The sequence below is a fragment of the Perca flavescens genome, chromosome 2, assembly GCF_004354835.1.
Source record: "Perca flavescens isolate YP-PL-M2 chromosome 2, PFLA_1.0, whole genome shotgun sequence".
In the NCBI taxonomy this organism is placed as follows: domain Eukaryota; kingdom Metazoa; phylum Chordata; class Actinopteri; order Perciformes; family Percidae; genus Perca; species Perca flavescens.
The window spans coordinates 6933866-7204189 of NC_041332.1; the positions used below are offsets into that span (position 1 = coordinate 6933866).

Here is a 270324-nt window from a genome sequence, read left to right on the forward strand (position 1 = left end):
CTCAGGGTTCATTGAGGTACACAAGCTCCCTTACCATGACAAGGTAACAGTCACAAGGGAGTTTTTATTTTTTTTATTTTTAAACTAACGGTTATTAAACATGTCAAATTAATACTGAGAGGTGGGGAAACATAAATAAGATTAATAAATTAGCACAGTTGTGGTGCTGAACGGACAGTGCACCAAACAAAAAATTGAGCAATGACTAATACTGAATGTCAATAAGAACAGATCCAGAGGCAACAGCGACTCTGGCTGACACAGCCATGGAACCATGACAAACAGAAAGTATCTCAAACAATACTAAGGAACTAAACTGAAAATGTCACAGTGATAGTCTAGTGACAAAATAAAACATGATGCGCCGATGTGGCGAGGGGAAGCCGAGCCATAGGCCTACACTGGAAAACATAGAGGACTAACACTGGCAAAAGAAACATGCAAATAGCAGGGGCAACTACATAGGCATGTGCAACTGAGTCCATATCTGAAGCACTTACACCTTCCAGTACATGCCTTGTTGCACCCACATTTGGTCAACTCCCAACAACTCTCTGCAATAGGTGGAAGTGGAGTCCAGAAGACTTTCCACTCTTCGTCCTTTTTAACCCATCACCAGTTGGATGGGCTCGGCATTTGTGGATGTCGCTTCAATGCCTGTCCCCACACATATCCAGCCTCATAAGAAGCACGTTTGGTATTCTCTTTGAGTGCTGCTTGAGTTGGTGGGATCAAGTCATATTGTCTTTGCTTTCTGGCAAAGAGATCAAGCCTGGCCTTGTTCACAGTGCCATGTCTGCAGCAAATGTATAGGCAGAGGCCCAGGGTTTATCCTTTTACCACCTTTTACCAAGAACTTTGATGTATGGGATACAACTAAGTTCATGCCTTAACCCTACACTTAGTCCGATCTGTACACCATCCGGTTAACTAAAACCCCAGTAATCTTGGCTCGGCTCTCCCGCGCTGGCACAACCTGTCAATTCAGGTGCGGCTATGTAACTGTTTTGGGGTAGATTAAACAGCATTTTGGGATACTAACTTTACAATTAGCTGACTTGAACCCCACTCTGAGTTTAACAGCAGTGATATATCACCAGTGTGCCCTGGTAGTGCAGATATTCACTCTTGTCTAATCTTTCTATAATCAACAAATCAACACTGTATTTTGATGCTTTAAACGTTGTTCTTTAGAATAATCTAAAACATATAAAATAAAATGACACCAAATCGTCCTTAATGAAGAAAAAAACAATACATTTCTATCGGAAAATTGATCTTTTGAGGATCCAGGGGTCGGCCATCTTGAAAATAGAAATTTCAAGTGGCTGAGAGAGTTTTCTTCTCAAGCAATCCTTAGAGACTGCCCATACCAATTTGCATGCTTATGTCACTAACTAAACAATTATATCACTTAACTGCTCCATTTAGGTGGTGGTAATCTTGAAAAAAAAGGCTGCCATCTTGAAATTTAAAGTGGCTGTGGGCGGTTTTTTGTCAAATGACCCTTTGAGACAGCTCATGGCAATTTTCATGCTTGTATCACCAACTAAATGATTTCTTAAGCCTAATTGCTCCACTAAGGTGGTGGCCATCTTGAAAAATGGGCGCCATCTTGAAATTTCAAGTAGCTGTAGGTGGCTTATTGTCAAGTGACCCACAGAGACTGCTCATGCCAATTGTCATGCTTGTATCACCAAATAAACCACTATATCACTTAACTGCTCCACTAAGGTGTCGGCCATGTTGAAAAATGGCTGCCATCTTGAAATTCTTGAAGTGTTCAAGTGGCTCGGACAATTTTCTTGTCAAGTGACCCATGGGGACTGCTCATGCCAATTTTCACGCTTGTATCATAAACGGAACGATTCTGCCAAATATAAGCACTTAGCCGCTCCACTATAAGGGGGAAGCTACCTTTAGAGAAGAATGTTTACTGAATGTTAATTTTCCTTTTCTTGGGGGGACGGTCGCCAGTTCATCACAGAGGCAGACAACCGTTCATGATCACATTCACACCTACGGGCAACGGGTGAACAATGAACCTAATTTGCATTAATGGACAATGTGTGGAAGCCCGAGAACCCGAGAAAACCCGAGCTTACACAGGGAGAGTATGCAAACTCAACATAGAAGGCCAGTGGGTCCAAACCTGGAACATTGTTCACCAAGCCTGATTTTTTTTCTTGGTATATTAAAGACTACATTTCCCTTAAATGACTCCTTGATCTCATTTTTTGGGGACCTTTTTCTATGAAGGAATATATTTGCATTGCATATTGGTGTATTAACAATTATCAACAAAATGTCCTGCTAAAATTTGTTGAAATGTATTACTACAAGCAGTTATTGTTTTATTAATATTGTGTTGTGCCTCGGTTGCCTCTGTTGTATGTTATTGTTTATTCATAGACTGTGTTCAGCACTTTGGTCAACAGTGTTGTTTTTAAAGTGCTTTATAAATAAAGGTGGATTGGATTGGATGGATAAAAGAGACTTCAGATACAGTATTAGGGGACCACTAAGGTCTATATAAAAGAGACTTCTGATACAGTATTGGGGGACCACTAAGGCCTATATAAAAGAGACTTCTGATACAGTATTGGGGGACCACTAAGGCCTATATAAAAGAGACTTCAGATACAGTATTAGGGGACCACTAAGGCCTATATAAAAGAGACTTCAGATACAGTATTAGGGGACCACTAAGGCCTATATAAAAGAGACTTCAGATACAGTATTAGGGGACCACTAAGGCCTATATAAAAGAGACTTCAGATACAGTATTAGGGAACCACTAAGGCCTATATAAAAGAGACTTCAGATACAGTATTAGGGGACCACTAAGGTCTATATAAAAGAGACTTCAGATACAGTATTAGGGGACCACTAAGGCCTATATAAAAGCATCCAAAAAGCAGCATGTAATAGGACCTTTAACTGGCCTCCGTCGTCATCGGACAATATTTACTGTTTATTTGTTGATTCAGTGGTTTGTGTGGAGCAGTTTCAGGGTTCTATTTTCTTACATATTTCTTCTTTTCACTAAGCATGCACTGGGGAAAGAAATCAACCAGTTATAGGCTGCTATAAACCAGCTACGTTGGCTGATGGGGGATATTAGTTGCGCTCACATTTAGATATTTGGGAAATAAATTGTGAAAAGGAAGAAGTATAAAAATGCACATTCTCTGTTAGCTGCCATTAAACTTTAGGTTTAAAGACTAATATAGACGGTTATAGAACTCTCCACAAGATCCCAGACTGTGGAAATGATTTTAGTTGAGTAAGCATTTATCAAAGACCCTCAGTTTTCTGATTTATGTTGGAAAAATACCGGTGTAAATGATGTCAGCTGTCACTGCAGGACGGTTTAGTAGCCTGTTCTTTGTAATTTGCTCAGAGATGAAGCAATAAAAGTCTAAACTTGATTTGAATGATCTAATCTGTAATCTCAATCTGGCTCCTTTGTCAGGAGTTAATGATGAGTCACTTTGCAGTTTAGTTTTCATCATCGATGTTTAACTGTAAAACTTTAGGAAACATAAAGGCCTGTCAAAATAATATATTAAAGTGCTCATATTATGCTCATTTTAAGGTTCATAATTGTATTTAGAGGTTATATCAGAATAGGTTTACATGGTTTAATGTTAAAAAAACATTTTTTTGTTGTATTGCACATTGCTACAGCTCCTCTTTTCACCCTGTGTGTTGGGCTCTCTGTTTTAGCTACAGAGTGAGACATCTCACTTCTGTTCCATCTTTGTTGGGAGTCGCACATGCTCAGTAGCTAGGTAAGGACTACTAGCCAGTCAGAAGCAGAGTATGAGGGCGTGCCCTGACAGTACCTAGGTAAGGACTACTAGCCAATCAGAAGCAGAGTATGAGGGCCCTGACAGTACCTAGGTAAGGACTACTAGCCAGTCAGAAGCAGAGTGTGAGGGTGTACCATGCTAGCAGCTAGGTGAGCATTATAACGTGTGTTACAAAGTGACCACGTTGGTCTCTGAAGTAAAGGCTGGACTACAATAGAGCTGTTTGGAGCAGTTGGTGAACAGTGTTTTCTGTTGGAGATGGTAAGTCCCTGTGGGGTGGATTTGGGGCTTTTTTACTTTGGAAGCCTATAACGTGCACAAAAAAGATATATAACACAATAAAGGAGAGGGGAAACGCCAAAAAGCATAATATGAGCGCTTTAAAATAAATGTGATGGAAATGTGATGTCCTTAAATGGCCAAATCCCCCAAAATACTCATTTCACTGTATGTAAAATCAAGAAAAACAGCAAACTCTCATGTTTGAGAACCTGGAACCATCAAATATTTGGTATTTTTGCTTCAAGAATTACTCCCAACAATTAACAGATTTTCAAAATAGTTGCAGATTAATTCTCTTTCGAGCAACTAATGGATTAATCAACTAATCGTTGCAGCTTTAATGTAAACTTGAAATCAAATTTAGATTAAAATACTCACCTAAAGAACAAACTATCTTTTTTTTTCTGGATGTACCTCTGGTATTACTACATGCATTACTGTTATACTAAACCATTCAGAGCCACTGAATACACTGGACTAAACCTGTATGTTCAATATGTGTAACGTATGTCGATATGTTTAACATATGTTTAACATATCGACATACAAATCATTCGTGAAGGATTTCTTTTGTTGTTTGTTATGTCGACACCCTTGCTTTATAATTGGTAATAAACCAGTTTCTTTTATAATAACCGTCGTCGTCGCACCTGTTTTTTTTTATTTTCAGCAGGTTCGCCTGAGAACAGAGTTGTTCTTACGTCACAGTCATCGGGAGATCCAGCTGTACCTTTCCATGTACAATAACAACATAACTGTGTGAATGCCACTGAACTCCTTTTCTTTCCAGTCCAGATTCACACAGGCGAAAGTCTTTGTGATCAACGAGCGACTGTAATCGGAGTGACTCACACAGGGAACGCCTGCCGCTCCCTTGGCACAGGTCAGCATTTTTTTCTTGTTAACATGCTTATCAAGTTGTCAGAGGGGGAGTATTTGGTTTATGTTTGTCTGCTCTCTCCTGGTTTCGTGTGTGTGTGTGTGTGTGTGTGTGTGTGTGTGTGCAACGTAGCTAAGTACTTTTAGACAAGTCCAAGGTCGAGGCACTTTTACTTTAATTATAATAATACACTTTTAATACTCCATTTTGATGCTGCTTTATACTTCCTACTCCAGTTATTCTGAGGGAAAGGTTTTCTTTTTTACTTCACTGCATTTATGTGACCGCTTTAGTTACTCTGCAGATTCAGCTTATTAATGCAAAATATAACTCAAATAATCAGTATGATGTATTATTATACAAATAGATTAGGATACCCAGCAGTGTATCAAGTAATTATAATCAGCCCCATGTTTACTAGCTGCAACATTAAAGCAATGAACACTATAATGCATCAATAATAACATTAGTACATTTCATTGTTTTAGCAACATAATGTGTTTAACCTAATCTTACTTTACTTAAAATTTCTTGCACTTTGCTACTTTATACACTTATGACCGTGAGGAGCTGCAACTTAACAATTACCCTGAGGGGATCAGTATAAATTCTGATTCTGATTATAATCCAATATCAAACCTTTATTTAAACTCAAATTTCAAATTGGTTGGCCTCATTTACAGTAACATCACACAAGATAAAACAAAGCGAAAACTACATACAACACAAGATATAAACACGGAGAAAGAAAACTAAGAAAATTGAAAGAGATTTAATATAATACGTATGATTCTAAAATGGACAATTTTGCCTTTAAGGACAGTTTGAAGCTAATACTTTAGCACTTTTACTGTGTGTGTGTGTGTGTGTGTGTGTGTAGACTCTGGGAACAGATGTGTTGTGTGTGTGTGTATAAGAAAAAGCGGGCCAGACATTCGAGTTGTACTTTCGTCTGCTGTCGTGTGCGTTTGTGTGCATGTGCATGTGAGCCGCAGGTGTGTGGTCATCAGGGTGTGTTTGCACAAAGGCGTGTGGTGTGTATGTGTGTTTGTGTATGAATGTTAACAGCTAACAGAGGCAGGACATTTAAAGTGTAACCTGTTTGTCTGCTTCAGGTGAAGTAGTCGTTCACCTGCCTGCAGCTCCTCTCGTCAGTCCCAACCTGCAGAGCAAACAGTCGGACTCATGACTGTTTGCACACAGTTTGACACAACTTCAACAACTCGGAGGCCAAAACACCTGCCTGATGGACCCTGAGGTCAGTTTCACTCATTCATTTTCCTGTGTGGTGCTTGGTCCTTAAGGTGGCGAGTTTTGGGTGACATTGTTTCAGTTTCAGGTGATTTCATGCAGGTAGTTTTTGTCAAGTGTTCATCTTGACTCTTCCTTACACACAGTTCATTTTTAACTTACTGTTCTTCAACTCACCTTTAATCACAAGTCAAATCATGCTTCATATAAAAAGTCATGTCAGATGTGTCAGTTGGTCTGCACCTTAAAGGGTTTACCCCCTTATTATTACAAACTTACAAATCTTCTGCTGCCACCAAATTACACATGTGCTGATTGCTTACCATTTATTGTCGTCAAAATATATTTTTTTAATTGAGTGCAAGCTCTATTGTGCATTCAGCCTCTACTTTCTGAACATGTTTTTTTTTTCTTTCATAATTGCAGGCGGGTGCCCTTTGGCTTACCCGTAAAATGTGTAATATTTAACTTCTTAAGTAGTAAATCAGCTGACGCCTTTGCTCAGAATCTATTTAGAGCCATGTGTAATAATAACTAAATGCCAATAATGTGATTGATGTTAGTATTTGGTTTCACACATTAAATGTGGAGGTAGATTGTCTTAAAGATGTGCAGGACACCTGATGCAAAACTACAGACTGATAAAGTTTTCTAAACATTAAAACTACACTTCTTTTTTTTAAATATAGGACCATTTTACCACCTCATATTTAGGGTTTTGATTGATTGTTGTATTTTTTTTATAATTGTATCATAACAAATTTTGGGGTCTTGTGGTTCACAGTTATGTGAATGTTGAGTAAAATGTTATCAAAATCCTTCCCAGTTTGACATCTTATAGGTGCTCTAGCTGGTTGAGCCATCACTGCAGCAGCGTTAGCATGTAGGCTACATCCACAATGCGTATTCATGACTCAACCAGCTCCTTCTTGTCGGTTATTGGCTGGAACACTGTTATGTTTGGTGGGGCAGGTTGGTGCAGTTTGTTTTTGTTGGCGTTTGTGGAGCCTGGGCTGTCTACAGAGACCGCATTTCTTTACAGTGTGTTCAGGAGACAGGCAGCTAGTGGATAGTGAGGAGATGTTTGCTGTATGTGACAAAAAAAATCACATCACTTAGAGCACCTTTAAATGCCTGAAACACAAAAAACCTCTTAAATTTCTGATTTGTTTTACTTCAAATTGAACATCATTTTTACTTTATGCCATGTCATTTTGAATTCTGTAGTTACATTGATATTGAGATAATCCTGCGATAATTATTGTAGTATTTATGAAGTCATTATTGCCTAAACACATTGAATATTTGTTGCTATAATGGCACACTGAAGTGGGGTCAAAATTCAGCAGTTTTTAAAATCATACAGATTCAATTTTACATGACCGTTTCATTTACACATTTTTATTTTGATGTGTTATGTTAAAACTGCAGTTAGGTGTTTGTGTGGGAAAAAAATCCTAGTTCCATCCATCCAGCGTATCTTTGTACATCATTTCACACGATCTGGAAAGAACATAGTGTGTCTGGATTCAGTGGAGGTCTGCCAGCGCTCTTACTTCGATACTACAGCGCAGTGGGTGTGGTCACTTATGACTTTGTCTGCTTACAAAAAGGAAACACCCCAAAAAAAGAACACTTGTTCAAGAAACTCTTGAAAAACCTGTTAGTGGTGTTCCTCAAGGCCAAACCTCAAATACCTGAACGATGAGCGAGTTACCTGGCTGTCACTCGCCCACAGTCGCGTACAGTCAAAGTGTTCTGTGCTGCTTATTTTGCGTAGTTTCTGCCGCCGCCATGAGGAATTCAAAGTAATGACAACAAAACTGTCGGCGCGTCCACATGATACAAGCCTTCTTATCTTCACTCAAGTTTCTGCTCGCGAAAGTCGCCGGACGACACAATCTCCTGAACATAGCCACAGTGAGAAATCCAGAGAGTTGTGTGGAGCTGATAGTCTTGATTAGCTTTGTAGCAACTCATTTGGCAATGGCTTAAATGTAACGGACGTTTATTTATATCAAAAAGTTACGCACTAAAGCTTTAAAGACTTCAGTAAAATAAAAGTGTCTCCCAGGGGATGTGCTCATATGAGAATTTGAGTATTTATCATGGTCTGAATTAACTGTTGATATACTGAGATAACATGTAAAAAGTCAACAAAAACGGGATTAAAACATACTTTAATGACTGCAAATATATAACTAAAAAGAAACCTTTTGAATTGAAAAATGGGTATCGATATGAATTTTTTTTTAACAATGTGCATTTTTCAATAGTCTTTTTCTGCTGTTGAAACATTGCTTTGTAAAAGCATACCCTTGCGCTTTTTCATTTGTTCTCACAACAGTGTTTCCCATGCATAAAATATATTAATTGGCCAAGTGAATTTGCCCAACCCAAAGGTTTTTTTATGTTCTTGTATTTCTTGTTCCCTCCTTTCAAAGGTCTGCTTAGAAATGCAGTTAAAACTGTTTGCCAAAGTGGTGCATTTATGTGCTGTCAACATAGACTATATTAATGGACAGAGCATGTGTGACATCACCCATTGGTTTGTGGAGATCTGCTGTCCGTCGTCGAGTTTGCAGTTACGGCGCAGCCATCCTGGTTGCAGATGTGACGATTTTAGACGAGAGGGAGGAGTGAGGGAGGAGCTGCCTACCCTCTACGTTACGTTACACACTTTCACTGGCAATCACATCATGGCCACGCCCTAAAACCCCCCCTGCTTTATCGCCGATTTTAAAATCAACAAGACCATAATTCAAAAAAAGAACATCTTTCTGTGTTGCAGAAGACTGAAAACTAGCAATTGAGACCATAAACTCATTATGAAAATGTTTACTGAGTAATAAATCAAGTGAGAAGTGGGTCACTTTCTCATAGACTTCTACAGAAACCAACCTCTTTTTGCAACTGCATGTGTCGCCCCCTGCTGGAATTCAGATAGAATTCACGTTTAATGCACTTCCGCATTTGCAGCACTTCTCTGAACAAACTTCTTACGTAGTCTTCCCTACTGTTCAGAGTCGAGGAGTCTCTAACGCAGTGTCAATCACTGCTTGTGAACTGCGGCCAAACTGTAAAACCAGGCAGCGCTGATCAAATATGAATCCAGATTCTGTTACTGCATTGCTTATTGCTCATCTCAAATGTTTTCAGAAACATGTTTGAGTTACTGTTTAGCTGTAAAATGAGAAAAATAGCTCCAATCAGTAGGCCGGTGGCTGGTTGGTGGCTTTCGCTTGACTTGGTTACACTTTCTAATTGAAAAAGGTGAAACTATTGTACGATCAGAGCTGTTTTATTCTCCCAGTTCATCTGTACCATTCCTGCTGCTTTGTTTTATAAGCTTTAACACGTTAGAAACATACAGTATCTCAGAAGCTGCACTGTACAGTATGTCACACGTGTGTAAAGAACTGCTGTAAATCTATTTATTGAACATTTTATTTTCTTCTATAGGTTTAGTCAAAGGGGATTTTGCAATGCCACCGTGACAAAGACCAGGATCATGGTACGAAACATCCATATATTGTTTTAATTCTGTGTTTAAAACATTCTATAATAGTTAAATATCTGATGTACGTATGTTGCTTCTCAAAGCTTACGCTGTTGAGGTGTGCTTCTGTTTTAAACGTTTTATGAAATGTCTTTGTTTGCAGCCGACACACCGCAGGGGAAGGAGTCTCTCCGATTCCCTGATCCTGGAGCAATCAGATGATGGAGGACTGGTCGTTTCCAGCATTGACAACAAGTCCTCAGCCAATCAGGGACTGAGAGAAGGTATGACCCTTTTGCTAGCTGCTAAAGCTTTTTTCCCCTGTATTGCTTTTAAATGTTGTCCGTCTTGCCTTAAGGGTTTAAACAATTGTTCCCTACAAGAACACGCCTTCAAAATTCAAGGAAATGAATGTACATTTGACTCATAACAAAGGTTGTGTTAACCCTTAATGCTTTAGACTAAGTGAGCAGGAGATAATTAGATGTGCAGTTTTTGTTGAGTCCAGCACTTCAGTTATTTTCTTATTGAGCTGTATGGTGTTTTTTTGGGCTATAGTTTAGTTTATAGGTTTTTTTGATTAGTTGTTACTAGTTTTCTGCTCACTCAGTGTAAATGTATGTAAAATGAACTGTGGTCGAAAAACAGCATAGCAGTTCTTTTCAAAAGATTTTAAAGTTTAGAGTTTAAAGATTATTTGAGACAAAACCCAATCTCCATTGCCCTGATATTGAAAGTTAGCCTGACAAGCCAGACCCACATCCAGATGTAGGGACTGGGAACTCACCATTGACGGAGCTTGATCTAAAGCTAGTTGATAGATTAAACGTTTGCCGTATCCGGTCGGCAAAACTCCGAACACATCTTCCTTTTTTAAGAATGATTTCAGTGCCGTTCTTTGTTCTTTTATCAAAGAAAAGCTTAACTCCAAGTCCGCTGTTCCCAGCAGCAGCAGCAGCCATAAGCCCCGCCCACCGACTCTATACACAATGTGATTGGCCTGACCAAAATTTGGTTTTTGCAGCTTGAAAGTCAACGGAGAGTGCCTAGACCCCCCCTGGCTGCCAAATAAATTTGCTGCCACTAGGGGGAGTCTAGATTTCTAGGCTAATTGAAAGTGCCAGGTTTAGGGTTTTGAGTCTTAGTCTACCCTTTCATACATTATGATTTGCACCCATGAGTGATTGTTAAATGGATTATTCAGCCTTTAATCTGGAACAAGCTACTGTTTTATGCATACACTTTTTTCCTCTTTTTCAGGGGATGAACTTTTGGGTGCAACAATCGACTTTGATCAACTTTCAAAAGCTGAGGTTTTGAAAGTACTGAAGATGATGGAGCCGTTTGATGCCAAGGTCCATGTTCTCACCAGGAACAACATGAGCAAGAGTCTTGGAAATTTGGACCAGTGTACCAAGAGTCCTGAGACGGTAGGTGGAGTAAATATATTATCAAGGAATTACTGAATTAGTTAATTAATCATTTTCTTGTACCTTCATGCAGCAGTGGTCCACGTCACACCTCACATTTGTTGAAATGTTCTGATGTTCTACTCAAGGTTTTAATACAGGTTATACCAAAACAAAAGTTCTTTCTTTGTTTTGTGTAATTTAAAGGACATTAATTCTTAAATGTTTAACTAAGAGCTATTTTTTGTGCCACAATTTGCATTACATTGAATCATGGAAACAATGCTAAAATTGATCTCCACCCCACAAGACAATAGTTACCTTAATGGAAATATTAAAGTTACATTCAAATAACTAAGTTGTGGTTTATAATTCTAGATGCTGAACGATTCCTACAACAAACTCTACAATGCCAAAATCAAGAAGTTTATGAAAGATGACTTGCACGGTGCCAAGGAGGGCTTTGTTACTCCCAAGTCAACTGTACCAGACTCATCGAAGGTCAACCTAAAGCACAACATGGGGTTGCCTCGCTTTGGAGTTGACTTTGGAATTGAAAGTCAAAAAAAGAAGACTGTCGCCACAGACGTTGATGCCGGAGAATTATCATATGACAGCAATCTGAACCTTCCACCTATGGGTCTTGGGTTGAATAGGACTTCTCTAAGTGGAGCTCAGGTACCAAAACTGAAAGTGAATGCTAGGAGTCCACAATTTAATGCTCCAGACTTCCATCTGTCCAAAACATTACCAGAGGGTCCAAAAACTACAGCTGGTATACGACTGCCAAACACTGATAGTCCGTCAATTGACTTGACAATGCCATATCTTGAAAGAACTCAAATTGGGCTGGAAAGCAATGGAACTTTTAGAGCTCCAGAAATGGGTATGGAATTAAAAAGTTCAGGTGTTACTACCCCTGACATGGGGATAAACCTTAAGGGTAATATCACTGGTCCATCCTTTGACACTGGTGTCCAGACCCCAGATGTAGGAACCCCAGATGTTCCCTCAGGTAAACTCGGTCTCAAGTATTCCAAGAGACTGAAAAACCCACATCTAAATGTGGACAATCCTACCGGTTATCTAGAGTCACCCAAGCTCAGGCTGTCTGGAGGATCTCCTGACTTGGACCTAGAAATGCCAGGTGTTGATGTATCACAACTTGATATACATAGGCCGGACATTGACATGCCTTCAGGGAAAGTCAAAGTGCCATTTAAGAAACCAAAGATTGATCTTAAATCTCCGGATTTAAATATGGATGCCCCATCTGGTAAATTGACTATGCCCAAATTTGGGTTCTCAGGCAAAGGTGAAGCTGATGGTAAAACACCTGACCTAAGTCTTGAAACACCAAAGATAAAAGGTGGAATTCATGGACCTAATGCAAATCTACCCAAAGTTGACCTAAAAGGACCAAAGTTAGCTATTGGCTCTCCAACTGGAAAATACAAAGCTCCTTTGTTTGAAATGCCCAAATTCGATTTACCAGGCATTCAAGTTCCCAGTTTTGATGGAGATTTAGAGGCACCAGATGTGCGATTGGCAGCGCCAGATCTCAAAGCTAGAATTGCAGATCCAAATGTTGACATGAATGTCCCCTCAAGTGACTTTGACTTTCCAAGCCCATCTGAAAAGCTCAAAATGCCAGGTTTTGGTCTGTCTGGGCCTAAAGTTAAAGGCCTTGAATATGATTTAAAAAATCCAGGCATGGATGTATCCGCTCCCAAGTTTAAAGGGAGGGGCATCAATTTGCCTGGTGGTGATCTCAAAGCTCCAAAGGTAGACCTTAATAGTCCTGATGTGGATGTTAATATGCCTTCTGGTAAATTAGGCATTGATGCAGAAGCTCCCTCTGGCAAGGCTAAACGGCCAAAATTCAAACTCTTTGGCGCATTACCAAAGAAAAAAGATGTAGATATCAATGCAGGGATGAAAACACCCGAACTAGCTCTGAAATCCCCTAAGATAAAAGGCATAAATGCTCCTGAAGTGGATCTTAAAGCTCCAGATTTAGACCTCCACTCTCCAGATTTAAACATTGGTTCACCCAAAGGAAGATTCTCAATGCCAGGTTTTAAAATGCCAGATTTTGGACTGTCAGGACCAAAGCTGAAAGGGCTTGATGGTGATCTAAAGACTTCTGACTTTGATCTCTCCGCCCCTAAATTTAAAGGTGATATTGGTTCCCCAGATTTAAATTTGCCCAAGATGGACCTTAATAAACCAAATGGACATATGGACATAAACACAAATCTTGATTCACCAGATCTGAGTCTGAAAGCTCCAAAGATAAAGGGTGGATTTGATGCCCCTGACTTGGACTTACCAAACATGAACCTTAAAGCTCCCAAGTTTAATGTTAACACTCCAGATGTCAACATTGGTTCACCCAAAGCAAAATTTAAAATGCCTAAAATGAAAATGCCTAAATTTAATCAACCAAAACTGAAAGGACCTGAGATTGATGGAAACTTGGATGGCCCAGATCTTGATGTAACTGTACCAAATGTTAATCTCAAAGGTCCTAAAGTGGGAACGCCAGATTTTGATATTTCTGGTCCTTCAGGTAAATTGAAAAAGCCAAACTTCAACCTGCCTGATTTTGGACTTTCTGGTCCAAAGTTACATGGCCCCAACCTGGGCCTCAAAACACCTGATCTAGATGTATCTAGTCCCAATCTCCATGGTGGAATAAATGCACCAGACATAAACATGCCCACGTTTGATCTCAAAAGCCCCAAACTAGACCTTAATACCCCAAAGCTCAAGTTAGACATGCCATCAGGTAAACTGGAAATGCCAGAGCTTCATGCTCCAGACTGGGATGTCAATGCTCCCTCAGGCAAATTGAAAATGCCAAAATTAAACCTTTCAGGTACATTACCAAAGGGACCAAATATGGACATTGATTCACCAGATCTGAGTCTGAAAGCTCCAAAGATAAAGGGTGGATTTGATGCCCCTGACTTGGACTTACCAAACATGAACCTTAAAGCTCCCAAGTTAGATGTTAACACTCCAGATGTCAACATTGGTTCACCCAAAGCAAAATTTAAAATGCCTAAAATGAAAATGCCTAAATTTAATCAACCAAAACTGAAAGGACCTGAGATTGATGGAAACTTGGATGGCCCAGATCTTGATGTAACTGTACCAAATGTTAATCTTAAAGGTCCTAAAGTGGGAACGCCAGATTTTGATATTTCTGGTCCTTCAGGTAAATTGAAAAAGCCAAACTTCAACCTGCCTGATTTTGGACTTTCTGGTCCAAAGTTACATGGCCCCAACCTGGGCCTCAAAACACCTGATCTAGATGTATCTGGTCCCAATCTCCATGGTGGAATAAATGCACCAGACATAAACATGCCCACGTTTGATCTCAAAAGCCCCAAACTAGACCTTAATACCCCAAAGCTCAAGTTAGACATGCCATCAGGTAAACTGGAAATGCCAGAGCTTCATGCTCCAGACTGGGATGTCAATGCTCCCTCAGGCAAATTGAAAATGCCAAAATTAAACCTTTCAGGTACATTACCAAAGGGACCAAATATGGACATTGATTCACCAGATCTGAGTCTGAAAGCTCCAAAGATAAAGGGTGGATTTGATGCCCCTGACTTGGACTTACCAAACATGAACCTTAAAGCTCCCAAGTTAGATGTTAACACTCCAGATGTCAACATTGGTTCACCCAAAGCAAAATTTAAAATGCCTAAAATGAAAATGCCTAAATTTAATCAACCAAAACTGAAAGGACCTGAGATTGATGGAAACTTGGATGGCCCAGATCTTGATGTAACTGTACCAAATGTTAATCTTAAAGGTCCTAAAGTGGGAACGCCAGATTTTGATATTTCTGGTCCTTCAGGTAAATTGAAAAAGCCAAACTTCAACCTGCCTGATTTTGGACTTTCTGGTCCAAAGTTACATGGCCCCAACCTGGGCCTCAAAACACCTGATCTAGATGTATCTGGTCCCAATCTTAGTGGTGGAATAAATGCACCAGACATAAACATGCCCAAGGTTGATCTTAAAAGCCCCAAACTAGACCTTAATACCCCAAAGCTCAACTTAGACATGCCATCAGGTAAACTGGAAATGCCAGAGCTTCATGCTCCAGACTGGGATGTCAATGCTCCCTCAGGCAAATTGAAAATGCCAAAATTAAACCTTTCAGGTACATTACCAAAGGGACCAAATATGGACATTGATTCACCAGATCTGAGTCTGAAAGCTCCAAAGATAAAGGGTGGATTTGATGCCCCTGACTTGGACTTACCAAACATGAACCTTAAAGCTCCCAAGTTAGATGTTAACACTCCAGATGTCAACATTGGTTCACCCAAAGCAAAATTTAAAATGCCTAAAATGAAAATGCCTAAATTTAATCAACCAAAACTGAAAGGACCTGAGATTGATGGAAACTTGGATGGCCCAGATCTTGATGTAACTGTACCAAATGTTAATCTTAAAGGTCCTAAAGTGGGAACGCCAGATTTTGATATTTCTGGTCCTTCAGGTAAATTGAAAAAGCCAAACTTCAACCTGCCTGATTTTGGACTTTCTGGTCCAAAGTTACATGGCCCCAACCTGGGCCTCAAAACACCTGATCTAGATGTATCTGGTCCCAATCTTAGTGGTGGAATAAATGCACCAGACATAAACATGCCCAAGGTCGATCTTAAAAGCCCCAAACTAGACCTTAATACCCCAAAGCTCAACTTAGACATGCCATCAGGTAAACTGAAAATGCCAGAGCTTCATGCTCCAGACTGGGATGTTAATGCTCCCTCAGGCAAGTTGAATATGCCTAAATTAAGCCTTTCAGGTACATTTCCAAAGGGACCAAATATGGACATAGAATCACCAGATCTGAGTCTGAAAGCTCCAAAGATAAAGGGTGGATTTGATGCCCCTGATTTGAACTTACCCAACATGAACCTTAAAGCTCCCACGTTTGATGTTAACACTCCAGATGTCAACATTGGTTCACCCAAAGCAAAATTTAAAATGCCCAAAATGAAAATGCCTAAATTTAGCGTCCCAAGCCTCAAAGGACCTAAGATTGACGGAAACATGGATGTACCTGATGTTGATGTAAATGTACCCAATGTCAACCTCAAAGGTCCTAAAGCTGATGTCCGAATGCCAGATTTTGATGTTTCTGGTCCATCAGGAAAATTCAAAAAGCCAAATTTGAACATGCCTGACTTTGGGTTTTCTGGTCCAAAGTTAAATGGTCCTAACCTGGGCCTCAAAACCCCTGATCTAGATGTATCTGGTCCCAATCTTAGTGGTGGTTTAAATGCACCAGACATAAACATGCCCAAGGTCGATCTTAAAAGCCCCAAACTGGACCTTAATACCCCAAATCTCAATTTAGACATGCCATCAGGTAAACTGAAAATGCCAGATCTTCATGCTCCAGACTGGGATATTAATGCTCCCTCAGGCAAATTGAAAATGCCAAAATTAAACCTTTCAAGTACATTACCAAAGGGACCAAATATGGACATTGATTCACCAGATCTGAATCTGAAAGCTCCAAAGATAAAGGGTGAATTTGATGCCCCTGACTTGGACTTACCAAACATGAACCTTAAAGCTCCCAAGTTAGATGTGAACACTCCAGATGTCAACATTGGTTCACACAAAGGAAAATTCAAAATGCCCAAATTCACAATGCCTAAATTTAGCGTCCCAAGACTAAAAGGACCTAAGATTGATGGAAATTTGGATAGGCCTGATGTTAATGTAAATGTACCCAATGTCAACCTCAAAGGTCCTAAAGCTGATGTCAGAATGCCAGATTTTGATGTTTCTGGTCCATCAGGAAAATTCAAAAAGCCAAATTTGAACTTGCCTGATATGGGATTTTCTGGTTCAGAGTTAGGTGGTCCTAACCTGGGCCTCAAAACACCTGATCTAGATGTATCTGGTCCCAATCTTAGTGGTGGTTTAAATGCACCAGACATAAACATGCCCAAGGTCGATCTTAAAAGCCCCAAACTAGACCTTAATACCCCAAAGCTCAACTTAGACATGCCATCAGGTAAACTGAAAATGCCAGAGCTTCATGCTCCAGACTGGGATGTTAATGCTCCCTCAGGCAAATTGAAAATGCCAAAATTAAACCTTTCAGGTACATTACCAAAAGGACCAAATATGGACATTGATTCACCAGATCTAAGTATGAAAGCTCCAAAGATAAAGGGTGGATTTGATGCCCCTGACTTGGACTTACCAAACATGAACCTTAAAGCTCCCAAGTTAGATGTGAACACTCCAGATGTCAATATTGGTTCACCCAAAGCAAAATTTAAAATGCCCAAAATGAAAATGCCTAAATTTAATGTACCAAACCTCAAAGGACCTGAGATTGATGGGAACTTTGATGGCCCAGACATTGAGATGAATGCACCCAACATTAACCTCAAAGCGCCGAAAGGTGTTGATTTTGGCAGCCCATCGGGAAATATTAAAAAGCCACATTTGAAAATGCCCGATGTGGGGTTTTCCAGTCCAAAGTTAGATGGCCCAAACTATGACTTCAATTCTGACCTAAAAACTCCAGATTTTAATGTCAAAGCTCCAAAATTGAAAGGTGCAATTAATGCTCCCAAAATGGACCTTAAAATGCCAAGTTTAAATACACCAGACCTCAGTCTCTCTGGACCTAAGGCAAAAATACCAGACATGAATCTTTCAGGACCTAAACTGAAAGGCCCTAGTATGAGAATGCCAGAATTAGATTTGCCTGATGCCAGTTTCAAAGGTCCCAAGCTAGACCTCAATGCAAAAACTCCAGATCTAGGAATAAATGGTAACATAGGACGACCTGACATGAACTTTACTGCCCCTAATGTCAAAGGAGGAATAAGAAGCCCAGAGTTTGGCATAAATGTTCCCTCAGGAAACATCCATGGTCCTCAGACTGATTTTGATTTGGCAGACAGGAAATTCAATGTCCCTTCTTTCAAGCTGCCTCAGTTGGGAGGCCCAGACCTAAACAGGGCAGGGTATGATATTGACTTTGATACATCTCTGAGACCAACAAATCTAGATTTTTCTCCTCCAGATGCAAAACTGAATATAAAACAACCACAGTTGGAGGGTGATTTTACAGGTCCAAATGTTAGTGCTCCAAAAATGCCCAAAGTGCCACAGCTGCATCTTAAATCTCCAGATCTTAACATTGATGATCCTTCACAAAATGTCAGAGTACCTTCTTATTCAAATCACAGATCAGATATCCCAGGTGTGAACATGAGAATGCCTGTCATGGACGTAGATGGAGATGTTAGACTTCATCGCACTGATGGACAGTCATCTAGGACCAAAATAAGGTCCAGCTACCCTCAGGTGGATGCTGGTTTTGGCCAAAGCATTCATTACGACCATTCAGATCTCAACATTGATGATTTCACAGAAAAGGAGCATGTGCCTAAAGCCAGGGGTACAAAACTGGGCTTCCAGGCACCACATAACTATGGAAAGGTGATCTCCCCGTCAGGTGTTAATATCGACATGAGGGACCCCAGACACACCAAAACAATGCTTCCTGGTGATGTGGATATGTATTCAAGGCACCACGGAACAATGCAGCAGGAATCTAAAGCACGTTTGACACAAAATCCAAGAACAAGAGTCCCTGACAGTTCAGATGGATACTATGTCACTGTTTTTCCCAACCAAGAACAAAATCAAAGAATGCCAAACCGCAAATATAACACACTTGGGGGGGCTGGTTTTCGTTCAGGAAACATCGACCTTGAAGTTCCAGGAGAAAATGACCTAAAAGGGGGGTCAACTTTCTTTTTCTCAAACCTTATGTAGGTTTCAAACCACTATTGTGTCCATAAGCAATACAAAATGTCTCTTTTAGTGTGTTTTTTTATATTGGGTTTATGTATGACTTGTGACTTAAGCTGTTGTCTGTTTATTGTATAATTTATGCATTTTTGTAGTTAAGTTTTTTGTATATAAAGCCAATCTCATTGCTTTGTAATGCAGCATTCCTGCACTTGTTTTATATAAATTACATTTTTGTAATTTGTACTATGTACTATTTAATACTTGTTTGAAAAGTAGGTATTCTTTCTATCTACATTTAAGTTATGTTGATGTTGGATTTTTTTTGGGTATTATTACAAGGTCAAAGCATGAAAGTTTTTGTTTTATATTATCAACTAAATGTTAAAATACACAAAGTTTTGCATATGTTTATATTATACTGTATGTCTATGCTTTTGAAACACCCACTTTATTGTATATTCATTGGGGATGTATATAGTTGAGTTTACATCCTGCTATGTTTGTAATTAAGTGTTTGTCTTTCGATGTACTTTTTATCACTGATTTGCACGTGTGTTTTATTTTTTTATTTTTATTTTATTACCCTGTGGCTAATGCGCTATGTACAGCACTTTGGTCAGCGCGAGCTGTTTTTAAATGTGCTATAGAAATAAACTTTACTTACTTACTATATAATTTTTATAACAATTTTTGCTTCAACAGTTAAGTTGAGTTTCTGTTTCAACAATTTTGCACAATAATATAATACATTTTCATATAATTATTTAGGATGACTTTTTTATACTTAACTATAAAAAACTGACCAATTTTGATTGGTGACCATTAAGCTTTTAAAATATGTGTGGATGCACCATATATCATTTTGTTATTATATTGTACGGAAAAATAAAGACAAAACATATGTACAGTATTTGTTTCCTGGTTCATATTCTGCTGCTTTATTGAAAGGAAAAGAATATACAAGATTTTTTAGGTATACATTTAATTAAAGTATTTCCTTAGTAAGTAAGTAAGTTTTTATGTATGGCCGATTTTAGCTGGAACCATAAAAGTTTGACATTTTTGCTTAAAAATGACTTAAAAGATTATCAAAATGGTGGCCAATAAATTTTTGTCAATCAACTGATCAATTAATTGACTAATCGTTTCAGCTGTACTCGTACTGTATAAACTGTTGGGTAGATTAATTTATGACGAAACATATTCTATTAGCTCCTTATGTGTTTTGTTTTTAATGTGAAAAGTAACTAGTAACTAAATCTGTCAGATAAATGTAGTGAAGTAAAAAGAACAATATTTCGCTCTGAACTATAGTGGAGTCAAAATAGAAAATAGCAAGAAAAGTACCTCAAATGTGTACTTAAGTATACAGTACTTGAGTGCATTCAGTGGTGGAAGAAGTACTATTCAGATATTTTACTTAAGTAAAAGTAGCGGTATTACAGTGTAGACATACTCTGTTACAAGTCTAAGTCCTGCATTCAAATGGTTACTTAAGTAAAGTGCAAAAGTATAAGCATCAAAATATACTTAAAGTACAAAAAGTAAAAGTACTCATGATGCAGAATGGGCCATTTCAGAATCATATACATTATATTACTGGATAATAATTATTGATGCATTAATGTGTATTGCTTTAATATTCTATCAAGATGAGAGGGGCGGCCCAGAATATCATTGGCTGCCCTCTTCCATACCTGGATGATATTTACAGTACCCGCTGCCTCAAAAAAGCCCAGAACATACAGTACTAAGATCCATCTCAACCCAGATAATGTCTGTCTTTTATATATTTATATAGTGACACTATAAGGCTCTTTCATATTTATTTATTCACCTGTTTTACACTTTTGCTGATGTTTTGCACTTATAAGACTGCATCCCATTTCGTTTTACTTGTACAATGACAATGAAGACTATTATATTCTATGCATCTGGTAAAAGGGGAGTTAGAATGACTTACTTTAAACTGTTGGGTAGCGCAACCTATAATAATACGTCATGATTTATTAGTTGATTCAATATTTTGTATTATTAATATAAATCTGAAAATAACTAAAGGTATGAGATAAATGTAGTACAAAGTACAATATTTCTCATTGAGATGTAGTGGAGTAGAAGTCTAAGTGGCATAAAATGGAAATACTCAAGTAAAGTAACTCAAATTCGTACTTAAGTAAATGTACTTAGTTATTTCCACTACTAACAGTATCTATTTAAATGAAATGATGTAGGCATGTGAGTGTTTAAAATGTTTCTTGAAGGATACATACGCATATGTATCCTTCAAGAAACATTTTAAACATTTCTGTTAAAGGTCCCATGGCATGAAAATTTCACTTTATGAGGTTTTTTAACATTAATATGCGTTCCCCCCAGCCTGCCTATGGTCCCCCAGTGGCTAGAAATGGTGATAGGTGTAAACCGAGCCCTGGGTATCCTGCTCTGCCTTTGAGAAAATGAAAGCTCAGATGGGCCGATCTGGAATCTTCTCCTTATGAAGTCATAAGGAGCAAGGTTACCTCCCCTTTCTCTGCTTTGCCTGCCCAGAGAATTTGGCCCACCCATGAGAGAGAGAGACATCATGGCTTTCAAACGAGCAAAGTGGCAGTTGATCAAGGCCACACCCCCACCCTCCACCTTGCCCCCCCCTCTCTCCTCCTCAATAGCCACAGACACAGAAATGGCACATCCTAAGGAAAGCTCATTGTGGGACTGGCTCTAGTGGCTGTAATTCTGCACCGAGGCTGAATTTCGGGAAAGAGACTTCAGATACAGTATTAGGGGACCACTAAGGTCTATATAAAAGAGACTTCAGATACAGTATTAGGGGACCACTAAGGTCTATATAAAAGAGACTTCAGATACAGTATTAGAGGACCACTAAGGTCTATATAAAAGAGACTTCAGATACAGTATTAGGGGACCACTAAGGTCTATATAAAACAGACTTCAGATATAGTATTAGGGGACCACTAAGGTCTATATAAAAGAGACTTCAGATACAGTATTAGGGGACCACTAAGGTCTATATAAAAGAGACTTCAGATACAGTATTAGGGGACCACTAAGGCCTATATAAAAGAGACTTCAGATACAGTATTAGGGGACCACTAAGGCCTATATAAAAGAGACTTCAGATACAGTATTAGGGGACCACTAAGGTCTATATAAAAGAGACTTCAGATACAGTATTAGGGGACCACTAAGGTCTATATAAAAGAGACTTCAGATACAGTATTAGGGGACCACTAAGGCCTATATAAAAAGAGACTTCAGATACAGTATTAGGGGACCATTAAGGTCTATATAAAAGATACTTCAGATGCAGTATTAGGGGACCACTAAACCATCTTGTTGGAGGTTTTTCTAAAGCACTCCAACCGCTAGGTGTCACAACTAGTCCCGCTTTACGTCATCAACACGCGCCAACACACGACACGGGGAAAGCCACCACGACCTTTCATGCTGCGAAGAGTCGAGTCCTTTTATAATGTGTATTTTTAACGATTTAAGAGCAAATTAATTGTGCGCGTGTGACTGCGGAAGACAACAGAAGCGAGATGTTTCGGTGTACTCTGGTGGTTTGCTGCAGAGGAGTCGCTAAAAGGGTGAGTTTAACGTTTAACCTGCAGCCGTCTCAACATGGGAGCTGTTACTATGTAATTTAAATGAACTCCTGTTCATATCAGCTGCACATAATAGTGGTGGAGGAAGTATTCACAGACAGTACTTACCTAAAAGTAGTAATACCACGGTGTGAAAATACTCCATTACAGCTGCATTCAAAGCCTTTATGTGGGTACGATATATCAGCTAAATGTAACGTTACTTGAAACAAAAGTACCGGTATAATTGTGCAGCAAAAGGTTCCCTGTCAGTGTTTTCCTATTATTATATCGTATGTTTCTGGATTAATATTCCTGCTGCATTAATGTGTATGTTGCATTTTACTACTGTAGATGTTTAAGGTTAAGGCTCATTTTGACTCTTTTAATACAGTGCTCAGCATAAGTGAATACACTCATGCTAAAGTTGACTAAAAAGAGGAATAAAAAAATCATCTTTTGGAAATTGATCTTAATGCCTTAATTAAAAAAAATTGGAAAAATCCAACCTTTAAGGACACCAATTTTCTTTGTGAATGAATAATGTATCGTAAATAAATAAATAAATAAAGGTTCTTCCTTAAAATACAGGGGGCATAAGTGAGTACACTCCTATGTTAAATTCCCATAGAGGCAGGCAGATGTTTATTTTTAAAGGCCAGTTATTACATGGATCCAGGATACTATGCATCCTGATAAAGTTCCCTTGGCCTTTGGAATTAAAATAGACCCCCCCCTACACACATCATCACATACCCTTCACCATACCCCCACATCATCACATACCCTTCACCATGCCCCCCCCATCATCACATACCCTTCACCATACCCCCACATCATCACATACCCTTCACCATACCCCCACATCATCACATACCCTTCACCATACCCCCATATCATCACATTGAATGAGAAGGCGTGTCCAAACTTTTGGCCTGTACTGTAAATCGAACTGTGGTAAATGGGCATTTGGTATTGTCTCATATCCATCGCAGGCCCCTGAATTGAATCAAAATCGTATCGTGACAGACTTTAAGACATCAGCAAATATCGTATCATTGTCCAAAGAATCGATATAATATCGTATTGTGATAGAGCTTGTAAATTAACACCTATAATTCACAGCTGTCAGAAACGTAAAATGGTGAATTGAATCGTGAGTTGAGTGTAGTGTTACAGTTCTGATTATTTGACAATGTATTTTGTATCTTTACTACTTATTTAGAAATGCAGTGCTGACAGACATGGAGTCTAATCATACTTAATACTATAATTTATCCAGTAGAAATGTGAAATATTTGCAGTTCCTGTTTGAACGTTAATATCAGCCTTTGACTTGCTGCTTCACTAACTCTGAGTTTCCTCCTCCTCAGTTTGCCTCTTCCTTCCCCGGAGAGAGCGCTCTGCCTCCCAACCTCCTGCTGCCCACCAACCTTGTGGATCCTGCCAGATTAAGTCAGTCCAAACTTCTGTAACTGTAACTATGGATTCTATCTAAACTTGTCAGCTGATGTGGTGATTGAAATTGTTTTCGCTATTTTATACCAATATCCATTATCTTTAGGGATGCACCGATCTGATACTGATACCGGCCAATACTTACTTAAATAGTTGGATTGGTTATCTAGATAATGGGGCCTATCTATTCAATAAAAAATAAAAAAAGTCTTGACCAATTTGTTGCTAACAGGTTTACACTTGCATTGAAATTCCTGCTAATTGTTGAGATTTTTTTTACCAAGTTGCTGGTGCACGATTTATTACTTTTTTAAAGGTCCACTGTGTAGTGGTTTAAGTATTTTATTAGCTAAAATCAATGTCTTCATTCATAAATATGTCCTCATTGGTGTAAAATGACCTCTGCCAATGATCTGACTTATCCTCGTAAGCGAAGAATTTCTTATCTGTATTTACGAATCTCACTATGGCCACACCAAGATCCACTTGGCATCGCCATAGTGGTCGATTGGTTGGGGTTAGGCATTTGACCTCGAGTGGTTAAGGTTAGGATAGCCGATTGGTCAGGGGATAGGAACTGAACAAATCAGGTTACATTACCTTACCTAAGCATGGGCGCCTGGCCAATAGTAGCTATTGAAGAGTGGGTATTGGCGTGGCCATAATGGGGGGGGGGATATTGCGTGAGAGATATAAAGTGCTAGTCCACAACGCGTTTTCGTTTAGAGCCAGCGTCACGTGACTGAAACCAGCTGAAACGGAGAAGGAGATCAGTGAGAGGCGCTTGTCACCGCCCCGGCAAATGTGAAAGCCTGCACTGCCCTTTAGTTCATAACGGAGGATCAGACTTTTGCCGAGCCACAGGAGAAGGAATCCTCGTCGCCAAAAAAATTGGAAGACATGTTGTCATAGCTTCTTGGTACATAACGTCGTTGCAACGCGCATTTGAAAAAGCGAGGCGCTAGAAAGCACTATTGGTTTGAATGCAAAATACAATTTCACCGCTAGATGGGAGAAATTCCTACACAGTGGACCTTTTAATAATACATAAAAATTTGGTACATTAAAATCTATGCATTGTTAGTTTTGACAACGTTAGGAAAGCAATGTTAAAGACGAGCCTGATGTTGCCTTACACATGAATGACCCCAGTCACTTCCATAAGAGACATAAAGAAAGAACCAATCAGACCTGTCTTATTGCACGCTTCAAAATGTCTCCAGAATTTGCCATTTTCAGCGTGTTGCTTGCTAGCTCAAAGTAGTTTGTTGTTTCCCGTGGCGAAGGGATTTTGAGAACAGAAAAACACAGAAGGTGGAGGATGAGGGCCAAAGCCTGAACTCTGGCCCAAATGTACCTCTGTTGATCCAGACTACCATGGGACAAATAAAACTCTCCCGACAGCTACAGTTCCCACTGTCGCTGTTACAAACCACTGCTCACTAGAACCATTTCTCTAGTCGGGTGTCTCATTTTAATATCGATAGATATTATTATTGATTGTCTGAAGCCATCCATCACTGACTGGCGTTGTGTTTCCTCCTGCAGGGCGTCCTCCTCCTCCTGCAGACTGCTCCCTGCCTGTCCTGAGGAAGTGCGACGCTGTCGTTCCAGCTCATCTGAGCCCCGTCCAGACGTGGGTGGAGACTCTGGCGAGGCCGGACAGCGAGCCGCTGGGTCTGGCTCAGCTCCACCCGGATGTCTTCGCCGTGCATCCGAGGTAAAGATGAGTTGACATCCATAAAGCCTTCACCTTATCCCCAGGAAAGGGTTGTCAGTTCTGCGCCTAGTGAACTTCCATCCTGCGTAACACCAACACAAATCTTTAAATCCAGCCACAAAAGAAAAGTCTGTGTGAATCCTGAACGTGTCCTTTCCTCTCTCTCCTCTCAGGCTCGATATCCTCCACGAGGTTGAAACATGGCAGAGAAACTATAAAAGAATTGTAAGTTACAGATTCCCTACTTTTGAAACGTTTGTGCTGGCGGTTGTCAGTTGTTATTTATGTTTTGTGAGATGATGATTCCTGAGGGAAGCAGAGAATGTTGATACTTTTAAAAGCAAATTAAAGACCCCCCCACCAAGGCCTATATAAAAGCATCCAGAAAGCACCATGTCATAGGACCTTTTTAAGCTTTATTTATTGATCTGTGCATTTTAGCCTGTTTTACGTCTTGGTGTATGTTGGTATGTAACAAGTTTTTTATCCATTTCTAATCCTGCCACTGGTGTTTCCTCACTGTACAATGATGAGATTTATGATAGCGTTTTTTCAACATTTAGGATTACATTGGATATGTATGAAAAATGCTATACAAAAAAAGTCTGATTGGTTGATCAATTCTGGACACATTTAGGCTTCATCTCAACAATGATATAAAACATGAGGAATTATTATTAATTATTTAATAGAGATTGATACATATATTATGATCATTAGCATTAAAGCCTTTAATGCTAATTTAAACCAGTTACTGGTACTAGGGCTGTCCTCAACTAAAGAAATTCTTAGTCGACTAACACTTATACAATTTTGTCGACTAATCGATTAGTTGATTTAATTGACAGAGCTGTGCGCTTTGAGAGGTGGTTAAGACTAAAAAAGCACAATATAAATGTAGTTAATTAACCACCTGTAAAACTGAGTTTCTCCACAATTAATCCTGCAAAAGCACCACTTTAAATCTTGTGTTTACCATAAATGTGCTCAGAAGGTTCTTGGAAATAAGTAATTAAGCATGAATAAGCATAAAAAATGACTAATCGACTAAAGAAATCTTAGTCGACTAAGACCAAAACGACCGATTAGTCGACTAAACGACTAAGAGGTGGCAGCCCTAACTGGTACATATTTATACTGTTGGTATCACATTAAATATCACCTTTTAAAGTCCAATTCTATCAGTCAAATCTCATTTTTACTGCTTAGTCATGGAACAGGCATTTCTCTTAATTCAACTGCAGTATTATCAACGGATTAAAATTATAATCTTTTTTTAAAAGCCTAAAAACAATTGCAGCAGTTAAGTTTAGTGTCAAAATGTATTATGCAGAAAGTTCATATGAATATCTGACATTGGCTTCAAAACTTTTTGTCCTATGTTATCACTTATAGTTAAGTTTTCTTTTGCCGCGCAGTACTGTTAAAATTAAAACCAATATTAATGCGTGTCTGGTCTACTGCTCTTATGAAACTATTCATATGTTTGGATTAAGAGAGGATGATCCCTGAAATAACAGAACTCTAATATTCACTTCAGTAACGGTTGTTTTGATCTGTCAGAGTCACGCCAGCACAAAGATCAGGTCAGAGGTCAGAGGTGGAGGCAGGAAACCATGGAAACAGAAAGGAAGTGGAAGAGCTCGTCACGGAAGCATCCGATCACCGTTGTGGAAAGGAGGTGACTGTTTCTTTTGGACTGTGTGCTCTATTCATAATCTTCATTTATTATTTTAATGTTTCAAAAATCAGTGCTGTCCTGGAGAGCTCCCAAACAAATGCCTAGAGTCCAGTGCGCTTTTACTGCCGCAATATCATCATTGGAGACAAACAGTTTGTCTTCCTGCGGTTGTGTGATCTCGAGCAATTCTCAGGTTGGATGTCAGTCTGACAGCCGATGTGTTTCTCTCAGGCGGCGTGGCGAACGGACCCAGAGGGCCGACCAGTTACTTCTACATGTTGCCCATGAAAGTTCGAGTGCAAGGACTCAAAGTGGCTCTGAGCTCCAAGATGGCCCAGGTAACTGAAACCTTTGTGTCTGTTTAGTCTGCCAGTGTTTAAAATAGCATAAACATGTATTTACTGTGCTCTGGGGTTAATGGGGAACAGGACACTATTAAAAAGGCACAGAGTAGTAGTAGTAGTACTTTCTCCTCACAAGGGTCATTTAGAAATTACTATTTCACATACCATAGTATGACTTTGTTACTACATACTATAGTATACATTTTTAAGGAATACTATGACATACTCTACAATTTTATATTAATTTCCATTGGCTTGTTTTAAAAACTACCTCATATCAACTTGAACTAACAATTAAATTTTTACGGATTTAATCTGAAAATTGTTGAAAATAAAAAATTGTATTACTCGTTTTCTCAGTCATGGTTAAATATGACAAACAAAAGCATTTAAGAAGCTGGAACCAGTGAAAGACAAACTGATGATTATTTTTAACAATAGTTTCAGCTCAATTGTTTTTTCTTTTACTTTGAAATGCTGAGCCCATGTTGAACTAAATATTCTGTATTTTTCCAGCAATACCTTCACATTGTGGACTCTCTGAACATCCCCTCACCCGACCCGCAGTACCTGCTGGACCTCATCAGACACAAACACTGGGGAGAGTCGCTGTTAATAGTCGACGTGTGAGTAGGATCAGTGAGGCTTCAAACAGACTTCATCGGTTCGCTCAGTGCTGACGTTGTTCTTGTTGCTTTCAGAGGTGAAGAGTTTCCTGAAAACATCCTCCAGGCAACAGCGGGTTTGAAGACGGTGAACATCATTCCAGCCATCGGTAAGTTAGCGCTCAGTATTTTCTCTAAAGAGGTGACGTAATGCACCAACTTTTCTCGTAAAGCTCTGTTGCACTCGTCTCTGTGGGCTGAACATCTGATAACTGTTACTTCCCATTTAATTTGTGGAAATGAAACAGGCATTAGAACTATTTTTTTATTTATTTTAGCTTTCTGCGTACATTTTGACGTATAAATGGTTTGAGTATTAAGACAATGTCCTCTGCACTGTAACTTTGCCATCACCAACTGAGCAGCCCTAAAAAAATTAACTAACGTTAAACAGTGATAACACAAAAACTGTAAAATATATAAAAAAAGTTGAATCATTTTCTAATAGCTGAAGGTTTTGTGACTAGTTGAAAGTTTGAATGACGTGTGTAGGTGAAAGTATGTGGGAGGAGTAGCATTTAGAAGTGGAAGAAGCCTGAAGCGGATTTAAAGATTTCTTCATTGACTTTTAAAAACTAAATGGTGGAGAAAAGTTGAATACAAGCACAGATGTCCTTAAAGAGCTGAACGTTTTTTGTAGCTGAAAGTATGCAGAAGGCGAACAGAAATCGAATGGGGAAAAAAAAAAAAAATCTGATAATACTGCTGAATTAGCATTCACACAATTACTCAAACTGACAAAACTCATTGAAATAAGAGTTACATGAAGAAAACAGTCAAAATATAATTTGTAATGCCCATTTTATTTTTCTGTGAAAGATACTTTAGTGCCAACATCCTGGCTCTATATAACACTCTTTAAAGAATCGGCACTCTTGTTTTCACCCTCAGTTCTGATTTTCTTGATGCGGAAAACAACTGATTGTAACACCTTTTAAAAAAGTTTACTCTGTGACACTGCATTTGTCCGAATGATAATTTCGCTAACAAGCTAATACTAGCAGGCAAATAATTTGCATCATCAAATAGTGGAACTCCGAGCATCACTTTGACGACACACATAATGACGCCATTATTTAAAACTTCAGTAGGTTTGAGGTTGGCAGCTACATCAGCCTTTAAGGACAATCGAAAAGCATGAAGTAATGCACTCCTATCGTGTCGCAAATTAAGGGGGAGCGCTATGATTTTAAGCTTCTGTAGAAGTAAACGGATGTTTGTTTTTTTGTCTGTTCTCTGCCAGGTCTGAATGTCCACAGCATGCTGAAACATGAAGCTGTCGTCCTCACTCTGGAAACCATCAAGTTTCTGGAAGACAAGCTGCTTTGGCACGACCAGCGCTACACCCCCCTGTACCCGTTTAAACTGCCCTACTCAGACTTCCCGTAGAAGACACCAAATTACCTGTAATATATTCACTGACTGCAATGTTTTCTTTGAGTTTATTATGTTTCACAAAAAATAAAAATAAATAAATAATGTCAATGATTAAAAAAATAAAACACACAAAGTTGTATTAAAATGACCTAAAAAGGCACGTGGAGAGTAAAAGACCTAAAATCGATGACTGAATTTGTGTGGAGGGAGCCCGTTAGCCAAATCGTTCCTGATCTCCCAACGGAGGGCCGAGCGCTTCTTCTCTGTTGGCACGATGTAGGTGTTTGGCACATACACCCTCCGAGGTTTAGGCTGCAACACAGAACAAATCAAGACTTAATCTACTAAATACTAAAAGTTCTATTTTTGCTGTCTCAGTATTTATATTTCTCTCTTGTAAAGTTGTAGACACTGACTTTGTGTTTCAGTAGAGCTGAACACACTGCACAGCTGTTCTTATTCACATATACAGTGAGGAAAATAAGTATTTGAACAGCCTGCTATTTTGCAAGTTCTCCCACTTGGAAATCATGGAGGGGTCTGAAATTGTCATCGTAGGTGCATGTCCACCGTGAGAGACATAATCTAAAAAAAGAAAATCCAGAAATCACAATATATGATTTTTTTTACTATTTATTTGTATGATACAGCTGCAAATAAGTATTTGAACAACTGTCTATCAGCTAGAATTCTGACCCCCAAAGACCTGTTTGTCTGCATTTAAAATGTCCACCTCCACTCCATTTATTATCCTAAATTAGATGCACCTGTTTGAGGTCGTTAGCTGCATAAAGACACCTGTCCACCCCATACAATCGGTAAGAATCCAAACTACTAACATGGCCAAGACCAAAGAGCTGTCCAAAGACACTAGAGACAGAATTGTACACCTCCACAAGGCTGGAAAGGGCTACGGGGAAATTGCCAAGCAGCTTGGTGAAAAAAGGTCCACTGTTGGAGCAATCATTAGAAAATGGAAGAAGCTAAACATGACTGTCAATCTCCCTCGGACTGGGGCTCCATGCAAGATCTCACCTCGTGGGGTCTCAATGATCCTAAGAAAGGTGAGAAATCAGCCCAGAACTACACAGGAGGAGCTGGTCAATGACCTGAAAAGAGCTGGGACCACCGTTTCCAAGGTTACTGTTGGTAATACACTAAGACGTCATGGTTTGAAATTATGCATGGCACGGAAGGTTCCCCTGCTTAAACCAGCACATGTCCAGGCCCGTCTTAAGTTAGCCAATGACCATTTGGATGATCCAGAGGAGTCATGGGAGAAAGTCATGTGGTCAGATGAGACCAAAATAGAACTTTTTGGTCATAATTCCACTAACCGTGTTTGGAGGAAGAAGAATGATGAGTACCATCCCAAGAACACCATCCCTACTGTGAAGCATGGGGATGGTAGCATCATGCTTTGGGGGTGTTTTTCTGCACATGGGACAGGGTGACTGCACTGTATTAAGGAGAGGATGACCGGGGCCACGTATTGCGAGATTTTGGGGAACAACCTCCTTCCCTCAGTTAGAGCATTGAAGATGGGTCGAGGCTGGGTCTTCCAACATGACAATGACCCAAAGCACACAGCCAGGATAACCAAGGAGTGGACCCAATAGAGAATCTTTGGAGGGAGCTCAAACTCCGTGTTTCTCAGCAACAGCCCAGAAACCTGACTGATCTAGAGAAGATCTGTGTGGAGTGGGCCAAAATCCCTCCTGCAGTGTGTACAAACCTGGTGAAAAACTACAGGAAACGTGTGACCTCTGTACTTGCAAACAAATGCTACTGTACCAAATATTAACATTGATTTTCTCAGGTGTTCAAATACTTATTTGCAGCTGTATCATACAAATAGTTAAAAAAATCATATTGTGATTTCTGGATTTTTTTTTTTAGATTATGTCTCTCACAGTGGACATGCACCTACGATGACAATTTCAGACCCCTCCATGATTTCCAAGTGGGAGAACTTGCAAAATAGCAGGGTGTTCAAATACTTATTTTCCTCACTGTATTTCATTATCAGTAATTAAAAAGGACTGCAAATGTATAAACTAGTAATTCTGGGGTGCAGAAGTGACTCTTAATTAAATGTTTTCTATTGGTGCACTTGTTACAACAAAGATGTGTTAATAGTAATTGCTGTACCGTGTGATCAGCTCCTCTGCAACAACAAAAAGTATGTAAATAAGTAAATATAGCATCTTAATGTGGCCATAACGCAAGTACACAAACTGGCAGTTTAACATATGCACCTATTGTTCTGGTTTTAAAGCCACCTTAGAAAATGTAAGCCAAGCCACCATGCTTAGTGGAAAAGTGAATAACTGTTGAAGGTAAGTCATAATTACATTTAGGTAAGACCAGAGGCCTGTACTACGAATCAAGATCAACATGCTCTGGATTTATTTCAGTTACCCGGCTTCACCTAACCTAACAACCAACGCTGCAAATACGTGAATCACAACGCTTATTAATATCACTTCCTCAGCAGTTAGGCACAAGATCTGACCATAATTACACTTGTGCTTTCTATAAACGGACATTGCTTTAGCTTATTATTTAAGTTGCAACCCTGGCAATGGTACGATCGTGAGATAAAATAAAAAATATGAAAACGTAATTCTAACCAATGTGCGCATTGGAAACACACGGCTCAAGAAGCCAACAAAATACTTTAACTTCTCTCTCTCCCCACTCTCCTCACACAAATGTCTAACTTGTGATTTAAACAGCTACAAATATTTTTAACACAGAACATGTTGCCTAGCGCAGCTTTACAGAAAATATTTGGTAAGCTACTTACTGGTGGAGGCTGGTATGCAAGTCGTTCCTAAAAACAAAAGCAAAACTTGTGAGAGCCAAACATTAAAAAAAAAACATTGTTAAGAAACAACTGAATACCAACTTGTTCTTTTTTAACAGGTGGAAAAAGTATTATCAGCAATATGTACTTAAAGGTGCAGTAGGTAACTTTTATAAAATAAAAAAGGATTTGTCAAATTTGGTCAAACTATCACTATATCCTGGAAGTAATACATGAATCAGATAATTATTCTAAAGAAATCACGTTCCCCTGTCTCCCTAGAGCTCCTAAAAGGAATTTGCACGTTTCCTACAACCAATCAGAGCCGAGGAGTCTCCAACGCTGCGCCAATGACTGCTCGTGAACTACGGTCAAACTGTAAAACTAGGCAGCGCTGATCAATCACGAATCAAGATTCTGTTTTCAGAAACATGTTAGTTACTGTTTCGCTGAAAACTGAGAATGTTTGTGACCAAGTGGAGCCAAAACAAAGCACACTGCGTTAGACTCCTCGGCTCTGATTGGTTGTTTTCCTTCAGGCGTGGAGGAAACTTGCAAATACCATTAAGAAGAAGAAGAAGAAGAAGAAGAAGAAGAAGAAGAAGAAGAAGAAGATGATATGAGGATAGGTTTTCATACCCTTATCTCCCAGCGGAGATCTCTCCTGTCCTTTTCTCCTGGAAGTTTAAACATTTCCCAGAGCTGCTTATACTGGAAATACCTGCAGAGATGAGACAACCACACAGGTCAACCAACAGACCAACATGGATCTAATGGGAATAAACACATTTTTGTATCTTGTGGTTCCAAGTTCATTTTAGCAGAACTCTCTCCATATTTTATCCAGGTAGGAGTCCTGTGTACAGGTAGTTTTGAGTCATTTTCATGCTTTTAAACTTACTTGGCCACCGGGTCTGTCTTCTTTATGGTTTGCTGACTCATCACTGGTCGGATGACTGAAATATAAAAACATTCGATACATTATAAAATGGTTCAATGCCATAAAAACCATAACATGAATTGTAACATTGGTTGACTTACAGGATTTGGGTTTGGGCCTGAGGTCGCCATCACTTTGACTTTGAGTCTGCCCAAAATCAAAACAACAGTAAATTCATACCATTTTATCGGACACAAACAGTGGAAAGTGTATCTGCCACCACTCTCCTGGAGACTACATTACCCACCATGCCTCTTATGTAGGATTCAAAGGCGCTGAAAGAGAGTCCCTCTGTCTCCGAGGCCCGGGTCTCACTCTGACTGGGGACGTCGTCGTGCTCAGTCTCAAAGTCGCGCTGAGCAGACGAGGACAACCGAAGATCGGCGAGTCGCTCCTCCAGACAGCTCGCTGCATCTGCAAAGAAACAAGATTCAAATCAGATTATTAGGATTTTAACTGGCTTTGTTTTTAACTTCCTTTAGCGTCACAATTGCCAGAGAACAAAACGTATTCAGTCTGATCAGAGTTTTCCAGCTGGTCGGAGGATTCAGGCTAGTAAACTTTCAGATGTCAGGCTGCCTCCGTTTAGTCTGAAACTAAACAAACGCTCACATTTGGCCTCATGTGAAGGTCTACGATAGTCGTTCAGACTTGACTTTTGCTGTCTCCAATGACCAGGGCTGAAACAATTAATTGAGTAACCTGAGTAATTTGATTACTAAAAATCATCTAGGCGATTATTTTTCTTTTTGCTTTGAGACATATAATCCATTTAACTCTATCTATCCAAAACCCCACAGAGGTTAAATAGCTGGTTTCTCCATCGCTGAATCAGAACTGAAGAAGTCTCTCAGATAAGAGACAAAACGTCTCGAAGCACCTTGATTTGAACCCTTTCTTGGAGAACTATGACCTGGATGACTGAGAACCTTCACAGACAATGTTTAGTCTGCTACTGTATCTGTGATATCTGCTCAATCTTTTATTATGGCTAATTCTCACTGCAAGTTTGCTTAATTATTGTCTTGATTTTTTTTTAAATCTTAAAATATTCTTTATGAAACCTTTGCCTTCCGATTCTGTGCTGGTAACCTGTCTAGTTCACAAAATATTAATACAGACCTGAACTATTTTGGGTTTCTGAATCAAACAGACTTGAAACATTTGTTTGAGGTCCAAATTAAAAAAGAGAGACACATCTTTGTACATGCTTCAACAATAGAAAAATCACATTGACCTATGACATGCTGTTGGCCAAAAAGAACAGTTAGGCTATGTTTAAAGTTGGAGTAGTGAGGATGAAAGTAAACACCTTCGACTGCATAACATGTTTTAAATTACAAGATTTCAAACCAGTAAATCTCGCAGAAACAGAAACGAATCAAGGTCAAGTTGGTATGGATGTTTAAGGCAATGAGCTATATTTCAATCTGAGAGGTTATTTGGGATGAAGTAATTCCACAAACTTTAACAACCTAACGTTGACACCGTTTTAAAGTAAAGGGTCAGCAACACAGAGAAAGAAAACCATTTACCCTTCTTCTGTCTGAGGTTTCCTTCCCACTCACACATCTTGTCCAACGTCATTCGTCTGAAATCCACTTTGGAGTCGATAAACTTGATGTCCTCGTTGCGTGAAGACTCGTCTGGATGCTCTGACTCCACTTTGTCCTCACTGGCTTTCTCTTCTTTAGGGTCCTGCACCTCTTCCTCTAGCCTTTCATATTGTTCTCCCCCTTCGTCATCACACCCTGCTTCCAAATGATTCCCATCTGAATGGTCTTCAACTACATTGCTGTAAAATTGTCGTTCCTCTGATGTTGCGTTTGTTACTTCATTGTCGGACGCTGCACGTACATCTTCAGATTTCCCATCAGTCTGGTCGTTATCTTCTCCTGGTTTCACGTCTGCGATGTCCACCTCTTTGTACAAGTCATCGGTTGCACAACGCGCCACGTTAGCTTCAGGCTCGGCGTCCGCTAACACGCCCGGTGGACACGTCTCGATGTAGTCTGGCACCGTGGCTTCCACGTGAAACCCGGCAAAGCTGCACAGCGAATGGTCGTCGTCTTCGTCGTCTCTTACCTCAGACAGATCTCCCCGACTGTCTTGATCAAACTCGGTTATGGTGTGGTCGTCCCTGTAGTCTCCTCCCTCCTGCTCCTCTGGTCTGTACGTGCCGTAGCCAGACGTCATCAGACTCTGAGCTGGACTATCGGAACTGCTGCCACAGCTTTCTTCATCATCGCGGCGGCTTCCACCTTCCAAAGTATCCCTGCTGACGTTGACCTGGTTGCTCAGTTCAGGCTTTTCCTCCTCTGAAGCCTCCTTATGAGGGTCGTCTGCATCGCCAACAGGATTAGACTCTTCCACGCTGATCACTCGCCCAATCTCCTCCTCTTCCTCCTCTGAAGTTTCCTGGTAAGAGTCTTCTGCATCGCCAAGAGGTTTAGACTCTTTCTTGCCAATCACTCGCTTAATCTCCACCGCCTCTGAAGCCTCCTGGTAAAAGTTCTCTGAATAACCAGCAAGTTTGGACTCTTCCTCTTCTGAAGCATCAGAGTAAGAGTCTTCTGCATCGTCAACAAGTTTGGACTCTTCCTTGCTGATCACTCGCTCAATCTCCTCGTCTGAAGACTCCGAGTAGGAGTCTTCTGCATCCCCAACAGGATTAGACTCTTCCTCGCTGATCACTCGCTCGATTTCCTCCTCTAAATCCTCCGAGTAAGAGTCTTCTGAATCGCCAGCAAGTTTGGAATCTTCCTCGCTGATCACTCGCCCAATCTCCTCCTCTTCCTCCTCTGAAGTCTCCTGGTAAGAGTCTTCTGCATCGCCAAGAGGTTTAGACTCGTCTTTGCCAATCACTCGCTTAATCTCCACCTTCTCTGAAACCTCCTGGTAAGAGTCCTCCGAATAACCAGCAGGTTTGGACTCTTCTTCCTCTATAGCCTCTTGGTAAGAGTCTTCTGCATCACTGACAGGTTTGGACTTTTCTTCGCCAATTATCTTCTCTGAAGCCTCCTGGTAAGAGTCCTCGGTTTTACCGACAGGTGTGGACTCTTTCTTGCCAATCACTCGCTCAATCTCCTCCACCTCCCCCTCCTCCTCCTCCTCCTCTTGACGCTCTCCATCAGACCAAAAAGAGGAGTTAAGTGAAGTCTTGTCGTCGCCCTCATCATCCCACGGAGTGCCGTACGTTTTGTACATGTTGACGACTTGCACTCGTGCCGAGGTGTGTGTGATCTGTGGAGGCAGAGGGCTTAACCAAGGAGCTAAGAGGATTAAGGAGGATCCAGGAGCTCCGTCTCCTGCTGAGCCTCGTCTCAATGCTGAGACAGCTCAAACTGCTGGTGACACCTCCGCTTCTTTGTGTTTGTTCCTTTTATTCGATTCAATATTATTTTATCCATTTGAAAAGAGTGACAGGAACTTGGCACTGGGATGTAGTAATCACTCAACCACCAGGACCCCTCGGTATTCAGTTTGTCTATGTTTTAATTGGGTTTATTGTTTAATTTTATGTATTTATTTTGCTTGCTGCAAAAATGATTACTTCTTGTGGGACAATAAATATGTATATATTATATTACTGAAATTACTATTTTATGCTGGTCCAGTCTATTGTCACCTAAAAGTCTCCATTTGATTTAATTTGACATGATTTTAGAATGTGTTGATGTTGCTAAAGATAGATAGGGTAAGTTTAGATATAATAGATTACCTGAGTCTTCACTGTAGATGGATTCATCGCAGACAAGTGATTGGCCTTTATGTTTCCTGTAGGGAGAGAAAAATACAACAGTATTTGTTACATTTCCATCAAAGATGATCTTAAGGAAGTAAAAAGCTCCGGTTTGAGCAGTTACACAGGTTTTTCTTCGGGATCCACTCTCTTTTCTTTTATATAGACAGTTGTTGTTATCCTTATGTGACAAGTCACTTCATGATGAATTCAAATCTTAAGTTGTCAGTGAGCAATAAAGTAAATTTAAAGCTACTTTAAATGTGTCTCTTTATTCTATGTGTCACACAACCGATCCACAGAAAAGGAGCGACAACTTGGGTCAATTATTGTCATTCGTCAAATAAAAATACAAAAACAGATTTTCAATACTGCATTATTTTATCACTATAAAAAAAAAAAAAACACTATTTGCATTTCTTTGACTGCTGGTCAGACAACTAACTTTTAAGACACTAGTTTGGGCTCTCTTTTCAATGAAAATGTGTCATTATTGACACTATATAAATTATATACTGTATATAAATTAACTTAAAATATGACGGATTATCAATACTGAAAATGATAATTATTTGCAGCCAAATGTACATTAAATAGCATATTTATGGAAAGTTTACATTCATTATTTTGGCCTGTAGAAATTATCAGGGGGGTTAGCGTTTATATTAGGGCTGGGCGATATGGAGAAAATCAAATATCACAATATTTTGGACCAAATACCTTGATATCAAAACGATATTGTAGTGGTGACTATTGGTGCTTTCACAAAATATTTACACAATGAGATTTTTGATAAATAATCATCAGTAATGTGGATAATAATAATGACTAAGTGGGTAAAGGCAAATAATTGAACAGTTACGACAGTCTGGTACGTTCAAAAAAATCACTTTACTGTAATGCAGCCTTTAAAGGACGACTTATTGGGAATTTAGCTTATTCACCGTAACCCCCAGAGTTAGACAAGTCGATACATACCCTTCTCATCTCCGTGCGTGCTGTAAGGCTGTCTGACGGCTCCAGCGGCATCAGGCCAGCACAGAACATGCAGGTGAATGGTTCCAGCAATCCTACTGCTCCCAATAAGTGACAAAATAACACCAACATGTTCCTATTTACATGTTGTGATTTGTGGAGTTACATTGTGTACAAAAAACAACTTAACATGAGACACAGCCGTCTTCTAACCGTAAACAAACCTGGAACTATATTCTCAGGTGGAAGAATATAGTACTTGGGCGGAGTGATATGCTCACAGCAAGCCCGTCTGAGAATATAGTTCCCAGTTTGTTTACTGTTAGAAGATGGCTGTGTCTCATGTTACGTTGTTTTTTGTACACGCTGTGACTCTACAAATCACAACATGTAAATAGGAACATGTTGGCGTTATTTTGTCACAATTTGGAGCAGTAGTCTAGTTGGAACCAGTTACCTGCAGGATCTTTGCTAGGCTAAGCTAATGCTGGAACCGTCAGACAGCGTTACAGCACGCAAAGAGATGAGAAGGGTATGTATCGACTTGTCTTACTCTGGGAGTTACGGTGAGCTAAAGTCCCAGTAAGTCGGCGTGTTCCTTTAAAACCAGGAAAAGACACTTATGCCATATGACGATATCCAAAATCTAAGACGATATCTACTCTCATATCACAATATTGATATATTGCCCAGCTTTATATATAGTTTATATAATATTTCTTTTGTGTAAACTATCTTTAAAATTAAAAGGAAGTCACAGACCCATAACTCTGATGTAATTGTTTTAAATGCATCTATTTTCTGTGTCTCTTTCTACATGTCGATCCCGTGGTCTGTTTATTTTTCCAGTTTTCTGTAAAATCTTTAGCATACCTGCCTTTGACAGATGAGCCATGAAGTAAAATGTTTGGATATACCTGAGATATGACTTTGCCAAGTGCACTTTATTCGAACAAATTAAAATAATTTATTGCACTCATTCTTGAGTTCTCTCTGTACACCTAAGATGTTTTGTGATTTGTAATATGTTTTGTCGGTTTGACATCCCGGTTATGAAAGAAACGATATTTCATTCTGCTCCACTTTTCACACATGGAATGTTAACTTGAAACTTGATAAACAAATGGAAAACAGCTGAATGAACAAACACACGAGTCTTATTTACTAAAAATTACCTCAGGACTTTTCTCTTGATGAAGCGCCCCCTGTGGGATTCAGGAATGGATGCGGAGCTATCGCAGCTGTCGCTAAGCGGCGGTTGGAGGGTGTCGTCAGGATCCGGCTCCACCTGCAGCCGGCCGGGAGGCCCTGGGGGCAGCCGGCGCTTCAGAGCCACAGAGTGTTGAGCGTACGAGTCAAAGTTTCCCTGCTGCCGTCCATGGTCTTTGCTCGGACAGGCGGTGAGCACCTGAGTTAAATCATACATTGAGTTAATCAATCATATGTGCCTGATATACTGAAAGTATAGAATGGATTGCTTGTCCACCCTAAATGTTAATCTTGTCTTCATTTTTTATTTTGTTTGACAATAAAACAAACCTTCCCTTGATTGACAAAGCACCTAAATTCACAGAATAATCTGGTTTCATACCAGGTGATACAGATTAAACTAGGAGTTATTTTTTTCTGAAGGTGGATCTTTAACTACTAACTCCATTTTCAAACATATTTAAGATTTTTAAGATATAAACTTACTTTTAGGAATCACACAGACACAGATTCTCTATTTATTATATTATTAGTATACATAGGAAATAAAACACTATAGGAGTAAAATAAGGTCAATAAATGCCTCAGAGAGCACCACAGACATACCTAGAGAAATATTATAGGAATATACAAGTGTTTCTTCTTCAGAAAACTCTTTGTAACAATGTCTCTCTCGTTTCTGAGAGACAGATTCTAAAATTTGAGTGTTGTTATTGATGTTTAAGATTACTCTATATCAGATAAAAGAAAAAAATGAGAGCAATGTGTGGCTACCACTTACATGTCTGTCATGGTCCGCTTGTCCGGCATGTAAGAAAAACCCCTCACCAGAGGGTAAGTAGCACTGACTTACTGTGAAGAAGAAACAAAGAATTCACCAAGTTGTCATACAACTCATTTTAATGGAAAATCTTAAAACTGTTTCACTTGTTTGCTGGCATGCTTTGTTTAGAGAAAAGTGTTGTAAAAATACAGTTATTATCCCCCAGTGCCCTGACCTTTCTCTTTGGTGTAGGCAGGAGGACTCTGCTGAGATGTGGTCGTCTGAGATTTGGCGGGGTTTATCTGAGAGGATGAAGCCAGGCTTTTCCATTCTCCGTGACGAACCAGTTCGTCAAGATCTGACATTACACGAAGAGTGACAGGCTGAGTTAAAACATGGAAATCAAGGGTGCTGAAGATTCTATCCCCCAATGTAGTCAACCTTTTGAGATGTAATCATTTAAAGTGCTCATATTATGCTTTTTGACTTTTTCCCTTTCCTTCATTGTGTTATGTAGTTTTTGTGTGTGCACACAATATAGGTTTACAAAGTGAAAAAGCCCAAAGTCTGACTTCTGACTGGCTAGTAGTCCTTACCTAGGTACTGTCAGGGCACACCCTCATACTCTGCTTCTGACTGGCTAGTAGTCCTTACCTAGGTACTGTCAGGGCACGCTCTCATACTCTGCTTCTGACTGGCTAGTAGTCCTTACCTAGCTACTGAGCATGTGCGACTCCCAACAAAGATGGAACAGAAGTGAGATGTCTCACTCTGTAGCTAAAACAGAGAGCTCAACACACAGGGTGAAAAGAGGAGCTGCAGCAATGTGCAGTACAACAAATATATGGTGTTTTTTGAAAATTAAACCATGTAAATCTCTTCTGATACAACCTCTAAATACAAGTATGAACCGGAAAATGAGCAGAATATGAGCACTTTAAGAGTTAATTTTTTTTAACATCAATGTCCAACAAACATTCAGTTTCATTCATGTTTCAGATCCTAACCTTGCTTGAATTCACGCAGCCTGTGTTTTGGTATGTTTTTGTAGCCCAAGGCCACTAGTTGTTCATGAATTTCATCTTCTGAGAAATCCAGACTGTCCATAATGTTTTCAGCTTCAAGTCAAGGAGGTAGCATAAAGCCTGAAGGGAAACAAATATAAAAAAATAAATCAGATATCACGATATTCTTGACCAAATACCTCCCGATATTGCGGCGATATTCTAGGGTTAACAATAGGTGCTTTAACAAAATATCTTCACACTTAGATTTTAGATAAATAATCATCAATAATGTGGACATAATGTCTAAGTGGGGAAAAGGCAAATAATAGAACAGCTAGAATAGTCTGGTAGGTTCAGAAAAGTACATCACTTCACTGTAATGCAGCATTTAAAACCAGGAAAAGAATACACTTATGTCATATTACGATATAAATCTAAGACGATATCTAGTCTCCTATCAGGATATCGATATAATATCGACATATTGCCCAGCCCTACTAACTTGTAACATTACGGAGTCTTTTTTTTTTATCTTCTCAAGATCTCCATCGTTGTGAACACTTTATCAGCTGCTATTAAAACCAAATAAAATGAGTTGTGGCTTTTGTGCAAGCCCAATTTATCAGTAAGCTATTAAGATTGTACATAGCCCAAAAGCTTTGTTTAATATTTCTACTTTAATAGTTAATAAGCAAGCCAATCCTACAGTGACTGATTTCTGAAGGGGTGTCGGCACGTCGCTCTCAAATAAAAAAGTGAACGGAAGCTAGCAAGGCTAAGTTAACAGTTAGCAGCCAAACAGGCAGTAAATATAAACAATGTTAAATAGTAAAAAACTTGTAACGGGTTGCTTTCTCACCTGCACGAGGCTCAGTTTGCTGTTACACGGTATCCATCACGGTAACAACCCAGTTCTGTAATCAGTAGTGCTCGTGTTTTATTGTTTACTGGTTCCGAAACACACAACAGCACCAAGACAACAGCCGTTAACGAGCTTTGAAAAGGACGCCTGCTACAAACTTCCGGTCCTTTTCTTCTTCGTTCTACTCTTTAGCGGTGAGAGATCTAGTGATCTAGCGCCACCCATAGACATAATATATTATGTCTATGGCGCCACCCATAGTCGGCTGTAGGACATATTGTGTTTTATATTATCTATCCTATATTTATCTATATTGTAACGTATATTATTTCTTTTCTTGTTTGTCGAGCACGTCTTTTTATAGTCATACTTAATATTTAATAATAACCTATTGCACTGTTCAATCCCTGCACTGTTCTCTTTTGCACTACCACCATTGCAACTTTAACTCTTTAAATTTCTGTGAGTGATTGTTATGTATGTGAGATATATGTGTGTGTATGTGTGTTTGTTGTGTTATGGTTGTCTAAGCTACTGGATGCCTAAAATTTCCCTCAGGATAAATAAGGTATCTATCTATCTATCTATCTATCTATCTATCTATCTATCTATCTATCTATCTATCTATCTATCTATCTATCTATCTATCTATCTATCTATCTATCTATCTATCTATCTATCATGTTATACTACAGTTTACTACATTATACCCTATTTTAGTTTTATAATACCTCTTATTATTTCTTTATTTTACTTTCTCTTAGGTACTTTCCACCACTGCTAACAACCTAGGCTAAATTCTCTCTTCTTAGACCATTGTCTCTTAAATTAACTAAAATTATATTTATTTAACATCCACCTTTCTCATTTTAACAAAGGCATGATTATTTTCAAAGCTATAACATTTGAGTTCAGACGTGGACTTGAGCTCTTTCTAAATAAACATTTAAGTCTAAAGTTTTAACCTGGTAAAATTTAAAAAAGGAAGGGCAGTCTCTTTAACTTTTAGTCCTACGCAATAAAAGGACATGGTCACAGAAATGACTTTTAACACAGCTTCAAATAATGCATCATCTAATGGCCATCTAATGGCCAGTTTGCTTTGGGATTGACCGACTTGGACTTTCCCTCCAACTTGAGACTTGACTTAGAAACACCTCTATGATCTTGTCTGAACCATAGACTGTTAATAATATACAGTCTATGGTCTGAACTACAGCTCCCATGAGGCTTTGACACCATATATCTCCAGATGTGTTGATGTTGAATGTTTGTGATAAACTGAAGGATGAAATGTTCCTTTCTGTGTTGAGAAAACCCTCCACTTCTTAAGCTAAATAAAGTCTTTAAAAAGCCTCTTGGATCAGCTAGAATTCTAAAAAATAAACTTACAATGACTAAATATGTGACAAACGCTTAATTGTACTATTGAATATAAACTCCCCAGCCCTCCTTTTCTCTTTTAACTCCATCTTCTAAACATTTAAACAGCAAAAAATATGTTTTACAAAAAAACTAAGGTTTACATCCTGAAGGCAGGTAAAGAACAGTATCAAACAATGTTCTCTCATGGTCAATTTCCACTGTACTGACATGAATCATCAACATCAAACTTGATTTAATTTCAAAGTAAAGGTAAGTACACTCCACCCTGTTTGTGCAGAGGTACCCTCCTCCTCCTTCTCCTGCAGTGGAGCCTCGGCTTCTCATGAATAATCAGGACTTTCTAACGTCCTCCCCTTCCAGCAGGCGGTGGGGTTTCAGTCAGGGGGGAGACTGACAGGTGGACCGTCCGTGAGCCCCGTCTAATCTGGGAAAAAAGGACTTTTAGCGTCTTCCTTGGCCCTGGGAAGACCATGGCTCTCTCCAGGAATGGTCGATTGTCTCTGCTGGCGATTTTACTGCAAATCGTGCTGATTTGCTCGGCTCAGGTGAGATATAAGTGCTCTTTCTTTCACTAGTATATTCCATTAAACATTCCTATAGATGCAAGGTCCTATAGGCATTTATAGAGAAGTTAATGTACACTTAACAGTTATGTATTTTCTACGTATCCTTATAATATAATAAATACAGAATTAGAGGTGTCTGTGTGGTCCTTAAAAGTAAGTTTATATGTAAACTTTATGTGATATTAATTTTAATCTCTTAGGGTATCATATTGTATATTCTTATTGGCACTTTAAGTTTATTTGTGTCGCTCAGTAATGAGTAGACTTCACTATACTTTTAGCACTGTTTTTTTTTTTATCTCTATGAGAACTCAGTGTGTGTTGTTGTATTAGTACTTTTTCTAGGGACTCAAATATTCTTAACTATATACTAAACAATTTATAGTTTTAGTATTTCATTTTCTTAGTATCTGACTACACATTGTTATAGTTAGAGCTATTTATAAAGTCAGTATGGGGCAGGTGAATGTTGAAATTGGGTAAATTAAGGGTGCTGTTTTCAGCAAAATGTTTAAATATATGCATTGAAAAACAACATCATTTACAAACGACTTCAATTCTTTTATGAAGTTGATCTAAAACTGATCCAAACTGGGTTCCCGTGCACACACCTGGCACCAATAAGGTCCAGTCAGCAGCAGTCACCCGAACACATGCGGTTACTTAGGCGGTATAATGGGACGATAATAAGAAACCAGGTTTCATTACATGACCTTTCCCCTCACATCATCCTAACAATGAGACTCTGTGTGAGCTGCCCTTCACACCACCACCACCTCCAGCAGCCGCAGCACGGGATGATATGTAAAGATGAATTTCAGTGAGAAAAAAAAAATGATTTTTTTGTGTGTGTGTTTGTTTTACAGAGGGGCCCGGTCGGTCCCAGAGGGCCCCCGGGGCCGCCCGGACCAGCAGGCGTGCCCGGAGTGGACGGCATTGATGTGAGTTGCCGTTTCAGTTGTAAAATTCCGTTTTCAGATGGCGTTCGAAGCTGCTACGTCCGGGTTAATCAGCTCAGTAAAGCAGGTTTTTCATTGTTTGGCACGAGGAGTTTAACAATGAAGTCCTTTGGAAATAAAAAGGTTGTTACATGACTTCACCCTGGCAACGTACAGGGGTGTTACACTCCCAAAAAGTGTTAATGAGTGAGCAAAAAGCTGTAACAGAGCAGCTGTTATTTAAACTACAGTAAGGTCATTTTCATATTATAATAAAATTGGTTTCCTGCAGCACTGTGGGGATTAAAAACATTCTACAACTCCTTCAAGTTTACAAAATTCTTCCAAAACCCCACCCAACAAACTCAAATAAGTATCAAGATCACACAGAAAACAAGGGCTGTTTTTCTTGGTCCCTGACTATGTAACAGCCAGGATTACTGGTCAGATCACGAGTTCAAGTCCCCCCTCCCCCAATGAAGCAAAAACAAAAAATTAGTTGTTCAATTCTGTTTTCTGCATTTAATCTAGGGATACAATTTCAGTGGGGAATATCCTGAAACATTTGAAAAAATCGAAAAATGTTGAGTCTAAAAATATTGGAATCAGGTTATTTAAATTGTAGAATTTGTAGAACCCCCCCCAAATTTCCATAAAAATATACAAAGGGACTTGACCCAAGTGTCCTCAACGCCCTGTGCAACAACTAAATAATCATATGAAAATAAATAGATTTTCCGTTAATGGATTAAGAAAAATTCCACTTTCTAAACTGTCTAAATTGGAAATGAATATCCTCATCTGAACATGTTCTTCATGTATCTTCAGGGCGACAGAGGAGAAGACTCCACAGTGACCGGCGAACCAGTGAGTGGGCTTTTAATTTCACCTTTCACATGCAGAAATGTGTAATGGATGCTGACTTTGTACCCGAATCAACAGCGTTAAGTGAAGTGAACTTTTGTCTTCCAGGGTGCTGATGGTGATAACGGCAAAGACGGAGTTCCTGGGGCTGCAGGCCTTCCAGGCGCGGATGTAAGTGAAACAACATGTTAGGCACAGACTGGTAGGTTTCGGCATGTGGCTGGTCGAGTGTTCATCCACCAGACACATTTTAGAGGCTCGTCTCCTCTCAAGAAAGTGCTGAACAAAAGGTTCTGTTGAATTTTGAATCCACCAGCTGCTTCAATCCAATGGATGAGAGTCTTTTTCTTCCCTGCAGGTTAAACTCTCCAACAAGAGGATGTATTGAATCTCTGTAAGATCTGAGCTATTCAGATCCGCTGCTGTGTGAGCAAGTTTGTCTTAGCTTCCACTGAGTGAAAAAACAACAACATGTTCCTTGGTTAAATCAATCTGGCTCTTTAGGGGAGAGTCTCGAGTGGCTTCCTGACAGAAACAGGGGTCTTTTTGTGTGAGGTGGAGGGGTGTGCAAAGGGGGGATCGGCTGCCCAGGGACGGCTGACAGGAGAGAACCGTATGCAGGGAAAGGTGGTGCAGAATGGACTCAGTGTGTTTGCTGTCTGGCTGTGGTGACGGTGCTGAGAACAGACGGGCAGATTCAGAGCTTCATGTGGATTGAAACTGAGAATAAGCACCAGAATTCGTACCCAGCTTGCACAAGCACGCTTTGAGGGAAGAGATGGAGAGAGTTTGTACACTATACAGTAACATAACACAGACCAGAATGCAAAGCAGTGAGAAGATTGTTGTGTTTTGGGTGTGAAAGGAGAACTCCACATGGCATCTACCATACTATCTGAGGGGTATTCTTTTTTTAGGGTTTCCACTTTTTGTTATCATTGGCTGATTGTTTAGTTTTAGGTATGTTTGATTCCCTTTGCTTGCTGATTTCTTTGACCACGTGGTGCGTTTTTTGAGGGATATTTATGGAAGAGGCAGATGAGGGGAGGAGCTAATGAAATCTAGGTCACGCCTCCTACTGATATCACATTTTTTGTGATTAAATCTTTTCATCGAGGAAGCAGTCAGAAAACATACAGTGTTTAGAGTTTTTTTCATCCTGGGCCCCATCTCCCCATACATTTGTGTCTGATAGACTGATGTGACTAAAAAATCTTTGAGATTGGTCCAGTATTGAGCGAGAACGCAGTGACCCGGCCAGCGCGAACCAAGCTGCAATCCAACTTCATAGGGCCATTGTGCACCCTCGATTTTTGTCCATTAAAAGTGATTGTTTTTGCCACTGACAGGCTCAGATTGTTATTAAAAGTGTCTGACAGCATTATCGATCTCAGGAGGTGACTTCTTGAGAGGTGACAAACGACTTATGAGGGCGTTTTTTGGGGGAAGACAGTCATTTAAAGACATGTACACAACTATGGCCTTATCCCACCCTTCCTCCCCAGACTTCACATCATGGCGCTCCAAAGTTATCAATGTATTGGAGAAAGGGATGCCAAATCCTGTTAAACTGTTGCAGTTTGTTTATTTGCGAGAACTGTAGTCTCTCTAAGTGAGAAAGTTTTACGATGAGTGCAGTTGTTGTTGAGCAGCGAAAACTAATCAGAGACTCAAAGCACCACCAGAAATGGGTCAGGTTCCATTACTGTATGCAACATATTTGATAAAATTTGGAATACAATAGTCCAACATTGAGTTAATTTAGAACATAACTGTGGAGAAGAGAACAGTGGCTTCTTCAGTTTGGCATTTGCCACAGTAGGGATACATCTGGACAGATTTGATGTAACTTTGTTTTGGCGTAATGAAGTCTGTAAATGATCTTAAATTGAGACAGTGCCTAGAGTTGGTGGAGCATTTGTAAATTATGGGTTATCCCAAAGATAACGATCTATCTCCCTATCCAGCTTGTGTACCCAGATTTCACAATTGTCCCATAGACAACGCAGGCAAAGGAAAGTTTCATAAGTTTATTAGAAGCATCATTCCAATCGTTCATGTCTTGGTTTAAGAGGATTATTCTGTTTTCTTGTTTATGACTTATTTTCATAGTTTTTGGTCATCATTTAAATCAGTAATTATGACAATCTCACCGTTGTGACGAAAAGAGAGCTGAGCCAGAAGGCAAAGCTCTCGATCTACCGGTCAGTTTTCGTTCCTACCCTCACCTATGGTCATGAAGGCTGGGTCATGACCGAAAGAACGAGATCCAGGGTACAAGCGGCCGAAATGGGTTTCCTCAGGAGGGTGGCTGGCGTCTCCCTTAGAGATAGGGTGAGAAGTTCAGTCATCCGTGAGGAGCTCGGAGTAGAGCCGCTGCTCCTTTGCGTCGAAAGGAGCCAGTTGAGGTGGTTCGGGCATCTGGTAAGGATGCCCCCTGGGCGCCTCCCTAGGGAGGTGTTCCAGGCACGTCCAGCTGGGAGGAGGCCTCGGGGAAGACCCAGGACTAGGTGGAGGGATTATATCTCCAACCTGGCCTGGGAACGCCTCGGGATCCCCCAGTCGGAGCTGGTTAATGTTGCTCGGGAAAGGGAAGTTTGGGGTCCCCTGCTGGAGCTGCTCCCCCCGCGACCCGACACCGGATAAGCGGACGAAGATGGATGGATGGATGGATGGAATTATGACAATCTTCTTACCAAATTAAATACAGAGATCTGGAAATATGAGCAGTCAGACATGTTGTAATGAAACCTCCAGGTTAACCAAACATATTTGTAAGAGAAAACCAAGTCTGTGGTAAACATCCATCCCAGTTTACAGACTGACTGGTTTCCATTGTACACACTCCGTTTTGGCATAACTTGGAATTATTAATAATGTTCTTTGTGCATGACATTTTTAGGTTTATTAGCAAGCAGTACAGTACAAACTGAGACCCGAACCAGGCCCATAACCAGGTCTTTAAGACCGGACCCAACTAAATCTTACTGCTGTTGCTAAACCCAAAGCCAACCTGAGACAAGAGCTATATATTTCCTTTAATTACTTTCATTATTGATTGGTAGTTTCCTATTACAGTTACACTCACGCTCTTCGTACTTCACATTCTATAATTGCGACACATGGACACAGAGGATTGCCTCAGTGAGAGAGAGAAAGAGAGACATTTTCTCATAAAATTACATTTGAACATAAAAAAACAGAACCTGACCAAAGTCTGAAGCTTTACCGGAACACGACCCAAAACCCAATACTTTGTCAGGATCTGTCAGCTTCAAGTCGGGTAGAAGAACCCTAAAATAAGCGGTTTAGATAATCTGGCTAAACTGTTGGCTTGTTTACAACCTGTGTGATTGTTTGTGTTTCATGCCCCATGGCTTTGTTGTAGCCTGTTTATTGCAGTGTCCCCAGAAATGAATTTGATGAGTACAATAATCAAAACGACAAAAAGGCCGAAACTACGAACATAGCACCCAAGTTGTGATAAACAGAAGTTGTCCTATAATTCGCTGATGACATGCTAGTTCAGTTTAATGGTGACCTCATCATTCCCACTTGGTCCCTGATGTTTGGTTGGTTGGTTTTAACCCTTGTGATGACAAGCTATATCCCGAGGGAAATTGCTGTGCAGCAGTTGCGATACAAAGTGGGAAGAGTGTAAACAGTCCAATGTATTGTAGTGGGTATACGTTATATATATATATATATGACCCCCCGCGACCCAACACCGAATAAGCGGACGAAGATGGATGGATGGATGGATAATGTAAAGTATGTTGTTGCATGTCATTGGGCCTTTATAAGAGTGTATACCTGCGTATCACATAGACTACACCACTGAGTGCAAATATATAGAGTGACAATAACAATAATGTGCAATGAGTTATGTAATTTAACTGAAGTGATGCTCTGAAGGCAACGATCCTTCCAATATGCTATTAATTATTCTTTAATACAGTAGAAATTAGCATATGTTTTGTAAGACACATAACTTAATGTTATTAGTTAGTTAGTTATTGAATTTGTTTACCTCATAATGTGTTGGATGTTTTGTAAATGATGATGTGTCATCTTTGTAGGGACCTGTTGGACCTCCTGGAGATACAGGTCCAGTGGGCCCAAAAGGACCAAAAGTAAGTTTATTATCGCAACATTTTATTATATTAATCTTTCTGTTGAAATGTGAGTGCTAATTCTGACACTCTGTTGGCTGAGCTGCTGACTAAATCTTTTGACCAACCTATAAGCACATATATTGTTCTTTCCTGTTGTACTCCAATATTCTTTATGTCAGATTGAACATTTCTGCTCGTTTGTTTTCAGGGAGATCCTGGGCCACGTGGGCTTGCTGGAGAGCCCGTAAGTTATATATTAGCTTTATATGTATGTTTTAACAATACCCAGATTAAATTGATCAGTAGCGCAGATTCTGTACTGAACTTCATCCACAGAGTTGTGTTAACATTAGCTATATAGGATACATTGTTAAGGATCAAATGCACAATAATATAATTTATATTGATAATAAACTGCTCAGTAAAGAACTGATATGATCTGTAAAAAGCAGTCTTTGTTACATAAATCTGTATATAATGTTGTAATACTGCTGACTATATAAGTCTATTCTGTTCATCTTATGCAACCACTTACACTACTTATACACTTTGTTATTACAGCTGCAGTTTAAATAATAATAAATGTATATCTAGGTTTGATCAGTCTCAGTCCGACGCTGTCAATGAATGATTTCTCTCTAACAGGGTGAAGGACCTGATGGGCTGGATGTGAGTATGGACACAATATCACACGTTATACACTATGCTGGTAACTACATGCAAACATTAATCCTATAAAAATAAATCATTATTTATTTGTTGATTATACTTTGAGCGTAAATTTCTGTAATTTCAAATCCACGACTAAAGTTAAAGTCCCTGTGTGTAACGTGTTTAGTTGTTCATCATCAAAATCTGTGTTGCCCGTTCACCAACTTCTCCTTTTTCATGAATATTTACCTCCACCATCAATTCCAAGTATTCCTTTTGGCTTGAAATTTTACATTTGCATTTACATGAACTGGGGTAGACGCTCCATATTCATGCGCCATCTTGAAATACGTTAGCCTGTAAGGGACATTCAGGACGTACTGCTCCGCCTTTTGCGTTTTCGTTGTCAGATGATAAACTCACCTGTGCTGCTAATGCTGCTAATGGGTATCGTAGCTTCCCAGCCCTTTTTGAAGCGTGAAGGCTACCGTAGCTGTAATACATACTTTGAACTGCGTGGCTAGAGAGAGTTTATTGCGATATATGATCTCAACGCTAGATGGGAGAAATTCCCACACATTGGACCTTTAAATAGACATAACAATAGTAATACGTTTCCTCAGGGTTGTGTTTGTACGGAAGAGGATTAGGGCCACTGTTGAAAAATGTATTTGAGTTCTGACTTAATTCTGAACTCAAATACATTTTTCACCAGTGGCCCTAATCCTCTTTCGTATGTTTGGGCTGTGACATTAATAGTAAATATTTTGAATGCAGGACTTTTACTTGATTTCTATCATGCAGTATTGCACTTTTACTTAAGTAAAAGATCAAAGTACTTCTTCCACAATTGAATATGGCTGTATTTATTACAAATGTCACAGCACACAGCACCTGGACGAGTAGTACGTGCTTAATAAAATCCTGGTTACATCTCTGGCTATGAAGATTTTTTAAAAAAGGTCACAAAAGATATAGTGGTCTTCCTTATAGATGACAAACTGGACCTCTTACAACATGTTTCCTTCCTCTTTAACGTTTAAAAAAACAACATTTTTAACTATTGTTTGGTGAGTGTTTGTTGGATCTGACTGTATGGACTTGGAAACTACAAATGAATGGCCCATTGAGATTAAAAAGTGTCTGAATCTGAAAAAAAAAAAATTATAGGAACAAAGGATACATTTGCTACAGCGTCAGAGGCTTTATTGCAACAGATTTTTGTTGCAATTTTTGTCTGTTTGTTAACAGGGTCTTCCCGGTACAGACGGGCTACCAGGTGAACTGGGCAAAGTTGGAGCAACAGTGAGTACACTTATCATTTTAATTATGTGAAGTTTGTCATCTTTATTTATATATATCTTCAAGTAAACAAAAATAAGCAATAACTCTGTTTCTAGATGTCCTCAAAACTTTAGCAAAATAACAAAGATACAGAATTTTTTTCTGCTTAGGGTCGAGTTTTATTTACATTTTTTAAATTTGTTTAAAATCTGCAGAAAATTGGCTGAAAATCTGCAGAAAATTCTGCATAATTCTGTCCACAGATTCCTTGTGGCCTTGTTGATAATGGTAGCTGTTGATGCTGCATTACGATTTAAGATTATTGCCCATATTAATAAAGACTCTTTAATCTCTCACAGGGAGCGAGAGGAAAGCGAGGTCAAGTGGGTCTTCCTGGTGTTGCTGGGCCGCGGGTAAATATCACAGCTTCTGTAACATAAGTATTATTTTACTTTCTTGGTGGCAGGGGCAGCTCTCGAGGAGAACCATTAGATGCATTAATGTTAAGGTCGGAATGGAGAAGAAAAGTTTATTTAGGCTCAACACACATTGTGTTTTTTTCTCCTAGGGTCCTCCAGGCGTGTATCAAGGCGAGGACCTGGTAAGTTTGATCCGAAAGTAGATTCATTTACAGTGTTTCCACTAGGTTGACTGCTTTAGTCTGGCGGATGGGTCTGCGAGGGGGACTCTATCACCGCCACACCAAATTCCATTCTCAATTTAACACTTTCAAGTTTCAAATCCACATGAACCACTCTTTATGCACATCGTCATGAATTGGACTGACCGCACAGCACTTATTTAAAAAGGAAAGATGTCATTTTTAAAGCTGGTTTGCCTGTTACACCAGTTATTTCCTTATACAAGCAATGTAGCATTTAAAATGCTATCGTACTCACTCCACATAAAACGCTACAGTACATAACTTCCAGCAAACTTCACGGAGAACATTGAAGGCAAAACAGCATCACTGATCTAGCCTGGAAATCCAGACCCAAATCCGAAAGATTAGGGTATGGCACTGACTAATGAAAATGGCCCAACTCAAGGGGCGGCACCAAGCATGCATTTGAAAATAATAATAAATGCAATTGGATAATACTATGACCAATCACAACAATACACCAGGTGACGTATCCAGAGCCCCATACACTTAGCTACCATCGGAGCTAACTGGTAGATTAAACTGTTAGCTACCAGCGGAGCTAACTGGTAGATTAAACTCTTAGCTACCAGCGGAGCTAACTGGTAGATTAAACTGTTGTCATCTGTTTAGCTCGCCTCTGACCCGCCTATATCAGATACCCCGATGTGATTGGTGCAGCTCGGCTACCAGGGCATAATTAATGAGCATCATTACTGAATGCCAGAGTGACTTGCATAATTATCAGTGATCAATTTGTTGTAAAGAGGCAAAACAAATACATTTGCTCTAACTGCTAGCTCAGGGGTCACTGGACAGTGGAGCCCCCTGGTGGCAGGGCTCTTCCATGACCTCAAATAGGCTGTTGTGTTTTTCAGTGTCCCAACGCCTGCCCTGCTGGTCTCAATGGACATCCCGGTCTCCCCGGCATGAAAGTGAGTAAAATGTCACTGATGCTGCTATTGTTTTCTCTCGCTTCAGCTGCTCTGTGACACTTTTTGAATGGTCTGTTTTGCTAATTGCATTTTTATAGATAAATGTAAGTCTACATGTTCCTACCTGTCTGTCTGTAGGGCCACAAAGGAGTTAAAGGTGAATCTGGTGAGCCCGGAAGACAAGGACACAAGGTAACATCCTTTCCTCTCACACTGTGCAGCTGCTATATAAGCCTGTGTTTTCTCTGCAGCTTTTGAATAATATAATATAATAATATAACAGGATGACAAAACTTATGGTTTTCTTTCAGGGAGAGGAGGGCGAACAAGGGCCCTTGGGTGAAGTTGGATCTCAAGGACTACCAGTAAACTATTTCTCCATTCTCTCTCAACTCGCTGTCACAATAAAAGTTCTCTCGATATCCTTCAAGCGAGTCAAACATATTAACATGGGACATTTCTGTCTCTTCTCCTCTGTCCGCTGAGTAATTTTAGGGCCCAGGTGGACCAAGAGGCCTCCAAGGAATAATTGGCTCCAAAGGCGACAGGGTAAGAGGTCACATAGTCAAACACACTGCAGACAAGTCTCATCGAGTCGTAAAACAAAAATTAAAGAAATGTCCATTATGTTTAAATCCACAAGAGATTTTTACCGAGTAAATAAAAACACAGCTATATACATATATACAGATGCCACAAAAGGGCTGACTATCAATTATCCAATCAGGACAAGACACTTGATGGCCGACCTACCAAACTTCCAACAAAGACATTTCAAAATAAAAGCTCATTAAAAGAATGCAACCATGCAGTCACAAAATATAGTCAGAGTGCATTAAAACCTACGGAAATGCGAAAGAACTCATGAAACAGATACAAAACTCTGTATTAACAGGTTACTGTAAAACTAATGCTCAACACTTATGCATTCTCTTCTGATGCAGTCATCAACTGTCTAATCTAATGACTGCATCTGCACTGAAATAAAAAAAAAACAAGTACACATAATCTTTTGGATTGAGGTTGAATATGTGTCTTGATGTACATTGACTACATTTTTATATAATTTAATTTAAATATGTTCTTCACTCGCTCAACTCACATAGAAAGTTAGAAAACTTTGAAGACTGGGCGCTGGATCCTTAATGTGGATGATAATATATAAAAGGTACTTAGGACAGCAGTCCAATTGATACTTTTTTATTGCCAGACGGACGTTTCGGGCACTTCATCAGCGTGTAAAATTGAAAAAGTGTCAATACACACTCAAAAATGGAGGTACGAGACAAGAACATTTCTGTACTTACAGGTACACTTTTTTTTAGTAATGTACCTTTTGACTAATCTGAGGGTACAAAATAAAAGCATTTGTACCCTTTTAGATACACAAGGGTACTTCTATTTTTGAGTGTGTAGGAGTGCTGTCCTAAGTACCTTTTATAATTTAAATATGTAAAAAATTCTTGAATTGATTCAACTTTTACTGACTACAACGATTTCCTGTCTCCACAAACAGGGACCTCGTGGGAAACCTGGTGATGGAGGTCCTCAGGGAATCCAGGGACATCCAGTAAGTCTGCATCTTGTCTCACCTCTGTTGACCCCTTCTTGTTATTTAGACATAAATACTGATAATACAATTTTTTTTAGGGTGATATGGGTCAAAGAGGAGCCATAGGTGAGCCCGGGCCAGTGGGAGTGCAGGTAAGATCTTTCAGATACACAAACCAGACCAAAAATAACAACAGTGACACAATTTAGCAGCTGTAAACTTATGATTTGTGTACCAGTTTTTTCTGTCTTAAAATCCTGGAAATAAATCAACAGACTTAATGAAAATACTCGTTTTTAATATCACTGGTCCTTTTGTTTCTCCGTCCAGTGTTTTCTTTAGTATGTGTTATAAATTTAACTTGTTTCTGTTTTCTTCTTTGTTTTATTTAAAGGGCGATCGGGGTCCATCTGGAATCCGAGGAGTGCCAGGGCCAAAAGGAGAGCCTGTGAGCACCTCTTCATCTTATCAATCAATAAATAAATCCCTCTTCCAACCTAACTACTGTCCTGCTGCATAATATCTACAGTATCTATCTTTCATAATGCAACCATATGAATGTGGTGATCCAGCCAACACATCTTATTTTTGTTTGAAAGTCATATACTTTTCTACCTTTTACTTTGTTCGAAGTGGTTCCTTCTTTTAAAGAGAGACATATTTGTGTAATTATCTACGATAACCCTTTCATGTATCTGGTCAACAGGGCCTCCCTGGTCCAGATGGCCGTGAGGGAATACCCGGGCTGCCAGGATCAACGGTAACTATACTATCTACTTTTATTTTACATTTTTACAGAAGTGTGTGAAAGTGATTTTTAGCTGCCAAACAAGTTTTGATTGTGAAGTCTACTTTTAGATAGAAAGTCCTCAGTCTAAATCTAAAGACAAGTCCTTAAAAAGAACTTGCGCCCCCCCTGACAGTTTGTTTCTGTGTTTTTTTTAGGGTCTTTCAGGGAAAAATGGGGCTCCAGGTGATGCTGGCCTACAAGGCCTTCCTGTAAGTGTGACCTCTGACCCCAAAGCTTCTCTGATTCATCATTAACAGCGTGAGATTTCTTGATGTTTGATATAATTTTCTTCATGTAGGGTTTGCCAGGCGCTTATGGCCATAAAGGAGTCAGTGGTCCAGTGGTATGATTACAATTACTTAATTTTATTCAGTAACACTATAAATAACGGATATTTCTACTACTACTACTATTACTGATGGCCAGATTGTAAATTTCAAAATAAAATACATGGCACTGTTTTTCTCTTTTTGTCACCAGGGTAACCCAGGTGATCCAGGTGTTGTAGGAGTGATGGGGTCTCCAGGGAAACAAGTAAGTTTGAAGCAAGTTCAAACACATCTTTTGTGTTACAATGAAGTTCATTTAATTGTAAAACAAGAGCCTTGGAGTTAGTATGTAAAAGCACATTAAACTACCTGAGAAACACCAACCAGTTAACTGGTTTGAGGTATTTTAAGAACTGACTCTGAGAAATGTCCTCAACTCATAATAAAATCAAGCTTTTCTTGAAGTACAAGACAAAAGCTGATGCCACTGACTGAAATTATTTGATGTCTTATTTGTTTCCAGGGCGAGCGTGGCGAGCAGGGAGAGGTGGGACCGGTTGGACCCAGAGGAGGACCAGTGAGTCAGCTGCAGCTACATTTCACTTATAGCTGAGAGAGACAGTTTTTCTCCCTGAGACAGGAACAATTTTATGAATCCCACCCTTTTCTTTCACTTCCTGCCCCAGCACTTGTCACCCATCCCAAAAGCCTCCAAGGCAGATCTCTGTGTGTCCAGTAGCCCAAACATGGCACACTCACAGGACATGGCACAAGCCTCCCAAAAAAAATTAAATCACAGGCAGATTGTTAAAAAAAATGCACAGACAGACTGATACTCGTTGCAGTTAGTTGTCATTATTGAATGTCAAAAGGTTGCATATTGTAGCCTGTGTAAACCTGGTCAAAGTCTGATTGAAGGAGGTTTCTAAGACCATGCACGACATGTTTCTGAAGGGCCAAAGTGAAGGCTGAGTCAGATTCAATCACATCATTTATCTTTCATTTCTAAGATTGAATGTAAAACCGACTTAAGCAGGAGGATCAACCAGATCAGTGAAAGAAGTACTGCACCTTCGTCTTATCAATGTTTACCCCTCCTGAACATCAACCAGAACACGTACAGTCTGCTGCAGAGTTCAGTGTTTTACATGCATATTGCAGTTTTTTACATTTCTGCATCATCTAATACATAAAAATTTTACATTACTGATTTCTATTTAATATGGAATAAAACAATGTTTTACTTGTATGAAAATGAATAGTCAAACTGCATTAGCAGCTCAAAATCGCAAAATACTTCTTACATACATTTTGCGGCATTTTACATTGATGACACACAACAAAAGAAACATTCTCCTGTCCTTCATCCCTTTATCCCGTCATGCCGTAATCCCTCACCCTTTGTGCCTCAAACCTCATCCTTTCATCCAGACCCTTAATCCAATTCTCTTACATCATCTTTTGTCTATTGTTATTGCTGTGGTCTTTGTTAGTGAAAAGAGCATTAAACATTCATAACTTCACAAAATTCATCAACCATTTGTCTGGGCAGCATAGTAAAGCTAAACAAAATATTTCTTTCCATTGTGCTATTATGCATTTAGGCCTCTATTTGTGCTTTCTATCCAGATTTTACCTTTTCTTTTCTCTCTTTTTTAGGGTGCAAGAGGAGAGAGAGGGCCTGATGGGCCTCCAGGATCACCAGGACCCAGGGTAAGACCTCAGAGAGAGGCTGTGTAATATCAGGGATAATATGTCATCCAATACCTTAACGATACATCTCACCAAGTTTCTTCAGACTACATTTGTTTTTGCTGCATTAAAAGCGGGAGAAAGACGAACCTTCAACATCAGCTGGAAACACAGATAATAAAGTGTGGTTCCCAGGAGAACAAAGTGAGAAAGAGTCAAACAGTGTACAGTGTGATTATCCCAACAGTTTGTTGTGATGTGTACAGAATTAGGGAGAGGTCAGACCAGAATAGGAAGTTTGGGGTGTGTTTGTATGTCACAGGTCAAAGTTTAGTTTGAGCGAGGCAAGATCGATTCCCGACTACCTGTATGTCTTCAGTCCACATGTGGCAGTAACACATTATAATACACACAATAATTATGGTGGATGGTGAGCAAGACAAAGAAAGAGAGGCAACTTAAAGGAGAAGATAATTAGAAGAGGAGGTGCTCTGCATGAAAAGAAGCTTTCATTTCAGATGCATTTTAAAACCAAGTGTGAATATATAAAGCTGCTTCTATTTTTATCAAGTCGGAGTCGAGATAAAAACACTAACTATATTTAAAAACTGTTAGTTAGCCTTTTGTTCATTTTGAATAAACAGAACACTTCTGACTCAAAATAACATTCAAAAAAATGTTTTAAAAGCAATTACATTTATGGCTTTTAACAGAGAAATTAATTAGGGTTGCGTTTCCTTACATTTACTAGAAAATCTTCAGATAATATGCTGTATGTAATAGATAAAACCAAATGTTAATGCTCGGTATTAAATGAATAGTGCCATATATAGCCTATTAAATCATCAGTCACAGGTGCATACTGTTTGCTACATATCAGCATTTTAAGTACATCCTTCAATGTCTAGAACAAATAAAGAACAATTGGTTTAACTCTAATTTGGTGCAAAGAAAAATCTCAAAAACCTCTCAGAGCGTGGCCCCAGTAACCCTGTGGTACTCCAAAAATTAATTACATTACATGTCATTTAGCTGACACTTTTATCCAAAGCGACTTACAATTGATCTATATATGTCAGAGGTAACACGCCTCTGGAGCTACTAGGGGTTAAGTGCCTTGCTCAGGGACACATTGGTTGATGTATCGCAGTGGGAATTGAACCCAGATCTCCCACACCAAAGGTATGTGTCATATCCACTGGGCCATCACCACCCCAAACATTAAGTCAAACATCTCTGTTAAATTATGGTTTATGTTATGTTGAAAGAAAAAAGTAAGAAAAATCAACCAGTATGTAAGTATGTTCCTTTGCTAGATATAAAGATTTCTCAAACTTTCAGTTACACCTGCAGACATCAATCACAAACACACACAAACACCAGCTTTCTTTCCCTGTTGGTTTCACAAACATGAATGTAGTAAATGATAATTGTCACGTGGCAAAAAAAACTAGATCATGACTGTGAAGAAGTTATGATTGTTACTTAACGGATAACATGGAACAGTTTTGCGAGAAAAGGCAACATTAAGGTCAGTTAAAGTTATAAAGAACTATATACTACCATGCACATGTACACACATTACAACACACACACTTGAGTAGGGTTGGGTACCGAAACTCGGTGCCAATAGGGAACCGGTGCCGACGTAAACGGTAGTAACGAGACCGAATCAGAACGAAAGTTTCGGTGCCTAATTTCGGTGCTCGACTTTACACTACACCTGACAGCATGTAACGTTAGCCTACCTTTAGCTAGCAGCTGGATTAATCACGGTTAAAATGCTGACAGCTAACGTTAAACAGTGTAAAGTGTGACTGTATTTCACTGTGGAGGACTTCTACAGCGGGATGTAACAGTCTGCTCTGCAGCGAAGCAGCTGCCGTTGTCGCAATTCATAGATATACAGTATGTTAATGTGGTCGGAATTAAACAACACAGACGGTGCGTTCACTTGCAGCTGCCGTTGTCGGAATTAAACAACACAGACGGTGCGTTCACTTGCAGCTGCCATTGTCGGAATTAAACAACACAGATTCACTTAAAACAGGTAGCCTTGTGGTGCATTCACAGTAATTGTAAAATACCCTTTTCCCATCTGGGGTTCAACAGCAATTTACTGGTGAAATAAGTTATTGTTATTGTTATAGTTATTACATTATTATTAAATCTTTAATTTTGACCATGGCCTTAGCAATAAACAAGTCACTGACTGTTGTTTACTACACTTCTTTTTTTTCTTCTTCTTTTTTTTTAACTTTATTGAAAAGTACCGGTTCAGGCATCGTTTAGGCACCGGCAAGTATCGATTTAGCACCGGAATCGAAAAAAAACCAAACGATACTCAACCCTAGTCTTGAGTGAAACCATAGCTAACAATTCATTATTATGACCTCAACGTTGGGTGAAAATTTCACCGTTATTTTGTATTTAAAGCAGAAAAGGGGAATAACATCAGACAGCCCGTATTTGGTTTTGAGGTAATCCAAAAGTAACTGTAATCAAGTAATGCTACTTTAATATTGTGATACTTGGATTAGGTTACTGATTACATTTTTTAACAGGTAATTAGTAATTTTATCGGAATACATTTTTTAAAGTAATCCTCCCAACCCTTGTCAAATCTGTCCATAATGGTTTTTGAGTTTCTACTATCAAAGTTAAAAACCTTCCCTCTTGTTTGTGCTAATTACCTGAGAAGAAAACAACAGGATTATAGTAATATCTTATGGGAAAAAAAGAGAGCATGGATGGATCGAGAAACACTGAAACATACATTTTGATGATGCTAATTTCAAAAGATAGTGCCAAAGAAGTGCCAGCAGAACCTTTCTGCTTAGCTCTGTGCTACTGCATAACTCGTTTCTATCAAACTAAGAGATCAGGGCTCTGAAATACAACGCGAGCTATCAGTGTTCATAAATACTATCTCCTATCCTGAACGTATTATTCAACACGAGGATCATTCACCAACATAAACCATGTATCTGGGAACTGAAGCCTCGTGCTAGGCTTTTATTAAAGAGTGGCAGATCTTTATGAACTTCTGTCCCTGCAGTTAAGTCTCTAATTCGCCGGTGAGCGGGTATGAATGGCCTCTTGTTACAGAAATCCGAAGGCCCAATGGGTTTTTCTGCAGCCCAGGGGGGGATTCAGGGCAGGAAAAGAAGCTGAGAAGCCTTGAAAGAGCTCTCTGTTCCCCAGGAATGCCTGAAACCCATCGCCCACTGTACACTACAATCAGTACCACCACACACACCCAGAAACATGTGAGGGAGGGTGGATGGTTGGATGATTTGGGGGGTCCTTCCAGCCTCACCGCTCAGATGAAGTGAAGCTTGAACTGTTTTCATTTCTTCTGTGGATATGGTCAGGTTAAGGTGGGGGAGTGGAGTTTTTAAGCCTTGCATAGTCGGTCTTGTGTTATGATTCTGAGTGTACATTCTGTTCATTTAACTGTTTATGTGTTTTAACAGGGAGTCAAAGGAGACCCGGGATTTCCTGGACTTCCTGGCCCTGCTGGTTATCGTGGGGAGAAGGGCGACAGGGTGAGAGACACAAAATGACAGAAATACACAGATTAACTTTAACAGTGAAGCCAAAAAATCTGGAGTGAATAAGTGCTTAGTCTCGCATTGTGCCAGACCTATCTCTACAGCGCTGTGGAGTAAAGTCTGGCCACACCACACATATTTTGGGGTAGGAGAAAAAAGTGCTCTGGGTTGTTTGCCTTTCTTTAAACCAATCTTGGGTGGTGTTAAGCTTCGGATGGAGCGACGGTGGCTCTGCAAAATAGTCTCGGGAAGGAACTTTGGACCCCGCAAAAGAAAATGCCACATAAAATATTAAATGAAGTTAACTGTTCACACAATACAGTACCGTGAGCTATTTAAATTAGGTGGATACATGGTTAAACCTCATTTGCTCTTACCAGTGTATCACTGTGTGTACATCGTCCACAGCAATCCCACCAATCTGTCCCAGTTAGAGAGGAAATGCTGTAAACATATCCTTTGTAAATCTTTACAATCCTTCACCGAAAGAACCAAGCAGGCCTGCCTTGTTGCACGATCCAAATTTTCTTCAAAACTTTCCATTTTCAGTGTATAGCAAGCTATTGGTTGTTGCATTTTGTCAGTTCAAATGTCAAATGTACCTAGGCTCAGATCACAGAAATACAGTTGACCACAAGAGGGTGTCGGGGAGGGTTGGGTGAAGATCACTTTTGTTGTGTACTTGTTATTTATTAAATAGCAATAAAAAAGGTAGTTTTAGTCGTATGTAAAAGCAACTAACATGTTCAACATATCAACTCAAAAGGTGATGACATGTCAATGTTGTGTTCACTACTTGTTTCTGCTGCCCCCAAGTAGCCAAAAAAACAACAGTCATTGCAGGTTTAAATGATTAATTTTTCATTCCAAATATTGACACAAAACATCAGCTGTTTTCAAGTGTGAGGAGCCCAAAATGATCAAATCCAAGTCAGCAGTCTCATTTCTGAATGTATTAAATAAAACTTGAATCAGTGGGAACATGGCCAGATCAAATCTACACTAAAGTTATCACAATTTTCTTTGACTTAACTGAATATTTAGAACATGTGAAAATGCAGTAAAAGTTTTACTGTAAGAAACTACAGATTTATTTAATTGAAAAATATTAAGTAGTTTCAGATAATCATTATAATTATCAACTTTTTTCTCAGGGTGCAGTCGGTCTCAATGGTCCAAAGGGAGACCAGGTATGTTACATGAATTGTAATATTACATCTAGCTATTAAAACTCAGATTACAGTGTGTTGAACATTAAGTGCCAAAAATCTGTCATGCATTTTTATTTCAGGGAGGTGCAGGTGCCGAAGGAACACCAGGAGATGCCGGAGACCTGGTGAGTGATTGACAACTGAAACACCTGCTTTCGACTGAAAGAAATCAGCCTATTAGTGTGAAACCTAGATATGGAAAGTCTGAAAAAGTCTGGAGAAGTGAAGAAATGTGTTGTTGAGAGCAATCATGTTTTTTGTAACAACAACAATATCAATACAATATCAAATTATTAAGATATGAAAAAGAGGCTGGTACTAAGATAAGAAAGGATACAATATGATACGATAAGATACGATACAATATGATACGATAAGTTAAGATACAATACGATACAATACAATAAGATAAAATACGAAAAGATATGATAAAATATGAAACGATACGATTCAATACGATAAGATACGATATAATACAATCAGATACAAAAAGATAAGATACGATACGATACGATACAATACAATAGGATACAATAGGATACAATACGATACAATACGATAAGATATGATACGATCAGATACGATACGATACGATACAATACGATACAATAAGATAAGATACGATAAGATAAGATAAGATATGAAACGATACGATATGATACGATCAGATAAGATAAGATAAGATACGATACGATATGATACAATACAATAAGATATGATACAATACGATAAGATAAGATACGATAAGATATGAAACGATACGATCAGAGAAGATAAGATATACAATAAGATAAAATACGATAAGATACGATCAAATATGATACGATAAGATATGATACAATAAAATACAATACGATACAATACAATACAATACGATAAGATACAATATGATACAATACAATACGATACGATAAGATACGATAAGATAAGATAAGATAAAATACGATAAGATACGATACGATAACATAAACTTCATTGCTCCACAGAGTGGAGAATTCTGTTTGGGCTAACACCCATTTTACAGCCATTACCAGTTAAAACATCCATACAAACATCCATACAGAGATGTTTTTGAACATACAACACATTCCTAAAAACGCCACTAGGCAAAGACATGGAAAACATACACACTTAAAAAAACACTAATCCTTCAGTAAATAAAATAAGTAAATACATTTATAGTACTAAAACCAAAGAGATCCTCACAATTCCATCCTGACTGTGAGATGGAAAAAAAGGTGTAGGAACATATCAATTTCCATGTTCATGTACAATTATTGACCTATCTTTTCCCTCACAGGGTGAACAAGGAGAGCCAGGAGAGAAAGGATCGGTATGTTCACCTACACAAAGCATCATATGTCTCAGAAGGTCCTTATTGTTTTACTGATATAATTCCCATTATTGCAGCTGTTTATTAAGGAGCATAATCAGTTTCTTTTCTGCAGTTTGTACGTGAGCTTTAACTGTGAAGCGGCTGCAGGACATTTTGAGTCTGCCATAAAAAAGTATTGTCTGGATTTGGTCATTTTTTGGCAGCAAAACAAAACGGCAGTAACTCTTTGCTGAACTTTGTTGCTTTCTTACTGTCTCAGATCTCACGAATAAATTAGGTGTTTAGATTTGTTTCCCCACCTTTAACAGGTGTTCTTGAGTTACCAGTGTGTACCCTACGTGTTGTAATAATTCTAAATAGAGGAATGCCAACTACTTCATGTCCTATGGTCCTGCGATAAGGTCCAGGAATTTTGGACCGGGATGCATGATAACCTATGTCGGATTGCAGGGACCCAGGTTCCATTTAGCCCAAGATTATTTGTTCTGGAAGACAGATCAATCCTAAACGGAATAGATAAGCACATTAGAAGTTGGGCCCAAAATGGGGCGACGCCTGCGAGCTAGTTCAGGCAGCCAACTCGAGCTGCACTGCGTACACACACGTGACATGCCTCACTCCCTGTATCATTTACCTCAATTTGGCTGTCTATTTAAGCTGCACAAATTCTCCATCTCTGCCTTGTCAATGCTGCTGCTGCCCTGCACCTGTATCGATCGCCCGCTGTTAGCCCCCCCACCACCCCAGCATCCACCTGCAGGCTCCGGCCCAGGGGAAGCTACTTTATTATCACTCCCCAATATCTCATGTAAACCCATACTGCGGGGAGTGATGAGGTCGGAGTCTGGCCGCCAAACACAATGTTCTGCTGTTATAATAAACATTTTAAACGTGAGGTGTCTGACTGAACTAGTTTAATGATAGCCAGACAGATTTTTTTTTTTAAGAGGATAGAAGAATGAAGGGCTGCCGTCAATCCAGGAGTGAGCTTGTGAGATGGCTAGGGTGGTGGCGTTTGAAAATATGTCATATAAACGGTTTGCCAGATTGGATGTCTATATTACAAAATGGGGAAAGTACCGGAGCTTTTCTGGAGGGCTCCTAAGAAGCTTTGTGCTGGGGAGAGACATGTATGATGGGTGCATGGTGTTGTCATCTATACATATGTTTATTTGGTTTATGGTTTATTGTCTATTGTGTTACTATTTTGAATCTTGTAGTTACTGTGTCATCTTTTCTTAATATTTGTCTGGGTGGGTGGTGATGACGAGGGGGGGAGGGTTGTGCATGTTGCGAGTTGTATGTTATATATATATTATAGTTAATCATAAAAAAAAACAATCATCATAAATATTAGTATCTACCTGCTGCTGCTGATTACAGACAGGCCCACCAGGAGAGACAGGAAATAAAGGACCAGAGGGCAGCCGAGGACAGCAGGGGAAAGAGGGCAAGGCTGGCCAACCGGGACCACGCGGCATGCAGGGTGACATGGGCGTACCAGGCCTGCCAGGGACGCAGGGACCAGCGGTAAGATGGTTCAGCTACAAACTATTGGGCGACCGTTTTTTTTTGCTGCTTATTGTCCAGTATGTTCCCTCGACTGAAGGACACTTGTGGTTATTTTTGTACCATCAAGTTATGGTAAAAGTAAGAAAATAAAGTGTTCAAAATGATCCTTCCTGCTGTTATTCAACGAAATTAGAGTGTTTTAGGGGTGGTTTTCCATAAGCATTAGTTTTATGGAATTACATATATTTGGTGTGCTGAGGCAACACCTCAGGGACACGTTTCAATTCAACTCAAGAGTTATCTCAAGACACTTTACAGATAGAGTAGGTCTAGACCACACTCTATAAGGCTCTTGGTAGGCGGTGTCTGACAGTGCCGGTTGGGGGTGTGATAAACAGTGGCAATAATAGTCACAATAAAGATAATGGATCAGTGACTAGAAATAGTAGTTGTAGTAGTTCATGGCATAGCAGGGCATCACAGGACGTAGCAGGACGTCCTGTGACTTTTGCATGTGATGTTTGCTCATAAAATTGCTGCATGGACAAATGGCTCATCGCTATCAACATTCTTTGTTTTTTCAGGGGAAATCACCAACAGATACACACATTAAACAAGTCTGCATGAGGGTAATGCAAGGTAAGTGTTTGTCACCTTCTTACCAAACTCATTCTGTTTGTGTTCAATCCTTTATACATGTTTTAAATCTTTTGACTAATGCTCACCTACTTTATCACTTAATATAAGTAGTAAGCTAAGTAAAGCAGTAGCTCCTTTAAAAGGTGTGAACAGCAAGGACTGAATCTTTAAAGTTGCTCTGGACTGGAGTGTCAGCTTCTAAATATAAATGTCAAACATCTCCTCCTGTGTCTGTCACAGAGCAGCTGGCCCAGCTAGCAGCTAGCCTGAGCAGGCCTGACTCAGGCATCTCTGGGCTACAGGGTCCCCCCGGCCCACCTGGACCTCCAGGCCCCTCCGGAGAGAACGGTTTCCCCGGACACACTGGATCACGAGGCCTTCCCGGTCTGAAGGGTCCAGCTGGGCTTATGGGTCGCAAAGGACCCAAAGGTGAGACTCAGATCAGCAGATCTACGACCGTATGGTTATGTGACTATAAGTTTATTGGACTGAATCCCCCCCGCTGTCTGGGAACACCAAGAATAAATCAATCAACCAACCAACAAGAATGTACTGTTAAGGAGCAATATTTCTTTTCTTTTCTCCACCAAATCACACACACAGAACAAATTAAACGTATTACTGATTTCTTTGTTACTTTATAGTCTATATTGACGACGTTTAATTTCCGGCATTGCTCTGGGGCCTCTGGAAATTCCACCGGATGTCCCTCATTTTGGCCGGAGTCCGTTACCTTCTGCTTTCTTTGTGTTGGCATTCTAAACCCCTTTAAAATTTCTTTATTTGATCTGGGACAATGCACAAAAAACATTAGTCTATAAAAGAAGAGATGTCATGTGCCAGGTTATAGCAGAAAATGCTAATTTCCACCCGCAGTCCCTGGACAGGTTGATGTTATACTTACAAAAATTCATAAAATATATATACAATAATACGTGAAAGCATTACTTCACTCACATCATAGAAACACTCTCCACTTCAGGAATCTATCACTCACTCACTCACTCACAGTTTACATCATTCATATCACAGTCATTCAGTGCGTACAAATTTGCTTTGATAATAACCACTTTTTGGTCAGGCGTGTAAAAGTACTATAATTTGTGCATGAAATAATTTCGTTTGGAAGAGTGTTCCAAAGGCTCGTTGCTTTATAAGAAAACGATTGTTGACCATATGTGGTTCTACGTCTCGGAATGCTGCACTCTCCTCTGACTGTCGACCGTGTGGCTCTAGAGATTCTCTCCGAATTCAATGTGACACATTTTCTCAAAGGGGGAGCAGCGTTGTTATGAATAATTTTAAATAGAGCAGAAATGTGATTATATTTAATTAGGTTTTCAAAACTCAAAATGTTACATTTATTTTGAACTTTACAGTGATGATACTGTCGAGACTTTTTATCATGAATTTTTATGGCCCTTTTATATAATGATTCAAGTAATTTTAATGATGTTTTACACGCCTGAGACCAACTAGACATGCAATACAGAAGATGTGGAACAATCATAGTATTGAGGTATATATGTGAGGCTTCAGTAGTTAATGAATTTCTAATATGTTTATAATTCATCAAATTAAATTTCAATTTATTACCAATTTGTTTTATGTGACTTTTAAAACCAAGGTTCGAATCAAGTACTAGACCTAAATATTTTGTTTCATTTACATTTTTAATTTTTTGTCCATTTACTTGAATTTCTTGAGTTAGTTGTAATTTACGTTTATTTGAAAAAAACATTGAAACCGTTTTCTCAACGTTTAAGGTCAGACAGGACGTCTGCAACCATACTGCAACTTTTTGCATCTCTTTTGATAATTTGTCAGCAACCTCCAGCTCGTTATCCCCAAAAGTGAAGATCACCGTATCATCAGCGTACATGATTACATCAACGTCCGAACACACTCTAGGGAGGTCATTTATATAGATGCTAAAAAGCAAGGGTCCCAAAATAGACCCTTGCGGCACTCCCGTCGAGGTGGCTCTAAACGCAGATTGGATGTTATTCACTTGTACACACTGATGTCGGTCGCTCAAATAAGATCTTATCCAGTTTTGAGTGTGCTCAGAGAGACTATATTGATTTAATTTTCTGTAAAGTATCTGGTGATTGACAGTATCAAAAGCTTTACGCAGATCAAGGAATACTGCTCCCACCACCCTTCCCTGATCCACATATGCCCTGACAGTTTCCAGGAAGTAACAACAGGCAAAGTCTGTTGAGTATTTACGTCTAAAACCAAATTGCATTGGATTTAAGAGAGATTGTGAGTCAAAGTGGGCAGTAAGTTGCTCCGCCACAGTCTTCTCGAGCACTTTTGACACAGCTGGAAGGATGCTTATTGGACGATAATTATTCATGTCTTGTTTGTTTCCAGACTTAAATATAGGGGTGACAATCGCAGGTTTTAGGGCTGCTGGAAAAATACCCTCACTAATCGATTGATTGATCATTGTTGTCAACGGATCAGAGAAGATGTCCTTATGTTGTTCCAAAAAAGAAGTATCAAATCCATAAATATCTTTTGCTTTGCTGCGGTTTAACACAGTAATAATTTTTTCAACCTGAGGACGTTAATCTCTGCAGGGTAAATCCAGACTAGCTAGACCAATCTGAGTTTTCTGTTGCACGACTAAAACAACTTTTGAACGTACACGTGTTCCACCAAAACAAGTTCCTTCCCGAGGCTATTTTGCAGAGGCATCGGTTGTGATTGGTTTAAAGAAATGGCAATAAACCAGAGCACCTTTTTTTCCCATCACAGAATTCTGTGTGGACTAGCCAGACCCTACTCCGCACGGCTTTGGAGGAAGGTCTGGCAATGCGAGTTTGTGCCGTGTTTGAGAGTTTTATTAGTTACATTCATTCAGTCACGGTGGGCTGTAGACTTTTTATTAGTCTATATTCTTGACGTTCCACTTCCGGGATTGCTCCCTTGCTGCCGGAAAATCCACCGGATTTCACTCATTGAGGCCGCATATCCGTTGCCTTGGGCTTCCTTTGTGTTTGCATTTTAAACTCTGAGTTTTCTGTTGCATGACTAAAACAACTTTTAAATGACACGTTCCACCAAAACAAGTTCCTTCCGAGCCTATTTTGTAGCGGCACCACAGCTTTTCTCCGGTGCTTAGCACTACCCAAGACGATTGTGATTGGTTTAATGAAATGCCAATAAACCAGTTTTCCTCCCATCCCCGAATGCTATGTGGACTAGCCAGACCCTCCTCCAGCATGCTTTGAAGGAGGGTCTGGCAAAACGAGACAAACTTTTTATTTCCACAACAATCCCTGGACAAACCACAAATTTCTTTTGGCTCAAGGGGTTTTACAATCCATACAGCATACAACACCTATGTCCTTAGACCCAACTTCAACTTCAACTTTATTTATTTATAACAGAATTCAAGTTTGACTCCTCTCCAGACCCATATTCAAGAGCGAAACAGGAGGCTGTTGGTATGAAGGAGTACTTCTGTCTGTATCTAAATGCTTGCTCTATGGGGAATTGTTGGGTCTTAGTAAATTATAGAGTGTGGTCTATACCTACTCCATCTGTAAAGTGTCCTGAGAGAACTCTTGTTATGATTTGATACTATAAATAATATTGAATTGAATTGAAATTGAATTGTTACTCCTGACACGTGGACATCTGAGACGAGAGCCTGAGGGCAAGAACTGAAAATCAACCCTGATGTAAACGACATAAATCATCGCAACATGAGATATACAGATTTTAAAATTGGGGAAAGAAAGCACTCTGGTTAGATCTGTACTCAGATAATGTGATGTGAGATATTGGTCTGGGAGGGAAAAACCAGATATAATGTGCAGATCTGATTCTGTGAAAGTCAAAACTGTACATCTGTTAGGATTGCTTGATTATGGAAAATAATCATAATCACCATTATTAATGGTGACCATTATTTTGGTCAATATTGAAATCACGATTATTCAACACGATGACTCATTAACTTTTGGAAACATGTTGCATGTACTGAACTTAAAAAAAAACAACAGTGAAAAAGTTACCTTTCCTCATAAATTGTGATGATCTCTTCTGGCCAGGAGCTAAAGATGTCATGTTTTTTATTTTATGTGTTCTTATTTATATCCTCTTCTGACCCACTTCCCCCTCAGGGACCAGTCGGGTTCCTCTTAATGTTAATGAAGGAACAGATGAGGTGTGAAGTCTGAGCTTGAACTCCAGCTAAATATGGCAACTTCAATTATGTGTATCCTCTTGGTGATGATTATGTTTCCTCTCTGCAGGGGACCAGGGCGACAAAGGGGACAGAGGACCCACAGCGAGAGGACCCAAAGGAGCACCAGGTGCCCCCGGTCTACCAGGTGAATGACTCACTATGACTAAGAAATCTGGGTAACACTTTACAATAAGGGTACATTAATTAGCAGTACTTAATGCATTAATAAGCATTAATTAACCGTTAATTACAGTTAAATAAGGGGGGGGTTAGTGCGCGATCACGGAAGGCTTGTATCATGTGAACGCACCAACAGTCTTGTTGTCGTTACTTAGAATTCCTCATGGAGGCGACAGAAACTACGCACCATAGCTTTAGCATGAATCCAACATATTATTAGCAAATATAAATCAGCCTATTTGTGAAAAAAAAAAAGTCACTAAGGTAGCCATTCACAGATACAGTTCATAAGGATTCACTCTGCTAGATTTAAGTCTAACATTAAAACTTTTTTAGATTTATAAGATTTATAAGAACATGCAAACAACTATTTAATAGCTTAGTATTCTGTACACTAAAAAGGTATGTATAAAGGCCGCCAACACGTTAATGTAGGCCCAGTTTAATATGCAACTACATTTTATACAATATATGTAGTAAGGGGTCCCTGCTCCATCTTCAGACCCCTTAACTGAAAGCAGTTAAGGGGTCTGAACTGACCCCTGCACTAATGTGAAAGAAGACATTTTATGGAAGCAAAATAGCCCTAAATGTCCCCAAAAATGTTTTTTTTTTTCTTCCTGCAGTGTCTCGCATTAATTTCTATTCTTTTCCTTTGACTCTTCTCTCAGGTGAACCCGGTCGACCGGCTTACGGCCAAAACGGTCGTGATGGAGAAAGGGGACCCCGTGGTGTTCCCGGTCTAGTCGGCGTTCCCGGACCCCCCGGTCCCGCCGGCATGACTGGTTACTGTGAGTCGTCACAGTGCGTCCTGCCCATGGTGGCGTCGCCGCTTTCTGAAAAGGACTCCAGCATGAAGGGCCCCAGTGACATGTGAAGAGGGCCCGAGCAGAAAACTGAGAGACTGGAAGAGAAACCATCACTCCATGGAAGATCTGTCCATGTTTGTTTTTTTGTTTGTTTTTAATTTGGAAAGTAATTTTGGTCTCTTGAAGGCATCTTTGTGGTTATAAATTGACATGAAGGTGGACACTGAGCAGCAAACATCAGCTTTTGAAACTCCTTTACATAAAAAGTTTCATTTTACCTCACTTTTTGCCATCTCTGTACTATCAAATTAGAGGAATTAAGAACTCACTGTGTTTGTGCAAACCTACAGTACCAGCCACGTTTCTATCCAAGCAACAACAAGACGACTCTGAAAGTTATTCTGTATGTTTATGTAAATGTGTCAATATGCAAATTATACAGCTGGATGACGTACATTTTGTTTGTGAGTATCTTTGTTGTGTACCCACTTTAATCCACCCCACCATGCCTTTTCCTCCAAATGTAGGATATGTTTGATAATTTCATGTCATGACGACTGTTGTTTTTGTGATTGGAGGGTGGCGATGTGTGAAAACCTCTATGGCAGTTTTATATGACTTCTTATTTATTATATCAAGGTTCAAGGTGACATCTTCGAGTTGTACAAAGGAGGAAATAAACACATTTTGATAACCTCTTGCATGTTTTGTATGGACGAGCAAGGTCAAAAAAACAACCAGGACTGAGCTTAAAAAAGAAAATCGACAGCTTTAAGACACTAACTAATGCAGTCATTTTTTAAGGGCCAATGCCAAAATAGGGGCGGTGGGGGAAGGGGGGGGGCTGGAAGGCACTAGGATTAGGCAGTGGTTATGGTTATGGTTAGAGTTAAGGTTAGGGTTAGGTGCCTTGAAGTCAACAGTCGCAGCGCTGCCTGGAAGGAGAGGGTGGGGGCTTAAAACACCATCGAGCCATGGGGATGCAACGACAGTTTTGTTGTCATTACTTAGAATTCCTCACGGCAAGAGTAATATGTAATATGTAAATACGTAATACTGACAGCTAGCGTTTAAAATAGTTACTGCAGTCCCAATTCTAAATACTGGAGAGAGTCGTCTCCCCCGTCGCCTCCTCCCTAGACTCGAAGTTCACGGACGTTGCCAGGTTGAGAATGCAGCATCCAACAATGTTGCCAGACACTTGTCTCACATAGCCAGACGTTACTCCACAGCGCAGCGGAGTAGCTAACGTTAGATGCTGGATATGATGACAGTGATAAAAGCCCGTGCTCACGTGGAGCTCTGTACCCGACTGACAGCCACCCTATCACGGCTTAAAAATACGGCAAAATCCGCTAAAAAAACACCACAGCCTCGCCGCCCTTACTGCCCGACTGACAGACACCCTTTCCTCACCATGAAGTCATATACAAAATATAAATTTTAAGTGTAATAATTTAATACAACAGCAATTAAATTTAATATATTTCATTAGATTTGATTCTCTCAGATTCACATTCTGCCCACAATTTAATTTAATTGTAATCTTCCAAAATATATAAAAGAAAAAACTGATTCAGTCTGCAATAAATAATTAAATACATTTAAACATTAAACCAAGGCACTGCTTTAAAGCTTTAGTGCGTAACTTTTTGATATTAATGAACGTCCGTTACATTCAAGCCGTTGCCAAATGAGTTGCTCCAAAGCTAATTCAGACTATCAGCTTCACACAACTCTCTCTGGATCTCTCAGTATGACTATGGTCAGGAGATTGTGGCATCCGGTGACTTTCGCACGCAAAAGCTCGAGTGAAGATAATGACCTCTTCTGAAGAGTCCATCATGTTTTTTTAATCCTGTGTCCTCCTTGGCTACTAGCAACTGTGTGGAGGAGGGTTGTCTCTCAAATTTTTTGAGGGGGCCAAATCTACCTCTTCTAAATATTGCTGAGGGACATATCACCTGCGTCCCCTTCCGAAATCTACGTCAGGGGCGGACTGGGACAAAATTCGGCCCTGTCAATTCCATCCCTTACCAGCGCAATTTCAAACGGGGGACATTATTTGCTTTATAATTGCAAAAACCAGGCTCACGTGAGATTATGGCACCAGCAGCATGAGGCGCACTTACCGGCTTTCATAATTAAATAATACACACACTGAAGCAATTCATAAAAACTTCAAATAAACTACCATTCCCTTTGCTGCAAGTCATTCCCCTTCTCTCTCCCCTTTCAAGTCTAAGCTGTTCCATCCAAATAAAGGCCTAAAAATGCCCAAAAAATAAATAAAATAAAATAAACTACCATGGCATTAGATGAATATTATCTAATCTATTATCTATTAGAATAGAATGGAATATGCTTGGATATTTACATATTTCAACATCTAAAACACCAAACGACGAAGACATAGCGGACCAGACGCAAGCGTTTATTTATCCTTTGGGGATGAAAATGCTGGAGGCTGTATGTAAAATAAAAAATGACCACAGGGTGGCAGCCATACCTTCATTAATCTCAATTTAAATGTCATGACCAGATTTTCAGTCCGTTGTACAATGTTACTTCTCATTTTTGGTATCTTTTTACAAGAATCTTGACCGTTGAGCAGTTTCCCTCATTTGTTTTTAACACGATTTTATTTTCTGAATAAAACGTCTTGTTAATCCGATCTTGAGGCACATTTTAAAACCACAATGTGGATCAAACACCTGACACAAACAATGCCTGCTGTTGGAATCTGGTTTTACAGCATATTTTACAACAGGATGTCAGGAAGCTCATGTTTTTAACTTTTAAAACACAATATAAAGAAGATAGAGCACCGGGTTGATAACAATGCACCACAGTAATTTATAGTATCTAAATGTGTGACTTGACAGGAATTACTCTTTAGGGTTTAACAACTGTGTGACTTCTACTTGTATTTTGACTAAAGAAAACTAGAAAAACTCTTCATCTGTTGACATTAATCTCCCTTCCTTTTAGAAGACTAACATTTTTCTTCAGATATCTATTCATTTACAATGCTAAACCATTTACATGTTTTGCTTCCCATCGTTCCTATCGACATTTAAAAAATAGTTTGACAGATGAGCAAACTCGACTGAGTCGATGCAGTTGAAAGCTCTGGGAAAAGCTGGTACGTGGACTTTTGAATTATGTGAAATGAACTTCCATTCAGAAATAACAATGCATAAGCCTTGAAAATAACCACCCATTAACTCTTTTCTTTGTTGTTTTTCAGTGTATCATTTAATGTACTCTCACAAGTTGGTGAACAGGTACAACTTTGTCGCTCACGGTACTAAATCACACATCCACTGATAGTATAAATAGCCAACCTAATAATAATAGTACACATTTTCAAATACATAAAATCATCAAGTATCCAAGTCTTAAGTTACAGACATCAAATAAAAAGGCATACAAAATATCGCAGACGTTGGAAGTCCAGTTTGAAGCAAAAAATAAACTTAAAAATAAAAAATAAAAATCACATTTTGGACATGGCAGTTAATTAGTAAACAGAAGGTTTAATAGAGAAAATAAAGAAAGTACGAGTTTCTAGACTTTCAATTGACAAATATTGCAACAATTAAGCATTTTATATTAAAAAATTGTTACTGAAAGGGCTTATGTGAGTGTAAGACTTCCTGCACAAGACAAAGGCAACGATTTTTTTGTTGTTCCGAGTAGAAAAATGAAACACCTTTTCCAAATGCCAGCGGGGGTGTTGACCCCCGCCTCCATTGCCTTTGTTCCACTTCGATTGTAAGGCATTTATGGATGAACCATCTGATCTGAAGGAAGGCATACCTCTTTCTAGTCAGTCTTGAAACGGAACAGTAAAATTGAACGGGGTACATAATTTGCTCACGTGAAATTAAAAATGCTCGTTTGTTTTTAGAACATTCTCAGGCGATGGTAACGCTCTTGCCAATCCAAAAACCTTTTGGCTTTTTGCAGAAAAAACAATTAATCCAACATCTTACAATGATACACGACTCAGCGCTGCCCTTCCGAACGTTTTTTTTTTTTTTTTTTTCATCTCGGGCACATGAAGAGAAAACACGGTGATCCCGGTTCACACAACTCATTTTTCTTTTCTTTTTTTTTTTGTCACTTGATATTGAACCTGGAAAGGGAAGAGGGCAGTTGAATTACTGAGCATGGTTTTCCAAAGTAAAGAACTTCAACACAATGACTTAGAAAACAAGCCTGCCAGGTAATAAGCTAGCGAGGTTGGATTGAACAGGGGGGGAGGGGGGGCGCAGCTCAGGGCTTGGCTCTACTGGATGCAGCAGTTATTGCGATGGCCGTTGGAATCTTTGAAGCGCAGGCGCATCTTAGGACGATATTTCTCCAGGTAGAACAGCTGTTTGCTGTTGAACGCTCCTCGACGCTTCCTGGAAGAAACAACGGGACACTCATTGAGCTCAGGTCGACACATGACATCACAAGATCATTTAGTTTCTCTCTAGCACTGTGAGAAGATCCACCAAAAGTGAGGTTATCCACCCTTTTTAGCCATTTTCTACATCATGATTACTGGTGTAAATAATGACAATATACATTTGTCTACCATCAGAAATTATGTCATGCCATTTTTTTTATCTATTGAGATATTGCTACTTACATAATGACACAAAACAGATGTTGCAAATCACTAAGCAGGACAACTTTGGATGTTTATATAATTGCTGAAGTACTTTGGTTCGTCAGGTTTTTAATTGCCTGAATTGGTCAAAAACAGACATTTCCATGTGGTTATTTAACCCATATACAATACCTCAGTTGAGTTCCCAGAATATGTAGTATATCAAGATATACTTTGCAATATCAAATTAAATAAACTAGTGCAGTGTTCGTTGAAAACAGGCCGATGCTTGGAGTATTGCTGCTTGCAGCTTTCTCAAGAACCTCCCATCTAAACAACTTCACAGTCGACACTGCAATACACATGCCATGACATAGTTGCGTCCCCTAGCAATGTAGGAGAACACGCATCATTTTCTAACAGCTAGCTATTTGGGAACAGGCTATTTCCAAGATCAATAGTGCCCCCATCTCAATATACTTTTTTTTTTGATTACCAGAGGAGAAATTCAGGTGTAGAATACAGTGAAAGTGGTGGTAAACTGGTGGTGAAATACAGTGTGTACATAACGAGTCTGAGATGTTAGCCATATCCCTATCTTCTAATCCTAATATGTAGCCAGTTAACATTAACATGCCTAAACGTCTGCATTTTCAACCTATTCATGTAACTTTCTATGAACATCCAAATATTACTTCTAAAGCCAACATGTGGGATCTCAAACTATTTCGAGCTATGACGCATCACATACTTTAAAAAAGGCACTACGTCCACTCCTCCTCCTACTGATCACTCTCATTCACTCTCTGACATCTCAGCTATTTACAGTTAGGATGACTCATCCCTCCCTGCTTTATGTACCACGCAAAACCTTCAGTTTCTGTCAGAAACCTGTCTAACAGAAAAGCAGGAAGATGTTGAAGTTAATGGTCGGACAAAACACTGGTATTTTCACAGGTATACTGGTAGGTGTGCATTGATAACAATGCTGCGTGTCTGAGGGAGTGTAGGGTCTTTAATACGTATTATGTCCACTGGGGAGCACTGACACAAGTTCACCCCCCAAACTGTTAAATGTACAGCTCAGTACACGTCCTGGTCACAATAACCAAATTCAAATTGAATTTAAGAAATGTTTGTGTGTTTATGTTAAAAAACAAAAGAATGTCCACGGTTGGATTGCAGCTAAGGACTTGTGTCTATTTGTTTTCTGTCTACCTCCATACTGCCATATCTCAGAGGTGGAAGTTTCCCAAAAACAATCTTATAAATAATATAATATTTCCTGTCTTTTAAAACTGATCTTTTCTACGCTGTATAGGATTTTGTACAATCAAATTGTTTTTATTTGTTGTTTGAAAAATCTGATGTTTTTTATAGCGGTGTTCAGAAGTTTTTATTTTATTTTATTAATTGTATGTCTACTGCAATCACATGGGAAAAGGAACTACATTTACATACTGTGAATTGTTTTTTTGAATCGAGAATCGTTTTTGTATCGAAAATCGATATCTAATCGTGACATTTTATGAATCGTGCACCCCTGGTTTTTTATGACTGGCTTGTTTTGTGAAGCACTTTGTAACACGGAGTTTTAAAAGTGCTCTATAAATAAAGACGATATATTTTAAATAAATACAAAGAGTATCTGCAGGTATACCATCAGCCAGTATCAGCATTTTTAAATCATTCTGTTGAAAGCTTTTCACGGTCACGTGTCCCACTTACTGTCGAATGAACTGGACAGCATCTTCATATTTCATCCCACATTCAATCAAGGCGAGCGCGACCAGAACAGGAGCTCTGCAGGGAAGGAAAAAGGAAGTATGTCAGTTAGAAAATAACTTGCATTTTATTTACATTGCCTTGTTCATTTAAAAGTACTGTTTCAGTGCTACTGTCCGGTTTCATCTATTATCAGAAAGACAGTTCAATCGGAGACCAAAAACTTCAATTAGCAATGTTTTAACACCTTCTTATTTGTGATTAAAAGCCTGTATATAAAACCGAGCCGTACGTTTAAGATGAGTTCAGGGAGTGGATATTATTCAGCCATTTCTGAACCTAAAGATCAGTTGAAAGCTGACGGGATGAAAACCGAACCCGTTTGGCAGGTTGTCTAAACTAAGCAAACACACGGGACACGACGCAAAGGAGTTCACGTACGGCAACACACGGCTGCTTGGTTTCATATTTTTTTGGTTTGTTTTTCAAGCCACGATAGAGGACACGCTTTGTTTTTCATAATTTTGAAACTCCGACTCAACGAGATATCACTGAATGAAGCAATCTACCAACTTCTTATCTAATCTTCACCACCTAATTTTACATGTCCTTTACATGTCTTCAAAATGACATCTGTGTATAAGTAATGGCTTCTAATAACTGCATGAAACAGGCTTTTTTTTAATAAATTGTATAGTATTGTTAGTATATATATATATATATATATATATATATATATATATATATATATATATATACATATACATACACATACATATACACACACACACGTCTACTAAATCTCAGAAAGATATTCAGTTTACAATGATATAAAACATGTTCATACTGTATATATCTAGCATATTCATATATCCCTTTCAGATGAGATTTCAACACTATTTTAAAGGCTGTTCTTGTATTAATTTATGACAATTTTAAGACGAGGGAAGAACATTTCTTTGTTTAATGTCATTAAAAGTAAAGTTAGGTTTAGCTTGCTGCTTCCGACTCATTTAAAAAAAGAGAGAAAGAGCGCCACACTTAACTGCACGGTGCAGTCCCTGTGTGTCGGCGCAAAAAAGTGAGAGTGAAATAGAGAGAGTGAGATAGTAAGAGAGAGAGAGTGAGAGAGAGAGATAGAGTGAGATAGAGGGTGAGTGAGAGAGAGAGTGAGAGTGAAATAGAGTGTGAGAGAAAGTGAGATAGTAAGAGAGAGAGCGTGAGAGAGAGAGAGAGTGAGATAGAGGGTGAGTGAGAGTGAGAGTGAAATAGAGAGCGTGAGAGAGAGAGAGAGTGAGAGAGAGAGAGTGAGAGTGAAATAGAGAGTGTGAGAGAGAGAGAGATAGTAAGAGAGAGAGAGAGAAATAGAGGGTGAGAGAGAGAGAGAGAGAGAGAGAGAGAGAGAGAGAGAGAGAGAGAGAGAGAGAGAGAGAGAGAGAGAGAGAGAGAGAGAGAGAGAGGCAGTACCCTCTAACGTTCTAACGCTGGGTTTTACCGGCAGCTGTGTACAACTGCAACTCCACTAGCACTCGCTCTGCAAAAGCGAACTCAGAGTCAACTTTGGCGAACCTACGGGGGCTCTTCTGTGGTAATTTAGAGGTCCAAGCCAGACTCATCTTCAGAGCCAGATGTATTATAAGACCAACCAGGTCAGATTCTACTGTGCTGCTGCCCTGCACTGGTGACCAATAGTCTCGTCACATTTTAATCTCGAGATCTCGTCACACCTCTATTATTTATGTATATCACCACGGTGCATATGTACAATACTCAGTGCTTTACTGCTTTTTTGCATTTCTGGTTGGATGCCAAACTACATTTTGTTGTCTTACAACCTCCGTCGGTACTCTGTGCAATGACAAAGTTGAATCTAATCTAAAGAGCAGCAAATTCTCACATTTGAGAAGCTGGAAACAGAATCTTTGACATTTATTAATTGATAAATGACTAAAACAATTGATCATCAAAAGTGTAATTTATTCTCAGTCACCTACACATTACTGGTTTCAGCACCAACTGGTTCAGTATCAGAGAATGTACAGAGCGGAGGAAATGTCAAGAGTTTGAGCTGCCACATCCCAACCAACAGAAATCGCGTGTAAAATATGATCCGTATGATAAGAACATAATACTTTAATCCCTGAGACAGCGAGCGCTCACCTCCCCAGCCCTGCCACACAGTGGACAGCGATGCAGCAGCCGGGCTCCTCCCTGAACTTCAGCTTCAGCAGGTTCAGCCAATCGTCCACGATCTGGTTGGAGGGAGGAGCTCCATCGTCAAACGGCCAATCCTGGAAGAGAAGAGGGGGAAATGACGTCGCCTGGCCAGCTTCTTGGAAACCAAAACAAAGTAAGTGTGAGGGCCGAACCAGCTGCAGGGAAACGAAAATGTTGTTGTAGGGGGAGGAGTGGTCGGACTCGGAAGGGCTTTCTGTCTGAGTCAGTGTGTCATTTGACAGTTTATGGATTTCTTTTAGTAGCTACACATTAGGCTATTGATAGAATTAGTTTTTGTAAAATATTAAACAAAGCCTCTGGTTCTTATGCCATTAAATACATCTGTGTTGCTGACTCTTTAAAACAAAAAAAAAAAATAGGCAAAAAGCCTATGGTAGGGATTTAATTCAATTTGTGCTGCAACAATTTGTTAATCACTTAATCAAATCAACAGAAAATCATTTGACAACTGTTTTGATACTTGATTAGTCGTGTAGGGCATTAATGACGCAACACTGCAGAAACTAAAGATTTATGATTTTTATCATCGTAAATTGAATATATATTTATTTTTTAAATTGTTCAGCTGTACTGATTCCAGTGTTTCCAACGCATAGACTAATTTGTGGCGGTGCGCCACACAATCAACACCGGCTGCCACATTTTGCGTATCATTATTAATTTTTTTTTTTTTTTTTTTACACAAATTGCTTTTTAATCTGTGGGAAAGACTGGATTCATCACTGATGTTTTGAAGTACATTCACACTGCCCTCCCTTGGCTGCTCGTTGTTTTTAAAGCAAAGTTTTTGGCATTTTAAGTGTAAAAGAACCCATTAAATCGAAGGATAAAGTCACAATGTTGGCAACAGGGACAAGGTCTGTTATGCATCTTTATTAGTAGAACATTTTACATAACACTGTAAGAAAAGAGAAGGATAAAACTGAACAGGCGTGTTCGGGAAACACCAAGCTGAGAGAAAAAAAAATGGCAAAAAAAAAAACCCCACATTCAGTTTGGTTCGATGCACCGACAGTTAGGAAGGTTTTAGGGCTTGAACTCACCAGAACTTGGATTCCCTCTTTGACCACCAGGGTGGCATCATAGGTGGCCTCACAAACTCTCACGACGGTGGTAACTCCATATTTCTTCAGCTCCTGTAAAAATGCGTTGCACGATTTATTAGAAAGCTACTTCAAAACACAAGTACACAAGCAATAAAACTTGATTTAAAGTCTCAAATGTGACCTAAATTACAGTTTATCTTCTACGGAAACATTGCTTTCCAGAGGACCTCTTAGGTTTTATTAGCTTCCATTATTCAAAAATATTTCCCATCACATTATCTTTGTCCGATTGTGTCCCTAACGTGAACATGCAGTTCAATGTTAAACTTGTCAACTCAACTTTGTAAATGCCCCTTGGATCTGGCTGAGCAAATTTTAACTTTCAACCAATGACACGGAGGCTCACCTCGATGAACTTGTTCAGGGTGGCGTTGGTGGGATTGTGGGTAATGAGGAACCTCATGTTTTTGTAGGTGATCTCCACGGGGGCCGGTCTGTTCATACGAGCCATTGTGACAACGTAAAAAAAAAAATATATGTATATATATATATATAACAAAACCAAAAAGTCTTTCGAGGAGAAAAACACTAATGTAAACAGTTAAAACTCGGAGGGAATGTCAAACAAAAATGTCCAATGAGATTCTAGAAGCAGAAATCTTCTGTTCTTCTTCGAGGTTGGCAAAAAAAAAACAAAGGCTGCGACAGGCAAATGTGGAAATTTAGGGAGTTGGTGGCTTAAAAAAGGGCGGACAATCAGAAAACAACTCAAAACCCTTTCCTTTGGAATAAAAGAAAAGAAAAAGGAAGAAAAAAAAAACAAGGCTGGTTCCACCTTGATTCGGGCCAGGCGGAAGCCGACGAGGGCAGTGTGCAGCGAGTGGAGTTACCCCATCCAGGCCGAGTTGTCGCTGGTTCTGGGAGGTGTCCCGGTCCTGCCAACTTTCCGGGGTCCCTCCTGTGGCTCAAGTGCGTCGGATCGATGGCGAGTTTGGCTGTTCACTCGTCTGCATAGGCAGCGTGCTGAGCCTGGCAGTAGTCCCCACTGCCCTTCAGAAACTCCATAAATGTGTGACCCAGAACACCACAGAACTGCTGCAGGACACAGAGGGAGACAAGCAGGATGAAGAGGTTTTTAAAAACACTAATTTGAAAAAGGGACACAACACAGAGGGCTTCTGTTGAGGCTTGATGTGTTAACAACAAAGAACAGCTAATAGTAGGCCTTGTATTATTTTTTTTTACATGTTCTTTCTTGTTCCGATGAAAAACTATTAAGTTTGATGGCAGAAAATGTTTTGTCAATCTCTGACTTTTAACTTTTTTGATAATCTGTTAATTGATTTGGTTAATTGGTTAAAAAATTCTCTGATTCCAGCTTTATAAATGTGAATATTTTCTAGTTTTCTTCTCTCCTCTGAGACAGTAAACTGAATATATTTGAGTTGTGGGCAAAACAAGACATCTGAGGACGTCATCTTGGACTCTGATCGACCCTTTTCTCCATTTCCTGTCATTTTATAGTCCAAACAACTAGGCTAAATCGATTAATCAAGAAATAACAACAGATCAATCGATAATAAAAAGGATTGTTGGTTGCAGCCTGAGTCACAAGTTCCCAAAAGTCATGGTGACATTTACAAAATTTCTTATTTTGATCGACCCGACAGTCCCAAACCCAAAGATACTCAGTTTATCATCAAAATCAGAAAATATTCACATTTGAGAACCTGGAACAAAGGGATTTTTGATGTTTAAAAATGTTATCAATATTGTTGCTGATTTGTTCATCAATCAATTGATCAACTTATGACTCACGAGTCAGTTATCAACCGAAATACTAAAAATTGTCTTGTTACAGCTTTAGAAATATGAAGATTTTTCCCAAACTCATGTCATAATAGACTGAATACATTTCTGTATTGTCACACGGTTGCGACACACACCGCAGGCACTTTCCTGCATGCGTATGACTTACGTCACTGTAAATATTTGCCAGGATACTGAAACTGCATCCCCGGTCATATTTCAGACTCGAAGAATCTTTCCAGAGCTGCGACTTCATCAATGGTAAATATCTCACAACAATTAAAAGAGACCAAACATGCACCAGACTTCAATGCAGACATGAGACAAAGTCATTGTCAAGTGTTTCTTTAACTCTCTGCATTTATATTTGTGTGAATGCTGATTCAGCAGCATTCACAGTATTGTTATGCGATTTTTCCGTACGATTTCCGCCCGCCTACTACTTCTGCATACTTTCAGCTACAAAAACCATTCAAATATCAAAATGTGCAGCTCGTTAAGGACATTTGTGTCAACTTTTTCCTACCATTTATAGTTTTTAAAATATTAAGCTTTTTTTTTTCTTTTTACATTGAAAGTCAATGGAGCAATCTTCACATCCTCTTCAGGCTTCTTCCACTTCTAAATGCTACTCCTCCCACATACTTTCACCTTCAGACGTCTTTCAAACTTTAAACTAGTCACAAAACCTTCAGCTATTAGAAAACGATTCAATTCTTTGATATCTTTTACAGTTCAACCAGCAATTCAGTGTAGCTGCAGCTTAAAAAAAAAAAAACTTAATTCATTTATTCCACTTTTGTTTGATACATTATTGGTACTATTCACATTTTCAATGAAATTCATACAAAAACCATTCCCACCTTTCCAACTATTCTCACTACTTCACCTACGTAATTATGCCAGCAATCTAATTTAGCTTTAGCAATTCAGCTTTTCAGCATTCACAAGCATTTTCTGCAGGAAATGCATTTCCTAGTAACACAAATTACACTGAAAAGAAGATGTGTGCAAAATTGGCATGTAAGCAAGGGCTTGGTGATATGACAATGTGCATCGTCAAAACGATATAAAAATGTCCATTGCATTATATTTTTCTATATCGTATCAATCGCAATGTTGAAAAACTTGCGGCTGAACTGCATTATTGCAATATTTACTCAATTTGAACGCCACTTTACGTTCCGATTCTTGCATCTTATGCTCATTTCGCACTAAAGTTCTTTACAAACTATGAAAATACTTAATACTTTTATTTGTCAAGTATCTAATTTACACAGGAATACAAAACATATGCTTTATCATGTGGTTATTTCATATAGTTTATTTTTTTTAAACTACCAGAAAACATGCTATATTGTGCTATATATATATCGCGGTATGAAGTGACCTAAATAATATTGGGATAAAATAGTTTGGCCATATAGCCAATGCCTGGCACTATCCACTGCTAGGGTGTGAGGGGTTTGATTCCCATACTGAACAGGTGTAGACAGAAGGTGTTTTTGAAAAGAGCTTCCAACGAAATATGAGGGACTGGGATGAAAATGAAAAAATAAAAACGGCAAAAATGAGTATGTTATATAAAGTCAAACTGCAGCCCCGTGTAATATCTTACCTAATGGCTACTGCCTGTGTACAATAGGAAGGATGTGTAATTTCTGACATCTAGGTCATATCTGTGGAAGCTGAGCTCACCATGAGGCCCTCAGCGGGGCTTTAACATACACTCTGTTATTATCGCCATCATCATAATCATCATCATCATAAATCTGACTCACTGCTAATGTTTTTGCCCTTTACACCCTTAAGAAGGATGTGATTGAAAATGCCTACTTACTGGACATGTTTTTTTTTTCCAGCTTATGCTCCAAATACTAAAAACACTAAGCTGTTCAAGTATGCTTTGTTAATCCGGTGTTTTTTAGGCTGAAAAACAGCATTTGGTAGAAAATCATTACATAGTGAACAAAAGGATGCGACTAAATGACAAAGAGGGATATGATGTAAAAAGACAAAAGAGGTGAGAGGCATGAAAGTAGTCATTTAAATGGAAGACATGTTGCATTATAGTATAAAGGCTTTAAAGTGTCCTTTGTGTGAGGTGAGCTGGGCGCCATCATTCAACGTTAGAGGCCTATAGGCACTGTCAGAAGCTGGGAGATGGACAACATACACATCGCTTTAAGGTGACAAACACGACGCCTCGTTAACGCTGCAGACAGGTACTCCGCGTGGGAAATCACAAAGAAAATGTCATTTTTATTTTGGACTTATTTCACGTAAAAATGCGTCGATTTTATCCGAGAAAAACTTCCGAGTGACTAACGTTAGCCAAGACCAGCCCGTGCTGCGCATCCTGGACAGCCGCTTCCTAGCCATGACGAACATCATGCAAACCGTTAACTACGCTTAAGTAAACGGGACAAATACCCGTTCAGTCAGTTCATGTTACAGTTAAGTAAAATATTTAATATTAATCGTCTTCAGTCAAGGAAATATTAAACCGGGTTTTGTGCCGAGAAGGCCGTGATTTTCACCGAAGAAAAACGTGAAGGCCAATTGGTAACGTTAACGATATAGCGTTCTGATTTAGAACACAAACCGCTGGAATGAGAACAAAATGGCAGCCACAAAAACACGTTACTTACTGGGATATGCTTACTCATTGAAGATTGTAGCTTAATCATACAGCCGGTCCCCAGAAAAAGGTAAAAATATGAAACGGTTCTCCACCATACAGTGCGGTGCTGTTTCTCCGAGCGGAGCCGAAGTCTCCTGATCTGCTGCGACGACACCGTCAGGCTGGAGGGAAAGACGAAGCCGACTTCCTGTCAGAACTTTCAAAATAAAACACCGCCAGTGCAACAGTCTGCAAACTAAACTACTACTATCCACTACAAGTAGCCTACTACCAGTGCTGGAAAGTAACTAGTTTCGACCCCAGAGGGTTAAGTTAAAAATCGGAATACTTCTTCCACCACTGGCTGGGCTCCTATTAATTATGTTGACACAGCAGCCCTCTTCAAGATTCAAATTAACCCATAACCAATTAAGAGCCCTGCAGTCCTGGGGCGACTTGGATGGTTGCCCAATTTGCCCAGTGGGTAAAATGAAACAAACTGAGTCTAAAAATACTGGAATCAGTGATTTAAAATACTCTCTATGTCAGGGGTTCCCCACCGAACTTCAGTGAGAGCCACACTGGAAAATGAGAATTACATCAAAGGCCAGATGTAGAGTTTATTGACATGGTTTTATTTCAGAGAAAAGTCAAATATCTTTGACCGTATTATGGTATGTCTTATAAAGTTTTCTCACTTACAGTTTGGTTGACACAAAGTCCTAAAAAAGTTCCTTAGCCATCATAGGAAAAAAACATCGTAATAAAACATCGGAAAAAGTCACACAAACATTGAAAAAAGCAGCAAAATATTTTTCGGGAAAAGTGCCATAAACGTTGGGAAAAAAAACATTGAAAAAAGCACCAAAAAATGGGCCCACAAAAGTGACATCAGAAAAGTGACAAAAGCTGTGTGCGCCAACATTTATTGTGAACCTAAATTGATATGAGGGCCGGATCAAAATCTGCGAGGGGCCGAATTTGGCCCACGGGCCTTGAGTTTGACACTTGTGCTCCATGTAAAGGTTGGGCCACCTCAAATTTTATAGTGGGTTAAAACAGTAAATTTAGCTCAGATGATCTAAGAGCCCACTTTGACATAGGCCTATAAGGTTTGGAGGAGGTCAGTGATATACTGGGGAGTTAAATTATGCAGGGCTCTAAAAGTTAGCACCAGTACTTTAAAATGAACACAACATATAATAGGAAGCCAGTGAAGTAAGGACATTGGTTCCAAAATGTGGACATTGCAGTCCTCAAATGTGTGGGCCTTGCCCTTCAGATGCAGGTGTACAGCTGAGTCCTGACGGAGCTGGCTCTTCCATGTTGGGCCATGCACTTGTGGAGCAGTTGATTTGTTTCCACAATGTTTCAACCACAAACATCTGAAGGACTAGGGTCAGTAGCAGCAGATCAACAAATGGGTAGTATATATCCAGGATGTTCCACTTCCGTGATTGTTCCGGTAAATTCCACCGGATGCATGTCTTTTTCGGCCGTATGTCCGTTACCTTCCACTTTCTTTTGTGATGTCATTTTAAACTCCGGTGGATTTGTGAGGACTATGGTTAACTGCTCCTCAGATCTCTGCAGGGTAAATCCAGACAGCTAGCTAGACTATCTGTCCTATCTGAGTTATCTGTTGCGCGACTAAAACAACCTTTGAACGTAAGGACGGAATGCTGTGTGGACTAGACCAGACCTTCCTCCGCAGCGCTGTGGGGGAATGTTTGGCAATGCAACAAATGGGCAAGGGCAAGAGCAGCAAAGCACACACAGGGTGTAGAGAATAAGCTAAAAAAAAAAAAAAAAAAAATATATATATATATATATATATATATATATACAACAATAAAACTAACTTCAGAAATACATGAATCAAAGCATTACGCTTCCCCAGGATTACAATCTCTGGATGTTACGGGTTCCTGCCATCTGCAGCATTTAAGAGCCTAATAGCAGAAGGAATGAAGGAATACAAATATCTGTTGATTTTACATGCAGGGAAATATAGTATATATATATATATATATATATATATATATATATATATATATATATATAGATAGATAGATAGATAGATAGATAGATAGATAGATAGATAGATAGATAGATAGATAGATAGATGAAGAGGTCTGTTAACTGAACTCCAGTGATCTCAGAGCAAATATTTACATTGTGGTTGAGGGGCTTGTTTTCCACAGACAAGCCATAAAACCAGCAAATAAAATAAAAATTTAAAAGACTTTCAATTTAAAGAATGATAAAAGCTACATACAATTTTGAAATCAAGAATTAATTCTTTAGTTTTTGTCACATAGAGGTCCAGGCAATTGTCATAACAACATTGTACAAATGCTGGTAAGGCGCAGCCATGCCCCAGATTCTGCCCCCTGAAGAAAAGACAGTAGTAGGGCAATGTCAGCAGAAAGATTTACAAGGTAGCTGCCCTCTTGGGAAGTCCTGCAGCTGTCTGTGTACATAATAAAAAGCAAAGGGGAAAGTACACAGCCCGGAGGAGAGCCTGTATTTAAGGTGATAATGTTGGACATGTGACCATTTACAAAAACGTGCTAAACTCTGTCTGTTGAAAAGTTTAAAAACGACTATAAAATCTGATCAGGTAAGGTAAAATAAGAGGCAAGTCGCTCCATTAAAATATGAGGCTGCATCTTATTAAAAGCTGAAGAGAAAATCTGAAAATTAAAGTCTGGCATGGGGACAACACACCTTAAGCTCTATTTTGAAGAGAGCCGCACATAACTTCCGGTTCTCCCTGTACTGAATTGTCTCCAGCTTGACACAGCTCTTTAAAACCCCACCCTGAAAATGTGAGGGGTTCTGCCGAGACATCTCTCTGCCTCCATGCTGCACAGGGCCGATGGAGGGGACTGCTGAGGCCTGACTGCTCTTTAATATCCTGGAAACACACGTGGACTCCAGGAAACATCCGGAATTATAAAGACATAACTGAAAAACAATGGCTCAAATTGTTTGTCAGTAAAATTAAAGTGGGCTTTTGCATCCACTTTGGCCAATCAAAATTTTAAACTGATAGAGTTTGATGAAAAATAGGGTGAAAAGTACTGATAAGGCTTGTCGTGCTTTCACAGTTTAAAGTGTCAGTTCACCCAATAATAAAATAAATAAATAAATGAAATGATAACCTTGTTGTGTGCATCTGGTTAAGTTTTTATGATGTAATTTTTCACTGTTTTAGGAATCGTGATGTAGATCAAATCTTAAATTATGATAAATTAAATTTTCTATTGATTTTAGCCTACATAGCCTACAATACTATTATATATATTTTTATTTTTTCACAGTATACTTTTCTGGATGAATCAATTGAGACACTGTTTATGGAGTTTAAATGTCGGAAATAAAACACCTCGCAAATCATCAAATTTATGAAAAAAACTATCATAAAAATAACCCAAAAGTATGATAAAGCAGGCCTGCCATGGTGGCCTCATACACCCAGAGACGGTACAGAGAGATAAACGATATCACATTTAAATTGTCTCACACAAGTATGTCATCATATTGCCCATGCCAACAACTAAAAGCATATCCACCTCCACTGCATTGCAGAAGCTGCACAAGAAGAACCATCCAATTTATCTCAAAAACTTAAATAAAACTGAAACTGTGCACTGAGCCTTCTACATCTACGTATATCATTAACCAGCACATTAAAGTTGATTCTGAGAAGATTGCTGATTTCTGAGGTGATTTAGTCCTAATTAAGTTCACTTTATATTATTTCATGTTCTAATTTCCAAGTCATCAGTGTCTAATTTCTGAGTCATTAATGCTGAGTCACAGTTCACCACTCTGATGGACATGGCATTTATAGAAATCACTTCAGAGGCTGCAGTTAGTGATGCTGTTGAATCGTTTTGCATTTAGTCTCGCTGTGGAGGAGGGTCTGGCTAGTCCACACAGCATTCCTGGAGGGGAGAAAAAAACGTGCTCTGGTTTATTGGCATTTCTTTAAACCAATCGCAATCGTGTTGGGCGGCGCTAAGCATCGGACGGAGCCACGGTGCTGCTGCAAAATAGCCTCGGGAAGGAACTTGTTTTGGTGGAACGTATACGTTCAAAAGTTGTTTTAGTCGTGCAACAGACTGGACAGATAGTCTTAGCCTGGTCCTACCAGATTCTCGTGCATTTTATTTATAGGCTACAGAGTCTGGCCTCTCTCCATTGACAAGTTTTAACTTCCTTGTAGGCGGACTCTGCTGAAATTTAAAACTATTGGATCTGCCCAGAGCCACTTTGGATCTGCCAGAACCAATCGCTAATGTTTGGTCGTGACGTCGGCTTAGCATCGCTACCGTTCGCCTTAGCCAACTCCTTCACCACTAACGGAGCGATCTGGAAAATCTAACTTTTCCTGACCCCGTGGGGAGAAGGGCCACAACATCATGGCCACCAACACGACTCAGCAAAGATTGTTCTTGCTCGGGCTTTAACTTCTGGATATTCGGCAGCGTTACCACAACAGACCGAATGGCTTCGCTCGCATCTTTCTCCGCCGCCATTACGGAACTACAACTCAAACTATCTCCTCAACTTCATCGTTCTCAGCTACTCCCTCTGTTCACTGATTGGACCGCCAAATATTTGGCCGAAACAAACCTTAGACTATACCGCAGCCCAGACGGTGTAGTGAAGGAAAATTAAAATTGAGCGTTAGTACATAGGAGGGCGGAGCCAGGCTAAGATAGTCTAGCTAGCTGTCTGGATTTACCCTGCAGAGATCTGAGGAGCAGTTAACCATAAAATATACTATATTGCATTAAACGGACGTGTTTTTATAAAATTGATGTGAATTGTAGATATTCAAATTTGCATTTTTCCGAGCACTCATCCATATTGGCCTAAAGGTTGACTGAAAATCTCATGAAAAAGGCCGTGGGATATGATAGAAAGCTCCAGAAAAGCGAATAAATGGACCAAATTGAACATTTAATTACATATAACATATTATAAAGTGGTTTATTATATAAATAATATTTCTATGATGGTAAAAGATGATGTGAGAACTGAAAATATATTTGTTTTGCCTGTCAACATCCACATTCTTCCTTAAGGGAAAAACATAATTTTTTAATTTTGAGTTTTTGGGCAATTTTTATCTTTCATAACTTCTTTCAGACTATATTTAGGTGTTTATTTTACCACACGTTGTCTATTTGCGCCTGTAAATTTCTCCTGCACCAAAAGTTAGCATTAGATAATGGCTCATTTGCATATTTAAACATTAAAAATTCAGATAACTTTTAATACAAATAATTGTTTAATGTAAGTTATCAACCTGTAGTGTCTTAAAAATGTCTGAATTTTACAATCCATATCTTTAAAGGTTTTGTTCTCCGACTCTGAGCCAGAAATCTCCACTTCAACCTGGACCTCAGTTGAGTTCATTTGAGTTCAGTTCAGTCACTTTATAATCCCAAATAGGAAACTTGATATGCAGTCAGGAGTGCAAGATAAAAAGAAACACATTCAAACAACATACAAATCAACAAGACAACAATACAAAGACATGAGTACAAAATTGTTTCCTGTATGTAATACACACAACACAAGTTATCACCACTGGAGCAATCTCTAAAAAATTCTACATTACATGTGTAAATTAAGCCGAGTTATTGCACATCTGACAAAGGAGTTTTTACTCCTATTGCTCTTGGTACACTTGGTACTCTAAATCTGCAACCTGAGGGGAGTGACTGATGGGAACAACAATCTCTGACATTGGTCCAGTATTAAGCGAGATCGCTGCAGTCGGCAGAGGCGAAAAAACAAGCTACAATGTAAGTTAACAGGGCAGTTGTGCAGCTTGTATTTACCTTCACAAAAGTGCTCGTTTTGCTGCAGACAAGCTCAAATGAATATTCTAAGTGTCTGACAACATTATGGAAAAGGATTTCTAAGCAGGTCGACCTTTCTGTTAAAGAGTAAGATCCTTTTTTTAAACATAAAAACATCCGCGAAATTGCGTTAGCTAAACCCACCAGACTCCGTGTAAATAATCAGTAATTTTAGCATCATATAATACACTTCATTCAAGTCGACAGAAATAAAATAAAACTATGAAACTATTAAAATATGTTGGCTCTATACACGCTAAAAGTATTGCTTTTTTAAATGGAGTCTGGTGGGTTTAGCGCTAGTGACTTCAGAGCTGTTTCTGATTAAACAGAAAGGTCTCAAAGAGGTTTTAAAAAGGTCTGTCTCTGTAGGGATCCTTTCCATAATGTTGTCAGACACTTAGAATATTAATTGGAGCCTTTTAGTGGACCAAATTGACGATGAACATTTGCCCCATAGGGTTACATTGCAGCCCGGTCTGTGGCTGCCGGTTACACCGTACTCGCTTAATAGGCTACTGGACCAATTTCAAAGATTGTTGTTCCCATCAGTCACTTACACACAAAAACAGAAAAAATAGGGTCCAGGTTGAAAAAAAATGGTAGTTACCCTTTAATACATCAAACTTTCCCCTTTTATTCCTATCTGTACCCTGTAAGCTTTTTACAGAGGGGTTTGTTCATATAGCCTATCATTCACAGCCTGATTTATGTAACATTTAATACATAAAGCGGCGGCAAAAATAGATTTTCTTAAGGCTGTTGAAAGTATTTTCTGATTTATGGAGTGATAAAAAGAGATATCCAAAATTCCCTCTGTAAAAAAAATTTGGCAACAATATGTCAACAAAGCGAAAGAAGAACTTTGAACCTGGCTTTATCCAATGTTCAGATTTCTGTTCTGGAAATGTATGCAAATGAGCGCGTATTTAAAAAGATAATGCATCATTTGCATATTTAAACACAGAATTTCAGAAAACTTGTAATACAAAAGATTATTGTCTTTATGAAGATAATCAACTGGGGAAGTTCCATGGTGATGTCCATTTTAAATATTTTCCTTATTCACCTGTAGTGTCTCCCCTTAACAAAACACTGTTGATTTGGAGAGTGATTTCACTCAGACAGCAGCTGTTTAATGCACAGACCATCACTAACAGCAGCCATTGTCTGGTCCTCATGTGTTTTTATCTCTCTGGAATAAATAGTTTTGCTCCCATATCTTTCTGGAAGCACAGAGCTGCTTAGCTCTGCAGTTTGACTCTGCAATGACACAAAAGCAACTCTGAATTGTCCTCACGGGCAGCCAATGAGCTCAAAGCAGCAGCAGCTCAGTGTCCACCAGCGGCCGACCGCTGCCAGTTTCCAGCCGGACTCCCGTGGGTGTCGGGGGCCAAAAAGAATTTTCCAATCCGTCACCATTGTACCAATTGTCTATAAAAATTAATGTGCGAGCGAAGCTCTGCCTTCACAGGAGGGCTATCAAATTCCAAATCACAGTTAATGAAAGAGTCCAAACAAAGAAATGAATGACTCTGAAGATTTCAAGGTAACAACTCCACATCTAACCTTTTCATTTGTATTTTCAGCACAAAGGTGTGAATGGATACAGCAGTTTTGGCTTCAGATGCATTGCTATTATTTGACTTTGTCTGTGGATCTTGTATTTCTCTTTGAGCCATAATTGTATTCACTATTACAGATGTGATTCCTTACACTCTTTGGTAAATCTTCATATAAACTTCATTAGAGCTGCAAAGATTATAATCGATTAGGTGTCAACTATTCAATTAATTGCCAACTATTTTGATAATCACTGAATCTGTTTGAGTCTTTTTTTCTTTTTTAGAAAGAAAGAAAATTTCAATCTCTCTTATTGTTGCTTCTCAAATGTGAATATTGTTCTAGTTTCTCCTCTCCTCTGTGACAGTAAACTGAATATCTTTGAGTTGTGGACAAAACAAGACATTTGAGAACATAATTTTTGCCTTTGGGAAACACTGATTGACATTTTTTAACCATTTTCTTAAATTTTATAGACCAAGCAACTAATCGATTAATCAAGAAAATAATCAACAGAAAAATCGTTAGTTGCAGCCAGGGGCGTTTCCAGGACTTGAGGAGGTTGGGGGCTCAGCCCGGACCCATTTTAATAAACTGAATGCAATGCAAAACAGCAATTGCCTCGCCCAGCTTGTTAATTGCCAGCGTATGTTCATTTTAGCTGCTCAGTTTGTAGATGTTAGTTAGATGGCACCAACATTTGGCCTAATAATAACTGGCCTGGCAACCCAAAGGCCAAGGTTTTGTTTCCAGATCTGTGTGGCGACTTATGACTTCAGACCGTCTGATAGACACAGAGGCCCGTTTGAGACTCTGGTCTCTGAATGACACAAAGTTTGCTGCTGCTCTACATCGAAGGTGGAAAACCGAAACTACGGCAGAAATACACGGAGCAAAAACTTCAAACAAAATCATTAGTATTGCACTCCTAAACTTTGTGTTAATGGCATCAATGCTGACTGATTTGGCTATGATTCCTCCGAAAATTTCACCTTTCACAACTTTCCTCACTTAGAGATGGTTGCAAGGTGATGGCAACAAATACGTCATGCTGGTCAGACCATGCACGTAGCTGCCGGTTTTACTCGCCTCGGAAAAATAAACTGGACAAAGTTACAGTTCTACAACAAAAATGTAAGAACTGCGAGTACCTTGGAAAATACTTGTTTCCTTTATTTGCATGTGCCATTCTGGGGATTTTTTATTCTATTATACTTATTTTTGTAAAAAAAAAAAAAAAAAAAAAGAGAGAGATCCGGGGCGATTCATAAAATATTCAGGGCTGTAGCCGGGGACACCCAGGCCTAACGACATCTCTGGTTGCAGCCGTAACCTCGATCATTTCTTACCAGACCCGTTGTGTGTTTTCCAGGAGGCCCAGAGTAGAAGCAAAGACCAAATAGATGGCACAAGGCTGAGCCTGGGTAACAGGAAGGGAGTGAGGGTGACTGGGAAACATGTACCTCCGGTGGACTGGGGCAGCGGAAGAGGAGGTCCATCCATCGTCCATTCTCCCACCAGCACCCCTTTACCTTCAGACACGCCCACTGTGATCTCCATCGGCCCCCTGCCTCACAGACACCCAGAGCGAGTTGATGATCCCAGGATGGACGAACCTTCCTTCAAGGAGGACTGGACCACAGATGCGTCCCCTCAAACCAGGGTGTCCCACCATGAGATGGGCGTCCCCCGGCAGACCATGGAGGAGCTGAAGACCATCCTGAGGGATAGCCATCTGCATAGCATCCGGGCACGAGACGAAGGGAAGCCAGGGAGTCCTTATACGTACCTCCATGGAAGCAGCAGCAACAGTGGCAGTGGTGGTGAAAGGCCCGACGGACGGCAGGATGATGGAAACCCCAACAGGGTGTTCAGCACCTTCAAACCCCAGTCTGACGCTTCCAGAAGGGGGCCCACGTCCAGAGATAGCACATCTATTCAGCAGCCTTCCGGTGTGGATTCATCCAGCGCACTCAGGTCTGATGCCAACACAAATAGGAAACCTGGAGTTAGGGCTCACACATACGCAAGCGGACGATCCTGGGGAGAGACTGGAGCTTTTCATACAGGTTGGTGAAGTTTTGGTTTGAAAGACAACTTTATCCCTGATATAAATACAGACACATCTCTAACAAAGTCAAAATCTAGCAAATAGAGTGAATAGAGAGGATATAGTTTCAGCTATGTGGATCTATCTGGAGTCATGTCTCGTTTTAAAATCTTGGCTTTGTCTCATTCTAGTTCCTGTTTTAACTTGGACTTGACTTGGACTCGATAATGGATGGATATTGACCTCTTTAACCTAATTTGTTTTTATTTGTGGTCTTTTAACAACCACCAACTGATTTGTCAGTTTAGTAAAATTAACTCAACATTGATCTTCAGCAGAAGGATCTACATCTCTTTTCATATCTAAGAATCTCTTAATCATTAGTTTTCAATTGGAACAACTTGGATCAATGGTTTATTGCCTATGTTAACATAGTTTTTCAATGGAATTCAGTTTTATCTGCCCTGAGTATCATAGCTCAACCGATACTGGGTAAAAATCAACTTGTCAGTGCTCTCTGGTGGACAAACTCTGTACTGGCTACACTGGTTCTGAATGATCTCAAACCTAGTTTGGCATTTCTGCACTGCAATACGCAACTTGTTATTAGTGGTTGACACAGATATATCTGCAAACAGCTAATATCAGCTGGGCAGATTATTTTTGCAGATATTTCAAACTCTTTTCCACAGATAACGGAAACGAGACTATCGAGATCTTTGGGAATCAGAGGTTCGTTGCAGCCATGGAGCAGATCAAGCAGCAGATCGCCAGAGAAGACATCAACTTTGTTCGCTTTGAGGCCACTGACCTCCACGGGGTGTCCAGGTCCAAGATGGTCCCTGTCCGCTTCTTCCACGTAATCACCACATCTATCTATCTATCTATCTATCTATCTATCTATCTATCTATCTATCTATCTATCTATCTATCTATCTATCTATCTCAGCTATCAATATTTGGAAATAGGTGCCAGGAAATAGCAGAAATTTGTTTCTAAAACAAGTAACAAGTAAGAAACTGAGACTTGGAGGTGATTAGCACAGCTTTGGTTAAAGATTGGAAGCAGGAGCTAGCCTGGCTCTGTCGAACACAAACTGAAATGTAACCAGACTTTGAGTCTGCAGCCATGCAGCTATGTGATACTGTTCTTAGGCACAGCAGTGCTTTAAGCTAAATGCTAACGTCAGCATGCAAAAAATGCTCACAATGCTAACGTTCTAATGCCAAGCAGGTGTATGTGTACCAAGTTCACCATCTTAGTTGAGCATGTTAGCATGTTAACATTTGCTAATAATTACCACTGAACACAAACAACTACTAAAGCTGATGGGAATGCTATTATTTGCAGGAATCATGTGAACCTCATGGTGGCGCTAGAAGAAAAGTCAGGGGATCACAAAAGTCAGTAGGCTTTCTTCTCTGGGAACAATGAATATCTTGGCAGTCCATCAAATAGTTGTTAAGGTATTTTAGTCTGGACCAAAGTGGTGGACTGATTCATGGTTTTACGGGGAGCTTCGTGGTGGAACTATTTCTTGGCAAACCGCCAGCGTAGTGACTTTGTGGAGTCTGAAGTACCGGGAAGATGGTTTAAATGTGTCTCAAGAAATACTAACACCAAGTAATCCCACTCTAAAAGCACAAATAGTCATTTTAACATTACCATTTGTGTTTAAAATTGAACAAATATGAGATAATGTGTTAATATATGTTAATCTAAAATGAGCTTTAGAGGTGTTGGTAGTTTTTTACTGTAGCTGTTTTTTGGACTTTTTTGTTTCTGTCTTATTCCTGCCTTTATGCTAGGCTAGGGAAATCACCTCCTTACTTCTCGAATTTTAGAAAAGAACCGCCCTCTGTACTTTTTGAAAAAATGCACATGCGCAATACTCTGCCTGCTCCCGAGAGGGAACGCCTATTAAACGTGTGCACAAGAGTGCACTGTTTACAAGTTGCTGTCGGCATGGCTCATACAAGCCTACTTTCCAAATTGAGATGTTTACCGTGTGTGCGCGGTGCGTGACTTGTGCCAGGGCTAGCATCGCTAATCATAGCTTACATCAACTTTTACTAGCAGTGATTTTAAATGGATTTCTCCAAATAGCCAAACTTTACCTGTGGAGTAGAAACTTCACGACTGAGGCATCAGTGGGAAGCCCAACCTGTGCTTTTAGCGCACGCCAGCGTGTGAAATATTCTCCCAAAAGCTTCAATGCTTCAATGAATGGCTGAAACCGTAGCTCAAGCTCACCACACACATATACACCTGAAAGCTAGGGACATGCACGTACCACTGCCTTACGTAAACATATCACCAGAATGATTGACAACTAGGAGGACCAATAGTCTTGATGATCCACCCGGAAAAAGAAAATCCTCCACTATACCTTTAACGCATAAACATCAAAGTGGTATTGATCTTCTCATCTAACTCTCAAAAAGACAGTGGTATATTTCCCAAAATGTAGAACTATTGATTGAATGTAAATGTTGCCTCCACAGGAGAAAGCGGTATATGGGGTACCGATGCCGAGAAGCTACTTAGAGCTGACCCTGAGCCCCAAGAGCAACGAAGTGGACAACGCCAGCACCGCCAACTTCAGCAGCGATGTCCTCCTGATCCCTGATCTTTCTACCTTCAGGGTCTTACCGTGGGCTGAGCAGACAGCCCGGGTCATCTGCGACCCCTGCACGGTGACAGGAAGCCCCCTTCGCACTTCACCTCGCCTCATCGCTAAGCAGCTCCTCGGCCAGCTCCAAAGCCTTGGATTCTCCCTGCACTCATCCTTCACCTATGAATGCTGCATCCTCGGGGCGCCAGACCGCATCGGACCAAAGACACTCCTGTTCCCGGCCACCACCCTGCTCGGCAACCATGACCTGCCTTTCTTCCAGCAGCTGGTGGACAGCATGTATTGCATGGGCGCAGACATCGACAGTATCGCCTCTGCAAGCGGCCCCGGCCAGATGGAAATCAACCTGAGGCCAGAGTTTGGGATTGCGGCAGCAGATAGCGCCTTCACCTTGCGCACCGGCATCAAAGAGATGGCTCGTAAACACAGCTACATTGCCAGCTTCTTCACGGACGATGGCCTGTACAATGCTGGGGTGCTTTCCCACAGCTTGTGGGATGCTAATGGGCGACGCAGCCTCTTCCATGTCGGGGAGAGGGCAGGCGAGCTATCCGAGATCGGCAGGAAATGGCTGGCGGGGCTGCTCACCCACTCCGCTGCCCTGAGCTGCCTGATGTCGCCCGGCCTGGGCTGTCGGAGCCACATCGCCAAGATGATCAAAGACCCCAAACGAATGCTATACGCTACATGTGGCTTCAACGATAACAGCAGCTCCTTCAACATCAAGTGTCATGGCGGAAGGGAGACACACATTGACAACAAACTGGGCTCAGCCATGGCCAATCCTTACATTGTGCTGGCTGCTACTGTGGCCGCTGGACTGGACGGCATCAAACGGAACCTGAGCATCGAGAGCGCTCTGAACAAAGCCCCCAGTCAGCAAAAGGAGTTCGCCGTTCCTGTGAAGCTCGACGACGCTCTGGAGGCGTTGGGGGATGATCACGTCATCTGCAGCACCCTCGGAGAGCCGTTTGTTCAGTACTTCATCGCTATGAAAAAGTTTGAGATTGAGACCCAAGAACTGGATGATGAGAGGAACAAGTGCCTGGAGTATTTTATCTAGAAAGACCTCCCGTTTTGTAATATGTGAAACTTCTTCCTGCCACGCAAATAAAAGCTTGAAAACAGCTTGAATAGTTTTTTATTTCATATATTATGTTGATACCTTATTATTATACAGATTCTCTTATTGAAATATTTTTCCGTTATTTCAAAATAAAGGTATAAGTACACCCTCAATGTGCAAAGCAGTTTTGTGCAATTTTGTTGTTTTGTGTATATATTTTTGAATTACTTTTAAGAACAATACAGATGCAGCTGTTGCTCTGATAAGTGTGAACACAAGTACAATTAATAATAATAATATCATAAAAAAGGAAGTAGCCTGAACAGTATGCCAGAGAAGAAAGCTAAACTATGCGGTAACCCTAATGCTAAAAAAATGTCTCTTGTCAGAATTCTTTTGGTAATTACATTACAACGTATTGGGGCCGCTAGTGTGGCTGCTGACTTTGAGTTGTGTTTTCCGGTAGTCTGAGAGAAGGGTTACCTTTACATTTTATTGTATCAAAGCATTTCTCAGCAAAACATTCCATCTCTTCACCAAGAAGACAGACAAAGTGAAATCCTAAAAAGTGCTTTTGGGAAAAAAGTTGGTTTTCATACATAAGCATTGTTTCACATGTTTGCTTTTATTTACAGTTTATATTCAAGATGTAAAAACCTGCAATCCACATTTTCATGTGACTGAAAAATCACATAAATAGATAGAAGTATTGGTTCACACAGTTTACAAAAAAACACTTTTGAACAATCTCACCTCAAGGTCCAATTAGTTGCTGTTCTGGAGCTTTTGATCATGATCTTCCTCAGCATATGAAGTTTGCTCAGTTGTTGGATTTGATGTCCAAACATTCAAGGACATGGACAACAAGCCCTTAAAGTCCCCAGAAAGGTTTTATCTTAACATATTACATGAAAACTGGACAAACTCTATCTGCCTTTTTTATCAAAGGCTCCAGAGCAGCTCTAATATACCTTGATTGCTTTCTAAACTGCTGGTTTCCAAGGTCAAGGATAAATCTTCACTCTCTTCAAAATATATATTGTTCTGAGTTACCCCTTGTGGTACCTATCCATGCAGATAACTTCAGGTTTATGTGCCCAGATTTTGAGATATCTGTCTCTGAAAGTTCTGCTGCAACACCAAATCAATGGAGGTGAACAGGATTTTGATAGTGCTGCCATCTGCATTTAAAAACTAAATATAGACATTTTCAACATCAGCAACGACAAGAATTCAAAAGACTTCACTGTGATCAGTTTTCAAAGGAACTATATTTTCAGTAGAAAGAAGATGCAATGAAACCTGTTCACGGTGACGTATGTAAAGTCATTAAGTGGGAGTCCCATTGACATGTGACTTCTTAATATCATCATAAGTCAAAATCAAGCTGCTATACATTTTACAAATAAGACAATTCAAAAATACATGAGGTTGAGGATGAGGTTGGCGATATTATATATATTTTTTATTGTCAACAAATTCCTTGAAAAGACCAAAACCAACTCAAGACTTCCTTCTTTAATGCAGTCTTTGCAAAATGCTTTGTTTGGGTCTCGTAAGGCAGCAATGATCCCAAGTATTTCCCTCCCCACTCCTCCTGGTACCTGCTGAAATGTTTTTTTCGTTTTGGCTGGCTGTTCCAGGTCCCAGGACACCAGGCTCCACGTCAGTGATGGATGGTTTATTTTCCCTTTGGAATTTTTCAATTTGTGGGACTACAGTACACGGCTGAAAAAAAACTACAACAGCCATAATGAATGTAGGCTATAGACATATAACAGTGCCCATCTGTGGGCAACACCAAAAATAATCACAATAATCAGTATCGCATGTTTTATCAGGCTATAACTAATCAAAACTCAGGGTTAGCCTTATTTTTGGGACAAACAGGAAAGGACTCTGGACAACTGCTTGTAATTCCTTACTGTCCCGAATTTTTCTGAACGTTGAGTCCCCCTACATTCACTGTTGGTTTTGGTCTTTTCATGGCAAACTAAAAAGCCTTGTACTTGTTACTTTCAAAAAGAACAAACACTTTCAATATAAAGACAGATGTCTTTTCACACAATTCAACTCACTTGATAACACATTTTTCTGTGTCTGCAAGCGCTACGGTCATATTCACCCTGCTATAACTTCATCTGTAAACACCTTGACTTACCGGTATTATCATATCGACCCAGCTTCCTCCCTGATAAGATCTTAGCAACATTATCAAACCTATCAAAAGAAAAACGTAGCTTACTGCAGAGATGACCACATACAGCATTTGTCTCTGTGTGGGAACCAAAATAAATCAATAAACAGATCATGGATTAGTGCCTTCATTCTTGAGGACGGTGGCTTTCCTCTTTTCCTACAACTCTACTTGTTCTTTCCTATTAGATTTCCTACTCGCTGCATGAATCTTCCCAGTTTGTTGTCAGTGCCACTTTGCGTCTCATACATTGGATAACCAGAGTCATGATTGTTCGGGGAAGAGCCTCTGTCTTTCTCTGAGGGCAACATGCTTGCCCCTGTCATTGATTTGTCCTGAGGAATACTGTCAGCGCTAAGATAATATTCAAATCGACTGTAGACTTTATCTCTTCTGGTGTGATAGAGAGTCGCTGCCTCGTCGTCCAGAGTGTTCCTTGCGCCTCGGTCCGGCTCTCCTGCTGGATTCTGCTTTTTTTTGCTTGAACGCTGAGGAGACAGTCTTTGGAATGGAGATTTATGCTTCTCTGTCTCCGGTTGACTACCGAGAGAGCTCTGCGACCTGGAGATGCTCGGCGATTGACCTTTCTTTGTCGTTTGCTCTGGCGCAGGTGCCTGTGAATGGTCTGCTCTGAGTGGTTGTTTTGATCCTGAGTGATTCTGCGACGATCTCAGTGAGGCCTTTCTTTGGAGTGACTTCTCGTCTTTTTTGGATGCTTTGTTTTCGTCTGAGGAAAGCATCGAATATACTTTCATTCTCAAGGAATTCTTCCTCTGAAGGGGTGGTTCCTCGCGCTGTGTGTGCTTTTTTTCCATGTGAGTACTCTTAGCTTCGACGGCATGCTGAGGTCCTGTAGAAGTGTTTAAGATTTTTGGGGCAGTTTGTATCTCATTGGATATTGATTTCATTCCTTCTCTTGGAGCAGGTGAGCCTGAACTGTTGGCTGCCTTACCTACAGAACCATGTCTTCCTTTGGCTTGATCCTGGCGCTGTGATTCAGCAGGTACGCTGGATTTCACAGTGTTCTCCTTTGGAACAGCTTTCTTGTCTTTGCGAATCTCCTCATTTTCTTCTTTAAATGCAGCTGAGTCCGAACTGTTGACACGTGAACTCTCTTTCTCTTCAGGGATCTCACTCAAAGACTCCATCGCTCTTGGGTGTTGGAGACCGCTGGGATGCAAATGAGAGAGCTTGAGCGATGGATCGTTTAGTTTCATATCTAAATCGGCAGCTGAGGTTGTCCTGGAAAGAGGCTCGTGCCAGTCATACGTCTGCGTTGTCTTTCGATCTTGAACCATTGTGACGTCATAGTGAGAGGCAGAGCGGTGGCCATCAGTGAAAGTTTGCTCTCTTTTGTTGCCTCCTTTATTTGGCTCACTGTCTCTGGGGTTGGCTGGTTCCAGGCTGCAACCTTTTTCTGTATTTGGCTCCAATTCTGCCACACTCTGCCGCATGTCCAGACCTCTTAATAAGGACACAAATTTAGGTCTTTCCACAGTCGGATACATAGACCTCAATGACTCTTGGCTCTGCCTGAGATTGCTGTACTCCTGCAGGCTGAGCCTCTTCTGCCTCAATTCCTCCATCCTGGACTTTATGTCCCTCGACCTGCTGTGAATCAGCTGTGACTGTTGCTCATTTAAGCCTGTGTGGCTACTATACGGAGATGGCATTGGGGATAATGCATCGTATGATGCATCTAGAGGCACGCCGCTGTCATTAAAGTACGTGTCTATCTTCCACCTGTTGAGTGATGTTTCAGAGTTGAACGGTATCAGATTCTGGTCCGCTCCATAGCGAGTCTGGTGCCTAATGTGTTGCTGAGACATCCTGTTTGTTAGCAGCGAGTCGCCGCCCCCCCTCACGTTAGGTGCTGTCTTCTCGGGAGAAACAGGGACTCCGATGTTCTTGGTCCCCATCCTTAACCGAGTCATGGAGTTTATATTCTGCAGTTCTCCGCCATAGCTGTGTCCCCGCACCAGATTTCCCATGTCGAAACAGTGAGATTGATGCAGCCTCTCCTGCACGCTCAGGCCCCTGGTCATCATGGCGGCATTGTTAAACCTGTCATCCTGAGCACTCCTCATGCCGTGCATTACTTTGGGTCTCGTGTGAATTTGGTGGAGGGAAAGCTGGCTGGAATTTGGGCTCTGCAGGCCCACAGTGTCTCTTAGGGGCAGGACAGATGACTTCTCCCTGGACAGAACTACAGGAAGTGAGGAGCGAGCGTAGAGTCTTCGAAACTCCTCGTCATAAGAGCCAACCAGCTGACCTGTGATCACCAGGACCATGCTGAGGTTGATCTTCTCAAACGACCACGTGTAGCTGAAAAAGAAAACGCCGACACGTTACAAAGTGTTCATGTTATGATGGTCAGCTCTCAATATGCCAATTATAAGCCGGGCTAGCAGGCTTGTCAAGAAACATAGCGATGCAATGGATGCTGTCATTTATTTGGAAATCCCTTTTTGCTATGTAGGATCCAGACTTGCTACTGACTAGCTACTATTACTACTTGTAGCTTTTGCCAGGATTGCTTGAGCTAGCAGGAAGACGCAGAGTTAGCTGACCTTTCAACTTGCCAGGCAGATATGTTTTCCTAAAAATGTGGTCACACTACGGCTGAAACCAACGATTATTTTCTTTGTTGATTAATCTGTCGATTATTTTCTGAATTAATTAATTAGTTTTTTGGTCTATAAAATGTCCGAAAATGGTGAAAGATGTTGATCAGAAAAATGTCTTGTTTTGTCCACAACTCATTGATATTCAGTTTACTGTCACAGAAGAGTGAAGAAACTAGAAAAATATTCACATTTAAGAAGCAGAGCTTTCTGTAAAGCAGTATCTCTGGCCGTATGACGTTGTTGACATTTTAAAAGTTTTTTTAGAACAAAAAAAGCGACTTTAAAAAAATCTAACACCCAGCTGTGTGTATTTTATTTGCCTCCCCTTTCGAATGCAACATTCAAATTACTAGACAAAAAATGATACCCTGAGAAGAGTGGATTTTGAAGGGTATAGCTCCATAGACCTCCATTCATTCTACACTTGCCCGTGAGCGCCCCCTATATGGAACCAGAGTGGAACTGCAACCAGTTCAGGAGCCGGAAGTTTCCCGAGAGTGGAAGTTCTCCCCTTATTAGACATTCTCTGTCTCTACTGTCTGCTGTCTTCATACTGAACTCTGCCCACCGACACCCCACGCACATACCCATCAACCACCCCTGGACTGAACCAACTACACTTACCTGAAATGCACTGTAAATCATTCCTCTTGCACTACTGTACATATTGTATAATCGCTGTACATATTGTATAAGCCCTCCAACACTCAATTTTACAGTTTGCACCACAGTACATACTGTATAGTTATTCAATCTGTATTAACATATTCATAGCCTGTTCATAGCCTGTACATAGCTGTAGTAATAAGACACATATCTATATACTTAAATATCATTCATACCTTGCACTCTGTATATACTGTAGCATATATACTGTTATTTATTCATACTGTAGCACATGTTATTTAATTTGTTATTTAATCACAGCTTAAGCACTTCTGGTTAGACACTAACTACATTGCGATGCTCTGTACTTGTGACATGTGCAATGACAATAAAGTTGAATCTAATCTAATGCATCTGATCTATTTTGATTTAATTGTAGGGGAATACATGTGAAAAGGAATACACCCTTCAGCATGACCAGACAGGCCTTAAAGGAACACGCCGACTTATTGGGAATTTAGCTTATTCTCCATAACCCCCAGAGTTAGACAAGTCGATACATACCCTTCTCATCTCAGTGTGTGCTGTAATGCTGTCTGACGGCTCCAGCGGCATCAGGCCAGCACAGAACATGCAGGTGAATGGTTCCAGCAATCCTACTGCTCCGAATAAGTGACAAAATAACGCCAACATGTTCCTATTTACATGTTGTGATTTATAGAGTCAGTGTGTACAAAAAACAACGTAACATGAGACACAGCTGTCTTCTAACTGTAAACAAACCGGGAACTATATTCTCAGGCGGAAGAATATAGTACTTGGGCGGAGTGATAAGCTTGCTTATCACTCCGCCCAAGTACTATATAGCCTTATTTTGTCACTTTTGTCACAATTCGGAGCAGTAGGCTAGTTGGAACCATTTACCTGCAGGATCTGTGCTAGGCTAAGCTAATGTTGGAACCGTCAGACAGCGTTACAGCACGCACGGAGATGAGAAGGGTATGTATCGACTTGTCTTACTCTGGGGTTTACGATGAATAAGTTAAATTCCCAATAAGTCGGCGTGTTCCTTTAACACACAAGGGGAAAACAAATCCAGGAAGACCCAGGAAAAGCTGGAGAAGAACGTCTGTGGAGGCGGAACGACATTATCCTGTAAGGAAACAGAGAAGATCTCCCAACACCGAACCAGCTGGAGAAAGTTCATCCATGCTCCCCAAAGAGCATAATGGGTTAAATGATGACGTGTAAAAAAGGGTAAAGGCAGGACTGACTCACCTGTATGTTCCATACATCACTGTTCTGCAGTCCACCATAAGGAATCTTTGCTCCAAATCTCCATGGAACTTCACCCCGGACTGACACTGATACTGCTGACCCTGAACCGTCCGAACACGAAGGTTCTTGATCAAACAAAAAGCACAATTTCACCTAAATTATTTGGAATGTTTTTTGGAAACTTTGGAATCTCTGCTGTAATTTAAAATACAATTATTTCAGGGTTTGGCTAAACACTGTGCCTTTGTAATTACTGACTAACTGGTTAGCTTAAGTTTAAAAATGTAAAATGTATCCTAAAAATACAGCCCATCAGTCTAAGACAATAAATACATGTACCGGTTTAGAAATCTCCAGCTAATTATGGCTGCATATCAGTTTATTCCTCTTTTGACTTTTGGGATTTTATTTTATTTATACTTCAGCTTGTTTATGAACAATAAGTAATTCTTTCTTTTTAAAAACCCTAGTTAAACTTTCTGACCTTGTGTTCTTTAACTGCTGCACTGGAAAATAACAAGTCTGATTTTAAATACCTTTGTATCATTTTAGACTGTTATTTAACTTTTAAAAAGCATGTTAAAAAGGTGGCTAATACCATCAGATATAATCTGGCTAACTTTAGACACATAAGGCCATATCTAACCACAGAGGCAGCCAAACGTTTTATGCATGCCATGATCTTTTCCCACATATCATACTGTATCACAAGCTGGTCCCAAGCAAACATGACAACTCTTAAACCAATAGAAACCCTTTATAAGCAAACTTTAAAAACAATAGATCAAAAACCTATCAGCTATCACGTCATATCACTACTAAATACAACTTATTTAATTTTGGCAGTTTTTTACATTATCTAGATGCCTGCCTAATTTTCAAAATATTGCATGGGTTTGCACCACCACCACTGAGTGAATGAATATAACAGAAGAACAGCAGTGGCAGGGCAACTAGGGCAGCCACCAGGGGAGACTCTGTGTTGTACACTATAGACGTAGTAAGTTCTCAGTACGGCCTCTAATTATTGGAACTGCCTTCCTAGTGAACTCAGAGAAAGCACCAGCTATCTATTATTAAAAACAACACTCAAGAGATGGATTAAATGGATTAATCATCAATAGTTGGTTTACCTCATCCTAGGTACTGCTCCTTTTGTATTGTACTTATTTTTAATTTTTTTGTCACTCTCTCTTTTCTCTTCTTTCATATTTCTTAATTTTCTATCTTTCTTGCATTCTTTTTTTTTATTAATGTAATATGATGATGTGTTAACCTCCCAAGGGACTACAGATGAAAATTAGCTTTTTTGCTGGCACATTTACATTTTGAGTTTTTGACCCATTTGACCGTCCTCCGGCGCGCTTTGGAGGAGGGTCTGGCAAAGCGAGACTACTGACAGAGTGCAACAGGTTCAAGTGCATGAACAAATGTCCAGTATAAGGCTTTCAAGTAGAAGTTCACCACAAGGTTGTGTCCTGTGCCCTTTAGACTGTTGGAACGAAATTAAAATCTGGATGGCTAACAATTTCCTTCAGTTAAATGATAACAAAACTGAAGTTATTGTCTTTGGTCCTTCAAAATCCCAAACTGCCATCCCTGCCGACCTTGGTCACCTTGCCCCCTATGTTAAACCCCATGCACGTAACTTGGGTGTTATTTTAGGGCGTTATCACACATGAAAGTCTGAACCAAGGTCCGGACCAAGGTTCATGTTTTTGTTACATTGTATACATTTGATCCGGTAAGTTGTGGTTTCACACTGCAGTTTTGCAAGCGCACTAAAGATCTATACGTGACAAACCTACGTCCTGCCGTCATCACATACGTGAGCTACGTCTCCAGATACTTCTAACTGATTGGTTTGTTGAAGGGCTTCCTCGTCCTCTCATATGCTCTCTCTGTGTCGGAGTTTTTCCAACTGACTGCTGCTCTCCCCGTACTGACTGCTGCTCTCCCCCTACTGACTGATGCTCTCCCCCTACTGACTGCTGCTCACCCCCTACTGACTGCTGCTCTCCCCCTACTGCCGCGGCCCTTTTTGTTTTGTTGTGATGTTGAGAAGCAAGACACGGGAACTTTCTTTCTGGAGCATTTATTCAGAGACAAACTGAAACCTACGCTGTACATTTACCACTTAACAAATAAACTGCTGATGTATTCTCTGCTCTGATAGCCGACAGCTGTCTTCTGTGAACGCATTCACCTTCACTCTCTCTCACTAAGCACCTTAAAGGAGCTTCCCCAGTCTTGTAACACAAGGAGAGCCTGCCAGAGCTTCTTGTATTTGGTCCAAAAGTCCGAACCATCCAAAAAATGCTTTCACACTATAAACGAACCGGACCATGGTTCAGTTTGGTCCGGACCGAGACCACCTCTTTTTATCGGACCAAAATTTGGTCTTTTGATCCGGACCGCGGTCCGGGGGAGGTTTCACACATGTAATTTTGGGTCGGATCAAACTAAAAAGTCCGAAAGTCCGGACCAAACGAGGTATGTGTGAAAACGCCCTTAGACTCCCATCTTAACCTGGAGAAGCAAATATCTTCTGTGGTAAAGCCCAGTTTTTACCAACTAAGGGCGTTTTATTGTTTATTAACAGGTTATGTACCGCAGTCATTTAAAGTAGCTGTGATAAAACCTCTTCTGAAAAAACCCACCCTCGATCCTGAGGTCTTAGCAAACTATACACCTATATCTAACCTTCCCTTTCTATCCAAGATCCTTGAGAAGGTGGTTGCTAATCAGTTATGTGATTTTCTACATAGCCATAGTTTATTTGAAGACTTTCAATCAGGATTTAGAAAGCATCATAGCACAGAGACGGCACTGGTGAAAATTACTAACGACCTTTTAACTGCTGCAGACAAAGGATGTCTCCATTCTTGTTTTACTAGATCTTAGTGCTGCATTTGACACTATTGACCATTCAATCCTGTTACAGAGATTGGAACACTTGGTTGGCATTAAAGGAATTGCTCTAAGCTGGTTTAAGTCCTATTTCTCTGATCGATCTCAATTTGTTAATGTTAATGATAAATCCTCCAAGTACGCTAAAGTTAGCCATGGGGTTCCTCAAGGCTCAGTGCTTGGACCAATTCTATTCTCCTTATATATGCTTCCTCTAGGCAATATTATTAGGAAACACTCAATTAACTTTCACTGTTATGCGGATGACACCCAATTATACTTGTCAATCAAACCAGACGAAACCAGTCAGCTAGCTAAATTTCAAGCGTGCATTAAAGATATAAAATCCTGGATGACCTATAATTTTCTGATGTTAAACCCTAACAAAACTGAAGTTATTGTACTGGGACCTAAACACCTCAGAACCTCATTATCTAAAGACATAGCTACTCTGGATGGTATTGCCCTGGCCTCCAGCACTACTGTGAGAAATTTAGGAGTTATTTTTGATCAGGATATATCCTTTAATGCCAATTTAAAACAAACCTCAAGAACAGCCTTTTTTCATCTTTGTAACATTGCCAAAATTAGGAATATCCTGTCTCAAAACGACGCTGAAAAACTAGTCCATGCATTTGTTACGTCCAGGCTGGACTATTGTAATTCCCTACTGTCAGCTCAAATAAGTCCCTTAAGACTCTCCAGCTGATCCAGAATGCTGCAGCGCGTGTTCTCACAAGAACTAAGAAAAGAGATCATATTTCTCCTGTATTAGCTTCTCTGCACATGCTTCCTGTTGAATCCAGGATTGAGTTTAAAATCCTTATCTTGACCTACAAAGCTCTAAATGGTCTAGCACCATCATATTTAGAAGAGCTCCTAATATCCTATTGTCCCACTAGAGCACTGCACTCCCAGAATGCAGAGTTACTGGTGGTACCTAGAGTCTCTAAAAGTAGAATGGAGCAAGAGCCTTCAGTTATCATGCTCCTCTCCTATGGAACCAGCTCCCGATCTGGGTTCGGGGGGCAGAAACTGTAATTGCTTTCAAGAATGAACTTAAAACTCTTCTATTTGATAAAGCTTATAGTTAGGGAGTGAGGAGTTGCAGTGTTCACCTAACTGGCCCACCTGCTTCTCTTCATAATAGTTAGATTAATAATACATAACAAAGTAGAGGGAGGCAGGCCAGCCAAGCCCGATCCGGCAGGGGGAGAGTTCTAAGCCCGAAAAAGCTACCTCTCCTTATGACCTGTCTCTCTTAGTTACGCTGTTATAGTTACGCTGTTATAGTTCTAGACTGCCGGGGGACTTCCTTCCTTCCTTTGACACACTGAGCTGCTCTCTCCACTCCCTTTCTATTACTATTACTATTACTATTTGTGTGTATCCTGTCCCAGAAATGCTTGTTACTAATCCTAGCTTCTGGGGAGTTTACTTCCCGGAGTCCTTATGTTTTTTCCCCCAGCGTATTTCCTTGGAGAACGTTGGCACCAAGATCGTGGTTCCAGCTGTCGCCGTGGTCCTGCTGCACTCCCTGCCGAGCTCAGCGGTGCCCTGCAATGTCATGCTGCTTCCTGCTGAACCCTGCAGCTTCCCGCTACATCCAGTCACTGTTGCATTATTAATGTGACTACTATTGCCACTGTTCACTGCTTGCTCTTGAGGGAATTACTGTAATTGTTGGAATTGTTGGGGCTTTGTAAATTATAGAGTGTGGTCTAGACCTACTCTATCTGTAAAGTGTCTCGAGATTACCTATGTTATGATTTGATACTATAAATAAAATTGAATTGAATTGAATTAACTGCTTTAATTGAATGGTGCGATGAGGACTTCCTGGATCTTAATGTGTGAAAAACCGAGGAGTTAATCATTGATTTTAGGCGGATTAAGCACACACCAAAAGTAAGCATATTATTTATAATAAAAATGTAAAAATTGTTGATCTTGGCACTGTGTTCAACTCTCGCAAGTTCAACGTAAACACAGATCTGATCGTCAAGCGGGGTCAACAAAGAATTTATTTAATGCCTAAGCTTTTTATTTTAATGTCTGTGATACTATTTTATTCAACTTTTATCAATCTTTTGTTGAATGCCTTCTAACGTTCTATTTTATCTGCTGGTTTAGTGGGTTGTCAGTGAAGGACAAGAACAGCCTAAACGGCAAAGTGAAGCCTCAGGATTGTTGGAGTTCAACGGAGGGACATGGGCTCCCTTAGGGAGAAACAGGTGGCTGAGAAAGCAAAGAAACTGCTCAGCCAACCAGACCACATCTCTACAGAGTTCTCTCTAATGCCTTCGGGCGGGCGGTGTACTGTGCCTCCGAAGAGAACTAACCGCTATTTCAAGGCTGTTGTTGTTGTTGTCCTGTCCCCATATATTTTTTATATGTTTCCTCTGCCATCTTTTTTGTTTAGTGAGTGTTCGTTGGAACTGTCTGAGAGGCTGCAAGTGAATTGTCCATTGGGATTAATAGTGTCTGAACACACACACACACACACACACACACACACACACACACACACACACACACACACACACACACACACACACACACACACACACACACACCCTTTGTGATACCCGACAAGATGAAACCTGTGAGTCAGTTTCTCTGGTATTTTGGGTTGCTGGTATTTTATTGTGGCTAGTGGCTAAGCAATTTCATCACAAAGCCATCAATGTTTACTCTGATGACTTGTTTTAGGACTGTTTAAACATCGTCCTAATTCTGCTCAACAGGAAAATCCAGCCACGCTAACAGATCTGCCCTACGGCTGGTGATGTTGTCTCGTATGATAATGACAGAAACGCCTGCAGCGGAGAAACGCTGGCAAATGACAGCGTTTTCACGAGGGTGTGGAGCAAATGTCAGACTTAATCCACTAAATGCTCCTGCCAATAGAAGAAAAGGTCATGCCACAGGCAAAGCTTCCTCCGGCAGGAAACATCGATGGAATAGAAATCTACAAACGTACAGCTGAAGGAGTGAGGAGATCATGGGTTGTTTTCTTACCCGAAAAATGTCAGAAAATGTCCAAATGAGATCATATTTAACAAGTTGTTGTGTTCATTGTCTACTTTTGTGTGTGGCGGGGTGCCTGGATAGCTCACCTGGTAGAGTGTGCGCCCCATGTATAGAGGCCCAGTCCTCACTGCAGCGGCTGCAGGTTCAATTCCAACCTGCAGCCCTTTGCTTCATGTCATTCCCCTTTCATGTCTAAGCTCTCCTATCAAATAAAGGCCTAAAATGCCCCCAAAAAAATACTTTTGTGAGTGGTACACATTTTCTAAATCTGTTTTTTGTAGGCTGCCTAGATCAGATAACATTGGAATCAACAAGCCATTAAGATTTAGCTCCCCTTCCTATTTACATTCAGACTCATTAGAATATACCCCCCCTCCCCCCATCTAGGGGTAGCTGTGGCTTTGACCAATTGTCTACCAATCGGAAGGTCGGAGGTTTGATCCCCTGCAGTCTACATGTCAAAGTTTTCTTGGAGATACTAAACCCCAAATTGCTCCCGATGCTGCGCCATCATGAATGTGTGTGAATTGTTCATCTGATGAGCAGCCTTGTCCACCAGTGTATGACTGTGTGTATGAATGGGTAAAATGGTGCCTGTAGTCATTTGCGTTTTTTGGCAAGGGCGAAGGGGCAAAAACAAAATCCTCAAAGTGGTTTTCTACTGTATTATCTATCAATTCAACCTTGTGTGGGATTGGCAAATTGGCACCCCTGCTTGCTGAGAAGGTACCGTGCACACTACACAGAGAAGCTGTGAGGGGAAAGGGGAAAGGGGAGCGGGGGACAGTTTACCTATGGGTTGAATGGGTTGCTGGGCATAGGCGCCGATACAGTTGGCGCTCTGCTAATAGACCTTTTTTCACGGCAGACATGTTGACATGTCATAGTAGGAAAAGCATAGGTGTATTCAAAACCATTAATGATGGCTACATCCCACTTAGGAGAGGCCCTGGTATTAAACCATTACTGATGGCTGCATTCCACTTAGGAGAGGTCCTGGTATTGTGCATGCTGACTCACTGAAATATCTTACTGGGACACTTGATGGAATTGAGCCATCGTTAAGGTTATCAATGTCAGCTGTGCTTTTCCTACTATGACAAGTCAAAATGTCTGCTGTGAAAAAGGTCCATACTGAGCACCCACGAAGCTAAACTTTTCATCTCCAATCCTATCCTGAGTTGAAAGATTCTGCACAAAATATGACAGTATAAGTTATCAGAACTTAAAATAAATATACACTATAATATAGGAATTCTGCAAAATTCTGCAATTTTGTATTTTTTTTTTGTTTTCTCGGAGGGGGGTCTCACCCTGGATGTAATTCCATGTAGAACCGCCAGTGCATGTAGTGTGTAAAGTACTTTGAGCGGTCATAAAAAATAGAAAAGCGCTTTATAAATGCAGTCAATTTACCCATCTGAATATCTCAAAAACTAAAATATTCTTTCATTAAAGTAGAATAAGGCTTGAAATGAGGTATATGAGGAGTGGAGGGCTCCACTTGTTTTCCAAATGTAGATTTGTTTTGCTGAAGTATCTGCCAACATGGTGGTTAATCCAACGTTAAGCCCCTGTGTGCTTTGTTTATGCTTGCCTGCAGTCTCAACAGTTCTCAAACACAAAAAGTAAATAATAGTCCCAATATTTAAAATGGTGATACCACCTTTTCAAGTCTGATGTTAAATGGATATTTCTCACCTTGAGGTCTTGAATGTTGACGCCCACCCTGTGTGACATGGTGAGGAAACTCTTGAACTGGGCTTCATCCAGGAGGATGTAGACTACCACTCCCCTCAACGTGGCAGTGATGATCTCTTTGAAAATATCGACATCAGTGAACACGTCCATCGCTATGGCAATAAACTGGAGGCAAAATAAACAGTGGAAACACTTTGAATACGGAAAACAACTTCACATTTATTCGGGCTTAAAAAAAAATGTCTGAGGAGTCAAAGTTAGGACTTTTCCACATGTTGATCTCCCAAATAGAAAAAGCCGTTTGTACAAATGGGGATTTACCTAATAAAACACATACTGGTAGTTTAACCCTCTAATATGGATCTTAAGACTTAATATGTTCTCAAGCCCCCCTAAATTTCATCTCAGCCCCCTAAAAATCATAATAATAAACTATTTAAAAAAAAAAGATTTTAATATATTTTTTTGTGCTTTTCTTGGTGCTTCAAGTGAGAGTTTGCGAACAAACAAACAACAACAAACAATTACAGGTTCAAAGGTCTTGAAACCGGTTTAATATCCTGAGTCACTGTCTCCGATGCTATGCACCTGTAACCCAGTCAAGGAAAGGGTTAACAGAAACCTAGTGTTGGCCAATCGGAGGAGGTTATGGTGCCAGACTCCCGCCTTTGGCTGAGTCTCTATTTGATCTGTCAGAGGGAGAGCAGGAGACGGTTTTAAAGTTTAACGTTGGTAGTCCCCAGAGAAGAAGTTGGTCCTTTCATGGCGCAGATTAGAACCCAAATTGAAACGTTAGCAACTTAAATAGCTGAATGTTAGAACATTATGTCAAATTGGTTGTTATTACTGTGATTTATAAAGTGTCCGGTTTAGTTCCATCATAGTGTTAATAGTGTCAAAAAACGTTAGCTGACGTTGTTGTTCAGAAGCTAGCTCAGAGATTATCGGCTAATGAAATTAATGATTTAGCAGGGGGGGGGTTAACACTTTTGCAAGGCACTGTATCCATGTCACATTCTCATTAGGGGCTGAGCCCCCCCTAAAGGTCTGATCCTAGAACCGCCCCTGGTAAATGATAAAGAGGAATGGTTCTCTGAGGGGAAAAAAGCACGGCTGCAATTAAGTCTAAAACTGATTTATGGTATGTGTCTTGATAATGATTAAGACTGGATTTTACACATTGTCCACAGTACATGTACTGTGTGCATTGAGCAGCTACACTGAATGCATCATTTTCAGACGGTGAATATCTGTGGAATGGAAGTCCATTTCCTGCACACTCACAAAGACACACATGTTCTGAATTATTATTTTCATCTCTGGAGACAACGAGCCGGTTGTTGTCACAACGTGTGGAGCTAAACATTGAGAACATTCAAGCTGAGACACGCTGGCTGCTTAATGTCATGTGTCTGGAAGTAAAACACGGCCTTCGTGTTAACCTTTTCCCATGAAAAACTCCTTTTACACGAGTGAATTAACTTTTCGTCTCTGAGCAGAGTGTGCATGTGTGTGTGCGCGTGCGTGCAGGTGTGTGTGGAGTAATATGCACTCTAGTGTTTGAACTTTAAGATATATGTACCTCACGCTGTTGGAAGATGTTTTATGATTTGTTCTTGTAACTGGAGTGTTATCCCATCACTCCATTTCTGAGGTCTTCTGGCTTCCTGTCCCTCAAAGAATTGAGTTCAAAATACTATTGTTATGGTTTATAATGCACTGAATGGTTTATTTCTGATCTGCCGCTACATTATGAACCACCCAGACCTCTCAGGTTATCTGGGGGCAGGTCTGCGTTCTGTCATCAGGGTCAACATGGAGGAAGCAGCGTTCAGTTTTCATTCACCACTTATGTGGAACCAACTCGCAGAAAACTGCAGGTCGTCACTGCAACTCTCAGTTCTTTTACATCAAGGCTGGAGACTTCTTTTTGATGCTGCCTTTTAAGTAAATGTTCATTTCCTACACTGCACTAACTTTTATTCTTGTATGTCATACCTATCTTATTCTATGTTTAGCTGCTTTTATCTTCTCTTTGACAGATGTTTTTAATTGTTATTAACTGATCTTTAATGTTTTATGTGAAGCACTTTGAATTGCCTTGTTGAAATGTGCTATACAAATAAAGCTGCATATAATAAAGGCAGTATACTGTATAAATATATATATATATATATATATATATATATATATATATACATACAGTATATATATATATATATATATATATATATATATATATATATACCTCATTTATGTTATTTTTTAGTTTTTGTTATATTTGACCTGTTGCCTCTTTTAGGTTTACATTTAACAGTTAAAAACCAGCAAGCAAAATCTTCAACTTCCAGTTTAGCAAGTGATTAGTGTTTTATCCCAATGAGTAAGAGCGTCTGCGGGACAGAGCAGGCCTGACCTTCAGGAGTGCGGGAGGCTGCGTTGTAACACGTGTAATCCAACACACCTTCCACAGTTCCACAGATTGAGTCAGATGAAGAGTACCTATTCAGCTTTCGTGATACGTTTCTGCATGTTTTATTTGAACGGAGCGATCATCTTTGTGAACGTAATTGTCTCAGAACAATTATTATTATCATATAACTCTTTAAAAATGACAGACTCTTAAAAAGAAACAGCTGCCATCTGATCTGTCATCATGAACGCCCCTAACCTCCCCTAAAAGTGGACTATTCTGCAGGAATGGTTCGAGATGTTTCTCATCAGATGTTTTTTTTCTGCTGTGAACACTCTAAACCAGGGGTTCCCAACTGGTCAAAACTGCACAAAATGAGATATTTAACTTCTATGCATATCTTTGCATTCAGAGCACATAAGAAAGAAACTGAGGAGGACCATGACAAATGCATGTATGAAAGGGGATAAAATAAATAAAAACGAGATGTTTTCACCTAACCTGTCATTTGTGGAAGTCAATGAGACCGTTGGGCATGTGCTTGACTCTTGAGTTTCAAAGTCTGGGGTGAAAGTAGACGGAGTAAAGCGTGATTAATGGTCCTGCGGAGGCTTCATGAAGAGCGTCGATCTCTTAGCAGGGTGATCAACTTTGGAGCGAAACCGACTCTAGAGTCATAGTAGTAGAAGTGTCTCCCCTTTTCTGACCACGGTGGGGAGTCTGGAGCAGGAGAAGTTAACCCTCTCCTTGATTTCATGTTGTTTATGGAGAAGGAGAACCAGCAAGCGAGTTGGGGGGAAATGTAGTCTATATCCATGACGTTCCACTTCCGGGATTGCTCCGGTGCCGCAGGAAATTCCGCCGGATGCATGTCTTTTCGCCGATGTCTGTCCCCTTCCGCTTTCTTAGTGTTGGAATTCTAACCTCCGGTGGATTTGTGAGGACTATGGTTAACTGCTCCTCAGATCTCTGCAGGGTAAATCCAGACAGCTAGCTAGACTATCTGTCCAATCTGAGTTTTCTCTCACACGGCTAATTTACAGAGGTTCTGTGCGGCGCTTAGCGCCGACCATGACGATTGTGATTGGTTTAAAGAAATGCAGATAAACCAGAGCATGTTTTTCTCCCATCCCGAAATGCTGTGTGGACTAGCCAGACCCTCCTCCGTTCCGCAGAGTGTGGATGGTCTGGCAAAGCGAGACTAGGGGAATGCAACACTACCAAGCCACAGCCGAGCGACGTGCGACACCACGACGTGTTGTTACATTTTTTCTAGAGGTGCACGTCAGGCTACGGCGTAGGGTCCGATGTAGGTACGTACGTAGCCACGGCGTAGATTTTACGCAGAAGTATAAACCACGTTTTACTGTCAAATCATGCTCCATGTTCAAGTTGTTTCTCTGCTTTGACTTTTTTATGTATTGACCAGCTGTTCAAGACCCAAAAGTGGGTCCCGCTAGTTGAGAATCAAATTGAATTCACAGCAAGCAATCCAACAAGCAAGTAAAATTATTCACGGGCACCTTTCAAGACTTTAGGCCGCCACTTCTCAATACTCGGATGACAGAATCACTTCCAAACTAACGTAGCCATTAGTACTCATTAAATCAGAACCAATTACAAAGTAGTTGTGAAACTGCAGGAGGCTTCTTTTATGTTATTAAAATTAAGAGAATGAATGACAAAGTTTTTTGTTCTTGACAGATGGAAAAAAATCCTTTTAGTTAAATACAGTTAAGCCAAAAGCGTCTGTATTTGAGTTTGGAGTGACAGTATGTTGTACTATACTACAAATCTACCCAGTGCAAAGTATCTAAAATTGGCTCCACATTGACAGTGATAAAAACATCATAATTCTTCTATAATAATATTGGACTTTGAACCTTTGATACTTTAAGTACATTTTATCCTTCCTGAAAGGTGGTATTTTGGTGATGGTATTTCTACTTTTACTTAAAGGGGAACTACGGCCATTTCCAAAATTCATATACGTTATTCCTATGGTCCAATATATTATTGGTAAACATTAACAACTCTCTCCCAAATCCAAAAACTAGAGTGCTAAAACTCAAATATGTGATTTCATCAAGTAAAGTGGGGAACTTCTCCAGGACAATGAATTTGGAAAGATGTTATAGATGAAAACATGGGGAATGTTTTGAGTATATGGGTACATTTTCTGTTTCACAACTGAAAACACTGTGCACTTAAGCACATTTGGGTAAAAAAAAAAGTCTCCCATTCATTACCTATGGAGCAGCTCCTGACCTTATATTGAATGACAACACAAGTTTGAAAGAGAGAGAGAGAGAGAGAGAGAGAGAGAGAGAGAGAGAAAGAGAAAGAATAGTTCATGTTCACAAATATTGTTTGAACTTTTCTCGGCATTGCAAATAACATGTTGGAATTCTTAATTTAGATGTTCCCCGTTAATAAGTAAAGGATCTGCGTACTAAAAGTCCTACAGAGGGTTGTGTATGCAGAGAAATATGTAGTGTTCTCTGCGAATAGCAACGCCTTTCATTGTGTGGTTGTGCTGGAGATTGACTGCTATTGTCCTCAGTGTTTCCAGTGTTTAAATATGTGTGCACCAAACACAGGAAGATTCTTATCTGCACATGTATCCCCCTGATGATTAAGATGACTCTGTCTTGCACCTTTACAAGCATTCAATTGTATTATGTTCTCACCTTCTTCGCCTCCTGTATCTGCTTGCGAACCACTTCTTTAATGGTCGGAGTGTTTTGTCTGGGCGGGTGGAACAGCAGGCTGATGTTGGTGTCCATGTCCTCCAGAGACACCTCCGGCCAGCCCAGGTCCAGGTCGGGCACCTCCTCGTCCGACTCGGTTGGGAAGTAGGTGGAGGGTCTGGCCTCGTCTGTGGCCCGTTTCCCCTCAGAGGTGTCTTCCTCCTCCACCGCTGGTAACTCTGCATTTTCCAAAATGAACAGGATCTCCTTCTCTGATAGGAAGTGGTTTATCTGCTCGGCTCGGAGGAACTCCTTGTAGGCCTCTTTGCCTCCACAGAGGAGGGCATAAATGGCCAGGCGGTAGGATTCTTTGTAATGTGGCTGGACGTAGACCACATTTTCTTCTTCTTTCAGTGAAGACAGGCAGGACAGATTGGACTCCATTAGGTGCCAGAACCCCTCTAGAGTCTCTATGCGCAACAGGCCTCTCCTTTACCTTCAGTGGGACAAATTGTGTGACTGTTAAACATGCTGTTCAGTCTAAAAACTAAACTATGATGAAGCAACAGATACTCATTGAGTGAGAACAAGCAGTTCACTTGAAGTTAAAACCTGTCCGTCAGGTGTGAATCACCACAACTAGTCTAGGTAAACAGTACAAGACTTCTTCAGTTAGCAATCCTTTAACATTATGATGAAAAACAAAAGTTCTTAAACAGACTTACTTCATGAGTGGTAAATGAAATGAAATCCTGTGCAGCGCCCTGCACTTTAAAGAAACAGCTTAAAAAAGAAACAAAGTGAAACTCTTCAGTCAGCCTTTGTGTCTGTACTCCCTGCAGCAGAACTAAGGTGTGGATCTGAACTGTCTTTATGCAAACGAATAGCTTGTTGTACCTGCCCTGTTGGTTCCATTGACAGCTCACATATTGTGCCAAGCACCGCCCCTCTCAGCTCACCTGGGTTTCAGCAGCAGGAGCAGGGTTTGTTTACCTATGCAGCTGAATTTGAGCCTGGACACAACACAATAAGTGCACATTTTTATTCAGTGCTGCAGCATGTTACCTCCTGAAATGCATTGCAAGTTTGTTATCTCCTGCCACAAAGCTTGACTGTGTCCAGTCAGTTGTACTCGATATGTTTGAATGGTCTTTGATGCGTTTAGGTTGTAGAAAGTCCTCTTTACAAATGTGTAACGTTATTTAGTTTTCTACATGAAGAAAACACTGTACAATGGTTCAACCAGACTGACAACTGAAAGGGCAGAAAGAGACAAAGATCCCTCTGAGCAACAACTGAATAAGAACTGAAGAAATCCGCAGTCATTGGTAAAAGAAACTAGAAGCTTAGCATCAAAATGTGTGCAGATTCCTGTTTCAGTGTCAAGTGCACAACAATGCTGCCTATAACAAGCTGGAGTAAACAGGCAACGTGTTGCTTTAGCAAAGCTTTTCTTTGAACTTCACAACAGCAAAAGGTCAGTCTAGGGTTAGCAATATCAGCTGACCAAGGACTGACAGATCACAGTTTAAACCTCTTCAATCTAATCACAGAGCAGGCCCAAAGAAACACACAACAAATCAATATTTAGATTTACATTGCGCCGCTTCAATAAGGATCAAGGGTCGCTTTTCTGGACTGGAAAACAAGTTCAACATCCAAGTTCCAACAGGATTCTCCCATCATGCAACACGGTAAAGGCAAAAATGCCCAAAACATAAAAAAAAAAAAAAAATATATATATATATATATATATATATATATATATATATATATATATATATATATATATTTCAAAGGTCCTGCAAAAGGTTTAGTGTCTGAATTATTGTTTAATCACTGTTCAAAAAAATAGAATTGAAGGAAAGAAGAGAAAACAACATAACAGCTAATTCATAAGATTCCGATGAGATTAATCACAAAGATGGATCAGAAGGAGGTTGATAAGTAAAGTTTATTGCCATCACAAAGCATTGGGGGGAAATACAACATGTCACAGACAGACAGACCTCTCTGGCATAGAGACCAGGGCAGGAAGTGAATATTTTCCATTCACAGGATCACTAACTGGCTTCATTAGGATCTCCACATGATGACAGGCTACCTGGGATCAAAGTAGCTGTTGATAGAGGAGGAAAATGTCACCTACCCAGAGCAAAAACAAAAAAATAATCTGGTATCTGGTGTTAATTTCCCACCCAGGTACTGACAACATAACCCCAGCTCTGCACCTGCCCACTCCCAGTTCATCCAGCTTAAAGGGTAATTCCGGTTTCTAACAACTTTTGTCTTATTCCCTAGAGGTAAACCCCTAAAATCCGGGAACACGGTGACATCGCTAGAGAAGAAAGAAACACGATTCGACAGGTTAGTAAACAAACCCTAATCCAAACCACTTTATTTGGAGGTAAATCTCAAAGGCTATCACACCTGAAATGCTGGTAATAATTCCACATTGTACACGAAACCAGAAAGTCAGTCTGGACGTTTATGACAAACAGTTTGGGTGATAATTTTACCATTAGCCTTATTTTCTTTTTTACTTATTTTCTCTTCCAAACAAGTTTGTCTAACCTGGAGGTTTGTTACAACCTGTCTGACTGCTCGCGTTTCTCGACTTATACGTCCTCTTTATAATGACGTCACTGATAAAAATGAAATTACGCAATTTTGACCCAAGTTTGTAATAAACGGGAATCATCCTTTAACATCCACAACAAAAATGTATACAGGCATTCCACTAACGTTGCATAGTGGAAGGTGCAGCTTTTAAAACATTGAACATAACTATCTACCCTGTTTTTTTAATTTTTTTAAATTTTGTGCCTTTTTTCCACCTGTGTCAAAAGCATAGCGACCAGTTGAATGATAAAGGAAACTGAAAAGGAAATTGACTATGTTAGTAACCACTGTAAATGTCCCTCTTTAGTATCCGTATATATCCTGCAACTGCCTCTCAGAAATGATAGAGAACGCGAAAAAACCCTTCACTTCAACTGGTTAGACGCCCGTCCTTTGTAAGTGGTTGTCAGGAAGTTAACTTTTAACCGTGACAACGTCTACATAAACTTTAACACCTCATTGTTTCACACTCATGCTATGAATCAGCGCTGCTAACAGCAAACGTCACCGCCATCGTTTACTTCCTCGGTGGGGTTGGAGACTTCATGAATCTGGGTGGGGTGGGCGACTTGGCGCTGCGAGATGGGGTTGGAGACTTCGGGGTCGGGGTTGGAGATTTGGGGACCGGGGTTGGAGATTTGGGGACCGGGGTGGAAGCGGGAGTAGAGGCTTGACTCTTCATGGATGCCGGGGTCTGGGCCTTAGGAGGTACTGGGGTTGGGGTCTTGGAGGGGGGAGCTGGGGACTTCGGTGGCACAGGCGTGGATGCAGGTGTAGCGGCAGGCGCTTTGGGGTGTCCCAGTTTGGGCTCGGGGATCTGCTCGCCCTGCTTGTAGACGCTGACGGTGATCTCAACGAACTCGCCGCCGTACTTGTTCCGCACGTTGATGCTGTACTTGCCGGAGTCTTCCGGAGTGACTTTGGTGATGACGAGGCTGGCGAACTTGCCGCCCTCGAACGTGACCTTGGTGTGCTCAGTGGAGGCGACTTCCTGCTCGTTCTTGAACCAGGTGACCTCAGGGGTCGGCTCGCCCCACACGGTGCAGGTCAGGCTCAGAGACTGGAGAGGGTCGAGAGTCAACTCAAGTCAAAATGGGTTCAAAATGTAGGTTTGCTTAAGTACTGTATCAAAAACAACAAAGGGGCCAGTTAGACAAAACTATAATAAACCACTTATCCCTAGAGCACTGGTTCCCAACATGGGGATCAGGACTCCGAGGGGTCGTAAGATAAATCTGAGGGGTCCCAAGATGTGTAACAGAAAGGAAAGTATAGAAAATATATTTCTGCTGCAGAAATATTTATCAAATTGTTGCTTTTTCTTGTGAATTATTGGATATTTTTTTAACTTTAAGCCTATAAAAAGTATAAAAATAAATTGGGAAACGTTTATCCTCGTCCTTGGAGAAGCAGTTTGTTCCGTAACAAGCTTGTAAGTGGACCTTGAGTTGACTACTTTTTAAGATCAAGGATTTTGTTGCTTATTTTTCATGCCACAACACAAAAGTCTGATAACTGCTATGAAATCATAAAAGCTTCTTTTCCATGACAGCTGAGCAAACTCCATCTGCTGATAAAGACTTTGCTTAGTGTTAAGTGGATCTTGAGTTTGGATTGTTTTGTCTAAACCTATAAAACCTAAAGTACCTGCAGGGCTGGATGCCAAAAAACAGCAAGTGACAGCCCACAGAGCTCATTTTGTTACATTTTGTTCCAGCACTGGCTTCATAAAGGAATGCTGTCAGGGCAGTACAGCTTGTCGACCCCCTCATTACTGCGTGCTTGTAATGATGCAAACAAAACCCCTAAAATGATGGTCCAACAATGTCACCTCAAATATTATTAACAGTGTTGATTTATGTCAACATTCTCAACATCCTCACCTTTGCTTCCATAATAGTGACGACGTCAGGCAGGCCGCCGACCACTCTGCCGCGGTCTGAGGAGAGACAGCAAAATGGAAGTTATTAATGTACTGATGACAAAAACAAACTCACCCTGTATATCACCCTGTTTGCATTGCGAAGGCACGTAAGACTCTGCCTGTCGCAGTGTTAACAAGGTTGAGATCGAAAGAAGAAAGAGCAGGAATGTAAAGCCGAAACTCTTTGAACATTAATTCATACTTCGCCTCGAAAGCAAATAACTTGTCTTTGGTTCTTTAAAAACGTGACGCGATTCATGAAATGAAATAACATCGTAAATATGTCTGATGGAATAAAATACGTGTGTGTGTGTCAGGTTAATAAATAATATTATACTCACTCTTCTCTGCAAATGCAGCTGCCCTGAAAGGTAAAGGAATATTGATATTATTAATATCATTTGAATACAGTTTAAAGATACATGTTCACAAACTAATTTCGTGGCAAATAACTTACTTAAGTCTCAGGTACTCCTCATAGGCATCGGTATATGCTGCAAAAAGAAGAGAATAAGGTTATGACTTTACTTTTCAAAGCCACCAAAAGTTTTATAATAACCCAAAATAAACAAAAGTTAAATACAAGTTACATAGTTACATACATAAATAACTTAGAAACACTTAAACAAATCTGGAAATGGAAAATAATGGCTACAGAGTAATAGAATAAGATGTTTACCCTGTCCGGAGAGGTCGAAGGATCTGGTGTGGGTCTGCACGCCGTCTGAGATCTCGATAGAGTAGTTACCCTTCTCCTTGTCAGACGGATCACAGATCTGCATCCAGGCCATCTCCGCCGTGCCTCCGATCCTCATCTTCTCAGAGGAGGCAATCTTACTCTCCCTGCAGGGTTCACATCACAGGAGTCACTTCTCAATTCATACTGGTGATGCGAGATCAGAGACTGAAATGTCTACAGAGCAATGGCTGCAGGATTCAGTTCTTTTCTCAGTCAACAGTTTTCTCTGCAGCTTAATTAGGAAGCACAGCATTACCTAAACATAACCTTTACATGATTAATCATCCGAGTTATTGTGCTTTTGACAGCTAACAGGAAACACACGTTCTGGTGGGAGTAAATGGCGAGAAGCCGGAACGAGGACGTTTGTTCATTGTGATTCAGTGTTGTTTAAAGTTTTGAAATACCACGACTGTGTACAACGCCTGAGGGAGTGCAGCACATACAGTACTATACCGCACAGTGTGTGTTTGTCTGTTGTAACCATACTTTCCAGCCTTGAGACTTTGAAATAGTTAAATCAACGGTAAGACATGAGAAGCTGTATATGTTTTGGTCACTATATGTGTACATACAGTACAGGCCAAAAGTTTGTTTGTCATTCAATGTGTTTCCTTTTTATTTTCATGACTATTTACATTGTAGATTCTCACTGAAGGCATCAAAACTATGAATGAACACATATGGAATTATGTACTTAAAAACAAAAAAGTGTGAAATAACTGAAAGCATGTCTTATATTTTAGATTCTTCAAAGTAGCCACCCTTTGCTTTTTTATTAATAAGGAAAAAAATTCCACTAATTAACCCTGACAGGCACACCTGTGAAGGTAAAACCATTTCAGGTGACTACCTCATGAAGCTCATTGAGAGAACACCAAGGGTTTGCAGAGTTATCAAAAAAGCAAAGGGTGGCTACTTTGAGGAATCTAAAATATAAGACATGTCTTCAGTTATTTCACACTTTTTTGTTAAGTACATAATTCCATATGTGTTCATTCATAATTTTGATGCCTTCAATGAGAATCTACAATGTAAATAGTCAAAATAAAGAAACCCATTGAATGAGAAGGTGTGTCCAAACTTTTGGCCTGTACTGTATGTCTGATGACTACATTTTAATCTGCATTTAAAGAAACATTGGGCAGTGACACACAACAGAGCTGGTCAGCAGGCACAATCTTGTTATGTCTCAGCTGTCAATGTAAATATTAGATTATTCTGTAACAAGCATTTAATTAAACTGTACTTGTGTTTCCAGACGGTCTTCATCTCTTCTGTGTAGTAGTTCATGTAGCACTGCAGCCTGATGCCCTCTGGTGTGCACTGCAGCACCAGCTCAGAGGCAGACGCACCTGACGGCAACAAACACACATGAATGAACACACTGTCAAGGGAAATAATCAACTGAAAATAAAGATTGTTCTGTGCTACTTTAAGAGTGTACACTACGCACTCGCAATGATTTCGTCCTTTGACACAACCTACTTATGTCCATGTTAAAATGCATTTAGCTTGGAGTGTTTTTGCACATATGTTTTTGCAGTTGATTCTGGGGAGTTGCTGCTCTTCCCTTTACCAGTATTTTTTTGCAGGTTTTTTTTGCCAAGCAATTATACCCTGGAAGAAGCCATTTGTTTCCCAGTCAAACTACTTAACGGATTGGTTTTCAAATAGTTATCCAAAGAGCCCCTAAAAGGCCCTGATCAGACAGAGTTTGTTTTAGCAGCCTGGGGTGGCTTGTTTTCATGGAGAGAAAGTGTTTTGCTGCTTTTGCGTTGCTGAGCACCTACATTTATTTTGCAGAAGTGCCCTGAACGCCACGAGTTACAAAAAACTACACAGATTGGAAAAAACGGTTGGCTGAGGATGGGTGATTCAATGGTTACCTAACAAAAAGACGCAACTGGTCTGATCGGGCGTCTTCAACAAAAATGTCTGGATAGAGCGCCTAGTGTTATGCAACCTGCAAACGCGCTCTGTCTGAGCACGACCCTAGGCTGACTTTTCTCACAGATGAGCTTTTGTTGAAAGGCTAATCACCGTCAGACCTTAATTTAAATCGAGATACAGCTGCATGTACTGTAGCACAGAGGTAGAACTGGAATCATTGCAAATCCTGAGGACACACTTTCCAGTAAATATTGTCAGGAATCACGCTTGCATAGTTAATACTACGGTACCAGTTAAACACATTCATCACATCCTGTCATACGCACTGAACCACACGAGGAAACTAAGTTTGAGCTGATGTATAATTCAGTGGATCAAACTCACCAGCATTCTGGGCGAGGGCATTGATGATGTCGTCAAACACTGCAAATCAGAGTAAGAAAACATTAAATACATTATAACATGTTTATTTAAATAATAATTAACATTAAAGTGAGTCACTCCTTCTGAACAAAGAGAACGTACTTTGGCCTGAAATGTCAAACAAAGATGTGTCCTTTCCTCTGTCGTCACTGAGCACGGCCTTGTAGATGCCATGATCTTTTCTGGAGAACTGGAAAAAACAAATATTGTATCAACCAGATTCAATTCAACTTGCTTGTCATTGTACCAAGTAAAAGTATTGAGACAATAAAATGCAGTGAAGTGCAGAGTAACATATAGAATAAGTGTGAAATAAATAAGGTTAGATGTATACAGTAAGAATGTATTTTGGTGTGGATACTGCAGTAGTTACCAGAGGGATGGGAAGAGCGCAGGCTCCGGACATAACATTGGGAGGAGTTTCTGGAACAATCTCATCATCCTCTTTGTACCAATGGAAAGACGTCTCCTTCTTCACATTGGCCACCTGACACACAAACACAAGGATTAGTTTTATTGAGAGGAAAAGAAGTGAGAAGAAAGGTGAAAGGATGGAGGATTTAATTGTTACCTTGCAGGCGAGCATAACAGTGCAATCCTCAGTGACAGTGAAGTACAGATACTCAGAGAAATGTGGACCTAAAAGGACAGTGGAATAATGTATATTAGGATTTTATCAGCCCAAGAGCAACAATGAATATATTAATAAAATAGAAAACACTCTGCTAATGCCGTACAATCCTCCTGAATGAGTTCTTTTAAATCATATACATTTTTTTGTTTTGTTTGTATGTCAGTGTGTAGCACGGGCCAAGGAAGAATACATTAAAATATCAGCGGATCCGAATGACAGGGCAGATAGACAAATTATTTTTCGTTAACATTGCGAGACAGGGCATGAGCCCTGACAAGGGTCTGCGCTCTCCAAGTGCCCTTCTAGTTAAATATGCATTTGAGTCGGCATTCAAATACGTGATCAAATCAGATTTACCTTCATTTTAAGTGCAATACTAGACTAGAAAATAGTGATCCTTTTGCCTGAGGCTTTATTTTACACCAGACTTCACTGACATCTGTTAACAGTTTTTTGAGCCATCCTGCTAACAAAACATAGAGTGAAAATTACAGTCTTAGACACAGACTTCAGTTTGTGTAAGTGGTGTCACATAGTGACAGCCTCAGTCAAGTGTTTCAGGTCATTGTGTGTGTTGTTACCTTGCTTCCTGATGTGCTCCTTCCTCTGAAACTCGGCCTCCTTCAGAGCAGCTTTGAACACTGGACCGAGAAAACACAACGGAGTCATATAATATGTTCAGTGGTGACAGAAGTACTCAGATAGCAGTACCTCAGGGTAAAGTTACTCCACTACAAGTAAAAGTCTTCTTGCATTCAAAAACTTACTCAAGTAGAATTGTAAAAGTATTAGCAGCAAAATGCATTTAAAGCATCATAAGTAAAAGTACTCATTAGGCAACAGAATCCCTGTCAGTGTGACATTATATTATTCTAATTATTGTTACACAGGCATTACTCTGTAAGCAGCATTTTATGTTTTAGCTAGTCACAATTAAGGAATTCTTAACTACTTGTAATACTGTTGGGAATTTTAATTTGTAGTAATGAATCAGTAATGCACCATGAGTACAGTATATATTTTGTATGTAAAATATTTATCTTCAAAGTGACTACAGCTGTCAGATAAATGTAGTGGAGTAGAAGTATAAAATAGCAGAAAATGGACATATAGTACGTGCCTAAATGTACTCAGTTACTTTCTACAGGTGACATGTACAGCATTAAACATTCTGCTTCTGCCAAATCATTTAAAGATTTAAACAAAAATATGCCAAAAGAAGGCGGAAAAACAAACAGCTGATGCAGTATTTTGAAGGTGCAACTATGTGCCAACATTAAATATCTTTAATTAAATTTGACTGTGTTCATTTCTATAATGTTTATGTTTTTTGTTTCTGCCCCCTCCATCCAAAAACTACTTTTCTCAAATTGAAAAACCTCTGGCGCAGCGAATACACCATTAAGTTATATGTATGATGGTTTATTTACTTTTTCTGATGAGGCTTCCTCTAATACTACTTTGCTTAAGTAAAGCAAAAGTAAAAGTATTAACATGTGGGTTAGTTTAAGAAAAAAACTTAGCGTGCTAAAAGAAAAACAACTGTTCACTTGGGGACTATGACAAAGGTACTTCTATAAGAGAATTAAATGGTATATTAACTTAAAATGAATTTGGATACAGAAAATAGAAATGTTCTCAAATATGTTAATTCCATATAAATCATACTTAAGGCCCTATCTTGCACTCAGCGCAATTTACTTTGTACACTGATGCATGTATAATTCCTATTTTGCACCCGATGCACAGCGGACTTTTCCCTCCACAGACGCACGTCGGTAAATTAGGGAATGAATTTGCGCTGCAGGGGGCGGTTCAGCAAAAAGAGGAGGCGTGTTCCGGCGCAAACGTTCCCTGGTGCTATTTTGCAGTTTCAGAAAACAATTCCACCACTGACCAGGAAAAACCTGGTCTAAAGTCAGTGGCACGTTATTCAGAAGCTATGTTACGGGCGCGTGCTTGGCCATAATATAGAGTGTGGACACACACATACACTTTGCTTCTCTCATCTCACGGACCCAGCAGTTCCCATATTTGCAAACCATACATAAATACAAGGAAAAATATGACCTTGTTTTACACAACATTTCAATGAATCATGGATGTGTTGATGACCTAAATGAGGAAATATTAGAGGAATTAAGGAGACGTGATGTTGAACTGCATATGCCGATGCCACTTAACCCAAATGCCCCAGCTAACGCACGGGACAGGAGAGACAGAAGAGCTGCATCGTCTATAGTGAGGTCATCTCGGTCTAATATTAGTCTACATTGCAAAAATATCAACATGCATTCATAACTTTGTGATTCAGTGACAGTGAGTCCAAAACATCGGAAAGTATGTTTTTGTGACATTTCTTTATCTACATTTTGTCAAAAAGAAAAATCAATAGCAAACGTCGGTCTCCTCGGCTGTGAACCGCTCCTGGCGTGCGCCCATGGATGTATTAACAGCGTGTGCCTAGCAAATCCGCCATTATAATAGCAATCCGCCATGGAATAAGCACGCCTCCTTTTAAAGGGAATGTGAGATAACGCTCTGATTGGTTTATTGCACGTTACGCCCAAACCACACCTATGAGTAATGTAGCTACTTCAGACCAACCCATTTTAGATTTGCGTCGGGCGCAAGAGTCATTTATCCGGCAGGTATAATAGCAACAGCGCCCGAGATCCGCCCACAAAGCTACTTGCGTTTGGCGTTTGATACTTGCGTTTCAGATCGTTAAAATAGGGCCCTTAAACTCCTTTTTCACATTTTAATATACTGTACGATTATGGTCATCTGATAAATAACAATGAATCAGTAAATGTGAGGAGGAAGAGAGCCTCACCGTCTCCCACCAAGACCAGGGAGCTCTGGGCTTTGGCCTTGCCATCGTGGATCTGGACGGTGTAAGTGCCCTCGTTGGCTCTGGTGAAATGATCCAACGTCATCTGGATGACCCCTGTGGCCACATCGTGACTGATCTTGATTCCCTGAGAGGAAAAGGCGATTAATATGCACAATACATCAAGTAATTATGTTCAAATCTGTCACAGCTTTAAGATCAATATAATGCCAAACCCACAGACCTCAAAAAACAGCTGGAATTGTATAATGTTGAAGACTCAAACAGTGATTTAATACCTCCCCAGATGTGACCTCCTTGTCGTTAACAATGAACCTGTAGGATACAGAGGAGGAGAGTTTGACGGCCTGCAGCCAGAAGCGCACGTGACCCTTCTCCAAAACCTCGTAGTTCAGACCGTGTTTCAGAGGAATAACTGCATAGAAACAGACGACGCACAAAAATTAGATCCTTAATGACACAGTGTCCATTAAAGTGATACAGGAGGTCTGCTGCTAATGCACAATACTCACTTGGATGTCTGATGGCATAGCTGAGCTCCAGCATGGTGTTCAGGGCTGCAGAACGGATTCAAGACAACAAACATGAGCGGATGACAAACCACAACAACCTAGCCTAACGAGAAGGACTGAAAAGACCCACCGTCCTCAGTCAGAGTGTGGCTGGCAGAGACTCCATCGGTGTCCGTGACGACCACAGAGTATGCGCCCAGATCGTCTTTATTAGGGCTGGAGAAAGTCAGTCTGGAACTGAGAAACAAAACACAGAAGCCAATTAATATCCGTTAAGGTTAACACAGTCAATTAATTCCTATTAAATGTGAAGCTAACATAACCTCAAGTCTTTTAGTGAGTTTTACAGGCCCGCATCAGTGGTGGAAGAAGTACACCGATCTTTTACTTATGTACTTAAGTAGCAATGCTAGCAGCAAAGTGTAGAAAGGTCAAATTCATGCATTCGAAATTGTACTTTTATTTAACTTTTTATTTGAGTAAAAGAACAGCATTAGCATCTAAAAATAATTAAAGGGCCAAATAAAAAATCAAACGTGTCTGCATCAGTGCCGGTGTCCAAACCGGCAGCGACAGATGCCGCCCAGAAAGGGCCTGTCAGAGGTTTCTTCCTAAAAGGAAGTTTTTCCTCCCCACTGTTGTACCAAATGATTGCTCGTGAGACATTGTTGGTTCTTTGTATATAGAGTGTGGTCTAGACCTACTCTATCTGTAAAGTGTTCTGTTATGATTTGATACTACGAATAAAATTTAAGTGAAATTGAATTGTAATGCATTGAAACCATGTAAATGCAGAATGGCCCATTCTTAGAATAATGTAAATTATATTATTGGATTATAAGTATTCAATGCATTAATGTGTTCATCACTTTAATGTTGCAGCTGGTAAAAAGATAATCTGTAGTTCAGATGTTAAACATCACTTGAATGCAAATAGTGTCTCCTGTCTTACTTATAACTTCTTATATTTGATGGTGAACACTGAAAACAGGAAACAGAGAAACCTTTTTCTGTTCAGCAGCACGTTGTCATTGTGAGTCAGCTGACAGAGCGAACCAGACGAAGCCTCGAGGGGGGAACACACTGTTTGCTCTGCTCCGTTTACTGAATGAGTGCTTCTTTGCAGTAATTCATTCTTTAAAGGCCCACATTGTACAAAGTGAGATTTCCATGTCTTTTTTGTTTATAAAGCGGGTCGAGGTGCTGTATAAAAACTGTGAAAGTATCAAAACACTGCACACAGAAATGCACACAGTCCGTTTTAAGAAACTGTGCCTTTCAAAGAGCCGTTAGGACTTCTGCATGGTTGTGATGTCGTAACTACACTAAATATATGTAGAAAGTGCCATTACAGTCGTTCCCTGGCTGCAATGACAGTGCAGGGACTCAGAGAGCACAGTGTTTCAAACAGAGGGTGATACAGGTATATTCAGACAGACAGTATGAGAAAAAGAATGTGTTTTTTGAACATTAAAGCATGTATTCACGTCTAGTAGAAACCCTGAAATACAAGTATGAATCTGAAAATGAGCATAATATGGGACCTTTAAAGATAATCGTTCGTTCTGTGACTAAAGAAATAAAAAGTGGCCTCCGAGCTTACGTTCTGCCCTTGTCTGTTGTGACCACCCTGGGGCACTCGCCGATGGCTTTGTAGTTCTTTGACCACACAAACTTGGACGTCTCACAGATCTCACAGGCCTCAAAAGACAGGAAGACGTCGCCAGTCTCCTCGTCAACGCCAGCCACAATCTCCTGAGTGCCTGTCAACATGAATAACACGGTTGTCTGAGAAACTACACGGAAAATGTTCTAAATATATCTTAAATATACAGTAACATTCAGATCCACATTCAGCAAGAGTGCATTCTGAGGTAATTTGGGTATGTATTTGCACCTTATTTACTTGAGCCAAGATCCAGGATTTTCAAATTATTCACTTGATTGATTTAATTTATAAGTAAATCAAGTTCCTCTCCGTGAACCATCACCTTATCGTGGTGGAGAGGTTTGTGTGTCTCTGTGAACCTGAGGGCTGTGTTGTCTGGAGCTTTGTGCTCCTGGTAGGGTCTCCCAAGGCAAAGTGGTCTCAGGTGTGGGGCCAGACAAAGAATGGTTCAAAAACCCGAATGCAAAAGCTAAGCAGAGATGGAGTGACCCTGCCCGGAGGAAGCCCGGGGCCCCCGTCTGGAGCCAGGCCCAGACGGCGGGCTCGTCGGCGAGCGCCTGGTGGCGGGTTTGCCACGGAGCCCGCCGGGCACAGCCCGAACAAGCTACGTGGCAACTCCCTCCATCCCATGGGCCCACCACCTGTGGGAGGAACCGTTGGGGTCGGGTGCGATGCCACATGGGTGGCAGTGAAGGTCAGGGGCCTCGACGGACCAGACCCGGGCGGCAGACGCTGGCTCTGGGGACGTGGAACGTCACCTCTCTGTGGGGGAAGGAGCCGGAACTGGTGCGGGAGGTGGAGCGCCACCGGTTAGATCTGGTGGGGCTTACCTCACGCACAGTCTTGGTTCTGGAACCATACTCCTGGATAGGGGGAGGACTCTTTTCTTCTCCGGAGTTGCCCAGGGTGTGAGGCGCCGGGCGGGTGTGGGGATACTCACAAGCCCCCGGCTGAGCGCCGCTGTGTTGGAGTTTACCCGGTGGACGAGAGGGTCGCCTCCCCACGCCTGCGGGTTGTGGGGGGAAAACTCTGACTGTTGTTTGTGCATATGCACCAAACAGGAGTTCGGAGTATTCGGCCTTCTTGGAGACCTTGACTGGAGTCCTGCATGGGGCTCCAGTGGGGGACTCCATTGTTCTGCTGGGGGACTTCAACGCACACGTGGGCAATGATGGAGACACCTGAGAGGCGTGATTGGGAGGAACGGCCTCCCTGATCTAAACCAGAGTGGGTGTTTGTTGTTGGACTTCTGTGCTAGTCATGGATTGTCTATTGAACACCATGTTCGAACATAGGGATGCTCATAAGTGTACCTGGTACCAGAGCACCCTAGGCCAAGGTCAATGATCGATTTCATAATCGTTTCATCTGATCTGAGGCCGTATGTTTTGGACACTCGGGTGAAGAGAGGGGCAGAGCTGTCAACCGATCACCATCTGGTGATGAGTTGGGTCAGAGGGTGGGGAAGACTCTGGACAGACCTGGTAAGCCCAAACGTGTAAAGCGGGTAAATTGGGAACGTCTGAGGAGGCCCCTGTCCAACAGATTTTCAACTCACACCTCCGGGCGGAGCTTTTCGTGCATCCCTGTGGAGGCTGGGGGCATTGAACCCGAGTGGACAATGTTCAAAGTTTCCATTGCTGAAGCTGCGGCGAGGAGCTGTGGTCTTAGGGTCTTAGGTGCCTCAAGGGGCGGTAACCCACGAACACCGTGGTGGACACCGGTGGTCAGGGAAGCCGTCCGACTGAAGAAGGAGTCTTTCCGGGATATGTTATCCCGGAGGACTCGGAGGCAGTTGCAGGGTACCGAAGGGCCGAAGGGCTGCAGCCTCTGCCGTGAAAGAGGCAAAGCAGCGGGTGTGGGAGAAGTTTGGAGAAGACATGGAGAAGGACTTTCGGTCGGCACCAAAGTGCTTCTGGAAAACTGTTCGCCACCTCAGGAGGGGGAAGCGGGGAACCATCCAAGCTGTGTACAGTAAGGATGGGACACTGTTGACCTCAACTGAGGAGGTAATAGGGCGGTGGAAGGAGCACTTTGAGGAACTCCTGAATCCGACTAATACGCCCTCTATGTTAGAGGCAGAGCTGGAGGATAACGGGGATTGTCGTCGATTTCCCGGGCGGAAGTCACTGATGTAGTCACAACAACAACTACACAGTGGCAAAGCCCCGGGGATTGATGAGATCCGTCCAGAAATGCTCAAGGCTCTGGGTGTGGAGGGGCTGTCCTGGTTGACACGCCTTTTCAACATTGCGTGGAAGTCTGGGGACGGTGCCAAAGGAGTGGCAGACTGGGGTGGTGGTCCCCTTTTAAAAGGGGGGGACCAGAGGGTGTGTGCCAATTATAGGGGTATCACACTTCTCAGCCTCCCTGGTAAAGTCTACTCCAAGGTGCTGGAAAGGAGGGTTCGGCCGATAGTCGAACCTCGGGTTGAGGAGGAACAATGCGGATTCCGTCCTGGTCGTGGAACAACGGACCAGCTCTTCTCTCGCAAGGATCCTGGAGGGAGCCTGGGAGTATGCCCAACCGGTCTACATGTGTTTTGTGGATTTGGAGAAGGCGTATGACCGGGTCCCCGGGAGATACTGTGGGAGGTGCTGCGGGGAGTATGGGGTGAGGGGTCTCTTCTCAGGGCCATCCAATCTCTGTACAACCAAAGCGAGAGCTGTGTCCGGGTTCTCGTAGTAAGTCGGACTCGTTTCAGGTGAGGGTTGGCCTCCGCCAGGGCTGCGCTTTGTCACCAATCCTGTTTGTAGTATTTATGGACAGGATATCGAGGCGTAGTCGGGGTGGGGAGGGGTTGCAGTTTGGTGGGCTGGGGATCTAATCGCTGCTCTTTGCAGATGATGTGGTCCTGATGGCATCATCGGCCTGCGACCTTCAGCACTCACTGGATCGGTTCGCAACCGAGTGTGAAGCGGTTGGGATGAGGATCAGCACCTCTAAATCTGAGGCCATGGTTCTCAGCAGGAAACCGATGGAATGCCTTCTCCAGGTAGGGAATGAGTCCTTACCCCAAGTGAAGGAGTTCAAGTACCTTGGGGTTGTGTTCGCGAGTGAGGGGACAATGGAGCGGGAGATTGGTCGGAGAATCGGCGCAGCGGGTGCGGTATTGCATTCAATCTATCGCACTGTTAGGACGAAAAGAGAGCTTAGCCAGAAGGCAAAGCTCTCGATCTACCGGGTCAGTTTTCGTTCCTACCCTCACCTATGGTCATGAAGGCTGGGTCATGACCGAAAGAACGAGATCCAGGGTACAAGCGGCTGAAATGGGTTTCCTCAGGAGGGTGGCTGGCGTCTCCCTTAGAGATAGGGTGAGAAGCTCAGTCATCCGTGAGGAGCTCGGAGTAGAGCCGCTGCTCCTTTGCGACGAAAGGAGGCAGTTGAGGTGGTTCGGGCATCTGGTAAGGATGCCCCCTGGGCGCCTCCCTAGGGAGGTGTTCCAGGCACGTCCAGCTGGGAGGAGGCCTCGGGGAAGACCCAGGACTAGGTGGAGGGATTATATCTCCAACCTGGCCTGGGAACGCCTCGGGATCCCCCAGTCGGAGCTGGTTAATGTTGCTCGGGAAAGGGAAGTTTGGGGTCCCCTGCTGGAACTGCTCCCCCCGCGACCCGACACCGGATAAGCGGACGAAGATGGATGGATGGATGGATGGAATCAAGTTGTGGTATCAATGAGCGTGTTAAGTTGTTGTTACCTGGAAGAGCTTTGGCACAGATCGGCTCAGACAACTGGGAAGGTTTTCCGACACCTGCCGCATTGACAGAACGAACTCTGAACACGTAGGTTTCACCTTCTTTCAGACCAGTCACCTGCAGGAAACCATGGAAACACCATTACATGAACAGTGGGACACGACCATACTAACTTAAACCCAAGTTTATAATTCAAACTTTCAATAAAGCCCAAACAGTTTAAGTTACAGGATAATTTCTTTGGTGGGCGGTCTGTCTCCTACCTGCAGGTAACGGTGGTTCACAGCTTCCTGAGTCAGAGTAACAAACTCTGATGAGCCCTTCTTGGCCATGTCCACCAAATATCCAGTGACGGCACTGGCTCCGATGTAGACTGGAGCCTTCCACAGGAGGACGAGGGACTGACCTCTGACCTCACTGAAGCTCAGGTCGTAAGCCGGGCCTGCAGGTCAGGTAAAATAAAAAACACAAGCAGGACAAAAGAGAAAAGAAGTCTGTTTTGGAATTCTGTCTGTAGTTTGGCTGCATATTGTGGTCTGTGATACGGGTTCAACATTGAGGTGATATTATTGTTCTGCCTTCAGTTGGAGGTTGAGACATTTCTATATTCATAAAAAAATAGGGGCAGTTTTTCGGTGCTAATAATTTGCACGTCAATATATTTTTTCCTAAAGTTGTTTTTACTACAATCACAATAATTTATAATTACGTTGTCGTATTTTGGTTTAGTTTATGAATGAAATGTGACCCTCATTAATTGAAAATATGACAAAGGGAAGCGCATAGACTTAAAATGTTTTGAAAACAGGGATGTTATTGTTACTGATTAATGACCCCATCAAACCCCTGCATATTAAACATGTTAAAACATAGTTATTGCACACACACACACACACACACACACACACACACACACACACACACACACACACACACACACACACACACACACACAGTTTAGTTCTGACTTTAATTGCTCTTGTATGGTTTCTATGAACCAGCAGTGATGGCTCTCCCACCTGGCTCTTCCATGGTCCAAGCTTCACATTTCATCGGGGCGCTGGGAGCAGAGGGCACGCCGACACCGGCCATGTTAGCGGCCTGGACCTTGAACTCGTAGAAGGTTCCCTCGGTCAGATTGTCAACCTGAAGATACAGAAAGATTCAATGAATAACCAATACAGAAGTCCAGAAGTGGAAGGAGTATGATTATCCTTTATAAAGTAAAAGTATGAATACCACACTCTAAAAATACTTTACTAGTCCTGCATTTAAAACCTTACTTGAGTAAAATTATGCAAGTATTAAAGTATGAACAGTACTCATTTTGCAGTAAAATGTTCCCTGTCAGTGTTTTCCTATTATATCGGACGTTTCTGGATTAATAGTCCTGCTGCGTTAATGTCCGTGTTGCATTTTAATGCTGTAGATGTTAAAGGTTGTGCTAATTTTAACTCTCATTACATTCAGATCTGTAAAAGTTCTTGATAAAAGTTCCCCAAACAAACACACATGTATTATTTCCTTTTATCGTATGATTTTGCGTCCGATTGATGCCACTCACAGTGCAGATTCTCTCCGTGACGGCCGCCAGGTTGACCTCCTTCCAAACCAAAGAGTCAGCGTTTCTCTTGTCGATGTAGTAAGCGTTGATTTTGGAGCCGCCGCAGTGTTTGGGACTCTTCCAGGCCAAAGTCATGGAGGAGCCGTCACAGCTCAGCAGGGTGATGCCAAAGGGAGCGCTGGGAGTTGCTGAGTCACATAAAATATGTTTAATATGAGATAAGATAAGAAGATAAGATACTTAACTGGCACCCTTGTAGAGAGTCGTAAAAAGTATTTTAATGAGAAAATACATCCGAGTTTGATTACTTCGCTTCATTGTGAGCTGTGCGGGCCCTCCATGCATTCGTTTTTTTCAAACTAGATTCATATAACCTCAACAACAATAGTGTAATTTCAAAAACACATCTAGCTTTTGTAGTGAATAACTGCACAGTGTTTTGTGGTCTTTCTGGTACCACGCAGTGCATTTTGTTACTACTGTGTGGTGAAAATATGCAGTTTTGTGATTAAAACATACAACATAATGCAAAGTGGAAGTGGACAGAGTGGGAGCTGTGGGTAAGTCAGGTGGGAGAAAATCTACACAACTATTTCATACGTACCATATTCCACCCCCTTGCCTGGACAGAATAATGAAATGAGCATAAACTTTGATGACGTTTCTGACAATGTGGTAGTCTTATCACCTCTTGTTTTCAGGTACATATTTACCAATTCACTTATGAGTTCCTTTTGAAACAGTTTTTCATATGGATCCAACATTTTCTTTACAACCTACTGGCTTTATTATGTTAAAGCTTTTTACATTGATTTAACAGTTCATTATGAACGTGATGCTGCTCTTACCGAGGGCTGGCTCCACAGTGATGGAAGAGGACTCCTGAGACTCCTCACTGAGGCCATACACGTTGACGGCTTGGACACGGAAGGTGTAGCTCTCCCCAGGGATCAGGCCGTGGACCACAAACCTGAGGCACATTTCATTTTCATTTGAATCACATACAATTAAAAGTTGTTGCCATGATGATCTTCGGTGCCTGATAGTTAGGGGTGTAAATCACAAGTTTTATCACAATACTTATATACTTATAATAGCTTTGTGAAGTTGAATATAGATCACAATAAATCACTGTGGTATTACATCAGAGCACAGCCACAAAACAGTTGATTGCCAACACTGTTAACAAGAACTAAAAAGAGTCAAAGTCACTGCCCGCATTTGAGTTATGCAGAAAATGTTTAAACCATTCAGACTTATGACTTGGTTTCTCATTCTCTTTTTTTTGCTATGCAACGTCTCCTAAAACCTCTTTTACTTTTGAACCGCAGCAGGACTCAGTTAGTCCTGAACACTTACCTGGTGTGTTTAAAGGGTTTGTGGTTACAGGGGAACCACTCCTTGGATCCTGCAATGCGGCCATCAATGTAGTAACCCATGAGTTTTTTCAGATGTTTGGGAGCATCCCACTGCACAAACACAGACGACTTGGTGTTTCTGGTGGCAACAACCTGACCGGGAGCAGACGGGACACCTGACCAGGGTGGAATAGAATTATTATTAAACACCAGTGATGATACAATCAATTATATTAATGGTTTAATTGTGAAGTATGTGTTCTGCCTTTAATTTATGTGTTAAAAAATGGATCAACATTTAAGAGTTACATTTCAAAATTAAATCTAATGTACAAAAGACTAGTTTCAACATTCAACATTTCAAGTGAAGTGAAAAAAACAGGAACATCTGTATGCAGATATGTAGCAAAGGGAACTTGCTTTACCACATCAGTGTGACTCAGACAGAAACACATCAGGAATTTATATTTCTTGACTTTTTCAAGCACTTTTTCACACCATCTACACTTTCTGGAAGCAATGTGCTGATTTCCATCCATATGCTTTTCACTTTACGTACTGCAGGTCTGATCTGCACATTTGTATCTACCACATACTTAAGGTTACAAAATGACTGCCACTTAAAAAAAAACATGCAATGGTTTGTCTTTGTGGTGTTTTCAATGAAAAGTGAGCGATCATTGTACAAGAACAGAGTGAGTTTGAGTCTGTGAAACTGGGTTCAATACAACATGTGCTGTTTGTTCTAAAGATCATGTGGAATGACATAATGTGATGTTAGAAAGGGTTTGATCAGAGGGATGTGATAATTTGATTAAGAGGAGGTTTAACTTGGCCTCTCCATAAAATGTAAGCACTTTTTTTGAAAACGTCATACACCCTAGAGTTCAGAAAATTTCTGCTTTGATGCATCAATGGGAAAAGAAGGTTTTGATATAAAAATACAAGTATAAGCATGTTTTATATATAACATATTTGACATATAATTAATGCAAAACAATTCATGCAGGGTACAAGCTGACAACATCCGAGCTAAACTACAAGAGACACCGGATTAAATGGAGAAAGCATTTCTGAAATATATGATAAAGTCTGGTTCTAAAGTTTAAATAGGCCCCAATACAAAGAACTTTACACAAATATTTATTTCCCTGTGTGCTCTGCTAATCACGCATGGTTAGAACACACACACAGTGGACAAGTGAACTGATTTGTGACGTTACAGCAGCGCAAAACTGCTTTTAAAAATGTGTTTCTATTAAACTGTACATACCAATTGGCAGCTCCTTACCTGGAACAAACAGTGATTCACTTTTAACAAAAGGTCAATATCACGTGTGTGTGTTTGCAGATGCATTTGTGTGTTTGCAGTTCAGGATGTTTTTTTGTGGTGTTTATACTGATAAAATATACACTGTTTTAGAGGCATTTCCATTTTGAAAAGAACTAAATTCTGGGTGAGAACATAAGGCTGTACAGGGAGACACTGATTAGCTACAATTTCGGGAAATACAAATGTGACACGTCCCCCAATTTTGCACTTGAAAGCAACCTAATATTTCAACATTTCTTCCCAGCACACTGTAGAATTGTTTTCACTGAAATATGGATTTTGTTTCATAGTCAATATATTTTGTTGTTAAGAAATGTTTAACATCTTTCATTTGTTACACTGACTAATGACTGTCATCAAATAGAATAGATAAAAGCATCAGCTCTTACTTTTCTTTTTCTGTGTGCACATTTGTATGTATGTGTATTTATGTATTGTACTTTGTAGTATATATGACAGTGTGTCTGAGAGTCTGTGCACTGATCCCTGCCCTTACCATCCTCATCCACCTTTTGGATGGGCTCAGAGGGCTCGGAGGCCTCGCTGGAACCGTACAAGTTGACCGAATACACTCGGAACTGGTACTTTTGCCCGTCTTGCAAATCAAAAACCGGGTAACGAGGGGAGTGCAGTTTGACTGCCGTGTTGATCCGCTGCCATGCTCCAGTGCCTGCTAAGCACTGTGGAAGAGTCGGGGAGGAGGGGGGACATGAGAAGGTACAGCCATCTGCGACAACCTCATCAATGTAGCACAAACACAAAGAGGAGCTTCCAGGGTGGCTGGTGCATAGTTGGGGCTCAATTAAGTCATAAAGTTTGGCCATACTCTGAATAAAGTAAATCATTGATATATGAAGTGTGTGTGTGTGTGTGTGTGTGTGTGTGTGTGTGTGTGTGTGTGTGTGTGTGTGTGTGTGTGTGTGTGTGTGTGTGTGTGTGTGTGTGTGTGTGTGTGTCAGAATAACAATAATTCTCACTGACATTTTTGGCAAGAAAACATGACTGAACCTAAAGAGTTGTGACAAGGATATATAAGGAGACAAGGGTACATTTTCAACAGTACATTTTACTTAAAAATTCAATTATTATAAATAACTAATATAACATGAATAGATTAAATGTGAACTGAGATAAATAAGGGTTAAACTCTACACTGCATGAAAAACTGTTTGCATATCTGCCATGTATGCAGATATGTATATATCTGTCCCAATATTGATCCTGCCAATATATAATGTGTGCTACCTTATTATCTACATTTCTAACATACAGATTAAGTTATATTTATGGGAAATTGTATGTGACCTTTACATGGAGTTTTATTTTGGCCATATTTGTTTTTTGCATTTACTGCAAACAAGTGAAACCCCAACAATGCGCGTGACACATGGTGAGCTTTTAGTACTCCAATGTTCATGTGATTAGAATTTAAAATAAGTATAAAAAATACATGTAGCCTCTTAAACTCTGATGGACTCAGCAGTAAATCCATCATTGCATACTCATGTTGTGTAGCAAAAAACTGCTCTTCAAACCTACATATCCTTTTCTAATAAAGGTTTAAAAAGTTTAATGTATCAGGATGAATTGTGGGGAAATGTGTGTGTCAAATGATGCGTAAGACATCTGGATATTTACATTTGGGTATAATTGGAGCAGCCATAAAAAAAATATACGAAATTTTCAAAATTAACATTATATAGCTTCACTGAAGAGTTGGGACGAGCAGAACTACATGTGATGCTGTCATGCAGTTTGGAAAAAAATATATAAAAAATTAATGGGACACTGAAAAGGAAAACCCTGAGTTTAAGAGGTCAATGTCTTCTTTATCTCTTCAGTACAGTACAGAGCTTAACAGTGGGCTACATTGATGGAAATGGATGGCCAGAGGTGAAGGGACACACACCTTCTCGATGACGTACCACAGCGGAGCTCGTCCACGAGGGCTGGGAGGCTTCCAGCTCAGCACGACATACGATTTGAAAATCTCCGATGCGTGCACATCGGTGGGCTCCCCCGGGATCGTTACATAGCCTAGATTGGGAGTGAACGGTGTTGAGGCCTAAAGTACATACACAGCACCTGTTGCAGAAGTCCCACATTGTGTATGTATTTTTTTAACTTAAGTGTTTTAAAGAATGTATTTCATAATGTTATATTAATAAATGGATTTAGTTAGAGACTTGAACCCTTCTGAACTCTAAGGAAGTGTGTAAAATAGTGAAGTGCATTGGAGCAAAATGTGGGACTTCTACAATGGACTCCTTTGTAAAATGACACCAACGGGTTTTTTAGTTTTTGTGTTAAAGGTTTGCGTTAAAGTAGAGAAAGAGAAACCTCGGCACTTTGAGTGGTTTAATAGAAAAAAAATAAAACACTTCAGTCGATTAAAGTATGAATGGAACAGTTGAAGTTAAATCAAAGATAGGACACAACAGTTAGGAGCGGAGGAGAAGGGGGAAACGGTTTGTTTTGTGGAGCATTAAAATGAAGAAGTTAAAACAGATGACAGATTAGTTCTGATATGAAAGTGTAGATACATTTTAGACCAGCATGATGTGTTTAGAGGTTTTAATATTTGAGAGAAGCTTTTTTGGTGTCAGAGTGTAGAAAAGTCCTATTTTCTTTACAGACATTCTATAGAACAGTGGTTCTCAACCTGGGGGTCGGGACACCCAAGGGGGTCGCAAGAAAATGTCTGGGGGTCGCCAAATAGTTGGGGAGAAATTAAATTAAATAACATATTCTACACATTCTACATCACTGGAATTTAATCTTTAATGGTGCAGCTGGTATAAGGACGTTGAAAGCATTTTAAGGTGGATAAGAATGGGTTTAATGTTTAAATTGTTATTAACTGCATTTTTATGTAGAGTGAAACTCCTCTTTTAAGATGTTGGATGTAATGTTGCTGATGAGTTTGGAAAGAGGGACACGCATTAGTATTTGTGTGAGATTATGATGAAGGGGTTTAAAAGGATTAAAAGCAAATCTCTGAACCCGGATCAGTCTTTGTATACTACCGTACCTTCCAGGTCATCATCCTTGATCACTATGTCGTATTTCCCTTCGATTTTAATCACTGTTGCAGGAAACGACAACAACAGACCCGTTAGGAAACAGTCGTACCCCGCCGGTTTGTATTTCGCATTTACCTTCATCGGTACCTTGCAGCCTCTCGCTCTCGGCAGCGTCGAGGGCGGTCACTTTGTCTGACTTGCGCGACGGCCTGCTGATGCCGGCGCTGTTCACGGCCCTGACCCGGAAGTGGTAGGAGCGGCCCACTTTCAGGCCGTGCACCGGGTATTTACAAACATTCACAGGGGCATCGTTGCACTGGACCCAGGTGTCGCTGCCAGATTCACACCTACACAGAGAACACATCGTCAGTATAACGACACCCAAAAAATTCATTTTCACTCAAGATATTTTTCCAACTTGCCACTGCATAAAGGAAAGTGATTATATAAACTATATGTTACTATTTTCACACATTGCACATATTCTTTGTGCTGTGTACAATAGCATCTTTAGTAAATTTTTTACAAATTCCGTCCTCTTTGTTTTAAACACTGTATAGTTATTTTCATTTCTTTTTTTAAATTTATAATTCTTATAATTCTTTCTTCTTATTTTTGCAGTACTTTTGTTTGTTCTTTCTCTTACTATGTTTATGGTTCCATGAAATTCCTTGTTTTGAAAAAAAACCCTACTAGGCAATAAACCTGCTTTTTTAATTCTGATAAAAAACTAATTTGCAGAGCACAAAAATGTTGAGATAAAACCACCTAAAACATGGTGAGTAGCTGTATTTTCTTTACTGCTCAATCTGTCAATCCCCTCTTTGATCAATCTTTTAATCTATGAAATGCCACAGAAGTCTGGTTAGCAGTTACCAATAACGTCTTTAAATATTTTGTAGCTGCAACCTGAGAACATTTGACAATTTGGCCTAATTAAACAATTGACCAATAGGCAAATATTTTCTTTTAGATTCTGTTGATTAACTAATTGATTAATAATCAGATTGAACAGTAAAACTTTGAGCTAAAAGAGGCTAAAGGCTCCGTAGAGCTGCAGAGTTGGTGATTATAAGCAACCACTTCATTTGATCTAAAGTTAATATAAAGTATATTGATGAGCGCAGCTTTAAATAAATACGACAAGATCATACCTTTAAAAATGTCCTTGGCGTAAAGGGCAGTGTAATTTGTCTGTTTTCATGTTAGTGTGCTATAAAAAGAAAGCCTGAGGAGTTTTCAGGGCGCAGACTGACCGATCCACAAAGTATCCGGTGATTGCCACCTCGTTGACGGTGTTGGGGGGTTTCCAGGCAACCAGGACGTAGTCCGCGTTGATGTCGTATGCCTTTACGCTTAATGGTGCACCAGGTGCCCCGGGCGCAGAGGGGGCGGCATCTAGGGAGAAAGGAAGTAAAGACATAAGGTAGGAAGGTAGGAAGGAGTGACGCTAGAAGACAGATAGGAAGAGGGATGCAGATAGAAAGTTGGACAGAGAGACAATTCTCAACTTGGAAACAATAAAATCCCATCCCCCCTCATCTTCTGTTCATACTTCTATCGTTAACGCTACGGACAAGAAATTCTTCAGTAATTGATGCAGCTTTCAGTCGAAGAAAACACAGCTTTCAAAAGGTGAAGAAAATGTTTTCTACACGTCTGTTTGAAGTGTGTGCTTGTTGAATATAATAATTATGAATAACAATATAATAACTCCTTTAACTTGCATCAAAACTTAAACCAGATATCTCATAGCAATTATTTAGAGAATTGCAAAAACCCTAGTCTATATCCTTGATGTTCCACTTCCGGGATTGCTCCGTTGCTGACGGAAATTCAGCCGGATGTCACTCATTTAGGCCGGATATCCGTTGCCTTGGACTTCCTTTGTGTTGGCGTTCTAACCTCCGGTGGATGTATGAGGACTATGGTTAACTGCCCCTCAGATCTCTGCAGGGTAAATCCAGAAAGCTAGCTAGACTATCTGTCCAATCTGAGTTTTCTGTTGCACGACTAAAACAATTTTTGAACGTACACACGTTCCAAGAAAACTAGTTCCTTCCCAAGGCTATTTTGCTTAGCACCGTCCAAGACGATTGTAATTGGTTAAAGAAATGCCAATAAACCAGAGCACGTTTTTCTCCCATCCCGGAATGCTGTGTGGACTAGCCAGACCCTCCTCCGCAGCGCTGTGGAGGAAGGTCTGGCAAAGCGAGGGTTTGACTCATCCTTAGATCAGGTTTGGTGAGAACTGAGTGAACTTTAACTGAGTCTGTTTAATGCTGTTTATAACTGATTTGACATTTGTAAAGGTTTGAGAATTGGCATGAGTCCTAAAACCTGGACTACTAATCCATCCATCCAGTTGTTCCTCTAGCTGTTCGTCAACAAACAGACCATGTCATCATACACCATCTTTCAAACCAGACCATCAAGTTTAGTTCTTTAAAATATAAGAGAGATCAGACATGCTGAAGTTTGTCACAGTCTCTGGTGCTAAATAGTGGCTGTATTATTAAGAAGTAATTTAAAGCAGTTTAATTTGTGAATCAAAAACCTGATAACCACAATTTTAAAAGTGGAATCAGTTTACTCCTAATATTTATTTTATATAGTGTTTTATATAGTGTTTATTTAACAGAGGTAACACTTTTAATGCCACAGATAGCACTAAAAGCTAATTTTCATCTATTTTTTTCTACAGGTTTGGTTCCAGGTTTGGTGTTTCAGCATGTCCTCGTTAACAAATGTTATTTAATTTTGTTAACAAAATTTTCATCAGATTTTCTTGAGATGATGTTTAAATTCCTCCGTGGGTGGATCAATGCTCATTTAACAGTTCTTTACTATATATTCTAAACTACGGTTCTTCTTCTGTTCTTTAAGTATTCATTTGTGCAATAGATTAGTTTATTTGAAAACGGATAGTGGAAATTAATAAAAAACATATGGTGAAAATAATTGCCGGAATTAGCAAAGAAGCTTTTTTCATCAGTAGTTCCTAATCAAGGTGTCACGAAAGGCTTCCTAAAATACATCAGAGCAAAAACAGGTCATGCTGTTTAAAGATTGGAAAAGGACACACAGTTGTTAGAATAATATTACAAACAAGAAGGACATACAGATAGCAGCAGCAAAGAGAGTTTAGTGCTGACATGTGTATGTATTAAACATCCATTGTTTTAATTAGTTACTGAAAGATCTATAAATGTTTAGTTGTCTGATGCGAATTGGAATTCACTGAATTGGAAAAAAAAAAAGAAATCAAGCAGATTTCCAAGAAAATGTGACACAATTTGATGATGCTTTATAACTGTTAAAAAGCTACATGATGCAGAGAGATGAATCCTACCTGAAACAAACAGGTAGGCGCTATGCTCGGTGGTGCCGTCCTTTGTGAAGATGCGGAGGGTGTAGAGGCCCTCGTCGTCCTTGGCCAGGTGAGGCAGCGTCAGACGGGCCGCGCCTCCACCCACCGACATCTCCGCCAGCTTGCTTGGTTTCAGCAGTTTATCTGTCAGCAAAGAGGATGAAAGACACAGTAAGAAGTGACCGAGATACACAGTTAACACACAACCTGTTTGACTCGGAGGAAGCTATGGAGAAAAATTATATAAATAGATAGGTAAGAACACGAATATACAAATAAATATAAATAACAAAAGAATAAACTAGAATAAAGGAAAACTGAGTTGAACTAAATCAAATTAAAAGAAGATAAATAAAAATGCTGATGTGTTTTTGAGCAAGGCAAGCCAGCTTTATTTGTAGCACATTTCAGCAACAGGGCAATTCAAAGTGCTTTACATAAAACATTAAAGAGCAGTTAAAAATGATTAAAAAATTAAAAACAGATAAAATACGAGAATAAAATTTACAGTGCAGTATAAGAACAAGTTAACCAAGTCCAACTCGGGCCTCGCAGAGGACTTATACTTTAACTCTTTTTCTGTTGCAACTCAGCAAGACATCGCCTCTATTCCTGGATGATTCAGACTCATTTTAATGTCATTTAAGCATGATAAAAACATGAAGGAACAACATTTGTTCACAATCACAAGAGAATGAATGTCTTACCGTCTCTGTACCACTGGGCGAGTGGGGGGAGGTTGGGGAGGTCGGGGACGACCACCAGGGTACACACCAGACTGATGGAGCCGCCCTCCACACCAAAGCTCACGAAGAACCGATCGAGCATGCTGACCTCCAGCTTACTGGGATGGATCTCAGTCAGACGGGGCACTGGGCAAGAAGTGAAACATCACTGTTAATAACCATTAACATTGCATAACATATTCATTGACAATGGCCCATTTTAAAGGTAAATATTAGAGCATGTAGATGTGTAGGCTTTTAAATGATACAGTAAGGTCAAATACAGATGGAAATGTAGTTGTTTCTGCATTTTCTACATTCCAATCTGAAGGTAAAATACCTTAAAAACCAGCTAAGAATACCAAAGATCCCAAAATCAGTGGAATTATGTTTTTAAGGAAATACCTCCTCATAATGTAAAACAACCAAAATTTTGTTTAATATTGCTTAAAATTCATTCCATGTAAGTACAATTAGAGGATAAAGCTGCCCCTTCAAGGACCCCTGGGAATTGTTAAACCTCTCTTTAGGAACTGCTGTCTTACGCAATTGGTCCTCATAGTGTGGTCCAGAGGGCACCAGAGATTATTGAGAGGGTCCCATTGGGGTCCCAGGTAAATGTAGAAAAGTTAAGAGAATAGTCCCGGTTCATCGGTCGGACTCGAATGCCACAAATGCCAACATTTCCTTTATAGTCAGTATATCAACAACATTGTGCGAAAGTGGAGGTTGTAATTTTTAAGAAAATAAAGGGAGGAAACCAAAGAATATTGTACGGTCAAATCCTAAAAACTTCATCAGGAAAATAAAAATGTTAAATTCTAAAAAATAACGTTTTTTATTTTATTTAGTGTAGGTGAGGTTGAGGAGAAGAAAGTATCAATAAAGTAAGTTTAAGTGATCAAAAGTGTGCTGGATTCTTTGGTTTCTTTACATTTGAGGGTGTTTGTTGCCACTCACCTGTCACTTAAACCTACCTCAACATTGTCATAATTTCAGGAAAATGAAAGCATCAATGTGTCTTGTTACCCTGTTCCGGCATTTTAAAAATGTCACTGACTTGCTAGACGAGAGCAACATAACTGCTCGTCCAATTTAAAAAAAAAATCTCTTGAAAAAAAACCTCTATTGAATGTGTTTCAACATGTTCTAAACTGTGATCTTTAAGCCAACAGGTCAAAACAGGAGACATTGTGGACTTGGGGCAGACAGAATCATTGTATAATAATGGTGGAGGAAATGATTTGCTTAATTCAAACATGAATTCATTTCTGAACCACAAACACATTTAGTAGAAGTATCTGAATGTTTAACTAGATCATCAGGGGCTGAACTATTTAGTGTGAGGTTTCTTGTCGGCGTCTGGACGAGAACAACAGCTCCTTACAATAGTTTCCAGTGCTTATCAGGCCTCTCACATGCTCTGCTATTTGTAGCCAACTGATCCCATGTGGTTGAACTGGTTGTGTCTGGGCCTGATTCCAACAAAAAAATAAAAAGACCCCCCTCCAGCTAGATCCATAGCCACTGCCCCCTCTCTCCCCCCTCACCTAAACCAAGCTGGCAGGACTCCCCGGATCCTGAAGCTCCTGTGAAGGGAAAGAAAATTATGATTACAGAGAGGAACATGAGCTTAATAATGGTACGATATGATAACGAAAATAATGACAGAGACAGGGTAGGAGAATGAACTCACTCTTTACAGTAACTGTAGCCTTGCTGGTAGCCGTGCCATGAAGGTTGGTGGCCACAGCGCTGTACTCAGCAGTATCACTCACAGCACACCTACAAGACCAGACAGCAAGGAAGGGTGTCATAACGTCATTTAAACAACTGTATAAACGCTTATCCATAGCTTCTCCATATTCAATAAATATTCAATATTTATATGTTCAGTATTACAATAAAATGATTTGAATATTGTCTTCATGTGCATTCAATAAACTTACTGATGTGGTTTACATTGTATTTTTTTAAACTTCAAATAGCATTTTCTTACTTGAGATATTTCATTTTCAATTCAAATTAATATATCAGATGTTAATAGAAACTCTGATCCGATAAAGGCCATTTTTCCCAAACTGACATGAATAATGTTTACATTTCATGGAACGATCAAGCCAATGCAAAATATATATGTTAGACAGAATATAATGATTTCTTTGACCTTAATGCTACTTAAGGGGAAATAGAAGGGGATAACGTTGAAATATGGGTTACACTTTATTTGACAGGTCCCATATGTTTCTGTAATTTCTGTAATATAACTGTAAATTCATCTGAAGGTTCCTTGAAAAAACTTTGTTTGATACTAATTATAAGAAAAATGGACACACTGGTCAATTTGTTTTAATTAGTTAATTCCAATGAACTTGTAGTGTTACTTAGATTTTAGTTGTTCCTTCCTCCAAATCAGCCCATCTTATTAACATCGACAGAGACTGTAAATACATAATTTGTAAAGTTTTCATCTTTACTAAAGGGAGCACCGTCTTTTACTGCCATGTCTTTCATATATTATAATTACACATTGTTTCCTGTGAATCATAATGTAGATTAAGGAATTTTGTTTAGGCCTGTACCCTGTCAGGCTACATATAGACCCAAGAACCACAACACTAATCAGAGGTAGGACAGGCAGTAATGTGTCCTGAAAGGTGAAACCAAAGGGGGGGAAAAGCTCTAACCTATGCTGTCACTGTAAAAATTGGAGGGTGAAAATAGTATTTTGATGAATTGTGTCCTTCCCATCCACAAAGAATGTTTTGCCATAATAATGGGTGGCATATCCATATTTAACTTGACAGACAAAAAGGGTTTAAGCAAGAGAAGCAACAGGCCCGTCTTGAAGTTATGTTAAACATTAGTACAAGGGTAGCTGTAAACTCCCCAAGTCAATGCTTGGCTTCGGCACAAGAGACCATGTGCTGCATCTTTTAAAAAATTACCTCACACGTTGGGAGAGTGCTGAAAAGAAGGTGTAACGAGGCAGGAGTCTGCTGGGCGGGTGAGAATAGAAGAAAGAAATGTGACCTCCACCCTGAAGTGGACTATTTTAAAAGATGATCCATTTTCTCAGCTGTGGGGGACATAAGAGACTGTGCTCGGCTTCTAATAGAACTTTTCACTTGGACTCTGAATGAGAAAACCTTTAATTTTTACAAAATCAGGGACATAAGGTCTCCTTGCTGACACTGTATTGACTGACGACCGGAGATATTCAATGCCTCAGAGAGAGAGAGAGAGAGAGAGAGAGAGAGAGAGAGAGAGAGAGAGAGAGAGAGAGAGAGAGAGAGAGAGAGCAGTGGGAGGAATTCATGGCTCGAATGACGCAAAGGTCAGCACTTCAAAACGAACAGCTGAGGAGTCTTGAAGATGACATACAGGCCAGCAGGCCGGGCTGTTCCCCTCCATCTAACAGTCCTCCCTCTCCCTCTCGAGCCACACGTCTTAAGTTGTGACACTGAAAGTCTAGGTAAAGCACTAAAGATGCAAAGAGGAGACAATTATATTATATCTTGCAATAGTTAACTCTAAGCCCCTTCTGCTGCTTTGCTTTCCCTCACCACAGGTTGTTTTACAATTTACAAATTTAAAGGATCCATATATTTTGTGTACTGTAAAACTGCACAAGACAAGGTTGTGTGTTGATGCACTTGTATCTCCAAATGGCATCAAGAGGTACAGACAGTGTAGGTATGAGTCTCTTCCTTTGTGTTAATATGATTTATTGCAAGTGTATTACACTTTCGTATTTCTTGCAGTGTGTGGTAGGCAGTAAAAATGGGTGCTTTTTTACAGTAAAACTTGGGAAAGTCCAGCTTTTAGTGCAGCTGGCCTTTTTAATTAAAGTTGCACTCTGTTAGATCTGCACTACAATTTCACAATTATTTAGCCTTTTGAAACTTTTTTTTTATACTATTTATTCTTCATATCTGTGTCTTTTATTTTAACTTTTTTTAATTCAACTGTATACTTTTCTATTCTGCTTACCGGTGTCTTTTTAAACTGTTTTTTAAAATGTAACTTTACTCTTTTATTCTTCTTTTTTTAAACTTCATTGCGTAAAGCACCTTTAAAGCAAGTTTAAAAAGTTGCATAAAAACACTTAATCAAGAAAGGTGATTGTGAGTGTGGGTTATAATACTGACTGTACTAGAATGGGTGATTATAGGGTGATGGATTGTTTGGTGCAAAATGTAAAAAATTTTTTGGAAATATTGCACATATTTTTTACAACACTTTATATATATTGTTTTTCCTTTTGTATGTTGCAACCCACTTGACATTGTCTTCAATACCGTTATATCCTTGCCTCTTCAAATCAAAGTGTGTTTTGAAGAACATTCAGAGTATTCTCTGCAGAGTTGTGTTTGTGCCGTACCTGCTAATGATCAAACTGTGGACTCCATACTTGTTTTCAATCTTGTACTTTCCTGGAGCGGTCAGGGGGTCGACTGGCACTCCACCTTTATACCTGCAAACAGCCAGCAGTCAGTGTTGTTCACACCTACACACTCTAAAATAAGCATGTGTGGGGATACATGACTCACTGATTGTCCATCGGACAAGTGATGGCTATACTGGGAGGGTATGCTGAACATTAAAGATTAAAGGGATTAAAGGAATGCCTTTTTCAGGGGAGAGCAAAGCATCAATGCTGTATTTCATCCCAGCACAATATAAAACAACTAGACTAGATATAAGTCTACCACAATTAGGTAAAACCCTTATAAAGAAAACACAGCTCGTCTTCTATATGTAAATTGTTCTGTTATTTGAATAATTGAAAAAAGTAACATCAGCTCATATAAACTAAGTATTACCACTCCATGATTAGCTGTAACACACACATACTTTAAATGTGCCTTTGCTTATTCTGACATAAATGAAGTCAAATCTAGGACCCACTCCCGTGAGATGTGAATATTCTGACCATTTGACAATGGGCCTTGGGGTGCCCTGCACAGTGCAGAACAGTTTGACGGGAGTCTTCTCCCACACGGTGTGGGGCCGCAAGGCAACCAGGAAGTCCGGCAACTTTGGGATGTCATCCAACACATCCGTCTTCTTGTACATCATGTTCCTAACCTGAAGAGAGTGAATTTATATAGCACAGTGAAGAAAACATCATTATAATAACCATAGCCTGGACCAGAAGGATTAAAGAGGTGAGGTCAGCAGGCAGAAGTTAGTCCTGCAGTCAACAACAACTTTTAACTTCAGCATCATCCGTCTGTATTCTTACAGCAAGATGAGGCAGGGCAAAACACATTCATTTAAATAAGAACCATCCATACAGAGTGGGAATATCCCAGTACTCCATAATGTTTTGAATGAATACACTGTTAATACGGAATATGAATATATGATACAAATGGACATATATAATGCTATATAATGATATATTAGAGTTCATGTTAGCTGATCAGTTAATAGTATTTTCACTACATACCAACAATGAACTTAATCAACTCAATAAAAGGGACGCTAGATGCTTGATCAGCATTGCTATGTATAGACTATGCAGAAAATTATAAATTGCAGCTTTTAACAGAATAAAGGAAACACAAACATGCAGTAAAAACAAAGAAATACAAATTATATAATTTAAAAGGCAATTGGAAAACAGAATAAACAGTTCTTTTGAAGGTGGTCAAGGTGTGGGTGCATCTACAGTTTTGTTCTACAGACACAGGAAATAACTAACTATAAGGGGTGGAAGAAAGAATCGATTCTTAGATGCAACGCAATTCTCTCTTGAAAGACTGTGTCTCGATGCAGAAAAAATTCCTCAGAAATTAAAAACCCAATTCTCGAAATTGTGATTGCCTGTAACAAGTATGGGCTGTACGTTACTTGCGGCTGAACCAGTGCTATTGAAAGAGAGACTCTCTAAACATTGGGCTGAACATTTTTTATGGTGATACATAACGGACGCAAACATGTGTCAAGATGCAATCGCATTGCAGCCCTCTGAATCGAATCGTGAGGTGCCTAGAGATTCCCACCCCTTTATTCTCACATTAAAAACAGCAAGCAACCACTTCACGATGACCTGAGAGGTCAGTATCCTTCAGTACAAGCATGTCAAAGATCTACTGTCTCCTGCTGTAAAGGGGCAGAATCTAGGGATTCATCATACTGTAACTCAATTTCTATTCTATAACACATTAAGAGGCGGTGCAATGAGTTCTATTTACTTAAATTCAAGCAGCAACAGGTTGAAAGAGAGAAAAAGGTTTTAGACTTATTTTGGTATGAATTAGCAGCCAATACAGTTATCTCAATGTTGTGCCTATTGAACTGGAGAACATTATGACATATCCAATCATAATCTGATCAGTGCAATGTTTCAACAAGACAGGGTGGTCTGTAAAACATAACTGTACAGTTGAGTGTCATACGCATATGGGTGATACAAAATGTTTGGTAAATAAAGAAAGAAAGATTTCATGTGTGTCATTTCGCTGTTGTTACAATTATTCAAAATTGTAGTTAAACGTTAACGCTACGATAACTTAAAGACTTAAGACCTTAAAATCTATAAGCCAGTTTTGCAGGTAACGATACTAAACTTCATGATTTGGTTTAACATACAGTATAAATAATAATCATCATCAAATATCTCCAAGCTGCTTACCTCTCTCTGGATAGCAATACTATCCACTTGGGCCTTGGTGGCCACCCTCATCCTGTGGAGCTCCTCCTGAATAACAGTCAGTCCTTTCCCAACTTTCGTGCTCACCCGCTGGTACTCCTCAGTCCCCTCATCAGCAGTCCTACAGTAACAACACACAACTTAAATTGATCCACTACTAATCTAGGAACCAGCTATATACATATATTTAATAATTTCAGTGTGACTACAGTAGATGTCAATCACAAGTTGGATTGGTTACACTTTACTTGAAGGTATCTACATAAGAGTGACATGACACTGTCATGAACGTGTCATAAACATAAACAAGTCACAAACATTTATGAAATAACGCTTCTTTTAGTAAGGGTCATTTGGTTTTTGTCATGACAAGTTATGGTTAGGGTTAGAGGCTTCATGTGTCATGACTGTGTCATGACAGTGTCATATGTTCATGACACTGTCATGTCACTCTTATGTAGATACCTTCTAGTAAAGTGTTTCCGTTCGATTTTTTATTTTATACAGACTTTATAGAAAATAACTTCTGAAACATTCAAACTATTTTTTGTGTCCTTTTCATGGACACTAAAATAATTCATTTTGATCCCTTTGACCTAATCTTCATGGCAGTTTTGATCTCACAATTAAATATTAAGTAGTAAGTAAACTTTTGGAAGATGGAAGAAATTGGAAGAATACAGTTCATCTGCAGATTAGATCTATAAATACTAGTACCGTTCTACAGTGTAATAGTTAATAGAGTTGCCCTCTCAATACACTACACAGTGTGTACATGACTAACTACTAACAAATGTGTCCTGTGGATCTCAAGAGCTCGCGCGATACACACGCCAAGTGTGAAGCTGATCAGATTCGATTGTCGATTAAAAAAAAAACTGAAAGACAAACAGACAGACAGAGATTCCTCCCTCAGGAGGCTTTGGCTTTTGCCAGGCCGCCGTTGTAAATAAGAACATGTTCTTAATGACTTGCCTGGTTAAATAAAGGTTAAATTAAAAAGTAAGAATCACTGAAAAAGCAGCTAGTAACACTGAGGAAATGTGCTGTCTTGACTGGAGTCAGCTAGTAGAGACTGTAGTTCAGTATCACCTTACATCTAAAATAGCCTGACATATGACAGCAGTCAATGGGAACTCACCTCTGCCGGAACGCAGGTATGGTATAGGCTGGTTCTGCCATAGCCTCTGTGGCCTGGGCCTGCACTTGGCTCACCGATTTAGAGCTTGATGTCCTGTCGGGAAGATGTCCATCGTTATAAAACAGGCATTGAAAGACTATTACACCATAATGCACTTTTGAGTTTTAGTTTTGCAGAAGCAGGTTGCTGCGCTGAAATGTCCCAAGATCCACCTGAGGTTTTTCTTAAGTTTTAAGTAATTAGTAAAAATTGGTGCAAAATTTTTCGCAAATGAAGGTCTCCTTCTCTGTAATGTTTTGTCTTTAATATGGATGAACAGAATATGATGCCAGTGCATATTAAACTTCTACACTATTCCTCCTCCTGTACCCATTGTTGGAGACCCATTTATCTCCTTTGCATTGCCAATATAAATGCAATCTGGACTACCTATACAGTATCTTGATGAATCCATTCTTATTATATCAACGTATTTGATCTACAAAGACGAAACACATAAATACATCTTGGCCATCTTAAACAAATAGTCAACATTTGCTCAGAATAGCAATCACAAAGTAATATTTGCTTTGCTGCCACGTCCTCATTCAATGTGCACTTTCAAATCTGTTGTGAAAAGATTGATAGCGATTAGTGTCTGATACACATGAAGCGATTTTGACCAATGAACATCCGGGACATGTACGAAGATTGCTCAAACAACTCTTTTTAAAAGGATAAATTAAGTTGGTCAAATTGACAGAAAATTGACATATTCTGTATAAAAACTAAAACTTAGCCCTCCGGGTTTTTCTTTTCAAATGTCTCTCATGGGAAACTTCATGATAACCCTGGTCAAAAACCTGATATCAGTTGCGTTTACCTACAGCCCTGACCACTGGCCTCAGATGTAGGTCAGGTTCATGGGAGTGGCATGCAGCCTCTGACATAAGACAGGGGCTGAACTTGGCTTGAAGTGGACGTTTCAGGCACTCTTATGTTCTGCCTTCATCACTAGTGACAACCAAGCTAGTGCAGCCTTCAACTTAAGTATCAAGTTCAGCATGTTAATGTTGTATAGCAGAGCTGGACTAAGAGCCAGGTAGGGAACAATGCTTTCAAAAAGTGTTCCACAGCAATCTAGTAAAATACAGACCTGAGTAATAAAACCAGCCAAAAGCTGCAGAGCATCAGTAGCAGTAGCATTATCTGTAGCCCTGTCACGGGATGTAGCTTCAGAGCTTCTGGACCACCCAGGGAAAAGACTCACTGGTGACCATTTTGAAACGTGCCAGAGTTCTTCCGTGTTTTCACTTGTTTGGTTTTTGCAGGTCTGCATCTTTAAGCTATGCACCTTTGTCATTGGACATGCAATATTTCCAGGTACCTTCCTGAGTGCTTTAGATTGAACATGTGTCATCTTTTATCTCAAACTAAATCAACGTTCGGCAGAGGAACAAAAAGCATCACACAGAGGGATAAATATGGATTTCCAATGAATACTACTAAGTTATGAAACATTAGCTCCAAGTAACATGTTCAAAACTGGTTCAGCCTTTCATTCTTTACTGTGTTTTTTTATGGTCTCTGTGCTTTTACTGTGTTCTTTTTTGTTATCTTTCATGGTACAGCGCTTAGGTAATCTGTTGTTTTTAAATGTACTTTATAAAAAAAAATTGGAGTTGGAATTTAGAACAAGAGTTTGCGAACTCTGTCACTATGCAGTCTCACTCTCTCTAAAAATCTTGTAACATTTGTGCCTTAAGTTTGAGTCATGAAATCATGTATGGTCTGTGACTCCAAATGGCAGTGAGAGGTAAGGGTAACGATTTCCTAGACCTGTTTTTGCATCCAGAAACACAAAAACATAACACCACAAAGTCTGCTTTTACAACATTTGAGATTTACAATCAATAAAAGCTGCCGCCTTGGTAGCCAAATAGTTAAAGTGCATGCCACATAACATGCCAGTTCAATTCCAGCTGGGAGTCTTTGTTTCGCATCATATTTCCTCTCTCTGTCAACTGTCCCATAAAAAATGTAATCTTTGAAAACTAAAAATAAAGCTACCACGAAGGACTACTTCTCATATGAATCCAAATATAACTCTAATGTCTCCCACTTAATGTGTATTGCCACTTTTGTCTTCATAAAAGCTAGGTTTTTATTGTGTCAGCAGCTTATAAAAGCATAAGTTATGGGTTCTTTAAACTGTTGGTAGTGAATATCACCACACAGCAGCTTTTAGGAATGTTTCTGTTGTTTGCCAGCAGTCAGAATTGACGAGGATGCGCTCTGTGTCTATCTGACATCCGAGGGCAAATGGATGGACACATATGCAGCAGGAACATGAAGACCACCTATCAGCAGCGGCTCCAGGCATATCTGTTGCTCTACCTGGCAAAGCAGCCAAAAGTAGCAGGTGAATTCAACCTTCATACCTTACTGCAGTTTGCTGCTTGGCACACACACATTGAGTGTGGTCATAAGCGTAATCAGTTTTAACTTGGCTCACACGCTTCTTCTTATACCAAGGTGTGACTTTGGAAGCCATGACTGGAACACTTCAAGGAGACATGGCCACAAGCACCAGGGGGAGGGGGAGACCAAACATGTGTTAGCCATGAAAGCAAACAAGGGCCAAGTCTGTCCCTTTAACATTATTTTTACTGCAGCCATTATGAAGTCTCTGTGATTCACATTATGTGCTGTCATCTTTTAAATGTACACCTCAGTAGTACAAACTCTTTTTTTGGCTTTTCTCAAGATTAATTCATGTCATATTACACATAATAAATTACCAGTGCTAAAACACAGATATTAAGAGAATACATAAATATCATAAGAACATATTTATCTCAGAGTCCAATATTTAAGAGGCATCAGGACAGTTCCAACATACACCAGAGATCAGCACTTCAAATGTTTCACCTTACAACCTCACACAGCTCAGCTATGAATAGCTTGCAGCAGTCTGCCTATTCCATGATTGGAGAAATGAAGGAAATAGAGTCATTACCAGCAGTGCACAGCCCCCTCGCTATTTAATTAAAACCACCATGCAGGAAATGAGATTAATCAGACTCTACAGGCTTTTTTAAATGGAACAAGACTAACTAACTAGACCAGCTGTCAAATACAAACTTCTGGCTAATTATGTTTCCATTCTGTATAATCAATTATTTCAACACAGGCACATTTTACCAGAGTTTTTTTTAAGCTTCTATAACTTGGGACAAGAGGGTCAACAACCTCTTAATGCCCTGGTATGTAAGGAAGTACTGCTCAGGGAGATTACAACAGACTGCTGCTGCTTTCCCACACAGGAGACACATTAACTACAACCATTCATTATAGCAACACATTTCACTCATTCCACACTCAATAACTTTTCCTACTACTCTGAACTTTGCAAAAGTTATTTCTCCTAATTAGCCTAGTGAGCAAATATTAGGAAAAGTGACTTACCCAGAGAGATTAAAACAGCGCAAAGCGGTGGAAGACCAGCCTGATGCCGCTTGGGAAGCACTTGCTGATGGTAACAAAAATATTACCCTCTCACCCGGGGAATGCTGTTCCCCTTCCACCCCATGTATGGATGCACTTAAGACTATATATAGCATTTACCCCCAAATTTTGTTCTCATTCTGCACTTTGGAGATGAAGAGTGTGCATCTGTACCGGAAATTTTATTGAATTATTTAGAGGTATGTTTCCTCTCCTGCATTTATTAAATTTAAAGATTTTTTTACAGAGACATTTAGTGAAAGGTTAAAAGAAGATTTTAAATGTCTGTAAAATGCTTACACAGGCTGGATTTATATAATGATATACTTTTTTCCACACAACAAAAACTCATGTTGGAAGTCCTTAAATCAATGTTTGAATGGCACATTGCCAGTCCTCTCATTGTTGGCATGAAGACCAATTTCCTTTTCTAACAAGATTAATAAAGAGGCACCTCACCTTTAGATTTCACAAATATTCATATAGCCAAGAACCAGAAAGACATTTTGAGACAATTTGCTGGCAAATCCCAACACTGAAAGCCTTGCAAGACCTTTTTAGGTTTCTCGAGACAGCCTGTCCTCCTTGGCTCAACACTTGTGGGCAGCAGTCAGGCTATTTTTAACAGCCAGTCCTCCGATACAGTGATACACCCGATTCTTACTGTACAAGAACCCTCGCGGCTATTTTCATTCACACAAGTCCATTTAAAAATAAAATGACTGAAGACACAGAGAAAGAAACTCATGAGGCGATTTGGTGAAACTCAGATTTGATAAAAAAGAAAAAATCAGAGTGAATTCAAAAGAGGTAGCAGGCCTTGGTTTTATTGACCATTTGACCCACAGTTATTGTCACGTGGCTTCACTGAAAAAGTCACCTCCCCTTCTCTGTTTAGAGGAGACCGGCCTACAGCTTTGCTCACATTTTAAGGATATTTATTAAAAAACATGAACTCATTACACCTTTAAAACATGTATTACATTATATACATGTCTACCCCAAAGCACCAAAGTGCAGGATTTAAAAATGTGATAGTATCACTAGACAATGTGGCAGACATCTGTGCACATCAACATACTGACACTACATGTAAAGACTGGTAAAGTGGCTGAGGCTACATCTACACTACTATGTTTTCATTTTTCATCACCGTCCATATTAACACGTCTGACAATATGTATCACATGACCATTCACATAGACTGGGCATATCGGTGCCGGTGTTAACAGGAAGCAGATTGTCAGATGTTACTCTGTGGTTGAAAATCATTCATGTATAAGTTGAAAATACAGAATAAACTTTTGAAAAAGAACAACAATGGCAAAAAGTAGGACATGGGATTTATTTGCTTGGGCCAGCAACAATGCAGAACTTTTACTGAAAGGTATATAAGCTACCTAACTGATAAAACTGACTGACTTCATCGTTTCCAAAGGTCTCTGTTTGTGTCCGTCCAGACTAAAACACAAACCCGTAGTTTTCAAACCAAAATGGGGGCTCCATTTTGGGGCCTCTTCTGTGTACTACCCACATGCTTCCACTGGCTCAGAATTATGGAAAACAACAAAATAAATTACCATAGTTATGCAGACGACACACTAATTTACATAACCATATCACCAGGGGATTATGGTCCAATACAAACACTTAGTAAGTGCATTGAATAATTCAACGATTGGATATGACTAAACTTTCTTAAATTAAATAAAGACATAACTGAGGTAGTTTTTTTGAGTGAAAGAGGAACAATTAAAAGTCAGCACTTAGCTTCGATCAGCAATGTTAAAAACAACAGACAATGCCAGAAATCTTGGTGTAGTCATGGACTCGGACCTGAATTTCAACAACCACATTAAAGCAATTACCAAGTCAGCCTACTATCCCCTTAATCATATATCAAGGGTTAAAGGACTTACAGTATCTCACAAAAGTGGTTTTATGTCGGTTACCCTAATAGCTGGTTTGATTTGCATTGAGAGATGATTTTATGGAAAGTACCCCATGCCATTCACTAGGTATGGCGAAGGGTATGTGATGATGTGGGGCTATTTTAATTCCAAAGGCCAAGGGAACTTTATTAATATAGTATCTTAGATAGTATCTTGGATCCATGAAATAACTGCCCTTTAAAAATAAAAATCTGCAGATCCGCTGAAACTCTGTTCTTTTACATCAAGCCTGAAGACTTTTCCTTTTGATGCTGCCTTTTTTTTTTTAAGTAACAAGAGGGCGCGAGGCACAAACGCAGCAACATATATTTGTTTATAAACCAAAATGTGGTAGTGTGTCCAATTCAGCCAGTATAAACATACATTTTACTTATTATTTTCACTTGACCAGAGGAGATGCGGTTTGGGAAGGTTTAGGTGGAGTTATGAGAAATAAAAATTGAAAGAAAGTAAAAGAAAAAACGTTGAAAAAATAAAAGAGGTGAAACAAGAAACTGCTTTCAAAATCAATTAGGTAACTTAAAATAAGTAAAGACATGAGCACTTACTGTGAGGTCCTGATGAACTGAGTCCAGAAGATCATCTACCTCCCACCTCTATACAAGATGCCACTCCTGCAAAGAAAATACAAACTTACTTTAGAATCACACACACACACACACACACACACACACACACACACACACACGACCAAAAAAAACATCTAAATAAGGAACGTTAGGGATCGGCCAAGGAAAACACACCATTTTTATTTCAATAACAAGTGTCTGCAGGCAATAGTGAAGCATGGTGGCAGTTCCTTGCAAGTTTGGGGCTGCATTTCTGTGAATGGAGTTGGAGATTTGGTCAGGATTCATGGTGTCCTCAATGCTGAGAACTACAGGAAGATAATTATCCATCATGCAATACCATCAGGGAGGCGTATGATTGGCCCCAGATTTATTTTGCAGCAGGACAACGATCCCAAGCAATACAGCCAAGGTCATTAAGAACTATTTTCAGTGTAAAGAAGAACAATTAGTCCTGGAAGTGATGGCATGGCCCCCACAGAGCCCTGATCTCAGCATCATCGAGTCTGAGTCTGTCGGGGATAACATGAAGAGACAGAAGGATTTGAGGGTGCCTACATCTACAGAAGATCAGTGGTTAGTTCTCCAAGATGTTTGGAACAACCTACCAGCCGAGTTCCTTCAAAAGCTTTGTGCAAGTGTACCTAGAAGAATTGATGCTGTCTTGAAGCAAAGGGTGGTCACACCAAATATTGATTTGATTTAGATTTCTCTTCTGTTCATTCACTGCATTTTGTTAACTGATGAAAATAAACTATTAACACTTCCATTTTTGAAAGCATTCTTAGTTTACAGCATTTTTTCATACCTGCCTAAAACTTTTGCACAGTACTGTGTATGGTGCAGGATACTCGCTTTCCTCCACTAATAACTTTGGATTATCCTAATACATTAATAAACAAATAGAACAATAAACAAAGATCACTTTAGAGGACAATTCCTATCAGATGTACACATCAGTGTTTGCACAGTACTTTACAGATATACATACATACAGCATTACACCAAGTGTATTAAAGTGGTAAAATTATGCATTGACACTTAATATAAAGAAACAAATCTAAGATCACTTCAGAGGCCGAGATAAACTGACTTTTAGTCCATACTTGCGTTGGTGGAATGCAACTAAGTACATTAATTGAAGTACTGTACTGAAGTATGTTATTTGTACTTGCATATTTAAATTTTATTCAACTTTGTACTTCTACTCCACTGCACGTCTGAGGGAAATTTTGCACTTAACTACATTTATTTCAACAAAATGAGTTACTAGTTACTTGTCAGATTCAGATTGAATGATAATAATAATAATAACAATACATAATAAATAAATGATAATGTATTATTATATTGTTTTCATAGGCTGAGTAGTAGCAGTAACCATGACCAGTAATTTAAGCTTCATGTTTAAAATCAGTGGACTGCCCCTTTAAATCCAGTTTAGTGTTATTCTCTGTTAAATGCTGCCACCTGGTGTCTACTTTTTGGAAGTTGCGGTGGACCATCAGCTTATACTGTAAATAAATCCTTTGTTGCCTTCATTATGTTTTGGTTCCTCTCTCTCTTACTCATGGAGCTCACAGAAAACAGGGAAATTGTACGGGTCGGTTTCAGGAAGGAGGTTTAACAAACTCTGACAACCCTGAACTCTGAGTTGATTTACCCTGAGATGGGAAACTGAGTTTTCGGTTCCAGAACAGCTGATTTGAGTTGGTTCAATCAACTCAGAGTAGGTTCACTCAGTTAAGCGCGTGCACCACCACTATAAAAAGGCAGCATGAATGGAGCCATGATACTACAATTCACCATGGCAACTACCACAAACAAACTTGTCGGCGGAAATACTCATGCAATTTCAACAAAAAAGAAACACAGCGGCTGCTGCAAAAGAGAGAATTTCAACAACTTCTTGCGAACGATGACCTGTCACATTCACAGTTACACCTTCATACCTGGATTAACCTCCTGTTCTGAAACAGAAAACCCAGAGTTCCCCTCATATCAGGGTTAACAAACTCATAGAGTTTTCACTAAACCTGCTTTCTGAGACGGACCCCAGGACTTCACCCTTATTATTGTCAGAATTTTGCTGATAATGATAAAAGTTATTTAAACGGCTCTTCTCATAAAACAAATACAACGGTGACAAAATGGAACAATTTAGGAATTGAATGTATGTTTAAACGACATTGAAAATAAACACTTCCTAAAAGTATATACATAATGATAGACATGTTTGTTTACAACCTTTTTGAAATGTGAGTTTTCAAAGCTTTGAGCAACACAAAACAAAATCCCATTTATCTCCATTGTTCTGGCAGAGAGGCAGAGAGCAGTGTGGTGCATAGGTGTTGCTTTACCCTTTGACCCATGCTCTCTCAGGCATTCTCTTTTTACTGCAGTGCAGAACGTGCTCACAGCACGCAGAACAACACTAACTGATATGTGCTTAACATAAGGACACATGGCTGCAAAAAAAAAGTGATCACGTTGAATCTGTCCTCCAAAAACTGAACATTATCAGCTTCAACTGATTGCCGTTTTTTTTCCCAGTGCTGCTGAATTTTTAGGTCACTTAACTTTATCCACCCCCTGTATTTATGCCGGTTGACACACGTGTGTGTTTGTGTTTGTGTGTGTGTGTGTCTGAGAGATAGCCCGCTGGATTCCAGTCTCCTTCCTCTCTCTGGCACCAGTGCACAGCATGTTTGTAGTGGGAATAAAAGGGATTATTAGAGCATGATAATATGATGAGCAGTAAGTTCACAAGTTTGAGAGGCCTCACAACCGCACAACCACATTCTCTTGGATCCACTCCAAACATGCTCAATAACTTTTGTTTTTCTATATTGTTTGTGACTCGAGTAATGAGGAGACATTCCAATATATTGTAATTTGATAATGAAGCAAATTCATGTTTTCAAGAGGATGAACACTTATATTTAAAATAAAATAAACACTGCTGACACACTTACAGTGGGGGAAATAAGTATTTGACCCCTTGCTGATTTTGCAGGTTTGCCCACTTACAAAGAATGCAAAAATCTACAATTTTAATCATATGTACATTCTAACAGTGAAAGACAGAATCCCAAAGAAAATTCCAGAAAATCACATCATATGAATTTATTAAAATTGATAACCATCTGATGAGGAAAAACAAGTATTTGACCCCCTGGACAAACAGCATGTTAATATTTATATAGCACAGATGTCAAACGGTTTTTATAGTTGGTGACAAGGTTTGTGCACATTTCGGCAGGGATGTTGGCCCACTCCTCCCTGCAGACAGCCTCCAAATCATTCAGGTTCCGAGGTTGTCGCCTGGCAACTCGAATTTTAAGCTCCCTCCAAAGATTTTCAATCGGATTCAGGTCTGGAGACTGGCTAGGCCACTCCAGAACCTTGATGTGCTTCTTCTTCAGCCACTCTTTTGTTGCTTTGGCGGTGTGCTTAGGGTCGTTGTCGTGCTGAAACACCCATCCTCGACCCATCTTCAGCTCTCTCACTGAGGGAAGGAGATGTCGGTCCAGAATTCCACGATACATGGCCCCGTCCATCCTCCCCTCAATACGATGGAGTTGTCCCATCCCCTTGGCTGAAAAGCACCCCCAAAGCATGATGTTGCCACCACCATGCTTGACGGTGGGGATGGTGTTCTTTGGGTTGTACTCTGTGTTCTTTGCCCTCCAAACATGACGAGTTGAGGCCAAAAAGTTCTATTTTGGTCTCATCTGACCACATCACCTTCTTCCAGGCCTCTTCTGAGTTGTCCAGGTGGTGAATGGCAAACTTCATGCGGGCCTGTACATGTTTCTTCTTGAGCAGGGGGACCTTGCGTGCACTGCAGGATTTCAATCCATGACGGCGTAGTGTGTTACCAACCGTTTCTTTTGTAACTGTGGTCCCAGCTGCCTTCAGTTGATTCATCAGTTCCCCCCTTGTGGTTTTGGGATGATTCCTCACCGTTCGCATGATCAGGGACACCCCACGAGGCAAGATCTTGTGTGGAGGCCCAGACCGAGGGAGGTTGGCGGTGGTGTGGTGCTTCTTCCATTTCCTGATAACTGCACCGACAGTTGATCTTTTCTCTCCAAGTTGCTTTCCTATTCTCTTGTAGCCCATCCCAGCCTTGTGCAGATCAACAATCTTGTCCCTGATGTCCGTAGAAAGCTCTTTGGTCTTGCCCATGGTGGTGATGTTGGATGCTGGTTGTTTGGGTGTTGACAGGTGTCTTTTATACAGGTAACGAGGTGAGGCAGGTGTATTTGATGTAGATAATTGGTTTGGATTGGGGTTGTGTCTTAAAGAAAGACTAACTGGCTTGTAGGAGCCAGAATACTTGCTGTTTGTCCAGGGGGTCAAATACTTGTTTTTCCTCATCAGATGGTTATCAATTTTAATAAATTCATATGATGTGATTTTCTGGAATTTTCTTTGGGATTCTGTCTTTCACTGTTAGAATGTACATATGATTAAAATTGTAGATTTTTGCATTCTTTGTAAGTGGGCAAACCTGCAAAATCAGCAAGGGGTCAAATACTTATTTCCCCCACTGTATATGGATCAACTAATTAACTTCTTTTCAATATAATTTAATGCACCATTTATTTTTTCAATTAAGTGATTACTTGTTTGTGTCACAAAATAGTAACAATTGTCCATCACAACTTGTGGAGCCCAAGTTGAGGACCAACACTACCAAAACTCAAAAGATACTTAAAGTTGTAAAACAGACAAGCAGCAAATCCTCACATTTGAGAAGCTGAATTGTTCACGTTTAAAAACTAAAATTACAGTCGGTCAAATTTCATAGGTTAAAACTCCAGAGTCTGACCTTGACTCACCCTCAAATGTTCTTTTTGTTGCCTAAGCATCAATTAATTACTTATATAACAGTTTATTTGGTTTGTGTGTCAGCAGTCTTCGCTATAAATGTGAAGGTCACTAAAGAAAGTCAGTCTGAAGCAGCCATGACACCAGGCAGGATATTCTGACCAGAGGGGAGTGAATGAAATGCTGAGCCCTCCCTCCTCTCGGTCTCCTTTTTGAGCTGCTCTTTAGAGGCACGGAGGGGGGAGACAGTACAGAGAAGCTGTTCTTTTCATTCATGCCCTCACTGACTTGTGGTTGCAGCGGGCAGAAGACGGGAAAGAGGAGGAGGAGGGGGATTGTGGGTCGGATAGAGGGGAATCAAGGAGGGAAGTCCTAAATCACAGTGGAAAAAAAGGACGTCAGAGGCTTTGCACGTCATTGAGTCAGCAGATATGGGTCATTTTACGCAGAGTGCGGTGACGTAACTGAGCTGCCTGGGGGGTGGTTGTCTCTGACTAAAGCAATGCTGAGATGTGTTGCATCAGGCCTCATCAGCAATTCCAAGACGGGCTTCAAACCCCTTTGTTAACTAAAAGGGGACTATAAATAAAAGTGATACAGTTTAGAAAACGGCTTGATCAGGAATAAACGCCCAGCTTTCACTCGGTTATTGTGGCGCACTCTTTCACTGTAAAGCCTTAATTAACAATAAATATATATATATATATATATATATATATATATATATATATATATATATATATATATATATATATATATATATTGTATTCATGTATATATACATACATACATATACACACACACACACACACACACACACACAAACAAATCCTCATCTACAGATCATCTCAATAAAGAGCTTTTTTCCTCTTCTCCCAGGCTTTCTCAAGATAACTGGCTAATTTATGTTTCACATGTGAACAGCCATCTCGCATCTTTGAGCATCATCCATATTTACCAAATCAATCTCTGCTTTTACTCTTACAAAACAAAAAAAATCATGCTGTTCACAATAAAAAGGACAGTAGAAAACAAAATGGAACTCATTCTCTACATCCTTCAAACAACACATGGGACGGATCCGTTTTTCCTCTTCTACATTAACATATCGTCCTGTTTCAACAGTCAAAGGTAAAACACCAGATCTCAATGGAGCTCACAGATCTTTGCCTTTTTGACAAATTATATACAACATAATTCTCTTTGCCATATCGTCACAAAAATTACGCAATTTTGGCTTAGCCAATATCTCATCAGCCCACTGCTCTTTGTCTTTAGCAAACACAGATTCTTTAAATAGCATATTATAATATAGCAGGGCCGAGGTCAACCTGGGATTTAAACGTTTTAGAAAACAGTAAGTGCAGACTTTATTGATAACCTCAAAGTCTAAAAAAATAGTTACTCACACAAAGTTAGTAGGGATCAAGACCACTGATACAAAGAAAAGAAGCACTGCCATTAACAGTAGTAAAACAAAAAAGCAAAAGTGAGTAATATACAATATGTTTCCTTTGCCACTGGTTCTCAGTTCTATTCTAGAGGCCCATAGTGTTCTAATCAGTCAATGATTTACACGTAATTAACTTTCCTTGCAGAACAGAAAGTCACCTACAAATGTTAACTGCACTGTTTTGGCGGTAAGTAGCATGTCTTTGTTATGTTTGCTTTTGACAGAGCTTTTGTGCAACCGTTCATACTTTTTCCCAGTTGTGAGTAGCTCCTATATTTCTGTTATATGGGACAAAAAGGTTACTATAAAAAGGTAGCCAATTTTGTGGGCTTTATGGCAAATTTAAAAAAAAAACTTTTCATTGTGAACATACAACAAAATATAGCTCCAGTTAGTATCAAGTAAGTCATTGTAAAAAAAAAAATTGAAATATGTGGATATATTTTTAAATATTTGTTATTTTGAGCATTGTTCTCACTTTTTGCTCCTGTTAAACTGGTCTTCCAAGGTTATTAAAAGCTTAAGTCTCTACACCACAAGTATTGTCTAGGTCACCTTAAGTTAGGGATGCAACATGAATTTGGGGCTTGTTTGTGATTTGAACCAGGGACCCCTGAGCGAGAACCATAGCCCTAAACAGCAGTTTGTGATGGAAAGAAGAGCAGGTATTTTTCCTCTTTAGGTTATCTTAGTTATTCCTCTTTCATTTTTTTTTTTGTCTAAACACCACAGACGAGTTAGTAAAACATACAACATGCTGTGTTTACAAGAATCCTCTTATAGAAAGGGTAAAGCTGAAAACTCCCATAAAAGCGAAGTGATTGAACATTGCATTTAGAATCTTTAACCTCTTCTCTAGGTCAAGAATGAATGCTCAATAATCTATAGTAAAAGGTTTGGATATTTTAGTTATCAAGCACAATTTCAAGAAATTACGTGCCAGCATGTGTCCAGCGTGTCTTTGGGTGCCTTGCTAAAGGGAACATGGCACTAGTTGCTGTGGGAGGGAGAGTGTTGCAGGAGATAAGAAACAGCCGGCCTGTTACTCGGACTGTAGTATGTGCGGAGCTGACAGTTGGATGTTGCAGCTTGTATCTGATGCCCCTCCGCCTGTAGCTGATGCTGCGTGTGATGCAGCAGTAAGAGGGATTATGACATCATCGTGTGGCTGCCTTGCCCATCTGCACGTACACTTCTGGGTGGCATGGCAACGTGTGAGACGTGCTGGCCGGGGGAGGGATCTCTGGCTCTGTGTGCTACTGGGAGGAGAGCGGCAGGTTATCATACAGATGCAGCTTCCTGCTTCTGCTTACAATCCCCCCCCTCCTCTTTCCCACTCCCCCGCTTCTGTAGGAGAAGCCCACTCCTCCTCATCCACTCCTCCCCCTCTTCATCTCCTTCACGTTCTGCAGCTGAGCCAATCAGAGTGCTTGGTGGGGGCAGGGCTTAGTAGAGCCACCATTCCACAGCAGAGCTGCTGCATCTCCCCAGAGCTAACAGGGAGCTAGCAGCACAGAGGGAGGAGACACGCTCAAACCCAGCCTCTGTGTGTGTTGTGTGTTTAAGTGTGTTGGGGTGTGGGTGTGTGTGCGTGTGTTGCAGACTAGCAGGAACGGCTGCTGCTGCACTCTTGTTTTAGCAGACTTTTTCCTTTTAACCTTGCCTTGCCACGGTGCTTAGCTTGGGCCTGCTTCTTCCTTCACTTCAGGATAAAGAGGGATCAGCGCAGGGGGCAACAGGAGAGAGAACGCACGGCAGGCTTCCTTCCCCTCCTCCTTACCACCTCATAGTCGCTGACAGCTCCTGGCGGACGTGCAGGCAGGATGATAGCGGCTCAGCTTCTGGCCTACTACTTCACTGAGTTGAAGGATGATCAACTCAAGAAGGTGAGTGAAAGTAAAGTGCCACAGTGGTCCTTTTGTATTGAACTGGAGAGTTTTGTAATGTGACAGCCATGGACACCGGTTAACAGTAGCTGCATGTCAGTACTGAGCCTGTGGGGCGTATCAGGCTGGGAGAGGAGGATGCAGCATTTGGAAAGTAGAGGAGGAGGAGGAGGAGGAGGCCATGATGAACTCTAATTTGCATTTGACTCTATTTTAGCTTGCTCTGGGGTTAGCGGTGTTTGACATTGATGACCTTGAGAAGGGCTGTGGTCAGTGATGGTGGAGATGTAGACAGATGCAGACAGACCCTTGTTATACGTAGAGAGCGTCGGTTGCCAGGGCGTCTGAAGCAGACAGGTGTCTGTAAGGGGATGTTGGGGAAAGTCGTGAGCTCTGCGATCCCCTCCCTTCCCTGCTGCTTACCAATCATCCTCTTTCTCTCCCGTTTTATCTCTGTTCTCTTTTCATTCGCTCATTCTCTTATTACCTCTAGCAAAGACAACGTGCACTCATTAGCAGAACACATTTGAAACCCTAGCTAGAAAAATACTGTCGCCTCTGGTCATGTAAAGAATCTGACCTTTGGTTTAGTAGAAATGGGCTGATGGATAGACCGGTGAGATGTTACCAAGGGGGAGGGGGTGATTTGTGATATCACAGTGCAGTCGATGCACGTGCCTCTGGGTTAGTGGAATTTACAACCGCGTCTACTGTGGTGACTCAGGATCCTTGAAAGGATGTAAGTTACCCTGGATATGACTGGTACACTGCATATCATATTCAGAAATTCAGCAGCAGCCAATAAGCAAGCCAAACACTGTAACACAAACAAACAGTTTATTGAAGTGGTGGGAAGTATGCCAGGAAAATAAATATGTCAGGCTAAATTTCGGGGGAAATGTAAAAGTTCCATTTGATGTAATGGTGCAGCCATAAATAACATGGCACCTTGGGTTTAAATATATTTAACCCACTATGAGGAAGTATATCTTCGATTAAATGTTGGCGATACTGTTTATTTTTTCAAGTCAAAGGAGAAAAATTATAGAGTTAAAGTAGCCGAATAATACAAAGAATTACAAAATGATCAAACTGTCTTGGCACACAGCAACACTAGGTTGACAGCGAAAGACAGGAATAGATTTCATGGAAATTCACTATTCAATCAATAAGTTGTACTCCACATTGCGTTAGTCGTTTTCAAAGGCTAATAATAGCAATGCCTGATGAGAAACAAAGTCCACATGATTGTGTTTCATGGCACAGAATGGATGCCTGAACTGTGGTGTGCCCGATGGAATGACTGTGTGATTACATAACAATAACAGGGAAAATCCCCCCTGGAACAAACACTACATTAATTGAATGCTTTAACTGCAATTAAACTGCATGCAATGTTGCTATTTTAAACAAACCAATTATTATGCTGCATTGATTTTTATTGCATTTTACAAAAAGTTACCTTATTTAATCATTAGAGATTTTTAAAAGTATCGCCACCAATTTCTTGTACTGCAGTGATTTTGCTACTTTTGTCCCATGTTAACATGTTTCTGCATCCGTGTCCTGGTTCAGGCTGCGTCTCACAATATGTGGTACTTTGTGTCAAGTGGATCAATCTATAAATTGATAAATCTCTCTGCCTCAGTACCCAATTGCCCGACATGCCCTTTAAGCAATTAGTCACCTAAGCGGTAAACACAATCTGAGGTAGGGCTGTGCAATTAATAATAGTTTAATCGCGATTCAATTGTCAATCACAACAACAATGTAATCGAGAAAAACTATTATTTTGCACATTGCATTTTGCAAGTAAACTCTTATTTTGTATAACAAAATATGTAACATATTAAAGGAATTTTTGTTTTCACTTTTGATCTGTTTAACTGTTTCACTGTTTCTAGAAATGCAACATCTTTGCAACATCAATGAGTAATCGTGATAAATTATCGTGATTTTAATATTGACCAAAACAATTGTGACTTCTTTTCATAATCGAACAGCCCCAATCTGACTATGTTCAGAAGATTGTGGCATCCAGTGACTTTCCCACGCAGAAGCTTGAGTGAAGATAATGACCTCTTCTGAAGAGTCCATCATGTTTTTTAATCCTCCATGTCCTCCTTGGCTACTAGCAACTGTGTGGAGGAGGGGTGGGGGCGCATGTACGATCACGGAAGGCTTGTATCATGTGGCAGCGCCAACAGTGTTGTTGTCATTACTTAGAATTCCTCACGGGGGCGACAGAAACTACGCACTATAGCTTTAAGTTTAAAGTAAAGTTTTAAATAGCCAGTGATGGAAGAACTACTCAGATCTTTTACTTAAATAAAAATATCAATACCACAGTGTAGAAATACTTACAAGTGCATTCACTTGAGTAAAAGTACAGAAGTATCAAAGTACCAAAGTAAAAGTACTCAATATGCTGAATTTCTCATTTCAGAATAATATATATTATTGGATATAACTGATGCATTAATATGTTCATGACTTAAATGTTGCAGCTAGTAAAGGTGGAGCTAATTTTAACTACTTTATATACCGCTGTGTAGCTTAATCCATAAAAATACTTCATGATTTACTAGTTGTTTGATATTTTGTATTAATAATCTGAATAGTAAACAGTAGTAAAAAGGTTACCAGTAATGAATGCTGTCAGGTAATTGTAGTAGAGTAGAAGTATAAGGTACCATAAAAATGGAAATTATCAAGTACCTCAGAATTGTACTTAAATACCGTACTTGAGTAAATGTATTTGGTTACTTTCCACCACTGTCATTAACATAGCATGACACATCAGTAATGTTGCCATGGTAACCAACAGTTCATTATACCTTGTATTTTGATTTTTCTATGTTTAAACTGTTTTTAGTTCTATTTTACATCACAACATCCAACTGACCCCCCAGCCCCCTTGTTTGGGGCTTTTCCTCAAATCTGTTGTTAAGCATTTACTGTATGTAAAAAAAAATGGGTAACTAATTTTTTATTTGGCACATTTCGACCACTCCCTGTGCCCCTGTGTTTGCTCCTCAGATCGATAAGTACCTGTACTCCATGCGTTTCTCGGATGATACCTTGAAGGACATCATGAACCGGTTCCGCAGGGAAATGGAGAACGGGCTCGGCCGTGACACCAGCCCCACCGCCTCCATCAAGATGCTGCCCACCTTCGTCAGGTCCATCCCTGACGGATCAGGTACAGTGTAGAAAAACAGATTATGACAACAAAACCTGTGTGTTTAAGGATACTCTACCTGATTATGGTAAAGTGCCCAACACCGCTCACGATACCAAAACTTTTCTGGGATTCTGCTGCGCAAAAGAATCTAAAGACAGACTTAACCCATAGACTTAAGATGCTTTTGGGAAATGGGGCCCAGTTCACTTTTGATACTTTTTGGGGTTTCAAAACTTTGCAAATAGTGAGCTGAGAGGGAAACTAGGGATTTGGAGTAGCTTTAACATGTTGTGCATCTTAAAGAAAAAACTTTTACAACTTGATGTAAAAAGAACTTGGTGTGGTCATGTTCTGCTTGAAATATTCAGCAGGAGGTTAAGTATTAGTTCAATATTGAATTACCTGCCACTCACTTCCTGGTGTCGTGTGACTGATGTGTCCCATGGTAGGAGGAGCCCATTGATTCAGCAAACAGCAGCTAGAAAGTATAAAAAAAACAAATATTGTATTAATGTATATTCAAAAGAGCAAACTGTGCTCAAGTTTGATACACTGAGATGACTAGAGCAGAATTATATAAAATGAACATATGAGTATCAAAAATACAAACATCACAAGTATTAAGAGTTTTAAATGCCATATTGTTTTAAGAAAACGTAAGAACGTCCACCATTTAATGACTGAACAAGCAACAATGAAAACTGAGGAATGTGGAAGGAATACATAGGTTTTGCAAAAGAAGCAACATCATGAGGATGACAAAATCAATCACATTAAAAGGCAAAGTGATCCCATTCACAACAACAATAGTGTCTTTGTTATGTTATGTTATGTTATATACAGTCTGCCTGTTGCATCCTGTTTCTGTCCGTCTATAAACAATGTGCTGATGTGGTGAAATCGTCAGGCCTGTTGTGTGACAACAGCCTCTTTTGTGTTGTGCTCTGATTCTGGGCTCAGTAGATTCACCATTATTTTCACTCTCTGTATCCATCTGATAACATGCAGCCAACACCGTCGGATGAAGACCTCACAATGTCAGATTTATTGATTTGAATTTATGGACAATCTAATGAGCTGTATAATCCATTCAAAACCTTTTGCCCATTAAATATTCATGTCTGCCAGTGCGGGGATTGGCCTGTTATCAGCTAAAGCTTTTGCCAGACAGAAGTAGCACATAAACTGTATTACATTATGTTTATTTAGTTAAAAATGAGGATTGGCAACTTTAATGTCAAATAAGTTTGACTATACCTATGGAGTTATATTCTGATTAAGGCTCTCTAATAGACTATAGCTGCAGTGTAATTTAACTTTAAAATAATAAGATGGAGAAGTTCACATTTAAATATTACAGTTATCGTCCTTAAGATGATAATATGCAATGAACCAGTTCAGCACATAAGACTGGTGCCCTTTTGGGGGAGGGGGATAGAAAACAGAAGATCTTATAGATGTCAAAGCAATTTCACATATGTTTGGATAATATTTTTGACAAGTTTGTATGCATTTATTTCTTATTTAACAAACATTTGTTTTATAGACATGTCTAATAATTATTTGGCGACCTTTCCTGAACCCGAGGATTTACAATAAATTAAGGTTGATTGCCATCATGTCTCTTCAGTAGTAACGGTCGCCAGCATCAATTAGCAATTTGCCACACTAATGGTAAATATTTATGTATTATGAGCCTCATATTTCAGTCTAACAGCTGGAACACACATAGCGTAGATAAGGGCCTGATCGTGATAGTTAATGGGAAAACAAATAAAACAAAGAAATAGAAAATTAATGGTGTTATCATTTTGAAGTTCGTCTGAATCTGTGTGTAGATGCAGGATTATTTTAATGAGCTAAATGTCCTCAGAGAAACCAAACGCCCTTCAGAACAACTCTTAGATTCCCATTGGTCCGAGTCAGGAGGCTCGCTCCTCAAACCGGCTTTGCTGCCTAGCATGGCTTGTCCCGGATAGTAAACAACGCACAGAAATAACATCAAGTGGCTGTCAGACATACAGAAAGGCAGAGGCCGCGCTGCCCGTCCTGCCTGCTCTTACATTATAAATAGCCTCAGGTTCCAAAATCTACATGATGTCAAAGGGATCACGCAAAGGGCAGAGTTGAAGCCACGGTGATAGTTAAAACTGATAAACATTTGAAAGCCTAATCAGCAACAACAGACTTGATGGGAAAGATGAGTGTAGCAACAAGAGTAAACGATAACTTTTCCTCCACTGTAACATGTAGGCTAGTTTCAGTAATAGTTAATCTGATCCCTCAGGGCAGACTCTATAGAGTAATGTTAATATTTCATCTGAGGGAATCCATCTGTCACCATCTGTTGATTGTTTACAGGCTGCAAAGTAATCTTGGTTTACATCCATTGATGATATCTCTTACCCCAGGCCACAACAAGCAAAGCGAAATATCTTGCTTGGCTTTGCAAAGCTACAATTCAGTGGTTTAGTCCAACTTCAACACTGGGTGAAGCCTGGTCACATTACTAGTTATGCAACCAAATTCACTCTGTTCCCCAAAATAAATTACACACTGCAGAAGTGAGTGCCCTCAAAAGGCTTCAACATTAAGCCAGACATAATCAATACTCAGTGACCAGCTTACTGTGGAACAGGAAACAGTGCTCTGCGGCCAAGTGTGTTTTTGATTGTTCAGAGTCACAAGTTCACAAGCCTGAACTCTGGGAAAGTGTGAGGAGACAAAGACATGGATACTTTTTGGGATACAATTGTAGAATGTGAGCACACCTTCAGCTGTTCCTGCTCTGGCTGGCTCTGATGTTTGGGATTATATATTTTGAAAACTGAGTAAACCCTGCGGTTTGTTGCCTAAATTAAAGCCAGGATTAAACTAAATTATATTAAATCCTTGTACAACTTTGTTTTATTTTGTGATAGTTTATGACTGACAGGGCTTCATTTAAATAATGTATAAATAATATACAAACTCAGCCTTGAGGTTATATAGTGGGACACAGAGTATAAAACTGACACAGGCTCTGCAGCAAATCAGTAACACTTCTATATGTCACGCGCCGGTCACATCTCATTCCAGTCAGGTCAAAGAGATAAAGAGCTCAATGCAGCAAACTACTACATGAAGAACATTGTTTAGTTGGGAGGCAGGATGTCCTGTCTGTTTACTTGTAACTGAAAGGCCACAGCCAGGTTGGATCCTTGCAACAGTAAATGCACATCCAAGCACACTATCATGTGTTCTGGTGCAGTGTCCTTTTGCAAGAAACTTAATCCTTCTCTACTCGTTCATTGTAACTCACTCTAGATCCGTCTCAGGTAAATGCCTGAAAGCTAAATTAATCATTCTAATCTAAATTCAAACTGCTTTCGAAACGAGCCACGGCGCTGAATATCAGAAATGATTAGGCATCTTCTTACATTCAAGGAGTGCACATCTAAACAGCTCCCAAAAGTAAATTACGTCGGAATATTGCTATAGTCAGGATATTAATTTGAACGATGTTAATGTTATGATATACTATACCCCTAGATAAGATACTTTTATTATCCCGAGGGAAATTGTTGTCCAGCAGTTTGCAGTACAAAGTAGGAAAGGGTGCAAATATATAGAGCGCAAATTAAACAAAATATAAACAGTAAAGATTATCAATAAGGTGCAAAAACCAAATGTACACAATGCCAGAGATGTAAACAGTTAACGCTAAGGGTCATAAATAAACAGGTTAATGGTAAGGTGCAAAATTTAAAACTCAGTTTAAAAGGAGGCTGAATCTGACAGCCACCACAGCTGTACAGGCAACTAGAAAAGCTCCACCTACAGAAACTCAAACTTCATCAACAGAAAATCTAATTTGTTGGGCTGACAATCGTTAAATAATAAGCACCCATAAAATAAAGAAATTCAGAGATTTTAATATCTCTAACTTTCATCTGTATTTTTGTTTTGACAGAAAAGGGGGACTTCATAGCGCTGGACCTCGGTGGGTCGAACTTTCGGATCCTGCGTGTCAAAGTGACGCAGGACAAGAAGCAGCCGGTTCAAATGGAGAGCCAGGTCTATGAGACCCCTGATGACATCATTCACGGCAACGGGTCACGGGTAAGCACAAATATGCCTTGTTGTAACCCTCCTTCTCTCCCTCTCTCTCGCTCTCCCCTCTCTCATGGCTTTGTCCTCTGAACATACCCCGTCAACAAAACGGACCGGTGACCTCCAGTGGAGGATACTGGACACACCAGTAGCAGATATCTGGTTCACCTCAATCCTGGCCCAAAGGGTGGCTGTTCTTTTTGCTGGCAGACAGAAACATCTGTCAGCATCTGTTTAATCAGTGTTCCAGACTGCTTACATTATTTACTATATAGTTTCAGGGATTAGGAGAACATTTTTTCTCTTCCTCTATGATCCACACTACTCTGCAAGTCAAATTTCTTCTTTAGTTTTTCAGTTTTTTTAATATATATAAATCTGTTTTGTTGTAATTTTTGATAGCAGCAAAACTCGTGTAAACGGAACTAACTACAAATTAAGGTCCGTTTTAAAATTCCAGAATTCTTTCTCCCCTTACTGTTTATAAAAAAAAAAAAAAAAAAACTGATGGAAGCAGCTATTCCTTCCAGTCTAAACTGTCCACATCATAATCCCTATCATCAACAAATACTTAGCAAATACCTCCCGACCAAGGTCAGACACACAACTGGCTCCACTCATACAGAGCTCAGAAGTTTGAGGTCGGGTCGAGATCAATATGTGTAAAATGACCCCCCTAATAACACTGAGGGTAACGACAGTGAAGTCAGAACCGACGCTGACCTTCACTAAACTTATAGGGAACAGCTGGCAGGAGAATTGTAACTTGATAACCAAAACATGAGAGGCTGTCTGAGGCTGTGTGATTGGTTTAGACCATGACTTGCACAGACAGAGCAAAGACAGATGCTGTTGAATGAAATGTCAAGGATACAGCTGCCCACAAATGTCATGTGTTATATGAACAGGTTAAAAGAGAGTGATTTGGTAAAATATAAACATCATAAATATGAAGCAAAACAGCCTTCAAAACAGTGAAACTCGCAATAGAAATGCAGCCGTCTTCTAAATAGTGTTAAGTTATTAATATAGTGCTGTTGAGTGTTATGTGTTGATGGTCTTTCTTCATCAATCTATCTGGCCTCCTAAAATGTGACACGTTATACACTCAGTTCAGTTGCCAGTTTATGAGGTACACCTAACTTAAAAAAAAACAAATGCAGTCTAATGCACCAGTCCTGCAATATAATCCTACTTTAACTAAGGTTATAATGTTCAGCTTTTAAAAGTGATGGTTATGAGAGAGTAGCTCGTGAACTTTTACTTCTCAAGAAAAATGTCAAAAATGTGTGTTGATATAATGTTGGTCAAAGGGTTTTGTTTGTTACAGTATCTTGGTATTCGGCAGTGTAAACGTCTCTTTTCTGTCCGCAGCTCTTTGGCCATGTTGCAGATTGCCTGGGCGACTTCATGGAGAAGCAAAAAATCAAGGATAAAAAGCTTCCTGTGGGATTTACGTTCTCCTTCCCCTGTGCCCAAACCAAACTAGATGAGGTAAACACTTGGAACAAATGTGTTGTTTAGTTAGAAGTTAAAGAGATACACAGTGCCACAGTCAACTTTCACACTATTACTTTTCAATATTTTGGCGAGTTTCTTCTTTTATTTTTCCCCAAGTCTTGAGGTTCCAAGATCAAATGTGAGCTGGAGGATGTTCTTCATTTTCTTTTATCTTGTGGAGACAAAGTATATGAAACATGCATCACAAATGTTTGCTTTCTCAGAGAGGGTAAATGTTAACGTAATTGTGCTCTAATGGTGCGTTCTTTTTGTCCACCGAAGTCGATTTACGAGTCGTTTTCCAGAGTTACGAACCGGAAGTTGCAAAAAGAACGCCCCCGAGGTCGTATATATACACGACTCGTCAAGTCGTCTGAGCTCAGAGGACCCCGAGTTCACTTTCAAAGATGGCTACGTCGTATTTTGTAGCTTGTGCAGCTGAAATTGGCTAGAGACGCTCGGTTGCTACATGACAACAACGGCTTTAAGCCGAGCCTTGAGCAGAAAGCAGAGCAGTAGCCTAACCTTAACGTTAATCAAAACGTAATTTTCATGTATCAAACTGTGAAATATATTTGTGTAATATGTCAATAACTGGGTGAATAGAATCCTAAATGTTACTAAAAATTTTAAAAAAATCCATCTTTTCTCCAACTCAAAAAGAATGCAACAACCCGCGGTTATTCGTTTTTCGACATGAATGTGACGTCACATTCGAGCTACTAGTCGCGAAAGTCGCAAAAGAACGCACCATTAGTACCATTGGGAAGAAGTGTTGTTGGAAGGTGATGCCATGGTCAGAATAGCAATGGACAGACATTTTGGACTTGCCATGCCCCTCTTACTGTAACTTAAAGTGTGTCCTTGTACTTGTTTTATAGGCGGTTTTACTGACGTGGACAAAGAAGTTTAAAGTCAGTGGTGTAGAAGGCGTAGATGTTGTGAGTCTTCTGAACAAGGCTATCAAGAAACGAGGGGTGAGTTTTTTTTCTTCTTCTTTTAACTTAGCCATTTGCATATGGTTTACAAAACTAAAAAAACATTAATTTTTGTCATGTTTCATTGTTTGTACCATGATGATGTACCAACAATGATGGTATACTTTTTTAAATGTCTGTTGAGTCCAAACTTAGTGATAACTGTAATTATTATTATTATTATTATTAAACAGAATCTTGTTTTTTAAGGACTATGAGGCAGACATCATGGCGGTGGTGAATGACACAGTTGGCACCATGATGACCTGCGGATTTGACGATCAGCGTTGTGAAGTGGGCATCATCATAGGTAAAGACACAGACTACATTTTTTAAAAGAACCTTGGAAGGAGAAATAATAAAGTAGATGATACAAACTGATGAAAAAACAACAACATTGGGGACCGACTTAATATTGTTTGCTCATAAAATTATACTGTTTTGATGCGTTTTGAAAAAGCAGACAAAGTCAATGCATATATCCAAAGCACTTTACAGTTCCATAAGCACAGTTCTACACGTGGGGGCGCCAAAGGTATTATAAACACTAACCCTGGCATCATTAGGACAATGCAATCTGGCTACTGAGCGCCACAGAGCAAAAGAGTCATGCAATTCTGCATCCTTTTCAGGAACGGGAACAAATGCCTGCTACATGGAGGAATTGCGTCACATTGACCAGGTGGAAGGAGACGAAGGCCGGATGTGCATAAACACTGAGTGGGGTGCCTTCGGGGACGATGGGTCCCTAGAGGACATCCGCACAGAGTTTGACCGCGAGATCGACAGAGGCTCCATCAACCCAGGAAAACAGCTGTAAGATTTTCCTTCAAAGTTCTATGTATTCAAGAAATACCGATACCGAGTACCGGCCGATACCAGTGTGTCATATATTTTATTATGTTTTAACAACTGTATACTACTATCCCTGTATGGATGTGATATTATTTGTATCTTTGATACGTGGTATCGGATCGGTGCGTAAACTCCAGTACTTCCCGATACCAGTGTTTTAGGCAGCATCGGAGCCGATACCGATACTGGTATTGGTATCGGAACATCTCTACACACTACCTGTAAACCTTGTAGCCTGTAAAATACGGCTACAAAACCCATGCAGCAAAGAGCTACCATTTGGTAAGTCCATTGTTGCAGAATAATAAAAACACTGAAAGTGCAGTAGACCTTAAAGGACATTATGTGGCTTACGTACTTTTGTGACAAAAATGTTTATGTACATTTAAATGTATACCAGTGTACATTACAATAAATATGCATCAGTCTTGTTCATAATTATGTAGCAGCGTCAACAAATTTAATCCGCTACAATAAAGCTCCTTTGTTCTGTGTTGTTAGTACACAGTAATCTAGAAAAGATCTGTGTTTGTTTCTTAAGTGCAACTTTAAGATTCATCCTAGAAATAGAGAATAGAGGTTACAGGTTTTCTAAAATGGTATCCTGCCAAGCAAAAGCAGAATGTCGGGGCTTTGAAGAGAAGATGGAATGACGCAAACTGTATCTGTGACACACACTGTGTTTCTCTCTGCTCAGGTTTGAAAAGATGGCCAGTGGGATGTACATAGGAGAGCTGGTTCGACTCATACTGGTCAAGATGGCCAAAGAGGGGCTGCTATTTGAGGGACGGATAACCCCCGAGCTCCTGACGAAAGGAAAGATTGAGACGAAACATGTTTCTGCCATTGAAAAGTGAGTTGGGAAAATGACTTGCAGTAATGCACAAGAAAAAAATAATCTTGATTTTTCTGGGAATGGTCTGCAGAAAGTTTTCACAGGAATTAAAAATAAAGCTCCTTTGTTGCCTTAAAAGGGCATACAAATTATCATCTGGACATAAAAAATGCTGTTTCATGTTCATTTTAGGAGTAAAGAAGGGCTGAAGAAATGCATGGAAATCCTAACAAGGCTCGGGGTGGAGCCTTCAGATGAAGACTGTCTGGCTGTGCAGCACGTGTGCACCATCGTATCCTTCCGTTCAGCAAATCTAATTGCTTCCACACTGGGAGGCATCCTCTGTCGTCTTAAGGAAAACAAAGGAGTCACACGCCTACGCACCACTGTGGGCATTGACGGCTCTCTCTACAAGATGCACCCTCAGTGAGTTTTCTTTAAAGAGAAGTGTGTAGACCGTAATGCTGAATATTGAAAGTTGGGATTTCATGTCTCTACATTAGCCTTCACATCAAAAGAAGAATAAGATACTCAGTGATCAAGACAAACAACATCCTCTGAGGAATATAGAGGATGCAAACCAGACATTCATTTTAGTGGTGGAAAAATGTTCTAGTTCTATGTGTCTTCAAAACAAACAAAAACTCCCACACATATCCAAATTATTTTTATTTATTTATTTTTTTAACTTTTGGTTGATGTTTCTTCGTAAAATACCTAGTTTGTGTATCTGCCACATGAGTCGGATCCATTCCAAAATGTAATGGGTTCTTTCTTGGCCAATGCTACACCCTTCCACCAAGTTTTATTAAAATCAGGCCAGTAGTTTTTATGTAGTCCTGCTGACAAACAGACCAACAAACAAACCGAACCGGAAACAGCCTTCTTTGAGGAGGCAATACAATAATAAAAGTAAAGTATCAGTGCAATAATATGGAATAGTTTCAGTTCACAGTGAAAAGAGTTATGTATGTGTAAAATATCACCTAAGACCATCTCAAATACTGTACCTATACCCTGTCTATGTCCTCATCCCGAGAAGATTTGGTGTTGAATGATGAGCAAAAGATTGGCATTTTGTATTAGATGTTATACCGATCGAGCCTCTCTCATTAGAATATCTTCTGCTCTCTGAACAGATATGCCCGCCGTCTGCACAAAACCGTGCGTCGCTTGGTCCCAGACTCAGATGTCCGCTTCCTGCTGTCTGAGAGTGGGAGTGCGAAAGGAGCGGCCATGGTGACAGCAGTGGCGTACCGTTTGACGGAGCAGGCGCGCCAGATTCAGCAGACGATGGCAGAGTTCCGGCTGAGCAAAGCGCAGCTGCTAGAAGTGAAGAAGCGCATGAAGGTGGAGATTGAAAGAGGCCTCAAGAAGGACACCCACAAGGAAGCTACAGTCAAAATGTTGCCTACTTTTGTCCGAAGAACACCAGATGGAACAGGTGATTGAATATCGATTTGCAGACAGGTGGGAGGGAAGGACCCTGTGGTGGAGTTTGTTTCCATGTGCAACTTGTGATTTCATCAATAATTTGGATCAGAGCATTGTTTTCCATTAACACATGTCCTGAAACACTAAAAACAGTGTTTTTACTGTGATTGGAGACGCTGCTGCTGTTTAGAAATGTTGATCAGGTTTGTTGGGTTGCACGTGTCCTGGTCAACATCACTTCTGTAAATCATAAAGTGCATTTGCGCTGTTACCAGGTCAGGTTTTAACTTATGACATAAACGAAGAGATGAAACAACTTTAACCAAATTCTCAGTCATCTTCTTTGCCGTAGTTTGTGGCAGGATAGAAATTACACTGTCACCGACTTATATCTTGGCAGGGAAGGGATAAACGTCACAGACAGGCACAGACAAGTACAGATTTCAAAGTCAAGGGGAATTAACTACTGTCAGAAATTATAAGAACATATAATACAGCAGTAACACTTTAAATTTGTTACTGTGAATCCTTGACTTTCAAAAGTCCCACTCCTATGATTTTAAATTGTATTATGTAAGCATCAGGGAGCACTATTTTTTCTTAAATAAAAAGTAAACTTATTCACTGACGACAGGTCAAGTTTCGCTGGTTCTTAAGCTAACAAGGCTTTTCTTGCGATACAGAGAACGGAGATTTCCTCGCTCTGGACCTCGGAGGAACAAACTTCCGTGTGCTTCTGGTAAAGATTCGCAGCGGGAAGAAGCGATCAGTGGAGATGCACAATAAAATCTACGCCATTCCCATAGAAGTCATGCAGGGCACAGGAGAAGAGGTAACGACTTTGTTTCTTTGTTGAGGATTTGATGCTTATTAGGAAATAAGTCTTTTTTTGCATGGACATAGGTACTCATTTCTCTATTTTTGACAGATTTATTCATATTTCTAGACACAATAAAAAACATTTAGAGGATGCGCTAAACATTTTTGTCTCGCCATAAAAAATGAAGTGATAGCAAAACTAACCATATCTCCCAGTGTACAAACCACTAAAAAGCATGTCTCTTTTCAGCTCTTTGACCACATTGTGTACTGCATCTCCGACTTCCTGGACTACATGGGAATGAAAAGTGCTCGCCTGCCGCTGGGTTTCACCTTCTCCTTCCCCTGCCATCAGACCAGCTTGGACGCAGTATGTTCTCTATCAACTATCTTAAAAATAGCACACCACTTTTGTAAAATAGAAAGCAAAAGGAAACAGACGAGTCCCTTGAATGTAACATAGAAATATCAATGCAAATGGTGGCAAGTAGTTAAAGAAAGTTTAGAATAATCTTCTCCTGCTGGCAGCTGGATGTGGCTGATTGTGAGCAACTAGAACCTTGTTCAGTGATATATTAGCATAACTAATCATTGTCTCCATTGATATTTTCTCCTCCTTTTTAAGGGTTTTGAGAGTTGACAATTTTAGTCAGAAGGCTGCTCTAACCCTTTTACCTACAAAGTCATTATTTGAGTGTTGCACTATCAAAACCGTATTTGTTAGCTATTTCCCAGTAAGTCTTATGTGCTCTGCAGGGTATCCTCGTAACCTGGACCAAAGGATTCAAGGCCACAGACTGTGAGGGTGAAGATGTGGTGGAGCTTCTTCGGGAAGCGATCAAGAGGAAAGAGGTAATGCAAACAGGAAGAACATCTAATCATCATTAGGTATTATGTTAGTTGAACTGCAGCAACACAGACATCAATGCTGTACAAACACCACAGTTTTGTCCGTTGTTTTCAACATTTAAATGCGACAAATCGATCTAAAATAAAATAGTATGGTTTTAGTAAGGGCTAAACTTCTAAAACATTTAGCTCTCGTTGTCTGCCATCTTCCTGCTAGTTTAAAATAACTTGAGACTGCTGCTTTGCTGATACACCGATGCAGTTTTGTTTGAATGTATCAAGAACTTCAGATAAGAAAGATTTCATAATTAGTTTTTTGGACCAAAGCACCGTGTATAATTTGGCCTCTTTGTAGCTCAGATAGGTTGCCTTATGTTGCTTTAAAGCCCAACATATAAAAAGGTCTGAGATGCTGCTAACTAGCTTGCAACCGTCTGTAGCAATGTTTTTTAAATGGGATTAAGAAATCTCAGATCTGAAGTCCTTTAGCATGATGTGCTGGTTTTTGTCCTCCCACTGTATATTTCTACAGTACAGAAGTGCTGTTTTTTTGCTATGCATAACATTTTAATGTTTTCTGTACTGAAAAAAAAAGGTACTCTAAGGAAATTCACTGGGCAAACAAAGTAGTTATAGAAGAAGATATATTGTTCTAGTACATTTCATGGATACATGCTAATCCTTGCATACTGACACTTTTGGACTGAACTACATAAAACCCCCACTGTGCAAACCAACATCTTAACAGCATCTATTAGGGCTGCTCTCTCTTAGTCGATTAATCGACTAATCGGTCGTTTTGGTCTTAGTCAACTTAGATTTCTTTAGTTGATTAGTCATGTTTTATGCTTTTTTCATGCTGAATGACTTATTTCCAAGAAATGTACAAGCACATCTCTGGTAAACACAAGAATTAAAGTGGTGCTTTTGCATGACTCTTTGCAGAGAAACTCAGATTTACAGATCTGTCGATTAAATCAACTAATCGATTAGTCAATACAATTGAATGAGTGTTAGTCGACTAAGAATTTCTTTAATCGAGCACAGCCCTAGCATCTATCATGGTCTGGCATATACAATACAGCTGGTTAATTATTTATTGAAAAAAATGCCTATTTTGGTGTCATAGTTGGGAAAAGTAGGTTCTGTTGTGTTTATTTCTAAACTCAGAGACCTGGGCGCCAATAATTAGAAAGAAGTAGTCAAGTCTTAAAAATCTCAAATCTATGGGGCGCCCTGGTAGCTCAGTCCTTACCGCAGCGGCCTGTGGTCGAGTCCGACCCGCGGCCCTTTGCTGCATGTCATTCCCCGTCTCTCTACCCTCTTTCCTTTTCATCAGTCTATCAATAAAGGCAAAAAGCCCAAAAATAATGTTAAAAAAAAAAAAATCTTCATCATACTGTATGGGCACTCATTTTGATATTTTTTAACTTTATTTCTATTATTCAGTGGATTTTACCTCCCATTATATGTTATGCATTCTTTTTTCATATACATTTTATCTTGTTTTGCTGTTGTCAGGTGTGTTTTATTTCCATCCTATCGTTCATTAATTATGATATTCTATCCATGTTTTTATTTTACATTGATTCCCTGTTCTTAGGCTCATTATTTCCTTTTTTTTAAAGCATTTTGTGCTTCATTTCTTGTATTAAAGATGCTGTACACTTATTATTATTATTATTATTATTATGAACCAACACATTTTAGTTGAGATTATCCATTGGTTTTGTATTCAAGAAGTTTTGTTTATTCAGCCGCACTTTTGAGTTTCTCATATCAATTTCACCCTTTTAGATTGAGAATCCAGTAAGTATTATGGGACTGTAAATCATTAACTGGCAGGTAAAGCAGTGCAGGACTGCAGCAGTGTGTGGTTATTGTTGTAATAGCATGTCTTATCACCTGGAAAACCTACTTCCAGATACTGTGGAGTGTGTGTCTGCGTCTGCAGTGTGGGTGTTCCATTTAAACTCAGAGTTAGCACAGTGATGACATGGATGATCCTCTGCTTTTTGTGTGTTTGGCAAGGCTCCTGAATTTTGCAGCAGTCTGAAACAGCTTGTGCATTTTATTGTGTAGTCTGTTTAGGAATGCGAGTGAACTGCATTGTGCTCAGAGTGGCATTTAAAAAGTTACCAGGCCTGATATTAATCCTTCTGTCAACACACCCATTCAGAAACCACGGCTAGATATAAAATGTGGACTTAACATTGCTGTAATTTTGAGTGAAAACCTGGAAACATAAATGGTATTATGTAATCCAAAATATTTTAGTTAGTTTGGTAAAAAACAAGTAATCATCTGACATTTGTTTTTAAACCTGGCGTTTAATAATTTAAAAGTAACATGATTTGAACTCTACTCTGTACATTGACTTATGGATTGTAACACATCTTGAATTGTGAGACTTGTGTAATGTAGCGACAGCAACAGATATGTAGGTTCATCATACTTCTGCCTGTGATTTAATTTTCTAACCGCTTTCACAGGAGTTTGAGTTGGATGTGGTTGCCATAGTGAACGACACAGTGGGGACGATGATGACCTGTGCATACGAGGAACCCAACTGTGAGGTTGGGCTGATTGCAGGTGAGAAAACACCACCGCTTTTTAAGGAACTTTTGATCTAAAGAGAAGGTTAAGTTGAAAGTATCTAACTAAAATGGAAGGAGTCTGTCGGTCATTCAATTTCAACGACAACCGTTAATGCGATCCACTTCACACTTGGTGGGTGATTTGCTGAGTACCAAAGGAAGTGCAGCGTCGAGTGCGAGCTCTTGAGATCTACGAGACATATTTATTAGAAGTGCGTTATGTACAAACTGTGTAGCGTACAGAGAGGGGACCCCTATTAACTGATACAGCGCAGAACGGCATGCTGGGTACAGCTCACTCTGTGTCCCTCACCACAATACATTCAAGAACAGATGAAGAAAGAGAGACCAGAGATGTTACATTGTAGCCTGGTCCTGAATAACTGTTTGCAAATGACCCGTCATGGCAGGTGTATTGCACAGGACCCAAGGAAGCGCAGTGTCGAGTGTGAAGTTGTTTGGATGAGCGGTTCTCGAGAAAGCTGCAAGCAGCAATACCGGAGGCCAAACAATTGGCCTGTTCCAAACAGACACATTTTGAATGGGCACTGCGCTAGTTTGGTAAACATTTAGGTAGTAAACTTGTATACTCACAATTGTGTTATATTTACTGTGCCTTACGGTTTTTGTATTGATCTATAGCACCAATTGGAAAACTAATTTACAGTTAGTTAGTTTATCTTAGATTTTGTTTTAAAACAGAAAGTCTTGCAAAATTAGGTATCTTTCAGAAGTTTTGAGGTTGACAGGCTTTGTGTCCTCTCAGGGACCGGCAGTAACGCCTGCTACATGGAAGAGGCGAAGAACATCGAGATAGTGGAGGGAAATGAGGGCCGTATGTGTGTCAATATGGAGTGGGGAGCCTTTGGAGACAACGGCTGCCTGGATGACATCAGGACAAAGTACGACCAGGCGGTGGATGAGAACTCGCTCAACGAAGGCAAACAAAGGTGAAGACACCTCCAGTATTATATATATATATATATATATATATATATATATATATATATATATATATATATATATATATATAAGGACTTTCATTGCTAGTTTAACACAAATAATATAACAGATATAAACAAACAATGGAAGATACTGCTACTGTTAACTAAGATGTGTCTCTTTCTTATACGGGTCAGATATGAGAAGATGTGCAGCGGTATGTACCTTGGAGAGATCGTCAGGCAGATTTTAATTGATCTGACAAAGCGTGGCTACCTCTTCCGGGGACAAATCTCTGAGACGTTGAAGACCAGGGGCATCTTTGAGACAAAGTTCCTGTCACAGATAGAGAGGTGAGTTAATCACTTAACATGCATTACTGCGGGTGATTCATTAATACACATCAAATCCAAAGGCTGACAAAGCATTATTGTGTCGGTTACAAACTGTTGTTATATTTAAAAAGGTAAAATCCATCTTCAAATATATTTTTTGGGCCTTTTGGTGGTAACGTTTTCTTATTTCAACAGATAAGCAAATTATTTCTGTTACAAACTATTCTTCAGATTTGTATGCAATTAAAATGAAGTTCCATGGCAGAAAAAAAAAAAGTGCTGTACGCTCAGCTTTAGATCACTGCACGTGTGCACTAATTTTCAACATCCAATAGGGAATAATCATTAGTAAAGAGAGAAGAGGTTTCTCTCCTTTGATAGCAGCAGGGGTGAATATTATGTAGGAAACTCAAGCTTAGTAGTTGAGACAGGTGAAGGGAATTCACCAAAATAATAAATAACAATTAACTGCCACACAATTCCTTTGTAGTCACCACATTTCACAAACTGCTATCCAACGATAAACGAGCAGAAGTTAAAATTGCCATGGCGAAGGTTGTGCATGTTTGGTCCCACATTGTTTGCATTATTGTCAGCCTACAGAGTGTTATTTCTACCTCCCAGGCATATTAATTCCCATGCAGTATGCAAATTTAGTTGTAGAGAAACAACAAAGTAGGTAAATCTTCAGCAGAGAAAACCATGTCTGATTTTAGGCATTTAGATCATTTTTGTTTGGTAACACAAAGCATACCTTTTTATATCAATCTGCACCCACAACTGTATAACCACACAACTTAAATATTGAAATGTCAGGGCTGTCCCCAACTAAGGAGATTCTTAATCCACTAACACTCAATACACATTATTCTGCCGACTGATGAGTTGATTTAATCGACAGATCTGTAAAACTGAGTTTCTCCACAAAGAATTGTGCAAAAGCACCATTTTAAATCTTGTGTTTACCAGAGATGTGCTCATAAGGTTATTGAAAATAAGTAATTTAACATTAAAAAGCATTTCAAAAATGACTAATTAACTAAAGAAATCTTATGCCGTTTTTCCACTACATGGTACCTGCTCGACTTGCCTTTTTTGGTTTTCCATTATGACAAAAAAGTCCCTGGTACCTGCTAACAGGTACTTTTTTTAGTACCACTTCCGTCGAGGTTCCAAGCGAGCTGGGGCGATACCAAAATGTGACGTGAAAACCTGCAGACTCCTGATTGGTTGGAGAGAATCGTCACTAATCACTGCGTCATCACTGCTAGCGACAGACGGGGGTGTCCTGAACAAACCTGCCATTTTTAAATAGTTTAGCCAGCGGTGTTTTTTTGCTGCCTCCAGCTTCTTTTGAAACAAAATTTGTCGTCTGGCTGTGGCAACAGCCACATGCCGAGAATCAAAAACAACACGCCTTCGACGTTAGGTGTGTGTCACGTTAGGTCACGGCAGTTTCCTGCGGCGTCGCTATGACGACCAGCCATGGTCGCCTCACGCATGAGGCAGTACTAAATCTGCAATGGAAAATGGAGGACGGGGCACCGTGGTCGAGCCGAGCAGAGCTGGTACTAGCAGTAGGTAAGCGCCATTAGTCGACTAAGACTAAAACGACAGATTAGTCGACTGAAAAGGAGGCAGTATTGAAATGGTTCTGTCAAAGCAGACATGGTTATTGTGATGTATTATTTAGGTACATAAAACAGGTTTATGACTGTTGATTTTCATACTGTAGTGAAATGAAGAAACTGGTGGCTGCCTGGAGGTACATTAGGAAAAACCAAAGTTGTTGCTGTAAAATATCTGATTTTATACTTGTTTGTATACAGCCAATTGCTAAAACATAGAAACAGTAGTATGATTGAGAGGATAAGCACACAAAAGCACATGCTTAGGCATCGTTGTCCACAGAAAAGTAGCATCTAAGGGGATAACACCCCCAGGTATGAGAGGAGGAGGAGGGGGATGCAATGTGACGACTTGTTTAAGCCTACCTTAGCCTCTGGGACCAGCTGTGAGGTATCCGGTGACTCTCCTGCTGTTGGCTGACCTCTGACACGGACTCCCTCCCCCCACCCCACCCTTCCTGCTCCACAGCGATCGTCTGGCGTTGCTGCAGGTCAGGGCGATCCTGCAGCAGCTGGGGCTCGACAGCACCTGTGATGACAGTATTATCGTCAAGGAGGTGTGTGGCACGGTGTCCCGCCGCGCCGCTCAGATCTGCGGAGCCGGGATGGCTGCTGTGGTGGACAAGATCCGTGAGAACAGAGGACTGGACCACCTGGACATTACCGTGGGCGTGGACGGCACGCTCTACAAGCTGCACCCACAGTAAGACTTAACAGGAGACGGGTTTGTGGGGAAAGGGGTTCATTCATTCTTAAACACTACAGTACATATTGAATTTCATCGGAATGCAAAGGTTGAATCTTTTATTTTCTTTTAGAAATCATTTTCTGAATGGTCAGAAGAGTCAGAATTATTTACTGCTACCTCAATTACCTAATCAAGACCGTTTTTTAACAGTCCTGTACCCCGCCACCTGTGATCCCACTATAGTCTTTGCAAGTTATTTGCCACTTTTCATAGAAAAGAAGCCTTAGTACTGCATTTGGTCAAGCCCCTTTTCTCAAAAGCATCTAAGATCTTAGTTGCATTTCAAATTAAAGGGCTAGTAGAGGAATTTCTCATAAAGCAAGATTACAAAATTAGCTGGACAACTGCACCGAGTAACATCCAAAAGGAGATCTTTTAACTTGACTATCCAGACAGCATAATACTTCTTTATGAGGCCCTAAATGAACTTTCCTTGCTCCACCCTGCTGCTCATCCGAGCTGTAAAGCTTGAGTGAGAGCAACATTTTTCTCTCTTTTTAACTTATACTAATATCTTGCCGTTTCCTGTTTCTCTGTTCTCAAAACATTTCCCCAAAAGGACTACAGTTGAAAATTAGCCAGCTGGCTAAAGCCACCTACACATGATTTGCAGTAAAACCATGAGGTATGGCGCAGAGCAGAGAGGCTGCGCAGGTATACGTCATCATTGCTTCTGGAATTGGTTTGCGCCCATGGATGTATTATGGTTGCGCCTTGAAAGGTCAATGGCAACAATAATTTGAACTTTGAGAGCAGCGCTCTGCATCAATTCCGAGTGTGACGCCAAGGGTAGCACTCCGCCTAGTTCAGCATCACCGCTCTCCCCGTAGGAAAACAATTTAACAGCCTGCCCAGAGCAGTTTTACCGCAGATCATGTGTAGGCGGCTTAACACTGGCACATTTACAGAAATGTTGATTAATCTGCATTTTCCTCAAGTAAAAAACATATTTGATTCAAGTTGTGAACTGCCTCTTAACCACCGTTTCCTGTTGCTCTCCTCCCTCAGCTTTTCTCGGATCTTCCAGCAGACGGTCAAGGAACTCGCCCCAAAATGTGACGTCATCTTCCTGCTATCCGAGGATGGCAGCGGCAAGGGTGCCGCCCTCATCACTGCCGTGGGCTGCCGCCAGAGAGAGCTAGACGCGCAGCAGCAATGAGGTGCTCGGCCCTGTTTGTCCTGAAGAACTACCTGCTGCTCCACCCTGACCTTCACCCCCCCACCCCCCAACTCCAGCTCCCCTTGGCAGCCGTGACTCCACCTCTGCCCCACCTGGCCCCCCTCCCACAGCCAGAGAGTCATGCTGCATGAATAGGGAATTAATTAGCTAAGTATTCATTTGTACTGCACCGGATGGTTTATTATTTCCAGGTTTGTACATTTTCCTCAATAGCTTGTCAGTAATCTAATAAATCTAAACTCCTTAGGTGTGCAATATTTGTGTATTGCTAATTTTATTTTTATATGGAGGCAAATATATAATTGTATTTATAAAGCTGAGGCCACTTTGCATCCCAGAGGTCATTAACATTTTTCACCTTAGACACAAGAAAATCCTGGCACTTTTTATATGAGTTACAAACGCAGCATTTATATGTAACTTACTTCCTTAAATGAAGGACGTCCTCACTGAATGACGAAACTCATTTTTACAAGTTGAAGGAGCTGATGGGATTACATTTCATTGGAAATGTACCTTGTGCGATTTAATGTGATAGATACAATCGTTTGATTGTTTGACTGGTTCAGAAAAACAGTCTCGCTGAAAAGCGTTGAATGCAAGAGTCACGGCTGTTCAAACCATCCTCGTTCATGTGCTACATGCTCACACAACATGCTTTGCAACTTACCACTTTTTGTGTAGCTATCAATGTAACTCACATATTAAAGTAATCCAGCATCACCATACCATTTATTCCTCCGGAGCTGAGAGGGTAGTAAATTCCAAAAAGGCCCAAGATGAAGTGTTAGCGTATCCTGTTGCTATGTGTGAACTACTATACTTTTGGTGTTGTGATGAATCCCACTTCTACTCATTGTATGTGCAAAGAATAAATGTTTATCGGGCGGGAGTGGATCCTACGAGCGCTTTTGTGTATTTGTGGCTGAGTGTCAGTGAGTCTTACTGTAATGACCTGTAGCTTTCAACGTCCAAAGCTCTGTGGAGACTGCATGCCTTACATTAAGACAAAAGGAAAGTATTGGATAATTCTCTTTTTTTGTTTCATTTTTTTTTTTTTTTTTTACATCAATATAGATTTGTGATCAACACAGTGAAAAGTGAATTCATTAAATTATATTTTGTTGTGGAGTAAATCCTGGTGTCTTTTTTAAACTATCAAGCAGTAGCGGAGGCATGCACAAACTTGTTATACTTGTAATACTCACGGGCAGACACATGTTATTACAGACAACGTGAAGAGAAAATGTGCTTCAAATAAGGCTTATTTCAGGGGCCACACCTGTGTGGGTGTTCAGAGCCTTGAAGATAGAAATATTTATTGGCAATACAACCAGTTGTTTCTCAAGGAATTCCACATTGCATCTTCTAAAGAAAAGGAGGTCCTGTTTATTCGAAAGGACGCCATCAAGTGTTCTTTTCCCTCAATAGATTCTATTATTTCTATGAATCGGTATTAAGTCAATAACTGGTTAATATCATGGCTGCAAATCGCACCCATGATATTTGATACAACATTTTAGAGCTGCGTTCTAACGAATATTTTAATTGTCGATCAATCTGTTGATTATTTTCTCGATAAATCAATTAGTTGCTTGGTCTATAAAAATGTCAGAAAATGGTGAAAAGTGTTGATTGGTGTTTCCCAAAGCCCAAGATAACGTCCTCAAATGTCTTGTTTTCTCCACAACTCAAAGATATTCAGTTTACTGTCACAGAGGAGTGAAGAAACTAGAACAATATTCACATTTAAGAAGCTGGAAACCAAGATTTGACTTTTTACCCCATAAGAAAATGAAACCGTTGAAACAAATGTTTTAAATAGTAGACGATTAATTTAATATGTTGACAAATAATCAATTAATCTTTGCAAAATCTTCTGCAAAAGCAGAATTTTCATGCTGGGTTTTGGTGCGCTTTATCAGCTGCAGTTGATTTTTTTAAGACAAAGTACAAAAAAAAGGTTGTTTCTTCATTGCACTATTATTTGGACAATGGACAATTTGGAGTAAATAATTACCTATTTAATCTTTAGAGGTCTTAAAATGATCAAAACAAACAAACAAAATAACGTGCCGGACTCATGTGCTCATCATCTGGCAAAGGGGCTGTAACTGACTTGATTCTTAGTAGTTCACTCAGCATTTGCAGTATTGCATTGTACTCACTTCAAGTGATCGTCCTTGAAAGTACAAGCTGACCCTGGATCTCGCTGTGTGGAGCTCACCAGACCTGCTGCCACTGTCACCAAAGTTTATCCACCCGGAACAAGGCTACAGAACAGAGAGGATAACTCACTGCACAAATGCTCTTTTAGCCCTTAAATACACATTCACACATGCTGTGTGCACGCTGAACATCTGAACACCTGCCAAAATATCTGTCAACAATGATTTCATTATGGACTAGTTTGAATCTTAAATTGTTGCTATTGTACTTATCCAATACAATGCATTTATTATATTAATTCCCTCCTTTATGCTGATGCCATGAACAAACACCACCATGAGTACACATTACAATCAAATGTTTAGATTAGAGTTAAACAATAGGATATGGGTTTATGTGCATCATTCTTTTGTTACAGTGTTTCCTGCAGTGTGCGTGGGTGTGTAAAGGTGTTTTTTGCTGTCTGGTTGCTGTGTGTTTTAACGTGGGTTTGTGTGCAGGCATTTGTCCTACTTTTTAAAAAGGATGTGAGCCCGTATGTACCTTTATGTGAGAGAAGCATTGCGTGCACATTTGTGGATGGTTTATCTGGCGTGGAGCATGAGAAACTCCACATCCCCTTTTTTTTGTGCAGAGCTCTGTATGTACGCGCGGGTCTGTGAGTGTGTGTTTATGTGCATGTGTGTTTGTTTCCAGCGCTCACCAGGTTGGGTGCGTTATACTGGGGGGGTTCTTGCTGCATCCATCTGCCTGAAACTAAAAAGCCCCGAGCTGTCACTGCACATTCCAGGTATGTAGTCACAATAAAACAACATGCAATGACACGGGTCAACTACCTGGCTGTTACGTTAACGCGCTCTGTACAGAAAAAGGGTGGTAGCCCATTAGCTCGCATGCTAACTTAACTAGTTGTTTCTTGTACAATTTGCGCTAGCTAGCTAGTAACCGAGCTACGTTAGCATTGTATTAGGAGCGTGGGGGCGAGCTCCGATAGCTGCTTTTATGTTATGCTAGGCACGTTGCCAGTTACCTTTCGATATTTAACTATTCGCGTTCGTGTTTTAGTCGATGGCGACGCTCCGTTTGCATTTAGAAATCTGTACATTTCGTGCAGATTTCCGTGCTGGAGCTAAGCGGCTAATGTCAACAGCTAACGCTAGCTAACGTTAGCCTGTCACTGTTAACCTAGTCGCTTGTTGCTGGTGCTAACGTCGGCTGGTCAGTAACCTATTTACTGGAATTGGCAGTTAAATTTCATTAATGAGGTGTTTTAATTGTTGAGCTTCTACTACCTCACTGATGGTTCGTCTTTTTAGCATCACTAACAGCTAAAATGATCTTTTGGTTTTGCGTTACCGGCCACCCGCTGAGCAGAATAGCCAAATAAACTGACCAGAGGAGCTACTGGACTCGCGCACGGCACGTGCTGTCATTTGTCCAAAACAGGTGTTCCAGATGATGCACGCGACTTAATTGGTGGTTATTAGCTGCTTCTTAGTTGTCACCTTTAGCCACAGCCGTGTGACTTGGCTCGAAATGACACAAATAATTGTACAAAATGTATGCAACTGACGGTAACGATTGTTAGCAGTATCGAACAATATGTAGGGTATTTATAAATTCTAAAGTGTCCTAAAATGGTGACAAATACCCATCACGATGTTTCAGTTGGTCAATTAATTTTCAGTCATTCAAAGCAAAGAAAAGTATACTTTTTATTTTATATTTTTTTTATATATTTGACAAGCTAGATTAAGGGAATATTTGGTATTTTGGCTTCATAAATGACAAATAAATTAGTCAGCTATCAAGTTTGTTGTTGATTGATACATCAGTTCATTGACTGATTCATTTTAGCCTTTGATACAACTGCTTAGTGTTTGATCGCTGTCATTGTGATTCATTTCAACAGGGTTTTAAGAGAGACAGCGAGGCTGGTGGAAAACAACCTCCTGACGTCACTCACCAGAACAAAGGCAGCTCCTCTCGCACTTAAACCACAGCAGAGCCGCAAGCTTCCGTCAGACTCATGACTGTCTGAGGGGACGAGGACCCACCGTGGCCCATGCACTGTACCCGTTTCCCTCCCTGTCCTCCTTATCCCTCAAGCTGACGCAAAACCCCAGGCACCTACCCCCTCTTCCCCACCCCCACTCCCACCCCATCCCCAGCGACTCGCCGCCTCCCGCCATGGTGTCCGGCACGGAAACCGTGCACTACATCCACCTTCACAACTCCAGCCAGTCAGTGCTGGAAGCCCTGCGCACGCAGCGGCGCGAAGGCCTCTTCTGCGACGTGACCGTGCGGATCCACGACGCTTCGCTGCGCGCCCACGCCTGCGTCCTGGCGGCCGGCAGCCCCTTCTTCCAGGACAAGCTGCTGCTGGGTCACTCTGAGATCTCGGTGCCGCCGCTGGTGCCCGCCGAAACCGTGAAGCAGCTCGTGGACTTCATGTACAGCGGCTCGCTGGTGGTGCTCCAGTCGCAGGCCCTGTGCATCCTCACCGCCGCCAGCATCTTGCAAATCAAGACGGTCATCGACGAGTGCACCCAGATCATCTCTCAGAGGAAGGCGGCGGCCACGGCGGCGGCGGCAGCGGCGGCGGCGGCGGCAGCAGCAGCAGCAGGAGGAGGAGGTGGAATAGGAGGAGGAGGTGGAATAGGAGGAGGAGGGATGCTCGGAGGAGTTCACCCCAAACAAGAAGAGCGTGGCGGGGGCAAAGGGAGAGAGAGTGGTGGTGGCGGGAGCTGTTCGGTTGGCGCAGGCGGAGGTTACGCAAACTTCCCCAACTTCATGGCGGAATGCGCGGCCACTAACATGGGCGGGGGGTTGGGAGGTGCCAGCGTCGGCGAGAGCGGCCCAGGCCCGATGGAGCAGTCTAGCGCGGGGACTATGATGGCACTGGGCGACATGGGCCCCGGCTCCATGTGCGGCGGCGAAGGACTGGGCTCCGGGGCCGCCGCCGCCATCCTCATGAAGCAGAGCCCCAGCTGCACTCAGGACGTCAGGTACAAGCTCCGAGACCTGTTGGCGCAGACGGCCAACGGAGCCAGCACTAGTAGCACAGGGAACCTCTCGGCGGGCTGCAGCTCCGGCGTGGGCAGCGTGGACAGCATCGGCAGGGACAGCCTCCGCGGCAACACGACGGACCTCTCCGACGACCTGGTGGGGATGGACCGATACAGCGAGGAGGAGGACTTGGACGGGAGGGAGCGCGGAAGAGACGGAGACAGAGACAGGGGGGCGGGCCACAGTCGCAAGCAGAGGCAGCCGCTGAGGCTCCAGGTAGGGGGATAAGGGGAAGGGTTGCCATGGTTACAGCTTTAAGGCATGCAGAGCTGCAACGGTTTGCTTTTCTGTTCCTTTTTCTGCTTTTTCCCTCTTCTCGCACTGCACTGCATTGGCGTATATATATATATATATATATATCGCTGAGATGTTTCTGCACATTGCACGATTGAAGAAGAGCTCTCGTCTCAACTTCAGCAGTAATTGCCTTGTTGATGTCCTATGGACTTCTGCATATTTACTGTAGGTCATTAAACTTATTAGTACCTGCTTGGAAGGGCTGTGGCCAGGTCAATTTGCTTTTTTTTTTGCTTGCTCACTGTTGTAAATGTAATTTCTTTACTGCTTTAAATTGGAACTGATCTTATTCTCTCTAGGTGCTGGGAGGAGAAGGAGTGGTGGTGAAAGATGAAGGGGTTCAGGACCCGGATGGGACCGTCTATGCCTTGGAGGACGGGAGCCGAGACGGACAGCAGGAGGGCTCCCAGGAATCCATGGCAGGCTTTGGACAGGTGGGTGTAGCTCACAGCTGACCTGCGGCTATAGCAGCCAATGAAAAAAGACCTACTGATGATAAACGAAAGAAAATGATAAAATGTAAGACTTTTTATTAATGATGTCAAGCTTACTTTTACTAAACATTTAAATAATTTATCGACAAGGACACCATTCAGAGCTAAAAACGTAATGCAGATTGTGCCTTGTTTTCAAGGGAATACTTTGGTTAAAAATGTGCTTCGGAACTGAAACTTTTAGAATTACCTCCGTTGTGGGAATTTTATTCCCAGCATTTCTGTCACACGTCCTGAAGTAAGTAGAGTTGGGAAAAAAAAACCATGATGGGGCGGATTTATGCCGCAGCCTGCTATACCCAGCAGAGTACACAAGGAACATCTGCCACACAGTCAAAAGGATTCAGCTTTGCCTGTCAGTTTTCTCAAAAGTGCTGCAGAGTAAGTGAAGATCGGAAATGGAATAATCCACCCAATTTAGGAGGTTCAGTTTTTCATGCAAAGCACAGCATGTGATCGTCAATTTACCCCAGCACTGCTTGAAATAATCTGATCTTCTGTCTATGAGCAGTTTTTCAGTTGTGCTCTTTAGTTCACACGACAGGACGTGAAGCGTTTTTTTTACCTGCATATCTCCGTACCGACTGTTTCAAACCCAATTTATTATAGAACGTTGCATTTGCCCTTCGCTGCTTGAAGTGTAAGAAGAAAACCAGAAACCATGATACAGTCTATGGTCTATAAGTAACCATCTGTAATCAGATGTCGTCATCCTGATAAGCTGTCAAGCTACAGGACACATGGTGATAGCAGGTGGAAATGTTGCAAATTCATATTCAGAACCTCTTTGTTACCATATTTGATTTACAGCATTGTATTAGTATGAAGTGTCTTGATTTTATAGGCATTTAATTCAGTCAGTTAACCAAAAACAGACATTTTGCTCTGTTTTTTGAGAGTGGCTTTTCCAATAAATTTTCAGAAAATATACCAAATAATAATGCATATCAAATTGCATATACCATAGGGCTGCACAATATGAGGAAACTATGCCATATGCGATCATGTTGTTGAATATCACGATAACGATATTACTTGCAATATACAGTATAAACAGATATTAAAGTGTGCTCAGTTCTGACTTTCTGTTGCTTTTAGTATCCTTCTAAAATACAACAAATTGCTTGTTGAATTTAAAACAAATAAAAGGAAATAATTTCTAACATTCTTTTATTGAACACATTGAAGATTGAATTGAACATAAAAGGCACTGCTTTTTTTACTGATATTTTCTTTCAACTAACACAAAAAATCTCGTAGTGTCTATCGCGATATGTTCCAGCCTTTTGCGATATGTATATTACCCTAGTTGATATTGCGATGGCGATATAAAAACAATATATTGCGCAGCCCTAATGTACATAAATGAGATTTCAATCCATATTGCCTTCTGCTATGTGTCTTGTTAAACTCCCATCAGCCTGACAAACAAAAAGTTTGACTGTTGGGATTTCCTGCTTCCTTCAGGATTTCTACGACGAGCAGGGGGTGTTTTCGGAGAGCTTCTGGCCCCAGAGTGAGCCTCCGCAGGCCATGGCTTTCAACCCCAGAGGAAGGGTCAACAAGCCTCTGACTCCGCCTCCAACCACGCAGTCCATCAACAACCAGGTCCGTGTGCTCAGTGGCTCATGTCATACGCCGTGATTACATTGAAGCTGTACGGCAATTACAAAAATGTTTTCTCCAAACTGGGTATAGAGTTCAAAGGCTGGCAGAGCGATGACAAAGTATGTGCCAGAGGCACAGTTACAGTTAAGAATGTGTTACAGTTGGAAAACAAACGGACACCACAAGCCTATGTGCTCTGCTAGTTCCTCGCTGTAAACTATTAACTAAGTGCTGAAACTTAAAAGTTAGTTGATTTGATTGATTAAGAACTGTCTTTTAACCAACAATTGAATCAAAATCTAAGTACACTCAACGATCTATTGGGCTCAGAAATCTATGAAATTGTGATTTATTTATTGAGTGATTGAATATGGAGAATTAATAGAGCTTCTTAAAGTGCCCATATTATGAAAAAATCACTTTGACTGGGATTTGGGGTGTTATTTTGTGTCTCTGGTGCTTCCACACGCATACAAACTTTGAAAAAAATCCATCCATGCTGTTTTGAGCGATACAGTTTCTGCATGTGTCCTGCCTTCAGTCTCCAGGTGAGCTGGTCAAAATCTGCACGGCTTTCTACATCACTAGGCGAAATGAGCTGGCTAACCGCAACCGTTAACATGCTAGCGCTAGCATGCTACCTCGTTCTCGATGGCAAAGCACTGCTACAACACACACAAGTTCACCATAATCTACAAAAGAAATACTGTCATGTGCGCCCTCGTTTAGAAGAAGTCTCCCAGCTAATCCTGCCTTGTAACTGACCGAAGTTGGAGAAACAGCCTTTCTTTTACTGTCTGTGGAGCTAGCTGACATGATCTACATCTGAGCTACTGCGCATGTGTGAGATAGTACAGAAGAAAAGAGGTCTCACTCTGTAGCTAAAACAGAGACCTGAACACAAGGTGAAAAGAGGAGCTACAGCAGTGAGAGAGAGCTGTGCAGTACAACAAAAATATGGTGTTTTTTTGAAAACCATGTAAACCTATTCTGGTACAACCTTTTAAAATACAATTATGAACTTGAAAATGAGCATAATATGGGCGATTTAAAGATGCAGAGTTCATAAGATACATTAATTAGAAAATAGATCACTTTATTATCACACATATGGTGGAGGAACAAAACAACTCCTGATATAATCTGAGATGCTTTTAATTTCATTCCCAGCAAAGAAAAATATATCTCTTAAAAAATCTTTACAAGAGTTGGAAGGTAAATTGTCTAGATTATAAAACCATTTATGAATTCTTACTTAAAAAAAAAAATCATAATTTTATTTAAATTATTAAAACCGTTAGCTTGTAGCGTTAGAATGCTAATGCTAACGCTAGCATGCTACCTCGTTGTCAATAGCAAAGCACTGCTACAACACACACAAATTCACCATAATCTACAAAAGTACTACTTACATGTGCACCCTCGTTTAGAAGTCTCACAGCTAATCCTGCCTTGTAACTGACCGAAGTTGAAGAAACAGGCTTTCTTTTACTGTCTTTGGAGCTAGCTAGGTGACATGATCTACATCTGAGCTACTGCGCATGTGCAGTGCAATCAAAGATGGTACAGAAGAAGAAAAGAGGTCTCACTCTGTAGCTAAAACAGAAACCAGGTGAAAAGAGGATCTGCAGCAGTGAGAGAGAGCTGTGCAGTACAACAAAAATATGGTGTTTTTTTGAAAATTAAACCATGTAAACCTATTCTGGTACAATGTTAAAATACAATTATGAACCTGAAAATGTGCATAATATGGGCGCTTTAATAACAAATAAGCACTTAGCAGCTTTCACAAAATGAATTCAAGCCAAACCAACAATAATTGTGAAAGATAAGGGTTCAAGTGTGTTAATCTAGAATAATACATAAATCAACAACACTTTTAAATCTTTCTATAAAGATGATTTACATGTCCCACTACAAACCTTCTTTTTTTTGGGACACAATAAAACTGAAAAAAATTGTTAAAATCAGCAATATCTGAGGTTGAAATATTACAAACAACTAAAACATTTGCACTCAAAAAAAGCTCCAGGTATGGATGGGTTTCTGTACCTTTTTAAGGGTGTTGGGATGCCAATAGGTTGACCATGAATGAATGAATGAATGAATAAAAAAAGTGATATGACTGGCATTCCCAACATGTAAAAGACAAGGACACGGTAATTAAATTCAAAAGCTGAATGCTTTCTAAGAGACGGTCCATTTAGCCGAGACAGCTGCTGTATTTCTTCTAGTTTTTGCAATGCTCAAGTGATTGACAGGAAAACAGAATTGAACAAAATGCAGCACTTAAGTAAAAGAAAAATCACTCAAACAGTCAAACTGTGAAACAAAGACAACATAAAACCAAGCGAAGCCACAGTTTTAGTTTGATGGATATTTTTTTCCAGGCCCTTGCCTCCACAGTTTGACAGATGTGTTGACTTTGAAAATGCAAATGCAAAAGGAGAGTTTGCATTTGAAGTTTTGTAGAAGAGACACGTGACTATGTGGAAAGGTAGATGTAAACAGAGCCGCTGCCATTAAAGATAATCTGATTAGAATTTTATATATATATATATATATATATATATATACACACACACTTCTTTTTGAAACTGTGTTTTTGATTTTAAATGACAGGGACAAGAAAAACCCTTCAAATCTAGTTTACAAATTATATATACAGTGTATAATTATGGTTATTAGTGTACTTTTCATAGGTCTACATAGATGACATATTGTGTTTTGTAAGAGATGAAAAACACGTGTAGACTAATTAAAATAAATTAGAAACTAGAGCCGGGACTTTAACGCGTTAATTAACTTGAAAGTATTGTGTTTTACTTAAAAAAACATAGTTTACAGAAGGTCTACCTACCTATAGGCTACCTGAATTTCTGAAATATACTATATTTCTAAATATGCTATTGCTACACTTAATGGCAAAAATTGCACTGGTCTGCTGGACTTGGTTGAACAAAAATAAACAATATTGTGTTGCTTAAGCTTATGTATTCAGTCAGTTTTCAATGGTATACTAAAAATCCATGTGAAAAAAATTACTTCTCACTGTTCTCAGGTCAAATATTTATGTAATTAAAATGCGATTAATTTCGATTAATTAATTACAAAGCCTGTAATTAATTAGATTAATTTTTTTAATCGAGTCCCGGCCCTATTAGAAACTATAAAAAGAAATGAGAAACCCAGGTAAGAGACATGACAACAACGAGACATTTGAAAGCTAATAAAGATACGTGAATACTGCGTCGAGGAGTAAACCTCCACATATGTGCGCCTGCTCTACCAACTGAGCTAACCCAGCCACTTGCATCAGACTTTCAAGTTATGTCATAATTACTAGGGATGTGGAAAAGAAATGCAATGCAAAAGACATGTTCAGTGACTATCATTTTCATTAAATATCTTCATTGATTTTCAATTTCCCCCAAAAAACAATAAACACAACAAAGGGCAAAACAGCACAGCGCAAAAAAATCATATCCCTAAGATTATCCCTCATATCTGTAGATATATAAACAAAAATAAAAACAAAGAAGGGAATATACAAACCTGTATACAGTTCATTAGTTCAGCAGATTATCACTTTTATTCTAGTAATGCAAAGAGATTTTATCCGACTTTGTTTTCGTCCTCAGCTTCTCTTCCAGTACCCAGTGAGCCAGTCGCAGCCAGCTCCGTTCTACGTGGGCGGGCCCATGGGTGGGATCGACAGCATGGCGGGGACTGAGCCTCAGCAGGCCCCGCCTCCTGCGCCGATGACCCCGGCCCCGCCTCCCTCCACATCCTCCTGCTCTGCAGGCCCCTCCCCTTCCTCCCAGGGATCTGAGACCTCGTTTGACTGCACGCACTGTGGCAAATCTTTACGTTCCAGGAAGAACTACAGCAAGCACATGTTCATCCACTCCGGTAAGATGCATCCCCTTCTCCTCCACCTTCTTATTTCTTTCTTTGATTTCTTTCCTAATAATATCTTTTTATATAAACAATGAATCAAATGACGTGGAAAACATGTCCGTTAGGTTTCACCATTCATTTGAGTCAGCCCAGTGTCCTTTAGAGAGACTCTCTTTCAATGGCTCCTGAGCCGTAAGGAACGTACAGCCCGGTCTTACAAAAAATGTTACAGGCGGTCACAAGGGTAAGACTTTGGTTTTAAATTTTCCGATTATTGACTTTTCTGCATCGAGACATAATCTTTCAAGAGAGAGTCGCGAAGCATCTAAGAATAGTTTTTTTTACCCGAGCCCTATCCTTTGCAGTGACAAAAATAGACATTCTCATAGAGAAGTATCACCAACTCTGCCTTTCTGTCCCTTTTTATGTCATTGTTTGGGTTTTACGGCACATCTACTCTCTGTTTTTGAATCAAAGTCGTTCTTATCAAACCCTGTTAATGGGACAGCGGCAAAAGGCAGACGGACACAGTTAGCTGATGAAGAAACTGAAATATCTAGCAGCTAAATATTATTTTCAGGTGGTGGAGACCAAACATGAGCTTAAAGGGGGAGTGAATATTAGACACTCATCAGGTGGACACAATGTGGACTCGAAATTAATAAGAACATTTTTCCGTGTCTGCTTTATGTGCAAATTTGTAGGCAACTGTTTGGTATCATGTTAGCCACAACAACTCCAGGTGATGACTCCTCTAGCTATTGTGTATATATTTATACCAAATAAGTGTTGGTCAGCCTGGGTTGACTCAATAACGTGATTTTCCCTTCTGCAACTGGACTGATTGTTAATCAGAATCAAGTGTGTTAATGCAGACACACATTTAAAATATGCAGGGCGGTTGTCCACAGCACAATGACTGATTAAATACATGTTTGATCATCTTGCGCTGCTCAAACTCCAAACCATTGAGGCCATAGGCAGTTTCTGATCTCAGGGAGCTATTATCTAGGGATGCACCAAAATGAAAATTCTTGGCCGAAACCGAAAACCGAAAAAGAGGAGACCGAAAACCAAAAACCGACGCACTGAAAGAAATTATGCCAATTATTAGTACCATTGCATTTATGGCTATGACTGTGTACTAACTTTACTAAAATCAAGGCATTGTAATTGTATAAATTAATATTAAAGTTTAATTAAAAAAATGTCTAGCAGAAATATGGCTACAATCTGATAGTCATACAGTATATAGTAGCCTAAGAACAGAATAGCTTACCTATTATTATTATTATTATTATTATTATTATTATTATTATTATTATTATTATTTGAGGCACTTTCTTGCAGGATTTCACTGAACATATCAGACAACGAGGGTGCATGCCCCTCATCTGGTGCAGAGAGACAAGTCTTTTTTTTTTCTGTGTTCTGATCTCCTCCTGCGCTGGGCGCTGCGCTGGGCGCTGCTCCGTGCGCGCTCCGTCTCCACGCGGGTTCTCCGCGTCCATTGCGGCCTGGATAATTTCTCGTGCGCCCTGCTTTATTTCCGCATCCAAGTGATGGTCTTTATAACGCGGATCAAGCACAGTCGCGATGAAGTGCAGAGGATCCAAATAGATCTCACTGAAACGTGTGCTGACAGACTCTAAGAGCGTACTTTTCATTGTTTTTACTCCGTGGTCCGTCTCAACCTCTTTGCTTAGGAGACGCTTTGCAGGTGGAACGGGTACTGACACACGTGCAGGTCGCGGTTTCTGTTTGCGTCATCACAACATTTTCGGCCGTATTGTTTCGGTGATAAAAGTATTTCGGCCGAAAACCGAAAATGCCCTTTTGGGTGCATCCCTACTATTATCTGGGTGATGTCACAAGTGGCATCGCAACGCGTAGTAGATAAGGAGCAGGCTTGCGTAAAAATGCTGAATTTTAAGCTTCTGTAAAAAAAAATGATTTCTTTTTAGAAAATTCTGAGAATTTGTGTAGTTGGTTAAGACAGCATAGAGAGGCCTGTCATTTATTTTCACAAGGATCAATAAATGCTAAACTGATGTTTAAAGATGCTCTATTTTGTATTGACTGCAATGCATTGATGAGGACACAATTTAAAAAAAAAAAAAAAAAAAAAAAGAAAATAATTCACTTTTTGAGAAAGTTCTGAAATTTTGCACACAAAATCTACAGTGATCTTCAGATGATGTGAATTTTTTCCATGACCATCAAAGATTTACTGTAGTTTGGAAGACATTGCAGTATTTGTTTACACGCTTTAAACGTTTTAATGCACTGTGGGCTCAATTTTTGATATATCAAAGATCTGAATGGAAAGTTTGTGGAGGACAGTCTGGAGATGAAGTTGCCCAAATTTGGTGTCAATTGAAGCTAAAATGTGGGAGTAGATAGGTTTAAGAAGTTTAGCATTTTTTGCAAAAAGTAGAGTGATGGCATTCAAAATTGACACAAGGTAAAAGCAGATTCCAGTTACTGCTCTATTGGGGCTAAAGTTTGGCGTAAATTGCGACGTTGTAGCATGCGCAACTGATTTGTTTTGACTTTTTAAAGGCTGTTGTAGCGCCACCACCAGGACAATTAGCACACAAATCGCACTGATTGCATTTGGCATAGGACTGGACTTGTGTGCAAAGTTTGGTGAGTTTCCATGCATGGGAACATGGATTTCTTAGGAAGAAGAAGAATAAAAATACAGGCTTCGCTGCTCGGCCCCTAATGATATATCAAGTGTGTGCGTGTCTGTCAGCTTGTTGTGGAGTTTGTCTGTCCCAAAGTGGCCAAAAATAAACTCATCACTGCTGCTTTAATTCTCACATCATCTGTCAGCAGCTTTGAACCTTGAGCTTCTGAATAGGTAGAGGCCCACATCTCAGGATGCTGCATAGCTTCATATATCAATCATCCAGTGTCATTCATTATTTATAATATGGAGGGTCCTCTCTAGGGTTTAATATTTTTCCCGAAAATGAGATGAATCAGATCCCGGGAAATAGACAGCCCATATTCCTGGAATCCCGGGAAATGGCTGTGTTTTTTTGGTTTGTTTCGATATCATTCAAATATGCATTCCCGGAATCCCAAACTGAAATGTTTTTTTTTTACCGTATTTGTGTCTTTTTTTAGGACTAAAGAACACAGTTTATGTCCATTATCAACACAGTTTGCAATGATCAATTCTGCTGCGTGATCAAGTGAGCTGCGTGCTGCAGCGTGACATCTGCTGCAGCACTAATTATGAAATGCCAGGTGGAATGTCTGGGACTTGTCTTCTGAAAATCTAGGAAACCCTTATATAATCAATGTTTTATAGAAATCTATTATAAAAACTAACGAAATATGGTTAAGTAAACCATTGAAGGATTCCTAAACCATTACGTTATCAAAATCCATTCTGTGGCTGTTGAGGATGAGTAAACTGCTGTAAACGGGAATAATCACTCGAAGTTAACCAAATATTTCTTTATTAGGGCAGGGCCAAACAAAATTAAAGAAAATTATCCTCAGAAATGTACAATTGTGTGCAGTGTGCACTGCAAAAAGACAGGCCTATCTTTAATGAATGAATGTATTGAGCCTGTGTAATGATTTAGGGAGTCTGTATTACCGTAGATACCGTCGCCTGCATCAATGTTACCGTATGAGAACAGTGGACATGCACTCCTTGCCTTTTTTTATTTTATTTTATTTCCCGTTACCCGTCATAACCTTTCCCGGAAACGGGAAATGGTTTTGATCAGATTTCCCGGGAATCCCGTTTCCCGCGATTAAACCCTAGTCCTCTCTGAATACATCTACCTGAATAATAAGCAAAACCTGTAATAAAACTTCTTATAACAGTTGATCAATATTTACTTTCTAATTTTAATTCAAAAGCAGGGGATTGCGTCCCCTGTCTTACATCACTGTATTTATCTGAATTTCTGTGACGGTCTGTCAGAGGAGGCAAAATGTGTAGATATTGGATAAATATAGTGCCAGCATCAATGAAAAACATTGGAGTTCAAGTTCTGCTTTGCTCTTTGGCATTATGGCCATGGTATTTGACACATGTGGACAAGATTAGATATGTAAATAGTAAATTTGATGTTAAATGCAATGAACTGTGTTCCATTGATAAAGTATTTAGTAGTTTTCAGGTACAATTTGGTTAGAATAATTTATAATTGATTCAATTCATGTAATTTACCCTCCACTTTAGGGTTGGGCATCGAGAACCGATTCCTAATCGGAATCGTTTCTTTATTGGAATCGTTTGGAGGATTTGGTTTCAAATCCGATCATCACTTTCCAATTTAACATGCGCAAGTTTGGGTTTCCGTAGCAGCCAGGTGCTTGTTGTGTTGCAGCCTTGGAGCACAGTAAGCTGTGCTCTAGTGTGGCTCTATTTTACGTTGAAAAAGCCCCGTCAAACTGCAACCCACCTTTTGAATCAAAATAAAACGTTCCTCTTATTTGTGAAATAAGCATGTGACCCGTTTCAACTCCACCCCTCAAAGAATCGGAATCGAGAATCAATAAGAACCGGAATTGAAAGGAAGAAACGGAATTGGAATCAGAATCGTTAAAATCCAAACAATGCCCAACCCTACTCCACTTGAACAAAAGAAAAACAGCGAAATGATTCAGATGGACTGACACAAGGTTTTGTGTGTCTGGGTATATACTGTATGACTGACTGTCTGTCTGTGCATACCTGTGCCTCCAGGTCAGAAACCTCATCAGTGCTCCATCTGCTGGCGCTCCTTCTCCCTGCGTGACTACCTCCTCAAACACATGGTGGTGCACACCGGCGTCAGGGCTTTCCAGTGCTCCATGTGCGGCAAGCGCTTCACCCAGAAAAGCTCGCTCAACGTGCACATGCGCACCCACCGTGCCGAGCGCACCTTCCAGTGCAACGTGTGCCACCGGGCCTTCACCCACCGCACCTTGCTGGAGCGCCACGCCCTGCAGCACGCTCACCACGCGCCCCAGGGCCAGGGCCAAGGCCAGGGGCGTGGAGCCGACATGACCTCACCTACCAAGCACAATCCTCCGGCTCTGGGAGGGCCCTCAGGTATGGCTGGCGCGGCTGGCATGGTCGGCGGCATGGCCAACATGCCCAGCCATGGAGCTTCCTCCACCTAGAGAGAGAGCGAGAGGGAGGGGGAGACACGTGGGGGGAGGTCAGTGAGCCCATTCCTTGAACCAACACTTATTTGGTCCTAACAGCCTTGTTGATCTTTTGTTCTGGTGGGAACAGCGCTGACAGGTTCCCATTGTTTTAGCTTATCGACACCATCAATCAGGGTTCCTACACAGGGTTGGAAAGGCGTTTTGAAGTTTAAAAATGATTGGAATTGCCCAAGAATCCTGGAAAAGTTTGTAAAAAAAAAATATATATATATATAGTTTTTCCCTCCCCCAGAAATCCGTCTTAGGTAGTTGTAGTCTTGCTGTCATTTCCTGTGTTGTGACATTTGTTGCTGTGACGACTGTAGAGCGACATTGCCACACACTTTGTTGAACAGCCATCCAGAATCCAGTCAAACCGTTACTGTTTTGGTAGAAGCGAGTCTTAACCGTTGAAACCGAGAATGTGTAGGAACCCTGTTTCAAAGACGCCAGAGAGTCACCAAAGAGGTTAGGAATGCAGAGCGGGTTTGGGAGTAGCTGAGGGCGAGGGGAGTCGTAGGGTTTCTATGTGGAGGTGATGGTGGGTTGGGCATTGGGGTAATATGGACATGCAAGTTAGGGGAAATACGGGGAAAGAAGGGCTAGTGGGGAGGGGCGTTGCAGGTTTTTTTTTTTTTTTTTTACCCTCAATTCATTTAATTCAAGTTGAAAATTGGAGTTCATTCAGTCCTGTTCACAGCTTTAAGTGCATGAAATCGAATTTTTGAAGCACTTTGTTTATCCCGAGATCTCAGCAAAGTGGCTGAGGAAACGGTATTAACCGAAAAAATCCAGTAGCGCGTATTATCGAAACTTTTCCAGTCAAACGATACCTGCATTTGATCATTTTCGTAGCTACATCTAGAAAAAATAAAATGATATGTGTATGGTTTTGCTCGCAGCCAATCGCCGCAAGCATTCTTTCAACTTGATGTCATGACTTTGTGTAAACATACACGCCACTTTCCACTTAAAGCCAAGTGGCGTGTTATCTGTATGCATTTTGAGCTATCCGCATGTATGTCTAGGTCTACAGCGGACGGCAGTCTGAAACATCTCAGCGTAAACATACATCTTATTCGCGAGGCTACGTTTGGGTTTAGGAACGTCCCACGCGGGTTGGGTTTAGGAAAAGAAGAACTGGTTGTGTCCAACTACGTGGATTTTCGCCCTTTCATACTACTCGCTATGGCGTCAATTCACACGCAACCGCAAGGTAATGTAAGCCAAACGGCCTTGATAAGCACGCAAAAAAACGACTATGCGTCTTGATAACACGCCAATAACGGCATACGAGTTGGCGTGTCATACATACGCCACCTCATGAGATTAGTCTGATTCTTTGATTGAATGCGATTTGTGATTGGCCCACTACACCAGCAGCTACTGCCCATACAGTCTGTGGTGTGGGGAAGCCAAGCGCGGTGTATTTGACGGAGCTGGCAGTTCAGCGTGCCGACATGCCACCAAAACGTCCGATATTACGGCTACACGCGAGAAAGATTATTTCAAATGAAGTACTGTATCGGTATCACTTTAAGAGTACTGGTATGGGCACTGGTATCGTCATTTTTTTAAATGATACCCAGCCCTACATAAGAGGCATTTGCTAGAGTTGAAAGTGTTTCAACTTGAACAAATATGCACATATCCCAAAGCTGTTTTACTCCACTCCATGAAAGTAGATAAAAGAAAGATGAAAGAAAATAAAAGACAGAACTTGAGGTCAGAATTTTGAGTATGAATTTGTGTCAGCTGTAGTCAAATGTGTGTTTCCTGTCTGTCTGTGGCTAAAAACACACTTTCAAATTCTCTTAAAAAAGGAAAATTTGCTTCCCATTCAGTTTAAACAAACCCATAGTTTTACAAGTTTTCCCATTTTTGAATATATAAAAAAAGAAGCACGTCCTGAATTAACTGAATTGAATGTGAATGAAGTCCGGAGCTATTCATGGGCAAACCAGGGTGACAAACAAGGTTGTTGGTGAATAATTCGATGAAGAAGGAAAGTAGTCCGAGCAGAGTGAGACTACAGCAGGGAGGAGAGGGAGGGAGGGACGGGGGAGGGGGGAGGAAGGGGGGGGGGGCGGCGGAGGCGGCGAGATGCACAGCAGCATGAATGAAATTCCCCATCATCCATCAGACAGCTTTGTAACATTTTCCACAGGCGCCACTGGTCGGCCCCAGGATCATATACCTCGAACCAGGACGAGCCCCCGGCGGCTCGGAGGGACACTATTTTCTCTTTTGAAATGTTTGGGAAACATTTCAGCATGTTTTACACACATATATACACACACACACACACACACACACCTACAATTACCTCGGTGGTCCAAAGACAGGCATTATGCTTCACATCTTTAAAGCTACATCAAGCGAAGAAACAGTGAAAACTAAAGCTACGATAGATCTGTTTTTTTTTTTTAAACTTACTAAATTACTTCTATGTAAAATTCCTATACATCGCTATGACGCTCAGTTTGTTATTTGTTGCTCATGTGATTCTTTGATGCAGAAATAAGGCAGAACATTTAAAAAAAAACAAAAAAAAACTTTTAAAGTGAAAGAGCCATTCGGAGGAAGTTAAACGTTGAATAACTATGACAAATCAATGATTTTTATCAGGATTTTTAATGAGTGTTTGTCTTTTGGGGCTCTGCTTAATAATAAATGGGGAAGTGTTTGTTGCTTAAAAAAAACTAAAAAACGATAAGAGCTTTTCTCGCAGCACTATAAAAAAACAACTTTTTAACGTTTTAGTAAAACTAAATTAATCATGAAAATGTACAATCACCCCTACAAGTTTTGACAAAGTCAAACTCGTGATAATGTGAATTATCACCATAATATTTATTACAATTTGATCTCTATGCACAATTAAGTTTGCACATCATATTACTTAGACCCAGATGTTGTTGTCCCCTAAAGTATTTGGCCTAAGATTGTTTTTCTTTTGTTTCCCTTTTTTTTTTCACCTAAAAGGTGATCTTAAAAAGACATTGCGTGTCCCTGCTTTTTGCTCATTTTCCTTCATGTTTGTCAGTCGGCGTATTATATGATATTCAGTAGTTTACTTAAGCTTTGTAAGAGCCTTCTAATTGACATGATTTCATAAGTGGACCTCACTTTAACAAGTGAGAAATCTTTTTTTTTGAGCTTGAGAACTTTGCGAAGGGATGAGATAATTTGACTTAAATATCACTTTTAATCGAAACGTATTTTCATTTAAATGAGTGGATCCGGCGAAGACGCAGGTTGAAATCCTTTCCGTCTGGACTTCACTATAAATATTGACATTCAATGTCCCATTTAAATGTGGAAAAAAAAAAGAAAAAAACTGCTTATTTACACGGAGCGGGCCTGGCAGCGTGAGTTCATTGGCCTCTGAACATTGCAAATTAATTTGCAGACTCAGAAGTTAAGTTTCGTCTGCACTGTGGATGAACTGAATTTAAATAAGAGTTTAAGAGAAGCTGGACTAAAAGTCCTCCAACTCACTGTTGGTTATAAGCTATATATGAAATTTAACGCCAAACATTTGGTGCTTTTTTTTTGGGGTGGGGGGGGGATATTTACCTCATTCGCCAGTTGCCAACACCATGCTGTGGTCTGGGTTTGGTAAATAAGCAGTGTTGAGCTGTTTCAGAGGTTTGATCTATCCTCAGCAGTGGAAGTGGTTTTGGTGCATATTGTCTGAGGCGGACCCTTGTACAGTACTGTAATATTTGTGCTTTGAAGCCATGTCAGCGCATTGTAACGTACTTTGTTATGCCTTTTTATTTTCATTTGTTTTATCGGGAGGGGAGTTGACAATTGTTTTTATACATTAATATTTCTTTCTCAGAGGTTAAATATGTCAGAAGAAGAAACTGTCATTTTATAATGAGAAGGAAAAAAAAAATCACTTGTCATCGTAAAACCACATCTTTTATTGTATAAAAAGACTAAAGGCATGATTTTAACTTTTTTTCTGAGAACTTAGATGTCGTACTCAATGAATTAATTGAATTTTAAAGATGAGTGATTTCAAAGATTTCTTTCTCCAAATAAAAAGTCTTCTATGGCTCCAGGCCAGCTGCTCGTCACGGAGGTGGATTTGTGTGTGTGTGTGTGTGTGTGTGTGTGTGTGTGTGTCTGTGTGTGATCAGATTTTGCGTGTGTGTGTATGTGTGTGTGTGTGTGAGCTCACATTTTGCCTGACTGTGTGTGTGTGATCACATTTTGCCTGATTTAAAATGTGGTTATCATCAGTTGTGTGGTTGTTTGTGTGAAGCATCGGTGGAAGAGGAATTCAGATTTACTTGCTTAAAAGTTGCTTTACCACATTATAAAGATACTTTATTACAAGTAAATGATTGGCAATTGTAAGAAGACAATTAGAAAGCTACAATATGAAACTGAAACAACTATACTTTCAAATGTGCAAACTAACTTTAACTTGAGTTCCGCAAACTTATTACTCAAATTGTTGAATGGTTCCTGCGTTCCTGCAGCCGTACTGTAGTTTCTCTGTCTGTATTCATCGCTCAACACAAAAGGCCTCTTAGGTGTTCTCTTATCTCTGCCATCCCTCAAACTCTCACCAAATGTATCATGAAGACAGTGTAGAAGCTGTCTTTCCTTGAAGACCCATAGATAATTTTTTTTTTTTTTTTTTTTTTTTTACCGTGCAGTTAAGGCCTTTGAAGGTCTGGCTGGTCGTGGCTGAACTCTGTCCAGAAGGCATCTGTTACTCAACATCTGTTCCTGTTACTCTCTTTCTCCCAGCATGCCGAGGGACACACAGGCCTCTCCCAAGGGTGGCCTTTTGTGTGCGCCATTGTCAATTCAATCATTGTTCCCTGAAGTCTGTTCCCATAATGCCGCGGGGGTTATAAACCCCTTCGGAGGCCAACTTTACCGGGCTAATGATTTACAGTTATTTGTGTCTAAATACAATCGGTGTCTTTATGGGGCAATTAAGAGAGAAAACGGAGGGGACTTTAAAGAGGTAATTGTGGAAAAGAAATCGAAACGTAGGCCAATATAAAGTTTGTTCTCTATCTTACATGAAGGCTGCGTTCAGATACTAGTGAGGGGAAAAAAAAAAAGCCACTGAAGTAACTTTTGCTGGGAACAGGAAGGGTGTAAAATCTAAAACCCAAAGGGTTGGATGTCCAATAGGCGTTCCTCTACATTGATCTGAATTTTAGAGCCATGAATTACCTGACTTGGTCTTTAGGAGGAGAAATAGGAGTGGTAAATCTAGCGTAGGGACATTGTATTTTTATGAATAGGCCCCCTCTCCCGTCTCCAGGGAGACACTTTCAACTTCTGGCAGTAGCCAACAGTGTGGGCATAGAACAGCCCACTATGGGGTAGCCAGGGGAAGACAACAGATGTTACTGATTAACTTTGCTCACAGACCCCTAAAGAAGTGTTTTTCAGAGTGCTTGCAGATGGACAAAACAAAAGTTGGATGAAATTTGTTCGTTTAGCAATATTTATTTGGAAAAATAGTCTTGGCTAATTCCTTCATTCAAAAACGGTAAAGGAGACGGTAACATAACAATTTGTACAGTACAATCCCTCTTAAATAACATTTTCTTAAAAAAAAAAAAAAAAAAAAAAAAAAAAAAAAAAGAGTCCCATTGACCTGAAGTGCCTTTGCAAATATCGTTTCAAAAAAGCAACTTAAATAATCGTAACAAACATCACAAATATACAATACAAAATAAAAATAACACAAAATCATTAAATTAACTTAAATTAAATCATAGTTTTAAATCATAACTTTTTTCTTGTTTTTTTTTCTTTATTTTACAAAAGGACAATCTGTATCAAAAAGCAACATTTTTTTATTAATTTTTTTTAAATTAAGACCGAGTTTCCATGTCCCAAATAGAAACCAAAAAAAAAAAAAAAAAAAAAAAATGAACAATACTATGTCATAAATGGATTTGGAGGGCTTTAGGGAAGAAAACGCACTTCAGTTTAACACAGTGATCAAGTATACATACAGTCTTCACAGGAGCAGTGATGGGAGCACAGCCCATGTGAACAGCCTCGTGAAGAACAGGCCAGTATGGCCAAACATCCACCGTTTGATGCAGTTCCTGCGCTCAGCAACGGCGTGTGGGTTAGAGAAAAGGCCTGGGTGCAAATGTTGCAAAAACAAAAATCGTAGCGTCGCGCATAATCACCACGAGACAGTGTCCGTTTATATGTTTTTTTTTTTATTATTATTTATTTTTTACCCCCACTCCCCGATAAAAGGCAGAACAGAAAGCTAAGTGGCAGTTTTATTTTCTTTACCCCGCCAGTTCTTATCCCACAGGCCGCCGCTGCCTGCGCTTATTTTCCAGTAGAGAACCAGCTCACTCTGAATATCAGTTAAACGTCTCAGTATCAGCAGCAGTCTCAAGGCGGGACACCTCCCCCTAGGGTTAGAGCAGCATCTGAAGGAGTATAAAAACTCTCCCATAGAGCAAATAAGCAACGGGCAGCCCATTGGTGGCTCGTTACACCTGGAGAGACACAAAAAGACAACAAAAAATTTAAGAAAAACATTCGCGTTTGTTGGGCAAATGACCACCGAATCCTATTTTACACTTAAGGTCAACCAAAGTAAAACATCCTAAACTCACCTCAGTTGCAATTATACATTCGTCCTTTTCCTCTGACATCACAAACACAGATTTGTACTTGGTGTCCGCACATGCAGACATTTCTGGGGCTCTCTTTTCTGATGCATCGCTTCAGGGAAGCAAGAGGAAAAAAAAAAGCCGTTAGTTTCATCATTCGGACAGCCTCAACGTTTTTGCGTTTAGTTTTTAGTCGACTTTTTCAGTAGCAGGTATTTACCATTTTAAACGTTTGCTGCGTTTCTCCTCGAACTCAAAGGAGTCCAGGGATTGGCACTTGTCTTCGCGGGCCGCCTCCAGCATGGCCTCTTTAGCCGCCTGCTCGTAGTTGACCTCGTGTACGAGGTTGTAGTCCGCGGGCGGATGGCGGCTCTTGTAGCTGCTCCTCTCTGGTGAAGATCCTTCGTCGGGATCGCCGCTGCAGAAGTCCATCTTCTTGTTGATGTTTTTGACGCCCGGTGTGGGCAACACGCTGACCGCCGGGTCCCTGTCACTGCGGTGGCAGTTGTTAGTCAGGTTATTTATTGTCTCTCCCTCGCCGGCGGTTTCCATTTGACCACCACGCTGCGCTTTTGAGCGGAAAAATCCAACAAGCACGGCGCATCCGGCCAGCAGCAGCAGCACCAGGGCCACGCCGGAGCCCACGGCCATCCAGGGCACGTCCGACCCGCGGATGGCGGCGTGCTCCGGAAGCAAGAACTGGCAGTTTCTGCCGCCGTAGCCGGGAACGCACGCGCAGACGTAGCGGCTGTTTCTCTCGTGGCAGGTGGCGCCGTTGTGGCAGGGGTTGTGTTCACAGCGGCTGATGGGCGAGCTGCAGTTGCGGCCGGTGTACCCCGGTGGGCAGGTGCAGGTGTAACCGTCGAGACCTTCCTGGCACGTGCCTCCGTTTTGGCAAGGGTACATGGAGCACTCGTCCCCGGTGTGGTCACAGTTCATGCCAGTGAAACCCTCCGGGCACTGACACAGGTACGAGTTGACGAGATCCACGCAGCGTGCGCCTGAGAACAGAGATAAGGAGCGGCATAAATGTTTGGTCCCAATGTTGGATTGGCAAACCCGGTCTTTCGTTTGGCAGGGGAGGGAATCCCCAGAGGCCCCACGATACGATATCATCGCAATACGTACGATATTATTGTGATATATTGCAATTTGTTAACTTTTTTCCAACTTCAAATTACGTCCCCAATGGAAATACTTTGTCTAAAAAGAGTTCTTCATCTCACTTCAATTTTATTATTTCCTGTATTATTGTAGTACCAAAAAGTTCCATTCTTATGTGCGATTAAATAGATGGATAGTTGGTGTCCGTGTATCGCCACGGAAAATATAACAATACTGCGCTTTATCGAGTTTAGCCCCACCCCTAATGTTTGGCGTTGAAGACACGCTGAAAGCAATAGGGCTGCTCCCTCTTAGTCGATTAGTCGACTAATCGGTCGTTTTGGTCTTAGTCAACTTAGATTTCTTTACTTGATTAGTCGCGTTTTATGCTTTTTTTTTTCATGCTGAATGACTTATTTCCAAGAAACGTACGAGCACATCTCTGGTACACACATATATTAAAGTGGTGCTTTTGCATGACTCTTTGCGGAGAAACTCAGATTTGCTGTCGATTAAATCAACTAATCGATCAGTCGATACAATTGAATGATTGTTAGTCGACCAAGAATTTCTTCAATCGAGCACAGCCCTAGAAAGCAATCTGCACGTGTCCAGGAGTAAATCTAAACCGGGCCCACCGGGCCAGTCTCTCTTACCATTGGAGCAGGGGCCCGAGGTGCAGTGGTCAATCTTCTTCTCGCAGTTGAACCCCGCGTACCCCGTGGGGCACTGGCAGAAGTAGCCTCCGTCAGGGTTGTCGGCGCAGCGGCCGCCGTTGGAGCAGGGCCCGTCGGCACACGTCATGGCACTCAGCTCGCAGTTGTTGCCATAGAAACCGTGAGGGCAAGTGCAGGTATATGTGTTTTCCAAATCCTGTGGGGGAGAAAATAGAACGGGCTCGACATCAAGATCAAGATCGAGAGGCAACCGCGGCAGCTACACGCTGTATGCTTTTGAATCTCGCTATGCTGCATCTGTTATGGTGTTTAATAATATCTAAAACATTTTGAAAGCTTCTCTGATTTCAAGTCAAGAATGGGGGACTGAAAAGGATGGAAGGGAAGGGAAGGGAGGAAAGGCATGTGCCATCTCTTGTCTCTTTACAGGCATTCAGACATGGTTGGCAGCGAGCCTAATCCCAGTCTCCGTTCTTATTCAAAATTCGTTTAAGAAGACCAAGCGGCACTTACGGCGCAGCTTCCTCCGTTGCGACAGGGGTTTCCAGCGCATTCGTTGACCTGGATCTCACAGCTGGCCCCAGTGAAGCCGGGCCTGCAGGAACAGGTGTAGCTGCCCTGACCGGTGTTGCTACAAGTGGCTCCATTCATGCAGGGCTTGTGGTGAGTGCAGTAGTTGAGATCTGGAAAGATACAGCAGCACATGTGGATTAGCCGCAGCACAACACATGGCAGGACAACAGCAGCAGCAGCAGCGACTGAATGTCTTTTTTGTCCTCTTGGCACACTTGACTCTTTCTCTTCTTCCAGTGTTATTTTTTTTTTTTTTTGTTTTGTTTCCTGTGCCCGAGCCCCCCTCCCCCCTCCCCCCTCCTCCCTCCCTGCTCTTGCTGTTCATCTGGAGACAACTGCTGCTCTGTTGTTGTTTCTTTACCACGGTGTTCAGGCCTGTTGTTGTTGCTGTGGTGATGTCTGATTTTGTTCCTCTCCCAATCTCTTGTCTCTTTACAGACTTTTAAACGTTTCCGACGATGAATGACGGGAGAGATGACGCACCGCGAAGATCCTGTTGCCAAAACTTTGTCAAGCTTTTCCTCAAGATCGCTTTGTCCGTTTTCTATCCTCTAGCATTCTCTTCCCAGTAAGCATTACTTTATTTATTCACAAATCGGGGTTGCCCGTCAAAAGACGTTGAGGCATCTAGGAGAAAAATGAGGCTAAATTTGGTTGAAAAGTCAGGGTATTTTAGATGTATGACTTCTGATTAAACAGCATTTCAAGTAGCATGCTTCCAAATGTAGTTGGGGCCTGCTTCTTATTGAAACATATTCATCAAAATGCTGTTGAATGAAGAGTTTTATGTAACCCAGACTTCTAAGCAATGTTCACTTTTTTAACCTAACTTAACAGCCAAGACTTTTCCGTCTTTCGACCAACAAGTCACCCTACCAGTGCTCTCGGGTTCCTTTCCTCTCTGTGTTTCCTTATCACTCGTTACCCACCCCCACCCCCCAACCTCATCACACTTTCTCCTCACCTTGGTTGCAGAAGAGTCCCCCCCAGCCCTCCTGACAGTTGCACTGCCACGGCTGCTGGCAGGTCCCGTGGAGGCAGCCCGGGTAACGAATGCACTCGTCGCAGTAGCGGCCTTTGAATCCCACTCTGCACCTGTTGTTGTCCAATTAGGAGGGAACACCGGTCAGTCCACTCACATTACCTCATGTGTCCCACTAATTAATTAACGCCCCAGTGAACCGGTGGAGGAAAAAAAAAAAAAAAAAAAACTTACTTGCACTCTCCAGGTTTCTCACAGAAGCCGTGCTCTTCGTCGCAGCCTGGCAGGCAAATCGCTGTACAGGAAGAAGAGAAGAAACTTTTTAGACTCCTAGGAACTTTAGGGAAATTTAGGAATTTACCTGATGAAGGTCTGAGACCGAAACGTTGTATTTTTCTTCTAAATAAATTATTGCTTGCGTAATGGTCAGTGTGCGGGATTTTCTCTAAACTTTTTGATCTGCTACTTTTGATCATATCCTATGCACCTGCCCGACCAAAGAGGTGTGCAAAAAAAGATTTTCCTACGTCAGACAGCTTCTTTGTTTGGTTTTGCACCTGAAGATGTAAAAACGTTATCACCTAAATCTCAACAAAGTCATTAAAATTAAGGAAAGGAGGGACTCCTAATCCCATAAACTGTTACCTTATAAACTCTCCTTATCACCGTGGAAGAATTTTCTGCTTAACATAGTGCTGAGACAAAGGAGGGAGTGTGTGAATGTGTGTGCCACAGAGAGTGTACACACACACACACACACACACACAGACCCCCTCAACCAACCCCACCACCCTCTTTTTTTTTCTTCTTCGCTGCGGGTCAAAACTCTTTTATTCATTCTGTGCACACACTCCCCTTAATGTCTCGGATTGGGGCAGATAAGAGTGGACAGCTGGCGAGTGTGTTGCCAGTGCGCGACAGCTGCTCCATTGTCTCCTCTCTGCCGGCAGCTGCCCACTTCAAACAATACCTCCCCCGCCTCGGCCAATCAGCGGCCGTCCCACTCCGAGAGTAACGAATCGGAAGGTAGCATGTAAATTTATGGCACGCGTGAGATTATTCCCCAAAACTTTCCTTAGAATAAATCAAGTGGTCGTGTGTTTGTGTGTGTGTGTGTGTGTGTGTGTGTGTGTGTGTGTGTGTGTGCGCGCGCGCGCGCGCAGAAGGGGATGCGTGTGGTGTTTACGCACAAGTTGCTTTCTAACTGCACTCGGAGGATCTGATTACACACCAACATAGAAATAAACTTTTTATACAGTTTTTATACTTTATCTTGTAATCTCTTTACATTAAAGTCAAAGCAACTTCATGCTGGGTTTTTTTTCTCTCAAATTATAGGCTACCCTTTAATTCCAATTAGAACGTTCATTATGTCTTAAAATTGATTTTGAGATTACTACTCATACACATGCTCCTAGCACAATATCAAAGTTGTGGTACTCACGTTCTGTGCAGTAATGCCCCTTCCACCCGGAGTCGCACACAATCTCCCCGCGCTCTCCACAGGTAAAGTGGCCGAAGGCGTCGTCTCTCGGCCGGCAGAACACCGAGCAGCCGTCCCCGTAGTAGTGCTCGTCGCACACGAAGCGGTACGAGTACTTGAGCTCCGTCCTGCCGCCTGTGTGCAGGTCCTGGGACCAGTCCTCTCCCACCGTCAGATGCCTCTGGGTGGTCATGGTGCTGATAACGCGGTCTGGATTATCTAAAGTGCACATGTGGAGGCAGACGGTGAGGGGTTAATGGATGGAAAAGTGCGAGAATGTGATTTAAAAAAAAAAAAAAAAAAAAAAGAAGAAGAAAAGGGTGTTTATTTCCTACCTGTGGAGATGTCGTCTTTGGAGTCGGTGTGTAATGCCTCAATGATCAGCGAGAAGGTCCCCTGGGAACACAAATGGCTTCATGAGACAGGTGGCCAGCGGAGATGTGGCGATAACATCAAGCAAAGGCCCCTAGGCGATTGTGCCATACACTCACTGCTGAATGCGAACTGCCTAACCCGATCCCGTGAAACTAAATACCAGTCAACTTGGTGTGCTCTCAGCCCTGAAGTTGTGGTCACAAATCGTGCTTCAGCGCGTTTTTTTTTACGCACGGATTTACAACAAAAAATGGCGCGATTTCGCCGCCTTCAATTCAAATGTAGTGAAAGGGACATGAATGGCTGTAGGCTACTTACCGGCCACGTAAAGCCGAAGTTAATCCTGACGGGGTTGCTGAAGGAACTCTCCGGGATGACATCGGGGACCTGGAACGAGTTGGAGCCGAGCACGGGAGTCACAGCGCCGCCGTAGGTGCACGGAGGCTCCGGGGAGGCGTTGGGCTGGTAGTGCTTGAGACAGATCCTGAAGAAGGTTTTACATTCGCACTGCTGCTGGAAAGCCGAAGTCAGGCCCCCCTTACAGCAGTTTTTGTTGCCCTGTACTCCCTTCTTGTTCAGGAACTCCTGCAACTTCAGCTCAAACACTCCCGAACAAAACCCCTGCGGAGGAAAAAGCACCTTTTATTATCTTTAGCTATACACATAGAACCGCTCGTGTACGTGTGTTGTGGTGGGATGGGAGGGGAGGGGGCGTGGGGTGAGGGGGGTGGGGGGGTGATGGTTCATTGTTAGAAAGAAATTATAAAGAATCAGTGGCTTACCTGGCACAGCAACATGGACATGACGGCAAGAGTCAGCAGGATGACGCGCCCCATATTAAATAAATACATAATAAATAATGAATAAATAGAGTAAAAAGTCTCGGGGCTCGGCTTGTCCTCAGGGGTGCCTCCTCCTGTTCAATCCCTCTGGGGAAGATGCATTGAGCACGTTTCTGTCGCCTCACGGGGTTTTCTCCTCAACTGCTGTCGCTGTCAGCCACGCCGCTCTCATTCATGTCCCGAGGAACAAAAAAAAAGGATAAATCCCAAACCTTTAAAAAAAAAAGGAAAAATAAAATCACAAAACAAGACGTGTGAACTTGTGAGTAGGGAATAAAAAAAAATCAGAGAAGTCCTCCAGTTCCGTTATAAAGCGTTAATCCAGTGCGTAAAGAGGGGGGTGAAAAAAAGATTTGGTTCCTTGTTTTTGTTTTCTTATGAAAGTGACAATTTTTTTTAGGAAGTAGCTTGTTGTGTGAAGGTCTTGGTCTAACCCAAGGACGGATTTGTCACTGGTCCAACATGCTTCCTTCTTCCTCCTAATGTCTTTCCTCTCTGTGAACTGTGCGTCTGTCTCTAGCCAAGGCCGCCTGCAGCCTGTTATATACGGCCTGGCACATGCTATGGTAATAACATGCAAATGTCCCCCCTCCTCCTCCTCCTCCTCCTCCTCCTCCTCCTCCTCATCCTCCTCCCCGACTTCACCTCCCAATCTGGCTCGGCTCTCCACAATGGGATCCCATGCAAGTACCCCAACAGCCTCCTTATTACCCCTTCCAGCACATACAGCGTTAATATCTGAGCCCAAAATGGAGACGTGTGAAAGTATTTCGACCAAATAAGAAGTGAAACATTAAAATAAAACTGCGAGACTCCTACAGTCGGAGGAAAAAGATTGTCAGATAACCTGTTGAACAAAAGGGATGAATGAACACAAGTTGTATTCCATTTTTGTTAAATTTAGCCAAATCTTTCTGAATGAATTCACAGGTTTAAGAGAGCTCATTGATGACTTTAGTGGTTGTTTGGAGATCATACTGTAGTTTCCCTTTTTAAATGAAATGATTAACGTGTTTAGGTCGATCTCTGTAGATTCAAAAAAGTTGCCCTGAACCAGAATGTAATACACACGCCATGTTTCCTCCTGACTGGATAATGGCATGTGGTTGATTTGGTCCCCTCCAGCTGTTGCCTCACTGGCCAAACATCTTAGTTTTTTTTTTTTTTTTTTTTTTTGGCGTCTTAAGATGTTTTGGTAAAGTGCCAAAAAGACAACAACCCAGAAACTGCTTGAAGTTGATTCAAAGGTTCTCGGAAAAAAAAATGTTTCTTGGTCAAACCCTGACTCAGTTAATTGTTTACACCCCTCCGCCTCCTCCTCCTCTTCCTCCCTCTTTCCTTCGCTGCTTTACACACTCCATTTTTTGGTATTTCTGGTTTGTGGGAAGAATTAGCTTTGAATCGACTCAAAAGACTAAAGACAACATTCCTTGGCAGAGCTGGGTGGTGAGGTAAACGACTTGAGGGGCTGGACTCCTGCTTTTTTCATTTTGCTCTCCCCTTCTTCTCCATTCTCCGGGCTAAGATGAGAAGAAGAAGAAAAAAAAAATGGATGTGTGTGTGTATGTGCATGAAAAGGGGCGCGCGCGCGCACCGGAGTCGCTCGCGTGGCCAACATGAGGGGGTGGGATTTTTGTTATTGTGTGTGTGGTGAAGGAATAAGTTTGCTCTCTCTCTTTCTCTCTCTCTCTCTCTCTCTCTCTCTCTCTCCCCCCCTCAGCTGTATGGTAATTCGGCCAGCACCTGCTCTCCCCTCAATAACAGCGTGCGCGCGACTCCCTCCGCTCAGCGCGCGCCCACACGTCGCATACACAATACACTCTCCACTTCCCTCAAAACACACACACACACACACACTTTTCACTTCACATCAAACAAACGTAACCGCATATTTTCTTTTTTTTTCTTCCCTTTTCTTCTTTAAATATTGACCAGCCCGAGGGGAATAACACTCTATTTAAGTCTTATTTGTGTGAAGGTGGATGTGTGCACTGCACTTGCGTGTGCGCGCGCGCGTATGAATAAGGAGCAGGAGGTGGGGGGGTAGTTTCTTAATTAGGTCGTTCATTAGAAGTGTGATTTTTCTGCTGTATAATGGGAGGGGGGGTCTGTGGCAAGCCCCACGTGCGGGCTACCGTACCGCGCGCGTATATATACATTGCGTCACTGTGTTCAGATATGCACGTCACGGCTGCTGTTTTCGGGCGTCGCTCCGGTGTCCGTTTCGTTACCTGCTGCTGTGATCCGTGGCTTTTTTTTTTTTAGGGAGGGTCCCCCCTCCCTAAAATAAGTGACATGCTTTCCCTTTCTCATCCAAAGTACCTTCCCTTCTGATGTGACATAACACGGTTGATGTCCGTAGTTACTTAATAACTCTAATCAATGGCAGCAACAACCAAACAAAGTCCTCCTCCATTAATAAACCTGTCCATCTCTCCTTTCACACCGGGCTGTTTTTCAGGCCAAACGCCGGCTGAACCGTGACCATCACAATTAAGTGACAAAAAAAAAAAAAAGAAATCAATACAATTTTAACTCGGAAAAAGAAGAGACTTCTTTAGTCTTCAAAGGGAGGCGGTTAGAAATGTTTTACAGCTTTAATACAGTTTTTTTTTTAGAGCAAAACTTAGATTGGTGATACCTTTAAAATAACTGGACTTAACCCTTGTGTTGACTTCGGGTCACATTGACCCGTTTTCAATTTTTGTTTTATATCAGAAAATATTGGACTTAGAAAATGTGTAGAAGAAAAATGTAACAACTTAAAACGTCGGGAAAAAAAACTTTTTCAAGGTTGACGGGAAAACAACACAAGGGTTAAGTAAATTCATGACGAGCTGCTCCAATATAAACCTGTAGTTTGTACTGATCATAGCCTCCAACCATAATCCTTAAACTAGGTATGCAAACTATGGTAAAAACTAGGCACAATGGGGGAAAACTTCAAAATAAAAGAGATTTTAAAAAGTCTTCCCCCGAAGATAACTGACCTTAATAATTTTCCAATAGTCTCATATGACTCACAAACAGCAATCAATGCGTGATCAGTTTTTGTGCACCCGACTGCAGATAATCAAAGTGTTTGACTAAACCTGAAACTAAACTAAAGCCACAACTGAAAGCCAATCTGAGCAAACTCAACCAGGAGCTGAAGCTGTAAAACTGAAATAAAAAAACTCTGTCCAGACACAGTTGTCCCTATACAGTTATGCTCTCTGTCCCCCTTCTTCCCCCCCCCCCCCACCCCCTCCCCTCCTGGCCAAGATGCTGTTGGCTGAGCTCTGACTGTTTAACTAAAGTGCTACTGTAGGGGGCTGCTGTAGTTTAACTCCTGCCCACCAGTAGCTGCGCCAAACAAAAAAGGGTGACTCGGGGTCTGACTATTCATCCATTCTCTGCGCTTTAATTTCCATTGATTGTGAATGCAGGAGGGAGGGAGGGAAGGGGGGGTCTTCAGTGGAGGACCACGACACGCCTTCAGACGCGGACAGACCCTTACAAGCCATCTGCCACTAACTACCCCCCCCCCACCCCCACCCCACCCCTTCCACATCCAGAAAACGACGTTAATTTCCCTGCTTCCCTCCCTCCCTCCTCCGGCCTGAGCGCACGTCTCTATGCGCTTCTGTCCACCGGGCTCCCGTCTACACTCAACTGGAAGCATGTTAAAGGACCTGTAACGGTATGGGCCCTCCGGGGCCATATGGCGAGGGGGAAGCCAGGAGGGGTTTTTTTTCTTCCTTTTTTTAGTCCCGAAGATGAGACACCACATGGTCACTCGTGGGAACGTAAACACGGCGCGCATCACACGATATCGATCATATGAAGCGGCGAGTGGGGAACGGGATGGGGGGGGTGTTGCTACTGTGTGAGGATCAATTGATTTTGTTTACACTGATACTTCATCAGTGTAGGAAATATTGACACATCTTCACCCGGAGTGAAAGCTTCCACCTCCCAGTGAAGCGCAGTTGAGCCTGTGATGATGCCAGGGTTGGTGGTTCCATTCCCTGAATGATGCAGGAGGAGCAAGGCACCAGACCACTGCCAGGGTTGGGTGGAGTTGAGAGGAGGGTGGAGAGAAGGAGGAGGGGGACCGATGGGGGGTGTCTCATAGAGGCCACTCGTGCTAAAATGTAGGCTGTATGAAAAGCCTGAAGGAAATGGTTTAAAATCAGCACTTTCTCAGGAGACGCTTTTACGCACGCTTCCCCCGAGTCCTTAATCATGATTATGCACTAAATAAAACTGTCGTTAACGTGATGAAAAATGACTGTAATAAGCACATGGAACATTAAAATGATTCCATAGTGACTTTATGGCTGCTTTATTGTATTTAATTTCATTTTAATTTCATTTCTTTTGTAGGATATTTGTCGTGATGTGGCGTATCCTCCTTTAAAGTGCTTTAAATCTTTTCGAGACCCATAATTTAAGACTAGACCTGGACTGTCTTTCTTCTGGTTCGCCCGTTTTACCTGCTGAAACGCACAGATCAACAGGCTCCTTTGTGTCCAGATCAGATTACTGTGGCCAGCTGCTGGCAGAGGGGGCCACAAGCCAGATCCGCGGCTCCCCAGGGCTCTTCAGGGCTCCGCCAGGCTCCCCACGGCTTCCCACGGCTCATCGAGGCTCCCGGTTCGGGCTGCTGTCTCATTTGCATACGTGCTGTTACTGGAGACGTGCTGAGCTTAAGTTTATGGAAAGAGTGCCGCCGTAATTACGTGGGGGGCCCAGAGACGCGCCTGCAAGTGTAGTGTGTGTGTGTGTGTGTGTGTGTGTGTGTGTGTGTGTGTGTGTGTGTGTGTGTGTGTGTGTGTGTGTGTGTGTGTGTGCGTTATAAGTGTGTGTCAGAAGGGAGGGGGTGGTTCGTGTGTGTGTGTGTGTGTGAGACACTGAGAGACACAGAGACACTGGAGACCTTAGGGGAAGGGTAAAAGAGAGGGAGCTGTACGTGGCCAGTCGCGTGCCAATGTTTATGAAAACACATCTGCCGCGCACCCCGGGGTGACGCACCACAACATATGCGGGTCCCTATGAATAAAATCGATGATTCAACAACTGATACTGTGCAGCGACACGTTTTCCCACAACATCAAATAGTCAGTGTCGATGAGAGATAAAGGGTTAAACAAACATCAACAAAAATCCTAATACATGTGGTGTTTTATAAGGTTATTATGGGGAATATATTCTATCAATGAGGGTTAGGGTATTTAGGTTATTGTAAGACTAGTGTAGGGTTATTAAACTGTGGGATTAAAACAAGCAAATGCAGTTATTGTAAGCTCCATGAGCGTCACATTTACACATTTGTGCAGAAATATTATTATTTAGAAAAGTATTAAAACATTTCCCCATACTCCATATAGGAATAGTATGCAAATATAGGTGACAAATTAAAAGAATAAGTGTGAATGAACAAGTAGAGAAACATAAAAAAAATGCAGATGCTTTCGTACAGGTGCACTGCATGATACTATTAAGCAGCTTACATCCCATGATGCTCTCTGAATGTATGGATGTGCTGGAAGTGTATGGAAGTGCTGAGTTGACCTCGATTTTGCATCAAGACGGTAAAAAGGAGAAGGTCTTAAAAGAAAAGATCCCATCTACAAAGCGTGGGGGCTCGCTGAATGGTTTGATGAAAATGATGTAAAGCATTTGCTCTGGCCTTCACAATCACCAGATCTCAGCATATACCTGATCACCTATGGGAGATTTTATGGAGCATCATGTCAGACAGTTTTCTCCATCTTAACACCAAATGAATATCTTTTAACAGAAGGGGGTTACATCCTTTCAGCAGAGAATAGACGACAAGGAGCACTGAAGCTGTTGTAATGGACCAACACCTTTATGTTTTCAGCCATGCTAGCGTCATGGCTTTAGGAATGGCAGTGTTGGTCTGTCAGTCGGCCCAACACTTGGGCCCACACTGAAATGTCTCAACAAGTATGGATGGAGATGAAGTTTGCTTCAGACATTCATGGTCCCCAGAGGATGAATCCTACTGACTTTGAGTTGGACTCTTGTAGTTTGGGGTGAAATGTCTCAAGAACTATTGGATGGATGTCCATGAAGTTTTCTTCAGATATTCATGGTCCCCAGAGGATGAATCCTACTGACTTTGAGTTGGACTCTTGTAGATTTGCGTGAAATGTCTCAACAGCTATGGATGGATTGCCATGAAAGTTTGTACAGACATTCATGGTCCCCAGAGGATGAATCCTACTGACTTTGAGTTGGACGCTTGTAGTTTGGGGTGAAATGTCTCAAGAACTATTGGATGGATGTCCATGAAGTTTTCTTCAGATATTCATGGTCCCCAGAGGATGAATCCTACTGACTTTGAGTTGGACTCTTGTAGATTTGCGTGAAATGTCTCAACAGCTATGGATGGATTGCCATGAAAGTTTGTACAGACATTCATGGTCCCCAGAGGATGAATCCTACTGACTTTGAGATGGACTCTTGTAGTTTTGGGTGAAATGTCTCAAGAACTATTGGATGGATGTCCATGAAGTTTGCTTCAGATATTCATGCCCCCCTCAGGAATAACTTTGATGCCCTGACTTTTGATCTAGCGCTATCATCAGTTCCAAACTTAATTTGGTCCAATACTTTGGTTTATGGCCAAATACCTTTTAAAACTAACCCCATCAGCCTCAGCCTTGCTAATTAGCCAATTTTGGCATGCTAAACTAAGATAGTAAATGTTTCCTTGCTAAAATCTGCATATTATGCTGATGTTTAAATGCTCAAAGACTCACAGTCTATAATTTGGCTGCATTCATATCATTTGTCACCTCTGTCATCTGATGTGATTTACAGGAAATGGGCACTTATGGCTGCAGGCTGAAAAACGATTAATTGACGACGACGAAGATAACAACCATTATGTTACTGTTTGTAAAAAATTTAAGTAGAGGAGAGGATAAGATAAGATTAATGATTTTATTGTACCTCAATACAATAAAAAAATCAAACCCAATAAAATGACTTATCTTTTTTTTCTACTGAACTTTTAATGTGCAGTCACCTGTATCATAAACACTACATGGCCAAAAGTATGTGGACACCCACAAGTGATTGTTGAACACCTCGTTGGAGGTTAATCTGCTGCTATAACAGCCTCCACTCCTCTGGTTCTAGGTTTTCAGGCAAATTTTGGAACCTGGCTGTAGAGATTTGCTCCCAAGAGCATTAGCAATGTCCATCACTTATGGTGAGATCCGCAGTCTGCACTCCAACTGGGGTATTTCAACTATCAATTACTTTGTATTTTTTAATGAATCTTTTCATTGTTTAAGCTATAAAATGTCAGAAAAAAACAATATCTCAGAGCCTAAGGCAGCGTCTTTTAAACTATTTGTTTCATGGACCAAAAGTCCGAAACTCAAAGATTTCCAATCCACTGTGAAATAATTAAACACACAGTCATATTTTAGAAGCTGGAGACAACAAATGTTTATCATTTCGTGCTTGATACACGATTTAACAATTAATTTGTTATCAAAACAGTTTGGTGAATCTACTAATGGTTTCAGCACCAGTTCAGGTCAGTCAACATCTTTCACAACAAACTGGAAAAAAAAAATGTCTACATCGATGGATCTGGTTTTGTGTCATGTTGGAACAGGGAAGGGCCAACACAAACTGTTGATACAAAGGATGCACACAATTGTCTAAAATACTATTGCATGCTGTAGCATTTGTTTTCTTTGGAGCTAAAACAACCCCAGAGAAAAATCCATTTTTTTTTTATTTGACACATGGGAAGTGCAATTGTCCATTTGTCACCCTTCTACTCTCTACTCTAGTTTTGTTCCATCTAGGCTTAATCACCAGTATGAATGATGAAAGAGTAAATGGAGGAAGTCCCCCTCCCCCCCCCTCTCTCTCTCTCTCTCTCTCTCTCTCTCTCTCTCTCTCTCTCTCTCTCTCTCCCTCCCTCCCTAACTCTCCCTCTCTATCTCTACAACCATGAGCATCTGCCCAGAAATGAACAGATGTAGGCACCTGCGTTGTGGGCCCACATATGCGCACATGTCCCCCTCCCCGAACCCCCTTTCAACCTTCCATGGGACCCGGAGCCGACCACAATGGGGAGAGATCAGGGATGCAGTAACCAAATACTGCCTATCCCCCCAGGACACTCGCTCTGTTAGAGGCATTGTCACCAGTTATATCAAGTGGCTGCACCACACAATCTGCTGTATGACTGCTCATTTGAGACATAACATAATTCAGAGGGACAGAGGAGAGAGGGAGCAGGGGGGCTGGGTGGCGTACAGAGGTGGCTGCTGCCTGGATAATTTCTATGGCTCCAATATGGTGCATATAAGTGGTGGGTGTTTTAAACAAGTGGGCTCAGGTTTTCTTGCAGTAGGGGTTCGATTGAATTGAATCCTGTCTTGGGACAAGTGGCCATTGGGGTTGTTTTGGAGGGCCCGGGGGTGGCAGGTGCTAGCTGGGGTAGGAGGATGAAAGAGAGGCTTGTCGGATCAGGGTGGGTACAAGACCAGGTTACACATAAAAAGCCTTGTTTTTGTTCGAGGAAAGAGGTCCCAACAGCCCACCGGTAGAGCAGTGGCGGATAATGGCGCCATAATAGCCCCAGTCCCTATCTCTCAGCTGCCGCTGGAGGACAGAGGATCCACACGCACCTGTTGTCACCCCCCACCCACCACCACCCACCACCACCACCCCCCTATTGTGTTCGACTAGCGTTAGCGTGCTACACCTCAGGAATGCTCCCCGTGCAGAGGCCAGGCTGCTCGTCCCAGGAGAGAGCTTAGCCACGGTGGGATGAGTGGAGGGTGTCAGGAGTGTGTGTGGAGGAGCTGGGGGGGGGGCGGGGCAAGGGAATCAGCAGGGAAGCTTTAGAGGACAAGACAAGGCGAATGAGGGGAGGTGGAGGTGGGAGGAAGGGAGGGAGGGAGGGTGCGTTCCTCCAAAGCAAGTGTCCTCTCTCCTGCTCTCCAGGGGCCTGTCCAGAGAGCCCTGTCCTAAATCACTGGCCCCAGGGGGAAGGCTCTCCATTGTGAAGAGATGGCCCCTGCAAGCTGGGCCGCCAGCTGCCACTGCTGCAGCATCATGCCCCCCCCTCCTCTTCCTCCTCCTCCTCCCCCCACACACACACACACACACACACACACACACACCTCCTCCCAGTATCCCCTCCACCTTCAGCACCATGACAATGCTCCCTGCGGCCAGGGCCACAGGCCAGTGGAGAGCATTAAAAAGGACTTGGAGGAGACTCTTGAGAAAGGCCACAGCGGAGCAACATGTTTTTTGGCCGATCATTAATGATGACAAACTCGGAGCAGGGTTACGGTGCACGACACGGTAACCCACTCAGAGCGAATCACACAGAGCACTGAACGATAGAAAGAGAGATCTTAATTTCTGTGTGAGGGTAGAAAACTTACTGCAGTTTGTAGCCGTGATTCAGAAGGTGGAAAAAAAAGGAAGCTTGATTGTTGATGCCGGACTTGAAGGTCCACAAACGGTCCTTTTTGTTCACTTCAAAGATCCCAGCTGCAAATTCCTTCTCGAATTCTTCCAAGTCGAGGGAGATTTGAATAGTTGCACTTTCACTTTCTTTCACTGACGCCACTGTCAGCACTTAAGGAGGAGTTTGTATTCTATACAATCTCATTTACACTCTAACCTTTAGACTCAAACCATAAAAGTAGCAAAGGTCATCTTTCATTATGCAAACACTGACGCGGGTCTTATCAAGTCAGATCAATTCTATCCATCTCTTTTACATGCACCTCCATCTATTCAGGAGTATACTGTGCCGTGCATTGCTATTGGATGACCAAGAAGACGAGAGTCTAATCTATGAAATGGGAGACAAATTAAAAGAAATGCCAACATAAAGTGTATTAATAAGGCGTTGGGCCTCCAGATGAACCTCCAGAACAGCTTTCAGTGCTTCTTGGCGTAGATTCCTCAAGTCTGTGGAGCTCTTACTGGAGAGATAAACACCATTCTTCCCAAAGATATTTAATGATGGCTAAGGTTAGGGCTTAGAGAGAACTGTCCAATCTCCAGTAGTGAATGTTTAATTGGGTTGAGATCTGGGTCGATATTGTCACAGAGCATGCTAGTACTTGAATTGATTAATTGTGTCCGATCCTTTTACCAGGTTCATGCTTTGTCTGAAAAAAGCTAACAAAAAGGGACGCCCTACGTCAGCCAAAGTCTGACATTCAAGGTAATTAGGCCCAAATGTAATGGATGTATATTAACCCTCACACAACCCACTCTGCACTCATACATCTGGAGCTTGTCTTGTGACGTAAACGCTCCAAAGTCGTCGTCATAAATTCATCAAATACAAGTCCTACCACCAGTCCCGAATGACCTGAACACGCCATCAGACCCTCAATTCGGTTAATGAAAAACTCAACCTAATAAGAGAAGGACATCTCAGACAGAAGATGGCTCCCTGTTCCAGACAAATAAGTGCAGCATTTCATTTGTAGGCTTAAAGGGATATGCCACAGTTTGTTGAAACAGGGCTTATCACAGTCTCCCTTAGCTGTAGATAGGATGGCCAACGAATTTTTTGTGCACGCATTGTTTTTGTCCGGTAGCGCCGCCGCTAGTTAGCTTAACGTAGTGAATGGAATCCTATGTTCCCGGTTAGCATGTTGTGAGTAAAAGTGAGCCAAATGAGACAAAAAAAACAACCTAAACACTTGAACCGAGACAAAACATGTGTTGGCCCACCTATCTACAGCCAGGGTAGACCGTGATAAGCCCTATTTCAACATAGGCGTGTCCCTTTAAAGTTTTATTTCGCTGTTCGTGTTCAATCAAAGTTGTAATCTTTCTTGAATGAGCCGTGTTTGCCTCGCCAGACCTAACTGTTGCAGATGCACTAAAAACACACATTTCACTGAGACTCTTTGAGCTCCTTTTTTTTGTTTATTTCATCCCCCCCACCACCGCCGCAGCTCTGTAGGAGGATTTTCCCATCCATAGCTAAGGGAGGCGTGCTCCATTGTGCTGCTTCTAATGATGATTGTAATGATGGCTTGTCCATCTTTGATAAGAAGCAGCACGCCCCTCATTAAAGGGCCCAGGGCCCCGGTTCTCATGGCTGCTGGTGCTTTCCCCCCGGAGTCGGACAGCAGGCGAGGGGAGGCGAGACGACACCCGTGGCACACGCCTGTTGACCGAGCCACAAAGCAAAAGTGTGTGACACTCGCCCCACCCCCGCCGGTCCCATTGTCCTCCCCGTGGGTCCCACAGACAAGACCAATCCTGTTACCCTCCCACCCCTCGCCCCTCCCCCCCACCCTCATCCAACCCTCCTCGCAACCACAAAACACACTCGCACTGCTGCCCAACACACGCACGCACGCACGCACTTACCCACACACACACTCCTCTTCTTCCTTTCCCTCTCTCCTTCACAATCAATTTTACCAATCAGCTGATCTCTCTCTTTCTCACACATCCACCAGGGGTTGCCCTCATCCCCATCTCCTCCTCCCCCTCCTCCATCACCTCCCCTTTCACCATCAGCTGCTACATAAGGTGGAAATCCATCATTGTGTGTGAAGAAGGTGCTCGTGCACGCTGCGCAGCCATTACCATACACACATACACACACTTAGTTGGGTGTATTTTGGGGGGAGGACGATTGGTCCAGGAGGTTTTGGGGGGGGCTCTAATTCACTGATTCACATGCAGACAGTATTTCTTGGTGGTTGTGGTGTTGGAGGAGGGTGTGGCAGGTGGGTGGGGTCTGGGTTTTAGGGATGCTGGATGGTGGTAGTGGTGGTGATGGGCGTGGGACGGAGGAGAGAAGAGGAGGATGGAGGCACGGGGTGATGGGGAGGGAGGAGGAGAGAAGGGGGGGGTAGGTTGCCGCGGCTGCCGGGGTCAGGCCTGTGTGTCCTGGGAAAGTTGGGTTCTCCATTTAAATCTGCACATGTTGCGGCCTTCTGGTGGCTGCGTGAATGCGCACGGTGACAGATGGCCCCGGCCCATAACTATAGAGTCCGAGCAGCCCGGTCCCCCGAGGGAGAGAGAGAGAGAGAGAGAGAGGAAGAGGGGGAGCGGGGTAGAGAGACAGAGAGGGTGCAGGGGAAGAAGAGGAGAATGTAGCGCTCAGCTGATCCCATCAAAAAGAGAGATGAGAGAAGGAGAAAAAGGCAGAGGAGGAGGGTTGATGCTGTGTGTTTGTATCTATGTGTGTGTGTGTGCACGTGTGTGATATAAAGGGGGGAGGGGTGGGTCCTTAATCCCAAACTCTAAATTGAGTTAATGTATTTGCCTGGTCTGTAAACTCCAATAGGAGGCCCGGGGTCCCTCAAAGATTCTGATATGGTGTCTAGTTTATCAGATGTTGGAAGAGGAGGAGGGAGGGAGAGTGTGTGTGTGTGTGTGTGTGTGTGTGTGTGTGTGTGTGTGTGTGTGTGTGTGTGTGTGTGTGTGTTGACAGGGTTTATGGGTTTTGTGCCAGCTTCTGGAGCAGGGGCAGCCTGATGTCTCCATTCAGAGACTTTGTAGATCTCTGTTGTTTTTCACTCTGACTCTTTCGTTAATCCCGTTAAGCAGCAATGTCAGCGCCTGGTTAAAGATGATTTTTTGCAGATTCGGCAACTTCAGTTTGAGATGTTGAGAGTGAGAGAGAGTGAGACTTTTTTTTTTGGGAAGTGAGGGCATTTTGTTTTTAGCAGACCTCCCTTCTTTGGGCGTGCTGAGTGTAAAGACTTGGTTTTCGGTTTCAGGTTAGAATAAGGTTAGGGAATGCTCAGGTTAGTTAGTTAGTTAGTTGCTTTATGTCAATGAGAGTCCTATATAAGTATACAGTAGAGGTACAAAACAAAAGAAGCATATACAAGTGATTAAAAATGATTATCAAAAAATTGCATGAAATAGGCCTCTGTTTAAAGGGTTAATTCTTCAAATTTATGTACAGTATTCAGTTTTTTTTTGTATGCGCAGTATTACACACGCAAAAAACAAACGAGGCACAAATGAATTAGATAAATGTTAAAGAAAGGAATGCTGCAAAAAATGTGTAAGTACAAAAAGTAAAAAGAACAAATTCGGTTCAGTACAGCGGGTAGTAAATCAAAACCTTTTTTCCTCGTATTTCAGAAAAATGTAAATTTTTTTCTTCTTCTGTTTTACCTTGTAGCCACATGGTCTACAGTAGCACTTTAAAGGAAATAAAGTTTGAGTTTGGTAGACAATAGACCAGAGTGAAAACTGGGGAAAACAGGGATTTTTTGTTGTTGTAAATAATTCAATCTCAGAGGTAAATATAACCCAAACTAAATGTGCTGGTACATCGGATAACAGCAGGGTAAGGTAGACATTTGGATAGACTCACAATTTAATGACATGTTGGCACCTACACATGGTGGAGCTGGTGTGTGTGCGTGTGAAAAGGTGTCTGGTTCTTTGCTTGTGCGTATGGTTTCACTCCCACTCACTGGTGTTTTTTTAGGTACTGTTTAATGCATGGCAACACATTCTGCCTCCCACACACACACACACACACACACACACTGATTCTCTCCCTGCGGATGCCTCACACCTTCAAACCAAAGGAGAGGCACAACCGTCCACCTTCCAAGGTTATATCTAGTTCTTATATGCAACCTGTAAGTCAGGAAAATGTATTTATAGCACATTTATTTATGAACTGAGGGTACAAAGGGCTTCACACACACACACACACACACACACACACACACACACACACACACACACACACACACACACACACACACACACACACACACACACACACACACACACACACACACACACAGACTGCTCTCCCGGTTTCATGATTCTTTTTGCTCCTCTTATCTGCAATTAGAGCATAAAACCAGATGACTTAAATATATCAGGCCTGTAATCTTCTTCGGTGATTAAGATTCCTACATGACAACTGCAAGTTCTGTAAAACCGGCATATTTTTATATTCAATTCTTCATACTGTATTGGCATTTTACGTCATATAATTATCCAAAAAAGAAGTCCTCATGTAAAAGACTAATGAATCGCACAGGATGGCTGTGTGGTGGATGCCTGGAAGAGCTGCTAACTGTCAAATAATCAGGGAGTCCTGTCTGTGTCAGAGATTTTAAGTGTCCAGAGATGCTTAAGAAAGCAGATCCAGAGGTGTGTACACCTTAACAAGAGGAAAGTTCTTCACGGTGTCAAAAGGGTCACACTTGTAGTGAAGCTGTTTCCTCCCTCAAAAAAACCCACATCATTAACTTCCCTCGCATGCCAGAGACCACTAAATAGCTGGATTAGGAAAATATGAAGCTGTGTATTTTGTTTGTGTTACTCGTTCATTTCTTGTTTGATGATGGTCCGTAAAAATAACACACTTAACCCAGAAATCCTTTTTTTTCCCCTTCCTAGTTGGCCTGAGATTTGTGTTTACTGCAGCCTCTCTTTTGATGTTTCAATCTGTTCTTAGCTCCAGGCTCTCTCTTTCTCTCTCCCTCTCTCCCCCCTCTCTCTCCCCCCTCTCTCTCCCTCTCTCTCTCTCTCTCTCTCTCTCTCTCTCTCTCTCTCTCTCTCATGATTGATGATTCATGTTGCATCCACTCCTCCATCTTCAGTCCCCACAGCTGTTGTGATTCCACCGCTAGGGGGCGTCAGTCCGCCACATCACCGCCACATATCTTCCAATATTCAGCCTGCTGGAGGTGAAACATCGGGCTGTTTAAATTGAATGAATGAATGAATGAATTTTTTAGGACCGAAGCAGTGAGTCAAAATTATGATGAAGTAAAACAAAACCCACTATATTTATTTGTGTTATTGAAATGTATTCACTCGTTTATTTGACCATTATTTAGATGTAGCCTACTTGGCAGAAGGAGCGGATTTTGTCTCAAGGAGCTCAATCTGGGAAGATTTTTATAGTTGAATATAATCTATTTAAAAAAAAAAAAAAAAAAAAAAACACGGTTGGTAGACAGCTGCACTGCATGTAATCCCTCTCCATGGGTTTTATTGTGATTTAAAAGGGACTAAAATTAACGTATTTATTTATTGCTGGCCCCTGTTCCAGAAATATACTCAAAAAATGTACAAATCAGCAATCAATATGAAAGTTTGGAGTTCTATTTCTACATCTTTTAATTGGCTTAAGAGGGAGACACGCTGTATATTCCACTCAAGGGATAAAGGTTTCCAGTAAGCTTAGTTCATTTCACTTGGAAATCTCTGGAGCCTCATATGGTGCTCTGCTCGGTAAGCCTCTTAGGAATCACAGTGCCACAGCAGATGTAGGGAGAATGCCAATCAGGATCTCCTGCTGAGCGGAGAAACCCGACGGCTGTGCCACTGCGCGCTTCAAATCTCTGCCACGGTTCTGACGAAACACAGCTAAATATCGTCAGAGGCGCTTTTATGCTTATGCTTTGCAGTTTACACACTTAAAACAGCAGCAGAAACGCGTGAGCTGTCGTGGAGATGGAGCGCGCAGGGAGTCTCCAACGATTCTGAACGGACAGAAAACAAATCCTTGTTTATCTGAAGGGCAGAGCCATGCTTCCTCAGGATGTCGGGAAGCAAAAGCCATGTCGTGTGTCGGAACCGATGTGCGGGTTGGACAGTCCCCCGGTCCCAATTCGGCGCTTAAAGAACCGGGACTTCCCTCTGAACGCGAAGCGCCGGCGGTCCGGCTGCGCACCTGAGCGCAAGGTTAACTGCGTCCTAGTCGGGGACGTAGCGGTGGGCAAGACCAGCCTCATTGTCAGCTACACCACCAACGGATACCCGACACAGTATGTTCCAACGGCGTTTGACAACTTTACCGGTAATGTCTGACATCAATGTAGCTGATTTTGAGCGTTACGCACAAGTTTTACGCACACCTGGAAGTTAACGTTTAAAGCTTTTGTGTAATTAGTTTTTCTTTAAGTTGGTTACATGCCATGTTGTCCGTTTTAAATCCTAAAGATGGTGTCCATGGCCGCTTTTATTTACCTCATAGAGAGACTGATGTAGCTTATTCTTTACTTTCTTTATCTTCTCAGTGATGGTTGTGGTCGACGGAAAACCAGTGAGATTGCAGCTCTGTGACATGGCTGGACAGGTGAGCTGCACTTTCTCTCTGTCAGAGTTGAAATATTATCCTAAATAAACAAACTAACACTTAACATACCTAAACATGTGGCAGCTGTATAACAGGTGCATGCACTTTAGGTTCCCTGAGTGGAACTCTAACCACTCAGCTGTACACTTCTGTTTGCATTTCTCTCTCGTCCTGTTTAGAAATGGGGGCTGGTTGATGGACCAATCAATGTAAGTCATCAGTGATCAATAACTATTTGCTTTTACTCTTAAACATGTGCAGTTCTTGGTGTGTTTGTGTTGGTTGCTCCCCCACCCCCCCACACACCCTGCTGCCTGCTTTTTGTCCAGGACTGAAATCCTTTAAGACCCCCTTTAGCCTAATTCGCCCCCCAGTGACAAGTAGTCCTGTAACTCCACATCTTACATCGCCCCCTGCAGGAACATTTTTTGTCCCCTTCTATCACCCCTGTGCTCCATCGCCCTCTTTTGGTTGAAGTAGTGAGGACTCAGTAAGATGTCAAAGTATGAAGCTGATGATATTCTATATTTACTTATTGTCAACTCATTCCACGAAACACCAAAACAACCAACAATGAATGTCTCTACTGACAAGTATTGTGTCACATGTATCACAGCCTGATATACAGTATCTTCTTCCTTTGTGCCATAGAGCTCCATTAAAAACACAGCAGTGAGCCACACTGTTGTACTGGCTGACATGCTCCTTCATTATGAACACACACACAAACACACACACACACACACACACACACACACACACACACTTTATTTTAGCTCAAACCCACACACGCCTTCTTGCCGCCACATATACAGTACAGGCCAAAAGTTTCTTTATTTTCATGACTATTTACATTGTAGATTCTCACTGAAGGCATCAAAACTATGAATGAACACATATGGAATTATGTACTTAACAAAAAACTGTGAAATAACTGAACACATGTCTTATATTTTAGATTCTTCAAAGTAGCCACCTTTTGCTTTTTTGATAACTCTGCAAACCCTTGGTGTTCTCTCAATGAGCTTCATGAGGTAGTCACCTGAAATGGTTTTCACTTCACAGGTGTGCTTTGTCAGGGTTAATTAGTGGAATTTTTTCCCTTATTAATAAAAAAAGCAAAGGGTGGCTACTTTGAAGAATCTAAAATATAAGACATGCTTTCAGTTATTTCACACTTTTTTGTTAAGTACATAATTCCATATGTGTTCATTCATAGTTTTGATGCCTTCAGTGAGAATCTACAATGTAAATAGTCATGAAAATAAAAAGGAAACGCATTGAATGAGAAGGTGTGTCCAAACTTTTGGCCTGTACTGTACGTACACACTAGAACACCAAATGTGGATTGATCGGCCATTGAAAATAGTCCCTAACAAATGCATTATTTCAAGATTCAAGAGGTTTATTGTCATATGCAAAGTAAAGACATCTTACACCATGCAATGAAAAGCTTGCTTTGCCAGTCTTCCTTACGCAACGAATGAAAAAAGGAGAATGATACAATAAAGCTAAAACAAACAACCAGCTGAGAGGTTTTTTAAAAATGAAACTAAACAGACTGATTAGGTCAGGAAGCATTGAGAGACACATTGTTGTTTTTGCTCTTTTCGTGGGTTTTTGTTGACAATTAAGACATAGCATAAGCCTCGTCCTGTAAGTTTATATTCTTACCCGGCCTCTCCGCTTCCGGCTTTGCCTCGTGAAGGACGAGCTGGAGCGCCTCCGACCTCTGTGCTACAAGAACGCCGATGTCTTCCTCCTCTGCTACAGCGTGGTGCGCCCCTGCTCTTTCCGCAGCCTGATGGAGAAGTGGGTTCCTGAGATCCGTCAGCACTGTCCCGCCGCGCCCCTGGTCCTCGTCGGCACCCAGCTGGACCTGAGGGAGGACGTCCAGGTGCTGATTCAGCTGGCGCAGAACCAGGAGCGGCCGGTGGGCACGGAGGAGGGCCAGCAGCTCGCCCAGGAGCTCGGCGTGGTGAGCTTTGCAGAGTGCTCTGCGCTGACCCAGAAGAACCTGAAGGACACTTTTGATTCAGCCATCTTGGCCTGCATCCAACAGACAGACAGCTGTAGCGTCCAGCAGCAGAGGCAGACTCTGAGGAAGAAGACGCCCGATAAGTTCAAGAGCCTCTCGGAGACCTGGTGGAGGAAGATCAACTGTCTGATGGGAGAGCAGAGCTGTGACTTGAAGTGAACAGCTGCATAATCGCAAACCTGGGTCAGATCATGTTTGCAAATACTTAGATTTGGTTTGTTTCAGCCTGCTAGCAGAAGATAAGCAGTAATAAGCAGTAGTATGTTCAATAGGGCTAACGACCTCTTTAGAAGTACAGAATATGAGTTCAATTTCTATGTCCCCGGCCAATCCTGCATGCTGTCGATTTATGAAATACTTTACACAAGTCCTTAAGACATGAACTTTGCACTGCTGATCGCCTCAAACAGCTGCTAGAATAATGTTTCAACCATTTTGTACCGGACATCTTTTTTGCTTTCTTTTCTCCCTAATTTCCTTTGTTTTGGCTTGTTTACCATCTGTTTAACTGCTTTTTAACTTAGATTTGGTTTGTTTCAGCCTGCTAGCAGAAGGTGCCAGATGGGTGGGGAGGGACAACACAACAAGCTCCAGAAAGAGCTCAGAAATGCAGGTTTGTGACTCACAAACTGTCTGTTCAAATCCTGAGACCGACAGGAAGAGTGTGGGTGGAGGACTCTGATTTTACACATCATTTTCAGTTTACTTGTATCGAGAGAAGAGAATCGTATCGGAGAATACAAAATGTATTCTGTGGCTCTGTAGAAGCTTTCGAAAGACTGACAGCTGCTCACTTGCGTAAGACATTAAAGGCACACTATGCAAGATTTGTACCTTAATATAACGGTTTCGAAGTCATTTCGATGGTAAACAAGCTCGTAGTAGGGCAAATCATCCCTGGAAAAAACCAGCAATGCAGGTTTGAGAGGTGGCGCCCCGCCAAATCTCGCGAGAATCACGACTTGCCTTACGGCACGACGTCACATACATCAACAACATATAAGAAGCAGCCTGCCTCTGTGGAAGACACTAGCACGCATTTCGGACGTGAATCATGGCAGAGTCAACGAAAAAAACGAAGAAAGCGCGGTCGGAAGAGTCAAGGAAAAGAAACAGGAAACTGACAGTGTGAGGAACCGGACAAGAGTCCCACTCGGTCAGGCTTTCACTCGTTGGCGAGAGCTAAAAAGCAGCAAAGGTAACGTTAAATACAAGCTAGGGGTGTCCCCGACTAAGGATTTACACATTCGAATCAGAATTGACGAATCTTTCTATAGTCGACCGATAGTCGAATCATCTGTGTGTGTGTGTGTGTGTGTGTGAGTGGGTTGGGAGGGGCACAACACTAGTCAGCAGGAGGGTAACATGTAAACCGCAGGCGCGTATGGACGCGTATTTCGCATCCGCCGCATGCATAACCGTCTCTCTTTTGGGAACTGTGTATCCTGGCTCAAGTGTGCGCATTAATTCTTTAAAACCTTCACTGTCCACAACATTCACTGGCCTCATTGTGAAGGGAAATAAACTCTGCAATTTTGCCCGGGATTTCTCTTTTCCTTTTCTCGGGCAATGGTGGTCTCAAATCTAGCTTTCTTTGAGTTAGTTTTGGCGCAGCTCCGGTACTACTACTACTACTACTACTACTAGATGAACTGCTGTCGTCAGTCTGATACTGTGGGTGGATCTAGAAAAAAGACTAACATATTTTAAGTCCCGACATATGATATTGCTATTCGTAAATTAAAAGCGCCATTATATATGAAAGAGTGAAATGTCTTTATTGGTAATAAACTTATCCGTTTTAAATGGAAAGCCATGTTTGTTGTTGACGAGTGGTAGGACATGAGCTGTTGGCACAACTTGCATTTTACTTTTTTTGGATCATCTTTTACCATTTGAAAGTGCATCCACACTTTAGATTTTCTTTTTCCAGACATTGTTAAGTAACGTTAATCTCCTCGTCTGATGCTCCTCGTATGTCGCGGATCAGGGAAAGTGAAACTTAAATCTTTTCACAATTTCACAAATATTTATTGAACTTTCCTTTCTTTCTTTCTTTTCACATTTTATTTTACAGCATTATCATAATTAAAGGCTGTATATAACTTAATATAACCATACAAAACCAGTAGTTCTGTGTGAAATCAGACATTGAGCACCCCCATATTGCCAAAATGGTATGATCCTCGTTTCATAATAACACCCGCGAAGATCCGACTGTGAGATTGGTGGTCGAATCAGGCTCCGCATATCGATGCATCGAATCATCGACTATTCGGGGTCACCCCACCATTAATTCCAAGTATTCCTTTTGGCTTGAAATTTTACATTTGCGTTTGCATGAACTGGGGTAGACGCTCCATATTCATGCTCCATCTTGAAATACGTTAGCCTGTAAGGGACATACAGGACATACTGCTCCGCCTTTCGCTTTTTCGCTGTCACATGATAAACTCACAGGTGCTGCTAATGCCGCTAATGGATATCGTAGCTTCCCGGCCCCCAGCAAGTATGAAGAAGGAAACATGGAGGACCACACGTATTCAAAATCCAAATTTCAGGAAGAGGAGTCTTCTTCTTCGCCTAGAAAAAGGATATTGAAAAGAGCGAGAGACCGGTGTCATCAGAAAAAAGTGTGAAGGCTACCATAGCTGTAATACGTACTTTGAACTGCGTTGTGCAAGAGAGTTGATTGCGATATATGATCTCAACGCTAAATGGGAGAAATTCCTACACATTGGACCTTTAACAATGCTGAATCAACTGCTAAAAAACACTGTTTGATACTGTGGCTGTTCTGGTCTGCAGGTTCAGATGAGTCCAGTCTGAGAAAAAGATAAGCAGTAATATGTTCAATAGGGCAAACAACCTCTTTAAAAGTACAGAATATGAGTTCAATTTCTATGTCCCCGGCCAATCCTGCATGCTGTCGATTTATGAAATACTTTACACAAGACCTTAAGACATGAACTTTGCACTGCTGATCGACTCAAACAGCTGCTAGAATAATGTTTCAACCATTTTGTACCGGACATCTTTTTTGCTTTCGTTTCTCCCTAATTTCCTTTGTTTTGACTGGTTTACCATCTGTTTAACTGCTGGAATTTGAAGCAGGCACTCTATTATAATAAGGATTTTAGCTCAGAAAACCACAGGATACCTAACAGGAGTTTCTATGTTTCCTACCTGATTGATTCTTTCTGAATTTGTCGTGATGTGGGTGGTAACCCCACCCGTCTGAGGCTCCCAGGAGGTTAAAACAAACCCAACAGATGTTATCAGGCCCAGGTTTGATTTAATGCGAGGAGTCTGACTGTTTTTTTTTTTTTTTTTTTTTTTTTACTCAATGTGTGTTGCTGGTCACTTAACACCCCAACATTACCAGTACTTTGTTAGACTCAGTTTATAGTTATGTTATTTCTTCTATATTTATTCATTGTACTTTTCATTGCCATCACTGATCATGGAATATGTTCAGAAGCCTTGATTAAAGTTTATAACAACTGTATACTGTATCTTTTCATTTAACAAAAGGAACATTTCAAATATTGGTGAGATATTTGCAGCAACATTTCAGTGGGTGTGATTTAAGCCAGTGGATCCTGAACGTTTTCACACGAAGGACCCCTAAACTGACACAAATTAGACCCCCATATGATCAGACTTGGTCCCAGGGTCCCCCGTCTGATTGGATTTTTGCTTTTAGGTGTTTTTTACAGAAAGTTTATAAAAACCCACAACTAAAATAGTCAAACATGTTGTCATTGTGTTACTTTTGTAAACCCAGATTTAGTTGTATTTAAACTTTTTAGTGGTCACTACTTACTCTTTCACGTTTGGTTGAAAACCATATTCATTTCTAAATGAGTTGCTTGTAATAATCAGCTTAAGTATGCAGTGCACAGATCATATTAAGCAGAGATACACTTAGGATGTAAAGTTTCCTCTTGGGAGGGGCTCTAAACAGTTTTTTAGAGATGGGGGATGACGTGCAGAAAAGGGCCGCGGGTCGGATTCGAACCCAGGCCACTGAAAAGGACTCAGCTTACATAGGGCTCTTACTGGGTGAGCTAGAGGTCGCCCCGTTTGAACTGTTCTGTGCTTAAGCGATGCAAAGGCTCATGAAAAAAAAAAGTGCTTTGAACGATTTCTGTCCTAGTTAAAGGTGCTGTAGGTAGGATTGTGAAAATCCAGGACTTAGCCAAAAAATTTGAACATCTGCACTTTCTCAATCCCTCCTCCCTTTCCGCTAAAGCCCAAAACGGTCTCTTTAGCCCCTCCCCCCACAACGGGGAATGAATGCGTGTTCACAAGCAGTGATTGACATGCAGTTAGACACCCCCCCCCTGGCCCTGATTGGTGCATCTGAACAGGGAGCGGTGGATTTTTGCAAATCGCACTACAGGCTGTAGGTGGTGCCAGAGAAGCAAGATTCTTTTTATTACCAGCTTCATGTAGTTCTACTGGAACATAGGGTCAGTTTCAGAAAATATGACAGAAAGTTGGTTTTATAAGGCTTACCTACTGCACCTTTAAAGTGTGTTTTGACAATGTTCTCTTAATGTTATGGATGTGCATTCATGTTATCTGGGTTTTAGTTTTGTATGGTTGATTCAGTCTTCATTTTTCTCTACATTTATTGTTGCACCATGACCGAGAGCCGGGTGGGGACTGATGGCTTCTGGGCAGTGAGGAAATAATTTATATTGTGTATGGTTTCCTGTGTGAAATGTACCACACAGATTACATTGGGAATTGCAATCCGTACATTGCCATCATTTCTGCATTGTTGGAACAAATGTATGAATTACATTCTTCTTAAAATCATACTGTCCCAAAGCAAAAAACACATCTATAACAAGTTATTTCTATAGTTTTGATAAGTAAAGCCTAATATTTCATATTTCTTACTTTTGTTATTTCATCATAACTCCATATAAATACAAAGGATTTTTAGTAATGACTACTAATGTGAACTAGATTTGTCCACTGCATCAACTTACTGCTCTGTGTTAATACAACTTGACCTGTTAAGTTTCACCTTGTGTAAAAACTTAAACTGTTTAAGGCAACGGTTTTCCACGCACATTTCTAGTAAAGTCAACTAATTCAGCAGTGTGGGGGTCTGTGTATTCCACTTTGGGAACCACAGAAAAAGCCAAACGTCCACCCCAAAGGGACTTACCTAGGTACTGTCAGGGCACGCCCTCATACTCTACTTCTGACTGGCTAGTAGTCCTTACCTAGGTACTGTCAGGGCACGCCCTCATACTCTACTTCTGACTGGCTAGTAGTCCTTACCTAGGTACTGTCAGGGCACGCCCTCATACTCTGCTTCTGACTGGCTAGTAGTCCTTACCTAGGTACTGTCAGGGCACTCCGTCATACTCTGCTTCTGACTGGCTAGTAGTCCTTACCTAGGTACTGTCAGGGCACTCCGTCATACTCTGCTTCTGACTGGCTAGTAGTCCTTACCTAGCTACTGTCAGTGCACGCCCTCATACTCTGCTTCTGACTGGCTAGTAGTCCTTACTGCGCATGTGCGACTCCCAACAAAGATCAAAACAGAAGGGTGATGTCTCACTCTGTAGCTAAAACAGAGAGCTCAACACACAGGGTGAAAAGAGGAGCTGCAGCAATGTGTAGTACAACAATAAAAATAGTGTTTAAAAAAAAAAATTAAACCATGTAAACCTATTGTGATATAACCTCTAAATACAATTATGAACCCAAAAATTAGCATAATATGAACACTTTAAATGCAAACACTTCAAACTGTTCTTCAGTCGCACATCCTCTGCTCTTTATCCTTCACCAGGCAAAAACAGGACATGTTGGAGAGTTAATAGGGATCAAGCGTCGTTGATTGTCTCATCAGCTGAGGATCAGAGCCTCAATCAACTACTGACCCAGTCCGACCAGACTTAGATGGACTTGCGTGCACGAAAATGCATCCAACCTCAGATACAGTTTTGGAGTCAGGCAGTCAGAGACAAAGTCTGTCTCCTGGGTGATTTTCCTCTAATCTTGGGCTAAGCAGAGCATCACCGCTGTGCTCGGCTTTTCTCTGTGATTCAGAGCCGATGCTCTGCTCTAATGGGAGCAGACAGGACCACCTGCTGGATTAAAGCAGCATATGGAGCCTGATTCTCTCCCTGTGGACGCCTCACACCTTCAAAAGGGAAGGAGAGGCACATTTGTCAATCTTCAATTTATCTAGTTCTTATGTGCAACCTGCAAGCCAGGAAAATGTATTTATAGTACAACTGAGGGTAAAAATGGCTTCACACACACACACACACACACACACACACACACACACACACACACACACACACACACACACACACACACACACAAATTCAGGGGACACTGCATTGACTTATAATAATTCCCTGGAGACATTACCCTAACCTTAACCATAACTACATGTCTAACCCCAACCCCTATGCCAACTTTAACCTAAAACTGAACCCTAAAATATAATGCCTTGCATTGCTAGGACTGAAATTTGTTACCCTAAAAAAGGGGGCGAAGCCCCAAATAATCAAAACTGTCAGTGCAACCCACCCCAAAAAACCTATTATAATTTCCTTTACATAAATAAACACATTTGCACCCTAACTTGATGCAGAAAAGGCACAAATTGTTGCAGAAAATATTCACCAGAATGCAGAAAATGAAGTGTTTGATGACCAAAATTTCAATTTTGCTCAGAAGTGGAGATCTGAAGGCCCTCCCCCCCCCCCCCCTTAAAAAAAGACAAGAAACCACCATGATAGTCGGATCCAATTTAATTCATAACATTTACTAAGCATGTAGAGTATTTTGATTTAACACTTGAGAAAAGTCATCATGTTAACTTCCTTGGTTTTAAGGCAGTTGTCCGCAGCACCCTGTCCAGAGGCATTACAGGTTAGGTTTAACAGGTGACCTCACTTAACGTGGCCTAAATTCCCCCCACAGAGCAGCAGGTATGGTTCCCTCTCCGAGCATCTGGCTCGTGCTGCTGGTCACTTCAGGAGCATCGATGTTTTTACACAGCGGATCTTTCTGAATGAACAAACTGTAACCTGCAAACATATCATTCATGTTTCAATTCCTCTACTTCTAATTTGGTTTTATTTATTTCTGAAATTTAGGAATGTGGTTTATTTTTTACATGCATCTTTTATTTCTGCCCTTTGCTATAATAAATCCCATTAAAGAAGACTAGAGTTAATCAGATGGTGCTCTGAAGCCGTTTATAAAGCTGACTCAGCACAGGCAGGGTTGCCACATTTATCTCATAGCCCGACTAAAAGTCTCCGGCAACACTGCAGCCTTGTGAGGCTGCAATGCTTTATTTAAAGCTTTAGTGCGTGACTTTTGTATATTAATGAACGTCCGTTACATTCAAGCCATTGCCAAATGAGTTAATACAAAGCTAATTAAGACAGCTCCACACAAGTCGTGTGTCGTCCAGCGACATTCGCGCGCAGAAACTCGAGTGAAGATAATGACCTCTTCTGAAGAGTACGTCATGTTTTTTTTAATCCTCCGTGTCCTCCTTGGCTACTGATTGATTGCTTGATTTTATTTGACCCTTTCGTTATGAGATGCGATACAGCTTTGCACCATACATTAAAAAAACAAAACAAAGTCTGGATAACACAATAAAGCCCTGGCAGAGTGTTCCACAGGCTTGTTGCTACATCCAAAAAGGACTCCTTACCTAAATTACTATAACTCTAGAAGGTACAAAATCAATAGAGCTGCCCCCTGTGGAGTAGCTGTGGACATCTCTCACTCTGGAATCTCGGAATCACCAAGGCTTGTATCATATGCAACCCATGTGGATGCGCTGACAGTGTTGTTGTCATTACTTAGAATTCCTCATGGGGCGACAGAAACTACGCACTATAGCTTTAACACCAAAGTTATTAGATGGAGCATTACTTTTGTTGGGTCTTTTTTTAAGTGAGACAAAAAGAAACACACCTGCGGTTACCTCAATACACATTTAGAGCATTATAGTACATCTCAGCATGTCAGGCTCAGCTTTATGTTGCCCGATTTGGCCCACTGATCATCTGTCTGAGGTGGCAGTTCCCGTTCAGGCTGACTGACCCTGTTAACAAGTGTGCTAACATGCTATAACGTGAAAAATCCATGCAGACATACGGAACTCAGTTTCATGTTGTCAGTGGTGGAAGAAGTATTCAGTTCCTCACTTAACCCTCGTATTGTCTTGTTGCCCTCCGGTTCGGTTTGCCTGTTTATAAAGCATAAAGTAGCCTCTTGATGATTACCCAATTGCATGTTATATCTTTTTTAGCCAACTTAATAAGTTGTTACCGCTAGTTTTACACTTCTTTATGGAATTGATGGTGAATAAACATCATTTATATGAAATTATCGGTAATGTTTGAGTAAAATGAGCAGAAATTAGGAATTATCTTGACTAACAATTAAGGTCAGAGAAACATATGCTTATGGATGATCACAGATTTTAACCGGGTAGACCATAAAAGTAGTGGTCATCAATTAGTGGATGGAACCATTAATGTTTTTTTTTTTTAAATTTGGTTGAAAAGACGTAGAAACTTTGAAAATGGGTCAAAGTTGACCCGAGGACAACATGAGGGTAAGTAAAAGTACAATTACCACACTGTAAAAACACTGTATAGTAAGTAAAAGTCCTGCATTGAAAATATTACTTTAAAAAAAGTAATATTTAAAAATATGTAAGTATCATCAGGAAAACGTACTTAAAGGATTACAAGTCATAAAAAAAAAATAGTCATGTTTTAGAAACTGGAAAGGATGCAAACAGTTGTGTGTTTAATGGTCTAATCATTTCATTGGACTTGTAGGCCGTTATATTGTTGGCTAGTTTTATTTATAATAAAACAATATATTTTTATTAACTACATGTGTTTTGTGTGCAGAGATCGTAACTTATAAAGTAACTAGTAACTGAAGCTGTCAGATGAATGTAGTGGAGTAAAAAGTACAATATTTCTCTATGAAATGTAGCGGAGTAGAAGTAGAAAGTGGCATGAAACGAAAAGACTCAGGTAAGTACAAGTAGCTCAAATTTGTACTTAAGCACGGTACTTGAGTAAATGTACTTAGTTACATTTCACCAATGCATGTTGTCCTCACTCAGTGGCTTTTTCTTTGCAGAAAAATTGTAAAATGCTTAAACCTAAAAAACATGAATTGCAAATAAAATAGACACATGCTGCTGCAAACATGTGGAATTAAACACTGCGACAATTTCAGACTTGATGTGTATTTTATTTCAATCAAACAGCAACAAAACATGTTCTGCTTGGAGAGCTTCTCACCCTGGGCAGTCAAAGCTGGTACTCTGTATGTGAATATATGTTTTTCTGTATTTATTGTTTATTTCATATTCATGTTTACAGTAATATGTTTGTTTGTTTGTTTGTGTATGCACCTTTCACCGAGGCAAACTTCACATAAGTGTACTTATTGTGGCAATGAGACCTTTTCTGATTCTTTCACATTTCCTTTGATCTTGACAAACAGAACTCAGGTGTAACTTAGATTAAATAAGACTTAGTTGCACTGTAGCATGCAATGAGCACTCAGTAAAAAAAATGTCTGCTGGGTAAAAAGTGGAGAGTCTAATTTCCTAAAGAAATGTAATCCTGAGGTTTGATGTTCGTTGGTTTTTGTTGTTATAATATCCACTGATCACCAGCAGAGGTGGATAATATCTATGTTTTACTCAAGACTTACTGTTAAGTGTACTGTCAGTCTGTGCATTGCCATCTTGAGTTCAGCTTGTTTCATGTTTTCTGCCTCTGTCTGTTCTTTCATGATGAAGGATGAAATCGCCCGTGTGCCCTTATGTGCTTCTTCTGCGCCGATGGTGCCGCTGTGTTTTAATGTGCTGGGTAATGTCATTTTCCCCGCCGTGCGCTACATAAAAATCAATGCAACACACCTTACAAAAAGCGTGGAGGTTGTCGATCTGATTAGGTAAGATGTATGTAAATTGTTGCGCCCAACATGTTGAAATTTACAGCTATATTTCAATTTCTTTGCAGGAACACCACCTTCACCTGCCATCTTTTATCGGCTCGCTGGTCTGAACTTTCCATGAAGCTTGTGCAGAGATCAACTGCGCAGACTGGGTAATAGGTTGCCAGATTGAGGTGACAAACGGGTTGAAAATTGTATATTGTGTTTGGATTGTATGAATAGGATGCGTTTCATACAAGATCTGGCAACTGGTCAACATTAAACAAACATATTGGTCCGATTATTTATAAAGGAGTTTGGGCGTGCAAATTCCGTGAGTTTCCCAGGAGAAATAACAAACCGGGAGAGGTCCGGGAGATAGGGCTAAAAAGCGGGAGAAAACGGGAGTGTTGGCAGCTATAGTTATAATGCTCGCCTAGCTGCTAGCGTAGCACGCCCTCATACTCTGCTTCTGACTGGCTAGTAGTCCTTACCTAGCTACTGTCAGGGCACGCCCTCATACTCTGCTTCTGACTGGCTAGTAGTCCTTACCTAGCTACTGTCAGGGCACACCCTCATACTCTGCTTCTGACTGGCTAGTAGTCCTTACCTAGCTACTGTCAGGGCACGCCCTCATACTCTGCTTCTGACTGGCTAGTAGTCCTTACCTAGCTACTGTCAGGGCATGCCCTCATACTCTGCTTCTGACTGGCTAGTAGTCCTTACCTAGCTACTGTCAGGGCATGCCCTCATACTCTGCTTCTGACTGGCTAGTAGTCCTTACCTAGCTACTGTCAGGGCACGCCCTCATACTCTGCTTCTGACTGGCTAGTAGTCCAAGCCCAAGCCCTCATACTCTGCTTCTGACTGGCTAGTAGTCCTTACTACTGCACATGTGTGACTCCCAACAAAGATGGAAGTGAGATGCCTCACTCTGTAGCTAAAACAGAGAGCTCAACACATAGGGTGAAAAGAGGAGCTGCAGTAATGTGCAGTACTACAAAAATATGATGTTTTCTTTTTAATTAAACAATGTAAACCTATTCTGGTACAACCTCTAAATACAATTATGAACCTGAAATGTGCATAATATGAGCACTTTAAGTTTACCCCTGAGGTGGATATGGGTGTGAGGTGAGGTTATTTATGTTTCGTGTGAGCTCAGCAAACCAAATTCCTGTCAAAATGGCAATATAAGTCATAAAGTATTGAATCTGAATCTTAAAACAATAGTCAGGTGCCCATATGTATGCACGGAAACAGGTTTATGGTTTCTGCAATAATTCCACCTGTTCATACTAGCCATTAATTAAGTAATATGAGACTTTAGGTGTTCTAGTTAGACAAATCAAGTGGACATCTAGAATGTAATTAGCTCTTTCCTTGAAGTGTTGAGCTGCAGTGGAAGGACAGAGTCAGTTTGACTCCATCAGGCAGTTGCTGTTTTAGGTTGTTCACCAGAGTAAACGTTTATTACACTGTTACATACGAGTTACAAGTTTTACAGATGGACAAATAATGTGCAAGTAAGAAATAAGTCAGAGCATACAAACTGATTTAAATTTTATTTGCACTCATTACTGATCAATAAAAACTTATTTTTGAAGAATGAACACAAAATGAGTTTGTTTAAAGCTGAAATCAAAAGCTTGCACCTGCACACTATTGCCCTCTGCAGGAGTGAGAGGGAACTGGCATGATGTTCAAACAACAAATAATACATCCAATACACAGAAATGACACAACTAGCAAAGTGTGATGTTTTGTGTAATAATAAACTGTACATGCTGTGGAATATTTGGACTTCACTGGCTTTCTCTGCCAGGACAGGTGTGATGTGAAAGGCTGATCAATATTTTTTTTAAATAATATATTACATAAAATAACACTTTGCATACCAAGTCAAATCCTGAACTGAGTTCAGTTATGTTATGTACCTGCACAGGTACAAATAAAGCTGCATTCCACTCAAATCTTGTGCTACCTGCTGCTTCAAAAAAACTGAGAATGAAAGCGTTTGGAGTTAAAGACTTCTTTTTGTTTTCCTCCATGTGAGTCTCTCTCTGGTTTGACTGCATGTGAAGAAAACCACATAACGTTTTGGTGAGTTATTTCTCAGAAATGGTTTTGAGTTTGTCCCCCCCCACCCCCCTTCATGCAGCAGACTCAAAGCTGACCTTCTACAACCAGGGTCATCTTTAGAACAGATTAAACCGTAATATGTTTTCACAGAGTGAGGAGGGAACAGTTCTGAATTAAATCAACAATATTCTCTGTTTACCTCATGTAAAAGTACCAACACAAAAAAAAAACATTATAAAAAGCTGATTAAAATAAAAATAAAAGTCAGCGGGACAGGTCATCTGACCGTCAGATGATCTGAAAAATAAATGATGTTTGACATCTCGACATGATTCAGATCAAGCTGCCATCACCACATTCTTCTAAATGTTCTGCTACATGCTGCTGCTAACTCCTATCTGCTGCTGCTACTGAAAATTGACAATAAAATCTTCTGGAGTTGAAGGTTCATCGTCCTCCATAGCCTCGCTCTCCACAGGGATATTTCTCATATCTCATCTTCTCAGATGTTCCCATACACAGGACAAGAGTCTGACTGATGGGTAGAGATGACAAAATGAGGACCTCATTCATGATAACTGCATATATTAAGAGTTTATCAGAAACGTTTAATTTTTATCATGTTTAAATGTAAATTATTTGCTTTACACGTTTTTCACCTTGTAGAGCATTTATGAGCCAAGTTATTGTAACTGTGATATCTATATATATGTATATATAATTCTCTCTCTCTCTTTCTCTCTCTCTCTCTCTTTCTCTCTCTCTCTCAATTCTATTCAATTCAAAGGGGCTTTGTTGGCATGAAAAGTATCAAGAACAGTGTTGCCAAAGTATCAAACTACAATTTGTCCAAATATTCAGAGAGAACACAATAAACTGTGTGTGTGTGTGTGTGTGTGTGTGTGTGTGTGTGTGTGTGTGTGTGTGTGTGTGTGTGTGTGTGTGTGTGTGTGTGTGTGTGTGTGTGTGAGGTGAGAGTACTGGACTTCATACCAGGTCTTCCTGCTCCTCTGGGTCTTCTGTCTTTGCTGCAGTGTCTGAGATGTTCTCATAGTCAGGACAAGAGTCTAACTGATGGGGAGAGACGACAAAATGAGGACCTCATTCATGATAACTAAATATATTAAGAGTTTTCATCATTTTTTATATGTTTAAATGTAAATTATTTGTTTATTATTTACCTTTTTCACCTTGTAGACGCATTTATGAACTGAATTGTAACTGTGATATATACAGTATATATACAGTAGCCTATATATATATATATGCAATTATCAGTCTAAAACACTATTTTACTGTACAGGGCTATTCAACTCAAAGGGGCTTTGTTGGCATGAAAAGTATCAAGAACAATGTTTACAAAGTATCAAACTAATATGGTCAAATATTAGACAGAACACTAAACAGTGTGTGTGTGTGTGTGTGTGTGTGTGTGTGTGTGTGTGTGCTCAATGAGAGTACTGGACCTACCAGGTCTTTTGGGTCTTCTGTCTTTGCTGCAGTGTCTGAGATGTTCTCATAGTCAGGACAAGAGTCTAACTGATGACAAAATGAGGAAACTAAATATATTAAAGTTCATCAGTTTTATATCAGAGTTTATATTTACCTTTTCACGCTACAACTGAATTCCCACGGGACTTCAGCGAGCAATTAGCAGTCTAAAACACTATTTTACTGTACAGGGCATAAACAAGGGCCCTTCATAGTCACTAAATGGACAGTGCTCACCTATTTGTGAGGGTGAAAGACCATGAAGGCTTGAGCGGTCTTCTGGAAGACCTCCACCAGACCAGCGGGCGCTTGTTGGATTGTTGTCGGCCTCGGCAGGCGAGGGAGGCGGGGTGGAAGTAGAAGCATGCCGGTCGGGGCTGCTAGCCTGGCTAAGGAAACTACCACACAATTCGCCACTGCAGAGACTCATATTCACCAACGACAGCACACAAAATGGATATATATGCTACAAATACACATGAAACTGCTGCGTGATGATTATTACCGGAGCCTGGATGAACACACTCACTCATCCCAGACGGCAGCTAGCAGCTAAGAGGGTAGGTGAATTTAAACAATGGCTAAGTTGCTAAATGCATCTTGTTGTCATGTAAGGTCCCTGTTCATGTTGCACAGACATTTTAATTGCATTTTGTGTCTGTTAAGAGGCACAAAGGCACTCTTTATCTTATGCCCCCATAACTGCTGTTTTAGCTGAGTGGGAGCTCTCGGCATTAGCTGCAGCAGCTCCGTGTTGCTAGCACCGATTCGGCTCGTTTTTTTTGCTATCGACAGTACTCATATACATATAGCAATCAAGATTAATGTAAAAATTGTCCGGAGTTCTCCTTTAAGCAATATCAAACGAAAATTTTAAATTCTAATAAAAATGTAAAGACTTAGGAGAAATAATATAAATATGTACAGATATTTAAAGCACTATAACAAATGTATAACTAATCAAACACAGCATTCTTTTTTTTTTTTTTGGGATGTGTGTGTGTGTGTGTGAGTGTGTATGTGAGTGTGTGTGTGTGTTTGTGTGTGTGTGGGTTTGTCTCTCTCTCTCTCTATCTCTCTCTCTCTCTCTCTGTCTCTCACCTCTAGCTCTACAGGCTCATGTGGTTTAGTGGTGGAGCTCAGAGTTTTCTTCTTCCTGAATTGAGTCCAACTACAACAACAAATAAAGAATGCAACATAATGAAATTCACAACACAGAAACTAAAGGAAGCTAGAAGAAGATGATAAAACAACGGTGACTGAACTGATGGATTTGTGTTGTTTTACCTCGCCCATAGACCCAGGAGCAGCAGAGGAATCAGTATCAGGACCACCACAGTCGGCCAGATGATATGCATTATTGTTGTTGAATTCCCTGGAAATATAGATAAATATATGATACACCTCATTAGTAGGATCAGATTGATGAATCACTTTGCTGTCTGTTAATCAGTCAGTCAGTGTCATCCACCTCTGACATGATGGAGGTTCCTCCCTGAACACAGCTACACAAAAACTGTTTGGAAATGCACACATGGAATTTAATTTTCTGGGTTGCTACATATTAACATGTGAATCAGGTCTGGTGCAGTTAACAGATGTTTGTGCAGGTGAAAGTGGAGAAACTTACCTGCTCAAACAATCAGATGTAAGGTGGAGTTCTGACGTCCTCTGCTGTTCTGGGCTTCACAGTAATAATTCCCACTGTGTTCAGGTCTAACATCAGTGATGGTGAAGATCTGTCCTGATGCTTTTGGTGAGTCTTCATTCTCCTTGTACCAGGTGTAGTTAGCTGCTGGATTAGCATCGCTGCTACAGTTCAGAGTCACTGAACTGCCCTCCATGATTTCACCAGAGGGACTCACTGACACAGAGGTAATCTTTGGACCATCTAGAAGTGAAAACATCCGTTTTAATAAAATATGAACATTTAAAGTTTCGATACAACAGGCTGGATAACTGATAATTATTAGAAATACACATAAGACATATAGTACAGTAAGGTGGGTTAGTGGAGCCCGTTTCTCTTATCATCCGTCAAAATTTGAAAATAATAATTTTTTTATAGCTGTGATGTCCATCTCCGCCTATTGAATCCTGAACCTGGGAGCCAAATCATAATCTCACAACGGCAGTGGGCAGAATATGGAGGAACATCAGGTAATGGTCTAGTGGCTTAGACCTCAGCCTCTCAGTGGCTTTATTACTACAATCTCATTCTTAATGTTATATTTCAGCTTACGTTCATTTTAATGTGTAATGTGCAATATGCCGTAAATTTACCTAGAGAAAATGTTGGACACTTTTATTGACACAGAGTAAACACACTGTGAATGAGTTATTCTCATGTCCTTTAAGAACCTATTTTCTGACCAGATTGCAGGCTTCAGCTGAAATGTGAACTCTTTACAGATTCATTTTGCAAGGAAGATTTTGGATTTGCCAGCTACAGGTCAGATTGACTGAACCCTCTCCACTATCTCACCAGAGGGAAGCTTTGAAAGAGATGTATTAAAGGTCCTTTGACATTCTGCTTTTTGGATGCTTTTATACAGGCCTTAGTGGTCCCCTAATACTGTATCTGAAGTCTCTTTTATATAGGCCTTAGTGGTCCCCTAATACTGTATCTGAAGTCTCTTTTATACAGGCCTTAGTGGTCCCCTAATAGTGTATCTGAAGTCTCTTTCCCTAAATTCAGCCTTGGTGCAGAATTACAGCCACCAGAGCCAGTCCAAGGTGGAGGGTGGGGGTGTGGCCTTGACCAACTGCCACTTTGCTTGTTTGCAAGCAATGATGTCTCTCTCTCTCATGGGTGGGTCAAATTCTCTGGGCGGGCAAAGCAGAGAAAGGGGAGGTAACCTTGCTCTTTATGACCTCATAAGGAGAAGATTCCTGATTGGTCCATCTGAGCTTTCATTTTCTCAAAGGCAGAGCATGATACCCAGGGCTCGGTTAATACCTATCACCATTTCTAGCCACTGGGGGACCATAGGCAGGCTGGGGGAACTCATATTAATGTTAAAAAAAAACTCATAAAGTGAAATATTCATGCCATGGGACCTTTAAAATAAATTCACTTTAAAATATCAAACTCAGAAAATAATTAATTGCCAAGTAAGTAGTACTTACAAGGAATTTGACTTGGTTTTTGGTGTATACATGAACACGTTAAACATTAAAACAAACAATGAATACAGAAGTATAACTATGAATATGATAACAAAACCACAGGGTTAATCCTGCTGCCAACCAAGACTATGGGCCCTATGTTGCACTCAGCGCAATTGCCTCGTCGGTAAATGTACTCCTGGTGGAGTGGGTGGACAGAGATGGAGTGGGGGGAGGAGGAAGGGGCAGGTGGTGCGTTTGGAGGCCCACGCTCCATCGCTGCAGCAATCCTCTCCAGACTTGAGGAGATGCGCCCGAGAGGCCACAGCAACATCGCCACCCGGCCAAGACGGGCATTTATTACTTTGCCGAATCCCAGACAGCTCCCGCTGGCGTGCGCCAGGCAAATCCGTCATTATAATAGCAATCCGCCATGGAACAAGGGCGCCTGCTCTTAAAGGGAATGACAGCTGACGCTCTGATTGGTTATTTTCACGTTACGCCCAAACCAGACCTAGCTACTTCAGACCAACCCATTTTAGATTTGCGTCGAGATCCGCCCACAAAGCTACTTCCGTTTTGTGTTTCATACTTGCGTTTCAGATCGTTAAAATAGGGCCCTAAGGCTGTGTCTCAAACCGCCTACTTGCACACTTCAAACACTTAGTTTTAAGTATACTGTGTAGATAACGCAAAAAGTCAGTGTACTGAAAGTACCCGGATGACCCCCTAAAAACGGTCAAAAAGTTCAGTGTGGAACAATGGACCCTACTTGCTACTAAATGGGCGCCATCTTGACTACAAAGCAGAAGGGAGCCCTTGACCGGCAGCTGATTGGACGAACGCGTCACGCCGGTCTGGCTGCTCGAGAATTTCCAACCGACTGTCATGGCGGCTCGGACGGAATACGATCTTGTATTTTATGAAAATAGTTCACTGAAACGTGTTTCTGAAAACATTTTAAGTGAGAAATAGGCCATAACGTTGCTGAATCTGTCTCCATTTCAGATCGACAAAGGTCAGTTTTAAAAGATTTTTTTAAGATTTTGAGAGGCGGCGAGCTGAGCCAGCTGCTCCTCATTTGCATACAGGAAAGCGGGCTGGAAAATCGCGTTCACATGTGTTGCGTTCGTCACGTCCATCCCGCTCGTCATTTCCGGTAAGTGTTTTAACGTAAGTGTTCATTTTAGGACAATACTAACCATCGAAAGTGGGCACTACAGCAGGAAGTGGTCAGTGCACATTGGCAGTGTACTGACGGAAGTATGCGGAATGAGACGCAGCCTATAACTACGGTAACAGCAGACATGGTCAGCAAAGCAAGCCTTATAGGGCAGTCATCAGCTGAATGTGGCTTTTTAAATTTGGGCGTTTCACTCACATTTCACATCAATAGAGATAGATCTAGATGTCCTCCTCCCCAGCTCATTCTCAGCTGTACAGTAATACTCTCCAGAGTCAGAGGACTGGATGGAGCGGAAGACAAGCGGTGTATTTTCACTGAGAGGTTGAAGTTCTGGATTTCCATTCTTCTTGTACCAGGTGTAGTTAGCTGCTGGATAAGCATTACTGTGACAGGTCAGAGTCACTGAACTGCCCTCCTCAATTTCACCAGAGGGACTCACTGACGTAGAGGGAAGCTTTGGAGCATCTGGAGGAGAAAACATAGGTAGGCAATAAGTGGTCATTAGTTCTAATTAGTCATTAGACCAAGCTCAATCTTTTAAGATTGAACATTAGTCTGGGGAGTCTGCTCTGTATTATTTCTGCACAAGAGGCATGATCAACGGGCATAGTTCAAATGACTCTGTACGCAATTGGCTAGTCCTTCAACCAATCAGACCAATGATCCGGGTGACATACTTTGCAGCGAGGCAGAGCAAAAGCCGGTCGGTAGTAAAAAACAAAAAAAGCTGGTTGGTAGTAAGGCAAACACATCCTTCTTTTGTAGGAATTGTTCCAGGGGCAAGTTTCTGTTCCGTTTTCAGAGAAAACTTGCCTTTGAAATCTTTTTAAAACATCAGCGACAGCAGCATCAACAGATTCATCACTTTTTAAGCTATTTTCATTAGGACCAAAGTGGTGGACTGACATTCTATACACTGTGTTATTTTGAAGGTTTGACACTTGGTTTGAGAAGCAGTGGAGTAAACAGAGATGTGATTTTATATAATTTGCTCTCCTTTTCCTTAACCAGACTGGAGTTGCTGAAACATGTTTGTGTGTGTTGTATGGGGAAGCAATGAGTATATTGCATTTGAATGTGTTAAAAAATGAAATATCCTAAAAATATGTTTGAAACTCATTGCCTTTTGAACCACATCTGTAAGAAATATGTATTGGCATAACTTAACCGAAATTAAAATGTGGTTTCACTCACATTTCACTTTAATAGAAATGGGTTTGGATGTGTTAGGCCCCAGGCTGTTCCTAGCTCTACATGTATATTGTCCAGAGTCAGAGGACTGGATGGAGCTGAAGACGAGCTGTGGTCCTTCACTGAGAGGGTTGTATACATTCTCCTTGTACCAGGTGTAGTTAGCTGCTGGGTTAGCATCACTGCTACAGGTCAGAGTCACTGAACTGCCCTCCACTATCTCAGCAGAGGGACTCACTGACACAGAGGTAAGCTTTGGACCATCTGTGGGACAAAATGTGTAAAGACCCTTTAAATAACAAAATATATATTGCTTTATGGAAAATCATTTGTATCATGAACAATGAAGAGCAGACGAAAAGTGCGTACATACTGACATTTGGTTGCTACTGTGTGTTATATTTAGATCACTAAAGGCAGATTACTGTTAACCACACAGAGAAGCAACACCTCACACCGTATGCTAACTAACAGAACGATGTGGCAAAGTTTGGTTCCTATTTGTGAACTCTTAATAGACAGACAGATTAACTGTTACATGACTGAATCCTTCAGATGAATCGCTAACATCTCCAGTTATACAGGTAATAAAAACTGCACTACCACTGTACAATGATACACACCAATTAAATCTTCTGGAAAAAAAACATTAAAATGATGACAAATCATAGGGTAATTACTAAAAACGACATTTTCCTCATCCACTGCTGTTCAGTGACCTACAGCTGTCAATGTGAAGCAGACTGAGCCCGAAAAAAAGCAGGAATGATCAGCAAAGTACGCCTAAAAATTCATACAGTCACTAGCTGAATATTGTTTTTAAAATGGAGATGTTTTACTCACATTTCACATCAATAGAGATGGATCTAGATGTCCTCCTGCCCAACATGTTCTCAGCTGTACAGAAATACTGTCCCGAGTCAGAGGACTGGATGGAGCTGAAGACGAGCTGTGGTCCTTCACTGAGAGGGTTGTCTTCATTCTCCTTGTACCAGGTGTAGTTAGCTGCTGGGTTAGCATCACTGCTACAGGTCAGAGTCACTGAATTGCCCTCCACTATCTCAGCAGAGGGACTCACTGACACAGAGGGAAGCTTTGGACCATCTGGATGAGAAAATGTATAAAGACACAATTCATTAAAAACAATAAAAAGTCACTATACAGAAAATCATTTATATCATGAATAATGTACATGTTGAAATCATGTTCTTGTTAATACAAAAGTTAAATGAGTGACTGAATATAAGCTAAAATATTACACATAATGTCTTGAGTTTCTCACATTAAAATCTATAGTTTTCTAAGTTTGCTCTCTTATTAGTGAAACTGGAGTAAACTCAAGTTCAAGTTCATTTATTTATATAGCACCTTTTAAACAGCCGCTAGACAGACCAAAGTGCTTTACAGAGCAAGCATACTCACACACTGGAGGAGAGCGGTAATCTTCATATCCTGTAACAGCACAGGAATAGCTGTTGTTACCTTCAACAGAGACTCTGAGAGAAGAAGATGTTTCTCCATCCATTTTCTGTCCATTATTGAACCAGACATATGAAGGATTATCAGGTACATTACAGCTGCTGTGACACCTCAGCTCTCCCTGGGTCCATGATCTTGTCACCTGCACCTGGAGGTCTGCAAAGGTCAAAAGAGAGCAGAAATGTAATTTCAAACTAAACCATTAAAGTACATGTATGCAAACAGACACACAAAAGATTCACAGGAAAACAATTGGACAGAAATATTTCAATAAAATATTACCAGTAACAGACAAAGTGACTCCAGGTGAACCAGTAAAACCTCCAAGTGTATGGTTAGTTATGAACCTGAACTTGTACTCAGCCGAGTCTCTCTCTCTCAGGTCTTTGATTGTCAGAGTGCAGTTCTTGTCATCACAGTGATACTGCACCCGACCTGTGTAGTCTGAGTCCTTTTTCAGATCCACAAGTGTATTAATACTCTCTTTAGCAAACCATAATCGTTCTCGAACTTCTATAGTTTGATGACTTGCTGTGGATGGGTATCTGTAGGTGCACGGTATGTCCACGGTTGATCTCTTTAAGGCACAGATCGGAGTGGAAGGGTAAGTTACTCCCCAGTCACTCTGGCCCTGTATCACTGCAACACAGAGCACAGCAGGAAGCACAATCAGACTCAGAACATAAAAGTAAGGACGGAATTTAATGATTTAATTAAAATTGAATTTCTCCAATATGGAAACTTGCTAGATGACAAACACTTTGACCAAAGCTACTTGGCGCTAGAACGTCTCACTGCATGTTCATAAGACAAAGATGTCTTACATCAGCATTTTGGGGAAATATTTCTTTCATATGGAATCGTATGTTATTAATAGTATGAGTTTAAAAGTGCATAAAAATGTCTGACTTTCATTATGTCATATCTGCATTAAGTGAACACAGTGAACACAGATGTGGAGAAGTCCAAAGGCTTAGTGATCAGCAATGCATTGAAGGTGTGAATCTTAATGCAGTTTTAAAGGAAATGAGAGGGAGAGATTGTCTGACGTGCCCTGTCTGAAACCTCACACCTTCTGCGAGAAACAAAATGATGGGGAAGTTTGGTTTGTATTTTTGAACTCTTAATAGATGTTACCTTGTTCTTTTAAAAAAGGACATACATTTATAGTTCACCTTAAATGACTGAATCCTTCAGATGAACCGCTAACAGTTCCAGTTATACAGTTAATTAAAAAGCAGCACTACCATTACTGTGCAAAGATACACAACCATTAAATGTTCAGGTAAAAGGATACAGGGGGGTGTTGCATGCGTAAAAACATTTAACACAATCTGATGACAGACACCACAAAAAAACCACTGAGTGCTGATACGTGAACGTGATGATACAGAAGAGTGTGAAACACATCATTACCTACGACAAGATGTAACAAAGAAACAGAAGTGAATGTGTTTTACTAGTTTGCATCACATCACAAATTAAATCTAGAAAAGTCAATGATTTAGAAATTCAATAAAAAAAAGTATCACTTTTTTAAAACTCTGAATATGCGTACTAAATGCCCTACCGTGTAAATGTATGATGTGTAAATGAATGATAAACAGTACCTGGCACAGAGAGAAGGAAGACAACAAATCCCCTCCCTGCTGCAGTTAAACTCATAGCTGCTCCTCTCATCTGCAGGACTTCAGAGAAAATAACAAACACATCAACAGGTAAATAATGTCTGCAAGAAATAGCAATCGCATTAATAAAACAATCTACTTACAACCAAGAGAGATGTCGTCTTGAAAGATAACGCTCCTCTGTGGTCAGTACGGTACGCAGAAGACAGAAGTCAGGCTGCTAAGAGGAAGGAAGTCGAATCAGGTTTAACATTATTAATAGGCATGCAGTCAGTGAGTGGAGGAGAGAACAACTCCTTTAAACTTCAAGAGAAGTGTGAGTTTTTTTTTGTGAAACAGGGTATTTTATTGGATGTCCATATCTAAAAGTCTATGTTATAGTGTTACCTCAGGTAGACTTTCTGCAATTTGCATAATGATAGAGTGGAGTCGACTCACACACACTGATAAAGTTTGGTAATCCCGACATCCTTTCAAAGCACCACATAATATCTCCGGGATAAAACTGGACTGTATAAGACGAGTATTCAATTCAATTAAATTTTATTTATAAAGCACCAAATCATAACAAATAATAATCACTTTATTTGCATAGCACCTTAACAAACATACACATCAAATCAATACACATACCCATAAATACACAACATTGTATTAGTAAAAAAGGAGAGATGGAACAGCTCTAAAGGACAGAAAACAAATCACATTTCAATAAACAAAATGAAATGAACAGGAAATTGGGGGAAGAAAAAAAACAATGAGAAAGATGATAAAAATAGGATCTAAGGCTGTGAACAGGCTTGTACGGGGTCAGCATCTCTTAGATATAGTCGGGGGCTGGACCCTGACGAGCTTTAAAAGTAATCAGTACAATCTTAAAATCAATTCTAAAACGGACAGGGAGTCAGTGAAGTGAAGCTAGGATTGGAGTGATGTGATGTCTGTTAAAACCAGGGAGAAGTGTTGTGGAAAATCTCTTTGGTGTTCGGTGATGAAGCTGGAAATTAAGATTGTATGACACGCTGGAGTTATCTATGTTATTTTCTTTATTCTTCTTGCAAGTAGAAAGAGAACAGAGTGACCAGGCAGTGAGAAAGTGTGTAAGTGAACAAAGAAACCTCAGGGTTTTTATGGGTGATCATGCAGAGGGAGGGGCTGTATTCTTGTTGACTCAGCAATCTTGGTCTTGCTGATTCTGCTCATTTTACTACTGAGTCTTGAGCTTTTCAGAAAAGACTGCTTGAAGTTATTGAAGTTGGCTCTCTGCCAGGTGCTGCTTAGTGTGGAGGCTACACCAGAGAGAGGGAGGCAGCGCAGGTTCAGCACTACAGAGGCAGGAGAAGCCACGATTGCCTTTAAACTGATATATTAATCATATAAATCATATAGAAAACAGAGTAAATATCGTATAGTATAAAAGTAAATACATATAAAGTGATGAGAATATTAAAAAACATGCAGTAATCGATAAAATACAAAAGAAAGATCACACATCAGTATGACAGATAAAACTTTCCACTACAGAAGCCTGGCTCCTGAGCTCTGGACCAGCTGGCGGCCGGCGAAGGATTTGTGGTTGATGGCGGTTAAAAGAGAGTTGCAATAGTCTTTGTCTTTATCCTTGACGTTCCACTTCCAGGATTGCTCCGGTGCCGCAGGAAATTCCACGGATGCATGTATGTTTGCTTCCTTGGCTTTCTGTCGTGGAATTTTAAACTCCAGTGGATATTTCTAGTGGCTGATAAAATTCAAATACTTAGGCCTGCTGTATGTTACGGTCAATTTTGAGACTTTGGGCTAATTTAACATGTTTTCTTTCAGACTAGATGAAAGACAACATGCTTATTTTTCGTTACTTTGTCTATTTGCGTCTTTGCCAAAAGTTAGCATTAGATAATGCCTCATTTGCATATTTAAACATAGAATGTCAGAAAACTTGTAATACCAAAAACATTATCTTAAGTCCTAAGTTCAGTAATCAACTGGGGACGTTTCATGGTGATATCTATTAACTAAAAAATGTTTACCTATTCACCTGTAGTGTCCCTTAAGTTGGGAAAAAACATGAATTATCAGGTTCACAATAAAACAATTCTACATCTTATATGGACAAATATTGTGAAGGTGTTTGCGTTAAATGTAATATAGTTTGTGTTGATTAGTACCTGGGACAGTCAGAGTTGTGCCAGGTAAACTGCTCCTCCATTTAAAGCGTTGTGCTTTAAATTTGAAATAATACTCAGCTGAGTCGTTCTCTCTCAGGTCAGTGATGCTAAGAGTGGCAAGTCGACTTTGAGTCCATGAAAAGTGAAAAATTATTATTATTATTATTAAGTCTTCTCTCTGTAGCAACTGCCCTCGATACCCGAAAACTGAACATGACCCGCATACTGGGAGTCTTTAGTAATGTCCTCGGGCTGTGAGGGATGACTACGTCCAGGCCTGAACCAGAATTTGTATGCAATATATAAGCCTGCCTTAAGCAAAGTAAGAGCAAGAGATGTCCACGGACGAGCCCTTGAGGGCACAGATGCTTCTCTTGATGTAGGACACTTTGTTGCAGTATGTTTTATGGGCACCTGAAAAAAGTTTTTAGATGAACAAAGAGAGAAAGTTATCTTTTTAGATCAGAATCAGATTTCAGAATCAGAATCAGATTTATTGGCCAAGTATACTAACATAAACAAGGAATTTGACTTTGGTAGGTGTTAACTCTCTATACATTCAACAAATAGACATGTAGTAGTAAACATAGACAAATAGTAATATAGACACATACTGTACAATAGAGACAACAATATAGATATAAATATAGATACAGTAAAACAGATGTTGACAAAGTTTCCTTTTGGGGACATCATTTGAGATTGGGAAACATTTGAAGTTGGAAAAAAAGATAATAAATTGAAAAATATTGCAATATGTTTAAAATCACAATAATATTGTATTGTGACATAAGTATCCTAATGATATTGTATCGTGAGAGCTCTGATTCTCACCCCTATTTTCTGGTAAGACTTGGGCCCGGTGTTTCCAGCTTATAACATTGAGGCTCTGTTACTGATCTCTCTTCCTCCGTCCCTGCAGGCATCCAGCTGTTATGTGGCAGCATTAGTTCTACTTTTCCCCACCTGTTTCCTTTATTTTATGCATTTTTCAACATTCGAACACCATTCTCACTCCACATGCCCACCCTACGCTACTAATGTACACGTCATGCCTTTTGATGTTTAGTTATATGGCCTATACAATTCAGTCACTTTTGTTAAATTATTGACTTTATCTAGTCTTTGAAACACTTAGTCATGGCCTTAAGAGCCAGCAACTTAATTTTGTTTTGCAAAAAATATTTCATATGGTTCAAAACTGAGAGACAATTGTGTAACAAATGTAAAGATGATTTTTTTTTTAGAGACCTGATCATAGGACTGAACCCGTTACTTCTAACTATTAGTAACAGACCACGTTTTCTTAATGAAGTTCATGATGAAAAATGGTGTGTAAATGTGTGAGAAAGAGAGATATTTAGGAGGGTTGCCTTTATCATTGACAGAATGTATCATACTATTTTGTTCTCTGCTTGAAACCCATCCATTTAATAAACTTAAAATTGCTACAGCTTGTCTTTAAATTAAGTCAGTTTTGTACTTGTGATTCTTTTATTCTGTTTTTGCTTTGTAGCTCTGCAACTTTGTAGATTAACTTTGTAGTAACTTTCTCTACATTAGAATTGTGCCACTTCTATATTGTGTCTACTCCATTTTCCTAATCAGAGAGAGAAACATGATAAAGAACATGTAGATATGTGTGGAATAGAAATTAAATTGAAATGCTGGGATGAAATGTGATTTTGCATTTTGTGCTGGTGAGTGTTAACAGTATAATAGTGATGAATACTTCTTCCACCACTGTGGTATTATTGTATACTTGCACAGAGCACTGTTTTGCTTGATGTTGCTTACCTTACAGATGTTGTTTTCCTCTTGACAAAAGCTACTGAATTCAAACCGACCAATCACAGTAAGGGACATGGGCAAATCAGACACATCATGCCACGCCCACGTTCGAAAAACGACCAATGGTTGACAGCGTGGGCGGGGCCTGAGGGATAACAGCGGAGGATTCAAACTGAACATGGCTGCGGGTAAAGATGTCGATGAAAACAAACAAAATAGAAGGTAAGAACGAATGGAGACTAACAATGATACGTTTACTATTATTTACATTGACGTAGAGTTAGCGTTACTTTGTCTTAAGCTGAACTTGAGACATTTTAGACTGGTGAACATGCGTTTCGTCAGTGAGACTGATTGACAAGGGCTGTCACTCTAACGTTAGCCGTCAGCTCAAGCGAAGTAATGTTAATGCTGCTTTCAAAGATGAAAATTACGTTAGTGGGCTACAGCTTGGTGGCCAGGCATTGCTGTTAACAATTGTAATGCATATTCGAAAATGAGTTAAGTTACGTGGGAATTCACAGCTTGCATTAGCTAACGTTAGCTGAGCGATAATGGGTTGACATAGCTAGCTAACGTTAGCTAGCTACGTTTGGGCAAACCAACGTTCACGTTACACGAGCAAAACTAAATGTTGGTTAGCTAACGTTAGGTTGTTTTAGCTGACGTTAGCTAGGTTAGTGGTGCAGTACTGTGATAATAACCCACTGTTCCTACGTTTCTTTACACGCATAACGTTAACGTTTGTAAAGGAAGGAACATAACATCAATAGCGCCTTTGTTTAGTTTTAAGGTTTGCTCAAATGGTCAGAAGTGTAGTTTCACCTTTGTGGTAATTTGTGAGGTTGTAGATGTTAATGGTTTTGTCAGAATTGGCTACAGAAGGGGGTGAGGTTAAAGAGGCACTAATACGATTTTACACATTAAGTTACATTTACTTGTCTTGAGAACTGCAGCCTGTCAAAACCGTTGTTAAATGTCAACTGGCTCTGGAGGGAGAAAATAAGCCTAACTATGTCATCAGGTAATATTAACTTAGGCTATTGAACATGGTCTGTATATCCTGTTTATACACATCTTAATTTGTAAAGCTGTTGCTTTTCAGCAGAGGCATACAACAAAGATCCCTAATTAATATTAATAAAGTTGACTAGTTGACAACAAATCCATCAAGCAGCAGACTTACGTGCCTGTGTTTTTACACAATAATAATAATAATAATAATAATAATAATAATAATAATAATAATAATATATTATTATTATTATTATTATTATTATTATTATTAGTGTGTATGATTTCCTCTCCCATACTACGAGAAAAATGTGTTTTTAAAGTCTTCCTGTCTCTCCCCAGCAGAGGTGTAGTGCACAATATGGTGATGAATCATGAGGAATCACCAGGGGGGTCCCATGCTGGCCGACCACAAGTCCTCTTCAGTCCTGACTTTTTTGTGGAGAAACTCCGCCATGAGAGCCCTGATGTTTTCCTAGAGCTTGTGCTTAGTAACATTACTCGCCTTATTGATCTACCCGGGACAGAGTTTGCACAGCTCCTTGGTGAGGAGGGTCCTAAGACCCCAACAGGTGGAAGTGGAGGCTTCTTTCGCTCTTTCAACTTCCTCAAACGCAAAGGTCAGAGGTCAACCAGCTGACATCTACAAATTACTAAGAGCCAAATAGCCACAGTGAATGTCTCTCTCTGTTTTTGTATACAATTTGATATCAGGCAACATAGAAATTAGGGCTGCAACTAACGATTATTTTAATAATCGATTAATCTGTCGATTATTTTTTTGATTAATCGATGAATCTGATAAAAAAAAAAAAAAACATTGATTTACATCAACTCAATACATAAATACTTGTTGTTTTAGTTAATAGTTGTGTAAAGGTAAGTAACCCAAATAGCAGATACAGACAAGACAAGACAAGACAGACACACACACACACACACACACACACACACACACACACACACACACACACACACACACACACTTATTCATTAAATTATTACCATTTACCATATTTTAGTAAGTGCAAGGTTTCACCAAGGCTTGTATCATATGCAACCCATGTGGATGCGCTGACAGTGTTGTTGTCATTACTTAGAATTCCTCATGGGGCGACAGAAACTACGCACTATAGCTTTAACACCAAAGTTATTAGATGGAGCATTACTTTTGTTGGGTCTTTTTTTAAGTGAGACAAAAAGAAACACACCTGCGGTTACCTCAATACACATTTAGAGCATTTTAGTACATCTCAGCATGTCAGGCTCAGCTTTATGTTGCCCGATTTGGCCCACTGATCATCTGTCTGAGGTGGCAGTTCCCGTTCAGGCTGACTGACCCTGTTAACAAGTGTGCTAACATGCTATAACGTGAAAAATCCATGCAGACATACGGAACTCAGTTTCATGTTGTCAGTGGTGGAAGAAGTATTCAGTTCCTCACTTAACCCTCGTATTGTCTTGTTGCCCTCCGGTTCGGTTTGCCTGTTTATAAAGCATAAAGTAGCCTCTTGATGATTACCCAATTGCATGTTATATCTTTTTTAGCCAACTTAATAAGTTGTTACCGCTAGTTTTACACTTCTTTATGGAATTGATGGTGAATAAACATCATTTATATGAAATTATCGGTAATGTTTGAGTAAAATGAGCAGAAATTAGGAATTATCTTGACTAACAATTAAGGTCAGAGAAACATATGCTTATGGATGATCACAGATTTTAACCGGGTAGACCATAAAAGTAGTGGTCATCAATTAGTGGATGGAACCATTAATGTTTTTTTTTGGGAAATTTGGTTGAAAAGACGTAGAAACTTTGAAAATGGGTCAAAGTTGACCCGAGGACAACATGAGGGTAAGTAAAAGTACAATTACCACACTGTAAAAACACTGTATAGTAAGTAAAAGTCCTGCATTGAAAATATTACTTTAAAAAAAGTAATATTTAAAAATATGTAAGTATCATCAGGAAAACGTACTTAAAGGATTACAAGTCATAAAAAAAATAGTCATGTTTTAGAAACTGGAAAGGATGCAAACAGTTGTGTGTTTAATGGTCTAATCATTTCATTGGACTTGTAGGCCGTTATATTGTTGGCTAGTTTTATTTATAATAAAACAATATATTTTTATTAACTACATGTGTTTTGTGTGCAGAGATCGTAACTTATAAAGTAACTAGTAACTGAAGCTGTCAGATGAATGTAGTGGAGTAAAAAGTACAATATTTCTCTATGAAATGTAGCGGAGTAGAAGTAGAAAGTGGCATGAAACGAAAAGACTCAGGTAAGTACAAGTAGCTCAAATTTGTACTTAAGTACGGTACTTGAGTAAATGTACTTAGTTACATTTCACCAATGCATGTTGTCCTCACTCAGTGGCTTTTTCTTTGCAGAAAAATTGTAAAATGCTTAAACCTAAAAAAACATGAATTGCAAATAAAATAGACACATGCTGCTGCAAACATGTGGAATTAAACACTGCGACAATTTCAGACTTGATGTGTATTTTATTTCAATCAAACAGCAACAAAACATGTTCTGCTTGGAGAGCTTCTCACCCTGGGCAGTCAAAGCTGGTACTCTGTATGTGAATATATGTTTTTCTGTATTTATTGTTTATTTCATATTCATGTTTACAGTAATATGTTTGTTTGTTTGTTTGTGTATGCACCTTTCACCGAGGCAAACTTCACATAAGTGTACTTATTGTGGCAATGAGACCTTTTCTGATTCTTTCACATTTCCTTTGATCTTGACAAACAGAACTCAGGTGTAACTTAGATTAAATAAGACTTAGTTGCACTGTAGCATGCAATGAGCACTCAGTAAAAAAATGTCTGCTGGGTAAAAAGTGGAGAGTCTAATTTCCTAAAGAAATGTAATCCTGAGGTTTGATGTTTGTTGGTTTTTGTTGTTATAATATCCACTGATCACCAGCAGAGGTGGATAATATCTATGTTTTACTCAAGACTTACTGTTAAGTGTACTGTCAGTCTGTGCATTGCCATCTTGAGTTCAGCTTGTTTCATGTTTTCTGCCTCTGTCTGTTCTTTCATGATGAAGGATGAAATCGCCCGTGTGCCCTTATGTGCTTCTTCTGCGCGATGGTGCCGCTGTGTTTTAATGTGCTGGGTAATGTCATTTTCCCCGCCGTGCGCTACATAAAAATCAATGCAACACACCTTACAAAAAGCGTGGAGGTTGTCGATCTGATTAGGTAAGATGTATGTAAATTGTTGCGCCCAACATGTTGAAATTTACAGCTATATTTCAATTTCTTTGCAGGAACACCACCTTCACCTGCCATCTTTATCGGCTCGCTTTCGGGTCTGAACTTTCCGCGAAGCTTGTGCAGAGATCAACTGCGCAGACTGGGTAATAGGTTGCCAGATTGAGGTGACAAACGGGTTGAAAATTGTATATTGTGTTTGGATTGTATGAATAGGATGCGTTTCATACAAGATCTGGCAACTGGTCAACATTAAACAAACATATTGGTCCGATTATTTATAAAGGAGTTTGGGCCGTGCAAATTCCGTGAGTTTCCCAGGAGAAATAACAAACCGGGAGAGGTCCGGGAGATAGGGCTAAAAACGGGAGAAAACGGGAGTGTTGGCAGCTATAGTTATAATGCTCGCCTAGCTGCTAGCGTAGCACGCCCTCATACTCTGCTTCTGACTGGCTAGTAGTCCTTACCTAGCTACTGTCAGGGCACGCCCTCATACTCTGCTTCTGACTGGCTAGTAGTCCTTACCTAGCTACTGTCAGGGCACACCCTCATACTCTGCTTCTGACTGGCTAGTAGTCCTTACCTAGCTACTGTCAGGGCACGCCCTCATACTCTGCTTCTGACTGGCTAGTAGTCCTTACCTAGCTACTGTCAGGGCACGCCCTCATACTCTGCTTCTGACTGGCTAGTAGTCCTTACTTAGCTACTGTCAGGGCATGCCCTCATACTCTGCTTCTGACTGGCTAGTAGTCCTTACCTAGCTACTGTCAGGGCACGCCCTCATACTCTGCTTCTGACTGGCTAGTAGTCCTTACTTAGCTACTGTCAGGGCAAGCCCTCATACTCTGCTTCTGACTGGCTAGTAGTCCTTACTACTGCACATGTGTGACTCCCAACAAAGATGGAAGTGAGATGCCTCACTCTGTAGCTAAAACAGAGAGCTCAACACATAGGGTGAAAAGAGGAGCTGCAGTAATGTGCAGTACTACAAAAATATGATGTTTTCTTTTTAATTAAACAATGTAAACCTATTCTGGTACAACCTCTAAATACAATTATGAACCTGAAATGTGCATAATATGAGCACTTTAAGTTTACCCCCTGAGGTGGATATGGAGTGTGAGGTGAGGTTATTTATGTTTCGTGTGAGCTCAGCAAACCAAATTCCTGTCAAAATGGCAATATAAGTCATAAAGTATTGAATCTGAATCTTAAAACAATAGTCAGGTGCCCATATGTATGCACGGAAACAGGTTTATGGTTTCTGCAATAATTCCACCTGTTCATACTAGCCATTAATTAAGTAATATGAGACTTTAGGTGTTCTAGTTAGACAAATCAAGTGGACATCTAGAATGTAATTAGCTCTTTCCTTGAAGTGTTGAGCTGCAGTGGAAGGACAGAGTCAGTTTGACTCCATCAGGCAGGTGCTGTTTTAGGTTGTTCACCAGAGTAAACGTTTATTACACTGTTACATACGAGTTACAAGTTTTACAGATGGACAAATAATGTGCAAGTAAGAAATAAGTCAGAGCATACAAACTGATTTAAATTTTATTTGCACTCATTACTGATCAATAAAAACTTCTTTTTGAAGAATGAACACAAAATGAGTTTGTTTAAAGCTGAAATCAAAAGCTTGCACCTGCACACTATTGCCCTCTGCAGGAGTGAGAGGGAACTGGCATGATGTTCAAACAACAAATAATACATCCAATACACAGAAATGACACAACTAGCAAAGTGTGATGTTTTGTGTAATAATAAACTGTACATGCTGTGGAATATTTGGACTTCACTGGCTTTCTCTGCCAGGACAGGTGTGATGTGAAAGGCTGATCAATATATTTTTTAAATAATATATTACATAAAATAACACTTTGCATACCAAGTCAAATCCTGAACTGAGTTCAGTTATGTTATGTACCTGCACAGGTACAAATAAAGCTGCATTCCACTCAAATCTTGTGCTACCTGCTGCTTCCAAAAAAACTGAGAATGAAAGCGTTTGGAGTTAAAGACTTCTTTTTGTTTTCCTCCATGTGAGTCTCTCTCTGGTTTGACTGCATGTGAAGAAAACCACATAACGTTTTGGTGAGTTATTTCTCAGAAATGGTTTTGAGTTTGTCCCCCCCCCCCCTTCATGCAGCAGACTCAAAGCTGACCTTCTACAACCAGGGTCATCTTTAGAACAGATTAAACCGTAATATGTTTTCACAGAGTGAGGAGGGAACA

The 270324-nt window shown here is 40.7% G+C and overlaps 13 protein-coding genes and 3 long non-coding RNA genes across 26 annotated transcripts in view; 6 read left to right on the top strand and 10 right to left on the bottom strand.

The window, feature by feature from the left end:
• The first annotated feature begins 22317 nt into the window (after positions 1 to 22317).
• On the top strand, positions 22318 to 29912 carry mrpl4 (mitochondrial ribosomal protein L4). The gene is made up of 9 exons (XM_028568517.1): positions 22318 to 22568; positions 23939 to 24020; positions 25572 to 25743; positions 25917 to 25968; positions 27307 to 27424; positions 27656 to 27762; positions 28285 to 28394; positions 28470 to 28543; positions 29677 to 29912. Exons 1-9 carry the CDS (start codon positions 22521 to 22523, stop codon positions 29820 to 29822), a joined length of 909 nt encoding a protein of 302 aa, XP_028424318.1. The 5' UTR covers positions 22318 to 22520; the 3' UTR covers positions 29823 to 29912.
• Positions 29218 to 42306, bottom strand: hyls1 (HYLS1 centriolar and ciliogenesis associated). The gene is made up of 12 exons (XM_028568467.1): positions 42115 to 42306; positions 41256 to 41393; positions 40484 to 40606; positions 40267 to 40337; positions 39452 to 39684; positions 37281 to 37336; positions 33807 to 33973; positions 33661 to 33706; positions 33521 to 33575; positions 33259 to 33340; positions 32620 to 32646; positions 29218 to 30122 (listed from the first exon to the last, which is right to left on the bottom strand). Exons 2-12 carry the CDS (start codon positions 41353 to 41355, stop codon positions 29988 to 29990), a joined length of 1095 nt encoding a protein of 364 aa, XP_028424268.1. The 5' UTR covers positions 41356 to 41393; positions 42115 to 42306; the 3' UTR covers positions 29218 to 29987.
• Positions 42307 to 43973: 1667 nt separating this feature from the next.
• Positions 43974 to 71887, top strand: col9a1a (collagen, type IX, alpha 1a). The gene is made up of 32 exons (XM_028564089.1): positions 43974 to 44048; positions 44936 to 45010; positions 45836 to 45874; positions 45980 to 46042; positions 49951 to 50004; positions 50195 to 50230; positions 50632 to 50655; positions 51889 to 51942; positions 52281 to 52334; positions 52490 to 52522; positions 53443 to 53499; positions 53638 to 53691; positions 53811 to 53864; positions 53995 to 54048; positions 55016 to 55069; positions 55150 to 55203; positions 55446 to 55499; positions 55758 to 55811; positions 55997 to 56050; positions 56140 to 56184; positions 56322 to 56375; positions 56634 to 56687; positions 57770 to 57823; positions 61279 to 61350; positions 62511 to 62546; positions 62648 to 62692; positions 63868 to 63900; positions 65287 to 65433; positions 66000 to 66054; positions 66295 to 66483; positions 70326 to 70403; positions 71110 to 71887. Exons 1-32 carry the CDS (start codon positions 43974 to 43976, stop codon positions 71313 to 71315), a joined length of 2064 nt encoding a protein of 687 aa, XP_028419890.1. The 3' UTR covers positions 71316 to 71887.
• Positions 71888 to 74766: 2879 nt separating this feature from the next.
• Positions 74767 to 85479, bottom strand: ptp4a1 (protein tyrosine phosphatase 4A1). 3 transcript variants are annotated; one of them, XM_028568728.1, is made up of 7 exons: positions 85320 to 85479; positions 81750 to 81954; positions 81266 to 81353; positions 80857 to 80949; positions 79736 to 79866; positions 77579 to 77653; positions 74767 to 75659 (listed from the first exon to the last, which is right to left on the bottom strand). In XM_028568728.1, exons 2-7 carry the CDS (start codon positions 81752 to 81754, stop codon positions 75542 to 75544), a joined length of 510 nt encoding a protein of 169 aa, XP_028424529.1. In that variant the 5' UTR covers positions 81755 to 81954; positions 85320 to 85479; the 3' UTR covers positions 74767 to 75541. The 3 variants fall into 3 exon arrangements, with proteins under 3 accessions (XP_028424529.1, XP_028424536.1, XP_028424523.1); XM_028568735.1 differs by having other exon boundaries at positions 81695 to 81954; XM_028568722.1 differs by having other exon boundaries at positions 81266 to 81954.
• lgsn (lengsin, lens protein with glutamine synthetase domain) lies at positions 84638 to 98516 on the top strand. 3 transcript variants are annotated; one of them, XM_028568347.1, is made up of 4 exons: positions 84638 to 84691; positions 94109 to 94805; positions 95479 to 95645; positions 97292 to 98516. In XM_028568347.1, exons 2-4 carry the CDS (start codon positions 94343 to 94345, stop codon positions 98483 to 98485), a joined length of 1824 nt encoding a protein of 607 aa, XP_028424148.1. In that variant the 5' UTR covers positions 84638 to 84691; positions 94109 to 94342; the 3' UTR covers positions 98486 to 98516. The 3 variants fall into 3 exon arrangements, with proteins under 3 accessions (XP_028424148.1, XP_028424138.1, XP_028424128.1); XM_028568337.1 differs by lacking the exon at positions 84638 to 84691 and adding an exon at positions 84765 to 84893; XM_028568327.1 differs by lacking the exon at positions 84638 to 84691 and adding an exon at positions 84765 to 84857.
• Positions 98517 to 99138: 622 nt separating this feature from the next.
• LOC114548345 (protein FAM83B) lies at positions 99139 to 118042 on the bottom strand. Its single transcript, XM_028568241.1, has 4 exons — positions 117944 to 118042; positions 112841 to 113005; positions 105197 to 105321; positions 99139 to 103010 (listed from the first exon to the last, which is right to left on the bottom strand). Exons 1-4 carry the CDS (start codon positions 118037 to 118039, stop codon positions 100853 to 100855), a joined length of 2544 nt encoding a protein of 847 aa, XP_028424042.1. The 5' UTR covers positions 118040 to 118042; the 3' UTR covers positions 99139 to 100852.
• A 1837-nt stretch (positions 118043 to 119879) lies between these two features.
• Positions 119880 to 157649, bottom strand: myom2a (myomesin 2a). Of its 2 annotated transcripts, XM_028568175.1 has the most exons (37): positions 157532 to 157649; positions 156505 to 156627; positions 154085 to 154177; positions 152926 to 153064; positions 151219 to 151373; positions 150667 to 150759; positions 147979 to 148067; positions 147833 to 147871; positions 146265 to 146429; positions 145540 to 145701; positions 143444 to 143585; positions 142335 to 142534; positions 142196 to 142249; positions 141074 to 141201; positions 139661 to 139844; positions 137833 to 138007; positions 137322 to 137443; positions 136474 to 136661; positions 135929 to 136055; positions 135173 to 135351; positions 134912 to 135026; positions 131148 to 131307; positions 129675 to 129781; positions 129545 to 129589; positions 129311 to 129447; positions 129015 to 129159; positions 126760 to 126819; positions 126116 to 126183; positions 125918 to 126031; positions 125647 to 125734; positions 125506 to 125544; positions 124478 to 124583; positions 123169 to 123332; positions 122947 to 122983; positions 122831 to 122853; positions 122449 to 122504; positions 119880 to 121625 (listed from the first exon to the last, which is right to left on the bottom strand). In XM_028568175.1, the coding sequence occupies exons 2-37, from the start codon at positions 156615 to 156617 to the stop codon at positions 121083 to 121085; spliced, it is 4554 nt and encodes a 1517-aa protein (XP_028423976.1). In that variant the 5' UTR covers positions 156618 to 156627; positions 157532 to 157649; the 3' UTR covers positions 119880 to 121082. The 2 variants fall into 2 exon arrangements, with proteins under 2 accessions (XP_028423976.1, XP_028423967.1); XM_028568166.1 differs by lacking the exons at positions 139661 to 139844; positions 141074 to 141201; positions 142196 to 142249 and having other exon boundaries at positions 142323 to 142534; positions 157532 to 157646.
• Positions 157650 to 160062: 2413 nt separating this feature from the next.
• LOC114548824 (uncharacterized) lies at positions 160063 to 171930 on the bottom strand. Its single transcript, XR_003691427.1, has 3 exons — positions 171853 to 171930; positions 171318 to 171456; positions 160063 to 160136 (listed from the first exon to the last, which is right to left on the bottom strand). It is a non-coding gene; the product is annotated as an uncharacterized LOC114548824 (long non-coding RNA).
• On the top strand, positions 167813 to 191143 carry LOC114548334 (hexokinase-1). 2 transcript variants are annotated; one of them, XM_028568222.1, is made up of 19 exons: positions 167813 to 168266; positions 171306 to 171468; positions 175403 to 175551; positions 176917 to 177036; positions 177924 to 178019; positions 178230 to 178329; positions 178652 to 178835; positions 179572 to 179727; positions 179902 to 180135; positions 180849 to 181153; positions 181827 to 181975; positions 182213 to 182332; positions 182719 to 182814; positions 184609 to 184620; positions 185304 to 185403; positions 186175 to 186358; positions 186548 to 186703; positions 188783 to 189016; positions 190070 to 191143. In XM_028568222.1, the coding sequence occupies exons 1-19, from the start codon at positions 168204 to 168206 to the stop codon at positions 190218 to 190220; spliced, it is 2772 nt and encodes a 923-aa protein (XP_028424023.1). In that variant the 5' UTR covers positions 167813 to 168203; the 3' UTR covers positions 190221 to 191143. The 2 variants fall into 2 exon arrangements, with proteins under 2 accessions (XP_028424023.1, XP_028424030.1); XM_028568229.1 differs by lacking the exon at positions 184609 to 184620.
• On the bottom strand, positions 188754 to 193819 carry LOC114548831 (uncharacterized). The gene is made up of 4 exons (XR_003691428.1): positions 193703 to 193819; positions 193114 to 193166; positions 192410 to 192514; positions 188754 to 188842 (listed from the first exon to the last, which is right to left on the bottom strand). It is a non-coding gene; the product is annotated as an uncharacterized LOC114548831 (long non-coding RNA).
• zbtb45 (zinc finger and BTB domain containing 45) lies at positions 192976 to 208979 on the top strand. 4 transcript variants are annotated; one of them, XM_028568289.1, is made up of 6 exons: positions 192976 to 193200; positions 194323 to 195695; positions 196076 to 196210; positions 197738 to 197878; positions 201520 to 201790; positions 206496 to 208979. In XM_028568289.1, exons 2-6 carry the CDS (start codon positions 194601 to 194603, stop codon positions 206912 to 206914), a joined length of 2061 nt encoding a protein of 686 aa, XP_028424090.1. In that variant the 5' UTR covers positions 192976 to 193200; positions 194323 to 194600; the 3' UTR covers positions 206915 to 208979. The 4 variants fall into 4 exon arrangements, with proteins under 4 accessions (XP_028424090.1, XP_028424109.1, XP_028424099.1 ...); XM_028568308.1 differs by lacking the exon at positions 192976 to 193200 and adding an exon at positions 193562 to 193712; XM_028568298.1 differs by lacking the exon at positions 192976 to 193200 and adding an exon at positions 193795 to 193886.
• A 3904-nt stretch (positions 208980 to 212883) lies between these two features.
• On the bottom strand, positions 212884 to 219771 carry dla (deltaA). Its single transcript, XM_028568264.1, has 11 exons — positions 219544 to 219771; positions 219080 to 219382; positions 218722 to 218782; positions 218348 to 218605; positions 217138 to 217198; positions 216886 to 217016; positions 215862 to 216031; positions 215328 to 215544; positions 213788 to 214568; positions 213571 to 213679; positions 212884 to 213450 (listed from the first exon to the last, which is right to left on the bottom strand). Exons 1-11 carry the CDS (start codon positions 219610 to 219612, stop codon positions 213445 to 213447), a joined length of 2166 nt encoding a protein of 721 aa, XP_028424065.1. The 5' UTR covers positions 219613 to 219771; the 3' UTR covers positions 212884 to 213444.
• Positions 219772 to 231315: 11544 nt separating this feature from the next.
• Positions 231316 to 238596, top strand: LOC114548654 (rho-related GTP-binding protein RhoU-like). 2 transcript variants are annotated; one of them, XM_028568675.1, is made up of 5 exons: positions 231316 to 231324; positions 235315 to 235429; positions 235650 to 235708; positions 237417 to 237929; positions 238287 to 238596. In XM_028568675.1, exons 1-4 carry the CDS (start codon positions 231316 to 231318, stop codon positions 237903 to 237905), a joined length of 672 nt encoding a protein of 223 aa, XP_028424476.1. In that variant the 3' UTR covers positions 237906 to 237929; positions 238287 to 238596. The 2 variants fall into 2 exon arrangements, with proteins under 2 accessions (XP_028424476.1, XP_028424470.1); XM_028568669.1 differs by having other exon boundaries at positions 237417 to 238596.
• Positions 238597 to 251283: 12687 nt separating this feature from the next.
• LOC114548836 (uncharacterized) lies at positions 251284 to 252660 on the bottom strand. The gene is made up of 3 exons (XR_003691433.1): positions 252582 to 252660; positions 252396 to 252465; positions 251284 to 251342 (listed from the first exon to the last, which is right to left on the bottom strand). It is a non-coding gene; the product is annotated as an uncharacterized LOC114548836 (long non-coding RNA).
• A 268-nt stretch (positions 252661 to 252928) lies between these two features.
• Positions 252929 to 258304, bottom strand: LOC114545724 (B-cell receptor CD22-like). Its single transcript, XM_028564192.1, has 5 exons — positions 258202 to 258304; positions 257623 to 257883; positions 256783 to 257043; positions 255784 to 256053; positions 252929 to 253185 (listed from the first exon to the last, which is right to left on the bottom strand). The coding sequence occupies exons 1-5, from the start codon at positions 258302 to 258304 to the stop codon at positions 252929 to 252931; spliced, it is 1152 nt and encodes a 383-aa protein (XP_028419993.1).
• Positions 258305 to 270255: 11951 nt separating this feature from the next.
• LOC114545761 (B-cell receptor CD22-like) overlaps positions 270256 to 270324 on the bottom strand; it is a 9407-nt gene continuing 9338 nt past the window's right edge. Inside the window, exon 10 of the mRNA XM_028564267.1 lies at positions 270256 to 270324. This exon is cut by the window's right edge and continues 372 nt beyond it. The gene's annotated coding sequence lies outside the window, so the exon portion shown is untranslated.

Bases quoted from the DNA above. Each gene is read 5' to 3' on its own strand.
- mrpl4 (XM_028568517.1), top strand. From the start codon at position 22,521: ATGTTTCGGTGTACTCTGGTGGTTTGCTGCAGAGGAGTCGCTAAAAGG. The intron at 22,569-23,938 runs GTGAGTTTAACG...CCTCCTCCTCAG, and splicing joins GCAGAGGAGTCGCTAAAAGG to TTTGCCTCTTCCTTCCCCGG. The intron at 27,763-28,284 runs GTAACTGAAACC...GTATTTTTCCAG, and splicing joins TGAGCTCCAAGATGGCCCAG to CAATACCTTCACATTGTGGA.
- dla (XM_028568264.1), bottom strand. From the start codon at position 219,612: ATGTATTTATTTAATATGGGGCGCGTCATCCTGCTGACTCTTGCCGTC. The intron at 215,545-215,861 runs GTAAGTGCCGCT...TCTCCCCCACAG, and splicing joins GCAACGGAGGAAGCTGCGCC to GATTTGGAAAACACATATAC. The intron at 213,680-213,787 runs GTAAATACCTGC...GCTTCCCTGAAG, and splicing joins CGCAGCAAACGTTTAAAATG to CGATGCATCAGAAAAGAGAG.
- hyls1 (XM_028568467.1), bottom strand. From the start codon at position 41,355: ATGGACAGTCTGGATTTCTCAGAAGATGAAATTCATGAACAACTAGTG. The intron at 39,685-40,266 runs GTAAGTGGTAGC...GATTTAACTCAG, and splicing joins AAGCGGACCATGACAGACAT to GTGCTCACCGCCTGTCCGAG. The intron at 33,707-33,806 runs GTGGGTAATGTA...GATTTTGGGCAG, and splicing joins AATCCTACATAAGAGGCATG to ACTCAAAGTCAAAGTGATGG.
- LOC114545724 (XM_028564192.1), bottom strand. From the start codon at position 258,304: ATGGATGGAGAAACATCTTCTTCTCTCAGAGTCTCTGTTGAAGGTAAC. The intron at 257,884-258,201 runs GTGAGTATGCTT...TTTCTCATCCAG, and splicing joins TTACCGCTCTCCTCCAGTGT to ATGGTCCAAAGCTTCCCTCT. The intron at 257,044-257,622 runs GTGAGTAAAACA...TTTGTCCCACAG, and splicing joins CATCTCTATTGATGTGAAAT to ATGGTCCAAAGCTTACCTCT.
- zbtb45 (XM_028568289.1), top strand. From the start codon at position 194,601: ATGGTGTCCGGCACGGAAACCGTGCACTACATCCACCTTCACAACTCC. The intron at 196,211-197,737 runs GTGGGTGTAGCT...TGCTTCCTTCAG, and splicing joins CCATGGCAGGCTTTGGACAG to GATTTCTACGACGAGCAGGG. The intron at 201,791-206,495 runs GTAAGATGCATC...CTGTGCCTCCAG, and splicing joins GCACATGTTCATCCACTCCG to GTCAGAAACCTCATCAGTGC.
- col9a1a (XM_028564089.1), top strand. From the start codon at position 43,974: ATGGCTCTCTCCAGGAATGGTCGATTGTCTCTGCTGGCGATTTTACTG. The intron at 44,049-44,935 runs GTGAGATATAAG...TTTGTTTTACAG, and splicing joins TGCTGATTTGCTCGGCTCAG to AGGGGCCCGGTCGGTCCCAG. The intron at 55,812-55,996 runs GTAACTATACTA...TGTTTTTTTTAG, and splicing joins CCGGGCTGCCAGGATCAACG to GGTCTTTCAGGGAAAAATGG.
- ptp4a1 (XM_028568722.1), bottom strand. From the start codon at position 81,370: ATGGCTCGTATGAACAGACCGGCCCCCGTGGAGATCACCTACAAAAAC. The intron at 80,950-81,265 runs GTGAGCCTCCGT...GCATTTTTACAG, and splicing joins CCCTGAACAAGTTCATCGAG to GAGCTGAAGAAATATGGAGT. The intron at 79,867-80,856 runs GTGAGTTCAAGC...CTTCTCTTCCAG, and splicing joins AAGAGGGAATCCAAGTTCTG to GATTGGCCGTTTGACGATGG.
- LOC114548334 (XM_028568222.1), top strand. From the start codon at position 168,204: ATGATAGCGGCTCAGCTTCTGGCCTACTACTTCACTGAGTTGAAGGAT. The intron at 178,330-178,651 runs GTAAAGACACAG...CATCCTTTTCAG, and splicing joins TGAAGTGGGCATCATCATAG to GAACGGGAACAAATGCCTGC. The intron at 181,154-181,826 runs GTGATTGAATAT...CTTGCGATACAG, and splicing joins AAGAACACCAGATGGAACAG to AGAACGGAGATTTCCTCGCT.
- myom2a (XM_028568175.1), bottom strand. From the start codon at position 156,617: ATGGCTTCCAAAGTCACACCTTGGTATAAGAAGAAGCGTGTGAGCCAA. The intron at 150,760-151,218 runs GTCAGAATATTC...GGCTGTTTGCAG, and splicing joins CCAAGGCCCATTGTCAAATG to GTATAAAGGTGGAGTGCCAG. The intron at 125,735-125,917 runs GTAACTACTGCA...TGTTTTTTCCAG, and splicing joins GCGCTCTTCCCATCCCTCTG to TTCTCCAGAAAAGATCATGG.
- lgsn (XM_028568347.1), top strand. From the start codon at position 94,343: ATGGACGAACCTTCCTTCAAGGAGGACTGGACCACAGATGCGTCCCCT. The intron at 94,806-95,478 runs GTTGGTGAAGTT...TCTTTTCCACAG, and splicing joins GACTGGAGCTTTTCATACAG to ATAACGGAAACGAGACTATC. The intron at 95,646-97,291 runs GTAATCACCACA...TTGCCTCCACAG, and splicing joins TCCCTGTCCGCTTCTTCCAC to GAGAAAGCGGTATATGGGGT.
- LOC114548654 (XM_028568669.1), top strand. The intron at 235,430-235,649 runs GTAATGTCTGAC...TTATCTTCTCAG, and splicing joins GGCGTTTGACAACTTTACCG to TGATGGTTGTGGTCGACGGA. The intron at 235,709-237,416 runs GTGAGCTGCACT...TGCCTCGTGAAG, and splicing joins TCTGTGACATGGCTGGACAG to GACGAGCTGGAGCGCCTCCG.
- LOC114548345 (XM_028568241.1), bottom strand. From the start codon at position 118,039: ATGGACACCAACATCAGCCTGCTGTTCCACCCGCCCAGACAAAACACT. The intron at 105,322-112,840 runs GTGAGAAATATC...TGTTTGATCAAG, and splicing joins TCAACATTCAAGACCTCAAG to AACCTTCGTGTTCGGACGGT. The intron at 103,011-105,196 runs GTGAGTCAGTCC...TTTCTTTTTCAG, and splicing joins GTGATGTATGGAACATACAG to CTACACGTGGTCGTTTGAGA.